The 239,372-nt window shown below is 41.6% G+C and overlaps 7 protein-coding genes across 22 annotated transcripts in view; 5 read left to right on the top strand and 2 right to left on the bottom strand.

The window, feature by feature from the left end:
- The window catches only part of LOC118564253 (Nance-Horan syndrome protein-like), a 14,122-nt gene extending 4,417 nt beyond the window's left edge, over nt 1-9,705 (top strand). Inside the window, exons 4-7 of the mRNA XM_036141684.1 lie at nt 1,473-1,604; nt 2,899-5,736; nt 7,393-7,516; nt 7,590-9,705. Of these exons, the coding sequence (XP_035997577.1) occupies nt 1,473-1,604; nt 2,899-5,736; nt 7,393-7,516; nt 7,590-8,208 (3,713 nt within the window). The 3' untranslated portion in view covers nt 8,209-9,705. The remainder of the gene's footprint in view (nt 1-1,472; nt 1,605-2,898; nt 5,737-7,392; nt 7,517-7,589) is intronic.
- Nucleotides 9,706-19,833: 10,128 nt separating this feature from the next.
- zmp:0000001174 (retinoic acid-induced protein 2) lies at nt 19,834-37,783 on the top strand. Its single transcript, XM_012861265.3, has 2 exons — nt 19,834-20,028; nt 33,691-37,783. Exon 2 carries the CDS (start codon nt 33,699-33,701, stop codon nt 35,322-35,324), a length of 1,626 nt encoding a protein of 541 aa, XP_012716719.2. The 5' UTR covers nt 19,834-20,028; nt 33,691-33,698; the 3' UTR covers nt 35,325-37,783.
- A 2,691-nt stretch (nt 37,784-40,474) lies between these two features.
- LOC105925415 (Scm polycomb group protein like 2) lies at nt 40,475-61,708 on the bottom strand. 2 transcript variants are annotated; one of them, XM_012861260.3, is made up of 15 exons: nt 61,614-61,708; nt 58,956-59,058; nt 58,394-58,468; nt 57,812-57,882; nt 52,977-53,211; nt 52,800-52,888; nt 52,475-52,718; nt 48,946-49,211; nt 48,724-48,817; nt 48,412-48,615; nt 48,166-48,327; nt 46,253-46,381; nt 43,806-44,030; nt 43,544-43,695; nt 40,475-43,461 (listed from the first exon to the last, which is right to left on the bottom strand). In XM_012861260.3, exons 2-15 carry the CDS (start codon nt 58,975-58,977, stop codon nt 43,336-43,338), a joined length of 2,094 nt encoding a protein of 697 aa, XP_012716714.3. In that variant the 5' UTR covers nt 58,978-59,058; nt 61,614-61,708; the 3' UTR covers nt 40,475-43,335. The 2 variants fall into 2 exon arrangements, with proteins under 2 accessions (XP_012716714.3, XP_012716715.3); XM_012861261.3 differs by having other exon boundaries at nt 43,544-43,698.
- A 3,927-nt stretch (nt 61,709-65,635) lies between these two features.
- LOC105925384 (cyclin-dependent kinase-like 5) lies at nt 65,636-147,292 on the top strand. Of its 5 annotated transcripts, none has more exons than XM_036141513.1 (18): nt 65,636-65,805; nt 71,461-71,682; nt 77,235-77,269; nt 122,532-122,577; nt 122,745-122,881; nt 122,969-123,089; nt 123,658-123,717; nt 127,734-127,824; nt 127,943-128,132; nt 132,827-132,907; nt 133,842-134,008; nt 135,521-136,562; nt 136,921-137,022; nt 137,435-137,540; nt 140,261-140,399; nt 140,643-140,748; nt 144,482-144,643; nt 146,677-147,292. In XM_036141513.1, exons 2-18 carry the CDS (start codon nt 71,589-71,591, stop codon nt 147,034-147,036), a joined length of 3,039 nt encoding a protein of 1,012 aa, XP_035997406.1. In that variant the 5' UTR covers nt 65,636-65,805; nt 71,461-71,588; the 3' UTR covers nt 147,037-147,292. The 5 variants fall into 5 exon arrangements, with proteins under 5 accessions (XP_035997406.1, XP_035997405.1, XP_012716647.2 ...); XM_036141512.1 differs by having other exon boundaries at nt 65,636-65,779; XM_012861193.3 differs by having other exon boundaries at nt 65,637-65,779; nt 140,276-140,399; nt 146,677-147,291.
- A 3,168-nt stretch (nt 147,293-150,460) lies between these two features.
- LOC105925385 (retinoschisin) lies at nt 150,461-157,752 on the bottom strand. The gene is made up of 6 exons (XM_012861195.3): nt 157,657-157,752; nt 157,248-157,273; nt 156,950-157,157; nt 154,916-155,057; nt 154,640-154,835; nt 150,461-150,680 (listed from the first exon to the last, which is right to left on the bottom strand). The coding sequence occupies exons 1-6, from the start codon at nt 157,709-157,711 to the stop codon at nt 150,528-150,530; spliced, it is 780 nt and encodes a 259-aa protein (XP_012716649.2). The 5' UTR covers nt 157,712-157,752; the 3' UTR covers nt 150,461-150,527.
- A 1,994-nt stretch (nt 157,753-159,746) lies between these two features.
- LOC105925347 (adaptor related protein complex 1 subunit sigma 2) lies at nt 159,747-184,580 on the top strand. Of its 7 annotated transcripts, XM_036141518.1 has the most exons (7): nt 159,747-159,828; nt 163,915-164,093; nt 166,845-166,953; nt 167,102-167,239; nt 169,371-169,401; nt 176,340-176,402; nt 177,765-179,381. In XM_036141518.1, exons 1-6 carry the CDS (start codon nt 159,826-159,828, stop codon nt 176,390-176,392), a joined length of 513 nt encoding a protein of 170 aa, XP_035997411.1. In that variant the 5' UTR covers nt 159,747-159,825; the 3' UTR covers nt 176,393-176,402; nt 177,765-179,381. The 7 variants fall into 7 exon arrangements, 6 of the variants coding, with proteins under 6 accessions (XP_035997411.1, XP_035997409.1, XP_035997410.1 ...); XR_004931714.1 differs by lacking the exons at nt 159,747-159,828; nt 169,371-169,401; XM_036141516.1 differs by lacking the exons at nt 159,747-159,828; nt 169,371-169,401; nt 176,340-176,402; nt 177,765-179,381 and adding exons at nt 180,849-180,857; nt 182,413-184,580.
- Nucleotides 184,581-187,815: 3,235 nt separating this feature from the next.
- On the top strand, nt 187,816-238,012 carry shroom2a (shroom family member 2a). 5 transcript variants are annotated; one of them, XM_036141519.1, is made up of 13 exons: nt 187,816-188,141; nt 189,688-189,889; nt 204,088-204,236; nt 223,099-223,200; nt 223,497-223,514; nt 224,037-224,159; nt 225,028-227,410; nt 228,610-228,707; nt 232,613-233,191; nt 233,716-234,261; nt 236,047-236,209; nt 236,306-236,578; nt 236,649-238,012. In XM_036141519.1, the coding sequence occupies exons 2-13, from the start codon at nt 189,692-189,694 to the stop codon at nt 236,919-236,921; spliced, it is 4,905 nt and encodes a 1,634-aa protein (XP_035997412.1). In that variant the 5' UTR covers nt 187,816-188,141; nt 189,688-189,691; the 3' UTR covers nt 236,922-238,012. The 5 variants fall into 5 exon arrangements, with proteins under 5 accessions (XP_035997412.1, XP_035997413.1, XP_035997414.1 ...); XM_036141520.1 differs by lacking the exon at nt 223,497-223,514; XM_036141521.1 differs by lacking the exons at nt 223,099-223,200; nt 223,497-223,514 and having other exon boundaries at nt 187,817-188,141.
- The last annotated feature ends 1,360 nt before the right edge of the window (nt 238,013-239,372 follow it).

A 239,372-nucleotide genomic window follows, 5' to 3' on the forward strand; every position in this document is an offset into this window, starting at 1 on the left:
TAAATTCATGATTAAAATTATTTGCAATGTTTGGTCAAAACAATGAAAAGGCATTCAAATGTCTTATCTTGGGGAAAAAGTCTAGTCCCCAAGTTTTGTTTTGTTTTTTAGTAAAAACCCAACCATGCTAATAAACTGTTGCCGGATCAATTTATACGCCAGGAAATATCCATACAAATATAATCTCTCACAGTACAAACTAAATGAAAAATATAGCACGGTAATAAACAGGTTTTAGAATAGCTGGAAATTAAATTTGGAGATTTTTCCCATTTCCAATCTTTATGCTAAATTTAAGTTAAATTAGCCATGCTAGGTTAAATTAGCCATGCTAGGCTAATTACCTAATTTTTCTATAGAAATGGTTAGCAAAAAATATATATATATAATGAAGAAAAACACTTTTGATTTTAAGTCTCCAATGAGTTCTGACATTTAACAAATTATAATTGTTACAATGTTTCAGCTCACTAAGCTAAAATTAGTGTCTTTGCTTTCTAACACTGTTAGATACCAAAGTGGGCCTAATCATCTGCACTCTCGGAAGCAAAGCAAATAACCAAATTTCTAAAATTTGATTGTGTACAGTTTTTCTGGTTTTGGCCTAAGGGTTGAGAGGAAGCTAACCTACAGAGTTACATAATGTGCCACATTTTAACTCCTTTACTCTCAATAATGTAACACTTTCGGTAAAGATTTAGGAAATGAGGAAAATCCTTATTTAAATTAAAAAAAGAAGTTTTAGTGTAGGTAGAGAGAATTGCTTTTACAGACAGTGACTATAAACGTCCGAGTCATGCTTTGTGCTCCGTGAACTCTTGTTTCCCAAGCTTTGATACTTTGTGATGGCAAAGAGGCCTGGTGCTGTGACATGAATGGCAATTAGTTTTGTTCAAGTGGTTCAAAAGATCTGCTTGATGTTATTTACTCTCGCTCTCACTGACTCAAAAGGGGATCTGTGTGGCAACATGGGCTGAGTCGGAGACAGTTGAGGGTAAAAAAAAATATGCACATTGTAAGCAGAGTCCTGCAATCGCTATGGTGCTGAAAGGCTCGACTTGTTGTCACATGATGGTCATAATGTGACGGAGGGGGCGGCAGGAAGATTAGGTGGTAAACTTAAGCAGACGTATTCAGCACAGGGTTTAAAAGCGGTGGGCTTAGATTTTTTTGTTGTTTTGAAAGTTTTTGTCTGTCATATATTATATTTCTATCAAAAAGTATTACAGCTTGTTCCTTACCCTAAGCAGCCTAAAAAAAACCTCATTCTGAGTTTAAGCACACTGTGGCTTTATGTTCCTTCAGATCTCAGATCATCTCTGCTATTTTTGTGCAGCACCATATTTAGTTCAGTCATTCTTTTTATTTATTTCCGTTTTTTGTCTTTTTATGTGACAGCATGAGTGTGAAAAAAAGGATTCTGTGCATTTCCACCAAACAAAGATGCCTCACATGTCCTGTCTCCGTTGCAGGGGTTGGCTTTGACAGAGATGCTAGTGTGCGCTGCTCACTCGTTCACTCACAGTCTTTGCTTCAGAGGAGACGGAAGCTAAGGAGACGGAGGACCGTTGCCGGCGTTCCCAGACAGGTGCAGCAGGATTTTGGTATGTATTTTATTTGTCTACCAGTCAGGGTGACACAAGTCCTGTTGTGTTTCCTTTATGGCATCTTGTAGTTCTTGTACCCCTCTGAGCTTTTTCATATTTTGTCACATTACAGCCAGACCCTTAATGTGTTTTATTTGGATTTTCTGTGATAGCCCAACCCAAAGCGCTGCGTAATTGTGAAGTGGAAGGCAAAGCATGCAGGGTTTTTGAAATGTTTTACAAATCTCTACAGAACTGTACAAATATCTCAACAAATGGAATGCATTAGGTATTCAGTCGCTTACATCCGACTTTTGCTGCAAGTTACCAGCTTTGTCCTGCTGAAAGGCAAACCTTTATCCCAGTTTAAGGTTTCTGCAGCCTCCACAAGGTTTTCTTACAGCATTGCCCGGTGTTTAGCTTCAACCATCTTCCCATTAACTCTGGCCAACTTCCCGGTCCTTGCTGAAGAAATCGGTCCCCACAGCATCATTTTGTCGCCACCATGTTTTACTGTGAGATTTGTGGGTTCTGTAAACAGGACTGGTAATGGCTTTCTTCCATTGTACTCATCCAATAAAGGCCAGATTTGTTCAGATTTTATCTCAAAGCACTTCATAAATTCAAATTCATACATTCCAATGTGGTCCTAGTTTTAATACTGTCCAATCCAGTTTATGATGGCAGTTTCGAAAAAGCGTTCTATGTATCTAAGTAATTGGCTTTGCAGCGATCCCTCCCCTGAGCACGAGTGTTGCTCCTCTAGGGTTACCATGAGCCTCTGTCTTGGCTGCTTCTCAGATTAGTGCTCTCCTTGCCTTCCCCCTCAGTTTAGGTGAATAAGTTGTAGATTTCCAGTTCTCTACAGCTTGACCTGTCTACTGTGTTCCTTGGATCCTTAGATAATGGCTACTCTGTCCCATCAGAGAGAGGGGCCTGAATGCATGCCACATTTTTCAGTTCTTGTTTTATAACAATGTAAAAACCACAGACCCTTTTCCATTCACGTCACAATTATGAACTACTTTGTCTTGGTCTATCACACAAAATCCTAGTAAAATATTTTAACGTTTGCGTCTGTAAACGAGACACTTAATTTATAAGTCACTGTACTGCTAACCGTTTCCTGTCCCTAGCATTAAAACATTTGGTATTAAGTGTCTTAAAAACACGGTGTGGCATTCTTTAATTCTTTTTTTTAAAGGTCATCCTTTAAGTCAGCAGCGCTGGAAAGATGATAGAAAACAAGTTCTCGATTTAAGAATCTGTTGCTGAAACTCTTTCACTTACTTTGTGATCCTTTCCTCTTCAGACTCGGATGACTCCCCTGGTTGCAGGGAGCGGACGGTCATTGTTCACACCGCTGCCGATACGAGCCCTTCTACGGAGGAGCTGGCCAGCCATCTGACCACCAGAGACTCAGGCTGCCAGACCGAAGACTTCCTTATCGCAGGAGCCCCGTCTCGGAGGAGGATCCGGGTCCAGAGAGGTCAGGGAGTGTCGCTCCTTCTCTCCCACTCAGCGGGCAACATCTCCTGTCTGCCTGACAGCGCTGACACCATGTTTTCTGGCTCGGTGGGAGCCCGGCTGCGGTCGCGGAGTCTGCCCAGAGACAGCAGCAGGATGATGATGAGAATGATGGACAACGAGCAGAATGACAGCGACGACGAGGAGGAGCTGGCGCCCTTTAGCTCAGAGGCTTTCCTGCCCGGACACAGTGAGAGGATTCTGAAGGACGAAGAGGAGAGCGCCGATGACCAGGCGGCGTCCGAGCGACAGCGGGGGGGCCTGAAGTACGCACAGCTGTCGGAGAGTCCGGAGCGCAGCTGGATGGAGCGCACGCGAGCTCAGCTGCCCAGGAAGGCCGACATGGGCAGCTGTGAGATCTCCTCCAGTTCGGACACCTTCAGCAGCCCTGTTCACTCCGTCTCCGCTGCGGGGGTGCTGGGAGGTCCGATGGACCATAAGGATGACCACCAATCCTCCAGCGGGAACTGGAGCGGGAGCAGCTCCACCTGCCCCTCCCAGACCTCCGAGACGATCCCCCCCGCAGCCTCGCCTCCGCTGACCGGCTCCTCGCACTGTGACTCTGAGTTGTCCCTCAACGCTGCCACTCATGCTGCAGAAGACCAGGCCGGCTTCATGCTGGACAACTACCAGGGCCTCAGAAGCCAGCGGGCGGGCTCTTTCTCCTCCGCGGCGATGGATATATTAGAGGAGGCGGGGGTGAGCACACCCGTGGAGGGGGAGTGGGATTACCCCCACCCTGAGCTGCCTCACTCTCAGGACCTAAGCCCTGAACCCGGCAGGGAGGCTGACAGCAGCCTGGGCTGCCCCAGCTTCACCAGCATGGCCACCTGCGAGAGCAGCTTCTCCGACAAACCTCCCTCCGAGAAGGCAGACACCATCTCTTACTACTCTGTGGACACTGAAGGTTACTACACCTCCATGCACTTTGACTGCGGTCTGAAAGGCAGCAAGAGCTTCACCTACAACTGTGCAGCCACCGGCTCGGACTGCGCTTTGTCTGATCTGAGCGGCCACCTGACGCTGGGGAGGCGCTGCCTCTCCTTGCGAAAGGCGAAGCTGAAGCCGTCCCCACCAAAGAGGAGCTCCTCCTTGAGGAAAATATGCAGTGAGGGAAACATCCCTGACAAGCGAGAACCAAAGATTACACACAGACAGCCGCTGTCTCTGTCGTCCAAGGAGAGGAAAATGCAGCTGGATCTGGCGGGATCACGAGGTCCCGCAGGAAACTCTCCACTAGTCCGAGAGCCCCTCGAGGTCTGGGGGATGGAAGGCACATCAGATCTAACAGACTTAGGCGTTTTAAGCTCCAAAGATGCACACTCCTTCAAGGACAATGGCATTGTGCAGTCAGACTATGCAGATCTCTGGCTTCTGAACGATTTAAAGTCCAGTGATCCTTACCGATCATTGTCAAACTCTAGCACAGCCACTGGCACGACCGTCATCGAGTGCATCAAGTCACAAGAAAGCTCAGAGTCCCAGACTTCCCGGTCCGGCTCCAGAGCCACCACCCCCTCGCTTCCATCGGTAGAAGGCGAGTTCAAGCTGACTTCCCCAGAGAAGCTGGCGGGACTGGCGAGCCCATCCAGCGGCTACTCCAGTCAGTCCGAAACCCCCACCTCCTCGTTTCCTTCCACTTTCTTCCCTGGACCGTTGTCACCAGCCAGTGGGAAGAGAAAGCCCAAAGTCCCAGAGAGGAAGTCCTCCCTTTCCTCCCTGTCTCTGCAGGCACAGTCCTGCAGGGACGTGGCGACGTCAAAGAAAGATCTAGAGCTGCCTATGACTCCTCCTTCTCACCTCGACTTAAGTGCCCTTCACAGTCCGAGCATCAAGGACTCGGCTTACAGGAACCAGTTAGCAAACCATCACCAAATCAAACAAAAAGACGTGCTGGCCGCCAAACACGTTACATCACCAAACTTGGAGCCCTTCACAGCCCCCTCTCTGTCTATAACCCCCTCGGTGCTTCAGAAGGTGCAGCTTCGATCCGTCAGCAAGCAGCCTGAAGACCAGCATGAGAACAAAGCTGCTCCGAGGCTCCAGTGTCCCGCTGTGAACCTAACCAGCAGTAGATCCTCAGATCTCAAGAGTCCCTCGCTGCACAACGCTCATAATGATCAGGTTTCATCAGACGAGTCAATGCGGGTCTCAAACGAAACACCTTCAGGCGATCTGAGCAACAAGGCCAGAGAGGTTAATTCAGGGAGCATGACAAGTTTCGGACTGCAGTCAGAAGCATGTTTGGAGCAGAAAGCTTCTAACATCTCCAAGGCGGTGACTGGTCCTGAAGCAGAGCAGCGCTCAGAGTCACCGGTAACATCCGTCTGCTCCGGTGAATCCTCCCCACATGGCCAAGCTTCAGGCCAGCAGCAGCAGACCGAGCCGCCTGAAGCAGAAATATGCTCTTGCCCTCCAGTCTTGCACAGCTCACCCAAAAGGTCCAACTGTCTCGATAAAGTGCCTGCTGCTCACAGTCCTCTGGAGACGTCCCTGGAGAGCTCCATCAGCAATGACGGCAGCAACGAAGGGGAAAATGATTCCTCAGGAGTCTCAGCCGAAAGTGCCTCACAGGACGGGAAAGAGGGATCCACAGAGGAGCTGGAGGATGGTTTTAGTAAAGGTAGGGTCGCTCCCATTTAGGGTTACATTTTATTTTGGTGTTTTATGCCTTATTTTTGCTCAGTTTGTTAGTAAAAAAAAGCCCTTCGTGCTTATTTAGAATAACAGTGGAAGTAGAACACTGCGCATGTGCAGCAGGGGATAAAACCAGGAAGCGGCTAACGGCTATTAGCATCTGAAGGCGAAGTAATGGAAACAATGAAGAAAGGTCCAAGATTTTGTGTAAAAAACAAAAAACAAAAGAAATGTATGATTCCAAGAGGGATAAGACTGTAATATTGCTGGGAATACAGTATGAACGTTGGTGTTCACTGAAGGGAAGCTAAAGCTGCCGAGGCTCAGATGTGACTCAGATTTGGCATGATTAAACCTCCTTATTGATACTGTAATAATAGTAATGCTCTTCTTAGCTTCTACAGTCTTAACTACAAACATTATAAATAGATCGAATGACTGATTGGTTCTTACCTTGGTGCTCTGTCCCTATTTCTGTTTATGAACGAGAATTTTGTTTCTCCGTGATGTTCTGATATGAGCCTCTTAGATTTGCTGTAGATCAGTTTATTTAATTAATAACGGTTGGTCTTCGATCACCCCGAGCTGCCGCTTTACCACGAGGCACTGCAGAGGGCCAGACTCAGTCCAGCATTATTTAGTAGTCGTCATCTGGCCTTCTAATAGTTCTGCGATACTGCCAGTAGATGGCGCCACATCTGCTTATATCTCCTCATGGCGTGCAGTGCTGGGTTCTATTTAGCCTCAAAAAGGACTATCAGGATGGATGCTTGGTGTTTATAACCTTATTTTATCATAATCAAACACTTTTAGGTCTTTTTTTGTATAAGCATTTAACGTGGCTATATACCTTCAAGCGTAATTTGATTTGGGGCCCCCCTTCCTGTTAAGAACATCAACACCACTAATATTCACTACTCTGGAGGAGCTGCATATAGGCACAGCTCAGGTGGCAGAATCTGTCAACAGGGCAACTATTAGTTGTGATCTTTACAAACTATGTCCTATTAGGTATGTGGGGGACACAGCAAACCAGTAGAAGAACCTGAGTTCAGGTCGGATTAAACCATTACTGCAAGTTTTAGCTTCCTTTGTGGCCGAAAAGCCAAATACTGCACATCCCCCTGAATATGCTCTGGTGTATATTCTTAGTCATCCAAGTATCTTAAATGCTTAAGAAAAGAGCAATTGCAGCTCGTTTGGCCTTGTTAGAGCTATGTTTGGATCGTCAAGCAACAACGACCCAAACACTGAGCTAAATCGAGGGTAGGGCCAGCGACTATTACTACTACTACTATTATTCCTCCACAAATAACTGTAACTTTATGAGTGAGATTGTTCTGACTGCAACTTATAAGCCTGTTACCTCCAGACACGTTCAGCCCAGTTGCCTTCTACGTAAGCACTTAGGATCAAACCGAACATGAGATTCTCACAGTGAAACATGGTGGAGGCAGCATCATGCTGAGGGGACGCTCTCTTCAGCAGAGACAGGACGGCTAGCGAGAGCTGATAGAAAGATGGCTGGAACTAAACACGGGGCAATTATTTTAGAAAACCTGTCTCAACTCAAAAGTGGTTGATTTTGATAAAGTGTAACCTAATAATCAGTCTCATTAAAGCCTTTGATGTTTTTCAACAGACTGCACGGCAAGTGACAACTCTGCGTCTTCACAGCATGACGAGTCAAAAAAGGAGGATGACGGTGTGTTTCTGTCACCCTCCAAGTCCCGCACCACTGAGGATCTGTTTGCTATGATTCACAGGTGAGCGTTTGGGAAGATCTTTGTGTTCAGGCATGGCTTAAACAAAGTGTCTAACTAATTACGTCGTCCGTAGATCCAAAAGGAAAGTGTTGGGAAGGAAGGACTCCACTGAGCTGGCGGCGCGGCCCCGCCTTGGTGCCTCGTCGGGGAACACGCCGCCGCCGCCCAGCAGCAGCGTCGGCTCCCCGGTCTCTGTGCCACCCACCTCCCCTGCTGTGACCCCGCCTCCCCCACACAGGGCGTCGGGTTCCATCTACAGGAACGCAAAGAAGTCCAGCACCTCCAACGAGGAGTTCAAACTACTGCTCCTTAAGAAAGGGAGCCGCTCGGACTCCAGTTACCGCATGTCGGCTGCTGAGATCCTGAAGAGCCCCATCACTCCTAAATCGCCTGGAGATTTTCTGGCCGAGTCACCCAGGCAGTCAGAGGAGCCCATGTCCGCCCTGCAGCAGCTCCTGTTAGATCAAGACCAGCTCTCCAGCCCCTACCCCAAAGCCAACGCCGAGAGCTTCTCCCCGAGGCCCTTCCACACATCCGCCGCTTCCCGGCAGGGGCGCTCCAGGATCCCCCCGCCGGCCAGCAGCAGCCGTTACAGCGTGCGCAGCAGGCTCTACTCATCGCCCATGCAGGCCATCTCTGAGGGGGAGACGGAGAACTCTGATGGAAGCCCTCATGATGACCGCTCCATGTAGGAAACGGAGCAAACCACGAAAAAAGTTTACAAAGAGGACTAATGGACCATGGCGAAATATAATATATAGATATATCAAATATGCAGAAGGCAGGAGAGTAGATTAAACAATTTTAATTATAAAAAAAAATCTCGATTCCTAGCCATTTTTGGATGGATTTTTAAATCATTTCCTTTTTTATAATTCTGTCCACATAATGTGTATGTTTTATACAAACAGAGTTTTTAAACAAATCCCGATTGATTCAAAAATGCTGTTATTAAAAAAAAAAGAAAAAAGACAACTTCTGAAACCAACTTATTCCTCCTGCCCAATTTAATTCTTAGCATTGCAGTTTAGGACAGAGATGCACCGATCAGAACTTAGCTCCTAATTTCCGACCTCTGGTTTTTGTAAGGCCTGCCACTAATCGTTTTGTTCGGTTGCCATTTCTATTGCAAGTACGTATTTGATCAAAGTTAGCCTGCTCAGCACAGCTAGCATTACAAAGACCCCTGTATCCCTCAAGAGATTGTGCAAAGATGGCCGACGTTTAAAACTCTGTGATGTCCTGTGGCGAACAAAGGAGAAAAGGGCAAAAGGAAAAACAGAACTACTTATTCCGAGTAGCCTTCTTGTTATCCTATGAAAGTCTTGCTCTTTCACTGCCAGAATGAACAGCAGGTTTGACCCGACAGTTCATAGAAATTACTTTTTTTCTAAATAGCTTTCTGTGATTCATCAGACTTTCTTGATACATTTTTTTTAATAGCCAGCTTTGGGACCTTCTTCTGACAGTAACAACTTCCACACCGAAGAGCGCCGTTGTCAGCCTGACCTGTAAGTGCTTAGGTTTGGTGTGTTCGCTGATCAGGAAAAAAAATTGGATTCCTGAATTTCTGACCTGTCAGTACGGGGCCAGTCGAGCTTAAAACATCCGGTCTTCTCGGTGCATCTCTAGCTTTAAAGCAATGTTTTTGTTTGGTCAGTCGAAGCCATTTCAACCAGTCATGCCAGTTGTTGTTTTTTTATGCATAATAGTCAACCTTCATTTTGTTTCCTATAGATACAGATTTTTACCTTTATGTATTCTGTGAATACCTATGCAAAAAAAAAAAAAAGAGACACAACTTGTACATCTCCTTAAGCCACTTGTACACAGTGAAGCTCTTCCTCGCCCCTCAGAACATCTCAACTAGGTTCAGAGAATTGTCCCTCCGTCTTTCCATCCATCTTGTTAGTACCAGCAGTTGGAAAACCCTTATTATACTCCTAGCAAAACCAGTAAAACACATTATGAAAGGCAGCTACTTGTTTCCGACATTTTACAGTCATCATAAGGTAGAGAGTTACCAGCGATAGACGGGGGGTTTCTAAATCCAAACACCGGGCGGACAATCTCTGGAGAAAAGAAAGGAGCAGGTGTTATCGGGGGGGGGGACATGAAAAAGTGCTCAAAAAGCTGGAGGCGTCGGAGTCGCAGCGGGGATAGGTGCATGGAGAAAGGTCATGTTTTAAGAACAGTGGTCGTTTGTGGCTGATGACGTGGCGTGTTTTTGAATAGTCGAAAGAGGCAAGTGGAAAGTGCTCAGCAGGATCAAATATGCCTTACTTTACTCGACAGGAAACAATAAGTGACAAAAAAAAACGTTTTGCGGGGGTTGGGGGTGTGGGGTGGACCCTTCTTCAGGTTTCTAATGACAGGATGTAAAATATGGGACCAGGGTGTCAGGAAGGATAAGACTCAGTTAACATTTCGGGCATTTGCTGCTGTCTTGTGCCAAATGCTCCTTGGCGCCTCCCCACCCCCATGAAATATTTAAATGATATTGTCGATGCTGTTAACAAGTAAAATATATTTATTTTTTATATCAGATGGATGCCCCTTGATCTGCTTTTTTTTTTTTTTTTTTTTTACAAACTAAAAGTGAGATTTTAACAATGAAGTGCTGGTATTTTTAAAAAAGGTTTTATTCAGATACCTACTTTCTTTACCAGAGACACATTTTAGTCGCTGTTTCACACACTGGGTTGCAGAGACGGACAGAAAAGTGACTTTTAGGTATCGCAATATGATATGATATGATATGATATGATATGATATGATATGATATGATATGATATGATATAGAGCATGCATGATTCAAAGTCCTATAAGCTATAGTAGGTTATGCTACCCAGCCAGTATGCAGAGCCGACAGAAGCGGTGTCGGTTTTGGCCTTAAAGATGCTCCATCACACACCTTTCACAGACACGTAACGGGGAACACGGTGAGATAAGCCTCCCAACTTTCATTCCAGCAGTTCTTTCCCCCCTTTTTGCACTGATGAAGAGATGCTTGTGAGGTTTCGTTTTGTCCCTTGCTGTGTGCTGTACCTGGACATATTTATAGACCCTTCCACTCAGCTGTTTAACTCTTCCTGAATATTTTTCCCGTTCTCACACAATGTAAGAGTGGAGTAGTGTAGCTGCTTCTGCCAAAGGCTCTAGGACATGTCCAGGACCTGTTTGGGGCATCGGACTGTTTTATTCCTCCCTCAGTTTACTTGACTGAATTGTTCTTGAAAACACGAAGCAGAGTCACAGCTTACGGTACTAGAGGCGTTAGAAAAATGGCCGTGAAATGAACCTACACAAACAGTACTGTATGTCTTTTGTTTCTCTCTTTTTGTTGTGTACAAAGCTGTAAATACATGAACCATTCTGAAAGATCACAAAAGTTATCTAATTGTCTCTAATGTAAAGAAAAAAATGATGATGTTTTCAGAGTTTACATTGATTTCAATACCTTTGTATATTTTTGAGTTGTGGAACACTTTTGTCTTGTATTTATTTTTTTAGTAAGCGTTGTGGGAATCCCATAGCTAATCTTATCTCCCGCTAAAGCGCAACGGGCTGCTTAGCAAAACGTGTCTGAACAGATCAATAAATGTGACTGCTTTAAAAGCGTGCGATCATTGTGACTGCTGCCGTTCAGAACGGCCGAGGGTCAGCTCACCACCATGTTACACCCGCACCATTTCATCCCTTCCTCCTTTTGTTTTACACCACATACTTACAGTTGTATTTCTTTGTGGTATTTCCTTTTTCACTTGATATTATTTTCATGGATTTTTAGGTCAATTTATTTGTGTATTATTTGTATTTATTCTGCTTTCGATCCCTGTCAACTCTTATAAAATTTGGAAGATTGAGTTGCAAATGTTCCCATCCGTGAGGTCAGCAAAGCACAGCCACACCGTTGCTTCGTTGTGGAACGTCTACGCTCCCCTGTTACGAAGCCAGGTTTTTGTGATATCAAAAATGAAACCATTGAAACTCATTTAAGACATTTTTAGCTTTAATGTGACAAATCCTGTATGTTTCAACTGACAGGTCTTTGTAGGAAAAATTGTAAAATACTATGTTCGCACCCTCAAACTAATGGTTTACTTAACTGCTTTTTGACCTTTGCTTATTTACACCCTTAGTTAAGGCCACAGTTTGCATAGGTAAAGAGTAAAAAAATATATATATGCATTGTTGTATATTACATACTGTGGGTAAAACATTTTTACATTACTAGAGCTGGATGTTTCCATAGAAGCGATAAAAAGACGAGAAAGACACGTTTCAGGAAGGTGCTAAGAGGCTGACAGTAACGCTGAAGGAGCTGCAGGAGTTTTTGGTTAGTATCGGCGGTCTCTTAGATGTGGCAACTGTCTTTTGTATTCTCCGTATATCAAGAATAAGGAGCAGTGTTGTAAGTCAAACATCCTTTTCCAAAGAAAACATCCAGGGCCTAAACAGAATTGTGTCAAACTTTGAACAGAAATGCATCATGGTTTGATGAAATTGAACATCTCATGTTGTTTGCAGGATCAGATTTCTAGACAGGATCTCAGGAGCAGCATGAGGAATATAGGGATTTAATGATAATAAAAGGAAAACTTACAATAAGACGCAGGAAACGGAGCACAGGCAGAGAAACAGGGTAGCGGAGGACATTGAAGTTGAACGAAAGGATTCAGCGGAGAACAGTGGCCATACAGTGAAGTCAAACATTGAGGAAGAGGAGGAAAATGACATTGGACGTAGTGATAAGCAAAAGACAATGAGGAGCATCTGAGGCAGAAGGTAAGTGGGAGGCTGAGGGAAGGAGACTAATTTAGCACAGAGGAGTTGAACCAACACACAAGGAAGCACGTATCCGAGGGGAAGATTAAGATGTATGAGATAAAAATTAAAATAGAAATTTTATCTAAAGGGATGAATTGATACGCCAATGCCCAAAAAAACATAAACAATGGGAAAAATATAAAAACAGAAAAACAATAAAGACCCAAAACTAACTACCCGAAGGTTTTGACAAGTTGAGGTTTGGTCACAATTCCGAAAGGTAAGCTTGGCACAAAACACCATAGAGTACCACGCAAAGAACGGCCATGCTGACATCATGCTCAGGTGTTACTGTTCTTCTAATGGGATAAAGGGTTCTGTCAAGGTGCATAAAATCATGAATCGTTCTGAATGTGTTGACTTTGAGCCCAAATCATCACATACCAGCTGGAAAGCTAAAGAGGGATTTTATCTTTCAGCATCAGTGAAAGCCCAGGCATACATTGCACTCATGTAAAGAAGGCAGGAAATAAATGTTTTGAAAGGGCTTAGCCAAAGTCCAGAAGAAGGTGTGACAGAAAATATAGCATTGTCACGTGAAGAGGACTCTGGACAAGAGATGTCTTCATATTCAGATGGATGTTTAGATGTTTTGCTAGGTAGCGTGGACAAATATTACCAACACTAGAGAACTCATTGTTGAAATGGAATCAACAGGTGCTTCAACGACGCATCAGCACAATGAACTAGGCACTCAAAGCTTTTCAACAACACCCCCCCAACAAAAAAAAGTGTTTTTGTTTTGCTTTTGCTTTTTTGTTTTTCGTTTGAATTAACGAACAAAGTATGCTGAATGTTTTTGAAATCTTTTTTGGGAGAATCAGCTGTTTCGGAGCTCCAACGCAGAAACTGATGAAGAGCCTGTGACCTGAGAAGAACACCAGGGGGCGCACTTCAGCTGAAATCACTCAGCATTGTTTTCCAGCTGTAATCTAATGCAAATTGAGTGGGTTTTAGATTGGTCTCCTTTGTCTACAGCCTGTTAACTCTTTAACATCTGAAAACAGCTGAACGCGTTCCTCTCTGTAAAATGCATCCCTCTCTTTCCGCTCATGTGTTGCTATGTTCCCTCTAGTTCCTGTCAGTACATACATTCCCTTTGTTGTTCTGGCTGGTGAGGCCCCTGGGTGACAGCCCCCTTGTTCACTGGGTTCTTTCATGTTTGCTGGGCTAAGTTTTGGGGGGGAGCTATAGGATCACGTTAACCATGAACTCAGACCTTGATTTATCTGCGGCAGGATGGACGGGCTGGAGTGGTGGAGGGTGGAGGAATCAGAGGTTATCGCTGCTCTCATGAGGAAGCATACTGATGTCGTGTGTTTTGCTCAGATGAGGGACATACTCTAACATTTGAAGGTTGTACTGTGAAGGACATCTTCATGGGGGTGACTACAGAGATATGCTGCTGCTCTTTGTGTTCATCTTCAGTGCGTGTGTGTGTGTGTGTGTGTGTGTGTGTGTGTGTGTGTGTGTGTGTGTGTGTGTGTGTGTGTGTGTGTGTGTGTGTGTGTGAGTACGCAGCATATCTCTCTGTGTAGGTGTGGTGTTGTTCTGGCCTTTCTCCAGCAGGGTGGGACAGGTGGACGCCAGCCTCAGGTGTTTCCCATTCACGGCCATAAGGAGGAGCATTTAACGCAGCTGGAGAGGAATGAAGGTGTCAGAGCATTTGGTCACCCAGAGCAGATCCTAGCTCCTCGTTCCTTTCTCAGGTACATCCCCGTTTTGCATCACTAAACTCCTTCTGAAGATCATCCACTGTCTGTTCCGAGTCCTAAGAGACTTCCTGGCACTCCAGTTGACCGCTGCTCCTCTGGGCCCCGCTCACTGCTAAATGGAAACTAAAAATGAGTACACAGTTCTTGAAATTAGTGTAATTGATTATCTGCCGATGGAATGAGTATTTTTTTTTATCCCTAAAATAAGATAATTTGAGAAAATGCACTTGAAATAAGATGATAGAGATGAATTGTTCCTATTAGGTGCAAAAATCTTATTCCCCTGGCAGATAATCTTATTTACCCACTCAAATCAAGGACGAATATACTCATTTCAAGGAAAAAATTGTATGTATGTTTAGTTCCCTTTTTGCAGTGCTGGCGTCCTTGGCTGCTATCACCGCTATTTATCCACTCTGTAAGTCAGCCTCTGCCCACCATCTTGCCATTCTGCTTGTTGTTGGTGCTCTATTCTATCCCTTTTACTTCCCCACAGTCAGAAACCAGAGCCTTCCCGGTCAGCTGGTCCCCAGATCCACTCATCAATCTTCCACCATCCAAACCCGGAAATAAATCGTGCTTGTTGCTTCTGGACTGTTCGTGGAAAGTGTAAACATCTAAGTATTGATTTCAGGTTGTATTTAGGGGGCATCGGGCTTAATACAAATTAATGCTACAGTGTTTATAATTTTATTTGCAAAACCTTTTTTAAACCCATGTATCATTTTCCTTTCACTCCACATTATGCACTGCTTTTTGTTGGTCTATTCCATAAAATCTCATTAAAATACAACATATGCAGTGAGAATGCTGTGTAAATTTTGACCCCATGACCAGTGAAGCTAGTTAGATTGTTACATGCCCTGTTTTCCCCTTATCTTTCAATATTCAAAAAGATCCAGTATTTGCATACATTTTCTATTTAGGGCCTTGCAACTACAGATACAAACCAGCATCCTTTGCTTTCTATGCAGTTTATACGTATGCCATCTTTTGGTTTAAAGAGGGTCAAAAGTTTCTTTACTGTAATTTGAAAAATAAAACTGATCACTGTAAACTTGAATGATCAATGACACTGAACTGAGTTTTCTGTTCAACTTTCAGTTGGATTAACAAGCAAAGTAGAACAATATTCAACTTTATGTGAATCTCAGAGGATAATTTATCAGGCAGGCAACTCATGCATCCGCACCCTATGCAATTATTTTCTTCTTATCCTCATTGTTTATAAATCCAAAATATGCCTGAAAAGGGTCAATACAATTCAATCTTTATTTATGTAGCGTCAGTTCACGTCATCTAAAGGCCCTTTACAAAGCCAAGTCAATCAAATCATACACAGATTGGGTAAAAGGTTTTCTATCTAAGGAAACCCAGCAGGCTGCAATCGAGTCATTGACTTGCAGCATTCACTCCTCCTGAAGGAGTGTGTACTGAAAGCGGACAGCCGCTTGCAATGTGTCATTGACTTTGCAGCAATCCCTCATACCGAGCATGCATGCAGTCATCATCAGATCTTAATTCTTTTTCTTTTTGATCATTTATGGTTTAAAAACCTACGGTATTCACGGGCCAATGCTGCTTTTATTCCCACGTACTCTGGCAGTAATTATTGTTCATTACTCAAACCCAGACATTTAAATTTGGTCTCTGAATTTCCACTTTGAGATAACACAAGGGAAGGTTGCTGGATAGGTGTAAAATCTTGACTTTTGGAGTTGTATTGGAGATTCAACAGCAATCCACTTTGACAAATGCAAACAATAGAAAAATGTGGCTTAGACTGCAGGGCACTGCATATGTACAGTGTCATAAAAAAGGTATCTTCTCCCCAGTGGATTCCTTCTGTTTTTGCTTCTCTTTTTTTTGCACTTTACATGTTTCAAATTATCAAATGGTCATATCAGACACAGAGATAACACCAGAAAATAAAACTGCAACTTTCAAATTTCAAACCAAATAAATGAAAAATACATTTCCCCCTCTTTATTAAATCGTGAATTAACGTTAGTTAACCACATTTTTGGTTTCATTTGTTCTCACACCCAGACTTAATTACAACTAGAGATCGGATAACAGCTCCGATATAGAACAACCTTTCTGTCGACATGAAGTAGGCTAAACGATCTCATAAAGCATGATGACAATGCTAGATCCAGAGAAATTCAAGAATAATTGAGAAACAAGCTCAATTGGTCTAGAAAGAAAAGTACACAGAGTCATTATTCACATTAGGAGAGAAAACACAAGAGTGGTGTAACTTCAAAGAAGAGGTCGGCCTATCAAGAGCATACCAACACCTTACATTTACCTCAGTAAGGTCAGTTTTTCTAAATGGCAAAAATATCAGCTGACATAAACGTAAAACAAATGCCCATCTCACATTTAACAAAAGACAGGATTCCCAAGACATGACAAATGTTTCGCTAGGTGTGCATCATGTTAAATCTGACTTAAAACTAACAGTGTCTCAGCAAAACAACACCATAGCTAAAGCTAAACGAGGCAGTGGTGATCTTATGGTCTGGGGCTCCTTTGCTTCTTTAGGATCTGGGCAAGCTGCTGACGATCTGCACTCTGACAGAAAACCCGGGAGGGGAATGTCTGACCATCCGTTTGTGACCTTAGGCTAAAGCACGCTTGGGAAAATGCAGCAGGATGATCTGAAGCATGTGGTTTTGGAGTGGCCAAGTCAAAGTCTGGATTTTAAATCTGACTGAGATCCTGTGGTGTGACCGGTCATTTAGATTTGAAAACCCTCCAATTAGACTGAATTAAAACAATTCTCCGCAGAAGTTTGGGCTCCAGACTTAAAGATGTGTGCACTCCCCACATCTGGGCTTAAAAACAAAATCATTTCCAGTAATTACAAAACACTTGATGGTAGCTGTTGCTGCCATTTGTGGCACAACCACTTATTAGGTTCTGGGAGTACTTACTTTTAAACATCAGGACAGATCGTTCTGGATAGCTTTCCCCCCATCAATAAATTCAATCAGCCTTTGAAAACTTTTGTCTTTGTCTGATGATGAAATTTACTTGATCTGAAATATTTCAGTTTTACATATAAGAAAAAACTAGACAAAAAAATATGTAAGGCGGTAAATACTTTTTTACCTACACATGGATCCATCCAGGATCCATCCTGAGAATGAAAAGCAGTGATCTATTTTCTTACATCCCTATAATCCTCCTTTTTTTTTAAAATTAAAAGTGACATTTAAAAGGGTAAAAATTGTGAGTGACACATTCAGTGCATAGCTGAGGCGTGTGTCTTCGTCTGAGCGATGCTGACTACATAAAAGGGATTGGGGGGGAGGCGCACAGAAGAGGTAGCCACACCAGTCACCATCATGCCACCGGGGTATACTGTGCGGCTCATTATAGCGCATTAAACAGCGTCTCTGCGGCACAATGAGGGGCACCGAGGCAGAGCCTGAGGGCGCTTAGAACCGATATGGGAACCCAGGGGGATCCTGCTCACTCGGGCCCGTCACCACCAGACTCATCTTCAGCTGCCAGACTCCATTCTCCTCCGCCGCTGTCATCCACCAGTCTGACCAATGTGGCCCGCAGAAGAATGAAGGAATCAGAAGTACATTGAGGCCTTTCTGCGCTTTGGGCAAGCATGCCGTTAGCGTGTTTCAAATGTCTGTAACTAATCCGGCATGGGTTTACGACTGCAACCTTTTTTTAATTAGCACTCGGTGGGGTTATGTAGATGAATCACATCACAGCCCGTCCCACATACTTGTTGTCATGTCATAATTGTTTCGCTGTGGCCATTTATTGTATTTTTTTTATATTTTTGGGGGGTTGGGGGGGTTAGCGAGGGAACATTTTTTCTTGGAAATTGATGTTAGAACCAAGAAAAATGGGCAAGGGAGGGCAATGGGCAGGGCAAAAAACAACTTAGTCAGGGCATCTTGAAAACTTGTGGGCTCCTGTGGGCTGTTCCTGTCCAGCGGTGGTCAGTGTCTAACAGGGTGGTGGCAGGAAGGAGCAGTGGCGTACTGGCCTAACTGTGGATGACTGGAGGAAATGTGGTGCGACAGAGGAGCTACAGTAGATCCTCTGTTAGACGGACTTGCTGATAGAAAATGCTCCCCTGCTAAATTCATCTCCGGCTGTTGTGTGCGGGGGTGCAAAGCCGCAGACCTGTCCGGGTGGAATGGGTACCCCCTAATGACTGTGGCCTCTTTTAACAGGATAAGTTGTCCTGCCGCAACGCAGCAGCAGCTTGAGAGGAGCACAATGAGTTAGAAGCACTGACCTGATCTCAGCGCGATCCAGCCTCCGTGCGTGTGGTTGACTAACAAGTACTGGCCAGCAGCCATAGAGGCCCGCCATGGCAGCTTACAGGACTCCCAGGATCATGTGCCTGGACAGGTCAGGAGTGTTGGCAGCGACAGGGCTGTCACCATGTAAATGGTGATCTGTTTATGCTCATTAATAATGGTCTGGTTTTATATTTGGTTTCATTGCGATAAACTCAGAACCACTCAGGGTTACATTGAGGCCTGAGGCCTGCACTGAAGGTTGGTTACTGGTAGTTTGTCACAACTGGGTTCGGGCTGGTAAAAATGCCTCTATTGCCTATTACCACTAGTTTTTTGGGAAGCAACAGTTTTGTATCAGCCGATGATGTGGGTGATCGGCACACCCCTGCCTTCCACTCAACTCACATCACACCCAACAGTGACGTCTCTCATTGCAGGTTTGATGGCTGCTCATTGGCTAAACTTCCCCCTTTTCTGACATGAGGTTCAGTCTGGCCGATTCTAAAGAGTTAAGGTTTGATCCCAAGGCACTCAATGAAGCCCCGTCTCTGCTTCAAGTTGAGGACGACAGGTGTCTCTGTCTTATTTACCACCGACCCTGGAACCAAGGGAAAGATGGATTAAGAGACTGAGGCTTTGACTGGGGAAGGAAGGTTTTACCCTCTCTGTCATGGTGAAGAAGAACCCTTCACTGGCCCAAACTATGTTCCAACCCTCAGCCAACGGGGTGAGAAATGGATTATGATCACTAATCACAGATACAAGCAGCTAGAATGAGCTTCCTCTGTGGGGGGTCGCTCTTTCTCACAATGTCATGGTCATCAGGGGGAGCTAGAGGTAGAGTCATTGCCTCTCTACGTCAAAAGGAGTCATTTGGTGTGCAGCTGCTTAAAGAAGCGTATTTCTTGCTAGTGCCTGTAAATAACAAAAGGAGGATTGGGATATGAAGATGGAGCTGAGGAAGCAGAAGTGGTTGATGAAACCAAAGAAGCTGAGGGTTGTCCACCTGATAAGAAGCCAGATGTAGATATCTGGACCCTCGAAGGTCACCTGCTGCAGCGCGGTGGCTGGATGTCTGCGTACCTCAGAGCTACTGACAGATATTTGTGTCAGATGAATGTTATTTTTTGTCCTAGAGCAATAGTTGTTGTTTTTATTTTATTTTTTGTTGAAATGTTAACTTCACTGATTAATGAGGGGAGGAAAGGTGGCCCATTTTTTTTTCTTTTGGTCGCCACTTATGTCTTAATGTCTGAAGGTTTGCTTATATACTGTCCACTTGAGTGGACAGGTGAAGGAAATGCGTTAAAACTACTAGTTAGAAATCTGACGCCATTGAACTGACTACAGCAGGCTAATTTTCAATTAGTTGTCATTTATTAATTGGTTGGCATTCTTTCTTTTTAAAATAACTAGTCCTTCATGCCTTTTTCTATGGAGCTCCTCCATCCCCCTCATCATTCTCCTCTTTGTAGGGGAGGATGAGGAAGAGGAGGAGGAGGAGGAGGGAGCCGCGCTGACAGCTGCGCGCGCAGCTTCAGTCTGGAGTCGCTACGACGGAGCCGCAATGAAGAGATAAATAGCGACCGTATCTATTTATTTTTGGAGCTTTCGGTCCTATTTTCTCCGTTAATCGAAGAGAAGCGGTCTCAGGCGACAGGCACTGATGTCCTCTTCTGTTTAAAGGGTGAGTTATCGGCGGCGTTCGGAGGGGAAAGCTGTCGTTTGAAGGCAGAATGACATTAAAGGGACGGTGGGGGATAAGATAAAACGGGCTGAGCTAAGGCTTTTACGGTTTAATGTCTCCGGCCGGCTGTAATATGAAGTGACATTGGCGTTTTTTTCATTCAACAACAGATAGAAAGCTAATGCCGCGCGCTCCAGCACGGCTCCGGTTCGTTTGTCCGCTTCAGACGCCGTAGACAGCGAGTCGGTGCGGTAAATAAGGCGAATATTGTTTGACGGCTGAGGCGGCGAGGAGGGAGGGTCTCCCCAATAACAGGCCGGTTATTATCCACATGCCCGTCTTTGATTTCATGTTTAAAGTCAAGCAGGGGAGCATCGGTGGGACCGACGGGCGGATAGATGTGCATGATCTGCTCATGACAAGCCGACCAGACGCGTCAGGGAGCGGGTTCACTGCTGTCCGTCTCCCTCCCGGCCCGGCAGGGCAGGGGAGGGGAGGGGAGGGGAGGGGAGGGGAGGACCGGTGCATTGGCCGCGCAGAGGGAAGCAGATCTCCTCGGATGAACCCGGCAGAGTGACACAGTCAGGCTCTGTCGCAACAGCCAGCAGCCTTGGGATTTGCTGTGTTTGTCTTCTGACAAATGGCTGTGACAGGCCTGGAGAGGAAGCGGTGCAAAGCAGGCTGCAGCGCCTTGTTTTTCTGCAGACCCGCCGATTTCTGTCTAATTTAGTGTGATTTCATGCAACCGAACCAAAACAAGAAGTGCATGATCAGTGTCGGTGGATTTACATGTTGTTGTTTCTCTCTCTTCTTTTTTAATTTTGTCAGATATAAATCTGCACGTTTGGATTCTGTCCAATTTACAGAATCCACAAAAAAAAGGGACCACAAAATGCAACACAGTCCAGTCGTAAGAAATGTGTAATCTCTCTATAAATACAGCTGTTCAGCGCTCAGATGTTTGTTAAATAACACACCGGACAGATCAGGACTAGGGTGGCGGTGAGGTTTATTTAAAGCTTAGGTCATTAAACAGTATACCAAGCTTTAAGCATCTCAAAGAGCCCTGCCCAGTGTGTGTGAAAATGGAAAGAGAATCAAGAGTTGTGGCACCACTGCAAGCCCACCAGGTGATGGGCGTCCGCCTAAACCAGGATTAATGGAGCCAGAGACCCCAGACTTAACATAACTCTGTGCACACGGCAACGATCCATTAAAAACAGGATTGTTTTTCCACACGACAAGGTTCTAATGACAATCTCTGTGCGCACAACACTAGTAGAAACGTTATAAACCGAGTCATTTCCCTGCCACGGCAGTCGTAAAGGCGGTATGTTCTTTAAAACCCAACAGGCGTACAAACATTAAAAAGGCGTCACCCTTAAAGTATTGCTCTCCACACATCTGTCCTTTAAAGTTGGTGGAGGCAGTGTCATGCTGTGGGTACGTTTTCCCGCAGCAGGGACAGGAAAGCAGGGCAGGGATGAATAGATGGGGCAAAAATATGGGGCGATTCTGGAAGAAACATGTTTACATCAACACTCTGCAGGACAGCGGCCCGAAACATACCGTAGTCAGATCTACAATGGAGGGGTTTAGATGATGATAATAATAATAATAATAATAATAATAATAATAATAATAATAATAATAATAATAATAATAATAATAATAATAATATACATTTTATTTATAGGCGCCTTTCTGGAAATTCAAAGTCACCATACATTGGTTAAAAACGACATAACACAAATAATAATAAGCGAGCATAAAGCAAAAAATTTAAATCAGGTTGAAATTACATATTACAAATGCGATCATAGGGAAAATGCTGTTGTTAACAGGTAGGTTTTGATTTTGACGTGTGGGAGAGAAGTAGGGTTTCTGAGTTCCCGGAGGTAGACTGTTCCAGAGGCGAGGTGCAGAGCGGCTGAATGTTCTGGCAGAGTGGAGGTGGGTTTACCAGAGAGTTAGAGCTGGGTGTCATCTGCGTAACAGCGGAAGCTGATATTGTACTTACTGAAGATATTGCCAAGAGGAAGAAGGTAAATGATGAAAAGGAACCCCAGGACAGAGCCCTGGGGCACACCTGAAGTGACGGGAGAAGGCTGGGATGAGAAGGTTAGGGTTAGTTAAATGAACTGAGTGCAGCCTGAGAGTTATGGATCTGAACCAGTCAAGTGGAGAGTGGGTGATGCCGGTGGAAAATAAGCTATTGAGGAGGGTGGGATGGCTAATGGTGTCAAGGAGGATGAGGATAGTGAGTAGACCAGAATCAGCTGCCAGGTCGTTGGTGATTTTTACGAGTTCAGTTTCTGTGCTGTGGAGTAGACAGAAACCAGACTGCAACTGTTCATACAGATCATTGAGCGATAAGTGGGAGATCAAAAAGCATATTCATGTGTTAGCATGGAGACAAAGTATCAACTGAGTGGGGGCTGCATACAAATGCACTCCACATTACAGGGGCCTAGTCCCATATTTCGACCATAAAAGCATATATTCATCTTCTAATAAAACAAAACACAGCAAGCGTTCGTCTTGATGGGGTTTACTTGTCCTTTTTGAGCCTGTAAAGAACTTTGCACCAGGTGCGATCACCAGACATGGACATTGTTGCACCACCTGCCAGCAGTACTGCTGAACTATCAGAAAGGAAGATGGGGACAATTGACGCGGCGTCTGTAAGAGCCAGTAAGCCACTGTAATGCCTCGTAGTAAGCTCGGCGTGATCAAAGACCAACGAGATCTCCAGAGTTGGACTTACTTCCTCCTCCGATGGCCGTTGCTGACTTGCTCTGCTCCATTGCTTCTTCTTGTTTACTCCTAGTAGTTCTGGATCATGTGGTCTTATAGGAAGTAAACACAAAGCTGCTTCATTTACTAACAAATAAAGCAAAAACAAAGTGTAAAACAGAGAAATAAAAGATAAGCCAACAGGGAGTGATAATTTAATTGTAAATGCTTTGTAGGCAACAGGAGCGAGGTACTGGTGTAGGAATGTGTAAAGTCATACATGACCACTCCCCTTTAATACTTGTTTGTAAAAATATCTTGAAAATAGTTGATCTTCTTCTCTCCCCCTCACAGCTATGCGCTACGTGTTGTCGGCGTGACACATAAAAGGCATTGAGGTTTGTGGTTGTTATGTGACAAAGTAAGAGCTTCAATGGCTATGACTATTTTTACGAGGCGCTGTAAGCAATCTAAAACCGGCTTCTGGCTGAGACTAGGCCTGGACGACATAAAGAAAAAAGAGCATATCGATAAAACAGAAATCAAATTGACCGATATCGATAATTTTCATTAAATTTAGAACATATATTTTAAGTGCAGTCCTGGCCATTTTTTGCTGTTACTTAGCAACCTATTTTTAGATTCAGAACACAAAAACACTGAATTCAAACTCAACCTTTTATTCAACCAACTTTTTACCTGCAAGTTTAAGAAAAAAAAAAAGAACATGTGCTCTGTGAACTCTGAATGGGGCGGGGCTTGGTGACGGAACGTTCCCAGGTCTGCCTTTGTGATTGGTTGGGAGGATTTAGTGACTGTGATATTAACCTATATGATGGACTAGAATGCACTGTTCCTCTATTAAACCACACGTCTATTGATTGATACATATGGTTATTGATTTATCGTTCGTCCTAGCTGAGACAGTAGAAAACCAGACCAGAATAGTCCCATATATATATATATATATATATATATATATATATATATATATATATATATATATATATATATATATATATATATATATATATATATATATATATATATATATATATATATATGTATGTGTGTGTGTGTATGTATACAGTATTGTTTATCCCTTTTGAAAGGAAAAATGGGTGCTGGTTCTTAGTCTGGGTGCATTTGTGACGTGGTTGAGAACAGCGACCAGGAGTCACACGTGGATCGTAATGATGGCTACTGTAGTTGTTTTTAAATTGAGGTGTTAAGTAGTTTTCATCCAACTGAAGTCAGCGTGGCATTTAGAGGATCAGCCGGGGGGTGCAAGCTGCTGAATAAAACATAATCTGGGCTGATGGGAAGGGAGTGCGCATCATTATGGGAGCCCGTGTGCCTTTCTAATGAGATATAATTGGCTGGTGGAGCGGAGGGGTGTTGATGGAGGTGACCTTTAGATCATCCGCCATGCTGCAGCCATCCCCGCTGCTTTTGTTTGCTCTGGCTGCATCCAAACACAAAAGCAAGGGAGATGTCTGTCACAGAGGAAGCTGCGTTTTTTTTTTGTTTTTTTTTTTCAAGGCTTCCAGACTGCAGTCTAGCCTGATGCAGCTCGGGCTGGAATTAAGGGCTGTTGTTTTCTCCCTGCTCCTGATTTACCATGGCGTACATTTCATCAATGAGGCAAGGAGGGGAGGAGGGGGGGGGGGTGCAGAAAATGTGGAAATGATTACAGTAAAGGGGACAGGGGAGGGATCTCATTTGGCTCTCTGTTTGGTCTCTTCTGGCCTGTTTACTCATTTAGCTGCCTCTGGCGTAGGAACACAGAGCGCCTGCAGATGACGTGTGAGGTTTACGAACAAAATGTGCCGCCGGTTTGCTCCGTGTCAAAGGCTGACTCCAGGTTCGTCCGCGTTTGCGTGTCTGCGCCGTTAGCTCACGTTTTAATTGAAGCTGCACCACGCATGGACTGTTTCTAACAGCGCGATCTACACACCCTGTTGACGCACAGAGAATACTGGAGCTGGGAAGAAAGCAAACAGGACAGCAAGGAACGACACAGGATTGTGCTAGATCTCTAAAAGAAAGGAATCTCATCAGTAATTCAGCTTTTATGCGAAGACCTGAATTACATCATCCTGACCACGCCCTCCTCCCCAATGTTGAACGTGTCGGTGGCAGCATCATGCTGCGGGCATGCTTTTATTCAGGAGGAACAAGCTGGAAACCAGACCGAGGCTGCCAAAAACGTCAGACTGGGAGAGGCAGACACGCCTAAACCTTTAGTCTGACCTACTATCGAATGGCTTGGATCAAAGCATACTCATACCGCTCAAAGTCCAGACCTAAATCCACATTAAAATCTATGGCGGCGCTTAAAAAAAAACATTCTTCACAGACACTCTCCATCCAAGCTGAGTTTGAGCTGTTTAGCCAAAAAGATCTCTAAACCTTTCCTCATATTACTGCTCTCTCCAAACTTATCCCACACCTCTTAGATTTTTTTTTAAATTATCATTTTCCTTCCTTTTAAAGATCCTTTGCACAACTTTGTCTTGGTCTGTCACCTAGAACGCTCTAAGGACTGAGGTTGTAGCGTGACAAAATGTGAACGGCTCCAGCGGGGTGTTTGCAGGGCGCTGTACGGGACGCCGGTGTGGCATCCCTCTTTGATCTTCCCTCTCTGTGACAACACGGACACAAAGAGGAGGCAGCGAGGTGGATAATGTGACGGGAAATAAAGCGAGGAGCGCAGCCCGTCTGTGTACTTTGGATCACTCCAGCGAGCTGGTTAAACTTCCTACTTTGAGCTTTGACATTGTTCTCACATGATTCAAGTCAACTGGAGGCGAGGCAGTGACCTGTGAACAGACCCCGAGGGAAGGGATTTAGGAGGGGGGGGGGGGGGGGCAACAGCACGTCTACTAAGTGGTGATTACTTTTAAGCATCAGGTCACCTGATCTGATCTGGAGCAACGTTTGCTAATGCAGCTCTTAATGTCTCTCATGCAACTCACTTATCTCGTCCTGACCACATAGCCAAGAGGTTTTTTTTTTTCTTTCCTCTCCTCACCTTCTGCAAACTGGACTGTAGGACAGTACGAGCGGCCCGACTAAGAAAGGTTCCTTTCATATCGCTCAGAGAGGCGTTATCGTGTCAGAGACCTCATGACCGTCTTATCAAGCAGGAAATGTGTTGTCTGAAATTTCCTGGAATGCAAGTGAGACCGCAGCATCTGATATAGTGGAGAGAGAGAGAGAGGGGGGCGAGCGGGGAAGCCCAAAGTTTCCGATTCATATTCTTAAATTAGATGCAGTTTTTTTTGTTTTGTTTTGTGCCTTCGATGAAAGGGGATCGTAAAAAGGGAGCGAGGAATGAGCTGAGGACAGAGACTCGCTCATTGATTTTCGCACAGCAAATGCGTGGTTCCTAGCCGAGGTCCCGTGACTCCCACGATGAACGAGGACATTATGAGGACAAGGCAGAGAGTGTGGGACAACAGTCTGTTAATATCCTGCCACGACAAGCCGGCTCGTCATTCATACAACAGATTTCTTTTTGTGTGTAAGTCTTGTCTTGACAGTGTTTTTAAAAGAGATGGTTAAATGTACAGTGCTATGCAAAAGTATTCATACCCCATGAGCTTTGCTTTTTACATTTATGGGTGATGGATTAAACGGCGCTCAAGGAGATAGTTTACAATTTGCTTTAATGTCTGTGTGCTGTGTTCCTTGGTCTTCGTCATGCTGCTTGTTCTCTTTAATGTTCGCTAACAAACCTCCCAGGCCCTCACAGAACAGCTGGATTTACTCTAGAGAGGCACAAACTGTTCTGCTGGTGACTGAAACGGGCTTTTCAGCAACCCTGATTGGTGATTGGCTAAAGCCACCATACCCAAGGCCTGCTAGGTTGTAGCAGTAAAAAAACGCTACTCAGTGTAGACTTTGAAGAAGACTCAAAGTTAGCTGCTTCTGGTGTCGGTGAGGTGTTGAGGAGAGGAGTCTGGCATGGAAAAGCTGTCAAAAAGGAAAACTGTATTTTCTCCAACACGTCGAGACATGTCTGCAGTTAGCCAGGCTGCGAGAAAGCAAGAGAGAGCATACTACACTGCAAAAACAGAACTAAAAATAAGTAAACACTTCTAGAAATTAGTGCATTTGTCCTTGATTTGAGCAGATAAATAAGATTATCTGCCAATAGAAGAAGTATTTTGACTTCTAAAATAAGACAATTAGGTATACTGCGCTTGAAATATGATGATGGAGATGAGTTGTTCCTATTTTAAGTGCAAAAATCTTATTCTATTTGCAAATCATCTTATTTACCTGCTCAAATCAAGGATAAATGCACTCATTTCTAGAAATTTTTACTTATTTTTAGTTCCGTTTTTGCAGTGCATAACCAGAGGTGTCAAGTAACTAAGTACGAATACTTTGTTACTTTAATTAAGTAGAACCTTTAGTTATTTATACTGTAAGGGAGTAATGATGTTTTAGCCTACTTTTTACTTTTACACCTTACATTTTTATGCGATTATCTGTACTTTTTACTCCTTACATTACCTCTATTTTATTTCAGCTTGTTTTCATTCTGGCTTGTCAAAAATAAATAAATAAATATTCAGATAAGTAGCGTTACCCGGACAGAGTGATTTTGATTGTGGTTGGAGGCAGTACTACACCAACTTGTTTGTCAAACGACCCAACAGAAGCTTAAGAGCAAAGTGTAGAAGAACTTTTTTAAGGATTATTTTTGATTAACTGCTTCGATTTATCATTCAATTTGACAACACTGTCTACTGTATACAGATATCCATACAAGGGTAATTGTTATAAGAAGGTAATGCACTAATTTTGATAACAAGTAAAATATTATTGGTAATATGTCTCTGAAGTTTGACTTTTTGCACCAATTTTCTGCTCCAGGAAAACCATGTTGATGCTCGGTGTTGCACCTAAATATACCTTCAATATATTTGCACTGTACTAAATAGTTTGCTCTCAGTGCATTGCAGGCATCTGTGCTGCAGGAGGTCTTAGGTTTTGTCTTTAGTGGCATTTTTTTTAACTTAAATTACTTTTACTTAAATACTTTTTGTAGTTTTAAGGATGGTACTTTTATACTTAAGTAAAGGTTTGAGTCGAAATGTACTGCTTATACAGAGGTATTTTTAAACCCTAGTATCTATATTTCTACTTGAGTAACAGATGTGAATACTTTTGACACCTCTGGCTATAGCAAGTGGCTGTTTACTTTGTGAACTTTCCACAAGCAGACTGCTGTCTGAGTTATGCTAACGGTGCTAATCACTACTATAAGATGCCAAACTCCGTCTTTGCAATAAAATATTTAAACAACCTTGTTTTACAATAGCAGCTCTTTCACACGTTAATAATTAATGATGTCAGGGCAGGAGGGTTAGAAAAAAAAACAACTTAGAATCCTCTTTATGTTCTTCTTCTTTGGTTAAATCGGTATTTGCAAAACTTTGGGAAATTGGACTGGGTTTGACAACGATAAATTCCAATTATTAATGTCCAAAACAAAAACAAAAAAACTGCCAGTATTGTCATGATTGTTATTTTAGCTGTTTTCTCCACTGTTGGTTTCTTCAGAGCATCAATAAATTCAAAAATATAGTTAAATGTCGTTACTGTGTGCAGTTTTTTGATCAAAAATCTAATTTCTTTAACTTGCGTCTCGATGAAACATTTCAGATTTTGTTTTAATGTATGTTTCATTATTTATTGTGTTTTTTTAAGGACAGTATTTTTATTTATGGGGCAATATTTGACATCAAGTACCACAATAGTACCACAATATATCGGGATCAAATTTAAATTCCATATCGCCCAGCCCCTAATCCTGAGGGCCGGTGTATTCAACTTTGGAGTATCAGAGTAAAGGAGGCTGCATGCAACACGTTTCAGATGCTGCGTATTTTTATCCTCACTTCACAGCTGGACGGTGCTTAGTGTTTGGTCTGTCGCATAAAATCCCAATAAAATGAGTGGAAGTTTGTCGTTTTAGCTGGACACAATGTGAACAAATTGAAGGGATGGGGCAAGTTTTCTTGGCTTCTCTTAAAGCATGCTCAGGGATGTTTTCAGACATGAATGCGGGGCAAGATGAGCGAGCGACCGGCCGCTTTCACTGTAATCCATCAGAGCCTCATTACAATGTCTCATCTATGCTACAGAACAATATAAAAGCAGCCTGAGGGGAACCACGTCTACTCCTCTCTGCTCACTGAGGCAACACGACACTACATGAAAGTGGCTCGGAGGGAGAGGAGTCACGGCTGTGTCTGGGAATTGAAACTACATGGGTGTATTTAACTGAGCTGGTCACCAAAAAGCTGCTGCCTACGTTGGTATGTTTCACAAACGTCACCCCCTCCCCCCCCTTTTTTTTTTCCAGAGCTCTACGTTATCCTGTTTGCACCCATCCGTATGAATAATTGACTCTGCTGATATTGGAGGGATCATCTCTCCGAGCACCCAGGGGACGTTTCATTATTACTATGACACGGGGATGGGATGGGAGGGGAGGGGAGGGGGTGAGGGTCAGTGCAGGCAGGACATGTGTTGTAGATCGGTGTCAGATAGATAGTGTGGAGGACAAAACACACACTGTAGGGTTAGAGTGTTAGAACGCAGCAGCCACTAAAGGTAGTGATGGAGACCGGCTCGGGTTTTCCTTTGTGACCTTTTCCTGGTTAAATGTCTTGACTCTGGTGGACAGGTTCTTACTGATAAGAGGTCACTGCATGTGGACTGGTACCGCTTCATCTAAGGCAGGTTTCTCTGTTCAAGCTTAGTAGCTATAGTTATAGCAAATAGTTTCCTAATTTTTATTTTTTATCTTCTGCTTTCTCGATCATTTAAATGATACGTTCGTCTAAGCGTTTGGTCTGCGAAACGGATTTAGTGACACCAAAATATCAAATATGGCCAAAGTGAGCCGTGATCGGATGTGTTCATTGATGAGAAACCAGAGTTTCCAATACACAGCCAAAAAAAACAAATGAAACTATCTGGATCATAAGCACAAGACTCAGCATTTTGAAGGAAGTATCCCCTGTTTAAACCCTCAGACATTTAGTTTGGTCTTCTCCTGCCTGTTGAAGTAAGAGCAACCATCTCGATGAGGTCAGAAAGCTGTCTTTGTCCTTCAGAAAGAAGAGCGTTGCAGCTCAGAGAGTGTGGTAAGGGATTTAAAGAGGTCTCAATAGAATCTGAAATCAGCCGTTGCTCTACAAGAGGGCGACATTCAAAATAGCTGACACTATGTAGTGCAGGCGTGAGCATCCAAATAGGTTATCCCTTAAAGCAGACAGCAGCATGCTAATAGGAGTCACCAAAAAGCCTAAAATGTTATTTTCATGGGAGCTTTGCGAGAAGAGAACCCTATCTATCTAAAAAGCATGAAACAAGTAACAGTTCCAGGGAGTGAACGTCACATCCACTGTCCAGCACGGAGGGGGGAGCGTCCTGGTTTGGGGCTGCTTTGCTGCAGGAGGACCTGGTCAGCTCACCATCTTAGACTCCACCATGACCGTCTGCCGTGTGTGAGAGAGGGTGTAGGATAGATTGAGACCATCTGTTAAAAATGGTGATTTTTAACAAATGTTGACTTATAATTCTTTTTGTAGAATTGGACCTTGCAAAAGTGCTAATGACCCAAAAACAAGGCTGTAAATCCACCAAGTCCTGGGCCGACACAGATCTGGATCTCATTGAGATGCTGCGGGGTGATTTAAAACTGGCTGAAACATCTCACAGCTGAAAGTGAGTGTGTGGGGGGGGGGAACTTTCCTCAGACTGATGTCAGAGACCAGTAGTTGGCTGCAAGAAGCGTCTCACTGGCATTATTTGAGCCAAAGCTATTAGAGGAACTGTACCCCCGAGATAGAATGCACATGTATATATATCTTGTTTAATGACTAAAACGTTTTTTTGGTTTTTCTTGGAGATTAATTTTTTAAAAAGCTTAGAGAACTCCTTTAGACAGCACTTAACATGTAATGGGTACCCTCCCATGTTCCACACAACCATATAACTTGGCTTTCCTGCATGGTAGAGATGATTTATTAAGACTACACCTGCACAAGTTCAATGCCACTGGACATTTGGGAGTTTTGACAGTGAGCGAACAATCTGCTGCTGATGATTCATAGAATATGATAACAATTAGGGGGGTGTCACAAGACATCCAGCTCAAGAGAGGAGCTGATTCCCAGAATTGGGGTCCTAGGGATGAGATGAGACAGTTTTTGGCGGTGTTTGTGGAGAAAACTAAGAATTCACAATCTATAAATTATGTTTTTAAAGAATGTGCAGTAAGTGAAGAAAAATCCAATTCAGGTTTAACTAGAACTGATATACAGCAGTTCTTATTCAAAGGTGGTCCTAATGCCAGAAAGGCACACAGAAAAGATCAGAAAACCTTTTGTGCTTTTAACAAGTCGAATTAAGGTTTGATACATCTTAAACTGTTTTAAAGAGTATCCGTTCGGTCTGTTATTGTCCAGTTCGTGTTTTAGATTATTGACCTAGGGGTAATCAACTCATTAAAGCCATTATATTAGCACTACGAGGAACCTCTGAAGCATGTTGTATTTTCCCAGAGCTTACAAATCATTCCCACTGCATCTGCCTCAATCTAAAGGTGGTTTCTTCAGTGTTCGTGTAACAGCCGTATTTCAGTCTTTACTTTCAAATCAGAGTTTCAAACTTACCATTAGAGATGCATCGATCCAATTTTTTCCAATCTGATGCGATACCTGGGGTGAGCTTATCGGCCCATACACGATACCGATCCAATACTACTGTTGAACGAATGAACCGTATGCCGTGTCATGTGACTGAAGGCATCAGGCTTGACATAAACATTGTTTAAAAAAAGGTCTGCATGCTCTTTAGCACAGTGCTTTAGGAGGTGCTTATTTAAGTTTGTGGTGTTGAATTTACCAACTTTATCACCACCAGTCAAACTGTCGAGTTTGGAAATTTTTCCAAATAGCAGACTTGGCTTGCTGCATGATGCTCTGTGTTTGCTCATCACTAGACTGCGATTACTGGATTGCTCTGTATGATATTAATGAAAAAAAATGAAATGACTTGATCGGAATGCTGGATCTGCGTCATTCATCCGGTATCCGATCCAGCTATAACTAGTCCATATCGGAGCCGATATCCGATCTAGGTATCGGACCGGTGACTCTCTACTTACCGTCATGGTTAATACAATGAAATGTTTTTGTAAAAGTCCATGTGTTTTGTTAACTCAATTCACAAAGTGAAACACATTATAAAGTTGTATATAGTCTTTATTTCTGTTAATTATGAGGATTTTTCCGCTCAGTTAATGGAAACGCGACATTTCAGATCCAATATTAGATCAGACCAATAACAGATGTTTAATACAGAATTGTGGGCTTAATGAAAACTGTGTTTTATACCAGCTTAACGGTTGTTATTTTCCAAAAGGGTCTTTTAATCTGACAAATGAACCTTATGGGGACACTGAATATTGCTGGAAATACAAGCAATTGCCTTTGAATCTGAGGCTCATAATGACAGTTTACGCTCCACGAGAAAATGCTGAAACTAAAGGGATGGCACTTTGAAAGACAGGTCTTAGTCTGGGGAGAAATATTGTGAAATTTTACACTCTCAAACCATGAAATCATGTTATACCCTGAGATAGTAATGTTTTTATTTAGTTTATTTTAAATAATTATTTTTCCGATTGTGCGCACTAGTCTAAAGGCGTCCTGTTTAAAGTTCAGTTGGTGCAACTAGAACTGTATGGAAAGAAATAACCAGCTTGGAGAAAAGCTCGTCCTAGCACAGTTTACCTTCTCAATAGCACCATTCCAGAGATTTTCACTATGATCGGGGGCATGGCCATGATGGGAACCTAATGTTGGCCTGCTGTATCCATTCTAAAGCCTGTTTGTGGTGCGTTTTGGCATCATTCTCCGGTTGGATCACAAAACTGTTCCCAGGTTTGACCAACTTGACCCTTAACCACCGGCCTCAGTTGAGACAAGGTTGGTTGAAAAGTTCAACAGGAACCATCAGGGGTGAAGACTGCCATCAAGTGAAAACCACTGGAACACCAGTGTCATGGTTTACAGTGAAGCGAACGCATCGGCTTCACAAATCTGTGCTCCAACAGGGTGATGATCCAAAACACACAGCAAACCACTGGGTGCTGGAACGGCTAAAGCTGGCTAGCAATAGGCTGATGTAATGTCCCTGAGCAGGTCCCTGCCAGGAAAGCAGCCCATTTAAATCATCTTTACAATTTCTGGGAAGAACCGGGGTCAAATATCCAGTCAGAAGTATGCCAAACCCTTGTTGATGTCTACAGAAACTGAGTAGTCAGGAGGCAGTTAGCTCAGAGACCTTCATCCAAACGTTATTTAGAGTAAATCTATATAACTGCGCCTTTAAATTGGATTTTTGATCTGGTGTGTAGTAGAGAAAATACACAGTAAAACAATGTTTTTATATTAACTGTTATACCATCATTCTACCCATGAGTGGGTCAAGCAAATCAATAAAGGCCAAAAATAATGAGATTGATGCAGATTAGTAGTGTATTGAAACCTCTGACTGGAATTGCGAGGATCTACAGCTTCAAAGTTTTCTTTCAATTAGTTTTCTGCATCTCTCTATCATGACATACTTTATTTTTCTCATTTATCTTCCACTTGTTGGAGCTTTTTCCCTACAGTTATGAAACTTTAAATTCACGGATCATTTTAAAGTTTAGAGCAGAATGCCCGCTGTGTGACGGCAGTGGTGGTTGAGCTGAATTCGCCACGACACGCCTGGTGGTGCGGTGTGAGTTTCAACACCCATCGAACGTTCAGAGTTTTCTGTTTCTGGAGCAGCAGGACGAACTGTGGATTATGCCTCAAGCTAACTGTATGATCTTTATCAACTTTTCAGACTGAATCATGGAAGGCAACGATGACGTCCGTCTAACCGCAGCGCAGCCGCAGAGCGACGTGTGCAGCACGGAGGAGCGAGGCGGGGAAGTCATCGGGAAAGTGGAAGACGGAGAAAACCCCCTCACGGCCGACTCGTGTGACGGCAGCGGGACCAAAGGAGGGATCTCCAACCATGTGGACGATCCTTCGGCGTCAGTGGTTGGTGCCTCCGCTGAGTCTCCTGGAGGAGTGGCCCTGAAAGTGGCTACCACCGTCCTCCACCCGGTGTGTCTGGGAGACAGTCCGCTGATGCTGCCCATCCAGCTCCAGATGGCCGGAGCGGCTGCCCCTCAGCTCGGACAAATAGGGGGAGCGCCCTACTTGATAGCCAGCCAAAGCCCGGTTTCACTCCCCCTGGTCCTGGACCAGCAGGTCCTCCAGCACATGAATCCCTCTGTCATCCCTCAGACCGCTGGCTGTGCACCGTTGCCCCTCCAGAACAGCGTCCTGTGTCAGAATCCTCTGACGTTTGGTCTACCTCCAGCTATCGACCCGAAGGGAGCAGGACAGACGCAGGAAGCCAACCTGCTGTCCCTCCTGCAGAATCCGGCGTTTGCTGCTATCCTGCAGGATCTTTTCCCTCCCCAGGCAGGGTCTTCTGCCTGTCAGTCCCCAGGTTCTGCCTTTTTTCCCCTCCCTCCTCTCACACCTCCCTACACCTCCCCTTTGGCGCCTCTAGTCCCTCCTCCTACGCTCTTAGTCCCCTACCCTGTGATCATTCCCCTACCAGTGCCTCTGCCTGTCCCTCTCCCCATCCCCATCCCCGTTGCTCAAAGTGAGGACTCGAAAGGGAGCATGCCAAAACCAGTTTGCACTGTGAGTAAAAGCACTCAGACGCCACCAAGAGATACTACCTCTCCCTCTTTGTCCTTAAGGAAGTGCATGGCTCATTCCCAGCCACAGAACGGGCCCCTGTCCTCGCTGCCTCAAGAGGAGGGGCAGGTTCTGGACCTCTCTGTCAGGGCATGTCCGATCGAACCAAAACAGGAATACCCCAGTCCTCACCAGGACAACGTGCTGGACCTGTCTGTGCCTGGCGTTAGGAAAAAGTGTGTTCAGTCAGACCGAAAAGTAGCCTTAGAGTCGAGCCAAGGTGCATCCAGCACTGCGTTGTCTCTGGGTGTCGAATGCGCTCCGAGTTTAGATTCCAAACTCCTGGGCAGCCTGACCTCGCTGGAGTTCAGCCGGCAGCACAAGTGGCTGGTTGACACCGGCGTGGCTGGACCCGGCTCCCTGGGCCAGGAGGCTTCTCTCGGCGGAGCTGGAAACCTGGAGATAGTAAGCACATCGCAGACGGCCAAGGTCATCGTCTCGGTGAAAGACGCCATTCCCGCCATCCTCTGTGGGAAAATTAAAGGCCTTTCCGGAGTCTCGACCAAGAACTTCTCCATCAAACGGGACGGCAGCCAGGCGGCCTCTCTGCAGCACCTCTACGGGATGCCGTCATCGTCTCATGGGGAGCAAGACCCCAACAACCCGCATAAAAAGGTCACTAAAAACAGAGCCATCAAGCTAAAGAAGGTCAGCTCCCAGGAGATCCACTTCCTTCCAATTAAGAAGCAGAGACTCGCAGCACTACTGCCCAGGAAGTGAGAGTGCTCACCAGAGGGGGGAGAGTGTGTGGGGGGGTTAATGGCTGCATGGCTCTCCGCCATCTCCCCAGACAGTATAACAACACTCACATGTGGGCATTCTGCACAGAGAATCAAACATTTAGCTGTCCAGTCAGAGAGCGTGGCTCTAAAAGGGGGCGGAGCTTAGTGTGAGACATGAACTGGAGAAAAGGTTTGTTTTTCTCTGAACTGCTGTGTTTTTTAGTGATGTATGAGCCTTCGTGTTGTGTATGGCAGCTTCATTCCCTCCTTGTGTGTGTCTCAGTAAATGGGAGACGCTGATTCTGTAACATGTCACATAAACTCAAACAATCCCACGTCTGACTGTTGAGTTTCAGGAAAGACGCATGGCCTCCATTCCTCCATCCGACTTTTCTTTCCACATGTACGTTTTTATACAAGTGCACTGAAAACCTCAAAATGTGTATCCTGGGGTGGGGTGGGGGGGGCTTACGTGACCAAGACTGTTCGAACATGTCGCTGGAAATTCCCACTGGCATCGAAGCTCACTGGAGCAAACCGCTCCTTCCTGATTGGTTGGAGTTCAGCACGACAGGCTAATGATGACTTGGCAAAGACTGCGTAAATGCATCAAACCAATCTTGCCAATGGCTGACAATTGGAAAAAAAAAAAAGAAATGCTTTGATTTTTGCTCAAAAGCAAAGTCTTAGGAAATAGTTTTCACATGTAAGCGGAGCGTTCCATGAGCCGATCGGCGCGCCGGGAAAACCAGCGGCTCCGCTTTTGTCGCTCGATGTCTTGCAAATGTATTTACATCCCTTCCGTTTTTACCACGTTTTGTCACTTTGCAGCCACAAACTTCAGCCTATTTCACTGGGATCGAGCAACATAACAAAATGCACAAAACTTTGTTAAATTGAAAATGAGACATATTTTTGGCATTTTTGCTGAATTAAAAATGTGGCACGCAAATGTCTTTAGTTTACTGCAGCCGCAAATCTTTTAAAGCCAAGATTGACCAGTTTTCAGCTCAATTCGTCTCCCCGTTTAACTCCAAACAGCTTCCCAGTCTCTGCCGTCTGTGGTGTCCCCTGTAAGGCCTGTGACACACTGCAAGCAGGACATTCATGGCTTCCTTTCAACAGCAGCTTTCTTTCACCTCTTCTGTTTGTCTAATAGTCCCGTCGACAGATTCTCCCACCTGAGCCGTGGGTCTCTGCAGCTCCTCCGGAGTTACCAGGGGCATCGTTGCTGCTTCTCGGATAATTGCTACCCGTACCCAGCCTGTCTCTTTGGGTTGGTAGGTTTTGCAGCAGTACCGTCCCTCTCCCCATTCTCAGATGGTGTCTTGAACAGAGACGACCAGAGCGTGGGATTATTGTTCCAGAACGTAAATATGCTTTGATGGTCTCCGCGACGTTTCCCTCGGCTTGTTTCGATTTGTAACAAACGCTTTCTAGATATGTATTCGTAAGGCAAAGAGACAAAGGCATAACAAGTATCTCGTATTCCACAGCTATGTGTTGCTCTGTGTTAGCCTCACATAAAAACCTAGATGAAACGAACGGACACACTGTGGTTGGAACCTGACAAAACGTGCAACATTTCAAGGAGATTGAGGACTTTGCAGGTTCTGTAGCCAAAGCTGATAAAATGCCTCCCAGCAAATATGTAAAAGCCTGTAACTCCTTATTGTTCGTTAACTTATTGACATTTATTTAACCTCCGCAGTCAAGAAATGATTTCCTTTACATCGGTGGGGGAGAAAAAGCTGTATGTGTTTGTTTTGTGTGTGATTAGTATGTTATTAGTATTGATGCAACTCCATCCTGCTCTCTTATCAAACATGTTGTGGAAATGTTGTTTGTTTTTTTTTTCTTCCCGTGGCGGTTTGGACCAGAGCTGTGAATGTGGGATGTGTTGTTGATCCGAGTGCACTTTGTAATAGTTAAAAAAAAAAAAAAAAAACTCCCAGGGTGTCCGTCCTGCCCACTCTGCTAAAACGTCACCGCGCCGTTTATGATCTGAAGAGCTGTGTAAATGTGCGAGCAGCGGGCCAAGAACTAACAGCGGCCACATGCCGACTGTCTGGATGAACTGAAATGGAAAATACCTCCGAGCTCCACGTTTTTCCATTTTCTTTTATTTATACCTTTGTTGTTTAGTGATCCCACAACATCTGACGCCTGCGTTCCTTTCACGAGAGAGCGAGTTGTGCTGATCACTTTGCGCGGACTGGATCTCCCTCTAATTTATTATTTGTGCACCTTTTTTAATTTATGCAGATATGTTTTATGTCCCAGACGGCCAGGCGGGAGAGCAGAAAGCATTTTGTATGCCGGCCTCTCTCAGCTCCTGACAGCAGTTTAAGATAATGAAGAATCACATGTGGAAATGTGTATTTAATTATTTGCTAAGTGTCATGTATGTGTGCTTTTTTTTTCTACATGGGAGTGAACAACATTTTTTCAAGTCCAGATCCGTGTGTTGGCTTGATTCTTTCTGCAGGATGTTTACACATTTTTCATATCAGAATAACACGCTTTTCCAGACCCAGGTTTCCTGAGTTCAATCATACATGAGGGTCATGGCTGATTTTTCTACTGCGGTCAGGCTTTAAAAAAAAAAACAGGATGTATGGATGGACAGTATAAAGAATCCGGCCCATGAGGGCACAAAGCTACCTCATGGGCCGCTTGCATGAATGTGTGTGACCCAGCCATTAGAAACAGACTTCACCATGGGGGGCCTGAGGGCCCAGCATCCTGCAGGAGGCCCTGTGCTCGCTGCCTGGCACCGTGGTGGAGCTCCACTGGCGTTTGCTGCTCAATCTTGTTAGATGAGAGCAGGATGACTTTATTCACCATGCCTTTTGCTTTCATTTTAACTTTAAAGCCAAAAGCAGACTGAGGTGCACCCACTCAATACACTTCATATTAAGCATTTCCGAAGAAGGCGTGAAAAGTCAGAAACGTTGCTTTGACAAAGAAATGTAACAAACTGGACCCGGCACCATTTCTTTTGATAAGGCAGACATTTAAGACCAGCTTATGTTTTGGATCTAATGCAGCTCTTTCTGTAAAAGTCAGACTATTGTTGCAATTTAATGAAATGTTGCGTTGTTAGTGCGGGTGAAGACATTACTAAAAAGAGTTTGTTTTTGATTTAAAAAAAGAATTACATTTTTGTGCTACAGAATCATGTTGCCACCGGTGTAGAGCTTGATCAACTGTGGCAGCAGAAGCCACCTGTGTCCAAAACCAACCATTAAGGCCGCGGTCACATGCTGCGGGAAGCACGAGGAAGGGCAGTGGAGGAACTCTGCAAAGTCAATTTCCTCAATAAATTCTCCTTATGATTTTTAGCGGGACATTTGGAAGACCCTTGTCCGGGGGGAGCTGCCATGAGTCCGACAGGGAAGCATTCTGATGCAGCCTCAGCCATGATTCAAAACATCCTCCAGGCAGAGCTTCTTGCAACGTTCCAGACTCCAAAATTAGGCGGCATGTGTGTTCCTCAGCCTGGTGGAGCTGACCGTGATGCAACAACAGCCAGGAAACTTTCAGTCCTTGTGTCAAAATAAGTGATCAATTCTCATTCCGTAGCGTCACTGATTTGTTCCCTTCATGTTTGTCCCCTCGTCTACTTTAATGACGTTTTTAGGATGAAATGGTGGACCTAATAAAACCAGCTTACTTCTGCTAATGCTACACATGACTTCATCTTTGAACAAGTATTTACATTTAGCTTAATGGTGGACGACGTACTTTGATAAACGGGGAACTTTTTTGGTCCATGTATCATTTACAGTGCAGACTTCTGGCCCCATCTCCGGTTCTCATGCTAGTATTTTCTACAGCACCGGTCAGAGGTTTGCAAACACGCCTCGTCATCAGGAATGCTTTATTCATTAGGGGCTTTCACTGGTGCATTTGAACTCCAGACGATGGGACCACTGTTTCAGGGTGGTCCCATACTGAAAACTGGAATTTGGTGCACTCATTTCAATATAAGTAGGATTTTCTCTAATCGACACAAGCTCAAATATATACATACAGCTCCACCAGTGTTCGGGTAAAAGTCACATTAGAGGTTCTACCTCACATGCTTTTTGTAGATGGGTGAACGTTTGACCTCTCTTCCTCTCAGAACTGGTAGAGCTCGGATAAATTGGTTGGTTTCCCACCACAAACCTTTTAAAGCATAGTTCATAATTTCTCAATAGGGGTGAGGTCAAGGTTGCTACATAAGCTTAATTTAGGCCTGTTTTACTCATTCCAAAACCACTTTTGATGCGTAGCTGGGATCATTGTCCTATTGGAAAACAAAATTTTTTTCAAAGGTTCTCTCATCTGAGCCAAAGGCACAGCCGGCAGATCCAGAGCATCGGTGCCCGATGTCCACAGTGTAGTTTAAAGTCACCATGGACTGACAAGAGTGCTGTCCCACAAACCAAAGCTGCTCCACAACAGCAGCTCCAGGCTTAACAGAAACCCGCTGCTGTACACACAGACAAGCCAACGCTGTGGCCTGTTTTGCAGCCACTCATATTGATGCACTGAAATAATTCTTCAAATTCACCTCAACCCAGATTCAATCTCTTCAATTAACAGCTGCAAAAGTTAAAACCTGGACATAATTCAGTATTCCAACAGGAAGATGATCCCAAACACATTAAAACTGATGGCTAACATTACCGTATTTTCCAGACTATAGGGCGCACCATGAATTTAGGTGCCAAAATAAACGTAACTTTTATTTTGATTTAACTTACTAGGTTTGTTGTTGATAGCATGTACTCCGGGCGCGGAGTGGACATCCGAATGCCCTTTGAGCGGAGCGGCTTCATTGCTAACCAAAGTCGTACTTACACATTTTAACAGATTTTTAAGCGCATTGTACCACATAAAATCGGTCAGTAAGCACAACGGTAATCATATATAAGGCATACCATCAATTTTTGAGAAAATGTAAGGATTTTTAGTGTGCCTTATAGTCCGAAAAATGCGGTAAATCATAACAAGCCCAGATCAATAACACATCCGCATTGAGATGAGTGTAAAAGTAAACTTGTGACACAAACAGTAAATGCAAGTCTTTGCTTAATTCCCCTCATTAGTAAAAAACCAAACAAAACAATCCTAAGGAGACAGTAAATGCACACGGACTTTCTTGTTTGTCGTATCTTTATGGAAAAGGAAAAAATAAAACACACAACATCAGAAATGTCCTTTATCTGCAGTGACATAATAGACAGGTGATGTTTTGCAAAACAGCTTTCAAGTACTTGCAAGTAAGATGCGAGATGGAAATCGACAGCACTCCCATCCTTTGTTGAACATAATATGGCACAAGTCTTAAGGTGGGGGAGGGCTGCATGGGTAACGGGACAAAACCTTTTTATAGGTATATTATAAACATTTTGCTACAAAAGCTTCTACTAGGTAAGACCACATGAACCTGAGAAATGCCATAGGTAAAGCAAGGCAGGATCTAGAAGTGGAAGAAAGTGAACTAAAAGCACTGTGTTAAGTCATAAAGGAAAAAAAAAAAGACTGGAAACCACTTAAATACTCACCCCTTCACCTTTTTTAGCTTCACATTTCTATCTTATGCATATGATTTCCTTAAAATATTAAACTTTCTACAAAATGTACATTCTGTTGCTGATATTCATGGTTAAACCCATAAAACTGTACAGATCTGTTTACATAGCTAACAGTGATTGTTATGGTCGACAGTAGAACACTCAGGTTTCCAGCAGACCAACAAGCTTTACATGATACAGAACTGATAAAAAAAAAAAAAGAAAGAGCTCAACTTAACATAAGAAGCCCTTAGAAATGTCTCATCTGCATTCGTAACGCATTCTGCTCATTGAAATTGATCAACCAAATCTTGTGACTCAGTTTGATGAAAACCAGACGACAGTGATGCTCCGGGAAATGACGGCGACCGGAATCCGACGGTTTTCAATTTGCTCGGCCCTGATCGGTGAGAAACTAGCTGGAGACTCAACGGTCAAGTGTGTTTTTTTTCCCACAGACAGTGAACACACCATTACATTGTCCTGAAAACAACACTCCGCCGTGCACTGCACGGTGCGACGCAACGCAAAGTCAGACGGTGAGCCGTTTCAAACTAAGTCAGAGGAAGCACAGAGATGCTGCGGCGCAGCGAGAGAGAGCAGGACTCTCAGGAAATAATTAAGGATGGCCTGCACCGTTGGTAGCACTGGTGCTTGTCCTTGGTTTAAAGCCCGGGTTCCATCTGGGTTCACCCTGTGCATGCGTGGGTATCTCCCACAGACCAAAAAGATAACCGTTAATTGGCTACTCTTAATTGCTCTAAGGTGTGACTGTGTGTGTGTGTGTGCAAGTTGTTCATCCTGTGTGTCTCTGTGTTGCCCGGCGACGGATCGGTGACCTATCCAGGGTGGACCCCGCCTCTCAGCCAGCGACCACCGAAGACAGGCACCAGCCCCCGCCACCATGCAGGGATCAGCAGGTATAGAAAATGGATGGATGGAATTTAAGGATGCTTTCACATAGGAGGAGGCGGTGCTGTGCACCTCCTCAATACATTACTACGTGTGTGTGTTGCTTAACGGGAGAGCAAAGTTCAAGTACAATCTTACGTGCTGCTTCCATAGTGAAGACAACCTTATCCTTTCCAGCCTTCAACCAGCCTGAACTGTCTAGTCTAGTGGAATAAACTGGATTTGGAAATACCTTTTTGGTCATCTCAGAATTAAGATAAGGATCTTCCCTCTCTAGAGAATACAAAGAGGCCACTTTACCCAGTCATGCTAACCAAGCTAAGCACTAATACAAGATGCTAAAAGAAGTTTAAAACGTCAGCTCTATGATCATTTTGTCTTCGTTTTGAAATAGTAAAATCCTTTTTTCCACCCCCATCCATCCATTGTCCAAAAATGGTTAAAAAAAATAAATAAAACAACTGGGCTTCTATTCTGAATTCAAAATATCTGGAGTAGAGCAGAGATCCACACTACTCCAGACATTTTGAATTGACAAACCTTCTTGGTTGGGAAGCGAAACATCTTCAGCTTCAGAATAGTCCAGTTGTTTAATTCTTTAACCTTTTTTGGATTGATTATGACCTGGACAACTGAGAATCTTCACCGACATCCATCCATTGTCTTCCGTTTATCCAAGACTGAATCGTGGAGGCCACAGGTGCAGGAGGACCTCAGAAAGAGACGCTGGAAAAGGTATCAAAGTTTTACAAAAACTAGAAATCGGACATCGGCCCCTGAATCCTGATCGGAGCATCTATACCAGCGGGAGGCAACTCTGAACCGGCTAAGACACGATAATTCACACACTTCATGATTCTGCAGGATACTCGTGAAAAACAGTCAAGCTCGGTTAAAAAAATAGACAACAACATGGATCCTGGCAATGACACCGACAGAGTCTGAGAAAACGCCTGTCCGGATCCTTCAGGCAGATTCACTTTTAGGCAGATAAGTAGGAAACTAAAATAACTATACAACGGCCCAGATAAGAACATCTGGTTCTCTTCTGGAGTACGAAGAACGTTTGACGTAAACGCCTTTTTTTTCTCTCAGTATACCAATCCGTTCTTAGTAGGTAGAAATTCAACAGTAATAAAAAAAACATTCTCCATCTTTGGGGATCCAGACATCAGGATCAAAACATCTCAGCTTCGTATAAAAAAGAAAACTTGTCCTTGTGTGCACGTGTGTGATGCAATGTAAACACTACAGGGGTCGCTCAGCTTTGGGATTCCTTAGAAGTCAGTGTTGGTTGTTAGAGTGGAACAGCTTTCTGTTCGCTGATGAGGGTATGAGCTAATGAGTCAGCTATGCACGGCACACCCCCCCCCCCCCCCTGCTCTGGAAGTCTGGAGGAAGTAGTAACATGGGATTGGTCCCCTCCAGGAGGAGTCTAGTGTAACATGTAGCCCCTGTGTGGCCCAGGAGTCTGGCTCTTTCTGGGCTTATTGCTCACGGGTCAGAGGCTCGCTGCTGGCCACACTCCTCCTACAGTTTGCCTTGTTTCAGCCTCTCTATGTGGTGGCAGAGCTTCAGAGCCGGCCCCAGTTTCAGGCCCATGTACTTCATTATCATGTCGCTCCTTAGAAGCATCAAAGCCTTTCCATCGATCTCCTGCGGAAACAGAGAGGAAGGCATTACAGGAGGGAAGACGCTTTCCCCCAAACCAGAGAGTGACTGTTTCTCTTTAACTTACATGTTTTCTGAATAGTTCTGCGTGAGGAGCTAACGCTGTGGGGTCTGCATCCCTGACGAACTGCATCACCTCTTCGATGGACCAGGAGGCGGGGTTTCTACCGGGCAGCTGCAGACTCTCTCGATTGGGTTCCGGACCGGTGGTGGAGCTGGCTGCTGCCAAAGCACACGCACCAAATAAACCAAGGGTTCCTGCAGAACAATGCCGCTCAGGCGTAAAGTGTGAAGCAGCGACCGTCGTCTCAGACAGACTTGCTGCGTACCTTCGACCCGTCTGAGCGACGGCGTGGAGCTGAGCTCTGCCGGGTTAGACGAGTGTCGGCGCACCGCCGCGCTGCCGCCGCCGTGGTGGTAGAGGCTGCTGGCCTGGGGGTGGTACTCAGAGGAACTGCGCGCCGTTTGGGGCCGAGGAGTCATGGAGTTAGACGCCGAGTCCATGTATCGCGTCTCTTTGATCAGGCCGTTCTCCTCGTGTGGCAGGGTCTCGGCTGAAAACAAAACGCAGGCAGGTTTTAAGTGCTCGCTCTGTTCGAGGCGTTTTCATTTCAATCCATTTACCATCGCTTACAAGACAGCAGGGTTCAATCCTAAAGCCATTAGCAGGCGCTAAACGGGTGCAGAGCCAAGACTGCACGGCCGAGGGCAAGGCAAGGCAAGGCAAGGCAAATTTATTTATATAGCACAATTCAGTACAGAGACAATGCAAAGTGCTTTACATGATTAAAATATAGGAATAAAAGCAAGTAGGGATAGAATGTAGAAACAAAAAAAGACATTTAAAAACAGTTTAACTTGAACATTCAAAGGCAATTTTAAACAAACGTGTTTTTAATCTCGATTTAAAGGAACTCAGGCTTTCAGCACTTTTAGAAAGCCGACCTTGTAATTGTCTTTAGATGCTTTTGGAGGTTCAGGTCTAAGTCCATCCCTACTCCCAGATTTCAGGCCTGATTAGTGGTTTTTAGCTGAAGCGACTGAAGCTGTGTGCTAACTTTTGATCTCTCCTCTATTGGTCCAAAAATTATTACTTCTGTTTTGTTTTTTTTCAACTGAAGAAAAGTGTGGCACATCCACGTGTTGATTTCTTCTAGGGCGTAACAGTCATCGCAGAGGCGAGGGGGGACACACTTTTCAGAGGTCTACCGATGGATTTATCCTCCTCTCTCACCTCTCCTTAGCGACCAAAGAACCACATGATCACTAGCAGCCACGGTGCAGCGCCAGGGGACCGGCTGTAGCTCTTTAAACAAAACCTAAAGTTTCACCAGCCAAACTCCAGAGTCGACGCAATGAGCCTCGAACATCTGCAGGATAAGCAGCCTGATGATTAAGTGCCAAATGAAATGTCTCCTCTCTGCTTCTGCTCTTTCTATTGTGGCAGTAAAGATAAGTGCAAAGCCACAGTGAGCACAAGGTCTGCACAGAAATGACACGATTGAGTTTATTCTCTGCATGAACTGACCAGCAAGGGCTGCAACGTTAGTATTCTTGTGAACTAGCTTAACATGATATATGGGCGTGTGTTAATCAGTCACCGTTTAGCTAACATCGGCACCCAATTACTCGACTTGTGCCTTCTGCTGGCTCTGGCTGCTTAGATGAACGTGATTCTGACACAGCGTTTAAAGACGACTTGGAAAACGAGTTACCGCATGTCAATGACGGTAACGGTTGTAACGGCTGAAGAAAGTGCAGGGAACAGAGGAGACATGCACTTCTAATCCTGAAACTAGATGCGAAGGCAGATCTGCTCCTGAAATTAAATGTGGAACTACGTATGCATTCAATTAAAAGACTACCAAGTCACAATGATAACAACACTCTTCTGTGTAGACGCTATTGACTAGGGGGAAAAAAATTTTAAGAGTAAAGTGTTTAGAAAGGAAGTCATAAAAATCCCAAATATACATGAAGCCCTTTATAGGAAGCTGTATTTTCTAGTATATGTTGAGGTGTGTCTGTCTTTGATTCATGCTGGCAGAGAGTGAGATTTCCAGCAGGTAACAGGAAGGCTAAACACATTCCAGAAAAAGTTGAGCTGTAAATCTTTGTCTGTCACAGAACATGATCAGATGTTGACAAGCTTTAGTGAAATCCCTGAATTAGAGAAAGGATCCACATTCTGGAGGGATGCACCCAGTAGATGCTGCTTCAGAAATGCTAGCAGCACAAAGGATGCTAATGCTAAAGCCACTTTACAATGCTAACCCAATAGCGACAAGTTAAGTTTTATAAAAATGTAAGTTCTAAAATATCTGATCAGTGCAAGAATAACTGCATCTCATAATCTGACTTGATATGATACATTTTTAAACTTGAATCAACGTTTTTTATTTACTTATTCTTTATTCCATTAAAGAAAGGTATTATTTCATCATCTTTAACAATCTGCAGTGGTGCATGACGCAGGATGCAGTTAGTCTTTCTGGTGCCTCAGCATGTCAGGACAGGCAGTTCTCTGTTTATTACCATCTTAAAAAACGAGAATATTTTATTGAGTTTCAACGGTTTGGACTGTGACGAGAAACAAAAAAAAGTGGGGCAAATTGCTTGCATCTGCCTGATGAGCAGGTTTAGCCTCTCCTCATATTTACACAGATTTGCAAAAATGGGAGCAGTTAGCATTGTGCCATGGAGTACCTCTTGTCTTTGTCAGAAGGGACGACAGCTCCAACATAGAGAGTAAACACGTTTGAAATAAGAGCAGTACCTTCAGATGGGTGAGCCTCGGCCCGTAAGTGTTTAGGAGAAAGAGGGGCGGCGTACGGAGGAGAGATCCCTGAGAGGCTGCGTTTACTGCCCCGGGCCAGAGCGGAAACATCCAGCGCCTCTTCTTTCACTGCAGGCCAAAAGACAACGGAAAACCGGATTTAAGAACACAATACAAGACAAACACGCACAACTCAGTTGATGTGATGACACCATGACTGTGGGCACGGCTCTCACTTCCTCTAATGATGTGGTCATCAGCTATGGAAAACTATAGAAAACCCACTGAAAGTGTCCAATGTGTGGGATCGCTTTAATCTGAACAGAAATCAATACTCAGCGTAGGGATGGGCGATATGGACAAAAAAATTTATCACAATCATTTCTAGGTTTTATCATGGACGATAAAAAAATGAATATTGCTAGATGACGTCATCGCCTGATTTGCATATTTGAGCATGAGATTCAGGCTGAAGGGGGGAATCGATGCTTTTACGTGTTGTCACCGAAGTCTCCAACATCACAGAGAAAAGTATATAGAAGGGTCTGAAAACTGGCTAAATCTAGCGACAGCCTTATTGGCACAGGGTTAGTATTAGCTAAGGACCTTGTGTAATAAATAAGTTACCCTCTACTTCAGCTTTTTATGTGGCGCATTCGCACGGGATAACCGAAGCCTGAGATTCTCACACAGCGAGAGCCCGTTAATGTCAGTCCCCTATGAGTCCCCGTTAATGGCCAGGGACCCAGGCTTTTCTAAACACGCCAATGCAGCCTCCATTCTTTACTAAACACAAATAAAAATGCACCCAGGAAACAAAAATAAAAACTGCCTATTCACGTATCGGATCCCGCCCATTTCTGTCCAAATCACAGAGATGCCTATTCTCATTGGATTAGTATTACCACTGGACCTCTGAGATCAGCAAAACATAGCAGGTAATCTGTAGGGGAATTTTTACAAATTACTCACGTGGCGCATTCGCACAGGATTAAAAACACAGAGAATCTATGTAATTATTAAAAATCACATGTGGTCCCTAGGTAAAACTAATCCCGTGCAAAAGTCGCTGAGTTGGGAGCAGTGTTTGTTCACACGTGTGCTGGACTGAAGGTGTGTCGCTCACAGCAGGCTGACAGCGGTGGAAATGTATCGTTTTTATCGCGAGATGACAAATTATTACCACGGGGAATTGTTTTGACGGTCTATCGCACACGATAACAACTCTTTTCCAAAGTTTGAAGACGTTTCGCTTCCCGTCCAGAAAGCTTTCTCGATTCAAAATGTCTGGATTAGTGTGGAGTTGCAGGCTTTATAGTATTGCCCACCAAATGCCTTGTAATGGCTTAGATGACATGCAAACTGAACAGAAACTGGTCCACCCCCTTAGTAATGGAGAGTTGTTTAATATGCCTGAAATTAAATGAGCTGTTTACCTTTTTGATGGGCAATGTATAATCCTTTTTTAAAGCTTGTCTGTCTTTGCGCTGAAATAAAAGCAAATGTGTAGCCTGGCACTTTAGTGCGCTCCAAAAGGTTAAAATCTCTGAAAATCCAGACTGCAACACGCAAGAAACACTTTTTTGACACTTCTATATCAGAACTTTGGTTTTTAGCTGCAGATCCAAATCTTCAATTATATACTAAAGACATGCCATGTTTAAATTTACTTTAAACAGTAAATTATTGATTTAAAAAGAGGAACCGAATTATTTATTTACTTGCATTTTCTCTTTCATGTATTTCTATTAGTCATAACATACGCTTAAGTAGTCAAATGAAAAATCTGCAGAATGCAGCATTTTTTAAAGCGGTAACTGAATGAATGGGCGGACTAATCGGCAGAGCGGTGGATTACTAGAGGACTCGGCAGCTCGGCCCTGGTTCCACCAGCAAGCGGACGCATGGTTTACCAGACTTGTTCCTGCCGTAGGCGGTGTAGTGGCTGAACGGCTGGCTGCTGAACAGGTTGTCGCACTGAAGGTGACGGCACATGCTCTCCAGGAAGCGTAAGACGAAGGAAGCACTGGAGGCAGACGGTAGTTTGATCACAAGGACGCCGCCGTCTGTTCTCACTTCCAAGACAAATGACAGTTTTATGTTAAGGCCATAAAATCTGCTAACCTCTTTACTGCGTTGCCATATATCTGGGGTTTTACCTTTGACGGCTTCGCCTCCCCCTGAGTCGGTCTGCAGGGCACCGAGGAGGACTTTTGGCTGGTAAGCGCAGTCTATACATGACTGGACCACTTGTTGGAGCACGGCGTTCACTGGCCCGGGGCCAAAGTGGTCTGGAAAGTGCTGCATCTGCTTCCTGTCCAAGTGGGGGCCACAGTTCCCATGCTTATTCACGTACACGCACACTGAGGCACAACGCAAGCACAGAGAGGCACATTGAAGACATCGGCCGGCAGAGTGGAGTCTGCAGATGGAAGCAGCTGACTGGGAGGCGAAAGCACAGCAATCTGTACCTGTTGAGACCACCGAGTTGAGGCTGGGAGGATTTTCTTGTGGAACCTGGAAGCTTGGCAGCTGTGTGGGGCTTTGCAGAATCTTGGACTTTCTCTACAACAAAAAAAAAGAAAAAGGAAAATAGTAAAACATCAGCGGGCTGATAAATGGGGGGGGGCTGTAGAGGCAACATCCAATCAGATGAGGCGTTGCGAGCCGGGGATCGCTCAGCCGAGCCTCACCTTACTTCCGGGTTTGGGTCCTCTTTTCTTGTGAACCCGGGGCACCAGCTGAGTGTCATCGGGGACGGCTCCGTTGTGGGAACCCGCCGCCGCCGCCACGGCTTTGAGCAGAGCGAGGGTCTCGCTCTTGGGCCGGCGGCCCCTCACGCCCTTCCTCACAGGCAGGGCGGGCAGAGGGTTAGGGAGTCTGTAGGGTGACTGCATGGAGCGCCGGCTGGGCTTAGAGGGCGACGACGGGAAAATCTGCAGGTTCTTTGGAAGAGTCACTGAAACAGAGAACCGAGGCTACATTCATTTTAGGTCCCTCTTTTGGTCAGAAGAAACAATCCAGTTATTAAACATTTAAACAAAAGTGAAGACTGATATACTGGGTATGTATGGAAGAGAGGAAATCAGATGTACTTTTGTCCAATTACAATTTGCTGAGACTTTATTTTGCTTTGGTGGGTTATATAAATCTCTGAGTTTTTACATGTGGACAGTTCATCGTTGAAGGAACCTCACAGATCAGCTTCTGTACTCAAACCTACAACTTCCTCAATGTTCAGACTTTTTTCTATGAATCGGAACAAATTTTGGAAACAGCTTGGACGTGTATTATTGTTTAAACCCAAAGCTTTACTTGAGCATGATGAGGAACGAGTTGTTAACAACAGCAGACGACCAACGGTTCATATTGTTCTATTAGCCCTTATTAACACTGGATTTGAGACTTTTTTTTACAGCTGAGCCCAAAGCTGTTTATTCTGGCAGAATACATTTTGAAACAATCTTTTTTTTTACTAAAACAACGTGATAATGACGTTTTGTATGAGAAATGAGTATTTTGACCCCTAAATTAAGATAATTAGACATCCTGCACTTGAAATAAGATCATAGAGATGAATTGTTCATATTTTAAGTGCAAAAATCTTATTCTATTGGCAGATCATCTTATTTACCTGCTCAAATCAAGGACAGATACACTCATTTTAAGAAAATTTAACTTATTTTTAGTTCCGTTTTTGCAGTAAGGAGGCCCTCCGAACTCAAATGCTACGTTCACACAGCAGGCAAATGTGACCCATATCCATCTTTTTCATGGCAGGATGAACGGCCCAATTCCAATAGTTTTACCCTCCCTAAAACATCCATTCATGCCACCTTCATATGTGGTACTACAGCGGATCTCCATCCAATAGTTTTCAAAGCGTCATGTTGCATTTCATCCTGGCTCCAACTACACGCCCACAGACGTCTCTGCAGCAGCAGCAGCCGGGGAAAAACTTTTCAGCAGAACATCTGAATTGAGCATCAAGACCTGCAGTGTGAACGCAGCCATAGACTGGCAGCTCAACACCCAAGATAAATCTTCCAGACATCTGTGGAAACATGCAAGAGGTTGCAGATTGAAGGGTTTGATTGCATTAATGCCAATAGAGACCTTTCCACCAATTACTGAGCATTGAGTAAATAATTCAGATAAAATATCAACATAAAAAAGGTTTAGTAAAGTTCTCTGGAACCTGAATAATTCCTGCCTTACCCTACATGCCCGTCTCCAAACATCTAGACCATTTGCAGTCTACAGAGCCATAAGTGTTTGACATAATCAGGTTATCTATAAGGGATTTGTACATTTTTGTGGTAAAATAATCTACGCGGTGCTTTCGGTATAACGTGTACTCAACAATGAACCATCAGAGTGCGTGTTTGTCTAAAATCTGGTTTTTGTACGAGGGTTGTGTGTGTGGGAGTGTCTGAAGGGGAGAGTGCTGTTCTCTCAGTCTGAGGTGGAACAGACACAGGACAGGCCTGCTGTAATGTAAACAGGTGAGATGTGAACAGCGTACGTTCTCCTCCTGCTCCATCCCACCCAGACACACACACTGACACACTGACAGCACCACTGTGCCTCGTCTCTGCACGTCGGCTCTCTGGGCTCAGGGCTCAATGACGCGCCTTGGTGAACGTTTCCTCCGCCTGTCAAGAGATCCACGCTGGAATCTGGACCTCTACAACTTAGCAAGTGTTGGTATTTAAAAACGGAGCCGGTTACTAGTTATTTATACAAAAGGAAACCCATCCAGCACTCACAGATAATGGACGAAAATACACAACATAACGACTGGTCCAATCTGTTGGTTGGACTCTGTTGAGCCAATCTGCTCCGACAAAAGGAAGCAGACCCACCATACTGTTTGTTTGGACACTCCAGACAGGATAGATGGACAAAAAAAGTAAAAAAAAAAAAAAGTAAGCTCTGCCTTTTTTTCCACCATTCACTAGAAGAGAATAGCTGAGTACTGAGAAGACAGTAGCTATGTTTACATGCACAACGTTTCACGATCGGACTAAAATGTATTCAGATTAAAAAACAAAAAATAATATGGACACACAGTCATGTATGTAATCCGATCATAATGTGTGTGTACATGCACCTGGCTTTATTCAGAATAGAACAACTCTGACATGCGCAGTTATCAAATTTTCCTGAAAAAAAAAAAAACATAGAAGAATTTCCGCCTTTGCTGAACAACAGAAAATAGTGAACAAAGCAGAATTATGCGAGTTTGTTTGTCTTCTGTGCGCCCAGCCTGGACCTGCAACAGATTCTAATCGTTACTGAATAAATAATATCATATTCTCAATACAAACTATCTGTAGGTTCTGTAGTGCTGATATTGGATCGTAATTGACGGAGCGTGTGTCGTACTGCCATTTTGCTGGCATCTGGAATAATTTGGGCCAGATTTGTTTTTAAATTCTGTATTAGCTTATTCTTGTATTAGCTTAGTAAGTAATAGGATTTTTGTGATATTTTGTGAACTTTAGTGTTTTTTATTTTGTTTGATTTTTATATTGAATTCAGTTCACTGGAATGCTTTATTTGTTCCCTATGGAGGAAATTACATTTAAGTAGAGCCCATCCAAGAAAAGACAAAACATGGGTAGACAGGTGCCTGAGGCTGCAGCCCCAAAGGCGCTGCCTTTCGCAGATAAGAAAAAGAATACATTAGGAAAAAGAAGGAAAAAATATGCGTATCTCACACTGTCTCTCAACAGGACACAGTGTGAGACTGCAAAAAACAACACCTCTGCATAAAAAAGCTACATACAGACAACATCATATATCAGGTTTTGGTAGCAGTCTGACCCAGTCTAAGAATAAGTCCAGTTCAACTTGAAGCTGAGGTTCAAGAAAGTTCCTAAAGGTTGTGAAACTGCCTTTTTTTAGGTTTGAATGAGCACCCAGTAAAAAAGTAGAAAATTAACATATCATGGGAAAGCTGTTAATCAAGGTTTAATGTGTCAAAACAAAGCTATAGGGTGTCATTTAAATGTAAATCAATATAAAAACGACTGCATTTAATTATTAAAATGTATAAAATGGCAGAAAAAAAGAGCCAAACAAACTTCTTTTTCCCCCCATACTTCTCCAGACTTAAAAAAATGGTCAGAGAAAATCCCAAATCCTTTCCAGGAGCGTTGGGGAACTTTGAGTAGCTGTGGTGCAGATATCTGCTGCCCCCTAGAGTCGAACACTCACCACTGTTGCCTGGAGGCTGGAGGCTGTGCTTGGTCAGAGAGCACCAGCCCACAGGGAAGATGTCCCTGGAGTCGTACTTGCACCAGTAATCAAAGGCGCCCCTCCAGCCGTCGAACATGATGAACACCTCGTCGCCCCTCACTTCTCCAATGGTGGCGGGGCAGATGAGGTACGGGTTCTTCTTGTCCACCGCCTCTAGCTTCATGCCTGGCTTGAAATTATTTTGAGAGGGTCTTGGAGGCTCCTAAAGATCAAACGACACCGACATGTGGGCATCCCGCTCTGATTTCACAGATTTCTAGCGTGTTTCGAAGACACTACAAACCTTTTTGAAGGCTGTTACTGGCGCCATCTCTGCTCCATTCAAGGTTCTCAACAGGAACATGGGCCAAGAGGAGGCATTCATACGAAACCCTGCAGGAGAGAAGAGCAACTTGGATGAACTTCCGGGTGAGAGGCGGCAGGAATGCGGCGGGGGGGGGCGTCGCTCTGCCAGTCTTACCCAGCGGGGGCTGCAGCATGTCTCCGTTCTTCTCACAGGTGCCTATCGGCTGGATGTCGGAGGAGTCCACCAGCCTCCAGAAGTCGTTGCTGTTGTCGCTCCCGTCCAGACGGAGGCGGAGGCGAACCCCAGTTAAACCCATCACCGTGGCGATACAAACTGAGGTGGAGTTGCGAGGGTCGTGAGCCTCAAGCTTCATGCCCACCTTGAAGTCGTTGGAGGGGGGGACTCTAGCCTGCAGATACATGGAAACATGCGCAGGTGTTTTAGGTTGAGGCTGCTTGTCCCTCAGACAGAAGGAGCAAAGCTTGTGCAGGTTAACACTATGATGGCAGTCATGACTATGGATGATGGCTCCACTTTTAAGGACCCACATCTATATTTACCTCAGGAGACTTAAGTTCCTCATTCAAGAAGCCTTCAATATGGAATAAAATGTTAAAAAAAATCCCTGGTCACAGGAAAATGAGCAGGTAAACAATTCAACTAGATCTGGGCTTTGATTCAAATTTCAAGAATAGATTCGATTCAGATTCACAAGATTTAAAATCGAATCCGATCTCAAACAAGTTTGCTGGTATTAAAAACGTTCTTTTAGCCGTTACCTGAAAAACAAGACTGTGTAGTTATGCAACATATTGATACTAGTATTATTTTAACATTCAACAGCAAATTAATAAAGTAATGGTAGTTAATGGCGGCTGTAAGGACCAAACTTTCTCCCTGAATGTTGAGAGAATTGCTGACACGAACATGCTGTGAGGCAGAATACTAAAACAGTTCCAGGGTAGAGAACAGAGGACGCCAGAGAAATCTACAGCTGCTTTTTCTATTAATTTCAAAAATACTTAAATCCCAAACGGACGCTAAATCTGGACACTAAACTGGTGCATTATTGAAAAATATGACATTAAAAATTCATCGGAAATGCCGGTTCACACTTTTAAGTTCACCATGGAAACTTTTTTTAAACCGATCAATGGTTATATAAATGGATCTTAAGGAATTAACATAATAATTTTTTCAGAATTGTAAAATCGATTTTTTTTAACTAAACCCAAAGTCCTAAGTATTATTGACAGCGCCGCTCAGACTCTTAGTAGTTTGTTGTCGAACCCACAGCAAAAGTCACAAAACCACACCAAAGTTTGATTTTAGAGGTGAGCCACAAATTGTTCTGAAATCTGAGTATTTACATTGATTTCTGGGAATACTGATTAAAAAAAGCATCTAAAACAAGTAAGAAAAGTCAGCAAGGCTTTCTTTGTTCAACAATCGTCGATAGAAGTGCCTTTTAACAACAATGCATGAACCATTTATTATCCTTTTAAAAGATAACCAACCAGTGGAGTGAATTTACATTTACATTTATCTGTAGGTTCCTGAGAGAACAGAAGACTGGCACTGAGAGGAACGGGAACGTCTCACTGCTTTAGTGGCATCTGGACCAACTGAGACCAACTTGAAAGATCCTAAAATAAATGCAAATTATTTAAAGCGCACTTTGTGGGCTTATGCACCTTTATTTAGTTTGTAAAAAAATAAAAAAAAGTAGTCCCAAAATAGAACCTTGTGTAGTTTAGCCTTTTAAGTTTATGGACCACGGGACCGTTTTACATAAATTTTTACAAGTATGAGTAATGTTGTGGAAATAGCTGGTTTTTATTTTTTAATGTGTGCGATCATTCAGCCAGTTAAAAACCTAAATGGATGGATGTTAAAATCAAAGTCTAATAATGGCAATTCAAAGATAATGAATGTGGTTGTTTACATAGAGATTATTAATTACAAACTTTATCAGATTATTCCCCCGCTAGAAAATTGGTAATGAGAAATGATCTTGATAATAAACATTTACCCATCCTCAGTGTCCCTCTCTCCATACTTATCAAGACCTGGAAAATGATCTAATAACATTTCTCACTATTTCAGACATTTCTGGGCCCTGTGGGACCTCTGCTTACACTCTCCTGGTGGAGCTGGTAGTGGACAGAGTAAAAATAGGTTTGATTTTAATGTCCTTAAATAGTTTTCTTTTTAAAAAACAACAACAATAAGCCAGTTTTGTGAGGTGCTGTGGGTCAATTCACCTCTGCCAATTCATACCAATGTCATAACTAAGCAACACCATTTAGTCCCTTCCTACTAGCAAGTCATACCTGCAAATAAACAATTTCAAACCCAATGTATTAAAGCCCTGGTGTATGCGTGATTTTTTTTTCATGAATTAAGGAGATAAATTTGTCACTGAAATGTTAAAACCTCATGTGTAATTTAATTCTGTGTGTTGTTAAGATCTATTTGAGCCAGCTGTTTAAAACCCCTAATCAAACTATAATAATTCCAAATGACCGTCTGCTTGTAAATACAATTTATCAGAGCCATATGAGCCCATTTCCTTACACTAAACTTTGGCTAGAACATAGAACATCACTTTAAATCCACTGCTGTGCAAGCAAAACGTCCCTCTGGCTGATACAACTACTGACGCACGGTTATTATAAAATGTCCCTGACATCTCTGGTGCCGTTTACAGGTGAGAAACCCCCCCAGGAGGAGCAGATTTTTATTGGCTGGTTCTTGCAGCAGGATGATTGTTGGGCTATAAATTCCTTCCCACAGTGCTTTCCGTAGCCTGGTGTCATGAGCTTTATAGTGTTGTCACAGAGTCGTAGAAGCCAGGTTCATTAAGCAGAAGTGCAACACACAAAATGCACGATTGTTCCCAGCGTATTTCTCAATTTTAATTTTTTTTGGAAAATTTGATGAAAGAATAAAGGGGTCAATGGAAAGAGCAAAGAATAAATTAAAGCTATAGTTGGTGAAATGATCCTCCCATCATGACAGTAATCAATACAATTTGTATTCAGGAAAGGGGAGGTTAAAAATGTTGATCTCAGTGGGACCTGCAGGCCTGTAAAATCTCTGATAAATCCCTGCCATTAGCACTGAAGGGTTGGTCAAAGGTTTGGTCCTGCCCTCACCACCCCCTGTCCCTCAGGTTCCAGGGTATCATCTTATCTATTGATCATTCTGATGCGCTCACATAACACCAGTGTCCGTGCTCGTTCCCTGTTCGTCTCCGCTTGCTGGCTGCACATGAGCACTTCTAGCTTAGCGGTTAGCTTTGGTGTTAGCCCTTCATTGTAGCTCTGCTGCTCTGACCGTTTGAACATGGCTGAGAGTTGCAGGAAGCGAACCACCTTCATGTTTATCAGAAGAAGAAAAAGGCCTCAGTAGAAAGAAATAAGGCCAGAGTGGATTTGGGAGATTATTTCATGCGATCCTCCTGAAGAGCAGAAGAGCAGGTAAGACGGTTTTGCACATGTGCAGCTATTCAAAAATGGACTTGGACAAACTTCCGGAAAAATTGCCGACTCTAGCTTTAAAGGGATCCATGACTAGTTGAACATGTTCGCCGAAAATGTGTTATAATTTTCCTATTTACTTTACAAAGAAATTGCTGGTTGTGATATGTAAAAACTCATAATTACTTTAAAATTTGTATATTCTTTGTTATATTTTTCACCCATGGAGGTTGCCATGTTTTCACCTGAGCAATGCATGCTGGGTAGAGTTATTAACACAGGAAGGTTAACATTACCCAGGTTGTTTTTTTTATCATATTGTGTTTGGTGTGAATTCAGACAATGCCACACGGTGTCGCTGTTGGCTGTCATTTCAAAACAAAAAAACTGTAAAAAAGTGAAGAGAGTCTTCATCGCTTCCCTCACGAAAAAAAAAACAGCGCCGTTGGAAGAAGAAACTTCAGAAGGACACATTTGTGCTCTCAGTGCTTCTCTCCTGAAGACTTTGAGTCATTTTTACAACAAAACTGAGGACAGGAAGCCGTTACCCTCCCAAGCTAAAACCAGCTGCCATGCTGGCTATTCTAATCCATAAAGCTGCTAAAGCCGCTGCTTTGTGAGCGAAAGACACAGAGAAACATCAGAGACAGGCGACACCGGAAGCCTTTTAACTAACGAAGCTACTGGAGGCGAACGTAAAATCATGGACCGGTCCATAAACAGATGTTAACAGACCGAAGACCGGACCAATCAGATCTTACCCAGGTGTTATTGGAGCGACACCGGACACAGAGCACTACTTGCTGGATCATACAGTCCTACGATCAGTACATGTTATTTATTATTATTATTATTATTACTTTGTTATCAATTTCAATACGCTCCGGTTCAAACTGAAAAGGTTAAGCTTTGCTCATTGCTGTTTTGGCAGGACAGAGCTAGCACCAGGACCTAGTATACGTCATTTACCCAGAATGCATTGCAGCGTAAACAACATGGTGACGGCCATGTAACAATATTTTATTAAAATTTGGAAAAACTTATCAGCTTACAGTATATTTTTACAATGTTGTTTTTGCATCTAAAATAGACATTTCTCAAACAAATCCATTGTTACAACTAATCGTAGATCCCTGTAAGACCTGTGATGGAAAACCTGGACATATCCAGGACTTTTAGGAACTAAAATTCATATTACATTTCATGCTCTTTATAACCTTTAAAGTCAATTGCAGACGTAAGGCTCAATATTTGTAGAGATGTGAAAACATAAAGAAACAAATGGAAATCTTTCCAACACATAAAACATCTCGTCTCACTCTGGATCACATGGGGGCGCTGCTCATTTCACCCCTTCATGTTTTGGTCAGATTAATAGTCATAATACGCTATATTTACTGAGAGTCCGCTGCCAAAATGGGATCAAAGTGTATGACAAAATCCTTTGAAAAATAAATACTAATATATTGTACTGCAGTCATGAGTATTTTCCTGACCATCTCTAATTTCAGCTTCAATAAAGCTTACCTGGCGAAAACAGCTTCCTGGTGCTGGTGTGGAGGATGTCTCTTTCAGGTATTCCTCCCAGCTGAAAGCATCTAGATGAAAAAGCCAAAGTACTGACAGTAAGAACAGCTGAAACAACATTTATAGCTAAAGAAATATTCCAGTTTATGGCCTTAAGCAGAATGGTTCGATATCACTCTCTGCTTTGACAGTGAATTTTAAAAGTATAAGCTTAGTTGCTTTCCATGTTCTTATCCCATGAAAGAAAAAAAAACAAATCTGTGCAATCTCATGCTGTACGCTGTATTTGCTAATTTAATGACCGAGTTATTCTGTTTTTGCTCATGGTTTGTATCTTCAACAAATTTTTAGAGCATGATCATAGAAAACCGCCTCACAGTAAGCTGCACATCAAACAGATGCAAGTAAACAGATCAGATCAAATTTCTATTGAAACTGCAATTTCTTACCAAATCACATCTAAAAGAACTCTTTTACAGACTAATGACAAAATAAACTCCTTAACATGAATAAAAACAGTGTGGAAATAAGACAGAGAGAGATAAAATCTCCAGATCAAAATATAAAAACAGAAACATTCACCTTTAGTTGCTGCAGGGGTTGTACCTGGCAGGGAAAGTGGCTTCCCCAGCTTCTCCTTTTTGCCATCTTTCTGATCTAAACATAAAAAAGTGGGGGGGGGAAAAGACATTTTGGGTTTATCTGAGTGTAAAAAGTGAAAATATAATGCATAAAACATAAATTTCCTTGGATGGAAATAATTAAACATTATTATTTAAGGAATAAAAAAAATTGGAATGTAAAAACTGTTTGTACGTTTACTTGATCAGCAAAATATGAGCCTTAGCATGAAGAATTTTTTCATTAAATTATTTTGTTAATAAAATATGTTTAAAAAAACTAAGATGAGTGCAACATTGTAAGAAAAACCGTATTCAAGCACTTTGGCTAGTAATGGTTTATTGGTTCACAGAAAACAACATTTAGCTCTGAACCAAAACAGTCATTTTGACACGAAACTGCACGTTTTGCAGCAACCATCAGCACCCAACACGACCAAAAGAGACCTTCAAAGCTGAAATCTGGTCCGGTAACACGGTTTGCATCAAACAAAGAAAAAAAAAAAAACAGGACTACTTCTTGCCTTTTACAGGAGTCTTCCCCATGTTGACGGATGAGCAATGAGGATGCTGATGGAAGAGAAACGGGGTGCGGGACGCTCACCCAGTTCGTCTGACGGCGAAAAGCTAAAACACACAGCAGGTTAAAATCAAGAGATGCACAACAAATCCAATCACTAGAACGGGCTGAAATCGAAGGCAACCGCACTACCAAGGTGCGAGCCTGTTGTGGTCGCCATGACTCGGATGATTGAGAATCTGCACAAATATCCAATCACGTTCGTCATCCCAGTTTCAAGGTGTGCTAATTGTAAAGTTTTGCTAAGACACAAGATTCAGACGGCAAGCAAACAGCTTAAATCGGAGCCAACCGCTCTGGTTGCCTGTGATTTAAGCTGTTGCGATGCCCCGGATAATTGAGAATTTGCGCAGGCATTCACAAGACTACTATATTTTAAGTGCCATGCATTCAAGCTTTGCAGGCCAAAGGCCAAAACGATACTTGATCAGTTGAAAGGAGTTTTTGCTGCCCTTGACGTCTACAGCTGATTTACATTTTAGTGGCCAAGATGCTGAAGCTTGCGGAGAGTAATGGGGTCATTGTAACGTCAGGAAAGGCTGGATGCAATTTCCCGCCAGATAGTTTTAAAAAGAACCCCATACATCACCTGCTACCTTTTTACCAGCCAGGAACCCTTTCAGAGCAATTTTTTTTATTAATATAATTAGGTAATAACATCGTAACTGCATGTTCATAGGGCAAAAAATAATAAACTATGAAAAAATAACGCTGTTACATAGGTTTGGACATCCTACTTTACCCAGGGACGTAGTAAGAATAACCCCTACATTTCAGCTCATATGCGGGAGTGAGTACACGCCAGTGGTACCATCTAACGTGGATCTGATCTACCCCAGCGACGCGTCCCCTGCTCTAGCAGGCCTTTTCTGACATCTCCCACATCACATCTTACAGCGCAGAGCATGGATCGCATTGTCAAACGGTAACAACAAAAAACTTTCCGAGGATTTTTGGTTTGCCATACACCACAGCGAGCACAGTTCTCGTCAAGTGGGGGGGAAAAATATGCCGCAAAAGTAACATTAGCAAGAAAGTGACATTTCTTTCCAAAATTCATCAAAAGACAAGAAGAAAAGTGTGAGGAATACCGGCAAGATCGCATTTGAGCTGCAGGAATGTATGTATGGCAAGTAGTGGCTGTTCTGGGAGCGACAATAATCTGCTCTTCATTTCTCTGGACTAAGGCTTTTTTTTTTTTAAAGGAAAAAAAAAAACAAGGATGCTGGAGCTAAATCTAAGTCTGCTAAAGGCCTGTGGGGAAATGTGTTTTTAGCCTGATGAAACCAATGTTGAATGTCATAGCCCCAAACAGCTTCCCCACACTGAAGCATGGTGGTGGCAGCATGTTGCTTTGGGTTTGAATGGTTCCAAATACCAGTCAGGTTCTGCTGGAAAGCCGGAAAAAGGAACTTAATGTGATCACATGAAATGTCTGTGAGTGGGCAAATATTGACAAGCTAAGCCGTGCCGACCCAAAACGCCTGGATGCTCTATTAAGATCAAAAAGTTCAAAAGCAGTATTTTAACAATGTACATCCCTTTTATTTTAGTTTTGAACTCCCACAAGAAGAGATTTCAATTTATAGACACAATAGCTCTGAAATCTTTAATCTCGGTTTCATTTGATTTTTTTTTTTTTTTTTTTTTTGCACCACAGAGGCGTGGCATTTAAACAGGGGTGTGGAGACTCTTTCTTTCCACTGTCGGTCAAATGAAATCAAACTGTCCCACAGAAAACCGCCATTATAAGAGGTAAAAAGAAGGTGGGCCTTGTTGCGGCTCCAGCGGTGTGGTTTTTCCAGTAATCGGCTGCCACTGATGAGACAGGAAGCCTGAAGCGGACTGTGGGGGGGGTTTCATGAGCTCCATAGCCAGGCATGTGGGGGTGTGCTGGGACAGCCCACATCACTCGGCTCAACTCTCAGGACATTCCCTCAACTTTTCACCGTTTCGGTGAAATGCAACCAAAGTGTCCGCAGGGAACAAGAAACCAGCAATAGTCCTGCTTCTAAATGCAACCTTATGAATTAAAATAAATATTTCACCTTGATCGTATGCAGAATTATGCTTTTTATTATCCCTGTTGATGGTATCTAGGTACGTAGTTATTACTAATATTAGAAGCTAAAGTTACGACATAACCGAAACATTTCTCCCTGTTGAAAACCTATTTTTTGGGGGCTTAGCGATTTATAATTAACTCTCAAACTTGTCTTCGCAGTGAGTCACCCAATAGCAGCTTTCTAATGTTTACTTTCTTCCAGCTAACGCGGGCAAACGCCGAGGCAAGCTCACTTTAAATTAATTATTGCGGCAACATTGATTTCCACATTCCACATTTTAGCTCTTAAAACCGGGTAGAAGACGGTAACATAAACCACTTTCCGCTAATAGTCTGGGCCCCGTGTTGACAACTGGAAGCGCTCGGCTGGCTAGCCACGGCTGCTGGCTAATAACTGGGCAGGCTAACCTTAGCCTTAACCTTCTTACAGCAGTTTCTTCCGCACCATGAAGCACAATTACACCTAACTGGACTCGACTAGCTCCAGGTTTCAAATTCCCTAAAATATATGCCATTCACTTGAACGAACGAACTTACAAGTGCGGTCTTTTTTCGACTGAAGATCCACTTTTTTCTATTCGTCAGCTGCCATTTTTTCGCAAATGTTGTGTATGCTTACACGCATGTAATTTATGCCGAAGATCGTGTATTAAGGAGGAGGAGTAACAAGACGAAGGACTGGACGGAGTCGTACTCAATAAAGGGTTCCTGTGCGCCAATAAGCGCGTGCGTTGTTCCGGAGGGTACCCAACCAGAGATAGGTTTACTCAAGCCAACCAATCAGCGTCTGGACTGCGTAGGGAGAACTTTTGGGATACGCTAAATGGAAACGAGTTATCCATCTTTCTTCGATGTGTTTATAGAGAATCTTTGTCGTGAATTCCTCCTGTTGTGGTTCAAAACAGAAACAAATGGAAACATGGATGTACATTTTATTTAGGCAATTCTGACAACATCTTCGTGAATGAAAAGAAAAAAACTGCTGAGTCAACGCGGCACGTGACGTGGTGGGAATTATACAACCCGCTCAAGCATAACACAGTTATCTAAATAGAAGATAAAAAAAAAAAAAAAAAACTTCCAACAACAAATTTCAATAACACAAAACAGATCAAACAAATAAACAACGCGCTTTATGGAGAACAGGCGCCAATTAATAATTTACACACGAACACAGTAGTGACGTGATGTTACCAGTGGATGTTTGGGAAAGTTTCTAAAGGTTTCGGTGCGAACTCTCAGAGCTAACAATGCGTCATCACATTAACCAAACAGCAAGTGATTCACAATTTATGTCCTGTTTCTTCTGGAACTGGCGTGTTTCCCCCTCCCACCTTTTTCCCCCCACAGAAATTAAAATCTGCTATCGCCGTTTGATAATAATAGATAGAATACCTTAAAGCGAAAAGTGTCAGAGCTGTGTCATGTGAAAAAGAAATTCATTGAGAACACGAATTGATAACAACACAGTCTTATCTCTCTTCAGACACACTATCTGTTCTTCCTTATGCAAGCTAATACATTCATTTTATACAAACTATTACAACATAATCAAAACCTATATTATATATATATATTTTTTTTTAGTTGAAATGAAGGGAAAAAACTTCACATATTTATCTTTTGCTTTATACTTCTACCACACATGGTCAAAATCAGATTTTTTGCAATACAATATTTAATAATGTATTGAATTTTATACAACTCTATTGGGTCTGTGTTTTCAGTTTTGTAAATATACAATATTCTTGTTTGCTTTTTACTGGTCTTATGACAAAAATGTTTTATATTTAAGGTTAGAACTCCATCTCCATCGAAATATTTTATTGCTATAGTTTGCCAATCAAACAAGATTTTTGTTTCTGATAACTATACTGTATTGTCAATAGCAAAAAAAGAAGCTACTTGTACATTCTTACTTCCATATAACTAATGGATGTACATCTTTCATCTTGGGATGAGGTGGAAGATGCACAACATGATGAAAGTGCTTGTTGCACTTTCATCATGTTGCTTTCCCAGCTCCATGTCTGAAGCAAACAGCTGCACAGCTCGGCTTCAAATGTAAAAAAAAAAAAAAAAAAAAAAAAACTGGCACGGATAAAAAAAAAAATCATACATATCATACAGAATCTATGTTTTAAAATATGAGAAGTAATGCAGGATGATGTAGAAATGTATTTGTTCAATCTACATCAACTTTGTGTTTGTTTGTCAAGTAAAATCTCTATAAAATACGTTTAACTTTGTGGTTGTAACATGATAAAATGTGAACAATTTCAAGAGGTATTTTTACATTTGTAATGCACTGTATACTTCTTCCTACATGGTCTGGTAAGCTAGAGAGTGCAAGTATTCTTTCTCACTTTCACAAGTGTGGAAAAAAAGTAATTGGTAATACTTTTATTCACTGGAGTGTATGGATTCAGTTTATTAGTGTTAAAGATGAAGTTTAACTGGACAGAGTTAGGATATCTCCATTATTGTAGTAAAATGCTTTTGATAAAACAGTATCACAATAATTCAATCAAGCAGCAAAGCTTTAGAATGTGACATTTGTAGAATGTTGACAAAAGCAATACATTAAATCAGTGAAGTATAAAATTTAGCATGGAAATGTTTGTAATTATTTTCATGTGTAATGTGTGCTATCAGATGAAATACTTCAAGCAGAAAATATAACGGTCTGCTATAACGTTCACTGAAGCCAACTAACACATCAACAAGGCATGATTGTAGATTATTTTGTACATAGAATCATTGATTTAAAATATATTCATAAAACGACTATTTTTCTGTCCAGTTTTTCCCATATTGCACAGTGCAGGTGTCAGGCTTCAATTTCTGTTGTTGTTATTGTTTTCTGCAAAAGCGGAGTCAGGTATTTATCTGTAAATTAAAATATTACTTATATTTTTTTCCCCTATCTCATCTCATTTTCAATCAGTGGGAAATATTCCTGAGTTACATATGAATAACATAAGGAACAGTTATAATAATAATAATGATATTATACAGTACATCAAACTTATATAGCGCCTTTTTGGACACTCAAAGATGCTTCACATAATTGGCAGTTTAACAGAAATGGTGCAATAACAACATGATTAATTTCAATAAGACCCAAATACCATTTGTATGCATATTTTTATGTGTGCATATGCCAGTTCATGTCTGGGGGCTGTTTCATATTAAATTATGTAAGAATATGTGCGTGCATAAGAACATAATTTAAAGATTTTTGCACAACTTTGCTTAAATCCCTCATACTGTGCATGCATGTGGTAACAGTGGAAAGGAACAAATGCATTTTAACTGGAAAAAAAACTTGCAGCAGAACCAAGGGTGGTTCAAAAAACGTTTCTTATTGGAAAGTAAATCTAAGTCCACACAGTAACTAATGGCAGCAACTAAGTTTCATTAGTTAAACAGAAAATCACCGGGCCAAGAAAAACAAGAAAAAACACAGCCAGTAAGTTGTAGCTCCTTCAGTGGTCCTGTCTGGTGAGTTTTATTTAGTTTTATTTAGTTTTTATTATTTGTTATTGTTTTTCATTATTACCATCTTATTCATTCATACCGGGAAGTATTGTATTCTCACTAACATAAACAACATAAACAAACGACGACAATGATTGCTCTGAGCTGTCACTGCAAGGATTACTCTCAATATCATGCATGTAGTAATTATCCACATTTTATTAGGAGTCAACATTATTATAAAGATTTTCAAGTTACAAAAAACAGGCTCTGATGAGTTCATTTTAACCAAAGGCAACCTTTTACCTATTCATCCAAATTAGAAAAAAGGCCATAGGTGAGGAAATATTCCTACAAAACCGAGGCACACAGCTTGCTGATCCTGAGGGTGGCAGCATAAGTTAGGAGAAATGCTGAGAAAGTTTTACCAGAGAATGCTCAAGTTGAGATGAGGCATAAACATAAACACGCAAGCTGCAGAGCTTCTTATTTTCCCAACTGTACGAATAAATGCAAGGCGTCCTGTCTGTACCCACAGTTATTATGTACAATCAGATCTATGACTGTTCAGCTCCGCATTCATGCAGCGTGAATATCAGTCAAAAAAGGTCATTATACAATCAAAACCCCTTCACAGAGCAGACTGTCAGTAAGGGAAAAGGTAAACAATTAACACGCCATTAGCAAACACCTGCGCTTTTTTGGTTTAGTGTTTTATTTCACCGTGAAGGAATTTTACGGGCCTCCGCACATTTATAATATATGCTTCCTGCAGCTACAAGTCCTCTGTAATGACCCCTGGGTGAATTATGTTGTCATAGTGGACGCAGGGTGTGATTTTGTGAATTATGTAATAGAGAATTTGAAACAATAATTTCCCACTTCACACGAAACACCCTCACAGACCGCAGCACAGTTCTTCTCCCCCCCTCTTTCTGTCTCTCTCTCTCGGTCTCCCCGCGAAGCCCTGGAGCTCCCCGATTGGCCGTCGCGGAGGGGGGCGTGCGTATAAACAAGCGCTTGAGCGGCTCTCATTGGTCGACGGCGGCGCCCCTCAAAGCTGTTGCCTGGGCGATGCGCATGCAGCTTGGTCAACCGCACGATCCCGTTACTGTAGCCGCTTGCTGCACTGAAAACAACGTCGTTGGTGGGTGGATATATCTGTAAGGGCCCGGCTCCATCATATTTTTTTTGAACCCCCCCTCCTCACAAACACTGACTGAGTGAGTAGTTTCCGTTCTCGAGACCTGTAAGTTCAAAATGGCAAAACGAACAAATTAAAGAAATGCCTAAGCTTGCGGTTTGTTTAGGGGCTATTTTAATTGTAACGCATGTTTTTAGTGTTACCAGACTAGACAAGTGTTTCTGTAAGCGTCTAATCAGAGAGAGAGAGCAGGTTAGAAAGCTGCTAATGAGGCACTTGGTTGTAAGTCTTTAGTGTTCTGCCACTGTCTGTCTGACTTGTTGGATTGATTGCTCTGCGCTGTTATGCATCCTGTGGGCAGCGGTGGCTAATAAGGCGCACATAACACACGCTCCCACACACGGCTTGCCCTGATGTTTAGTGCAGGCTGAGCACAGAAAGGCGTCAGGACGAGCAGGTCAGATGCTCGGATAGGTCTTTTTTTTTTTTTAAATAGCTAATGATGCATCTTAATTACATCAGGATTATTATTGTTATTTGTTTTTTGTGCACTACTTTGGTGGAGCTTCCAGGAACGTGCTGCGACGTCGTTATACAGACTCGTCGGTTTCGTCTATAATTTCTGTGATTCATTTCAACGTCGGTAAAAGTGCGAGGATTCTTATGGAGACCCAATAGTGCCAAAATTCAAACCATAAATAAAACCATGAAACACTTACAGGCTTCGCACATCCATTCCCACCACTTGATCTGTTTATAGTTATTTCCTGTTACACATACAAGTTTTGATGTATTTTATTGGGATTTGATGAGATAGACCAACTTAAAGTAACATGTAATTGTGAAATGGGAACATAATGACTTTGTTTACAAAAAGCTGCATAGTTACAAATCTGTGGCATGCATTTGTTTCCAGCCCCCTTTTACTCTTGTATCACTCTGATATGACTAAATTCATTTACTCCTCCACCAAAAACTGATTGGAAGGTAGGATTGCACGCTGCAAACCTACAAGGCATGATTATTTTTATAAGCTGGTACCATACCATTAATAGCCACTTATGTGCTCCACAACTCTGGCCCCTATGGAAGAGTGGAAAGAAAAAAATTGCTGTTCAGATAAAGACCAAATGTGTCGATGTTCGTGACAAGCCCGTAGAGGACACAGTAAAAATGTAAGGACAGGCTCTGGTAAGACCAAAACGGAAATTCTTCGCCAAAGATTATGTGTGTCAGAAAACTTTTTATTTTTTTTATTTTCCTTTTGTGTTTGATTTGATGTTTTTTTTTTTTTTTTGTTTGTTTGTTTTGTTGCTTCAGTTTTATGTATTGTTGGGCCTTTATGAGTCTTGAGTTTTTGCTTTGCTCTTATTGTATTTTAAGCCTTGCAAAAATATTGGCTGTTTTAATGTAGCCAAAGGCTTTAAATGTTCATGTGTTCGATGTCGACCTCAGAAACAAACGAATGAAATGCAATAGCATGAGTGCCCCATCAGCAAAGCCTGTTGTTGTCGGCATCATCCTGTGGAGATGCATTTCATCTGCTGGGACTATCCCCCAAAATCCCGATAGAATACCTTAAAATGTATTTTTATGGTCACGACGAGGAAAAGTTCAAAGTGTTTGTAAGGCACTGTAAATGTGTTGTTGATAAGGGTTATACACCAAAATACTGGTTCAGTATATAACTCGGTTTTATCTGTTTCTCTTCGATCAAGAGAAACAGATAGCTTAAATGCTTTTACTTTATTAGACGTTGAACGCTGAAGTTTTTTTCAAATTGATGGTAATTTTGTTGTATTTGGGAACTTTAAATTTGGATTGATTATTTTCAATTAATTAAGGATAATCAGGTATAGCCAATGCCTGGATAGATAGATTATAAAAATGAAATTTTCCCCCCCAGTACTTGTGGTATTTACATTCGACCTGAAGTTGTTTCAGGTGAGTTATTCAGTAAAATGCTGACAGACCTTTAGTTCAATCCTCCTTTCTTTCTCCATTGTCCTTTTAGCTGAATAAGGATCCTCAGGTTTCCTTAAGTAGCAGACTTCAGTGATAGCTGGGAGTCTGCACTGTTTTTAGTTTTTATTTCTGGTGTTGCATGTTAAAGTTGCACAGTGGACCACAGCTCTGTGCACTTTTTTCTACACATAAACCTTCTGCATGTGGTCTGCTTAAAACAACAAATACAATCAAAATGTGAATATATAATTAGTTAAATATGCTTTACAATCATAGAGGTCATTTATATATTTTTTACTGTCTTTACTTCTGTATTAACATACACAGTTTGGGGCCGGGGTTAAAACCGCCCTCGATATAATTGGTCTAAACTTAATGTGCCGTGCAGGTAAACAATCAGCAGCTTGAATGATTTAAGTTGGGGGAATTTAAAACAGGAACATTTAAATAATTGCATAAGTCCTTTTCTACGATTCAAATAAATTGATTTTCATACATTTAATAATGGATACATGTAAATACGCATGAAATGTTATCATGTCCACTTGCGTGTTAACGATGATGTGTAAAAAAATTATCATTTACTGATTTATTTCATCATGGTTGTTGGCACTCAAGACAGACCACATGAACAGGTTTTGCTGCGAATTCCACACATTCCCTCCATTACCACGCATGAGTCATTCTGTTGATACAGACAAAAATAAATGATCCAAGCTTTTCCTGATCATGTAAGCCTTCCAGATGAGAGCCCTGCGAGGAGATGGCTCAAACCTGCCCTGAAAAGAAATGGGCTGCGTGCCAACTGATACAACACCACATGACTGCAGGTGAACAAATATATATATATATATATATATATATATATATATTTAATTCTTTCCTAAGCCCCCTCTTTAAGACTGGCAACAGTTGCTGTCAGTTTACCCTCATCGACGATTCGTCGGCTGAGTGAGATAAGACCACACAGCAATATTTAAGCGATCAGGGAGACAGAGTTTATTTTTGGTGCTGAGGTTCTGCATGGCGATGAGCGGCCCCGGTGCCAACAGAGCTGTAGGAGACTGGGAGTGTGAGTAGGCAATGGCTAAGTCCTTGAGCTCTCCAGCAAGGGGAAGATGAAATGGGGAAAGTGGTGTCTGGAGTCCTATCTGATTCAATAAGCGTAAACGAGTGCGTGGATACCAGAGGAGGCGCTTTGATCACATTAAGGATATTTGTGTCTCTGTTAGGCTCTGCCGAACAGGTAGGAAAACCAGAGGAAGTCCGGTTTTGTTGTGTATCTGAAGCGCCAGATTTTCATCTTTTATCTGTAAACCTCTTGTCAGCTGCGTTACTCAATGTTTCGAGTTCCCTAGCGTCTGTTTTGACAGTGTTGTGTAATGTCTTCTGTGGCTCTGAAGCAGTGTTATTTAAGTTAATTTTTTTTTTCTAATAATGTAATCAGTTATGATAGGTAACGCTTAAGACTTTAGCTGTGAGGCAGAACGCTGTCGTTGCAAACTGGGAGCGAGGAAATTGAATAATTAGGGCATTTTACAGGCGAGGGAGGTCTGTTAAAAGAGGATTAGAAACTGTGGGATCCGCCGGTTTTTGGGACTGTGATTAAAGCCTTCACTGTGCTCATTTAGATCCTTTTTTTTGTGCCCATCTCTCACTGGTCTGCAGTTTGAAAACGGTGCAGAAGGGAACTGTTCGCAGAGTTATTGGCTTCATTGTTAGGCATGGACCAGGATGAGATTCTCACAGTATGATAACCAGGAGTAAAAACACCCTGCTTTGGTGGATGGGTCATTTCTCACCATGGTTTACACACGACCCCTTGGGTATCATCCGTATGTCGTAAAAGTTTTAGCAGTTTCATTACATACACTATATTATTCATTTCAGCTGTCTGAAGGGTAATTTCTCTTTCTTGCGGAGTCTAAATTGCTAAACTAAACGATTGGGTGAGATTTAAATCGATCAAATTGTCTCTGTCTCCATGGAAGGGTAAACAATGTTTCTGTACTGAACGTTTGGAAAAATTCTGATGAGGGATTAAAGCAGATAAAGGCCTGGAGGTTAGAAAAGATCCCCATCCTAAGACAGGAAGGGGTACCTCCAGGTAGGCCAGATGCTGCTGGAAGATTATCATGTTGAATAAAAGCAGCACAGCCAGGGGATAAACAAGTGGATCACACTTGTTTGTTGCTTGGATTGGGCACAGCTTATTGGTTCTGCGTGTGCTCGCCGGTCACTGCATCATTATTGTCCGTCTCCGTCTCGCTCCATTGTCGTTTTTTTTTTTCCCCTCCATTTGCTCTAACCCACCACTCACAAGTCGACGTGTTTCTGTCACATCTACCGCTGTCGTGCCAAGGCCAGAGACACAGTCATCATTCTTTCAAACCCACTTGCTTTTACACTCAGAGTAGGAGAGAGTGATCAGTAGCCGGAAGGTCGTGTCCTATTAAGCTTAACCTTGCCAGAAAAAGATGATTACTGAAAGTTAATTCTTTTCTTATGCATTCATGTGCATTTTAATTTTAGAAAAATTTTTACAGACCTCCAAACTTTATTTGGCCTTTAGATACGCTGAAGAACATTGTGTGGAGAGTTTATGGAATAGGTTTCCATGACCAAGGGGTTGCATGGTGTGGAGGAACTTGACTGGCCTGAGTCTTTACCTCAAGCAGAGCCGACTCTGGACTGCATCAACAGCAGACGCCTCAAACTCGCTCCTCAAAGAATGGTCGGATGTTCTCATAATTGAGACTCCCAAACCTTGTAGCCCACCTTTCCAGACGCGTTGAAGCGTTTGCAGCTGCAAACAGTGGGCTGACGCCATGTTAAAGCCTTCCTGGTTAAATTGGATTTCATTGAAGTTCGTGTGTATCTGTAAGCAGGGGATTCAGTAGTTTTCACAGCATTCAGGCACAAAATAAGAAAAGAAAAGCAGGTAAAAGGAAGAAGGGATAACACAGTGCTCACATGAGTGCTACGTTTACAGTGGCTAGCTAGCTAGCTGTGGTTATAAAATATAGTGTTAGCTTATTACAAGGGACAGGTGACACTTATCTGAGTTTTTGAACCAGAGCTGTCCAGGTTATTCATGACTAGAAAAAAAACTCCAAACATCCAAATTTCTCCTTTTTTTGTGGGCAGGGGTAGAACTGTAGCAGGCATTTTTACGCCAGATGATTGGTAGTGCACAGCAAAATATCAAGAATCAAGAAGCTTTATTGTCACTATGTGTAACCATAATTACATTTTGGTGAGGCAGACACCAGCTCAGAATGCATATAAGTACACATAATACACAGACATAACAAGACTTGATCATTCCTTATTTTTATTATTTTTTTTAAAGGTTGCTTGCACTGCCCCACAACAACACTCCACTGAGGGGCTTAAGTGTGCATATAGTCCTTAGCAGCTAATGGACTCATTTCAAGTCATAAAGTCTGACAGCAGACCACAGTACTGTGTAATGAATTTAGTTGCAGAATAAATGTGGTGGAGTGGCAGGACTGACTGAGTCGCTCCTCAGTACAACTGGACAAAACCTTCTCTGGGATCTCATTTCAATCATTTTAAACCATAGGAACAGTATGATGGAGAACTTTAGTATTTCTGAAAAAAACTGTTACCTTTAGCATGCGGTAAGACTACTAACCGGTTCATGAGTAGTTAGAATTTAGGCTTTTTGTGATTTTGGGATCATTGTAGTATAAACAGATTTCCCAGTTAATTTGGACAGCGACCTTTAAAGATAATTGAACTAATTTACTTCGGTGCACTGCTTTTATGCAGGTGAAGACGAGCAGCTGGAAAAAGACATGAGTGGCACATTATGGATTACAGCAGATGTCCACATCCCTGGGGCCACCAGCTGGCCGCCTCGTGCCGTCCTGTAGCCAGGGCCTCAGTGCCTGGGCTCCATGCACCTCAAACATCATACCTTTGACTTCATGAAGATCCTTGACATCGGTGATGTAATGAATAAATTTGAAGTCCTTGGGATTGTGGGTGAAGGTAAGGATGCTTTTCTTATTTGGAGTATTTTATGTTCAAAAAGAATAAGTGGTCACAACCACTTGAATGTATCGTTATGGGATTTTACGTGGCAGATCAAACAAAGTAGCACAACAGAGTGAAGCACGTGGCTGCATCATAGAATCATAAGGCCAGCTTTGCAATGCTATAGCACAATGCCAAGACATGGCCGCCCGCTTACATTAAAAAATGCAGAGCAAGGAGAGCATTAATCACAGCAGCAGCTAAGAAGCCCGTGGTATCTCTGGAGGAGCTGCAGAGATCCATAGCTAAGGTAGGAGAACACGTCAACAGAACAATTGGTAGTCATTCACTGCACAAATCTTTAATTTGTGCAAGAGCAACAAAACAATAACGATTGCTGATTGAAAGCCATAAGAAATCCCAGTTACGGTTTGGCACAGGTCGTGCAGGGGACAGCAAATATGTGGAAGAAGGAGCTCTGCTCAGAGGAGACCAAAAAGGAACTGTTTGGCCTACATGCTGAAGGTAATGCATCCCCGTGTGTGGCAGGAAACTAGCAGCAAACAGACCATACCCACAGTGAAACATGGTGGTGGTGGCATCATGCTGTGGGGAGTCTTTTGGGAATCCTTAAGAACCTGTAGTAAAACTTGACTCTTTATGTTATCCAACAAATCTAGCCCAGCTTGAGCTGAAACGTAACTCTCACATATCCAGTCGGACTGAGTTTGAGTTGTTTTTAGAAAGAAGGTTGAACTATTTCCTGCTCTAAATGTGCAAAGGTGATAGAGAGAGATATCCCAGGTTAGGTTGCAGCTGTAATTGCAGCAAAATGTGGCTCTGCAAAGTATTGGCATGTATCATTTTCCTTCTACTTCACCCTTAATGTGCCATGTTGTCCTGGTCTCCAATGTAAAAGATTCAGAAAATATATGTATGAATTTACATAGATGTTTGTTCTTATAAGCTGAAACAATGTGAAAATGTTAAATGAGCACTTTTATTACTTTGATGCTATTCTTATATGATTTAAGTAAACATCCACAAAGAAGTTTAACTTAGTGTTAAATCCTTCCCTGATTTATCACTAAGTTAAAATCCCTGAAAATTTTACTTTTTTATGAAGTATTTTTAAACTCACCTACATTAAAAATAGGCACATAATCAAAAAGATCTCAATTTGACATAAGGCACAATGTCTTGGTACTATAATCCATTAAATAAAGCTTTACTTGGTTTCTTTGCATGACATTAAATGTCATATAAAAATATTTATACAACATCCACAGTGGAAATGTAGTCAGCTTCAGTGGTCCATGGTGGTCTGAAAGTTCGGCCCCTCTGAAAAGCTGCTTCTGGTTTGTTTTTTTTGGCCTCGAGCAGCTCGGTTTAGTATAAAGTTGCAGCAGCCCTGAAGTGAGGCCGCCCACTTGTCCCAGTTTTCACGCTCCTACACTGACATTTAGAACGTGTGTATAATGTGCCACTAGAGGACACAGGGAAACTTTGAGTTAGAAATTTAAAAGCTGAGTGCCTCTTCAGTGACGAGCTGCTCTGGAAGGAACTCGGTGCTTTTAGTGCCACATTAAAATATAAAGCTGTACCAGTTTATCTGTCTCACATCAGCTTCAGCCTCTGCCCTCACACTCATGGTTCCCGTGTTATTGACGTCCCCCCCATTGATTGTGAGTTCAGTCAATTTGGCTAATGATTTAGGGCTAAGTGCTTTATGTAGGTTAGCCCCAGCAATTAAATGGACTCTTATGTAAGCATTTACCGTATCTTTATTTTTGTGTTTATTATTTTTTAAAGAAGGGGGTGGTTATCTGGAAATAAATTGGTGGTTTTAGAACTTTTAGAACATGTGATCTAAAAATATATTTTTTTCCTTGGTGGAGACTAGGCTGGGTGATATGGTTTAAAAATAAAATCTCCAATTTTGTTATACCAAACCCAATTAACAGATTTTTTTCCCCCCTCCTTTTCGTTTCACAAAAAGAAAATAAAGAAATTATTTGAAAAATTTGCTTTTCTGTCAAGCATTTTGTCGGAGGAGTTGACATGAATTTAAAGTGCAACTAAAAGCAAGCTGTGAAACATGCTTGTAAAACAAGATGGCAGTCCTGCTGTTGTAAACAATGAAAATATAACAAAACGTTTGCTACTTGAGATATTACACAATGTGCTAAGAACAGGCGTCGCCTCAGTTGTGTAACTTCCATATAACTTAAAGGAAAAGTAAAGGCGTGCTCCAAAGGCGCAGGGATAGTAAGTCCTCGACGCAGCTGACCTGGATTCGATTCAGGCCTGAGGTCCTTTACCGCATGTCTTCCTTTCTCAAACCCCCTTTCCTGTCAGCCTACTTTGAAATAAATGTAAATGAGTAAATTAAAGTGCCTTGTATTATGGTAAAAAAAAAAGTTTCCTCTTTACAATATTTTGAAAATATATTTTCCGAAACATGTATTCAGCATTGCAGGCTATTTTCATCATGGAAGCCTAATGAGTGCATTTGCAAAATATAATACTATTTATTATACAGATAGGTCAAAACATTTCCTATCTAAGGAAACCCAGTAGGTTGCATCAAGTCTTGACAAGCAGCATTCACTCATAGAGTCACAGTGGATGGTTGTCTGCATTGTCCATGGCTTTGCAGCAATCCCTCATACTGAGCAAGCATGAAGTGACAGTGGAAAGGAAAATTCCCCTTTAACGGGAAGGAGAACCAGGCTCAGCGTGAACGATCATCTGCCTCGACTGACTGGGGGTTAGAGAAGACAGAGCAGAGACACAGAAAGCACAGAAGCACACATTGATCCAGGAATCTGTTCTATATTAGATGGTAATAGCAGGTGATCTGTCTTTCCTGGATGATGTCACAGCTAACAGAACGCCAGACCAGGTGTACCTACTCTGAAGAAAAAAATGACAGAGAACAAAAAGTTAAAACCTGAAATGACAACAAGCAATGTAAACTGGAGAACAGTAGAACTCAGCAGAGTCAGAGAAATAGGCCCTGATGTCCTCCAGCAGCCTAAGCCTATAGCAGCATAACTATAGAGATAGCTTAGGGTAACATGAGCCACTCTAGTTATAAGCTTTGTCAAAAAGGAAAGGTTTAAGCCTAGTCTTAAAAGTAGACAGGGTGTCTGCCTCACAGACCAAAACTGGGAGTTGGTTCCACAGGAGAGGAGCCTGATAGCTAAAGGATCTGCCTCCCATTCTACTTTTAGAGACTCTAGGAACCACCAGCAGACCTGCAGTCTGAGAGCGAAGTGCTCTGTTAGGAACATACGGAGTAATCAGAGCTCTGATATATGATGGAGCTTGATTATTAAGGGCTTTATACGTTAGAAGAAGAATTTTAAATTCTATTCTTGATTTAACAGGAAGCCAATGAAGGGAAGCTAAAATTGGAGAAATATGAACCCTCTTGTTGATTTTCATCAGAACTCTTGCTGCAGCATTTTGGATCAGCGGAAGGCTTTGAACTGCATTTTGTGGACTTCCTGATAGTAAAGAATTACAATAGTCCAGCCTTTTTCAGCATCATTCCTGGACAGAATATTTCTAATATTGGCAATATTCCAGAGGTGAAAAAAGGAAAACAAAATGTAATTGATTTATCGCCCAGCCCTAGTGGAGACTGCTTACTGTGCCTTGCAAAAGTATTCACACCCCTTAACCATTGACATTACAAACACAAGCTTTAAAGTATTTTATAAATAGTATTGTTAAATAAAGGTTTGTCTTGCATTTGCATTCAGCCCCCTTTCCTTTGTCACCCCCAGAATAAAATCCAGTGCAACTAATTACCTTTGGAAGTCCCCTAATAAGTCATCAAATTCCACCAATGTGTAATTCATTTCCAGTGTGAATGCACATGTTCTGTGAAGGCCTCAGAGTTCTGTTAGAGAACATAAGTGAACAAACAGCATCATGAAGACCCAGGAACACAGCGGAGAGGTCAGGGAGAAGTTTAAAGCAGGGTTGGGTTGTAACACGAGATCCCGAGCCTTGAAGGAAGATCTCACAGAGCTCTGTTCAACCCTTTATTCAAATATGTGATGAGTATGGCACAGCTGCTAAACTAGCTACACAAAGCCACCCACCTAAACTGACAGGCCGAGCATTAATCACAGCAGCAGCCAAGAGCCCAGTGGTAGCTCTGGAGGAGCTGCAGAGATCCACAGCTCAGGTGGGAGAATCTGTTCATGGGACAACTGTAATAGTTGTGTTTCCCAATAAATCTGACCTTCATTGAAGATACGGTTGCACTTTGCTCCAAGCCAAAACTTTAGGTATGACTGAAAACTAAAGTATCATGGTGTGGGGAACACCCTCCGCTCTGATTGGTCAGAGATGATGTCAAGATGGATGGAGCATATTATTACAGGACAATTCTGGAAGATGCAAAACCTGGTAGACGCAGCTAAAGGCTGGGGACTAAAATGTTTGTGTATATAATATGAGGTATTTAGATAAAAAAAATTGGTACAAATCTCTTGATGTGCAGATATTGCAGAGACATACCCCAATACATATGCTTGTATAACTATCAGACTTATATTGTAAAAAATAAACATAAAAACGCTGCATCATTTACCTTTTACTTATTATGATGCACTTCTTTGTGTTGGTCTATAGTAGCATAAAATCTGAATAAAATGCATTGAAGTTTGTGGTTGTGTTGCTACAACCTAAACATAATAAAACTAATAAGATACTGTATCTAAGAGAAGCTTGGTGATTAGGAAGAAGCAATTTATAGCATTGTACGTTATCAAAGAAGCATTTTTCTCAAAGTAAAAATGTTAGTGGATAAGCCTTGATGTAAATTTGTAAATGAAATAGAAACTATTATAGTGAGTACTTTGTTATTTCATGCATTTGTTATTTAGCTTTAAGAACACAAAAAGCTTTTGCAATTAATCATAAATGAGAAAGAATAAAAACTCTGCTGTATCAATTACCACAGGTTTTATCCTTGGCACGTTGAAGCTGCTTTTCACCGTTTTATATCTGACATGTGTAAACTGTGTCAGTCTGGATGCGTTTACTGGGTATCAGAGCAGCATCCCGCTGAGACAGATAGCTTTCTGCAACCCCCGACATCCCTGAGAAAGAGCACAGAGCAGTTTGTCATCGAGCCTGCTCGGTCCAAAACTTTCTCCTGAAGCCTCAGGGGACACAAGTGTGTGACTGCCAGGGCGGTAACATCAGAACCACACCAGCTTGCCAACACTTGTGTCCTACTTACCGAACAACCTGTGCTTTTATGGGTTGAAGAGGTTCTTAATTCATGTTCAAGACGTAGGAAGCATGACAAAGAGGATTTAAAATACTGTGCTGCATTCAGACACTTCAACTCCTGCTTCAAAAGTTTGACCATTGCATTTTATGTCCTTAGAGAATTTCCACGTATACATTTGTTTAGTGTTTTTTTTTTTTTTTTTTTTTTTTATCGGCTCGAGGATGTTGTTGCCTGTTCAGTTCATCTGAATGCAGGATTAGGAGAAATATCTGTGATTGGTTGTTATTCACATGTTTTGCTTCCATTTTAGGTGCATATGGTGTTGTTCTGAAGTGCAGACACAAGGTAAGGTCAAAACTTTGATCATATTCATGTCATGCATTTTTCACATTAAAGTAGCTGGTTACACGGGGGAGGTCCCAATCAGGACTTTCTTTTTTGTACCTGTCCCTAATCTGAGTCCCTGACAAATATTCCTACAAGTACCTTGTTTATGCTGCAAAGCAACACACCACATTTGATCTGCATTGCATGGTATACATTAATATTGTGATGCTCTCTAGGAATGCAGAAGAATTTAATTTAGTCTGTCCAGGTGCTGCTTAACCTGACCCTCGCCAGATGATTCAGGTTATGCTCGGAGCCGTGTGGAGCTGAATTTGTTCCCAAATAACTGTATTTGTTCAGTTATATTTAACTGAATTTTAAATATATAATTGATAACTGAATTTGCTCCCAAATTGTAACGCATCATGCCTGTGCAGTTATCAGGGTCATGACAACAGTATCTGATTTGCATCTGACTTAGGAGGATGGGTGAAAAACAGCAGCGCTTCAACCAAGAGTTGCTCAAGTGCGAGCCGCAAAAACTGACTCCTGGATAGGTGTCAAAACGGCTTCAGAAACCCTGAGAGAAAGTCTGGTTACCTCCGATTTAAGCCAGTTTGCTGTTGAAACTGTTTGTTTATAAGACCGTCCCCCAGCATACTACAAAAATGGCTTATCAAATGGAGTGGAGGGGGGGCGGGGTGTGAAGTGCCTCCTTTAGATTTAAACGAGTTGCTCTCAGACACACCTCAGAACAGGGGTAAAAAGGAGGAATGTGGTGGTAAATTAACGAGGAATTCAGACCATAGCAGTTCTACTTTATATGGATCACAACTGTATAACTTCAAATTGACAAAGAACTGAAAATCATGATATGTCCTCTTTAATGTCATCATAGTGTGTTAGCTAAAATTGCGTAATCATTGAATAATCACTTCTTTCTAAAGATATATTTCCTATTCTAAACATTGCGCCGCATTTTTGAGTGTAGATCAATGTGAATAAACTAACATGTGGTTCCTAGTTTGTGGGGTCATTTAGCACTTTCAGCATATATGCTTTTATTTGTTTGATTCATTGTTGAAAGGGAACCATTGTGACAGCGATTTTTTCAGTCCTGATGTTATGATGCTGCTTGATCCAAAGTCCTACTTTGTTGAAGTGCAAGGCTAATGTTGGCATGTTTAGTCTATTCTGTAATATGATTATTTGAAAATGTAGTTTATAACATTGGTCTGTGCTGTTCCAGTTACTCTTGTGCAAGCAATACTACTAGACAAAGTTGTTCCTCTGATTCCTAAACTTTTATTAATTTCTTATTTTCATTAATTTAATGAATAGTATTTTGCTGCTCTCTGTGCAGTTTACCTGGGACACCTCCACTGTTGCTAACTCTTCAGTGAGATTGTTTTTGCACTGTTTAATGACGAAAAGGATGCAAAATGCTCTCTATGAGGTTCTGTTTTTAAATATAAACGCTCAGCAAGCTCCTTAAGTTGTCAGCTGAATAGCTCCCATTCAGCTGGGCTGCATGGTGGAGCAGAGTCAACGTCTCAACCAAAACTCACCGATCTGCTCAGAAGGCAAGGATGTGATGACAGAAAAGCAGAGGGCATTATGTAAAAAATGGTAACATGATAGAAAAGGAAATGATGCCAAAAGTTCAGTTGATGGTAAGGGCTTTGTGGGGAATATTAGTGTTTAATAGATTTTATTCTATTCACTGTATTTGTTTCTATTCAGTAACCTAATTGGTTCCTATTTTGTGATATTTTATACATATATCCAAGTTTAATAATGTGTAAGAAACCACAATTTTTGTTTATTGAGTCAGTATTTAATACAGGTGGCACAATAAACTACTAAAATATAATGATGTGGCAATTTTAAAACTCAGCTTATTATTTAAAAAAATAGCACTTCATGTTTTGGAAAGGCCCTCCTGACACAAGAGAAAACTAGAGTTTTTAAGAAAATGGCTGCTTAAAATTAATAATTAGTCCATCAATAAGATCAATGAACTTTAGATTAACTTATTAATCGATAACTTGCATCCCTACTTGAAACCTACAACTAGTGATTTATTTTAGACAAAGAATATTTTACATTTACATCCTGCTTTGACCATACATGGTTAATTTCCAGTCTAGATACTAAGTGAGAGAAGTAAGAATGGTACGTACTTTCACAAGTCGTTAACAACACCAGCAGAAGGCACTACATTAGTCGATAGTCACTTTTTTGAAACGGTTGAAAGTTGGTATATTTTGAAAATACAGGTTAGTTAGATCAACAAAATAATGTGCACAACTTGCAGTCCAGTTTTTCAAGTGTCACATACATGACTAAAGTGCATCCACATGGCTCTCTGGAATGCGGACGGCAAAGTTTTGGGACATCGACAGGTATCAGGAAGTCAGTTCGGTCAGGGACTCACATGCCGAACATTCTGAAAAGCCGTAGTGGTAGACCTGTTATCAGATCAGTACACGCGTGCTTACATAACATGGTGTTTACAAACCTGATGTCAATACTTTATACCGTCACTAGAGACAGATTTGTTTGCTTTTGAAATGTGGAGTCCAGGAAGCAACATTTTGTGGTTTTGTAATATCAGCAAAGTTTTTGTAAGCAGGAACTTATACTTTGAGTTTGGTATTTTGAGTGTTCTATGATCAGCCACATTAAATCATTATGTAAAAAAGTACCGAAATGCTTCTGAACGCTTGAGTGCTTGAAAACTAGTCGTAGTCATTTTGTATGAGACAGAGCTGCTTTGTTAAACTGTGATTTTAATTTCCTCCTCTTGTTTTCGTTTACGTCAAAATGGCTCCTAGTCTGTCTTTTTGCCGTTTATTTTGTTTCAGCTGAAAAGCGGGGACACATCCACTGCAGCATGAAAGAAAATAGGAAGCCCATGAAAAGTAGACAGCCCACACTGCAGCAACAGCCTTGTCATCTCAGCTCATTTAAAGGAAGATGCTGTGGCAGAAATTGACAGCAATCCAATATGAGTGAGAGGAATTGCCTCCTACTTACAGAAATCTGCAAAAAGGAGACAAAACATTTTCTCAACCTCCTTAATCAAAGTTCTTGATGGTTTTGTTCTCGTTCGGCAAACTGTGCGTCTGCCCTCATTACATTGTCGCATCAACGATATTACTCAGTGTCGCCACATTTTCAATGCCAGGGAGTTAGCTTAAATCTAAGAAATGTAACACTTGTTTTTCAGCAAGCATTGTGAAAAGATGGTGGGGAGGGAAAGACAGAAGAAGCACAGGAGTAAGCCGAAAACACAGCCTGTAATTACTGGGCTTTATTATTCAAACTGATTGATCACACGACCAGGCAGCTGCAAATGCCAATGTCTCCATTTAAAACAACAGAATGCACATCAATAGACCTCATTTTGGTTCACACACCAGATGGAGTCTGCTTTCCGTCGCGCTTGCTTTGTTGTGTTTACTTGCGCAAAAATCCATCACCAACAATGGGCGTAAAATGGTTCAAATACTCATTGTCTGTAAAGTGCTAAAAAAAGATCACATCTACTTGAAAGATAGAACATTTCCCCCTAGATTCTGGCCTTCTGGGTCATATTTTCTGGGTTTTATTGCGCTTTACGGACATTTAAAAATGAACCCATTTGTATCTGTGGCGTGTTAAAGCATGTGTGGATGCATTCCCTGGCCGCAGATCAATATGGACCACCGCCATCTGGAAAATATTTGCATTGTTTGTGTGAATGAACTTCCATGTTTTTCTAAGAGCTAACTCACAGAACCAGGCTGCATAATTATGTGTGCACACGAATGGAACAGAAATAGCATGCAGTCGAACACATACTTTCACACATGCAAAACACATGATACTGCCATTGTGGGATAACACATAACCCCACAGAGGGTTAAAGATGCTGCGTCCGTGGACTGTGAACTGCTCTGGCCAGAGAAGGGAGTTTCTGCATTAATCTGCAGCTGCTCATTCTTTTGGAATCCATACACTCTTAATTATAATGATTGGATGAAAAGAATGTGTGGATTTAGATATAAAAAGGAAGCAAATATTCAAACGTACTCTCAGCAGTTTGCTCCCAATAATCTGAATCTATTTGAAGAGATGGGAGATTATAGCGTGCGGACGCCGCATCTGCTGTACAGGATGCGTGCATGAAGAGAGGAGGCAGCTGGGATGATTATGGCGTGAAGATGGGACAGAATGAGATGGCTGATGTCAGAATGTGGAGGGTTCAGGTGTAACCCTTTTTATTGTCTGTGTGGTAGCATGCAATGATGCTCAGTGTATTGAGATGCTGAAGATGATTATATCAAAAACATAATCTCTAGCTAGGAATGCATACTGCATTATTAATATTAATGTGCAAACATACTACTATGTTGATGTATTTGTGTGCACACTGAACAAGAATGTAAAGATTGCATTTTTGTGACACATTTGTCAAGGTTTGATCTGTTGATGCGTGTTTTACACACTTCTTTAAGCGGTAAACTATAAGATCTAAAAACAGTTTATATGGTCTTCCTGTCTTTATGGAATGTTAATTATATACATTAGAAGCAGAGCTGGTGCCAAAGCGTGTGTGTGTGAGAGAGAGCAGGGGCTGTAAAAGTTTATGTGGCAATTTTAAAACAAAATCATTGTATAGTTCATATTTAACTTGTCTCTCCCTGTATGGTTTGGTGCACAAATATTACTAACTCTTAAGATTTCCAAATTGCTGCTAATGTTTCCAAATCCGGTGTGTTCCATGACCGATTAAGAGGTTGGAAGCTTTAAATGATAAAACAGAACATATGTGCTATAATATGTTTAGCCTTCCTGTTATTTTTTGAAGTCTAACTTTCTTGCTCGCTAACAGCGACATGTCTTGACCAGACTTGAAGTGTTTTAATTGACTTATTTTAAAGGAGCAACTGGTGTGAGACTGGAATCTCTGCAGAGAGTAGAAACAGCATAATGGCTGCTGAGAGTTAGGGAATGTGTGAAAACTCAAAAATGAAGCCAAACACCTTCTTAGAAGCCAGGCAGGGTTCCTGGTTCTGTTCAGTGGTTCCTATGTTCCTCTGGGAAGCCAGCAAGCAGCTTCCCAGGGTACTGCAACTAAGCACGGATGCTGTTACTGAGCATGGATGCTGTTACTGAGTGAAGACCCTTAGTAACAGCATCCATGTTCAGTAACAGCATCCATGCTTAGTAACAGTATCCATGCTCAGTAACAGCATCCATGCTCAGTAACAGTATCCATGCTTAGTAACAGTATCCATGCTCAGTAACAGCATCCATGTTCAGTAACAGCATCCATGTTCAGTAACAGCATCCATGCTTAGTAACAGTATCCATGCTCAGTAACAGCATCCATGCTCAGTAACAGTATCCATGCTTAGTAACAGTATCCATGCTCAGTAACAGCATCCATGCTTAGTAACAGCATCCGTGCTCAGTAACAGCATCCATTCTCAGTAACAGCATCCATGCTTAGTAACAGCATCCATGCTCAGTAACAGCATCCATGCTCAGTAACAGTATCCATGCTCAGTAATAGCATCCATGCTCAGTAACAGTATCCATTCTCAGTAACAGCATCCATGCTCAGTAACAGCATCCATGTTCAGTAACAGCATCCATGCTTAGTAACAGCATCCATGTTCAGTAACAGCATCCATGCTTAGTAACAGCATCCATGTTCAGTAACAGCATCCATGCTCAGTAACAGTATCCATGCTCAGTAATAGCATCCATGCTCAGTAACAGTATCCATTCTCAGTAACAGCATCCATGCTCAGTAACAGCATCCATGTTCAGTAACAGCATCCATGCTCAGTAACAGCATCCATGTTCAGTAACAGCATCCATGGCTTAGTAACAGCATCCATTCTCAGTAACAGCATCCATGCTTAGTAACAGCATCCATGTTCAGTAACAGCATCCATGCTTAGTAACAGCATCCATGCTTAGTAACAGTACCCATGCTTAGTAACAGTATCCACACTCAGTAACAGCATCCACGCTCAGTAACAGCATCCATGCTTAGTAACAGCATCCGTGCTTAGTAACAGCATCCACACTTAGTAACAGCATCCGTGCTCAGTAACAGAATCCATGCTCAGTAACAGCATCCATGCTCAGTAACAGCATCCATGCTCAGTAACAGCATCCATGCTTAGTAACAGCATCCATGCTCAGTAACAGCATCCCTGCTCAGTAACAGCATCCATGCTCAGTAACAGCATCCATGCTCAGTAACAGCATCCGTGCTTAGTAACAGCATCCGTGCTTAGTAACAGCATCCACACTCAGTAACAGCATCCATGCTTAGTAACAGCATCCGTGCTTAGTAACAGCATCCACACTCAGTAACAGCATCCATGCTCAGTAACAGCATCCATGCTCAGTAACAGCATCCATGCTTAGTAACAGTATCCACTCTCAGTAACAGCATCCACGCTCAGTGACAGCATCCATGCTCAGTAACAGCATCCATTCTCAGTAACAGCATCCATTCTCAGTAACAGCATCTATTCTCAGTAACAGCATCCATGCTCAGTAACAGCATCCATGCTTAGTAACAGAATCCACTCTCAGTGACAGCATCCATGCTCAGTAACAGCATCCATTCTCAGTAACAGCATCCGTGCACAGTAACAGCATCTATTCTCAGTAACAGCATCCATGCTCAGTAACAGCATCCATGCTCAGTAACAGCATCCATGCTTAGTAACAGCATCCATGCTCAGTAACAGTATTCACGCTCAGTAACAGCATCCATGCTCAGTAACAGTATCCATGCTCAGTAACAGCATACGTGCTCAGTAACAGCATCCGCACTTAGTAACAGCATCCATTCTCAGTAACAGCATCCATGCTCAGTAACAGCATCCATTCTCAGTAACAGCATCCATGCTCAGTAACAGCATCCATGCTCAGTAACAGCATTCACGCTCAGTAACAGCATTCACGCTCAGTAACAGCATCCCTGCTCAGTAACAGCATCCGCACTTAGTAACAGCATCCATGCTCAGTAACAGCATTCATGCTTAGTAACAGCATCCATGCTCAGTAACAGCATCCGCACTTAGTAACAGCATCCGTGCTCAGTAACAGCATTCATGCTTAGTAACAGCATCCATGCTCAGTAACAGCATCCGTGCTCAGTAACAGCATCCGCACTTAGTAACAGCATCCATTCTCAGTAACAGCATCCACGCTCAGTAACAGCATCCACGCTCAGTAACAGCATCCACGCTCAGTAACAGCATCCACGCTTAGTAACAGCATCCGCACTTAGTAACAGCATCCATTCTCAGTAACAGCATCCACGCTCAGTAACAGCATCCACGCTCAGTAACAGCATCCACGCTCAGTAACAGCATCCACGCTTAGTAACAGCATCCATGCTCAGTAACAGCATCCACACTCAGTAACAGCATCCACACTCAGTAACAGCATCCACACTCAGTAACAGCATCCACGCTAAGTAACAGCATCCACGCTCAGTAACAGCATCCACGCTCAGTAACAGCATTCGTGCTCAGTAACAGCATCCGCGCTCAGTAACAGCATCCGTGCTCAGTAACAGCATCCACACTTAGTAACAGCATCCATGTTCAGTAACAGCATCCATTCTCAGTAACAGCATCCATGCTCAGTAACAGCATCCGTGCTTAGTAACAGCATCCGTGCTCAGTAACAGCATCCGTGCTTAGTAACAGCATCCGTGCTCAGTAACAGTATCCATGCTTAGTAACAGTATCCATGCTCAGTAACAGCATCCATGCTTAGTAACAGCATCCATGCTTAGTAACAGCATCCGTGCTCAGTAACAGCATCCATTCTCAGTAACAGCATCCATGCTTAGTAACAGCATCCATGCTCAGTAACAGCATCCATGCTCAGTAACAGTATCCATGCTCAGTAATAGCATCCATGCTCAGTAACAGTATCCATTCTCAGTAACAGCATCCATGCTCAGTAACAGCATCCGTGCTCAGTAACAGCATCCATTCTCAGTAACAGCATCCATGCTTAGTAACAGCATCCATGCTCAGTAACAGCATCCATGCTCAGTAACAGTATCCATGCTCAGTAATAGCATCCATGCTCAGTAACAGTATCCATTCTCAGTAACAGCATCCATGCTCAGTAACAGCATCCATGTTCAGTAACAGCATCCATGCTTAGTAACAGCATCCATGTTCAGTAACAGCATCCATGCTTAGTAACAGCATCCATGTTCAGTAACAGCATCCATGCTCAGTAACAGTATCCATGCTCAGTAATAGCATCCATGCTCAGTAACAGTATCCATTCTCAGTAACAGCATCCATGCTCAGTAACAGCATCCATGTTCAGTAACAGCATCCATGCTCAGTAACAGCATCCATGTTCAGTAACAGCATCCATGGCTTAGTAACAGCATCCATTCTCAGTAACAGCATCCATGCTTAGTAACAGCATCCATGTTCAGTAACAGCATCCATGCTTAGTAACAGCATCCATGTTCAGTAACAGCATCCATGCTTAGTAACAGTATCCACACTCAGTAACAGCATCCACGCTCAGTAACAGCATCCATGCTTAGTAACAGCATCCGTGCTTAGTAACAGCATCCACACTTAGTAACAGCATCCGTGCTCAGTAACAGAATCCATGCTCAGTAACAGCATCCATGCTCAGTAACAGCATCCATGCTCAGTAACAGCATCCATGCTTAGTAACAGCATCCATGCTCAGTAACAGCACCCATGCTCAGTAACAGCATCCATGCTCAGTAACAGCATCCATGCTCAGTAACAGCATCCGTGCTTAGTAACAGCATCCGTGCTTAGTAACAGCATCCACACTCAGTAACAGCATCCATGCTTAGTAACAGCATCCGTGCTTAGTAACAGCATCCACACTCAGTAACAGCATCCATGCTCAGTAACAGCATCCATGCTCAGTAACAGCATCCATGCTTAGTAACAGTATCTACTCTCAGTAACAGCATCCACGCTCAGTGACAGCATCCATGCTCAGTAACAGCATCCATTCTCAGTAACAGCATCCATTCTCAGTAACAGCATCTATTCTCAGTAACAGCATCCATGCTCAGTAACAGCATCCATGCTTAGTAACAGAATCCACTCTCAGTGACAGCATCCATGCTCAGTAACAGCATCCATTCTCAGTAACAGCATCCGTGCACAGTAACAGCATCTATTCTCAGTAACAGCATCCATGCTCAGTAACAGCATCCATGCTCAGTAACAGCATCCATGCTTAGTAACAGCATCCATGCTCAGTAACAGTATTCACGCTCAGTAACAGCATCCATGCTCAGTAACAGCATCCATGCTCAGTAACAGCATACGTGCTCAGTAACAGCATCCGCACTTAGTAACAGCATCCATTCTCAGTAACAGCATCCATGCTCAGTAACAGCATCCATGCTCAGTAACAGCATTCACGCTCAGTAACAGCATTCACGCTCAGTAACAGCATCCCTGCTCAGTAACAGCATCCGCACTTAGTAACAGCATCCATGCTCAGTAACAGCATCCGTGCTCAGTAACAGCATTCATGCTTAGTAACAGCATCCATGCTCAGTAACAGCATCCGTGCTCAGTAACAGCATCCGCACTTAGTAACAGCATCCATTCTCAGTAACAGCATCCACGCTCAGTAACAGCATCCACGCTCAGTAACAGCATCCACGCTCAGTAACAGCATCCACGCTTAGTAACAGCATCCGCACTTAGTAACAGCATCCATTCTCAGTAACAGCATCCACGCTCAGTAACAGCATCCACGCTCAGTAACAGCATCCACGCTCAGTAACAGCATCCACGCTTAGTAACAGCATCCATGCTCAGTAACAGCATCCACACTCAGTAACAGCATCCACACTCAGTAACAGCATCCACACTCAGTAACAGCATCCACGCTAAGTAACAGCATCCACGCTCAGTAACAGCATCCACGCTCAGTAACAGCATTCGTGCTCAGTAACAGCATCCGCGCTCAGTAACAGCATCCGTGCTCAGTAACAGCATCCACACTTAGTAACAGCATCCATGTTCAGTAACAGCATCCATTCTCAGTAACAGCATCCATGCTCAGTAACAGCATCCGTGCTTAGTAACAGCATCCGTGCTCAGTAACAGCATCCGTGCTTAGTAACAGCATCCGTGCTCAGTAACAGTATCCATGCTTAGTAACAGTATCCATGCTCAGTAACAGCATCCATGCTTAGTAACAGCATCCATGCTTAGTAACAGCATCCGTGCTCAGTAACAGCATCCATTCTCAGTAACAGCATCCATGCTTAGTAACAGCATCCATGCTCAGTAACAGCATCCATGCTCAGTAACAGTATCCATGCTCAGTAATAGCATCCATGCTCAGTAACAGTATCCATTCTCAGTAACAGCATCCATGCTCAGTAACAGCATCCATGTTCAGTAACAGCATCCATGCTTAGTAACAGCATCCATGTTCAGTAACAGCATCCATGGCTTAGTAACAGCATCCATTCTCAGTAACAGCATCCATGCTTAGTAACAGCATCCATGTTCAGTAACAGCATCCATGCTTAGTAACAGCATCCATGTTCAGTAACAGCATCCATGCTTAGTAACAGTATCCACACTCAGTAACAGCATCCACGCTCAGTAACAGCATCCATGCTTAGTAACAGCATCCGTGCTTAGTAACAGCATCCACACTTAGTAACAGCATCCGTGCTCAGTAACAGCATCCATGCTCAGTAACAGCATCCATGCTCAGTAACAGCATCCGTGCTTAGTAACAGCATCCACACTCAGTAACAGCATCCATGCTCAGTAACAGCATCCATGCTCAGTAACAGCATCCATGCTTAGTAACAGTATCCACTCTCAGTAACAGCATCCACGCTCAGTGACAGCATCCATGCTCAGTAACAGCATCCATTCTCAGTAACAGCATCCATTCTCAGTAACAGCATCTATTCTCAGTAACAGCATCCATTCTCAGTAACAGCATCCATTCTCAGTAACAGCATCTATTCTCAGTAACAGCATCCATGCTCAGTAACAGCATCCATGCTTAGTAACAGTATCCACTCTCAGTGACAGCATCCATGCTCAGTAACAGCATCCATTCTCAGTAACAGCATCCGTGCTCAGTAACAGCATCTATTCTCAGTAACAGCATCCATGCTCAGTAACAGCATCCATGCTTAGTAACAGCATCCACACTCAGTAACAGCATCCATGCTCAGTAACAGTATTCACGCTCAGTAACAGCATCCATGCTCAGTAACAGCATCCATGCTCAGTAACAGCATCCGTGCTCAGTAACAGCATCCGCACTTAGTAACAGCATCCATTCTCAGTAAAAGCATCCATGCTCAGTAACAGCATCCATGCTCAGTAACAGCATTCACGCTCAGTAACAGCATTCACGCTCAGTAACAGCATCCCTGCTCAGTAACAGCATCCGCACTTAGTAACAGCATCCATGCTCAGTAACAGCATCCGTGCTCAGTAACAGCATTCATGCTTAGTAACAGCATCCATGCTCAGTAACAGCATCCGTGCTCAGTAACAGCATCCGCACTTAGTAACAGCATCCATTCTCAGTAACAGCATCCACGCTCAGTAACAGCATCCACGCTCAGTAACAGCATCCACGCTCAGTAACAGCATCCACGCTCAGTAACAGCATCCGTGCTCAGTAACAGCATCCGCGCTCAGTAACAGCATCCGTGCTCAGTAACAGCATCCGTGCTCAGTAACAGCATCCACACTTAGTAACAGCATCCATGTTCAGTAACAGCATCCATTCTCAGTAACAGCATCCATGCTCAGTAACAGCATCCGTGCTTAGTAACAGCATCCGTGCTCAGTAACAGCATCCGTGCTTAGTAACAGCATCCGTGCTCAGTAACAGCATCCACACTTAGTAACAGCATCCGTGCTCAGTAACAGCATCCACACTTAGTAACAGCATCCATTCTCAGTAACAGCATCCATGCTCAGTAACAGCATCCGTGCTTAGTAACAGCATCCGTGCTTAGTAACAGCATCCATGCTCAGTAACAGCATCCATGCTCAGTAACAGTATCCATGCTCAGTAACAGCATCCATGCTCAGTAACAGTATCCATTCTCAGTAACAGCATCCATGCTCAGTAACAGCATCCGTGCTTAGTAACAGCATCCGTGCTTAGTAACAGCATCCGTGCTCAGTAACAGCATCCGTGCTCAGTAACAGCATCCGTGCTCAGTAACAGCATCCGTGCTTAGTAACAGCATCCGTGCTCAGTAACAGCATCAATGCTTAGTAACACCATCCGTGCTTAGTAACAGCATCCGTGCTTAGTAACAGCATCCGTGCTCAGTAACAGCATCAATGCTTAATAACAGCATCCGTGCTCAGTAACAGCATCCATGCTTAGTAAAAGCATCCATGCTCAGTAACAGCATCCATGCTCAGTAACAGTATCAATGCTCAGTAACAGCATCCATGCTCAGTAACAGAATCCATGCTCAGTAACAGTATCCATTCTCAGTAACAGCATCCATGCTCAGTAACAGCATCCGTGCTTAGTAACAGCATCCGTGCTCAGTAACAGCATCCGTGCTCAGTAACAGCATCCACACTTAGTAACAGCATCCGTGCTCAGTAACAGCATCCGTGCTCAGTAACAGAATCCATGCTTAGTAACAGCATCCGTGCTTAGTAACAGCATCCGTGCTTAGTAACAGCATCCGTGCTTAGTAACAGCATCCACACTCAGTAACAGCATCCGTGCTTAGTAACAGCATCCGTGCTCAGTAACAACATCCGTGCTCAGTAACAGCATCCGTGCTTAGTAACAGAATCCATGCTTAGTAACAGCATCCGTGCTTAGTAACAGCATCCGTGCTCAGTAACAGCATCCGTGCTTAGTAACAGAATCCATGCTTAGTAACAGCATCCGTGCTTAGTAACAGCATCCGTGCTCAGTAACAGCATCCGTGCTCAGTAACAGCATCCGTGCTCAGGAACAGCATCCGTGCTTAGTAACAGCATCCGTGCTTAGTAACAGCATCCGTGCTCAGTAACAGCATCCGTGCTCAGTAACAGCATCCACACTTAGTAACAGCATCCGTGCTCAGTAACAGCATCCGTGCTCAGTAACAGCATCCGTGCTTAGTAACAGCATCCGTGCTTAGTAACAGCATCCGTGCTTAGTAACAGCATCCGTGCTTAGTAACAGCATCCGTGCTCAGTAACAGCATCCATGCTCAGTAACAGCATCCACACTTAGTAACAGCATCCGTGCTCAGTAACAGCACCCACACTCAGTAACAGCATCCGTGCTTAGTAACAGAATCCATGCTTAGTAACAGCATCCACACTCAGTAACAGCATCCATGCTCAGTAACATCATCCATGCTTAGTAACAGCATCCATGCTGGAGAAATTGCTGTTACCGCAACCCGATAGGGCTTAGTTATTGTGTATTCACTGAGGTTAAAGATCTGGGTTTTTTTTATTTTCTGACAATTAAACTGAGAATTTATTTTACCTGTGGATCCCCATGTGTAGTTATTTGATTATTTTGTGATTTTATATCAGTGAAGGTCAATAGTTTTGGCAGGATACCTCTAGCACATTTTTCTTGGTACATGGTCCATTTCTTGAGATTTAGTTCAACTACACATGTCTAGGCAGTTTCCTTCAAAATGTACCGCAAGTGTTCAGAATTTATCATTCGTTAACTAATGATAAGTTCCTCAGATTTTCATGCCTCGGTAAGAAACTTAACCTTTTTAACAACAGCAATATGTTGCCAATTCAAAAAAAGTCTTTAGGGGTTGTTTCTCTAAATAGCATGTTTTTCAGTGTTACCCAGACATTTACTCATCCTCTGCCATTGTGGACCTAAAGCTTTAGCCAATATAAAGGAAAGAGGATTTTATTTGCATAGATGTTATCCTGGCTTTTCCTTTGTGGCTGTACAGACTCCAACACACTTTTTTCTTGGACTGCTCTGTGTTGTTTGAGCCATGCTCTTGAATTTACTTTATCTGTACTGTGTGGACTTTTTGCTCTAAATATTTCAATAATGGTTCTCCAACCTTTGTACGCTTGCTGAATATCAGCAAGTGTTTTTTTTCCTCCTGAGGTCTTTTGAACTCTGTTGGTTTTGTGTGATGATGACTCACACCCACAAACGTATGACGTGGATGGAGGACAGGCTTTGGTAAGTTTTTATTTCTTAAATGAACAGGGTGCCCACTCATGCCTGATTGCCATTCCAGTGGTATATAAGACTTTAAGGTCATTTCAATTTCAGACTAGTTTCTAATCACAGAGCTTTGGACATTTTCCTTGTTACTCCTTTAGGCTCAACAGATGAAACATTTTCTGGTCTAAAAATCAAGATTCTTCTCACGCTCAGAGTTTATCTGTACATATAATTTTCATTGAAAGAGGTAGTATTTCCACATTACTCTTAGGATACTTGCTTTGGCCTCCAAGTACAAAGTATTTCTACCCTTTGAGAATTGTAACATTTTGTCTTGTTGTAACACAAAACATGTTGTATGTTATTAGGATTTGATGTGACAGACCATTGCTAAAAAGTGCATAATAGTGAAGGGGAAAGAAGAGGATGCATAGTTTTCAAATGTTTTTCCATATCAAAATGAGAACTGTGCACTACCATTAAACTCCCGTTTCAGTACCTTACAGAAACACCTTTACCTGAAATTGCAGTTGCTTTTGTTTTTGCACACAGTTGCTAGTTTTGCACATCAGGGGACAGATTTTTTTTCCATTCTCCTTTGCAAAATAGCTTAAGCCCAGTTGGATTAGGTGAAGAGCATCTGTATTTTCAGTTGTCAACTGGATTTAGGTCTGGGCTTTGCCTCATCATTCTAAAACATGAATATGCTTTGATCTAAATCACTCCATTGTTGCTCTTGCTGTATGTTTTAGGTTGTTGTACTGCTGGTGGCTAAACCTCCGCCTAAGTCACAAATGTTTTGACACATCATAACAGGTTTCATTCCATGATCGCCCTGTATTTAGCTCCATCTATTTCTCCATCAACTCTAACCGGCTTTCCTCTTCCTGCTGAAGAAAAGTGTCCCCGCTGCACGATGCTTCCACCACCTTGTTTCACTGTGGGATTTTGTCTTCAAGGTTATGCATTGTTAGTCTGTTTTGCATGGAGGCCAAAAATTTCCCATTTGGTATCATTTGTTCATGGCACATTCTTCCAGATATTTGCTGTGCCCCCTACTTGTCCCTTATGAAACTGTATATACACCTAGATGATGGTGTCCATTTTTAGTTAAACTAACGATTGCAAGTTTGAATAAAATTACCTTTTGCCCAACCCTATAGCACAACTAATAGTTTTTTGTGTCAATAGATTGTCTTACCTGAGCCTTGGATCTCCAGAGCTCCTCCAGATTTAATGCTGCCCTTGTCTGACCTGTCAGTTTAGAACGTGCATGCCATGCAGTAATGCCTTATTCTTTCAAATTTCAGATAGTGGTTTGATCAGAGATCGGTGAGATGTTAAAAGCTTAGAATAAAATTATTTTATAACATAACCCTGACATAAACATTTTCACTACTTTATCCCTGACCTGTTTGGTTACATGTCCTGAAAGTCATACTTTTAAAATGACAAAAATGTGAACAAAGTTGGAGTATAAAGACTTTTCAAGGCTCTACATTAAGGAGTTCTTGGCTATTTCAGCCGCCATGTCATTGCAACTGCAGAATGCCTTTAAATATGTAGTTAAATTATTCATGTGGCAGGGCTGAAGTGTTAACTTCGTACACCGAAGAGACCTAGAAATCTTACTACAACTTTTTGCTACTGAAAGTACCCAGATTAAAACTGCAACACGCCGTTAAAGTGTGTCAGCTCGGGTCGAGCACACTGGAACACAAAGAAGCTTTTGTTTTACTCTTCGGGCTTATCTTTAACTTAGGTTCTTGTCCATGTAAATTATAGATATCCAAAAGGAGGATTCAGTAATTCATTTTTGACACAATATGTTGTGAACACAGTGTTTTATGGCGACGTGATGATGGAAATGAGGTGCTACTAAATTCAGGACGTGCTCGCTAAATAAGGTTTCCAATAGAAATACAAATATGTAAGAAAAGGTTTTGTCTTGTCTGAAGCTTTATAGAACCTATTATATTGTGCTGATTGCAGAATGCAATCAATTTGCTTCTGTAGTCTAAAATGTATTATTATTGTAACTTCACACAACAACAATCACAGAACATAAATGTAGCCCAATTGTCAGGAAGCAATAGTCAGTAAAACTATTATATGATTGATTTCTATTTAAAGCTGTTTTGTATACACCAATGACAATGATGCTTGATGATTCCCGCTGATATCACTGTTTTTTGTAAATGTTTGATCTGTCAATTTTAGCCAATACTTATGTCTCGTTAAGATCTGTAATTACCCGCATTCAATTTCAACAGGTTTCTGCAGTTATTAGTTGTTAACATTAGAGCTGAGGTGAAGTGTATGAGACAGTAGCTGCTGCAAAACATGGTTGTAAAAATTTTAAAACAGAGACGAAATGATTAAGAAGTTGATATTGTAAGGCAGATCAGCCCAATATGTATTGTTATTGCAAAGACCTTTTCGGATAGCTATAAATATTAGCTGATTATTTAAAGTGCCATTCATCCAGGAACTCAAAGGTAAATATTTGGTGAGCCTTGTTTATTTCATCAAAATAAATGTAAGGGACATGAAGTATTTAAGAACCTGCAATTGAGTGGTTTCTTTGCCAATACTGAAGATTTAGCCAGATGCATTTTTTCTCAATAAACTCTTTGTGCTGTGATGGAAATAAATTCCTTTGTTTCCAGTAACTGAACAAACAACTCACTGTCTGGGGTCAACGCTTTGCAAGATTTCAAAGCAGGAAGACATTAAAGCAGTTAAAGTCAAGTCATAACCATGACATTCCCCAAGTTTATTACATGACACATGTTTTCCTAGAACCTGTTTGTACCTGTCAGGTACGAAAGACCAAAACTGCAAAACAACAAAATGGTAAAAGAGTAAATCGCTCAGCACCCACTGAAATCACACTCTATTGTAGCAGCTGGAATGAAAAATTTGCATGGCTCCAAAGTGAATAAAGCTGTCTTTGAAATACTGTTTCATAACTTAACTCAGTTTTAAGAAATATGATGCGGGAAAATGCTACTCTTGAATTTGAAACCTTCTGTGACAACTTCCTCACCAAAGAGTGTTGTTAAGCACCACCACGTTATGCTTATGTATGGGGCATTCTCTGAGCTTCTTTCTGTCACTGGCGGACATCTTGGTGGGTTTCTAGTATTTTGAACGTTTGTTTATACGACACATTCATTTAGTTTTGATGGTATACTTAGGTAAACTTTGGCAGCTCCTGATCATGGTAGATCATTTTCAGATCTTACCGATTAGTAGACCGTTGCTTCCTCTTTTTCTTTCTGTAATGTGGGAACTAAGAGAACATGTGGTGCAAGAGTTTTGTTGTGATTAAACCTTAGTGAGCCGTCCCAAAAGTGATACTCACCTTTTCGCTTGCATTAGCCTGCCCTTAGGTTCATTGACTCATGTTAGAAGGCCTGTTTACTCCGTGTACGTCACAGCCCAAGCTTCACCTCAGCAGAGGAGTCCTTTGGACACGTTTTCATTGACTGAAAGTATGTGACACTCTTTTCAGCAGTCATTCTATGCCCCTTGTTTTTTTTTGCACTTAAAGCTCCCCAACCCAAGTCTTGTAAATTTTGACCTAACAAAATGAAACCCTTTGTTGGAATACAATGGCTTCTCTCTTGCAGCTAATCTAAATCCTGGATAAGTCTTCAACACGGTCACTGGTGGTTCGGTAGCATGTGGCCGTATGTGAGCCGTTTCAATGAGGGGGTAGACAAAGCTGCCTCGAGTATTTGCGTAAGTGTTGGACATCTCTCAGGAATGTGCTCAGCCTATTGTTAACTCGTTTCCAAACCTACTTTGTATATGCACCGGTAAAACATTAACCCCACCACCGCCCTGTTCCTCTTGTGCATTCCACTTAGTAGATCTGATTGGCAGTTTTATTAGTCAACATATGAAATAGAGCTATTTATAAAAGGCCATGAGCATAGCTGAAAAGAAATCAGTGTGAAGATTTAAACTGGGACAGCCGCTGGATTCAGGAGTGTTTATGTGCGCCGCTCAAATAGGTCCATCCCTGAAAGACTGTCTGCCAGCAGTGAAAAACAATAAACCCTGGAGATCAATACACTCTAGATGGACTTATTTTCACAAGGAGGATGCATATTTCTAACTTAACAAAAATCTCCAGCGTTCATAATAACAGTACTTTCATTGAGAAATGCCTGTTATGGTTGTTTTTGAGGAATTTGTGGATCACCCGTTAACGTGCTTTATGAAAACAAGAGCCATTAAATGTTGTGCTGTCTGAAGTCAGTCCTCAAGGGTCAGTGTCCAGCATCAGATGTTTCCTTGGTTCAGCTCACCTAAATCAAATGAATGGCTTATTAGCAGGCCTCTGAAGGACCTGATAAGAGGCTGAGGACGTAATTAAATGATTTACCTCCTCAGTGTTTGGAGCAGAAACACATGTAAAACATGCAGGACACCTGCCATTCAAGACTGAAGGTTAACACCCTGGAGTAACTGCATTAATACATCTACGTATTCATTCTTTCTCGTGATAAATGTGATGAATTTAGGAGGACCCAAGAAATACCCGAAAACAAGTGAGTACAAAAATAATATCAGTCTTTATTTTTACGCTGGCGGCTCGGTCCCTGGTTCGGCTCGCACTCTGCGACTGGCCGCTCCTGAAGGCAGAGTCGCAGGTTAGTGACCAGCAGATATTAACAGGCTTGTTAGAGAGAAGTGAGGTCACTAACCTGGACGTGCTGAGGGCAGAACTCTGACTCCTTGTTACGAAGGCGTCCGAGAGGGGGTTATCCAGGGCTCTTTGTCCCGGTCCGGTCCAGGTCTTTGTCAGGGGGAAATCCGTTTAGCTCAGGCAGCGGTCTCCAAGGGGGAATCCAAATAGAGCGTCCAGGTCCAGGTCCCGGTTAATCCAGAAAGCACCGACAGAACAGGGGGCAGGCGAACTCGTCTTACTCACGGACAGACTGGGGTCGGAATCACGGTGAGGCAGTCCAAAACTCTGAGGCTGACAGGCAGGACCCAGGCAGGCAGAAAAATCCAAAAGGGGCAGACAGGTTTTCAAAAACAGAGGCAAAACAGGTCGAGAGACTGACAGGCAAACAGGAACTCAAAAAGAAGGCTGGAAGCGCTCACCGTGTGGTTAAAGACGTTCTGGCACTGGAGACTGCGAGGAGCAGAGCCTTTAAGCAGCCAGGGCGGAGACAGACACAGGTGTGCTGATTGCAATCAGCAGCTCCAGTGCCAGAACGTTACAGAGCCCCCCCCCCAAGGGCGGATTCCAGACGCCCTTAAACGTCTCTAAGAGTACAAAAGAAAACTAAATAAAAGTCTGACCGGGCGGGTGGAGGGGGCTTACAGGCAGGAGGGTCAGAAAAAAAAAAGGGAAAACAAGAGTCAATAACAGAAAACAACCCTCGGAAGGGCAAAAACCAACTAACTGAAATGCTTTTAAACCAATCTCTAGAACAGAGAGTCAGGTGGGCATCCTGGAAGACGGCCCACGCGAGAAACGGTCTCCGGAGGTCGTCCCGGCGGACCGTCCCGGCGTGACAGGCTCTCCGGCGGACGGCCCCGGCGTGACAGGCTCTCCGGCGGACGGCCCCGGCGTGACAGGCTCTCCGGCGGACGGCCCCGGCGTGACAGGCTCTCCGGCGGACGGCCCCGGCGTGACAGGCTCTCCGGCGGGCGTCCAGGAGGCCGTCTACGGAGCAGGAACCTCGGAGGCCGGCGGCGGAGCAGGAATCTAGGAGGCCGGCGGCGAGGTCTGGGGAGAGGCAAAACAGAACCCGGCGCCGGACTACTGGGTACGGAAGGCGCCAGACTACAGGGTACAGAAGGCGCCAGACTACAGGGTACGGAAGGCGCCAGACTACAGGGTACGGAAGGCGCCAGATTAGTGGCTACAGGCGGCGGCGCCTGGTTAGTGGCTACAGGCGGCGGCGCCTGGTTAGTGGCTACAGGCGGCGGCGCCTGGTTAGTGGCTACAGGCGGCGGCGCCTGGTTAGTGGCTACAGGCGGCGGCGCCTGGTTAGTGGCTACAGGCGGCGGCGCCTGGTTAGTGGCTTCAGGCGGGGGCGCCTGGTTAGTGGCTTCAGGCGGCGGCGCCTGGTTAGTGGCTTCAGGCGGCGGCGCCTGGTTAGTGGCTTCAGGCGGCGGCGCCTGGTTAGTGGCTACAGGCGGCGGTGTCTGGTTGACGGCTACAGGCGGCGATGCCTGGTTGACGGCTACAGGCGGCGACGCCTGGTTAGCGGCTACAGGCGGCGGTGCCTGGTCACTGGTTCCCGGTGCGGGAGCCTGGCTACAGGCGACCGAAAAAGGAGCCTGGCTACAGGCGACTGAAAAGGGAGCCTGGCTACAGGCGACTGAAAAGGGAGCCTGGCTACAGGCGACTGAAAAAGGAGCCTGGCTACAGGCAACTGAAAAAGGAGCCTGGCTACAGGCGACTGAAAAAGGAGCCTGGCTACAGGCGACGGACGAAGGAGCCTGGCTACAGGCGACGGACGAAGGAGCCTGGCTACAGGCGACGGACGAAGGAGCCTGGCTACAGGCGACGGACGAAGGAGCCTGGCTACAGGCGACTGACGAAGGAGCCTGGTTACAGGCGACTAACAAGGGAGCCTCACTACAGGCGACTAACAAGGGAGCCTCACTACAGGCGACTAACGAGGGAGCCTCACTACAGGCGACTAACGAGGGAGCCTCACTACAGGCGACCGAAGGGGAAGCCTGGCTACAGGCGACAGAAGGGGACGCCTGGCTATAGGCGACTGAAAAAGGAGCCGGGTTACAGGCGACTAACGAAGGAGCCTGACTACAGGCGACGGAGGAAAGAGCCTGGTTACAGTTGACCGACGAAGGAGCCTGGCTACAGGCCACTAACGAAGGAGCCTGGCTACAGGCCACTAACGAAGGAGCCTGACTACAGGCGACGGAGGAAAGTGCCTGGTTACAGGCAACCAACGAAGGAACCTGGGTACAGGTGACAGAAGAAGGAGCCTGGCTACAGGCGACTAACAAGGGAGCCTGGCTACAGGCGACTAACAAGGGAGCCTGGCTACAGGCGACTAAAGAAGGAGCCTGGCTACAGGCGACAAAAGAAGGAGCCTGGCTACAGGCGACTGAAGGGGGAGCCCGACTACAGGCGACTGACAAGGGAGCCTGGCTACAGGCGACTGACAAGGGAGCCTGGCTACAGGCGACTGAAGGGGAAGCCTGGCTACAGGCGACTGAAGGGGAAGCCTGGCTACAGGCAACTGAAGGGGAAGCCTGGCTACAGACAACTGAAGGGGGAGCCTGGCTACAGGCGACTGAAGAGGAAGCCTGACTACAGGCGACTGAAGGGGGAGCCTGGCTACCGGCAGCTAAGGTGGGAGCCTGGCAACAGGCTGCTAAGGTGGGAGCCTGGCTACAGGCTGCTAAGGTGGGAGCCTGGCTACAGGCTGCTGAGGCCACAGGATTACAGGCTACAGAGGACACAGGACTACAGGCTACAAAGGCCACAGGACTACAGGCTATAGAGGCCACAGGACTACAGGCTATAGAGGCCACAGGACTACAGACTACAGAGGCCACAGGACTACAGACTACAGAGGCCACAGGGCTACAGACTACAGAGGCCACAGGGCTACAGACTACAGAGGCCACAGGGCTACAGACTACAGAGGCCACAGGGCTACAGACTACAGATGCCACAGGGCTACAGACTACAGAGGCCACAGGGCTACAGACTACAGAGCTACAGACTACAGAGGCCACAGGGCTACAGGCTTCAGGAGGCCCCGGGCTACCGGCCTCAGGAGGCCCCGGGCTACAGGCTTCAGGAGGCCCCGGGCTACAGGCTTCAGGAGGCCCCGGGCTACAGGCTTCAGGAGGCCCCGGGCTACAGGCTTCAGGAGCCAAAGTCAGACCCTTAGCCACCAGGAGTCTCAGGATCAGCTCCTGGAGGGTCTCAGAAAGAGACATCCAATAAAGTCTCTCCCAGAGTTGGCTGTCCATGAGGGCAAAAAGGGGTCTGGGCTTAAACACAACATCGAGAGGCTCAAAGACTCCAGGGGGCCACAGTTGTTGCATCCTCTTCGGAGGCCTGGGGTGTCCGAAGAATGAAGAATCCACCTGAGACCTCGCATCACAGTTCAGCGACGGATCCCACTGTGTTGCCACATCACACGTCTGCGACGGACCCCTCTGGGTTCCCACGTCGGACGACTGCGACGGACCCCTCTGGGTCCCGACGTCGGACGTCTGCGACGGACCCCTCTGGGTTCCCACGTCGCACGTCAGCGACGGACCCCTCTGGGTTCCCACGTCGCACGTCAGTGACGGACCCCTCTGGATTCCTACGTCGCACATCAGTGACGGACCCCTCTGGGTTCCCACGTCGCAGGTCAGAAGAGGCAGGTCCTCCTGGACCACCTCTCTGGACTTCACGGGAGCCGAGGCGTCGGCCGGATCCTCAGGGACAGACTCAGGAGGCGAGGTATCGGCCGGACCCTCGGAGACAGACTCGGGAGCCAAGGCATCGGCCGGACCCTCTGGGACTGGTTTAGGTCGGCTGTAGAAAGCCTGGAGGGCTGACCTATAATGTCCCTCTACCTCTCTTAATTTCTCCTCCAGTCCCTCTGAATATTGACAGAGGAGAGCCTCTCTGAGGCGTTTAATAATGGGGGCAAACGTCCTTATTTTACTCTCCAGGGCTTTATGGTCGGCTTCTACAGCGTCACTAGAGGGAGCTGTGGGCAGGTCAGGATAGGGAAGTGGAGGACTTCGGTCCGCAGGACAGGAAGCGGCTGAAGAAGCCAGAGGGACGGTCGGCAGAGGCTGGGGCTGAACTGGCCCGGCTGACCGCTCCTCAGAACAGCTGGAGGCCTGGTCAATAAGCCGCCGTCTCCTCCTCCGGCGACGGGACGGCGGACCCAGCGGGAATGCCGATTTCTCTTGAGGAGACGGGATCGATTCCAGAAATAGGTCCGGACGGAGCTCCCGGATCACCTCCGGGTCGACCTCCAGGAAGACGTCCGGACCACTGACGGAATAAGTGGAGGCAAAGCAGGACATCACATATGCTTGATCGGACCGGTCTGAAAAGAATGAGGAAGGTTGCAATTCGAAATGTGTCTCGCACTGTGTGGGAAAAGCCCTGCAATGTTCTGGATCACCAGAAGACATTGCCGGCGGGGAGAGTCGGGGCTCTGACGAGGACGACGTCACCGGAAGTGACGGAGGGCTAGAGGAAGCGGCTTGCGGAAGTGGAGGCTGCGTGCTTCCCCGACTTCAAAGATGGCCTAGAATCTCCGAGACGCCGGCTTCTAAAACAGAAACGGATCCTTCTACCCCCGCGCGCCACTAGGTTTCGGGTACAGGGTCCATGTTTGGCCAGAACGTACTGTGATGAATTTAGGAGGACCCAAGAAATACCCGAAAACAAGTGAGTACAAAAATAATATCAGTCTTTATTTTTACGCTGGCGGCTCGGTCCCTGGTTCGGCTCGCACTCTGCGACTGGCCGCTCCTGAAGGCAGAGTCGCAGGTTAGTGACCAGCAGATATTAACAGGCTTGTTAGAGAGAAGTGAGGTCACTAACCTGGACGTGCTGAGGGCAGAACTCTGACTCCTTGTTACAAAGGCGTCCGAGAGGGGGTTATCCAGGGCTCTTTGTCCCGGTCCGGTCCAGGTCTTTGTCAGGGGGAAATCCGTTTAGCTCAGGCAGCGGTCTCCAAGGGGGAATCCAAATAGAGCGTCCAGGTCCAGGTCCCGGTTAATCCAGAAAGCACCGACAGAACAGGGGGCAGGCGAACTCGTCTTACTCACGGACAGACTGGGGTCGGAATCACGGTGAGGCAGTCCAAAACTCTGAGGCTGACAGGCAGGACCCAGGCAGGCAGAAAAATCCAAAAGGGGCAGACAGGTTTTCAAAAACAGAGGCAAAACAGGTCGAGAGACTGACAGGCAAACAGGAACTCAAAAAGAAGGCTGGAAGCGCTCACCGTGTGGTTAAAGACGTTCTGGCACTGGAGACTGCGAGGAGCAGAGCCTTTAAGCAGCCAGGGCGGAGACAGACACAGGTGTGCTGATTGCAATCAGCAGCTCCAGTGCCAGAACGTTACAATAAAGGTTTACGGCATAGCCAGCGAGCTAATGCATCCAGCATGGCTTATTTAGAAAGATAACTTTTCACAAACAGGCAATTTGTGAAAACCTGAAACTGACTGTCATGTTATAATTTAGACTAAATTGGACTGCATGTCAGTAGATGCTGATTCTGAATGACTGAACTCTATCTATCTATCTATCTATCTATCTATCTATCTATCTATCTATCTATCTATCTATCTATCTATCTATCTATCTATCTATCTATCTATCTATCTATCTGTCTGTCTGTCTGTCTGTCTGTCTGTCTGTCTGTCTGTCTATCTATCTATCTATCTATCTATCTATCTCTCTCTCTCTCTCTTTATATATATATATATATGTATATGTGTGTGTGTATTAATTACATTAAAATTAAAGTAGTGTAGACACTGTATTATTAACAAAGAGAAAATTGCCAGAGAGGAGAATTGTTGCTCGGGTGGATCCTCTCGGTCTACAGTGTGCATTTTAGCTGTCATGTTCTCATGTCTTGTGTCTTGCTGTTTGCTCCTCACTGGTGATTCTAAATTGCATGTATGAACATGCATAGTTGTAAGCGTTAGTATTATCTCTGTGACAGAGTGTCAACCTGTCCAGTGTTAGCCCTGCCTCTGGATAATATTGGTGTACATGTTAGATTGTAATTGCTGTTTTTTGAAAGTAGCATACAGTGACTAAACCTCTAATATGTCGGACATGGTTACAATTAGCTTGAATTTTGAATCTGGCTGCAATGAATACAATGAGCTACACAAAACCAAAGCCCTATTTTTATCCGCTCCTTAGCTTCTCTTCCACCACCATAGTTAGCCTTTATTTCCTTTCATATAGGGATGATGAGGAAGAACGTTAATGCAGGGAGAATGGATTGCTGAATGAGGAAAAGGTGTGCTGAATACTGATCAAGGGGAGGCACCAGAAACAGGAAACCATATCTGTGAGGACATTCAGAGTGCCTTACAAAACTATTCACCCCCTGTGTGTGTGTGTGTATATATATATATATATATATATATATATATATATATATATATATATATATATATATATATATATATATATATATATATATATATATGTGTGTGTGTGTGTGTGTGTGTCGTTGGCGACTGCTTATCCATGGAGGGTGGTTGGATGGCTGGTGTTCATTGAGCGAGAGGCGGCGTACACCCTGGACACATCAGCAGTCTATCAACACAGAAACAAAGAACCATGCACACCTTAAGGATATTTAGAGAGACCAATTAACTAAAAGTGTTATGTTGTTGGAGTTTGGGACAATAATTGAATTGTATGGCATTTACACACAAAATTATTAATTTTATTTAAAATACAGTAGAAAAGTAAACATTAATCATTCTGCCGTTCATATATTATACCATATTTCTTATATCTGTTATATTTATTTAATGTAATTTAGATTTTGATGGATTGACTTAAGCAAGATAATTAAATAAACACCCACTAAGTCACAGTTTAAAACTGCTTTTTGCACAGACTACTATAACTTTTTGATGTTCTGCCTTTTAATGGAGTATCACTATAACAAGCTAACTGTAGCTGATTAATTAAATAGGCTGTTTGCTGGAGTAGTCATCCCAAAGTCGGCTAGTTTCCACAGCAAAAACCGTTTGGATTTACCGTGACCAGAAATCTTTCCGAACTGTCAATTTGTTTTTCTTGCAAAGAGGGGACAAGTGTAGTAGCAATTTTTCTGCCTGCTGACAGGCAGTGGGCAGCAACACAGGGGGGAGGGGCAGCACTCCATGCTCCATACAGCTGGATCAAAACTGCCGCCAATCCAGCGCTTTCTCTTGCATTCCCGTTAAAAGAGCTTTAATCAGCTGGGACAGAATGACAGAAAATGTTAGCAGATTTAAAACCATAGCTTTTTAAAAACCACGTTTTACCTGGATACCAATAAGCAAGTACCAAGCCACAATTATTGACACCCGTTCCTGCAAGCCAAAATGTAAGTGAAGCTTTTTAGTAATTTATTCTTTACTTGTATGCTGATTAGACTGTCTTGAAATGTGTAATTAAACTAAAAATATAACTTTATAAAACAACTGAAACTGTAACAACCGTTGCTGGAAGAAGACTCATCCGACTTGCCACCCTGCACACTAAGGAGAGTCATAAAAGAGGTAGAAAAAAAATCTCTCAGGTTCACTGTTAGAGAACTGCAACGTATTCTGGGTCACCAAGTGTCCAGAACAGCCACTTATTATAAAGCCTCTGTGCACATCGGCAGGAGGAGTGCCAACGCTTGTAGAAAGTGCTACATAGTTACAAGATTGGATTGGAGGTTAGTACAGTTAAGCCCCACATTATTCATACAAAGTGGTTGGTTGAGCAGACTAAAGTAAGAGGAGCACTACTTCAACATATTTTTACAATGTCAAAAGTAGCCAACCAAGAAATTACTCAAGTATGAGTGAAAAAGTTTTGGGTAAGAAGCCTACTCAAGTACTGAGTAATAAATCACAACATTTCATATTTTAAAATTATGTAATTGGCCAGGCAAAAAATTAAAAAGTATGTACAAATTCTGGTATTTTAAAGACTTAGATAAAAATATACTAAATATAACATAATCACAAAATAGCAAATTCAGGCCGAAGAAACACTTTTGTAAATCCTTTTTTTCACAATAAAACTTATGAAGCTAATAATTACAGCATTTAATGTGTGTAGACTATAAATGTCATCCCAAAGATGCTCTGTAAGATCGAGGTCAAGTTTCTCTTCACCACATTTTATACATCTGCTACGGTAGAAGTGACTGGAAAACCTGAATCCATTGTTTTGGTGGTTGTGGCCCAATACTTTTGTTAATATCTACTGTATGTTAGAACGATATTTTCATGAAGTTTCTCAAGTGACTGGGTAAATGTAACTAGTTACTACCCACCTCTGTTTATACCCCTGAGAGAGTCATGTCAATTTTGCTAATACGTTTCTTCTGATTGGAAGTAATTGTAATGTTTTGTTTTGAGCTCCAAATGGACAATGTGTGGAGCCGGTAAATATTTGGGTGATGGTAAGGAAGCCTTCCAACTTTTGAAATTTTTAGACTTGGAACTCAACACCAAAGATAAATCATGCAAAAAAAAAGAAACCCTGCTGCGCATATAGTTTTGATTGCTGTAATGCCTGTAAAGATTTTTCTCTCTATTATTAAGAAGGTTCTAATTCATTTTTAAATAAAATGCATAGATACTCCTTTTACATTATTATGTTCTTTTATTTCTCATTTCCTATCAAATTGTTTTTGGTTGTAGGAAAAATAAAATAAATTTAAATCCGCCATGAATAATTTTGGAATTAATTGTATGTACAAGCATGAACAGTCTTCACCGCCCCACTCCCCTTTGCTGGGTTTAAAATAACCCCTAGAGACTGCAGCATGAAGATTCAGGCTGATGAAATGCTGCCGTGAAAATTACAAAGAAAGGACATTAGTTCGAGACGGACAGAGATACTTCTTGACAATGATGTCCCTGATTTACATGACATGCAAAAAGAAAGAGATAGATAAGCAACCAAGATAATCAATTTGTCTCACCAAGGAAGCTGGCACCTTAATTTATTACTAGATAGGGGGAAAAAGCACGACAGACAATAACACAAAGTTGTTTATAGTCTTCATTGCAAAATCATTGATGCTCTCACTGGTAAACAGGTCCTTTTATGAGTTTAGAGACACATCTAGTGTTCCACTGAGCAGCGGAGAGCGTCACATCATCACAAGTCACACTATTATTAGGAAGTGAGCAAGAACATATGTGGCACATGCCAACATGGGTCTACAGGCACTCTTGCTTCTTGTGGTGAATGCTCCTGGCAGCTCTACCATGGCGTGGGGTGGTATTTTCCTGGCACGGTTCGGGTTCACAGAACCCCTGAAGGCTGAAGACACATGCCAGCACGAAGGCATTTTAAATGAACATGTTGAGCCAGTGATAAAGCAGTGGGGACGATTTAGTCAAAGGTGTGCTTTTTTTTTTCCCTTTCTGAATGATACAGAAAAATATATCACATTACAAACTATATATCATAAAAATATAACCGTTAATGCAGTAAGCGTCATAATGGTGGGATTTTAAAGAGCTTTTGTAAGAAGGTGCATCCGCTGTTTGTATCATTTTCACTGGTGTTAAATAGCTTTCTGCCCAAGGCGTATGACTAATGTCCACGCTAGCTTGGTACTGAAAGTACTTCTGCTGTCAATCAAGTCGACGAGTGGAGCACATACACAGAATTGTTTTCCAACTTTACCACTTTAGAGATCTCCCTGCTTTTCAAAGCTTTTAAAGCAGAGGTTTGGGGATTCGTAAATTATTCTTAAATATAAGATTTTCAGACCAAAATGCATGCAACTTTATTTTGTATTTGTATTTGCACGTGCATTTAGTGCCAAAACATCAAGATCAGCTTGATGGTATCATTTTTTATCTAAGACTTAAGACCATGGCTACATCAGTCTGTAAATTTTTTTTAAATGTGTTTTTGTCTACCATTTGAATTGAAACAAATATCTCTATCCACACAATCTGATGGATTTCAAGTAAAAACACTAAATACCCATGTCACGCAAGTATGTGGCAACTTAACATCAAATCATATTGCAAAGTGTGCATTTCAACAAAAATGCTATTTGTATTATGGTTCAAAATGTGTTGCAGCATAATAGAAAACTGTTGATTACGTTGCTGAGAAAACATGCTCTGGTATGTAGCAGTGGACCCAGCTCTGCACCCCAATGGCATTGGGTTCCCAGGCAGCTGGAAGTAGCACATACAGCTACCAATTGCATTTTTAGCTAGGCTGCTGGGAGACTGAGAGAAGTTATGAATTTGTTGGTGCAGCTTAAATGCAAAATGTATTTGTCACACTGTCAAAGAAAAGCCCTGCTGTTGTATATAGTGATGAACATGGGGGTGGAAAAAAAAAACACTAGCAGCTCAAGGGTTTCATAAAAGGATTGTTCTAATAGTGGCATAGTGCCTCAAAAAAATATTAAACTGTTTTTGGAGCTTCAGTCTAATACGATAATCTTGGATTCCTCTTGATTACATTTGAGAACTGCAAACAGAGCCCAGCAACACAATTAAAGTACTGTGCAAAATTTCACGCTAGCTGGGGCACTGGCCTTTATGCAAAGCACATGCTCATCTGCATCCTCTCATTCTGTTGATAAGATGATACAAATTGCAATGAAGATGATGGTGACATTTCCACTTACAGGGAAATTCTGCAGCTTTTGAGACCATAGAATGGGCTTCATCTGGTGTGATGAGAGCCTTTGCAAAGTAAACTAAAAAGCACAACATTCAGAATTCAAGTACAAATTTAACTTTGTTGCATCCATGCAGGACAGGCCATTTATACCATTATAATCCGAAGACTTTCAAAGAGCAGAGACTTTGATAGTTTCTCTTGCAATGTTGCGTGTTGAAAAGAGCATATGCTCTTTTAAGGAGCCTTACTGTTAGTTCTGCCTGCAGCCATTGGCATTTGGGTACATTTTGTTTTATTTATTTAAAAACTCAAACTGCTCCAGGCTTTTAGAGAAAGAAAGAGTTTGACACAGGAAAGAAGAGAGGAAATGGAGGTTATAGAGGTATGCTGGCATGACAGAGCCCCCCCCCCCCCCCAGGTTTCTTCTGTTTTTGCTATTTTTGTAACTTGAATGTTTCAAATCATTAAATCTTTCCACGTAATCCTAGCAGTAGAAGATAATTTTAACCAGTTAAGTTGCAAAGCAAAGCTTTAGTTTGTCTCATTTATAAAAAAGGAAACTGGCAAACATACCTGCCAAAAAAGAGCCAGAACTCTTAATCTTAAACCTAACAGAGATCTCTTTGTCCAATAATCAGACCACACAGATGCTAAACATAAAAGCATAACATAAATCTGCCAAACTGACAAACTGAATGAAAGTTTACACAGTGTGATAACAACGTTAGACCAAGGTTCAGCGATCAGTCACTTGAATAGCAGCTTTTTAAACACTGCCAGATTTTGCTAGAGAAAGCATGTGTAGTTTAAATACTTACAGCCCAATTTGACCAAAAACACGTGTTATGTAAGGACTGGTCCAAATGAATGCTGACATAGAGTGGTGTAAAGTTTAAATTAAAAGCTTTAATACAAGTCAAGCATCGACATGTTAAACATACTGTGTAACGTCGTTTGTTTTATGTCTCCTTGATTTAGAACTCGCAACAGATCTTTTACCTCGCTGCGGAGAAATGTTGGCCTGCTCTTCTTTGCAGAATTAGTTTTAGTTCATTAGGCCTTGTCAAGGTCACAGCCTCTCTGTTGGATTTAAGCTTTTTTAAATCTTCAGAGATTGAAAGAAACTTTTGAGTGTGAAGAGATGAGTTTACATAACTGTCAATTTAAAACCTTAATTTATCACAAAGGTTTTTTAAGATGTATTTAGGTGAGAAAGTACACCTCCCAACGTCATCTGTGCAGTCAGTTCATCAGGATATAACTCTGCTCGGACTTGTTGGGAGGAAGAGAGACCCGCTGACAGGCTGGTCTCGCTGGGGAAACTGCAGTTTTAACCCCCGCTGCTTGCTGCATGTTGTCGGCAGGCTGTGATTTCCCGCAGACTGGATCTGTTCGTCATGGATAAAAAGTCACTATAAAGCGTTTACTAAGTTAGTAGAGAATATCTGTACATAACAGATATCAAATGTGAAAATCTTGGCTGGATGTTTTCGACGTTTTGAGTTAATTATAAACTGTTTCGCCTGTATGTGTGTGTGCGCGCGTAGCTGGCTCACTTTCCGTGGCAGAGAAAGAAGAGGAGACCTTCTCAGAGCACATAGCTTTTAACCTATATAAAAGTTATTTTGTTAACATCAAATCCTGTGATACTTTACTTAAACTTGTCGCTCTCAACACAGCGTTGGAAAAATTATACTCATAAAGCTCTAAAGATCAGTCTTGCCTACGCTCCACTTCTGTCACAACTGTGGTCCCCACACGCAGAAAAAAGCTGTGCTTTATTTTTATTTATTTATACCAACAGGAGTAGAATAGAGTGGAGCCTGGCGGTGTGAAAGAGCCAAAGCAGATATAACGTCATCAGGTGTGCAGTGTCCTCCTGTTTCTCCAGAGTCTGGATAAGTGGCAGCATGAGTGGCAGGATATGGATACAGCTTCTCTGCCCTTGTCAGTTTGACCGCTGTCTTCTTGCCGCCACCGCCTGGTCTGGAGTGGTACTGCAGTTTTACCTGACAACGTCTAATTCGTCATTGGGGCTGTTTTACATAAATGGCTTCTAGCAAATAGAAACATGAAAACCCAAAAGCCCCAGACTCATCCTGGGAAACCAAAGCCTGGGGCTTTAAATCCTGAGGCTTTTAATGGAAAAGTGGCTATTTTATGTGATATGTACCAGGATGGACACACTCCAAGAAGTTCTACTTTTGTGTAGTCAGTCCACAAAATAGTTTTACAGTTTCGGAGATTATCGCAACAGTTTTTAAGAAATGTGAGCTGGGAACGCTCTCATAGTTGCAAGGATTGGCTAGTCTCTTTGTTATTGTTGTATCATGAAACGTAATTAAGACCAGTGACGATTTTAGTGCTTTAGGTGTAACGTGTGCTAAAGTGACCTCATGGATGAGAGGTTCGATAGGCTGCCCGCTATTAGTAAGAGAATGATGTATGTCTTTTTTAGATCCTATTGTCTGTTTTATGTTATCTAATGGGTTTTAATTAATTTCTTGGTTCTACAGACTAGGCAGTAAATGAGGCTGTGAAACTACACCAAAAAAATTGTTTAATCACACTTTAAATCCCAATTAAACAAAGGGGATAACTATATTTTCACACAGCCATATTGGTTTAATAGCTTCCTTCCTTTAGTAAATACAATCCTCGTTTGAAAACTGCATTTTATGTTTAACTAGATTATCTGTGTTTGGTGTTAAAATTTGACCCAAAAAAGCGGAATGAAAGGGTAAATGCTTTTCAACATCAAATTATACTCCTGAAGAACAATATTTTTTTTAATCTGCAGATCTAATAATCTTTGCCCATTTCATTTACTTAATTATTTGTCAGATTTAGCCTCATTTTCAACAGTTTTTCAGTCTGGCAATAAATAAAGTGGTTAATTGAAGAGGTTTTTTTTCCTGTTTCATGTTTCCTTTCATGTTGTTGCACTTTCCTTATTAAAGCAGCACTCTCTAAGTTTTAGCCCAAGTATTAGGTTAATTTGAGATACATTGGGTTATTTTTCAGGTCAATATACAGCACTTGGAGAGTATTGGTGTTCTCTGCAGGCTGCTCTTCTGAAAAAGTTGCCTATGTAACTTGAGAGGGTCGGATCTGTCTCTGAATGGGTCAAGTGATCTAGAGCACCATGACGTACTCAGTGACAGATCCAACCCTACTTTTCAGCAGACTGAGCTCAGGCTGCCGTAACAAAAAAAAAGAAAAAAACAGATATGAAACTTTCCTGATCAGACATATTTTGGGTTCTCTGATGTCAGACTTAATCTATGGGGTGAATGTGGCCTTGTCTTTACAAGTAAATCCATGACTTCTCCATCTGCTGGTCCAAAGTGGTCTGCTATCAGATTCCAAAACTACTAAATCTAGAGGTTACTGGTATAGCGCCCCTAGTGGCTAAGAATTACACAATGCTGCTTCAAGAAAGAAGTCTTATGTCTCAAGTTTGCATTGTTTCTGTCTGCAGATTTACTCTGTGATCAAGACAAGCACACAGTAGTCGAAAATAAATGAGTAATGATATACTGACGATATCTTTTAAGCCGGTTCCATGTTAGATCCAGTGAGTCACCCTCCATCTGTGGTCAACTGTTGTTTGTCCTGCCTTGATCAAAAATGTGTTGTTTTTTTTTAGCAACACTTGGGAGTATTTTTATTACATAATGAACGTCCCTTTTGCTTCAAATAAAGAGCTGATTCAGTCGACTTAGATGTTATATCTCCCAAATAAGCCAATATCTCGATTTATTTGGTTGAACATGAAAAAAATAGAAAGACTGCCACCTCCTTTGAAGGGAACAGTTATTTTTGCACCCTGCGAACAGAAACTGGGACAGAAAAGAAAGAAGGACTTTCACATCTAGCTTTAAATGGGTCACCTTGAGTGGAACATTTGCAGACAAGGTCCTATCAGAGCCAAAACAATGGGAGGAGCACCTATGTTTGCCATCTGCATCTTGAAGTTATGCCTTTCCCCTGAGAGACATGGGCGATTTAAAGTTTTACACTTTGTTGATGCAGCCTGATGGGAGTCTGGACATAAACATTTTGACAAGGTTTATCTAGCAGTAAACAGCTGTGTTGCAAATAATGTCAAGAATTCAATTAAATGTATTCAGTCTATATAGCACCAATTAACAACACGTGCCATCTCAAGCCCCTTTACAGTCAGTTCAGTCAAATCATCCAGACAGATTGGTCAAAGAGTTTCCTATCTAAGGAAAACCAGCAGGTTGCATCGAGTCACTGACAAGCAGCATTCACTCCTCCTTGTGTTAACTTTGCGGCAATCCCACATAATGAGCACGCATGTGGTGACAGTGGAGAGGAAATCTCCCCTTTGACAGAAAGTAACGTATGATCAGCCATCTATCTGACTGACTGGGGATTTGAGAGGACAGAGCCGACAGACAAAGAACACAGCAGCATTGATCTAGAAGTACTTTCTATGTTAGAGAAATGTAAAATGGTAATGGTAACTAGCTAGCCTGGCCAGCCAGACTGAATTACACACAGCATAAATCAGTCTGTTAGGCTCCGGGAGCATGGGAGGTGGGACCTTAAGATGCGTCACTCTCAGCAGCAGAACTGCCCATAATGCAGCAGCGCTTTTCTGCTACCATAACACTCAAGATACTTACATACAGTGATTGTTGTTGCTTGGCACCTTGGAAGATTGAGGAAGTGCATATGAGTACACCATGTTTCTTCTGATTTTTTTCTTTAAGACAAAAGCAGCAAAAAGTAGTGCACTGGAGAGTTTGCTCGATGCACGACATGTTTCACAGACTACAAATTGAAAAACAATTTCAGCCTGATAGCTAAAGGATCTGCCTCCCATTCTACTACTTTTAGAGACTCTAGGAACCACCAGCAGACCTGCAGTTTGAGAGCAAAGTGCTCTGTTAGGAACATACAGGGTAATCAGAGCTCTGATGTGTAATGGCTTCATATGTGGGAAGGAGAATTTAAAATTCAATTCTGGACAGGCACCTAAAAAAAAAAAGAAAAGAAAAAAAAGATTTCAGGAAAAAATCGGAACATAGTGAACAGTGTGAACATAGCCTTATTCTCCTCCACTCCATACTCCCCTCTCCTCAGCCACCACTTGCTTCTCCCTAATTAGTTCCACCTGCTGCGGCTAATTAGGCTCAAGCCAGTTCTCTGCCCGTTTAATCCTGCCTCCCACAACCACTCCTTGCCAGATCGTTTTATCTCACTGCCTGCATGTTTGCGCCCAGTTCCTGTGCGCTCAGCCTGCCTATCCACTGTGTTCCTGTGCTTGCCCTGCCCTCGCTAGCTCATGGTCTAGTGCTTATGTGCACCGCCAGCTTCATTGTGCTCCTGTAGGGATAAGTGCCCACCCTGCCCATACTGGGAACTCTTTGGCTGCAGCTGTGGTCAGTTACCTGCTTCAGCCATCTTCACCTGGTCAAGCCACCTCTGTCATCATCACCTGGTCAGCTCGCCTCAGTCACCGTCTGGTCCGTCTGTCTCAGTCATCTTTACCTTGGTCAGCTTGTCAAGCCACCTCCGACCAGCTTTCCACCTAGAGTCTGTTCTACCAGCCTCCACCCAGTTAAGCTGTCGTCTTCTGCTCTGCCATCATTTGCCTTTTAAACCTGTCATATCCAAATATCCTCTTCTACGATAAACCTTTTAAGCTCAATTGTGTGTCTGGCTTGAATATCGGGTTCTATGATCCGCTGTTAGTTACAGGATCGTGACATGAGTGCACTAGGTAGTTCTTATTAGGAATGCACCAACCACATTTTTGTAAAGGTTTACCTGCCGTTGCTGATTTAGGCTCATTGCAATTTATCTTTACTGAGTAAATTATAGGAAAATATAGGAACAGCTTTATTTTATTCTATCTATCTTGTGATTGAGCAGTCGTTAAATATGGAAAAGGTATTTTTTGCTTGATGCCTTTTTTTCTGACACCTTTTGTTGTTATGCTGTTTAGTCAGAAGTTTAAAGTCGTTTGATCTGATGTCTGGGGATGTTTTCCTGAAAACCCCGGGTGTCCTAAAATGTACACCGTAAGGCTGAAAGCTCAGAAGGATAAAGTAACTGTGCTGTACTCCCTTCAAACTAAGTCTTGCTCTCTCTCACAGTCCCAGGGCCTAGATGGACCTCAGACAATGCTAAATATCTCTTAGAAAATATATTTTCCTTTGAAACAATTTCCTGACTTGAATTTAAACACCTCACATTCATCCACTTCCAGTCAAAACCCTGTTACTCTGTGCATGTTTGGTTACAGTTTCAGAAAAAAATAAATTTTCTTTAAAGAAGAGGAAAAATAACTTTATTTTTTTAATAATTCACACTTTGCAACCTCATTAAGATGTCCCTAATCCACCACTTTAAAAAGCTCTTTAATATATTTCTTCTCTATAAGCTGCAGGTTTTACTTTTACCTACTTTTACTTTTCTTGCCCAAGGACATTGTTTACAACTTTTTTTTGTAGGGAGGCTACAAAACTTTGTGTGTTTGAAATTCTATGACCAAATATTAAACTGGAGCACTTTGCTAACAGCTTACCCCTCATATTTCTTTAGAGGAAACTGCAGGACAGATGTTGCAAACTCAAATGCAGATGGAAAAACAAATTCAGATGTTACTTTGTATGCTTCAGCAAGCCCAGCTGCTGAATCTCCCCTACCGCCTTAGTGTATTTTGTTTTCGGTAAAAAAAAAACTGTAACATTAGCACAGCATCATTTAAAATAGCAGCAGATGGTATCTGCATTCACACACAGAAAACCATAAACCCAAACTTATTCTATGCTAGTTAACCAAAACAACATTTCTTTAAAGGTTCTTTTTAGGCCTACCAAAGTCAACTATAGGCATATATATGATGAAATACTGTCTTTGACACGATTCATTTGTTATTTAGTATTAGCTGTTTTCTGGTGCTATTTTTCCAACGACTCCGCCTCTCCCCATGTTGGGTCGCCCATTTCATGATGCATAGTATCAAAAAAGAGTAGATGCTGTCGCCAAACTAAATGCTCAAAAAAGTAGATTTTTGCATGATAAAGGCCCTTTAAATTATTATCTTTTATGAATGAAATTGTTCTGCATGGATGTTTTTTCACTCTGAGGGTTTTGGGATAGTTATATCAGCACTTTTATTTTTTAGTATTCAAAACCAAAAGACTTTCTTTTTAAACTGCGCCAGCTAAGGTGTTTTGAGTTTGGTTTAACTGAATTAATAAGTTTGGATATGAAATGTCAAATGCTCTCAGCAGCTGCTTAACAATGTAAAAGAAACTGTGATTGTTATCCATCCAGCAGTACAAACCTGTCAGTGTGATTCCATCGATCTCAGTTGCTGTTTAGCGTTTGAAAAACTTCCATGCAATAACTAACAGAGATGTTGGCAGATAACCTAAGCTCTCTGGGCCATTCAAGCCTAAAACCATCCATTTCCTTGGACCAGCTAATTTCTTCGTGCATCTCTACTTGTGACCTTGCGTTTCCAAATAGAGGGAAACATCTATTGCTAAATGTCAGTTTGAATGTGTGGGCTGTATTAAGAAAGGACAAAGAAAAACACACGAGGACCTTCTCAAATATCAGAAAACAGTTTAGCAGCTGTCTTTGTTGCTAAAATACAAACACAGTAACCAGTCCAGTTAGGGAAAGACCAAAGCATTCCACATGGCATAGCACCAATTATGGGGGTTTTCAAAGATGAAGGGCTTTAAAGCTAGGGTTGGCGAATTTTCCAGATTTCCCCAAGTCCCTTTGTGAATAACTCCGCACATGCAAGACCGGCTTACCTCGCTCTTCCGGTCTTCAGGGGGATTGCGTCTTAAAAATCTCCCAAATCCACTCTGGCCTTATCACTTTCTACTGAGTCCTTCCACTTCTTCTGATAAACATGAATGCGGTTCACTTGAAGCTAGTGTCAGCCATGTTCAAAGCATGGGCGTAGGTTTGATTTCAACTTTGGTAGGGACACTGGTCTCAAGTTTCATTGGTTTGATGTCATTGGTCCTACGCAGTATGCATGCCCCTATTTTTTTATACTTGACGTGAGCATCAGGGGACATTTCGTTTAAAGACAAAAGCAGCATTTTTTGCTACATTAATACAAATTTTATAAGCACTATATATATTGTATATAAATAAAAAGCTGCTCCTTAATTTGTAATTAAAATAAATTAGACATCACCTAAAGCATTGAAGGGCCAGCTGCCTTACCTCCAAGCTGCCCTGCATCATTATTACTGGATATCTGTGTTTCCTATAATCATATAATGTTACTATTATACAAGTGTGTTTTTAGTATTAAAGGATTAAATATAACACAACCTTTTATATCATCCTATGATATTTACTGTCTGAGTGTTAAAATAGCTCCTTATGTCTCTTTTCATTTTTGGTGGCATCATCTACAATCACAACACTAAGCATGAGCCTAAGTTTATTTAAATATAAAATTGCTTTTAACAATTATTAAAAGAAAATATAACACTATCTTATCCGTAATGTAATAATATCCAAAATAAACAGCCAGATTCAAGCATTTTTACCGGACACTAATGTTTGTACTAATTTACTTATGGACTGTGTGGAAATCTATGTAAAATCAAACCAATGTGTTCCTCTGTTTGTACTTTATCCTATTTCCAAAAGTAGAAAAAATTAAATAGCACTATTATTATGTTGAACCCTAATTATGCTTTCTAAACAAAAAATAGCAATGTTTAGGCACCATCTCGTATTGTTATACTCTATAAAACGAATAACACCTGCTATTTATATCTGAACCGCCTTAAAGGGATTTTTTGAAAGCTTACATTCTTTGCTTGTCGATTTTTCTAGCAGTCTTCAGAACTCCTGCCTGACACTGAATATTTTTGTTGATAAAATGTATTATACTTCAGAATTAAATATTTTAAGATGCTAACGTTGGTTACTTACATTTCTTAAGTTCCACAGATGAAAACTACTCTCTCCTGCTTCTTCTATCGCCTGTTATAGCGTAGATAATATATATATTTTTTAATTGGGACTAGTTTCGTAGTCTAATATTCGTTGTTGTAACCGCAGTATTCTAGTGTGAATTAAATTTAAATTTCGCGCTGCAAGCATGCACGCACATGCACGCACTAGAAAACAACCAACCAGGGAGAGAGAAGGCGGGACTTAAGGCAAAACAACCAATGAGAGTGGAGTTAAACAGCACACAGCACAGTTACGTGCGCTGCTAAGTTAAAGCGACAGGAAAGACCGACTGGACACGCAGGCTGGCAGACGGAGCTGCAGCAGCAGCCGCCGCCAAGCAGCGGAGCTGCGAGAGGAAAATAAGCGACTGCTGTAACAACGATGTATTGTAAATTATAAACATGTTATTCACATCGAATTATTGGTAGGGACATGTCCCTATGGTCCCTATACAAACCTACGCCCATGGTTCAAAGTCAACGGTGAGAGCAGTGGAGCTACAGTGAACGGCTAACAGCTAAGCTAACCCCCAACCTAACCGAATACGTAAACACTAGAAGTGCGCATACACAGCCAGCAAGCAGAAACTAACAAGGAGCGAGCATGAACACTGGTGGAATGATTGACATGTGGGGCGACCCATAAATATGGCGATACCCGCTGAACTTGAGGGACAGAGGGGAATGAAAGCAAGAACAAAACTCTGTCAAATCCCTCCCCTTCGGACCGAGGAGCATGGATTGGTTAGAGTTTTTAACAGGCCTGCAGCTTCCACAGAAAACATAATACATAATGTATTTACTACTTTCAGGATGGAAGGACCATTTTACCCAGTATTACAAAAAGTGTTTCTGAACAGGATTACCAACTATAGCTTCAAATATAAGGATAGTTTTTCTCTGTTTTTGTTCACACAACATTAAAGTCAACCTAAGAACATAAAATATCTTCAAATTATAATTTTGTTATATTTCACATAAATACGTAGAACTTGTCTGACAACACAAAGTAGGCTAACAGATCTTAAAAACTAACACACGATACCAACATCTAAAGGGAGGAGTGTCAAAAAGAACAGATAAGAAACAGAGTCAGTAGTTGCATTTCCATTTGAAATGTGGGCAAAACATTGTTGATATTCTACTAATTTTAATAAAACACGTTTTTGCAATTGCGGTGTTTCCAAGAAATGCAATTAAGATTACGGCAATACGTTTATTCACGCGAGTATCTTGGCCATGCGGGAGAAGTATTTGAAACTAATTGCATCTTTTCCACCACCTCCACTTTTGCCGAGGTTTCTCTTCTCAGCCAAGTATTTCTGTTTCAGAGTTTTCCATTTCGAAACGTAAGAGTCACTACGTCTTGTGGAAGCCCGCTTCTTTTATGGCCGCTTCAAGATCTTGGTAAATGCTCGGATTTCTTTGCTGTTTTGAATCTAGTATGTAAAATCCCTGTCACGAACTAAATGTAAAAAAAAACTACGCTGTCTCCTCGTGAATCCAAACATGTCGCGCCATCCTCCTGCTACTTCTTCCTGTAGTCTTTTTAGTAACATTTGGTTGTTGATCACGTGACTCATGTGATGCGAAAAATTGCAGTTTTGTTAAATATACCAATATCAATATTGCTGAAAAACCACCTCATCCTAGCGCAAAAACCTTTTATCAAAAAATAGTAGCATTTTAGAAATTGCAGTGTTTCTACCAAACAAATTCATTTTCATAATTACAATTTTCACAATTTGTTGGTCGATGGATACCCAATTATTGATGCTGGTGAAGATTCTCATTCATCCAGGTCATGGTCATTCCAAAAAAAGTTAAAAACAAAGCAACTGGATTTGTTTTCCGTAGTTGATAACGTTTCGCTTCCTCTCCAGGAAGCTTTCTCAATTCAAAAAGTCTGGAGTAATGTGGAGTAACAAGCTTTATACAATTGGCAAACAAAGGCCTTGTAATGGCTTAGATAACATGCAAATTCAACCGAAACAGGACCACCCCTTAGTAATGGGCGGTCGTTAAAGCCATTAAGACAGCAGATTGGACCGAAACTGGTCCACTCCTCTGTAACGAGGAGTCGTCAGATTATTGATATTTTTCAGTCTGGAAAGAGTCACAAAGCCATTTCTAATGCTTTGGGACTCAGGAGCCACAATGACAGCCATTATCCACTAACACCACACATGAGCAAACCTGTTATATGTATGTTTTGTGGGGGAGGGGGATTATCACCATGTGGTGTAACTCCAAGAGTGCCTAAAAGACTCATCCAGGAGGTTATAAAAGAACTCATTGCAAAAAATCTACTGGAGTTTCTCAAGGATTAAATTAGCAAAAACAATCCTGTAGCCAAAGTTCAGGCTCCATTTGTACAGCTTCACAGCTCTGTGCTTCAGGGTGTCATGGTTTCTAGGTGGCAGAAGTCACACTCAAGTCAGGACGGAACCAGCTAGGGATGCCTTTGGTTTCTTATTAGCACCGGCTGGACTGCAGGTGTAGTGCAGTTTTCTTCACAACTTCTCCATACAACATGAGTTGATAATTTGTGAAACCACCTTTCACCAAAATACCAGCTGCTAGATATTTTTTTTTATTCTGACACATCAATGCTTTAATCAGAACCTTTCTGCTCTTGCTGTATGTTTAGAGTTGTTGTTGTCCTGTCGGAAGGTGGACCTCTGTCCCAGTCTAAAATCTTTTGAAGCCACTAACAGGCTTTCTTTCCAGCATTACCCTCTGTTTAACTCTCTTCAACTCTGACCTGTTTCTCTGTTTGTGCTGAAGAAAAGCATCCCACAGTATGATGCTGCCACCACCATGTTTCATTCATATTTGCCAATGTTAGTTTTCCATCCCATGTAGCTTTTTGCATGTAAGAGAAAAACTAGATTTTTTGGATTTGTCTGACCAAAACATATTCTTCCACATTTCTGTTGTCTCAGTTGTGTTTGGTCTGCTTTTGTTTGTTTGTTTTGTTTCATACATCATTGGTCAGAAAATAAGGTTTATCTTTGTGAGGGCTACTACAGTAGCCCTCACAACTTTTTAAGGCAGTGTAGTGTCGATTGTCTTTTAGGCCATGAGAAAATATCTAGCAGACGATTTAGATTGACTGGAGGGGATGAATCTTTACTATTCAGGCCATGGAAGACTGACAGAGTTTTGATATTAAATAATAATCTAACCCATTTCATTTTGCTCCCTCATAAATTAGCCACACAGTCTTTCCCTACATGTGAATTCCCCAAGAACCTAAAATAAATAGTTTTACAAAAAGTGTTTGATCCCTCAATGTATGTGTGAATTATTAATAAACTTTAAAAAAAAATGTTTGCCTGGCATGTAATGCTTGTGGATTGAGATTAGCAAACCAAAATGCTGCAGGATCTGCTTTTGGACTGCAGCTCATTCTACAGTTTGCACTTGAAGCAGAAATAACCTCAACTATTATAAACGGATGATGTAATGTGCTGTGAACTGGAGCAAAGAAACTGGTTTCATGGGGTCTCTGAAGATTTGAAATCACCAGCTGTGTGGTTTGGTTGATGTTCTGTAAAAAGGCAAGTCTTTGTGCTTTATGTGAGGACTCAAACCTGAGACCTTAAGGTGGTGTGATCCTGAGCATATTTCTTCTAATGATCCAACAAGTAACTAAATATACCTGCAGACAGTGTAAGAGCATGAATCTAAAAAAATAAGTAGGTCCTTTGGACAGTTTCTTTTTGCTGAAACTTTTCACTTTCAGAAACAAGCCCAAAAAATTGCAACCTGCGACTCACAAATTTTACAAGTTACTTTAGATAAAAAAGAAGCTCAAAGTCGCTTATGGTAAGCAGTCTTGGCAACAGCACAGCAGGGTTGACTTCAGCATGCTAGGCTAGGATATCAACTCCAAACCAATGCTGGTATAAATTCTCAACCATCCAGGGCATGACAAATCCAAAAGAGGTTAAAACATTTTTTAAACTGTTAGGTAGGGTCTTTTCTGTATATCTAGATTCACATGGAGATTAGACCCCTGCTACAATAGGCCATTGTTAGTACCATTGTTAACCTGGCTCACTGAGAAATGCTCAGATGCAGGAATGTGTGAAGTGTTCTGAAATTCACTGACCATTAGGCTTAAAGCTGCACTGTATGTTTTTGAAAGCTAAAATATGACACATTCTCCTCTCTTTGGGGATGATTGTTCTCATTTGGCGTAAATAGTTTCCTTCACCCCACTCTTAAACCTAGGTGCGGGTGCACAGCTGAGTCTGGTCCTGAGGAGCTGGCTCCCCTGTGTCAGGCTGTGTGTCGGTGAAGAGGTTGTTTAGTCTAATATAGAGCTCTGAAAATTCCTTCCACTGACCTGCATACACCAGGCCACTCAGTTTGTGTTTGGGATATAGTCCTCAGGATGAATCAACCTTTGTTTGAGAGTTCGGGTAGGTCTGAAATGGAGAAAATCCTTATACGTTTCTTAGCTGTTCCTGTTCCTGCAACTTGGGGATGGGGTTGACTTCTATATAGCCCCTTTTCCACAGGCTCCACTTGGCCTGGCTCTACTCATCTCCGCCCGCTATACGAACATTACAGTCGATTACAGTGTTTTTACACTAGGCTGGCTTTTTTCGTCCCTCCTCAGAAGGTAATATGTCCGGGGTTGAGTAGGGCCGAGATGTGACGTGAACAGACTGCTGTTCACTGATTTCGCCAAGGACGAGGAGAAACAAGATTTTGGCTGAGGAAGTGTGGTGAAAGGACTGAAGGGTAACTACATTAATTTTTAGGAGCACCATGAACAGACTGGGCCAAACCAAAGTACATTACTATATACAAACCATAAACCACCCTTGAATGTAAAAAAAAAAGAAAAGAAAAGAAAAAAGACACTTCAGTTTTCTATACACAGACGGGCACACTATTTAATAACCTAAATCAAATTTGGTGAGGCTTTTTCTCATTTTATACAAACTGTCAGCCATCAGGTTTTGTCTCTAAAGAGTGCAGATAGCAGCAGGATCTAACCCAAAGAACACAGTGCAAATATCCAATATCCAACCTATAAAAATAATTTCACAGCGATCAAAAGTCCGCAGTTTTGCATTTGAAAGTCCTTATCGTCGTTCTCGCCATGGCTGAGGCAAAAACTTTCTCATAAAGCCCTAAGTTTTAACTCAAACTATGAAGCAGACTGGATGCCCTTGCTACCTTGGTAAAAGCTCAATCTGGAAATGGGCGACGTTCAGTGAAAACGTTCAGTAAAGTCCAATCCAATATTATTTAATTCAAAAATAGTCATCAGGGCTCAAATCAGAGGGTCCTTCTGGTCTTTTTTTAAACCCAACAAACTAGGTCAAGATTTTTGGTTAAAATTACTCAACTTTTGATCTGACACCATAAACCCAACATTTCAGTTAAATTTATCACCCAACAGTTTTATAATATATGAACATAAACTGTCACCTTTCCCTCTAGCATCAACACGTGTACTGTCCTCTGTTTAAATCTCAATATTGAGATGAAAGAATATGTTCCTTAAAAAGGAAGTCTATTTTTTCTCCATTACTGAGGAAGGGTTAAACAAAACACTGGTTATAATCAGCGATTTGCTGTTCCTTCTTTCTTCAATCAGTTTGGCTTGCATAAGGACAGTGATGCATGTGAACCTCTGACCCTACAGTATGTCGTCTTAAATCCCTCGTAGTCAGTAGGATGGCTCTCTGTGCTCCATGATCCGAGTTGGAGCGGTACAATGCTGCCTCTGGCTTCCTTTGGAGAGGGGTTGAAGGGGTGTGGTGTTGAACTGGAGCACAGCTCTGAGCACTAGGCAGAAATACCATGTCTAAGTAGGACATGTCGAGAAATGGGGCTGCTGGTGGTTTGGCCACAGAACTTTGTGAGCAGATAACTAGAAGTGACTTTAGATGACAGTGGCATACTGCTGATTATTACCTTATGTCTGGTATACCTGCGACAGACAGGAATTAGTCATAGAACTGGGTCATTAGCTGTTAATGTACTGATTTTGTTTCTGCGAGTCATGAAGTTGGAAAAGTGGTACCCATTTCAGACATGCAAGTGACCTTTTTATGTAAAGCAATGTCTATTTAATCTAGTTCATCTGGGCATCAGGTCTTATTGAAAAAGAAACGACCTGGAAAGATTTTAGAGAACATTTTAAAGGGGAAACGCTAAAAGTAGACAGTTCTCTGGGGTTTTCTTGTCTTCGCCGTATGAACACTCAGGAGCATAGCACCAAATAAAGGGTTTTGTGTATAATCTTGATAGCAAATCTAGACGTTTGTACATGAGTACTGTTGTGCTTTGAACATCATATAAATTCAATGCATCGTGTTTCAGCTGCCCTCTGTGCAGCTTTCCCCTTATGCTGGCTGTTGTCTAAGCACTGTGTAAAGAGCAGGTCACACGACAAAGACTAGCAAAAAAGCAACCACAGCCAATACTCCTTCTTTTTGAATGGCTCACTGATGGTGCAGGTGATAAAATCCTATCTGAACTCTGAACTCTGAGGCAATGCATAGGATTGGACTCCCCTGATTATTGTATTTTAATATAAAGCGTATTTCTGATAAAACAAATATTAGTAAAAAAATAGCTGCTAAGTATGTTGCCCTTTTTGTATTTGTGCTAACACACTTGTTGCAACTACATATGGGATATGCAAGGAAAAAGAGCTTTGATTTCTCACGGACTGTATTTTCTTTTTAATGCAGGAAACCAATGAAATTGTGGCTATTAAGAAATTCAAGGACAGTGAAGGTAAGAGACTTCTCGTTTCCTGTGTAGAGAATTTCTGAGTGAACACTTTTCATTGTTATTGTGAAATAGCCCATTTGTTTCATTTGGCTTGTATCATATATGTATCTGCCACATGGAAGATCTGCTTTACAATGGATTTGTTTCCTCTCTGTCTCACCTTGATGCAGAAAATGAGGAGGTTAAAGAAACAACGCTACGGGAGCTTAAGATGCTCCGTACCCTCAAGCAGGAGAATATCGTTGAGCTCAAAGAGGCATTCCGCAGAAGAGGGAAGCTATATCTTGTTTTTGAGTATGTGGAGAAGGTAGGCTCCAAATAGGACATGGCCTTTATGTGTATAGGTCCTTTGGATCTTTCCTGATGTGCTTTTGATGTCTTTGTTCTCTTTTAGAATATGCTTGAGCTCCTTGAGGAGTTACCCACCGGTGTCCCGACCGACAAAGTGCGCAGCTACATCTTCCAGTTAATCAAAGCTATCCACTGGTGCCATAAGCATGACATTGTTCACAGAGGTAATTGCTACATTCACCTTGTGTTTTAAACTTCTTCTGATCGTAATAGAAACCCATGATAGAAGCCCAGAGGGTGACCCTGCTAACGAGGCAGTGAAAAGGCCCTCCAGGCTGAAAGATGCTCATGAAGCACCCAGAGAATAGACCACAATCTGGAAAATTGGAGAAATAAACTGTACATTTTACAGCATTTCGTATTTTCTTCAGTGAAGTATAATTTGAAGAGGTTAGCTGATGGATTATAGCGATGTCTTATACTGTTCACAAACGAAGCTTTTGGTGAATCGCTGGCAGCGGCTCAGGAAACCAGATGGCCCGTGTGAGCCTTTGGCACAGTAGCAACAGAGCAGGCATCCAAAGGCCTGTAGTCTACCCCGCCGCAATCTGTGCATTTTTACTTGCAGAGCTTTTTCACTGCTGCTTTTTGCCTATTAAAATAAACACGCCTAGGTTCTTTTGAATGAGATGAATCTGTGGTGGTAGAAGTTGATGCCTGCCTGGAGTTCATGTGAATCCTGGTCAGCTTACCCTGGTCAGCTTACCCCCAGCCTGTGTTCTTTCTCTTCAGATATAAAGCCAGAAAATCTCCTCATCAGTTCTGATGACGTCCTCAAGCTCTGTGACTTTGGTGAGACCCTCTGTTGAACGCTCATGTTGATACAGCTGCAGGAAAGGTTGCCAAACAGAGCCGTGATGTAAAAAGGAGTATTTTCAACACAAACTATATTTGGCTCATATCAGTACTTGAGGAGTTCAGGCAAGCTTCATCTGGTTATCTAAAGCTCTGCATGCCACTCGCTCTGCTGCTTCTCACACTGCTCCGGTGCTTTCTTCTCTCATCTCAATTAACGAAACATGTTGGGAAACAAGAACCTAATCAGGCTTTGATTAAGTCTTGTGGTACTACAACAAGCAAGGGGGGGGGGGGTAAAATATGGCAAAGCTGACATGACGCAGGCAATCTGGAGTGAGAGACTGAAGGCCTGCTGTTTGCTCTGTGTCAGCCAAAGGCATTGAGAGAGCAGACATAGGGCTAACAGTCTCCGCTGTGAAGGTTCATGTTTGGGTGCGTCTTCTCATGCCGTGCCATTTTCATTGTGTGTGGTTTTGATTGTGGGAGAGACCAGCACACTGTTGCCAGTTCTTCAGTAAAGAAAATAGCTTTTCATTGTCCCGAAAGTAGCTGGATGACATCATTATCGAACCTGCATGATTGGCCGTCTGCGGGTAATTGTAATGGACGCTGTAGGAGAGACAGAACAAGCACCCTCAATATGTTTAGAGGGGTAAAGGAAGTTGTCTTCTGTTTAGTGTTGGGTTTTTATAATGTCACAATTCCTACCACCCTGTTTTACTCAGGCTTTGGACCAGCAACTGTGTCAGAGTAACTTTTGTTTCTTTTTTGTTTGGTTTTCTGGTTTTTGTTTTTATCCTTTTATTTTTTTACCATTTCTAGAAAATGGAATGGGCCAGCTCAATCCTTTTTCTGTTAAATTCAGATAACATTTATTTGACTATTTGGGAGCACTCATAGGCCTTGATTAGAGGACTGAAGTTTCATCCCTAGATGACCATGGGTGAAGTGTGGAAAAAAAGCATGATATGACTTACTTCCATCCACCCATCCATCCATCCATCCATCCATCCATTTTCTAACACATCTATCCCTGTTGAGGTCGCGAGGGGTGCTGGTGTCTATCTCCAGCTGTCAATGTGCGAGAGGCGGGGTACACCCTGGAGAGGTCGCCAGTCTATTGCAGCATGATATGACTTGATGTTTCATAAAATGTGCTTAATTTCTTCACGCTTGAATAAATAAACGTTTTCCTTTATAGTCCCTCAGAGGGGAGATTTAACCTGTCCCCTGTCTCAGCGTTTAACCCATCCATTAGAGAGCAGTGTGCTACCGACACTGAGTGGCGCAATCTGTGGTCAAGGGTCTTGCTCAGGGACACAGAGTGACAGGCTGCATCTGTAATATTCTAGTTGTAGCTCCTGTTCCTTGACCATTCATGGGGTCAACAGTAAGAACTCTATCGTGGGGAGGAATGAAGCTTCGGACTGATGTGCCGATTTCAAACTGCCTTTAACTCATATACTACATTACACGTCGTAAATGCACATGGATAATGCTAGTCAAAGGAGCTACAAAGTGTGTGCTCTTTTCTCTCCAGACATTTTTGTCAATTTCTGTGAGGTGTGCTGTGTTTACACGTCATGTCATGCAAAGGATTGTGGGATTCCTTATAGCTCATTATGCCTCACGATGTAAGGGACATCACGAGGTTCCTATGCTAAAGGAGCTATGATAGGAAGCTTACAGGTTCCTTTTCCTTCCTACCTCATTGACGGCACTGTTCGGACGGCACGTATCATGGCGAACGCTTACGCACTTCCAAGGTCTTATTCACTTAGCCGATTAAAGGTGTTTCAAAGAATTTGAAAGAATATTTACCTGAAAAGGGGATATTTCATTTTTATGATACATTTATTTTTAAAATTTAAATAAGATTCTGCTGCTTTTAATGCCCGTCGGTGTCCCAAACATTTCTTATGGCACATTCACTGAAATTACATTCACAGTATGTTGTAAACCCTGTAGTAGATTTCAGAACATTTCAGAACAGTGAAACAAATGTCTGGGATTTCTAAGTGTCTTTCAAACGTTAGATTTGGTATTGTATCTTGCAAGTTGCTTAAAGAGAAAAGCCGCCATTAAACTCTGCTGCAGTGTACGTGACACAGGATCAAAAGAGAACCTGCACACATATTAATGATGCAAGTTAATTCTAAAACAAAAACCACACACACAGGTTTCTATGCAGGTAAGCTGCTGCTTTTCTGTTGTTTGTTCAAAGTAAAAATGAGGAGAGAAAGCCTGTTAATTGGTGAGCTTTAGTATTTGTGCTTCAGTAATTATACAGAATTTTGTTCTTACATGCAGAGCAGTTAAAATCTCTTCTCCTACGGTGCCATTCACCCCTATTCATACCCTTTGAAAGTTTCAACTTTTTGTCATGTTAAACCCCCAATCTGTAATTTTCTTTATTGGATTTTATGTAAGAGACCACCTCAAAAGTAGTGCATACTTGTGAGATGGAAGGAAATTTATACAATCTCAATATAGTTCACTAATAAAATACATAGGTTTGCCATGCATTCATATTCTGGGAAAATAATTTGTAGAACCATGCTTTCCTGCAATTACAGCTATAAGTGGTTGTTGTTCTGGCTTAACCTGCTTTGCAGACCTAGAGACTGAAATGTTTGGCCATTCCTCTCCGCAACATAGTTCAGCCTCAGTTGTGTTGGATGGAGACTGTCTGTGAAGATCAGTTTTCAGGTTTTGCCACAGATTCTCAAGTGGATGTGGGACTGGACTTTAACAGGACCACTCCAGCTTAACTTACTGAAAAAAAGGCATCCCCACAGCATGAAGCTACCTCCACCATGTTATACTGTGGAGATTGTGTGTTCAGTATTAGCTTTCCTTACACATATCATTTTGTATTTTAACCAAAATATTGAATTTAGGCCTCACCTGACCAGAATGCCTTCCTCTACATCAGGGGTGTCCAAACCTTTCATCACGTGGGCCAAAATCGTAAAGTCAAAAGTACTCAAAGGCAAAAAAATATATAACCAAAACAAAAACTGAAATTACCCAAAAAATATAGTGATGTTTTTTACCTGCTCCAAAAAGCCTAAGGATGCAACATTTTAATTAAACAAATGATAACAGATGTTGGTAAAATGGGATGTGTAAATCATTGCAGATCCAAAACCTAAAAAGGGTTTTGCATATTACTCACATTAAAAGATGGTTCTCCAGCTTTCAAATTCTTATAGACTTAATTGAAAAACATTTAGTCTAATCTCAGCAATAAGATCAGGATTGGGGTCTAGTCGATTTTAATAAATTAAGTAACGACAGGTTTTGGTGCATCAAAGTGGGCATTCGAGTAAAATTCATAGAATAGATGTGGTCTGTATTTACCCTGAAGTTAAAGAGAATGTTAATAATGTGGTTATTCAAAGATGAACACTTTGTGTTGCACCTAAAATTTTCCATTGTAAGAAGATTTTAACTCGTTTGAAATAATTTTGCCCTAGTTTAAAATAAAACGATGTGCTGGTGGGCCAAATCATTCTTGAATTGCAGCTGCACAAAATCAATCCAGGGGCCGCAAACGGCCCCTGGGCCCCACTTTGGACACCCTTGCTCTACATGTTTGCCGTTTTGATTCCACTTCACAGTTATCCACCACTTTGTGTTGGTCTAACGCATAAAACCTAAATAAAATTATTTAAAGTTTATGATTATAATATTACAAATAACCCTTAACGTCTTATCTCGTAACTGTGCTTAAGCATTATGATTTGACATTTGCACACAATGTGCATCATATTTTAACAATGATAATAATAATACATTTCTGACTTTTACAGTGCTGTCCCAATTTGGCCAATCATATCTGCAATATCTGAGCACATGTTAATTTAGGCATTTCTTCATCTCTCACTTCCTCGCTTATTAGCATCGAGGGAGAACCTGATCTTGTACCCTTTGTTGAGACTTATCTGTGTGTAGAGCATATCTCAATCTCCCAATATGACATCGCTCACTGCGTCTTCACTTTGCAGGTTTTGCACGTAATCTCTCCGAGGGGACTGACGCCAATTACACCGAGTATGTGGCTACTAGATGGTACCGCTCTCCAGAGCTCCTGCTTGGGTACACCCGCCGTCTCATTAACTTTGCTCAGCAATCTAGTCGCTGCCCTGACGTCGCGTGTGATTAGCCATTGTTATGCCCTGCCTTCATTACCAACCCCTTAAATCCATGTTGGCAGGGCTCCGTACGGGAAGGCGGTGGACATGTGGTCGGTGGGCTGCATCTTAGGAGAGCTGAGCGACGGGCAGCCCCTGTTCCCAGGAGAGAGCGAGATCGACCAGCTCTTCACCATCCAGAAAGTGCTGGGGCCCCTGCCTCCGGAGCAGATGAAGCTCTTCTATAACAACCCCCGCTTCCACGGGCTGAGGGTAATACCACACGCTTTCCTCTGACCCTAAACCTGCAGAGCCTACCTGTCAGGTTGCTGCTTTTATTTTGACATTCTCAACTACACTGTCTCCCTCCATCTTCTTTTTGCTTGCTCCTCTCTTCTGTTTTCCTTCCCTGCGATCTCTCTACGCTCTCTTCCTTTTTTCTTTTTTTTTTTTCCTGGCTTAGTTTTCTGTGCCGTGACTGATTGGATCACAATGACTCATCGTGCATCATGTATCCTGTATGCACTGTGAAGGAAGACTGTGATAAGTCTTATGTGGCAGGATGGTGGTTCATCAAACCTCTGTCGTTCCTTCTCTTCCCCTCTCTGCCTGCAACTGAGGAGGCTTTTGTTTTTTTTTTTTAAATCAGTTTTCAAGCTCCTCCTCTAAAAAAGTATTGTTTTTCCTAAAATATACCTGTGAAAATAAAGCCATTTCTAACTTTAAGCACATGGATGCAGAATATTTTTGCCACGTTTGTCTTGAGTTTTATTTCAGTTTCAGCTTGTAAATGCATAAGTTGCCTCTCTGCTTCTCTCCGGTGAGACAGGCATGTGTTTGACATTGAGAGCCAGCATCTATTTGTACTTGCTGAATGAAAAATCACAGGATTTGTCTGCTTGTCCGTCGTTTAAATGTGCGCCCACACGTTCAGTCTTTAAGCCTAACTCATCAGTGGACATTTGCTCTTAAGCCCCCCCCTTCCCGCAGTCCAATTATCTTAACAACAGGATGAGATTAAGAGCGTGCAAAAAGGGAATTGTTTGTGATTTAAAGATTGTGTTCGTAAAAATGATAAAAAAAAATAAAAAAAATAAAATAAAAACAGCCATATGGGATATTTGAAGGACGCTCTGTCACGCTGACCATCTACAGCGTCCCTAACATGCAGAAACGTGTGATTTGAAAAGAACAGCTTCTGGATGTGAGACGCACTCACAGTTGTGACGTCTTCAGTGATGGTGTTTGAGGACGTTACAAAGGCAGTTCAATTTCAATTCAGTTTTATTTAAATTTTAATAAAGCAGGATTCACCTGCCTCTAAAATGTACACAGGGAAGACCTACACAGAGTGTGGCTGTCTGGGAATAATTCAAATGCTGATACAAAATCAGAGCAACCAGCAGGTAAACAACGCCCTGCTCAAGTGTTCACCTTAAACTTCATCTTTAACTTTTCCACATTTTGTCTCGTTTGAAACACAAATTTCAGGGATTTTAATTCAGCAGCCAAGAGAACTATAGTAGAGAGTTACAGTGCATGGGAAAAGGATGCATACTTCACATTTTGTCACATTACAATCAGAAATATTATTGGGATTTCAAGTTAGACCAACGCAAAGTAGTGCATGGTTGTGAAGTGGAAGGAACACAATACATGGTTTTACCAGCTGATTCATTTCAGATACATATCTGAGAGGCGATGCATGCAATTGTAATTGAATTGAATAGAATTTAGTTTTATTTATATAGCGCCAATTCATGAAACATGTAATCTCAAGGCACTTTCCAAAGTCAATTATACAGATTGGGTCTGATTATACAAATTGGTCAAGAAATGTCCTATCCAAGGGAACCCAGTTGATTGTATCAAAGTCTTGACAAGCAGCATTAACTCCTCCTGAAGAAGCGTAGAGCTACGGTGGACAGACGTCTGCATTGTCCATGGCTTTGCAGCAACCCCTCATACTGAGCAAGTATGAAGCGACAGTGGAGAGGAAAACTCCCCTTTAACGGGAAGAAAAAACCTCTAGCAGAACCAGAACCAGGCTTAGTATGAACGATCATCTGCCTCGACTGACTGGGGGTTACAGAAGACAGAGCAGAGACACAACAAGAGAGACAAAAAAGCACAGAAGCACAAATTGATCCAGTAATCTGTTCTCTATTAGATGGTAATAGCGGGTGATCTGTCTTCTCTGGATGATGTCACAGCTAACAGAACAGCAGACCAGGTGTACCTACTATGAAGAAAAAAAAGTTAAAAGCTGAAATGACGACAAGCAATGCAAAACTGGAGAACAGTAGAACTCAGTAGAGTGAGAAAAATAGGCCCTGATGTCCTCCAGCAGCCTAAGCCTATAGCAGCATAACTATAGAGTTAGCTCAGGGTAACATGAGCCACTCTGACTATAAGCTTTGTCAAAAAGGAAAGTTTTAAGCCTAGTCTTAAAAGTAGACAGGGTGTCTGCCTCACGGACCAAAACTGGGAGTTGGTTCCACAGGAGAGGAGCCTGATAGCTAAAGGATCTGCCTCCCATTCTACTTTTAGAGACTCTAGGAACCACCAGCAGACCTGCAGTCTGAGAGCAAAGTGCTCTGTTAGGAACATACGGGGTAATCAGAGCTCTGATATATGATGGAGCTTGATTATTAAGGGCTTTATATGTTAGAAGAAGAATTTTAAATTCTATTCTTGATTTAACAGGAAGCCAATAATGGGAAGCTAAAATTGGAGAAATATGATCCCTCTTGTTGATTTTCATCAGAACTCCTTTCACTCTGATACCCCTAAAGAAATGCTGGTGCAATCGATGGAGTCCAGAAGGCACCTAGGCCAACAGACCAAGCGAGAAAAGGGTTTCTCAGAAGCAACAGAGGCACATGGTGACATTGGAGGAGCTGCTGAAATGCACAGCTCAGGTGTGGAGAAGTTTTTTATCAGCAAGAACAGGGAAGCTGGTCAGAGATGATGGATGGAGCTGAATGCGGGCCAGTCCCTGAATAAAACCTGCAAGAGATTGGAGACTGAGGCAGAAGTTCACCTTCTAGCAGGTCCCTAAACTTTCAAATAGAGCTACAGTAGGATGGTCTAGGTCTAAGCATATTCGAGTATTAGAATGACCCTTTCAAAGTCCAGACCTAAATCCATCCTGAAAACAGATGTTTAGAGAACATCTACATCAAACCTGACAGACATTGAACTGTTTAGCCAAGAACAAGCAAAATATTTCGGCCCTTAGATGTGTGAATCTGGTAGAAACATACCCGAAAAGACTTGCATCTGTCATGCCAGAGAAAGCACGGGGACTAAAAACGCAACATATATCCCTTCTGTTCCACTTTATAATAATGTTTCTACCGACCTATCATGTGTAATCTCTATAATAATTATTGAGATTTGTGTTGATGTCCTGACACAATTTGAAAACCTGCAAGGGGCACGGATCCTGTCTTCAGGCATCTGCTGAGTAGCACCATAAGTGACAAAATAACTTGACAATTACTGGTAACCAAAACAGCCCATATAAACATGAAGGTCTAGTACAGATTTATTTTTTATTTTTTTATTCTTTTGCCAGATTAATCTTAAATATGTAGTGAAACAACTTTGCCTCCTAAATATTTGTTCATTAACTGAGAAACTATTTAGTTATATTTTCTATAACGATTCAGATCAGTCTCCCTGAATGGAATATATTATTTCTCGTTAATTTGAGAAGTCTTTCTAAAATTTATTTGGAATCAACAGTGAAGGAGTAAAATTACATGCTAATTATTAATTACATCTAAATTACATACTTCATACAAGGGAACGGGAGGAATATATTATGGAAACAGAAATATTCTCAGAATCACATTAACTCGTCAATTGTAAATGAAATGGTTATCTTGGATTTAGTCAATTATATAATCAATTATTTTCTTATTCATCACACTAATACATTCCAATGCTTAAAAAAATAGTAAAGAAGATAGACAAACAAACATGGAAGCTAGCTACTTTAAGGGGTGTTATGAGGGAATTGAGAATAGGTGTTCAGATCATCATGGGCTGATTAAAGATTTCACTTTAACCAAAGTTTCTATCATATTGCTCTCTCCTTCTGGAAGGTGAACCCAAAGTCCTCGAGCATTTTTAATACCTGGTTTAAATTTGGGGGGGAAGTTTGGAAAGGATGGAAGAGGATTCAAACAGAGGAAGGCTTTGGACATGTCTCCAGGTCCTCATATACCAGGAAACACTCTTGGACAGAACGGGTTCAGGAAAACCTCCAGTTGGGCGCTGTTTACTTTCACGGAACCAGCTTAGGTTCTTCTCTGATCTCCTTCAGCTCCCGGCTCTCTCTGATTGTCCAATCTTTCCAAACCGCTTCTTTACGTTGTCAGAGGACAGGGTTCCATAAATAACGCCCGCTGGACCCAGTTTACTCCTTCAAGGTCTCGCACGCATGCATTAAGATTAGCACAGAATGGTGCTGCCTTTAGTTTGCAGGGGTTTAAGCTAGCAGGAAAAGCTCATAACTTTAAAGAGCATGATTTGACACATAGTGACAAACATCTAAATTACATCTAAATAACAGCTTCATAGTCAGTGAATTTGGACGATATCAGTCTATGGAATAAAGGATTTGTTCAGCTCCAACGTCACAATGAAGGCCTTCTCCTTTGTCTTAGTCAGAGTGGGCTATCTGGGTAGGTTTGTGTTTTCAGGGTCAGTGTTTGTGTCTATTAACACAACAAATATAAAATTTTTATGCTGCATAAGCCTACACTTTCGTAAATGTCCAGAAATTAGAGAAATGTAACTTTGTTTGTAAACTGGTCCATCTTATGTCTGTCATTGGTCCGTGGTGGTGTTTTGTTTGTCAATTACCGATTAGGTTGGGTGTCTTTAAAGAAAATATTGGGACTAGTCAGTGGTTACAAATAACATTCTTAAAATCTGATTTTCTGCTAATATCTTAGTTTCCTGCTGTAAACCACCCTCAAACTCTGGAGCGAAGGTACCTGGGGATCATCGGCGGAGGCCTGCTCGATGTGCTGAAGGTAAGAATCAAAGGGCTGGCAAAGATCAATTCTGCCCATGCTGAGCTGTCAGGTTTATTTTTAGCTTCTTGTGTTCACCTCTTTGCCAGTTTCAGTCCATTCCTCCATGCAAAAAATATCACCAAGCATAAGATAAAAAAAAAAAAAAAAACACATCCAAAACGTCATTAATACGGCTTCTAATGAGCAGATCTTTTAGCTGGCGTTTACGTCGTGACTGCGCGATGCCTCCTCACCGCTCCGGCACCTCTCAGCTCATATCCCGGTTCTAGCCCCGCTGTTATTGCTGCGTCTGCACTGTAAACAGGAGCTCCATGTCAAGAATGTGGGCTGTGCTTTTTCACTTGCGCTTTTTTTCCTCCCCAGCAGATAATGACTCACGGCTAACACGATGTCACCGACTTTTACAGAGGACACACATCTCACCCTCATTAAAAAACAGCCTTTGGAGAGGCGATCAAACACTTAATTGACAAACCATCTACTTCACTGCTTCCTTGCAGCCTAAGCTGTACGGCTCGCGAAGAGTTGTGCTCTCTGGTCGGACTTTGGAAGAAGTGAGAAAAGCAGCCGCCACAGCCAGTTTTAGTTATGTAAAAACCAGGCCGAGGTCAGAAACCGTCCACGCGTTGCTGGTCTTGTTTTGAGGAAGCGATACAGGATCCAGTTTTTATTAAAGGCTGCGGAGATCGGTTGTTAAACATAATAGTTGAAATTTAAAAAAAGAAAATGTACGAATCACATAAATCACGTTTTACGTCAACGTTTGTCCTGTTCGGTGACGGTAAGACACAGTTAGACGCAGCGGCAGCAGCCTGACTTTCGCGATAATGAAGATGACTCATAAGAGCCTGACTGGATGTTGCAGCTTTGTTTGTGAGGTCTTGATGTGCAGGTTGTTTGAAGGACTCACCGGCTCCCTCTGTGCGTTCAGAACCTGCTCCTGCTCAACCCGACAGAGCGCTTCCTCACAGAGCAGTGCCTGAACCATCACGCCTTCCAGACCCTGCGGCTGGTGGAGCGGCCCGGCCCGCCCACGCCCACGCCCGTACGCTCGGCCAAGAGAAAGCCTCACCACGGAGACAACACCACCCCCAGCAGGTCAGCAGGGAGCGCTATAGTTGGTTCAGACGTGTCCTCGCCTCCCTAGTGTTCAGTTACATTAATTAATGTCATTGCAGCTAGAAGGCGTTGTGATCAGCTAACAACAGCTTTATCTGCAACAGCGTTGCAGAGGTCACGCTGCGTTTTGGCTGACTGTCGTCAAGAATTTTAGCTCTAGAAAGGGCTCTTCAACCCTGGTCCTACATGTTTTAGATGCATCTGCTCCACCACACCTGAATCAAAGGATTGCATGACCTCCTCAGCAGCCATCAAGAGCTGCGGAGGCCTGGTAATCACCCATTAATGTAAGTCCGGCGTGTGGAGGCACGGCAGCACCTAAAACATGGAGGCCTGGGGGTCCTGAGGACCAGGGTTGAAGACCCCTGGTTTAGTTTTTTACAACACATCTATGGGCCAAACTGAAATGTTTTTACCGTGTAGAAAATGTATTACTGGGTCTTGCAAAACTATTCCCACCACTTGAACTTTTTCACATTTTGTCGCATCATAATAAATAAATCAAAGCCTAAACAGTAAATTGAGTCTTCCTGTGTAATTTCCTATGAGAATCCCGGTTTTGTGACGGCGTCAGAGGTTTGTGAGATTTCTAAAACCATTTTGTCAACTCTGGCATGCATTTATAATCAGACCTGCCTTATCAATACTTTGTAGAACTACCTTTGCATTCACAGCTGCCATTCATTTGGCTTATGTCTCTGCCGGTTTCACACATCTAGAGATTGAGAATGTATCTAAAAAGATCAGTCAGATTGGATGGCAAGCCTTTTTTTGAGCAGCAATTTTCAAGTCTTGCCAAATATTATCTGTTCCGGACTTTTACTGGACCTGCTCCTACGCATGGACATGCTGGACTTCTTCTTGCTTCCTGCCACTCTTCCATAAAGGCTGGGTTCTTTGACTACACAGCTAATAGTTGTCCTGTCAACATATTCTCCCTCCTTAGCTTTGGATCTCTGCAGCTCCTCCAGAGTTATCATAGATTTTTTTTAGTACTTGGCTGCTTAATGCTCCCCCTTCCCAGTCTGTCAGTTCAGGTGGACAGTCATGTGTTTGGTAGATTTTTTATTTCTCACCGAACAGTGCTTGGTGAGATGTTCAAAGCTTGAGATGTTTTACAACCTAATCCAGCTTCCCTACACCTTTCTCCCCGGCCTGTCTGCTTTGTTCCTCGGCCTTCATGATGTTGCTTGTTTACTCATGTTCTCTAACAAATCTCTGAGGTCTTCACAGAACAGCTTGATTCACACTGAGATTAAATTATACACAGGGAGGCTCTCATGACAAATTGTGGGACTTTTGAAGGTAATTGATTGGATTGGATTTTATTTAGAGGTGTGGCACGAATGGATTCGGACTTTTCACAATATTAACTTTTTTCTTTTGGGATTGCAAAACCAAGGAAGCAAATCTTACAACCTGTGTTCAACTTGTTCCTTCAGACGGGACGTTTAGATGCTTACGTTGCCCTTTCTCTGCGTTTCCATCCAGGAGCCATGGGGGGAAGAGCTCAGGAAGCCACCGATCCAGCAGCAGAGAGTGCTCAAGCTTACCCCGACAGGAAGATGTCCTCCCGGGCAACGACGGCTTCCTCAACGGCACGATGTCTGCGGCCATCACCCTCAGCCCAACTCTGCATCCGAAGAACTACCAGCCGCAGATCTTTAACCACTCCACCGCCTACAGCATGGACCTGGCCGGTAGCAACCTGCCTCATCTGCTCAGCCCCAGTGAAGCCAAGAGCAAAGGCGAATTTGAGATGAGCTTGGGGGCCAAGGTACTGGACGGACCCGGAGCCAAGTACCTCAAATCCAACTTCCGCTCTCAGCAGAACCGCCACTCCTTTGTGGAGGGGAAGACCAACACGCTGCAGTCGGGGGAAAAACACAGTCGACACGCCTACATGGAGTCCCACGGCTCCACGCCCTCCGCCAAGTTCGGCTACCTGAACTTGTCCAAGAGTTACGGCACGCTCAGCGACGCCAAGTCGGTGGGAAACCTAAACGATGTGCATCTCTACGCGGATGAGCCAACGTCGCGCTACTTTCCTTCCAGCTGCCTCGACCTGACGGCGCCGAGCAGCCCGGCGTCCCGCAGGGTGGAGAGGCTGGGCCCTGGCACGGCGGGCCGAGGAGGGATGCGCTCAGAGAGGGAGAGCAACACTCTGGACTCCTCGTACAGGCGCTCCTCCACCCGGCACAAGGCCTCCGAGGAGGCCAAGTCACCAGATTCCCTGGGTCCAGGAGACGGCAGCATGGACAGGAGCCACGCTCACTCTCTCTCCGCTCCGCACGACCCTCTGTCTTACGGTCAGGGATACACCAGTCCTTTCTCCTCCCAGCAGCGGCCTCATCGCCACTCCATGTACGTGCGCAGGGACCACCAGAGGACGCACGGTGGAGACGAGGGCCTGCTGGTCGGCCAGGGAATCCCCACCAGAGCCAGCAGCCTCCAGCTCCTGTCTCCTCAGCTTCAGCACCGCACTCTGCCGCGCCACTCCGGGAGCTCCTCCAGGGAAGATGATATGAGCCGGGTCAGTGATCAGCCCACACCAAACCTCTCTCACACTAAGGAAAGCCTACGCCCACAGAATCTTGTCATATCAGATGCCCACACCAGATTGCGTTGGATAACTCTACCCCAGGATTTATTCCTGCGGCATCTTAAAATATCTCGGTCCTTAGAGGTGAAGCTGGATCTGGTGACCCACTTAATTGGGCAGACATAAATAGATCTAAAAACATCGCATGTTGGCTTTCTTCTTAGGATTAGCCATGCTATCTGTGCATTTCTGTACACAGATAGCATAAACGGCTTGCGCTTGTGTGTATTTGTACGTTTGTGCTGTGATGCTGAGCGCTCTTCATGCTTCATCATGTTTCCATCGACAGAGCGAGCAGGCACCCACCGAAGTCACCCACAGCAGACCCCCAATAAGGGACTCGACAAGGGACAACACTGCATCCTTTCACACACAGCGGCAAAAAAGCGAGGTCCGACATTCGGCTTGCACCCACCATTCCCCACCCACATCCAGCCTTCCAAGAGAGCGGATGTGGGTGGATGCTGCTGTCATGAACTGCTCTCTGTCTCTCGCTCTCCATCTCTCTCTCTCTCTCTCTCTCTCCATCTCTCTCTCTCTGCATCAGATGCCTCTTTCTATTCTCTGCGTGCTTTGCTTCCATCTAATGTGACTCCTTATGATTGCACAGTCAAGTTTTTTTCACTGCAGCTGTTTTTTTATTACCAGTGACTGTAAGTAAAAACTCCCCCCCCCCCCCCCCCACACACACACACACACTTTTCCACTCTTTCGGGTAACTCGAGGCACCATTTCTGATGAGAAGCATGCTCAGCGTTACGAGCATAAGGCGTTATGTGATTAGTCTCTCTGGTGTCACTCAGGTCGGCCTATATCATGACCAGCAAGCAGAAGACGGAGGCTCCTCCAAGGAGAACCGCAACATCTACAGCGAATCCATGCCGAGGAGGGTGGGCAGCTTTTACAGAGGTGTGTTTAGACAGGCTGTGGATTTCCACCGCTGCACCATGGAGGCCGAAACGGCAGTTTAGATCAGGATACTCAGGACCACTTTGGGAAATTTATGCAATTTAATACATTTTCATCTCTTGCCTGACCTCTTTTTTGTTATTAGGATTTGTGTTATAAGACAGAACAAAATTAATATACATATACAAAGTGTTTTTTTCACATTTGTTTGCGTTATAGCCACAGACGTGTGTAATTATGTATGCAGTATTGTATTATTATCAAACCTTTACTCATAAGTTCTCATTTACAAGAGGGACCTGTTAGCACATTTTTAAAAACTTGTACAGAACACCACAAGACTTCCTAAAATATACTGTGACAAAAATTCAAATTTAAGATCAAGAGCAAGAACGTTCTGACACTGATGCAAGATTTTGTTTAACAAGTGATAAAATCACTCAGAGAAACTTGATGCGACAGTTTCAGTTCCTGATGAAGATGTTTCCAGATTGAAGGTGTAGAGAAAGAGAAGGCATTTTTTACTAACTCTCTATGGACCGAGGGAACACAGAGAGTTATGACATGCTGGGCTTGTAGACTGTAACCGCTGTGTTCAGGTGATAAGTAAAATACAGAGGTAATAAACCAGGAATGGATTTATAGATGCAATGGTACCAATGAAATACTGCTCAGAGACAGTTATGAGCAGCTAAGCAAAGAAAACAAAGTGTTGCATGCAGTTATGAATCTTAGAGCTCTATGATAAGCTGAATCTAACAAATGGAGAGAATTGTGTGATGAATTCATGCATAAAATGTCACAATACTCCAAAAGAGGCAACAAAGGCGGTGCCAGCAAGACGTTTCCTGGCATTTAAAGAAAAATATGACTGGTTCCTGAAAAAGAAGCCAGTTTTAGCCTCAACGTTTTCAAAAGATTATCAATGGGAGCTTTAAAACTTCATCAATTATCATACCAACATATTTGTAAAAGGACACAGGCTCAATAGAGGAACCCTCTGAAGACACAAATTGAAGATGAAATAGAAGGCATTGTCGTTTTGCTGGAAAACAACATCACCTTGGTTTTATTTGCTTTCAGTACCGGTCTGAGCCGTTTTAGTTGTGACTGGATGATATCAAATGCCGACTAGCTTCTCAAAAGCAAGAGCAACAACTGTCAACGGTCAGAAGCCTGTGTGTGTTGACCTGCATCATTTATATGAATAGTAACGATGAAGGTCCCAACACTGACCCTTGAGGTGCACCATTAATAATGTACAAAAGGCCTGAAGAGGATCCATTGACATAAACACGCTGTTTGTTTTCAGTTTGACAGCTAATTATTAACCCAACCCAGAGCAGGTCAGGCAAGCCAATGTCACATAGTTGCTGATACAAAATACCACGATCGACAGTGTTTAAGGCAAATAATTCTGCAGTTGGTCATTCAGCAATTTGTGTAAAACCTTTGCTAAAAATGAAAGTTTTGAGGTTGCTCTACAGTTATTCTGAACTGAAGGGTTTCCACTTTTTAAAGGAGGTATAGAACAACACAGCAGTGCATAAAGCAAGCAGAAGAGGGATACATCCTTTTCAAAGCTATTTCACTGCACCCGTCTAAAAAGTGAAGGGTACTTCTCCATGACCCTTTGCTTCAATACCTCCCGTTCAAATCTAGCTTAATCACTTACCTTCAGACGTCTCCTAAATAGGCTTTGTGAGCAATAAACATCAATAATGAAAATTAAGCATTTAAAGAAACATTTTCGATTTCTCATAGTCTTTCACATAGTAAAATAGTTACTGATGGCAAAAATGAGCAGCTGGTCATTGGTATTTATTGCCATAGTTTGTTAACGTGTTGAAAATTAGCTATTACAACGAAAGTCACATAACTTGGAAGTTAGCGAAATTACATTTAAAAAAAATATGTGGGTCTAATTAATGAATACACGTTTCTCAAAGGACCTTTGTCTAAATTGTTGTGGTAAAAAATACTGTTAAAAAGCAACAGTATCCTCTGTACTAATCAGATCGCTTGCCTCAGATTTGACTGATAATGAGTCAGCTAGCCTCTTTTTTCCCCCTAAGGATTTTATTAAAAATATAAATGGCATTTCACACTGACCAGGACACTTTGGAGTTATTCCCCCCTACAAACTCCAAGTTAGGAAACAACTTTTAGATTTCCTTCCTTTTTTTTTCTTACCAGTCTACCTTTTCTTTGCTTGTACTGTTATAACGCATATGCTAGCAACACTGAACGACAATGTTTCTGATTGGTGGGACGTATCGCCGGGTGATTGATTCACAGTTTGCATCGATACAGAAATAAACATTATTGACAGATCAGGGGGAGCTTAAGAACCTTTTCTGATTTGAGATTTATTCGTTATTTAGACATAGATTTAAACAAATGCATTAAATATGGAACAAAGTAGATTTCTAAGCCATTTAGTTCAAAACTGCATCTTTTAGGTTAGAACACAGGACAAACGTTCATTCTAAAGGTGAAATAGCTCAGTGAAAATATTGATAGCTGTTATTATTTTTAACTGCAGTAGATAACTCTCTTGGCGTTTTCATCCAGCGAGATTAGCAGCATCTGGAGGCTGAAAGGGGCAAGAGGCCAAAGTGAATTTCTAGCATCGTAAAACAACTGCACCAATGTACATAAATCTTTATTACCTCCATTGAATAGTTTGTTTTATTATTATCTGTTTTTTCTGCTACCTGTTGTTTGCCAAACAGTGCCATCTCCCCGGCCAGACAACTCTTTCCACGACAGCAGGGGCCAGGGCCGGGACTCTGGCATGTCTGGGGACGGCAGCAATCTGACAAATCACTCCAAGCGTCAACCTGCGTTTGACCCCTGGTAACTGCATGTTGTGTGGCTAGAACCTATAATATTGTCTTTATTTTTTGCCTAACCTTGATAGTTTGACAGCAACGCAAATTCATTTACTATTTCCCTTGTAAGAACACTGCTGTCACGTCCAGCTGTATCCTCTCCAAATGACATGGCAGGTTTAGCACAAGTTGTCGGATCATTTTTTTTTTTTATTTCAAAACGTCTCAGCTGGGACTTTATCCTCTGTGCTCTTTGTTTTATTTTCAGGACTGGCCCAGATACTGTGGTCCTGAATGCATCTGAGCCATCCAAAGAAAAGGAGAAGCAGGGCTTTTTTAGAGCAATAAAAAAGAAAAAGAAGAAAACTCAAATGGTAAGTAACCTCCAGATCAAATAAAAAAAGCATTTTTTTTATGTGGCAATAAAAGCTTGCTTATTAGTTGTTTGTCCACATTCTGGACCTCCTCCCCTGCTTTCCAAAGGTTTGTTTGCTCCTGTAGCATTTTCCCAAAAATACAAGATATAGGTTTTCTATGCATGATGGTTACATGTGGGCTACACAGTTGGTAGCACTGTTGACTTGCAGCAAGAAGGTCCTGGGTTTAAATCCTGGCCTGGGGTCTTTCTGCGTGGGGTTTGCATGTTCTGTGCACCCGATTCTCTCTGGCTACTGCAGCCGCCTCCCACACTCCAAAAGCATGACTGTTTCCCCTAAATGGCCTTTAGGTCTGAGTATAAGCATCCAGGGTTTTAGATGTCCCTCTTCCAATCATTTCTGGAGATTAGCTGCAGTGACCCTGCACATCTAAGCGGGTATAGACAATGGATGGATGGATGTTTTGGAGTGCCCCTATAGCACGGATAAAAGTCCCTGATGGAAGGTTTCCTGCCATCAAGAAAAGTATTTTCCTAATTTTCCTACTGTTTCGTTTCACTTAGTTGAAACTAAACTTAGTTTACTTTTATCATGATGTCGGGGAACTGTTTACTCAGTAATCTATGACTTCCTGTTTCCCTTGGCTAAAGACGTGACCTGACACAAAGGCCATTTTTCCTTATCCACTCTTCAAGATAGGAAAATCAAGAGAACGTATGACGTAAATGTGTTGAACTTCAAAAGTCAGGAATCAGCTACAACAAATGTACCCATATCCAACCAGGTTTATGTTGCTGCCACGCACAGTGAGGATGTTCTGAAGGAGGTTAAAAACAGTCTCCTAAGCTTGCTGTCAGGGGGACTGCAGCAAAAAGGGTGATTTTGGGGCAACCAAGTTTCCATAAGAACCATTAGACTCAATCGTCATAAGGTATTGTAGGTGTTCTACCATCACAAACATAAACATGTGGACTTTGTTAAACACTACTGGGACTTTAACTGGAACTGATTGCTTTGGGCAGAATAAACTAAAATCAAGGTTTTCAACAATAAACACGCCATACTTTGATGTCAATCACAATGTCGTCTTTGGCCTGAAACAAAGAATGAAACATTTCGCTTCCACTATGTAGCATGGTGGGGACTCTGTGATGCTGTGCAGCTCTTTCTACCCCAAAAGCCCTGGGAAAATTTTTAGACCCAATTCATACTTCCTAGTCCGTTTAACTGTTCAATTAAGCACAAAGCCAGTGTAAAAGTAAATTTGTCATTTGAACCCACCCAGTAGGGTCCGCCAGGGGTCTGTGTGGTCATTTTAGGGAGAATAATTATAGTCGTAGTCAGAGAGTGGCACAAGACACACAGCACATAAAGAAGATGACAGGTCAGATCATGGGTAGAAAGTATAAAAACAATAACAAAGTTTTGTTTTTTAAGAAATACAGTAAGAAGAGATTGGCTTATAATGCGTTGTAGAGAATGTATTGCTCAAGGAGAACAAGGGTAAAAAAACTGTATATAATAATCTGGTGAAAAATTATTTTATTCTGTCTTTTCTTATCATCCTGTGAGTAAACGGTGTACTGCATAAAGCAGTGCATCATGGCAGTCTAAGAGAGTGTAGTAAAAGCTGTCAGCTTAGCTAAAAGTAGCAGAAATGGGACCAGTCCTTGTCTTCACTAACCTGACGAGCCAGATGAATTTCGTTCCGCCTAGCTTCACTCACATCCATCTGGGACATCTCCAATAGAGGGATTTCTTCAACCAATTTTATTGTCCAGCCAATCAGGACGCAGGGCTGGAGTTTCATAGATGTGACGTAATGGAGAAGCGACCGTAACGTGAGACAGACAGCAATGGCGGCTCTCGTCGAGGAAGCAAGCGTTAACATTGATGCTGCTATTTCTTCCGTGTTGTCCAATCTACCTAATATTGTTTCATTAAAAGAACATCAGAGAACGCCTCTGAAGGCTTTTGTTGGTGGAAACCATGTTTTCGCCCTTCTCCCGACCGGATTTGGCAAGTTTTGTTTTTTCCTCCGTCGCTCTCATCAGCGTCACGGGTTAGCTTCGGTGTGAGTGGTTGAAATAGCACGTCTATAAAGATGACAGACAAGTGGCTTATCCAATCATATGCAAGGATTTTTGATAAGGCCCAGCCTTCTGAAACGCCATTCCTATGGATCTGTTCCAGATGGGTGGAGCTAGGCGGAGCGAAATTCATCTGGCTAGGGTCAGGTTATGTCTTCACAGGGTCTTTCAGTGGCATAATGATCCAAACCATGTGGCCAAATCAACACAGAAATGGTTCATCAGAAACAAAACCAGCCCTATGGCTACAACCATATTTGGAAAACTGTTCAACGACCCCCCCACCACCACCATCACTTTCCCCCTCCATCCACACCTTCCGTCTTGCCGCAACATTGTGGTTTTATGGCTGGTTGAAGTGTTTGTGCTGCAGGTTGTTGATTGAACACAGAGGGGCTGAAATATAAAGCCACTAGTTCGCTGGGGGAGTTTGCAGCTGGGAGCCAGTACCACCACGGTACTGAAGCGAGCTCCCCGCCGACCCACGACACCGGAATATGCAGCTGGGATCCAGTTCTTCATCCCGGTGCCTCAGCGGAGAACTCGCTGCCAACATACCCGCAACAAACACAGGCTGTTTACATGATGGGGTGTTCTGATTGGAGGATATGAATACGTAGAAGGAGGACCTGTTTTCTGATCGGACCGTTTTGGATCAAAGCAACAAAGCTGATTGATCGTGAGCAGGTCCTTTGCTTTTTAGCTCTGACATTAGCACGGCCTCATCGGTGCACAACAGACCACATTATACCCCCAAAACCTCACATTTAATTTGTTGTCATGGCACCTTTAGCATCTCCCCACCGAAGAAAAAACTCAGTTTAAATGCTGCCTTTTTTAAATCTTTGTAGAATAGTTTTATAAAAAAAGGGTGATGGCACAAAAAAAAGGTTCCACTTAAGTTAATGGATCAGGCAGGCCCCTTTTGTATTTGGCTCATCCACAACAGATTCAAGAGTGCTTAGGCTTTGGTTGAGCACAGGTGACTTGCTGCTTATCCGCATTAAGCTAAAGCGTGAGATCAAGCTCTGAAAACCACTGACTTGATAACAGAGCAAAGATCAGAAAGGGACTGGGGTGGGGGAGGAGTTGCAGGAATAGTTCCTAAGCCACCATATTTTGACACATTAAACTGTCTACCACCTCTGCAGCACTAATGGCGTAGCATGGAACGAGTGTTAGAGACTCCATTCACATTTCTATTTATAATCAGCAGTTTGTTCAGATGCTGACAGTGGGTGGGTGTGAGTGGGGGGGAGATACTGCTGATGACGGAGCACAAATAAACGCAATCTGGCCTCAGGGAATCAGGCAGTTAGAACTGGTGGAAAAGAATATATAGGTTGGAAATATTAAGCTCAGCTAATTTATACTGTGTAAGTAAATGATTTATCTGATGGGGGGGAAAAAAACAAGAAAAGTGCCTGTCTTCTTTTCAGATAATCAAATACTTTAGGTGCATCTTATTATTTTTTCATTCCTACAATTAAAGACAACAAATACAAAGATAAGTTCAATAAATCTTTTCACTAATGATGCTAATTACATCTGTACAGTAAAAGTGAATATACAGTGTGAACCAGGCTGCATCTTAGTTGATTTTGATGTTTTGAATTGCACCTTTGTACTCCTAACGACAGGCTCCCAGTGAAGGGATTGACTCGGTCATCCAGAAGGCCTCCAGGTCCTCTGGTCATCAGAGCAGCCGCCACAGGAGCCGGGACAAGAGCAGAGAGCGGAACCAGGAGCGAGACCGGGACAAGGACTGGCCACGGGAGAAGCTGTCCGATTCACACTCACCAGTGAGTCTCACTCACAAAGGAAAACATTTTATACATTGAGATGCACAGCTTTAAAAAAAATCTTTTTATTAATTTTTTTAAATGTCAAAGCTACAAGTTACACCTTTATGATGAAATTAATCAAACTCCCTTTTGGTAGAGTTTGTTATTTCTAATCAAAGTCAACATGCACGTGTCTCTAGGGACGTCGCATATGGCATAAAGCAACTGATGGCAGTTCTTTTTGGTTTGTCGTCTTTATTTGCATTTTTTTTAAATCAAATTCCCCCTCATGTGTGGTCCGGTTAACTGTCTCAGGGCAGTTTAAAAATACCTGAAGTTTTCAGTCATACTGTTGCTACGGTTTAAACCCCTTTTAATAAAAGGCCAGAAGAACCTGTGGGGTGAGAGGAGTTTTTACAGAGCAGAGTTGCTTCACGATCGGCTAACTAACCGGCTAATATTAGCTCACTGGACTCTTAACATTACTAAAGAAAAGCACATTTACGTGAAACACATTAAAAACAACATTTAGAGTTTGATTACTCCATTCATAGTTTGCTTCAATATCCCACCACTGTGTAAAAAAAAAAAATATATATATATAAAAGCAATATGTAAAAGGCAAGTTTATTTATATAGCACGTTTCAGTAACGAGACAATTCAAAGGAACACATTAGAAATATTGGATGGCATACAGAGCCAAGCACCAAAAATGGTTACTTATAAATTTGTTGGCTGTTTTATTTATGTGATTTGAAATTACAATCGAGATAGAACAATCTGCCAGTGGAGAGACGGCCGATACATCGGTCAAAGCTTTGGTTTACGGTAATTTAAAACAAACCTATTGTTTTATATGACACTGCCTTTAAATCTATCCCTCCAGTTGTGACTGAGGTAGAACGTAATACTTGATGTGCCTATACCATTAGACAAAAAAACATTTCTTTTTTTTTGGTTAATCATTGTCATGAGTACATGAAACAGGCGACGGATTTTAAACAGTGACTTTCAACACTCCTCTGTGTTTTCTCAATCTCCCTGTGCCTTCCTCTGTCTGAAAATCAAAATAATAAAATGCCATTGATGACATTATTAAAACTAGTAACCAATGTGTTATTTTAGCAACAGCAATGTAATAGTTGTTGCTTTTTTAACTTAAATAAAAGTGATTGGATCATGTTATGCATCGTTGTTTTACATGTTTGTGCTAATAACGTGATGGGATGAAATCGTGGTACTCAAGGTTATCATACAGTAAAGATGTCACAGCAACCTGTGCCTACACTGGAACAGCCAGATTTCAGTCTCAAAAATCTTCAGCTATCCCATCGTGTTGCTATAAAACCTTATGGTCTGATTGATCCGCTTCATTAAGATGAATTGGAACCGCAAACATGTTCCCTGCAGAACTGCTGCATCATCCGTTCCTTCTGCTGAAAAGTCACATAGTTTAAACCCTAGCCCACCAGCTTGACTCTGTGCTGGGAAATCAGGTAACTACTTAAGGGGAGAAGAGCAGAGTGCGCCCTTCAGTGTGCAGAAGTCAGTTTGATGGATAAATTTGGCTTATCAGTTATGGTTTGCTAGGTTTGGGAGTCAAACTGCAGCTCAGCACGTAAGGTTTACCTCCCTGAGGGTCTGCGTGAACATTTTTTAAAAGCTTCTTATTGTTTATTGTTAAAAAGATCCCCATTAGCTGTCAGCAAAAGTGGAACGAGCTGGTCTTCCTGGGGTCCACAAGACAAAACAAAAATCACTTGCAGACATTATTATAGATGTCATCAGAAATCATACTATTATTCACCATATTGTTCTGTAAAACCAGCTAATCAGTAAGTTTTTTATGCGTTAGCCATCAACTGAAACTATACACAAAACAGTTTCTCATTCAACCTGCTTTTCAAAAACTTTGCATTAACTTTAAAAACTTGCTCTAGTTCCAAACTTCATTACCCAGCTCATTTTTTTTTACTTTCCATCAATATTTTTTACTGAAAAAAAAACTACACCACTGTGTAATTTCTTTATTCAATGGTGTGTCTTTCAGAGTCAGCCGCTGAAGTCGCTGCGTAAGCTCCTGCACCTCTCGTCCTCCTCCTCCAACCAGACGCCGCCCTCCGACATGCGCTACCAGCCGCTGCCTAACTCGGCCTCCGCTCAGGGCGGCTTCTCTGAGAGCCGAGGTCACTCAGGGGTCAGCACGCCCCAGCTAAAGAGCCGACAGGGAGGATACCCGCTGCCGAGCAAGCTGGAGCCGGGCTGGCACTCGTCGGCCCTGGGGCGCCCCGAAGGCAACCCTTACCCGGAGCAGATGAGCGTCAAGGGGGGCCAGAACGGGCACGGCTTCGGACGCCCGTCCCGGTCGCGCATGCCAAACCTCAACGACCTGAAAGAGACAGCTCTGTAGTCCTCATCGCCCCGCAGCCCTCAACCTCACCTCAGCGCCCTGCTTCCCTCCTGTCGCTCCTACACCTCCCCTGTAAATGGGTGCACATGCCCAACACACACAAACACCAAACCTTCTGTTGTAAACACTGCTTGCAAACAGGCCAAAAGCCTTTTTATGTCGTAATTTTATAAAGCATCCATGTTTGATAGACTTTATATTATTACTTATGTAATTCTAAATCTAATTTGTATTATAAAGTAAATATATTACAAATGCATTACATATATATATATATATATATATATATATATATATATATATATATATATATATATATATATATATATATGTATGTATATATATATGTATATATATATATATATATATATATATATATATATATATATATATATATATATATATATATATATATATATATATTTATATGTATATATATATATGCAGATAGGTAAAGTGTAGATTTTAGGTGTAAGTATTCTTGCTTTTATTAAATATAGAAATATGGTACATTTTACTGTGTAGTATAAATTTAAGATTAATCTTCTACACAAATCAAGTTGAGCCAGTTGTTACAGCAGAGACGGGTTCTGTCAGGACTGATGTCCATCTCACCCGGGACTGTAGTTCCTTTTCAGGTGTGTGGCCTTCTGGATGTGCTCTGTCATTCTCGTTGCCGATGCACAAACGTGCTGCTAAAAATCCCGGCAGGGTCTCTCTGAGACGCTTGAGACGCTTACATCTGATTGCTCACTTGTAGGATGTTGAGGTTATTGTGTCTTTATGAGCTGCGGCCATTTTGGAAATAATCTAACTATAGACTGACCTCTATACTCTAACCTACACTGCCCTCTGTGGGTCGTCGTGAAGCACTGCATTAACTGTTTTCTGCCACAGAGGCACTCGCATCATCTTATTGCTGTTTCAAGTCATGAAGAATCAGTCTTATGCAGTTCACATAGAACAAATCATGATTGATGTTATTGAAAGAAAAAAAAAAGCTATTTTCATAAAAAAAAACATTCAGATAAAAGGTTTTAAATATAAATCAGCAAATATTAGGGATGCAGTTAAGGGGAGAGGACATCTGGCATCAAGGGTAGAGGATGAAGGGCGTGGCTCCCTCTCCCTCTCCAGCAGTTACACATTTTTTTGGCGAACAAAAGAACCTTCTAAGTGGCTCGACCTAAATCCGTTTTAGAAACGTACACACACTCAAAAGTCTGTTACCCTTCGCTGCTATAGAAATGAGAAATCAATTTTTAACTGACCAAGAAAGCATTTTTACAGCAGCTAGAGGATCATAAAAGCCATTCATACTGGTGCAGTGGCTCTCAAATGAACACGTCATGTTGTGGGGGTTTTTATGTGGATCATGTCAGCATTTTATGTTTCCATGTCAACATCAATCTTTCATTCTAAAGGAGTGAGAAGTTTAACCCTTTCACGTTAACGAGCATCTACCTCCATTTGCATCTATTTTACCACCTTCCCGTAAGTTCTGCTCCAAATAGCGATCAATGTGCGTGCTACTTCCAATTTCTTTTAACCGTTGTACTAGGAATTTCTAGCAAATCTTTTTGGCTCTTTTTTCGTATTACTTTGCTATGTATCGTTTCAAAGTTATTTTAGAGTACTGGTCATTAAGTTAGCATACTTAGAATTTTTGGCACCGCTGGGACAGATGTGTAAAAAGCCTTAAAATAAATTCCCCTTTTCTCATAATGATATTTTTTTTAAATCCAGCTTTTACATTGATTTCTTTTATTCAGAGCAGAAAGAAGAATCCACATGTAGACAGAATTGTTTTTAACAGAACTCCGATTATTGCTGCTGGCACCTCTTTGTGAAGTAAATGTAGCTGAAGTTTCTCCGTCATTTATACTTCACTGTTTAAAGTTTATCAAGGTTTCTCGGCTCTTCTAATAGTAACCATTCTTTTACCCTGGAGTGACATGTAGTCCTTTTCCCCTTTTTCTTTTAACTCATTGCCTCTAGGCTGGACAAGGACCCAAGCTTAGTCTCTCACCACTCACAGTGGTGCGGGAGGTAAACATTTTTTTATCTCCAAAAGATGAATATTGGGATAAGCGCCTCCTACCACCATATAGTATGGTGGAGGATCAGTGATGCTGCGGGCCCTTTTTATCGCCTCAATTAAGACCCTGGAAACCTTGCTTGAGCGCATGTTGTGTCCACTCGTTTGCCAAATCCCATTCAGTTGCAATTTGAGTTGCAAAACATGCATACATTTTTTATTTTATTTTTTTTACTGTAGCTTATTTTATTTTATCTTTAATCAAATTGCATCTTTCTCCGCTCAGCTTCAACGCGGTGTTTTCAGGTACCCGCTGACCTGGTTGGGAGTTGCTACACCACTGCGTTTCTGACGGATCACCTGTGGTTGAACCACTTGGGAGGAGCTTTTAAGATATTTCTGAGTAAAACCGATGTGTACTGTAACATTGTTTTGTTGTTGGAAATGAAGTGCCAAGAGAGCAGCGCTGCAGTAATAAGTATTAACCCCTTTTTTTTTTTTTTTTTTTTTTAAATGTTGCACTTTGAAGAGTCTTTTAGGGCTCAGCAATATTGTCCTGACTGTAAATTCTCCCTCACTTTCTGCTCATCATGTAAACAGTGTGTGTGGGTGTGTGGGTGTGTGTGTGTGTGTGTGTGTGTGTGTGTGTGTGTGTGTGTGTGTGTGTGTGTGTGTGTGTGTGTGTGTGAGAGGACTGAGATAATTAACACGCTGAGTCAAGGACATGACTGCATCATGTTGTGCGTCTGCAAGAACTGTGCACACTGTACTTGTCACGGTTCGTCCCTCTCTTTCAAATGTACCGTTTCGCTGAAAGAGCACCGTGTATTATATTAATACTGATGTGTGACTACTTGTTTGGTAATATTTATAACAGAACAATGTTTATCAGCTGTTTAAATGAGATCAAGTGTTAAGTTTGTGCTTTTTGTTACAGAAAACGATTTAGTAGCATAGTCTGTGTTAACCTGCTTCTTTTTTCTTTTTCTTTTGTTTTTTGTTTTTTTCCCCAACAGGGAATTTTCAGGAGAGTAGAAATCCCTGATTCAACAAATGCTCTAACAACTTTAGAATATTCATGTTTACATCTGTGACAGTAAATCTCCAATAAAACAAGCTCATTTGATTCAAATAATATGTTTTTAAAGTGTTTAATTTTGCAAACCACAGTTTGGACACGCATCAGGGTTTTTAAACAGTCGATCCACTGTTAGTGGGCTTTAATTTTATTGAAAAGTGACATGCGCTCTGATTGCATTTTTTAAACAGAAATTTTCATGATTTGTCAACCTCCTCCTAAGTAAATTTCTCCTACAGCTGTTCCAAGGGCAACTGTAAGATTCTGGATGTTTCAGTGTCGGAACAATGTCCTCGTTTTTTTTGTTGTTTTTTTTTTTTGGCTAGTTGGCAGGGAGCGGGTGGATGGGGGACGAATGAGCAGGCCTGTGAATCATCAGGTGCACTTGCTCATGCACATCAGCAGCTCCATCCTGACGGCGATGCGGGTGTGCCAGCCCAGAGGCAGCAGGCGGATGTAGCGAGCTACGATGGGGGGGCGTAGCAGGTTCTGCACGGTGGAGGAGCGATCAGAGTTCCCATAGAAGACCTGCGGGAAAAGAGGAGCACAATTACACATTTTGCTAACATTGTTCCGCAATTTTTTTTCACAGCATATTACAGAGCCTTGAAAAAGTATTCATGTCCTGTAAGCTTTTGAACATTTTGTCAGATTACAACGTGCCTCGGTGTACTTTGATAGACATGCTTAAATTAGCTGAAGTGGATGGAAATGCTTGGTTCCATTTACTCTTTTGCTCCCTAAACAACATCCCCCACAATCCACTGCTTTCAGAAGTCGTTAAGAGTAAATAGAGCCCCCCTCTGTGTAAGTTCATGTGCAAATGCAGAAGTTGCTCAGAGGTTTTTCAGAGAACGTTAGTGAATAAACATCACAAAGACCAAGGAACACAGCACACAGGTAAGAGATAAAACCGTAGAGAAGTTTAAAGTGGAGTTAGGGTATAAAACAACATCCCCAAGCTTTGGACATCACACAGAGCTCTGCTGAGTCTTATCTGAAAATGGAAAGAGTATGGCACGGCTATCTAAACTGAACGGTTTGAAATGGAGGACAAAAAGAGGCAACTCTAAAGGAGTTGCAGAGGTCAAATCAGACGTTAGTCATTTTCTGTACGTACAGCAGTGCAGGCGAAATGAAAGCCCACACGTCCTCGTTTAAAGTACTTACTGAGGACTATGCCTTGACTTCCATTCATTTTCAACCCTTCCTATGGCCTAAACCTAAACCTAACCATTACAGTGATATACCCGATCCTGGCCTTAACCCGAATTTCCCCATTGCGGGACATTAAAGGAATTCTTATCTTAAACCTAATTGACGCCTTAGTCCTAAACCTAACCACAAACCCCCAGCAAAGGTGAGGACTAGAAAAAGGTCCTCACTTCACCTTAAAGTCCCCACTTTACTACTAAAATGCACAAAATTTTTCTCACTCACCTACATATACACACACATAGCCCAAGCCGTAAGACATTTTGTTGTCATTTCTTTTTTTAAGGGTTTTTACGGCACTAGTGGCTCGTTTTCTGTATAGTGGGCTGACAGGAAAGGGGGTACGAGAGAGGGTAGAGACATGCGGCAAAGGACCACAGCTCAGAGTTGAACCTGGGTCGGCCACGTCGAGGACTAAGGCCTCCATATATGGGTCATGCACACTAACCACTGCGCCACCAGAGCACGCCCAATGTTGTCTTGTTATTTCAAATAACATAACCATGGCAGCGGCCTGTGTTATAAAATGACTATAAAATAAATACAAGTCCAACACTATGCTAAGGTGCAGCGGTGTGTGTAGGAGGATCTACATTCGAACAGCCTGTGGAAGAAAGCTATTGAGCAGCCTGGTGGTCCTGGTTTTTATGCTCCGGTACGGTTTGCCTGACGGCGGCAGTTCAAAAAGTTTATAGAGAGGGTGTGAAGAATTCCTAACAATGTTTTTGGGCCTTCCTCCTGCTGCAGCTCTGGAGAGGTTATTTGATGTGGGGGAGGGAAACTCCAATGAGCCTTTCAGCACCACTGACTATCCTCTGCAGGGCTTTTTGTCTGACACACTGCAGCCTGGATACCATATAGAGATACAGAATGTGGGAGCGCTCTCGACCACTGCTCTGCAAGAGGTCCTGAGGATGTTGATGGGGAGAGACACTTGCTTTAACTTCCTCTGGAAGTGCAGTCTGTGTTGGGAGTGTTTGATAATTGCGAAGGTGTTCTTATTCCAGCTCAGGTCCTGTGAGACCTGCACACAGAGGAACTTGAGATATTCCACTCTCTCCACTGTGCGCCCACAGATGCAGAGGGGAGCGTGCCCTCTGGAAGTTAATGATCACCTTCTTCATTTTGTCCACACTGAGCAGCAGACGATTCTCACTGCACCAGCCCTCCAGGAGTTTAAATTCTTCCATGTATGCTGATTCTTCGTTCCTCTGTGGTGTCATCCCTGAACTTAATGATAATGGTTCCCCCACGGTAATGTCTTTGCTGTGTAAACAACAATGGCCTGAGGACACAGCCTTGAGGAGATCCATTACTCAGCGTGATGATGTTGGACTTGTTTTTTCCAAACCGGACAGACTGGGTCTGATCCATCTTTTTTCAGTCAAGCAGTCCGGGACCCAAAGACGTGTTCAAGCCAAGCAGAAGCTGTTTGTCCATTAGTCTCCGGTATTGAATGCTGAGCTGAAATCGAAGCACAGGATTCTGGCGTAGGTGTCTTTATTTTCCAGGAGGGACATGACTGAGTGCAGAGTGATAGACACTGCATCCTCAGTGGAGCAGGTCTCCACGAGACATGTCGGACGCGCAGCAAAGAAGTTGAAGAAGTGCTCCAGTCAGATAACCAGATCAAGGCTAAATTTGTTGCCTACATGTAAATTGCCTACTATAGCAGAAAACTAAGAGTGCAGACCACATTTGGAGACACCACCCCCAACCTAGTGGGGGCAGCTTCATGCTGCAAGTTTGTTTCTATTTAGGAAGATAGTCAGAAATTATGGGAAAGTGTAGAGATGAGGGACAACAGGGAGGTCTGGAAAAAAGGGATCTTTGTCAAGTTGGCATTTTACTTTCAATAAGTTAGCATACATTTGGTACTGCTTTGAACATTAGCACATTAGCTATGTTGCTTCTAACATCACTTTCCCCATTCTGTCCCCTACTGCCTCAGCAGCACCGGCTTTAGGCATTGCTTCCACAGGATAGATAAAATGTTGTATTCTGTTCTTTTTCTGGTCTGCTTCTATGATTGGCTTCCATGTTTGCAGGCTGCTGCTCTTTTGCCAAGATAAAATACCAAATGCTGCGCTCAGTTTTGGGAACCCTGGGAACTCATATAATTGGCTCGGGAACCAGGACGTAAACACGGGCTACACTCTGTACCAAAGTCGTTCTGGGCGGCACCTCTAATTGTGAAAGGAGAAAAATGTGACTAAGACATTGTTGATGGAGAGGAACGATTGTTTATAGAGAATGTTACTTCTATCCTGGGTGAAAAATTAGAATGATTTAGTTTAATTTTACCATAAATTTCTTACTTATTGCTCCTTTAGGTTATGGTACTTTCTTATCTACGTCCAAGTTTGGTATTTTTTGCTACATGTGGTATAGGCCTACCTGTAAAAAATTAACTTAAATATACTTAATTTCTTTATAATAGTTTACATTAATAAATACTTGTAGAAATTTACACAGCAAACTGTGTTAAAACATTCCAACCAAGTCTCTGCTGTCTTCATGATGGTCTGAAAGAAATCCTGTTGGGCTTATATCAGCATTAATTCGGGTCATATTTGCTGCTTCTCCCCTGCTGTGTGTGTTAGAAAAACTAACATCCAATCAATTTTCATTGCAGTAAAACACAGAGTCGGTAGAGGGGAAGGAAGTGCTTATGGTATGGTTTAATCGTGGTGTTATTAGGCAAAACCACAGAGAACAAATTTGGATCTAACAGAATAGATCAATGTTTTTGAAGAAGTTTATTGTTTGATCTAGTGGGATTTTAATATTTTAATATTTATTCTGCTTGTAGCTGTATATTGTTGTAAAATTTCTTGTAGCAGAGATTGGGCAGTGACATTTATTTAACGGCAACAGAAATCTGTGAATAAAAGCCAAACTCTAATTTAAACCATGGTTCTCAACAGGGTGTTTAGTGAGGAAAACTGCACCTGTATGTGATTCACATTGCCACCACTGGTCATTATTGGTCTTGCAGATTGAACACAACCTTTACATATGGCATGTGAGACTATTAATGGAGACTATTGCAATGATTAATATTACTATTAACATTTACTTAATTTAATAGCACTATTAAAATTTCTCTTACAACTTGTTGTGGTTGTAACACAATGAACCCAATCTGGTTTTTCATGACAAAACCAATACCTTTCCCAGCCACGGTACTAACAGCACCATACATAAGGTAACTCTTTTAATATACTCTTTTGTGGCGCTCACATGACCAAACCACTGCTGAGTGTACCCACCCTGTTGTTTCCTGTTTGGTCTTTGTAATAGATCCAGTTGAGGGATTCCACGGTGCGATACTGGATGCTGTATTTAGTGATCCACTCATCAGCGTCACAGCGGCCTTGGATGAGGATACCAGACACCACTCCCACCTCCTTCAAGTCGATCTGGATCCACTGTTGCTGGTCATTGAACTTGGACAGCCAGGCACACCTAACAAAAGTAGAAAAAACAGATACTGTTTCTATGACATAGACCTTAACTGAAAACAAGAGCAGGCTTGAACCACTCACCCAAATCCTTGGTTGTTAAGGCGAGCCTTGTTGGGGGTCCAGGAGGAGTACCAGCCAATGTACTGGTCCTGGTTGGAGCAGTTGATCTGGTCTGAGGTTACAGATCCTGATTCGAAGCCCAGGGCTCTATGGTATGGGCATTCTGAGAAGGAGAGCATTTTCTTTATTTTGCTTTATGGCTTTAATTCAATTCAGTTAATTTATTTAGATACACAACATATGCCGTCTCAAGGTCATTTACAAAACAATCTGATCCAGTTCATATATGCAGTAACATGTAATCGATTTAATCAATTTAAAGGCAATTATATACATAAGAGTTTGAACCTATTTACCAAACAATGCAGTTAAGCTTAGGCTATTTTACCCAATGGTAAAACGTTTTCTATCTAAGGAAATCCAGTAGATTGCATCAAGTGATTGTCTTTGCAGCAATCCCTCCTCCTGAATGAGCATGTGGTGACAGTGATTGCATGGAGTTCTTAGTTGTGCAGTGGTTCCTCATATTGACCATGCATTTGGCGACAGTGGGGGAAAAAGCTCCGGTTTAACAGGATGAAACCTGCATTAACCTACTCACTGGGGATTTAAGGAGACAGAGCAAACAAAAGGAAAAGCACAGACACTGGTCCAGGACTACTTACTATGTTAAAGGAAAAGAAGAGTTAATGGCCCCAGTGGCTTTATAAGTGTCTTTATCTGGAAGATAAATAAGTTATGAACCATTAGTAAAAATGCCCAGTTGAAAACAGAGGACATATAGCTAGTGGCAGCGACAGCTCTTTCCGTTTCTTTGTTTAGGAGAGAGGCATGGTAGAACAAGGAGAGACAGCAAAGTGTCTCATTTCTGGAAAGAAATGAGACACTTTGCTGAAACGTTAATGACCTGAATATTTAATGACAGCAAAGGCTGTAGGTGATGCATTATTGGAGAGTAGTAGGAGAATGTAAAAGTGAGAGAAAATGCTCTTTATATGTTCCAGCATCAAAAGCCTGTAACAGCATAACTACAGAGATAGTGTAAGATGGCCTGACAAATAAGGATGCCCAAACAATCACAATGCCTTGCAAAGGTGTCCATGTCCCATAACTGTTGTCATGTTATCACCACAAACCTGAATTTAATTTATTTTATCAACTAAAGTATTACATGATAATGAAGTAGATTGGACATAATACATGGTTTATAAAATTCTGTGCAACAGATAATCTAAAAAGTGTAATTTACATATGTGCTTTCAGCCACTCTGATCCCAACTGGTTTGCCTAAAAAGTCCCCAAAGTAATGAGCAATGCTCCATGCATGTATTTTAATCTCAGTTTAAATCCAAATGTTCTGTTCTGTGAGGCCTGAGAGGTTTGTTTGTTAACAAAAAGCATCACGAGGACCAACAAACACAGCAGACAGGTCAGAGTTCCTGTATCCAGATTTACTTCTTGAAGCCATCCAGCTTTGCGGTGAGCTTTGATACTTGGAGAAATAGCGTGAGAAGGCAGGAAAAGACGATTGGAGCATTATCTGACGCTCCCTTACACACTATAATGCATTGTGTACTGGGCAGGCCTTATTTTGAGCACGCTAATCTGCTCATCACATTCCTGCTCAGGTAATGGGATTATCCAAACAGCATTTGTCATGCCATGTTTGTCCAGCGCAGCTGTTCATATCCGAATCTCAAACTGTCACTGGTGATCTCCTCTCAGCTGCTACTTTCATCTGAAAATGGGTGTAAAATCTTAAGGCTGCGATAGATGGTAATTGCTCATCATTGCCGACACATCTTAGATTGTGAATGCATTTTCGGACCTTAAGAGGTGAGATCTATCTACCACACCATCAGCAAGCCTGTGTGTGCTCCTGATGCCTGAAATCAAATCCACAGGAAGCAGCTACCAGTCATCGGTCTCAATCAAGTGTTCAACAACATGTCCATGTCCTTCAAACCTACTTGGTAAATAAAGCACACCCAGTATCCTCCTGAATGAAAAAGAAAGACAGAAAGTCAGAGGAGGTGAGCCCTGCTGGGTCCTTACCTGGCATGCAGTTCAGTGGGTGAGCCTGAGGTGGTGGAAGTTCAGTCGGTGGCACAGGTGAGATCGCCGCGGGGACGCGTGTGGGCGCATTCACGGACTCGCAGTCACAGGTGCAGGCTTTGACGTTCCGTGTCCATGTCTCGATCACCTGCTGCTCCTCCTCCTGCAGCTCTTGCAGCTCTTCCTCCTGCTGAACGGCCTCCTCTTCCTGAGGAGCACACAGGGAGGAGTCAATCCAAAATCGCCGCTTGAGTCACCTTCAATTGGATTTCAGGCTTTTAGTGCAATGCAATCTCACCTCCTGTGATCTAACCGTGACCAGGGCTGCACAAATGTTTCAAAAAAAAAAAAAAAAAAAAGCAGATAAAAGAATAGAGTGCATAAAAACACAACGGAAAAACCTAAATCTGACAACAGCAGAAAATAAAAGTGACTAACCATTAGAGATTTTTTTTTTTTTTGCAGATAAACAGATGTATGTTATTATTCAGTCTATGTGTATGAATGAGTGTAATACTCTAAAGCAAAACTGTATGGCTCCGTCACAAAAAGTAATCACGCGTTTCCACGTTGAAGCCTGGTTAGTTCCTTCACACTGCGTCTTACACTATAAGTAACAATTTGTAACAATTATATAAAGAAATATCAGGACAATGTTTTATTTTGTAGTTCATTCTAATCACATCCCTGTCAACACAGTGACTTACCCTGAGAAAGGAGCAGGAGGAAGAGCACAGCAGCACAAGGAACAGGAACCTCCATCTTCTTCTTCAGCTGTGCAGGAATGACATGTGTGATACCCAACTCTGGTGGACAGGATTACTATAATCCACAGGCCTGTGATGGCCTCATAATACTCTTTAGCGGCACTTAGACACCTCCCTTGGGCAGCTCTATTATAGTGCATCTGTGCTTCTGTGGACAGCTTCACGTCAACGTTCAGGAGAGAAAGGCCCTCCTGATGAGTAGTCATCAGTGGCCGGTAGAACATGTTGTTTAGTCAAACACTCGCTCAGTTTCTAACAATTAACTAACAATTTCCAGTCTTTATGCGTCAATCACTGGCTGCCATCCAAGCACAACTGCATGGAAAATGTTACAAGATGACAGGACAGATGTCTAAAAAAAATGGTTACGTTTGGTCAAATGATAGAAAGGCATCATGGTCCTGACATACATTTCATTTCAAAGGTATTCACACCGCCTAACATTTAACATTGCATCAGGTCACAATCTAAAATTTCAATGAGATTTGTTGAGATTTTACCTGCTGGACCAAGCAATTTCATGCAGAATTGTGAAGCAGAGAGTGAAAAATATATGAATATGCAAAATGTTGTAGAACCACTGTTTGGTGCAGTTAATTCTTTTGGATTTTGTCCCTTTAGACTTTGAACATCTATAGACAAAAAAAAATTTGCCCATTTGTCTGACTGAGTTTGGGCTCAGTCAGACAAATGGGTAGACAAACTATACAGAGTTTGCAAGGTGGATTTTAGCATGGACTTTGACTGGACCATTCCAATACATCAGTATACTTTGCTTTGATCTAAGCCATTCCTTTGTACGTTCTAACATTACATGCAGTAATGTAAAGTTACATTTAAATGGAATTGAAATTAAAAGGGGTTATGAAAGCAAATATTTAGGTATAGTTCTGCACAATACATTTTGTTGGAAGCCCCACAATAAATATATTAAAGACAAAATAGCAAAATATTGTTTAGACTACAAAACTTAATAAGTGTAAAAGGCATGTATATTATATACTCCTCTTTGGTTATGCCCTATTTGTCAAATTGTTCAGAACTATGGGGAAATGTGAGTAAAACAAATATTGACATATTAGTTAGGTTACAATAAAAGAGTGATTAAGCTCATTAATGCAGTGAGACTGTCTCTTTTTCTTCTCTACTATTATTCATTATTTTTTTGTTTTTCTATTACATGCAATCCCAATAATATAGATTCAAGTTTGTGGTTATAATGTGACCAAAAATGAACAAGTTCAGTTAATACTTTTGCTATGCACTGTAGTAAAACCATCTACAATACCTCCTTGTATTACTTTAAGTGCCTCATATAGATTTAGAGGAAGCCAAGTGGGCTAACAAGCCCAGTTTCCATTGTATTTATTGCAGCTGAATGAAGGCATTAATCTATCTGACAGAAGATCATATTTATTATTGTGACGTTAGTCTGATTTTCTAAATCTGAAGTGACTAAAAGTAGCATTATTGTGCTGATTTGTTGTGAAATGTAATTTCCACAACAAATCCGGGAACCTGTCCTATTTAGGGTTTAGTTTCTCTCTTTCATAGCTATATCATTTTGTCATTGTTTTTTTTTTCTCTTTACACTGATATCTTCCACAGAATTGTGTAGTCAGCGGACAGGTTGCAGCTGAGATTCAGCCATATTTTTGATCAACAATAGACTCTGTGTGCTGACCTAAATACTTCTTGGATACAGACCTACTTGTCCTTAAGCATCCCCATCTTCATATGCTCATGCTAAGCTAATATATAATTGTCAGCGCCCTACTTTGAACGAACAATGTTTCATTATTTATTTACTTTTTCCTTTAAAAGTCTGATAAAGCCAGCTTCTGTTCGCCGTGTTGCTTGTTTTGGGGACGCTTTCCAGATCTTAATAAGCATTAACTCGTGATGTGATCGCTGTCTGAAGCAGCCAATAAGATTTAGAGGGTTGAATTAAAGCGTTGGAAAAGGCGGGGACTGTTGACGCGCATCAGCCAATGACAGCCATCCCGAGCTTGTTGGGAGCCAATCATAAGCGAGTTTCCACCTGCTCCGTGGTATATGGTGGAAGTGAGGTAGCTCTTCCCTTGAGACGGGGAAACAGTGCAGTTATTCATGGTGAGTAGTTTTAAAACGGCGTTGCTGGCTTGTTAATATTGAAATGGCTTAAAATTGCGGGTGGAAGGTCGTGATTTAGACGGTGGAGGTGATGGTAAAGGCTGTGAAGCTAAGCGGAGAATTACGGCGTTTTTGGTACTTCCGTTCCGCAGTGTTCATAACGGTATGATGATGTTTAACTAGCTGGAGACCACGAAGCAGATAGTTTGGCACCAAGAAGGACTTTGTCATAGAAACGCTGTCATGGGCATTTCAGGAAGCTGTTGTCTTAACTTTTCTGGCAAAAATTAAACCCAGGGCAAAACAGAGCGCCGTGAATCCTAATCGGTACACGCAAACAGTAGCCGTGTAGGACTAATTATAACTTTATTATAACAGGTTATTCTTTTGTAAAACAACTAGAAATCCTCAAGCTCCTTTATTTTATTTAAGTCTAATTTGTCATTGATTATTTTTTCCTGCTCCTCCTGGGGGCTGTGGTTATTTCCAGGGACATCACTAGAATTGAAAGACAGGGGCAGCCTTGCCCTGGGACTGGCTTATCTTCTGTTTTTGATACCTTTTCTCAAACTTAAACGTTTCAGATGATCAAACCCATTTTATTATAAAGATAACTCAAGTTATCTTTGTCTTAAAAAAGCAGTTTGCAGATGGTTATACCACTCGTTAAGGGAAAACGACTAGCCAAACCAACCTGTCTTTATTAAGAAATAAAACTTACTGCATTGTAGAATCACCACCTAACTGTGATCACCCACGTTGTTTTATCAGTTTTCATTCGCTGCATCCTGGCCAGATTTGCCGTCACACCTGTAGATTCAAGAGATCTCTCAAATAGAACCTGCCTGACAACAAGATGTTGACTAAACATTAATTTCAGCAACACGCTATGCCCTGATCTAAAGGAATTTAAAGAACAGATGGGGAAACAAAGTCATTGACGTCTGTCAGTCTGGAAATGGTTAGAAATTGACTTTTGGACTCCGTTGAATTTTGTCGACAAATGGAGAAGACATGGAGGAATGGTGAATGGCTCTACCTCCCCAAATTACTCCAAGAGTGCATCAGAAATCAATCAGAAGATCATAAAGGAAGCCAGAACACCATTAAACCCTGCCTGCCTCCCTTGCCTCAGTGAAAGTCTGTATTCTCTGCTTAGTACCAAGGAGTACCAAGAGGCAAACCCTGGCATCCATGATGGAGCTCCAAGGCCAAAGCAACCGCCGACTAAAGAAGGAAAACTGTACTTCAATCAAACATGGTGGTAGTGCGATGGTCTGGGGTTGCTTTGCTGCTTCAGAACCTGGACAACTTGCCATAAGTGATGGAAACCATGAATCTGTTCTGTCAGAATATTCTGAAAGGAGAATCCCCGGCCGTCAGTTCATAATGCATATTTTATTTTATTTGAAAAGCGCCTTTCATAACACTGTACAAAATGTAGGATACTGTACAGAATTAAAACCAAACAAATGGCAATACAGCAACAAAGCATCAATAATACAAAAATATAACATTTACAGAGAGTAGGCAGCTTTAAAAATGTACGTTTTGAGGTGACCTTTTAAATGGAGGAGGGAGTCAACATTGTGGATGTCAGGAGGCAATTGATTCCAGAGCTGGGTGAGGCAGAATAGGAAAAAGCTCTGCCACCCATGGTGTTGAGACGGATAGAGAGGACAGAGAGACAAATGGTAGAGGAAGACCTGAGAGAGCGAGTGGGGGTGTCAATATGGAGAACTTCGGACAAATAAGGAGGTGCAAGGTTATGGATGGCCCTGAAAGTAAGTAGGAGTAACTTAAATTGGATCCTGAATTGGATGCAAAGCTAGTGTAGCTGTTGTAGAACTGGGGTAATGTGTTGGAAAGAAGAGGAGAGGGTGACGATACGGAGAGCAGATTTCTGAACCAACGGAAGTTTATTGAGGGTTTCCTGTGGTAAACCGTAGAGGAGAGAGTTACAATAGTCAAGACGGGAGGTGACTGGGCAGTTTGGGTCCCGAAACTTAAGATCATGCGGCATAAACAAAGATCAGAACAAAGCACACGCATTTGAGTGGCCTAGTCAAAGTCTAAAACTTAAATTTGATTGAGACGCTCTGCTGTGGCCTTAAACAGGCCATTCAGGCTAAAGAACCCTCCGGTACGGCTGAAATAATAAAGCTGTGCAGAGAAGGTTTGGGCAAGAACTTCTCCACAGCGACGTAAAAGTTTCCCAAATGCTTGATTGGCAGCTGTTGGCAAGGCTGGCACAACTAGTGGCGAGGATTTCAAAACACTTGCAACCAGTTAATAGGTGGTAATTACATGTTTACACAGGGCCAGGTTGGTGTGGATAGCCTTTTAAAATATGATTTGAAAACGGCATTATTGTTTCAGGTGGGCTATTTTGTGTCTAATATTAAAACTTGTTTGATCTTAAACTAATCTGTATGTGTCCAAAAAAAGAGAAATCAAGGCATTTGTAAGGGGACAATTACCTTGACACAGCACTCTATAGACAGGTTCTCAATAAATTAGAATATTAAGTATTTCAACAATTCGACTGAAAAAAAAGTATGGTTTTCACTGCAAAAACGGATCTAAAAATAAGTAAAATGTTCTTAAAGTTAGTGTATTTGTCCTTGATTTAAGCAGGTAAAAAATATTATTTGCCAATGGAATGAGTATTTTTACCCCTAAAATAAGATAATTAGACATTCTGCACTTGAAATAAGGTGATGGAGATGAGTTGTTCCTATTTTAAGTGCAAAAATCTTATTCCATTGGCAAATAGTCTTATTTACCTGCTCAAATCAATGACAAATACACCCTATTTTAAGAAAATTTTACTTATTTTAAGTTCCGTTTTTGCAGTGTTGACACATTGCGCACAAAATTATATACTTGAGGTGTTCATATTCACTATGTTTTCATCAGTTTGGCTCACAGCTAAAAACTAAATTAGTTTCTTAGAAATTTCTGCATACTACATGAGACCAATGAAGATAATTTTTAATACAGAAGCTCTGTGTTGTGGCTGACACAATCACGAGGAAGACTGCTGACTGAACAGTTGCCTGGCGGGGAGCCATTAAGGCTAAGACAGAAATCAACTTCTTTCATGACCAGGGTTAGGGTTATTCATGCATATCCATAGAAAATTAAGCGGAAGGAAAAATGCTGTTGCAAGAGACAGCAGGAGTAACCGCAGCCTTAAAAGGATTGGGAAGTTAATCCCATTTAAGAGCCGGGAGAAGTGGACTCGACCGAGAGCCACCAGACGTACACGTACCAAGTCGAAGACTCAGCGCTGCCGTCTACCAGGAAGTTTTGGGGAACTCCGTGCTCCCTTCTGCTGACAAGCATTATGGAGGAGATGCTGATTTAATTTTCCTGCAGGACTTGGTCCCTGCCCATCCGGCCAGAAGGTACCAAGCCCTGCTTTAATGAATATGTCAGCACCGTGCGTGAGTAGCAAACAACAGGCATGACCTGGAGATTCTGTGGAGTATTGTGGAGAGGAAGACGAGCGACGCCAGACCCAACGATACACAAGAGCTGAAGGTCTGGGCTAGAGCAACCCAGGCTTTCTGAACAGCTCAGCAGAACCACAGACCGATCGGCTCCATGCCACGCGGCGCTGAGGCGGTAATTCGTGCAAGACGAGCCCCGAGCAAATGGACATACTTTTCAGTAAAACGCCATTTATGTGTATTAAAAAAAAAAAATTTTATTGGTCGTATGTAATGTTCTGGAAAAAACAGAATTTGGGGTTATGACTAGCTGCAAGTCATGATCAACAAGATTACAAGGAATAAATCAGTGAAATGTGTCCATCTGTGTGTAATGAGCGAAATCTTTGAAAGAAATTGACTTCCTGGCGATGCAATAAGTTACTGAGATGTCGCGAACGAGGAGAAAGGCCTGAATGAGCGTGATGTCAGTTTGAATGATCAACCTGCTAATTTTTTTTGGAATTGATTCAATTTGCTGATTTTTTTTTTTTTTTTTTATATAAAGGTCTTGCCTGCATACAATGTTTATTGTGGTCTCTCCTCACCGACCCACTTCTTCCTCTCCTCGTTTCGTCCGCATTCATTTCAGATGCAGTTCATGCTGCTGTTCAGTCGTCAAGGCAAGCTCCGGCTGCAGAAATGGTACGTGCCTCTGTCTGACAAGGAGAAAAAGAAGATCACCCGAGAGCTGGTGCAGACCGTCCTGGCTCGGAAACCTAAAATGTGCAGCTTCCTGGAGTGGAGAGACCTAAAGGTTGTGTACAAGAGGTGGGTGCTGATTCGGCTTGTTTGGGGACAAAATCTTTCCCGGTGAGACCTTTTTTTTTGAGAAATAAAAAAATGGATCAGTTCAAAGTGTGTTTTCAAACGGGGAATCAGGAAAGACTGTTGGCAATGAGATCAAGCCATCACGGAAAGACTAAAAGTAGGAGGAGCATCAGTTTTCCCTCCCTGTATCCTGTTGCTGTGCCAACGGAGAAGCAGGCAGACTCTGGGTGAAGCCGGGTGGCCCTGCGTGGCCAGATGAACACTGGTCTGAAGGTGCCTGAGCTGATGTTGGTTTATTTACGAGCGGTAGTTAAAAGTTTTTGTTTTTTCAAAGTTTTTTTTTTTTTTTTTTTTACATTCATAACTTACATGCAGACAGCAAAAACTACATTTATTTTTGTATAGTTGGACCTTGAACCCCATTACAAACTGTGTTTCTTCCAGAGTGAATCAGGACTGAAGCCAAATCAAACGGGGATCAGTAATGTCTGAGAGGAAAAGCTGAAGTCTGGGATGACATGCAGCTTTGGTCTGTGCTGTTTTATTTTTTTTTTTTATTATGTGAAAATTAGCTTAGAACCAAAAGGTTTTTAACGTGCAAAATCCCTCAGTGCCTTGCTCAAGTGTACGGCTCGCTCTCTGGCTTTTTCCCATTTGGTCACATTACTACCATCTACTATCGGCTCATCCAAAGTGATCTGCAAATGTTTAAACTAGTTCCCTTTTAACATTTAACTTTGTTTATTTCAAGTTGGATGCTAACCTTTCTTAGAAGGTACAGTTTTGCTAAGTAACATGAGTATTTGGGTGCCCTTGTCCTTACAAGCCCAGGTGTGCATCCAGCTTGGACCCTCTAACTCATCAGCACCTTTTTCACTGACTGAACTGCTACATCCCATGCTAACGTCAGCGTTGTGGTCTCCGCCTACAGAGTGTTGACCTGAAATGTGAACAGCTCTTTACTCATTACCAAACAGTATTTACTCTGATCTGATCCACTTGTTCTTAAAAAGCCTTCAAATGTGTGGCTCAGGCCCATTGTTGGTTTTATGTCGTGGCCCCTGGGGGCCATAACAACCTGAACATTATTTTCTTTCTAACAATTTAGTCAGCTGAGATTATTGTGAACAGAATATCATGATGGTTGTTAGTTAAATGAAACATTTCAATATTTTTAAGAGAATTAGATGAGAGAGAAGGGATTATTGGGTAAGTATTTGCTCTGGTTGCATGTTGAGGGGCTGGTTTATTTTATCACAGTTTAGCTCAAGAGCAGTTTATTGTAATCTACATAGATTTTAGATATTATGTTAGAACAAGAAAGCTTCTGTAAGTATATAGAGTTCAATTTACTGAAGTACATGCCTGAAATGATATAACTCAGCCTCACCCTCTAGAATTTTTTTTTTTTACTTTCCACAAATGTCGCAGCGTTATTTTCTGCTTTGGTCCAACTCATTGTGTTGTAGCTAAGGTTGTGTGTTTCGGGTCGTTGTCCTGCTGGAAGGTGAACCTCCTCCCCAGTCTCCAGTCTTTTGTATCCTCTAACAGGTTTTCTCCCAGGATTGCTCTGGATTTAGCACTTAGATCAATCTTTCCATCAATTCTGACCAGCTTCTATGTGTCTAATGAAGAAAATGATTCACACAACATGATGCTGCCACCACTGTCTGTCTTCCATAAAGGCCAGATGTGTATAGAAAAAGATTTTTCTTCTTTTTTTTTTTCCAGTAATTACTTTCAAAAATTTAAACTTTTATATTCATTCATGACACACAGTCTGATATATTTCAAGTGTTTATTTCTTTTAATTTTGATAACTGGCAACTAACATCAGTCTGTGTTTAATGAATGAAAATAATATATAAGTTTCACTTTTTGAATTGAATGACTGAAAAAAAAAACCGCTACTTTTTCATGATATTGTAAATAAATGACCAGCACCTATATTATATTTAGAAAAGCATCCTGCGTTTAATATGCCGTTGTTTTTAAGTGCCTTTCATTGTGATCATTTGCAAAAGAGGGTCAACAAAGTGCACAAGGATCAGATAACAGGAAACCTAAGAGACTGCTTTTCTGTTCTGTAAGGCCTCTATTGTCGTCTGAAACAACTCTGCAGACCAACTCTGCCCCCCCCTTACCCCACGCTCTGGCTCCAGGGGATCAGCTGACCAGCTCCTATATTAGCCAATCATCACATGCTTAAAGACAGCCTCTGGGATTATCAGGGATAAAGGACTGTGGCAAGGGGCTTAACTGATTCAGCATCCCCTTCTGGCTTCTGGCTTTTAATGAACACCTTGCACCTAATAAGCAGCCATCTTTAATAAAAGCTGAGAACTCCTCTCTCAGCAGCATTTAATAGCAAAGGGAGACCTTACTGTACATCACTTAAAGATCCTGTCTATGTACTGCATAAAGTCAGCTCTCCTGGCTCCCACTTTGTCTGCTGGACATGGCACTTTTTTACTAGGGTTGCAAAATATTTAGAGACGATTTAAAGTTGATAGTGTGGCTGAAAGTTGTGATGATAATCTATTCCCAGGCCTTTTTTTTTTTTTTCTTTCTTTACCATCACACACTGTCCTCGCTGCTCTTTGTGAGCTTCAGCAGCTCAGCCACTAAACATGTGAATCAGACATGCACATTAGTTGCAGTTCCAGTCGATCCAACCGGTTAAACATGGGATCTACGTGCGGTTCTACGGTTTATTGTGAAAGAGGCTTATTTGAACGCTCTGTGTTGCAGATACGCCAGCCTGTACTTCTGCTGTGCCATAGAGGACCAGGACAATGAGCTCATCACACTGGAAATCATCCACAGATACGTGGAGCTGCTGGATAAATACTTCGGCAGTGTACGTTTATGCTAAATACTTCTGGCTCAGTTTTCCGTTTATGTTTTCTTCTTTCTTTGATTAAAAGTGGCCTCCTTTCCAGCTACCACCTGTTGACCTCAGTCTCAAACCGCTACAATAAATCCTGTATATATATTCACTTTTCCAGGTTTGTGAGCTTGACATTATTTTCAACTTTGAGAAGGCCTACTTCATTCTGGATGAATTCCTGCTGGGCGGGGAGGCTCAGGAGACGTCCAAGAAGAACGTGCTGAAGGCCATCGAGCAGGCCGACCTACTGCAGGAGGTAAGACTTGGATGTGTTCTCTGTTAAAACAAAAAAATTGTTAATTTTTTGTCTCATTTTCTTTTCAATTTGTCTTCCAAGGAGTACATACACTTATCATTTTTCACATCAGTGACAAATAAAATGCAGCTCAGCATATTTTACATTAGTGTACAATTGCTGCTTCCTGATAATTTTATAACTTTGGTTAATAAATGGTTACAGTATGAGTAATAGCTCTTGATAATAATAATAGATCCTGTACCTGTTTTCTTGTTGTTACTTTTTGCTTAGATTTGAATATAAATGTTGAATGTTTGTCAATTGAATAGAAGTAACAGGTGCAGTTAAAGCCTTTACGTATAGAGATGGAAGAATTTTAAAGGTATCCAAATGGGGAAAAATGTCCAGAAAGCTAATAAAGGCGTATTTCCAAAAGTTACAGCTGACCCACTGCAAAACAGTTGAAATGTTGGTACCTGGGAGTCGGTGTACGTAGGTGGTTCTGTTACTAAAGAACTGATTTAGTGGCAGGGTTAATATTACTGAACTGCAAGGGAGACTCGATACAAACCAAATCACCTTTTTCTCTCCAAGTCATCAAAGAAAGCAGTTTCTGTTTGCATTCAACAAAATGAAATAAATGGATCTGTGTTAGGTTAATTGGCTTCTCTAAATTGTCCTTAGGTGTGAGTGTGTGCATGAATGGTCGTTTGTCATGTGGATGGATGGATCTGTGGTATTACAGTAGCATAATCTCATAGTGAATACCTTCTTATGCGTTCGGCTCTTCAGCCCAGCCACCAGGTTTTCAGTAGGAAATGAACCTTCCTCCCAGGACCATCGAAAGTCATAAGATAGAGATGAAGGTCACTTTACTGTTTGGTGAACCAGGTGATGCATATTCGTGATCACCTGGAGTATTTGTTGCTGAAAAACTCAATCTCGGTCTTATTGGCCCAAATTACACAGTCCCAGTTAACGTCCCAGTAGGGTTTTACAAACCCCGCTTCTGTTTGACTGTATATGAGGAAAACGTTTTGTTTTCCTGGTGTCATTCCCTGTCTGAATCAGTCACATTAAAGGTTTGATTAGCCACACTTTTTTTTTTTAGTGTGAGATTATGCTACTGGGATAAAATATTTTCTATTGAAACTTCACATCCATCTGTACAAGGGGTGCTAACAAGTGTGGAGAGTGTTGTGTATTCCTAAAGCAAATTGACACAAAATAAATCTGGTTTAATGAATGATATGAGGCTATAACATACATTTACGTTTAGTATGTGAGTTTTTATATTAAAGCTGAAAAATACTTAAGAGTTGTCCACAACGAGGTAAGTGCTTTGACACGTTAGGTTTTACGTCCTATTTCCCTGTTTAGTAAATCCCTTCCACATAGTACTGTTTATTTATTTATACAGCACTTTTCAGTAACAAGACGAGCCGGCCTACAGACAAGTCAGATCACTAAAGGTCAATTCACTTTCCAACATGAGATCAGAATGATTTTTGTCCTAAACCAACAGCAGTAGCAGCTGTTTGAGTTGGATTGTGAAGCACATTACTGTGGTCTTTAGTGTAGCTGTGTAGCTTCAGCCAGAATGTCCAGTTATGAAGGTGGGCTCAGGCACTGCTCTGTCAGTAGGATATGAGTTTCTGTAATAAAGATGTTATAGGAAGTCAAAAACATGGCGGCAAAGTACAGTGTCCAAACAAAAGCACTGTATAAAGAGGTCAAAGTATGTTTGGCTTTATATTTTCTGAACTTAACAATGTTTTTGCATGTGGCTAACGGAAATAATAGAACTGAATAATTCAGGCGTCCCAGCAGAAAGCTCATTTCTAACAATGAGTCCAAGCACATAGAAAAACTCCAGGTTAATAACATGGATAAGTTCTGCTCTCAGACCCTTTTCTGCTCCTCTTGATCATATTTGTCTTGTGGAAAATGTTTTTTTTTTCTTTACTGAATATTCCACCATACACCTACAGGTTATCTATGTTAAATATTTTCTCATTTCTCATGTTTCCTCTTTTTTATCATGCAGTTCATTGTGCTTTATGTCTCGTGCATTTAGGTTGCTTGGTCTTGATTGCAACTGACACGTTTCTCTCTCTGCTTGTGTATTCTTTGCTGTTGTGATTTGCAGAATATAGACTTTCAGATGCGTCTGTTTGCAGGTACAGTTTGTTAAACTCAATGTAGGCCTTCCTGTAGACTTAGATCAGTAGCTTTAGATAAACATAGCAAGCAGAATCAACACACCAGCAATGGCTATATTTCAGAACTGGATAGTGTGATTACAAATCTAGAGTATCTGCTTTAGTCCTGCTTTACACTGACCTCATACTAAAACTCAGATGTCTGATGGACCCACATTTTTTTAAAGGGCAAATATCCTCATAGTTTAAAGCAAAACAGCAAAAAAGAAAAAAGAGCCCCGTCTCTCTAACATGCAAAACATACTATAATATTTGGAAGTTGAACACAAAAGCTTATTGTTTTAAACTGAAAACAAATTATCTTTAAAAAAAAGAATCTCTAATAGAAGTCTTACTTTCCCCAAAGTTTGTCTTTGCAGCATAACTGAGCGTACTTTGTGGAAATAGCAGAGAGAGACCTCTCCTCCTCCACCAAAATCATCGTTTTGTTTGAAGATCCAGATTAGAATAACATTTTCCCACAACATTTGCTGATTATGTGTTTAAAAGAAGTGAGATTTTTAGCTGCTTCCATTCACTGCTGCTGTGTTTTACACAATCACGGGATAACTTTCTAAGTATCCTGGCGACACAGTTTTTTGGGGGAAATGCCAGATCCATTGTCCACTTGATTCAGATCACCGATGTCGGTCAGAATTGGAGTAGAAATGGTTTCTTCCTAATGCTGCCAAAATTTTTGTTACAAGCATTTATTCACCAATGTGGTGAATCCTAATCAGACTTGGCTCATAACAGAGTGCTTTTAAATTGTTGGCTATGTTTGTAGGACCTTAAGATTACCAAGCTACTATTTCACAGGTAACACTTTCCTCTCCTAAATTTTCTCTTCTTTACTAGAGAAGAAGAGCCAAGTCTTTATGAACTTATGTTTGAGCAGGAGACTTTGCTATGACTAGTTTTGTCTCTGGTCGCCATTGAGTCATGCAGTGAACGTGGAGTTCTGTGTTCTGTACCTAAAGTCCTCAGTCTTTAGCAACTTTTAGCTAGGTTTCGGGCTGTGTTGTGCTCGGGATTTCTCTTTTTCACATTTAACACATTTTTGCTCATTTCTTTGAACACAACTGAGAAGGAAAAGTTGTAAATGTGATGGTATATGCCCTTTAAATGTTCATTCTTTAGCATGATGAAGCTTTTGTTCACATCTTTAGAGGACACCAGTAGGTAAAACATCTAAAGTAGTTCTGAGATGAAGGCTTCAGAAATGACAACACCTTAACTGCAAGTGGAGATTCTCAAGCATCCAGGTTATGGTAGGATCAACCCAGTCACTAACCACAAAACAGTCTCACTTCACTGCAATAAAAGACATGCGCACTTGGCTCAAACGGTAAGAAAATCTGTTTTCGGTCAGTTACAGTTGCTATTTTCTTGTAGCAATTCTTCTTGGCAAAAAGTCTCATAGTGTTGGAAAGTCTGTTTATTTCCTTTTTAATGGTGCTACATTTGGTGGCTAAATCCATTCATGAGTTGAGTTTTGTATGTGGTTTGGGCTCGTGTAAACTTATCAAAACCTCTCAGCCTATCCCAAACATGTGAAAGATGATTAGGGGCTTTAAAAAAAGTCTATTCAATTATGAATTTAATCTTAAAATCCTGACTTTAATCTTCTGAGAATAAAGACATCGGACGCAGTAGCAGTCAAGTTGCATGATGTACCAAGAAAATATCAGATACTGCTTCCAATTTGTCGCAGGTTGTCTCTGGTCCGGGGAGCTCTTAATCGGCCTTCACTGCATCTGTCATATGGTTGATTCAAGCACATAACCTAAGATGGTCTTTCACAGCAAGAGATTTTAGCCAAAACGTCTGAGAATCACACAATGTGAATCCTGCTTAAGAGTGGAGATGTGGGATTTCTAATGGTTGCAGTACAGCTCCCTCCTTTGAGATTGCCTCTAGTGATGGCAGGCCTTGTTTTTTTCAGTGAGGGGGATGCTGCCTCCCAACATCACGCTGCCTCAAACATAAGCTGTTTGGCATTGGCAAGTTTTTCCTGAGTGTAACCCACATGATAAACCCTGCTGCTCAACCCACAAATGAATTTTCCTTATTAATGTGGCACAATTTAGGGTGAAATAAACAGGCTTCCCTGCAATATAAGATTTAGTGTCAAGAACCATTGTTACAACAAGAAATAATCAACCAAACACAAGTTTCCTTAGTTTTTCTGCTAAGTTTATTGTTGGTAAAACCCAGTTTACCAAACAGCTAATCTGTCAGGCAGCAGGCTGATGAGTTTGCTGCATTTCTTTCCTCCCCGTTTGGTCAGATAGTGCTCCAAAAGGCCCCAGCTAATGAGTTCTTAGAGGAGAAATCAGGCCACTGCTGACAAACCCATTAACATCCACTAGAGAAAAGTAGTTAGAGAGAAAACTGGGACATTCTTTTTTTTCTTTTCTTTTTTCTCGCTATGCACAGTGACAAAGTGAGCAACTCGGGCACAATATGTTACTGGTTTAAAATACGTCAAGAATACAAAAACTATTATGGAGGCCCAACATTTAAAGATCACCCTAAACATCAGCCTGGTGGACTGCTCATGAATTAAAAATGTCAAAGTATTCACCAATCTCTCAATGTAGATTTAAGCAGAAAAGCGCAGGCATCAAGATGTTACAGAGTTATGAATATATATGAACCCAAAGTGAAATGGTTAGATCATGGATTCAGTGTTGGGGAATCTAAATAATCTCCATCATAATTATCTGTGAGGCAGTTGCTGCCCAGCCAAGGACAAAATGCCAGAGGACACAATGTGAAGCTGTGCTGTCTGCGCACAGACGGTACACTGATCCTCAGAGGGTTGTGCTAAGTTCTTCATGAGCTTTTTTTTCCCCCTTTTGTGTATAAATCACAAGGCAAGGCAGGTCTATTTATATAGTACATTTCAGTACAAGGACAACACAAAATGCTTTACATGATTAAAACATAGGAAAATAAAAACAGAATAAAAGCAAGTAACAAAACAGTTGGAAAAAAAGTAGAAAATTTAAAGAAAATAAAACAGGAAATGGCAATTAAAAGTAAATATTAATGATTATAAAAACGGTTGGACTACAAACTTAAACTAATGATGTTTCAGTAAAACAGTTTAACTAGAACAGTCAAAGGCAATCCTAAACAAATGTGTTTTTAATTGTGATTTAAAGGAACTCAGGCTTTCAGCACTTTTACAGTTTTCTGGAAGTTTGTTACAGATCAGGGGAGCATAGGAACTAAATGCTGCTTCTCCATGTTTGGTTCGTGTTCTAGGTATGCAGAGCAGGCTGGAACTAGAAGACCTGAGTGGTCTGGAGGGTTGATACACTGATAACAAGGGTGTGATGTATTTAGGTGCTAAGCCATTCAGGGATTTATAGACCAAAATCAGTATTTTAAAGTCTATTATCTGAGATACAGGGAGCCAGTGTAAGGACTTCACAGAGATTGATTCTGGTATTCGAAGAAGTGCCGTGAAAACAAGACATTCGTCTTAAACTCACCCTGACAGTAACACAAAAATTGATCAGCTCAATTCTGTATTTATAGAGCCAGAGTGAAGACTGGGGAAGTTTGCCAAATGAGGAGATCTTGTAAAGGCCTATCCATGCCTCCATCCATTTAATTGGTAACTAGACTGGTGAAGTCAGTCAGTCAGCATGGGTTTTTGCAGCTCTGTGTGCCGTGAACTTCTACCTGCATGTGTTTCTGTTAGTATATCTCTGTGCTCTGAGCCAAACACACATCCTCAGCACTAAAAGGGTTGTAGCTGGCATGAACTTGGCAATGAATCTTTACTTTTTCCACGTCCACACAGGCAGTATTATCCAACACGTTTCAGCTCTAGATAAGCATTTCATGGTTTACTTTTGAACAAGAGTCTAAAGTCAGATGTATTGTAATGTTAAAAATAATTTTTGATTTTGTACTTCAATAGCATTGGAAATGGCTGTACTGCCTGTGTGGAGACCGGGTTGATTTTATGCACAGTGAATAAAATGATTTACTAATTTTTAAGCAGTGAAGCGATGTTGAAACCCTATTTAACTAATGTTTGAAATTTCTATTTTCGACCCCAATTGACCATTTTATTTTTGCTCCTCAAAATCTATAATATCAAGCTGTAAAATAAAAAGCATGGATGGTCATGTTCTTTACTCTACACATGCGGTAAAGACGTCAAAACCAATTCCTGCTCACTTTTCAAGGGTACCTGTATCTATTGCTTTCTGGACTAAGACATTTTTGAAACAGAAAGTCATACTTTCTTTTTGTTTAGCAGCAAATGCATTTTTAAATCATAAAAGTATTCAAGTCAACCATAAATGAAGAACTCTGGTGCGTTCAAGTTAGGTGGCAGGATACGGCAGAGACCTTAGTTTAATGATTCCCGGCATCAAAATCTGGTTTAGGGGACCTGGAATAGCACCTTACATACTTACCTTACTTACCTTGCAAGATGGTCTTCCTGGAACCTCTGGATGGTTTCTTGGAAGCGGTGCCATCTGGGGATGCTGTGGTGCTTCTGGGGGACTTCAATGGCCATGTAAGCAGCAATGGCATTACCTGTAGGGGTGTGATTGTGAAGAACATCCCCTCTTATCCAAACTGCCTTTTATAACTGGACTTCTGTGTGATGCACAGGATGTCCTTGACAAACGCGTCGGAGCTCAAGGAGGTTCATAAGTGTACTTGGTACCAAGCCACGTTGGGACAAATGTTGATGATCAGTTTTTACAGTCGGATCATCAGACCTGCAACGTTGCATCTTATGCGGTCTGAACAGAGAGGCAGCGCTGTCAGCGGATTGCTGCCTGGTAGTTGGATACGGCGGCAGGGTAGGCTATCGAACCTGGTAAACCCAGGTTAGTGAGGGTCAGCTGGAAATATCTGGCAAAGGAACCTATTCCAGCGATCTTTAACTCACACCTCTAGGAGAATATTTCTTCTTTTCCAAGGGAGGGTGGGGACATGGAATATGGATCAGCCATGTTCAGGACCTCCGTTGTTGATGTTGCCCTCAGGAGCTGTGGCCTGAAAGTTATCACTGCCGTTCATGGTGGTAACCAAAGGACCCACTAATGGGCACCATTAATGGAAGCCATCAGCCTAGAGGAGGCCAGAGGGACTGCTGAGCCTGGATTCTCAGCAGGAAGGTGAGCTTGCTCTCAGTATGTGTTGGGCTCCACCTTGTACCTGGTCCTGTTTCTGGCCTTCATGGACCGGATCCATATGCAGTGGTACAGACGACTGTGTCTGTCTGATTTGCGAACTTCAGGGCCTCGTCCATTGCTTTTTCCAGATGACGTTGTGTTGTTGGTTACTTTAAAGCATGACCTTCAGTGTCAACTGGGGCAATTCACAGCCGATCATATAGCTGCTGAATGAGAGTCCACTCCTCCAAGTCTGGGGCCAAAGATTTTGCCTGGAATAAGGAGGACAGCTCCTTCTGCTTTGGGGGTCACTATCTGCATCATGGTCATGAGAGATGGTCATGGCACAAAGAATGAGAACCCCGATATAAGCAGCTTCCTCAAGAATAATGTGAGGAACTCTGGGTAGAGCTGCTGCTCCTCTGCATCGCAAGGATGTAGTTTAAGAATCTGACAAAGATTCCCTGTTGGTACCTTCTTTTCAAGGTTTTCTGAGCGCATTTAACTGGGTGCAGACCCTTTAGCAAACCCAGAACTCTCTGGAGGGACAGTGTATCTTTTATAACTTGGTAATGTCTTGAGATTCTCCATGGGAAGTCTTGGTTTCACTCTTGAACCTGCTACTCCCACAACCTAATCTCTGTAATAAGCAGAAGGATGGATGGACAGATGGACCACTTTTTCTGAAGTCATCAGGAAGAAATTCAACATTTATAAATTTTTTTGGGGGGGTTCAAAATCATTCCTTATATTAATAGGATGCTTGTTGCTGTAAGTCAAATGGAGCAGTTTTTAAAGAGAAATAGGTATAAACTATCCACACATCAACATATTTTCTGTTTCTAACGGAATAGATTTTTCCCCCGCTGTGTTTTCAGTCTGAAAACCTACAACTGTATCAGCCACCTAGGTCACTGTAATCATGCATCTGAAGAAGCGAATCAGCTCCATGACTAAAACCCTCAAAATCGAACAGGAATTTAGCTCGCTCAGGCCGCACCATTTCAAATTAAGCTCTTAGGTAAACATTACATAAAATCTAAAAAAAAAAAGAGGGGGGGGGGAATCAATTATGCAATAAAGAAACAAGCTCATCTATCTCTAGATTTTTATTGTGATGCCTCCTCTTGTTATGGTTGTTTTTATAATCAAAGCAGCAGTCAGACCAGATTAAAAGAAGACCTCCTGCGGAGATGTTGCTGCAAAGCCATACAGGAAGAAAACAATTTAACCTGCAATCTGCTTGACGACTTAGTGTAGTAATCAGGGTAAACAGCTGGAGCTTTTAAAGCGCTAGTGCTACAGTGGAGTTGCACAAGACGGATAAAATCCAGCTACAGATCAGAATATAAACTGGTGGAGTCTAAGCCGGGCATGGTTAAAACGGTGCAGGGGCATTGGACCCGGTGCCTTGGGTTTCCAGGCATTAGTAAGGACACAACGCAGTAATTGGACGGAAAACATACCACAGCGGATTTAGTGGAAGCTATTTTGTTAAGACTATAATGAAATTTTTCCTTAAGACATGGCCCTAGCTTTGGTGCCAGCTAGCAGATATTGTTTAGGATTAATGAAGCCTCAGAAGATTGTGAGCTCTGCTCGTTTTAGCGCAGGAGGAGCCTGCCGTAGATTGAGCCGAGACGTCGTTGCGGGTGTGCACAGTTAATCCCTTTTTCCTTGAGCATGTTGTCTAGAAGTGTCGTAGAGTAGGTTGGTAGACCTGATCGATGAGTCTTTGTCATTATGAAAATGTTTGCCTCACAGGTGTGATGGTCCCAAATATGGCATCAGAAGCCTCTGGTCTTTTCCAGAATTAGGCCGGCTAAGGTGAATACTTTATGTCTGTGGGTACATGCTCCCTGTACCCCTAGAGCCTGTAGTCTTCTTGTGTCTTAGATGTTTATGTGAACAGTTTAAGACTCTGTCTGTAGCTCAGTCTCTGCTCATTAAAATGGATTTCCTAGTGTCATCCCTGGTCCCCGGATAGCAGTGTCTTCACTGTTGACCGTGTGCAGTTGTGTTGTGAACAGAAACCTGTCTTTGTGTTGTCGTTGTTTTTTTTTTACTTTATGTGTGTTAACATTATTGCTGCCACTGTCCATTGCCTTACTACATACTATATGAATACGTTTAGGTTGCCTTTGCACAACCTTTTTGAATTAAAACTCACTTACTGTCTGACTTAGATGGTGAAACATTGCAAACTGTAAGTTTTCATCCTGTTAACATTGTATTCACACAAATCACTCCTCTTTACAGTGTCTTGCAAAAATATTCACATATTTCTTCATGTTTTGTCACATTAGAACCACAAACTTCAAGGTAATTAACCTGGATTTCATATGCTAGGACAAAATAAAGTAAAGGGGAATGGAAAACGGCACACAGTTTCAATAAAAATCTGAAACCTGTGGCACAAATTTGCATTTAGTCCTCTTTACTCTGATATACTTAATGAAAAACCCAAGCAGCAGGGTGCTTTCAGAGGCCACCCAGGTGTACTTTAATCTTTAATCACTTTGAAGTATAAATGCGGCTGCTCTGTAAAGGCCTACAAGAGGTGCTGCAGAACATTGGAGAACAAACAGAGAATTTGTTGAAAGACTTTGAAAATATATATTTGTTCTGTCTAAGCTGACTGATCTTCAGGAATTTGCAAAGACTGAGCAACATTAGTCTCTAGATGTGCAGAGTTGGTAAATAATTAGCCCCAAGTCCTGCAGATGTAATTTGGAGTTTTGTTTCTACATAATATGGACTTGGGAGGAAGACCATATGGTTTCCTTCCGCCTCGCACTAATACACTACTTAGTGCTGGTCTACCACACAAAATCCCAGTAAAATGCATTGAACGCTGTGGTTGTAACCTGGCAAAATGTGGAAAAGTTTAAGCAACAACAAAACATTTGCAAGGTTTCTGTTTTAGTTCCTTAAAGCTAAGCCGAGATGCCTATCCTCACCCTGAAACATATCATGTATCATGGGGGACATGGTGGGAATCTCTTCATCCAAGCACATTTATTTAAGGCGAAGGAGACTGTGGAGAATAGTTTGTCGATGAATGATGATGCATCTCGCCTGCTGTTTTGTGTCCTGCATGTCCTGCTGCCGAAGTGTGTGTGAATGCGGTTGAGGCTGTTGCCACTGAGCATTGCCTTGTTGTCTAAGCTGTGTGTTTCTCTCCCTCAGCCCCGTCATGAGTACTTTAATGTGCCTGTGTACTGATTGGCTGCCACCTGCTGCTGCTGCTGCTGCTGCTGCCGCTGCTGCTGTCCACCCTGCATGCTGAGCTTCTCAGTGCCTGGCACCTTTCTTTATGCCCTCTGAGCCCCTGACATTATGTTTGGGGGGGTGGGTATCATCCGTTTCAATTCCACTCGAGGCATGACAGCCGTGTTAAAGTACTGTCCGGGATGTAAACCACCAGTGAAATTCTGTGGTGACGTGTGGACCAGATTTTTTTTATTTATATTTTTAAAGACGCGCCTCTTACCGGAGAAAGAAAACATTTTTAAATCAAACTAATATGCTGACTGAGACGTCACAGTTTTTGTTTTGATGCATTAGCGTACGTCTGTCATTGGTCCAATACATTTTCTTTAATAATGTTTTTAATATGCACCACATTTATCTTTTTTTCATCACTGTAAAGTAGCATGTTTGCATCCTGTCATCCTGATCCACTGTGTCCTTTTCCTCAAATTCCTCTTATTAGACATTTTGCTCCTTTTTTTTTTCCCTTTTTGAGATGCTAAAAAGTTCTGAATGAAAATCAAGACATCTTGAAAATGAATTTACACATGGCTAATCAGAATCAGACTTATTTGCCAGGTATGAGTACACATACGACAGATTTAACTCTGGATTGTACAGTGCTCACAATGTGCCTATTTATACAATAGCACGATAATATAGTGATAAAATGAAATGCAGGCTGCAGAGAACACATATGACCACATTATAAACAAAACAGACAGATTGAGACAATAGTGTGATAAATTTAAGCCACCCTTGGATCAGGATGACATGTTTAAAACTCAGATTTGTGGTTAAATAGGACACATGGGCTCAGTGTTATTTTATTTATGCGGACCATGCTGTCCTCCCATGCTGCTTCCTCTCACTCTGTGGGGAAAGCCTGCCCCCTGTTGCAGAGATTGCAGCACGGAGGTATGTGTTCAAGTCCAGACTTGTTTCATTTATAGAGAAATATTAGGAACACACCTCCCATTGTTTGATCGTGTTTACTCTAAAGCTACCTAAACACAGATCAGCCTCCTTTGGTTAAAGTTGTCCACAGATGTATTAATTGGAGGCTTCTTGGCTCACAGGAGATTTTTTTTTTTATCTATCAGATTTTACTTTATGTTAACTGTGTAACTCTAAAACAAGTTTTATCTGTTCAACCATTTATTCTTAGTTTGTCTTTTTATGGTTGCATTATTTTCTGTCTGTCTTGTTTTCCTTGTAATGATGACTGTAAAAAATTATGATAGATCTATAATATAGTTTCTTCATTTTGTTTGACTACTTCATTATGATATCTTTGAAATAAAATCTTGTATACATATATATTTAATATCTACTCTTAAGGTAAGTGCTTTTAGATGGATCACATGACAGCAATAGAAATGTGTTTTGCACTAATTAAATTAAGATTAAGCACCACATTCTCAATGCAGTGTTTCATTACCAAAGTGTGTCCTGCTGACAAATATAAGAAGCATGACTGGACTGTTGTGATAAAATAAAGTGATGCAATAATTGATTTAACAACATAATAAATAATATATTTCTGACCGTTAAGCAGTCGTGTTTTGCCTATTTAACCTTTTAACTTTTCTGGTATTTTTCTATTATGCCATGATGCACGTTCCTAAACATCCAGGCAAATGTTTTCAAATGTGATTTTATTTTACTTTTTCGTGTTTCAGAAACAAACTGAATTGTGTCAAGCTAAATATCCATGTCCCTTGAACCTTTTGATATTTTATCAGACTGTAAACACAAACTTCCATTTTATTTGGATTGTATGTGAAAGACCAACTTGAAGTTTGACAGGACCATTGTAACAAGAACAGGCTTTGATCTGAACCACTCCACTGTAGCTCTGTATTTTTAGGGCGATCATCCCACTGGAAATTGAACCTCCATCTCAGTCTCATGTCTGTTTGAGCCTCCAATATCTTTCTTACCAGGATTGTCCTGTATTTAGCTCCATCTATCTTCCTCACATCTCAGACTGACTTCCTCTGCGACTGTGGCTTGATGGGTTGAGTAGTTGTCTTGCAATCAGAAGGTTGTGGGTTTGATTTCAGATTTCCTCTTGTCACATGAACACAACACGCCTTACCTAATCGTTTCAGCAGCAATACACCTTAGCCAGAGCATTTTCTTACGCCGGTTGGCTGTTTTCCCTGCTTTGCTTGTTGCCAACTACAAAAAGGACTTCTTCTGGCTTTCTAGAATTGCTTTGTTCTCACCAGTCTCCCATAAATGCCAAATTTGTGAAGTGCACTACTAATAGTTTCGTCAGTAATGGTCGATTTGATTCTCCTGCACCTCCTCCAGAGTTACCAAGGGCCTCTTAGCTGCTTCCCTGGTTGATGCTCCTTTTACAGTTTGTTTAGGTAGACGGCCATGTCGCTTTTGTGCCATACCACAGCTACTCTTTCCACTTTCAGATCTATGTCTATGTTTCTTGGTCTTCATGATGCTGTTTGATCGCCAACTTTCTTTAACAAACCTTCTGAGGTCAGCAACAGAACAGCACGATTTACACTGAGATTGAATTTCACGCTCACAAAAATTAGTTATTTTCACTGGTTCATTTAGGAGTGTCAGAGTTAAGGATTTTGAATACAAATTCATTGGAAACATTTTACATTTTCAACCCTAATGCACTACTTTGTGTTGGTCTATCACGTAGAAGCCTGATAAAATACAGTGCATTACTCTTTGTAGTTGTAATGGGACAAAATGTATGAAAAGTTCAGGTGGTATGATGAGTTTTCTTATTCGGTTACAGGAGTGTAGAGTACTGATATAACATTTAAAAAAAATCTTGTCCATGTGTGACATATGTCTCCCTAGAGAACATTGTACAGCCAATCTGTTAATCTTTCCAGCTCTGAGTTGAACTTTTTGCACTCAAAATATGATGACTTTACGAATGTTTCTGTGCAGAAATGCTTGATTATGTGAAGCTGTTTTTCTGTTTCTCTGCTCTGATGAAATTCCCTCTCTTTACCTTGGTGCTGAACGCTGCTTTAGGATGCCAAAGTAAGTGTCTCTTCTTCTTTTTGCCACTAAGGTAACACGCATGATTATCTAAATGCAAATGAGCACAGTTCTGTGGCGTAACGGCATTTTCTGCTATCTAAATTTCATCTCATGAACAATCAAAGACAAAGAAAGGAAAGTATGTCAAATAAAGATGAACCCAACTCTAGGAAACTTCCTACTGGTTTGCTTTTATCGCAAAGATTTGAAATGACATGATGGCCATAGGTTTGCAAGGTTTCTATCTGTAAAGTGAGTCTCTTTGAATGTTATTCCTTCTAATTTAGCCAGAAGCATGACTAAACTAAAGTTTAGAGTGTAGACAAATCCAGCAAATGAAACTTAACAAATGGCATATCTATGGTGTTCTGAGAGATGCTACGTTCTCATCATTATCAATGACACATTCTCAAAACACGGTTCAGTAGGAACAAAACGAGTTCCAATCCCACTAATTTGTGCCCCAGCATTTGGATCTGGGCATCCGTGAGGGAGTGAAACAGTGATCCCAGCTCTTAACACAGTGGTGGGAGAATTTTAATGTCAGCGATAAAGAAGTAAGGGAGAGAAAAGTTAGAGATTATTTCACAAACCAGTTTAGTGGATGACTGCCAGTCGGCAAAAGGCCATAGTGGAGTATTTTAGAATTAGAGCAAAGCAAACTGCACCACCAAAAGCAGAGTTTTAACACAAGAAAAGAAACAAACACATTAGCGGCCAAGTACTTCACCTAGGGGGGGCAGACAAGTCAGGGAGAATGTTGTGGAGAATTTCAAGCAGGTTTAAGTTCTGCTAATATCTAAAGGCTTAAAAACTGTTTGCTACATCATTTGATTACTGAAAGACTGTGGTACCTGCCTCTAAAATGTCGGGGCAGATAAGTAGTTTTTATGTTTTTATGTATCTATGGTGATTCTGTAGGGAGAATCTGTCAACAGGACAACTAATGGTTGTGCAGCTAAACAAGTCTGGCCTTTATGGAAGATTGGCAGGACGAAGGTCATAGTGAAAATCCATCAAGGCAGGGCGAATCCTTATTGTGGTTTGCCGTACACTGTGTAACAAGTAAACAGGTAATCTGATGTGATCCGATGATGCCAAATTGGATCTCCATGAGACAAACTGGTGGTGGCAGCATCATGCTGTGGTGTGGGGAAGCTGATACGTACAACTACTGTTCATAGATGCTCTCCACCCAGTTTGATTGAGCCTAGTCCATTTTGAAAAGAAGACTTGGTAAAGCTCTCTAGATGTGCAAAGAAGGTGGAGGAATACCCAAAAAGGACTCCAGTTATTGAAGCCAAAGGTGGTTCTACTCGGGAATATAAATGCACGCCCCAGTTTGTTTCGGTTATTAATTTGAAAACAATGTATCATCTTCCCTCCACTGCCCCGTTATCCCCTTGTTTTGTGTTGGTTTATCACAGAAAACGGTTCAAAAATATGAAACAGTTGAAGGGGTCTGAGTACCCCTGCAGGGCGCCGTACGTGCTCGGCCACAGTTGAATGGGTGTGCAGCTCTTCACCCGGGTTGTGGTTCTCCTCTCCCCCACAGGATGCAGAGACGCCTCGCAGCGTGCTGGAGGAAATTGGACTCACATAAACATTTTGTCCATCGTGATCGTCGTGCTCTGGCCTCAGACCCCGTCATGTGCTGGCCGCCGTGCTTCGAGCCGACACAATCACACATCCTGATTATTGCATCATGTTTACAGGTTTTTCTATTTCCTTCTCAGTTATTTCAGTGGTCGGAGTGAAAATATGAAAGAAAAACAGCTATTTGTTCCACGTTTTCTGTCAAATAACAGAACAGACTGTCGTATTATCCAAAGGGAAGTCAAAAGTATTATTAGAACCAAAGAGCAATGCCTCATCATTGGGAAGTCATTAACGGCTTATAGTTTTAAACTAAAGATCTGTTTGACTTAAAAATGCGCTCACTGTGATTACTCATTAATGCACCACTGTTCAGACTGGAATAAAAGCTGTATTCTCTTAGTTTAAAAGCTCACGCCACCCTGATGGGTTCAGTGTTGGCTTTACAATTAGCCGATTTAAAGTTGAATGCCTTAAACCTCCCGATGAGTATATGAGAATTTATCCGTTTTGTAATGCAACTATGTAGCAGGGAAACGAGCTGGACTGGTGTTTTTGTTTGTGGAAAGGTGCGAGAATCAAGATAACTGTTGTTTTTCTTTTAATGTTTACAGCTGCGGTGTGTTTCATGTATTTTGTGTTGTATGACTAAAAATAAATCAGACAATGCAGCAACGCTCCCCCTCACTGAAATAAGTGAACTAATCGACAGTATTGTACATGCTGACTTAGGAATGGTGAGATTCACAGTAACACGGGGGCAAGACATTTAGCAGTTTTTGGTCATGACACAATGCCTGACTATTACTCACATGATTTAGCTGCAAAGAAGGCAGAGTGTAAATATCAGATTTATGTTGATGTAAACCTTAATCTCCCTGAGATTAATTGAAATGTTCTTTCCTGTCTCACAGCAAACCAAAATATCTGGATGTTGCTGAACTAAATGTGGTAGCCAGTTACTCATGCTGGGATAATGTGATTTTGTTACACAGATTAGAAAAACGTAACGTGGTTCAGTGATTTAATTCATTAGTTAATCTTGTGCGTGCAGTATACTATGACGTTTGGGACAATTTCATCCTCCCAACATTGTAGGTACAGTTTGAGGAAGCCACATTTCTGCTTTAACATGACTATAAACTGGTACACAAAGCAAGGTCCATAAAGACAAGGAGGAGGGCCTCTGGTGAGAAAAAAAAAACTTGACCGGCCTGCTCAGAGTCCTGACCTCAACCTGACAGAACACCTTTGGGATGGATCAAAACGCAGATGATGAGCCAGGCCTTCTCGTCCAACATCAGTGTCTGACCTCACAAATGCGCTTTTGGAATAATGGTTCAATATTTTCATAAACACATTCCTAAACTCTGTCCAAGGTTCTCCCTAGAAGAGCTCAAGCTCTAATAGCTGTGAACCAACATGTGAAACTATTAAGCAGTAATATGGTGTGACAAAAAAAAAAAATCCCATGTGTCTGAAGGGAGACGACCAAATACTTTTGGCGATATAGTGCATGTGACAGTAATGGATTAATATAAATTATGGGTTTCACTTCTGAACCAAATGGCTGGAAAAAAAAAAGCATTTCAGTGATATATATTCCCCATTTATCAAGAGGCACCTGTAACTATAGCAGTCACACACGTAGCTGAAATGTATATTGAAAATACTTTCTAAATAAATAGTGTTCATCGTAACGATAAACGTTAATCATCCTGAACAATGACTCAAGGATGACACACTGTGGAGCATGTAAACTACCTACTAACCACTGTGATCACAGAAATGTAAACAAATAAAGAAACCTTCAGGTGGTCATATTGTCTGTTACAAGAAGCAATAGAACCATAAACCTTCACGGTGAGTGTGGAAAGTGCTTTAAGGCTTTGAAACTGTCACTTTTAACCATTCGGTACCCAAAGGATGCCTTGGACGTAGGACTGTACAAATCTCTTGTTGTAAATTTGCATTCTTCTGTATATCCTGTATGTTTTACATGCTGATAAAGCCTAAATTCTGCTGTTTACATGTTTTCTCTAACTCCTGACGAGCGGTTTGTGTGACATAGAATCTACGGCCCTCTGCGTTGTGTTTACAGTGAAATAAAACCCGGACATTATCAGACTCGTGTTTGCTGGTCAGTGGGAAATGACCTAAAGAGGATCATGTTTCATGTTATTCATTAAAGCGGGACATGCGTCCTCTCAATCCCTTTTTGTTATACTGAGGACTCGCTTTTACATAAAAAAAGAAAATGTGATGTAAAGAGTTGATGGAAAATTCTTTGACGATATTCAGTAGATGGGAATCCGAGGTATAAAACAGATGAAATAAACTCAAGGTGGAGCTAATATGCTAGTTTGGAGAAATTTTCCTCAGCACTTTTGGTAATCATCAACAAGCCTCTGGCGTTATTCTGTCTGGATGTTTGACCCCTCTTCTCCTCACAGTTGGCATAGTTCATTGAAACTGATAGGGTTCCCTGCAATGGACCATGACGTTCAACGTAGGTCAGGGCCACTCCTAAAATGAATTGCTAGCCTGCTTTATTCAATGCAAAACCAGTTTGTCTCTACTGTTCAGGAACAACCCAGAAATCATTACGGTTCAAAGCTATTAAAAACCAGAAGTTGCTGGAAAACCAGTATCGCTGTGTCCACAGGGATGCACGTTCAACATCAACGCGGAGGAAGAGTGGGGGGTGCCAACCAACCAGTATCGCTGTGTCCAAAATGGAAGATTCTTAGCTGCCCACACGGACAAGCAAACTCTGTCCTATAAAAACCCTGAAAGAGTAGAAGAGACAAAGATGGAGTCTTTTGACCATAAAATGAGTGTGTGTCTGGAGTAGTCAAGAGGAGGCTTCTGACCTAAGAACACTGTACCAGCAGTCCAGCATGGTGGTGGCAGCGTCATGCTGAGGCCAGGGGTAAAGGTCCGTTGCAGACGGGGAGGACTTCTTCCAGATTCCTCAGCTTCACCTCGAACCGCCGGCTGGTTGGAGCTGGGACACACATGATTGATCCAGCGGGGACAATAATACCAAAACACACATCCAAACAGGGTTTGTAATGATTAAAGTGGGCTAATATTAACAGAGGTGGGTAATCCAGGTTCAGAAAGTTAAACGCCTGCACAGATACTAGTGCCAGCCGTTGGCATTTCTAGCTCCACAGCACAGACAGGGACTAATGTTTGAAATCACCTGGTTAAGTGAACAGGAGGAAGGAAAACTAGGCAGGGTTTTTATTATCTGAGGCCGGATTTACCCACCTCTGAATATTAAGCTGGTGGGAGGAGCCCCAACTTTACCCTGTGGTAAATGCGTAGGACAAGGGTCTGCAACCTTTACCATCCAAAGAGCCATTTTTGTCCTCAGTCCAGCTAAATAAAACATTTACAGCCACTAATGTTACATGACATTTAGACAAAAAGACAACCTGTAATTTTTGAGAAATATCTACTACATTCATATGAAATAAACTAGAATAAAAGATGTGAATCATTTGTCAGATTAAAAGTACCTTCTGAAAATAACCTTTAAGCAGGTATAAAATATATATTTTTCATTAAACCCACATTTCTATGTTAACAGTGTTGTTTTCATCGGTCTGGTATAATATTCTGATCTTAAATGTCGTGTTTTCATCAGCAGTAAGTGGAAAATTATCAAAATAAACAGAAATAAAGTCTTTCAAACATCTGTCTGTGTGTAACTAATCTATATAATGTATTTCACTTAGCGATGGAGTTACTGAAATGGATGAACTGTTCAATAATAATCAAATTTATTGGATTTGACTGAATACAGACTCTTGTAATTTCCTGAGAGCTACCTAGTTATTTATATTTTAAGGTGTTAAAATAAAGAAGAATAAAACTTTAGCAAACAGAGGAGAATCGTTAATCATTTGTTATGCATTCATTTGGGGAAGATGATTTCATAAAAGAAACTCAGTTTCCAAACTAATGAAATGAAAAATAGATTTAAAAACATTAATTTTACTTGTAGTGCTGTTGGAATGTAATGCAATTGTTGTATTGAGTGCAGTGCAGTATCTTTTTTTAATGAAAATATTTTTCACATCTTACTTAAATTGAGTTAAAGTCAGCACCTTTTATATTGGCTGAAGTGCAGCACATGTCAAACATTTACAGGTTGGTTAGTGGAGCTAATGTTGCATTCCATTTGCCTAGGAAAACGAAAAAATAGGAGATGGGAACGAGGCTGACCAAACCCCAGTAAAAGGTGTTGCAGGTAATACAGTCGGAGAACTCGGATTCCAAAATTTAAAAAAAGCTCAGGATTCCAATAAGCTGTTGTTTTGTCCATAGTACCTGTTATAAACGTCCTTTAAAGCTGTACTTTTTACATGCAAACACCACTTTTAGTTTGTTTGGTTCAGAGTTGCAGCCGCTACATGTAACATTGATTGTAGATTAACTTTTACAACTGTGTCTTGTAAGATTAAAAAAAAATAAAAATAGTTTTATCACAGCTTACTGTTGTTGATGTGAGGAGACGCCATGTTGGATCCAATAATGGGCCTTAAACAAATATCTCAGACTTTCTGAGGGGAAACTCCGACTATAGTGGCCATCACAGTCGATTTTTCCAATCGGAAGCCGGGATTTCCGAGTTCCAACTGCAAAAGGAATGGAACATAAACGTCCAAATTAAATGGTGTTTATGTTGCCAAGGATTTTCCCCCATTAATCCCATTCTCACTTGATTTTTAGGCCAGGAAAAATAATTATCTGAAGGAGTGGAATTCAACAATGGTCGCTACAGTTGGCCAGTGGAGATTTTTTGATTATTTAGGAAAAGACTTTCCTTGCGGATTGGATTATTATTTTTTTTTTTTGGTTTGTTTTTGAGCAGGTTAAAAACACACAATTAGTACTGAATTTTTAATGATAAAAAAATCTAATTTTTGTAGCCCTTGGGTGCTGATTTAAGCCTAAAGGTTTGAACCCCACTGGGGATGGAAATGAGCACGTAGCCTACATAAAAGAGGCTGGGGAGTCAGGGACAAGGTTAGATTTTTCCCTTTCACTGAACATCATGTGAAAAAAGTAAAAAAAAAACAAAATGCCATGTTCACCTAACAACGATATTTTATTATGTTCAAGCTCAATATATAATGTTAATTTGCTATATATATATTTACATTTTAATTCCTCTCTTGTCCACCTATATAGATTTAAAAACTCGATAAATGTTTTTAGGCCAGGGATGTGGTTGTTGTTGTTGCGGCAGATGTCCAGCAGGGGGCGTCTCGCCCAGGTCCTGTCCACAGGTCCACCTGCGGCTGTTATCTGGCGTCCACTAACGGTAGATGGCACGCGTGTGCCGCTCGTGCCCCGCCGGTTATCCCCGTTGTCCATGGATGCAGCTACTTTAGCTTAGCTCATTTAAACTCTCGCAAGTGTGTCAGCGGCTCGTTGCGGGAACTTGTGTGGGAGAGCAGAAGCAGAAGACGGGCCGGACCGTCGCCGTCCCTAAAGCGGACACATTTTTTCGACTGGAAGTACCGGTTGGCGCCTGAGCGAGACGTCTGGGAGCAGGAACATGTTGGAGAAGATGAAGTATGTGTGACGAGGTAAAGCTGGGATATCGCTGCCTGCTGCCGCCCGACCGAGCTCTCCTGTTCACCCCGGCTTCTCCGCCGCTTCAGTTCCCAGGTAAGTCCCGCCGTACCGCTCAGAGTTTAGGAATGTTTTTGTTTTTTTACCCCCCGCAAACAAAACTTTAACAAATAGGGAAGTTTACATTTTAAGTAGAGCTTGTAGTTGTTTTTTATTTTTCGCAGAAGTCTTACTTTGGAAAACAAGTAGGTCTGTTTAACTTTATTAATCGGTCCAGCCGCGCGCGGTGTCCATTGTTGGACGACAACGTGTTTAATTCTCTGTCTCGTGTAAGAGCATTAAGTCGGACTCGCTCCGTCTGGACTCTGACAGCGGCTCTTTACTCACTGCTACACATTTACATCCGCCCTAAAAACTACAACTACTGCGTTTTATACGTAAAACAAAACAAAAAAACACCCCTCCCCCCAAAAAAAAACAACAACAAGGGGAAACTACTGCCTACTGTCCATTTAATTTGTTTATTCATGTTCTTTTCAGATTAAAAAGCTGCTAAATTTACGGGGTTAAATAAAACATAATCAGCCGCGTGTAGCCAACTTATTTTTATTTTTACAGAATTAATTTACTTTAAATTTGTGAAAAGTGTTGCAAATATTTACTGATATTATAATGAACGAGTCTTTAGTTGCTGTTATAGGGCATCATTCCAGAGAGGGTTAAAAAATGAATTCTATTAGGCTCCTAAAAGTCTGATTATCATTTTCCTTCTTTAGCTGTCAGTCCTAAATAGTGACACTCTACTTTATGCGACTAAGGTATCATAATAGTTCTCAGAAATTCACAGATTGAATTCTCTTTCACTTTTTAACACCCAGTAGTTTGAAGACAAGCTTGCCCAATAACTCAAAACCGACGCTGGGTTTGTAATGTTTGTCACTGATAAGGGGTTTAAGGTTACATTATGGAGAAAAATCCCCAACAAACCTTCATCTGAGATGCAGGTAGAATGTATTTCATGTTTAGTTGTTGCTTGTGTGTAATGTTACGTGTACTGAAAGTGTCATTTCACTAAAACACAATTGGTCTGTAACCAAATTCTACTTTGTAGCATTGTGAAACATAAGGTGTCTGTGTAAGTTCGTAAAACTTCAGCTTGATTGCAGTTCGTCTTTAATAGAGACCTGCCCTCCCTGCTTTTATCCGTCGTGCGTCGGCATAGAAAATGCCGAAAACAAAATGCTGTCAGTCATCAAGAATTGGGCAACAATCAGGAGGAGAATGTGGAAGTAAACCACAAGAGGACGGAGAACGCATCGCCCATAGACCACAAAACACTCGTGATTTTTTATTTTATTTTTTTTAATCAGCACATCTGAAATGAGTGCTGCCACTTCTGTGTTTTTGGTCAAAGTCGACGTTGTTGAGTGAAACTCTTGCTGGTTCCAATCAACACAGCGCCGGAGCTGAAACAGAGCCCAGTAAACAGAAACCGGAGATTGAGTTAGAGAATAAACCTCTCAAACCTTGTTCCTTTGGTAAACAGTGTAGTGTCTGTAGGAGAACCGCTTTGAGCGATGTGCTCTGTGTCTGTTTAGTGGACGTGCCTTAATGTTCTTGTTTCTGTACTTTTTGTTAACAGGATAATGGATGCTGAGGGAGCCACTCGTCACCCGGAAGCCGAGAGATTTTGGCATGTGTCGCAGAACTCTGGAGATATGGATCGTAGGGCGAGAGACGGCGAGAGCTGGAGGACGGTGGCCGTGTTCCTATCAGGAGGCGCGCCGTGGGGCTTTACGCTCAGAGGAGGGCTGGAGCATCGGGAGCCTCTGATCATAACAAAGGTAATAAACAAAACCCCAGTGACACACCCCCAAAAGTAGTCGTTCCCTATGAACCCTTTAACTTTCCGTCGGGCAACCACCACAGACCAGTCTGTTTAATTGGGATCTTATGTGACAGACCCAACAAAGAATTGCGCACAATTACAAAGTGGGCCGTACATTTGCCTCTGGAAGTCACCCAATTAAATTAGAGTCTTTTAATCTCAGTTTAAATCCAGCCGTTCGTTGCAGCACTCGCCGGATTGTTGCTTAACGTTAGCAAACAAACGGTGCCGTGAAGATCAAAGAACCCAGCAGACGCATCAGGAAAACTTGTTGAGAAGTTTCTAGCAGGGTGAAGGGATGGCACAATAATCTAGCCTAGTATTACGGCTCAGGTCCATGTGTGCCCCAAACCATGTGGGGGGGCACGCAGTAAACATGAGGGAAAAAGATCTTCTGGTAAGATGAGAGAAAAATCCTTTTTTGTACATTCAAAGCGCTTTGTGTAGTGGAAAACTAACGAGGCTCATCGCAGTGAACACGCCGTCTCCATGAGATGATGGTGGCAGCACCACGATGTGGAGGATGGTTCCTCAACGACCACAAGGAAACTGGCCACATTCGATGGGTTGATGGAGCAAAATGCGTGACATTCCTGGAAGAAAACCTGTTGGCAGCTGCAAAACGATCAGAGAGTGCTTCTGGTATGGGTGTGTTAGAAAGGCCCAGTCAAAGTGCGACATAAATACGATTGAGAATCAGCAGCAGTACTTAAACGTCCATGTTTAAACATCCTCCATCCAGTTCAAATGCCCATTAACTATTCTGCAGAGAAAAATGAGCTAAAAGTTCATCCTCTTCCTCGAGGACCAGCGTCCTGTCACTTTTCCACGTCTCTCCGTCAACACTCCTGCATGGTATCATTAGGCCACTAGCAGGACTCTGGAAGCTGGGAGCATGAGGAGTCAACTCAGCTCTCAGTCAACAAGCTGCAGGACGTCGGTTCTGGGCGACTGGAGTCTGTCGCCCCTGCCTGAGTCTAGATCCACAAAGCCAGTAGAGAAAAGACTGATTGCTGTGATTGGTTCTACCATGCATTGACTCAGGGGAGCCGAGTACAAACGATGAATTGAAATGTGAAAGTGCAGGGAGGATGACGAGTAATTTTAATACGCGAACACAGAGCTCTCTGTCTGATGTGGGATCTCTCAAGGGAGCGGGTTGTTTTCAGCCGTTGGCGTGAATAAAGTATAATATCAGCTCATTAGTTTGTAGCTCTGTAAACTGACTGCTACCTGTCTTTTCTTTTCTTTTTTTACTTGAACTTGAAAATTTTCCCAGATGCTCAGGACTAGTTACACACTTTTTAGCTTCTCAGGAAGTGTTGTTGCTCGGTACGCGCATCTATCGCTGGGCGATATGGAGCAAAAATAATATCTTGTTATTTTTAATGTGTCATCGGCACATTTTTAAAAACAGCTGTAGATAAATATGAGAAACGGCTGAAAAATAACCTGCTGGAATGAATACATAAAAGTATATTTCCAAGGCAACATGGAGCACGTCCATATGAACAATAAAGTATCGTCTTATATCTATTTTTAAGAAATGTCTATTTTTAAAATCTTGATCTATTACCCAGCCCTACGCGTAATTTTTATGTCTTTGACTAGTGTCCATATGTGAACTCTGAGCCGATGTCTCACCAAAAATGTAATTATACTTGCATAATAAAGACTCTTAATTCTTTAGTGGGAAGTGTATTCTCACACATGCCTTCTGTAGGAGCTGTCATAGGAAGCATTGTACAGAAATACAGACGTTTTAGCCGGTCACTGCCTTCGTGTTGAATGGGACATTAAAAAATGAATAAAGGGAACTCGAATACCAGATAAAACTATCATGGTGGGATAATTGTGGTGGTCTGATGTTTGATCTCATCCATCTCTGCCTTTACTGTCTCTGCAGACTATTCTTTTTCATTCATACAGGCATTTAGACCTGCAGCTCCTAGGGCTGAACGATTTTGTAAAATAATCTAATTGCGATTTTTTTTTTTTTTTTCTTAATATTGTGATTTAATGCGATTTTTTTTTTTTTTTTTTTTTTTTTTTTTTTTTTTTTTTTTTTTTTTTTTTTGTGTTTCACAATATATACATACAACAAATCAATTTGTTTCCTCGCCATGTGGATTAGTTGCTAAAAGACCCACAGCATCTAAACTCGGTGCAGAAATTATTGCGTTCTGCCTACAATATATTTCAATCAAAATTGCAATTTTGACTTTTCTCCTTTTTCTGACTTTTCTGTTGCATTAACCACAAGCAACAAAAATGGCCTCTAAATAAAGATGTTTGTAAACAAGGACTATTTTAAATATGAACTCTTAATGTTTCTATTGATCAGAATATTATTCAAGAGAACAGCTTTTAAATTTAATTGGACATCAATCCTTGTTGAACATAAAGTGCAAAGTCCAACCAACAAGTAAGCATGTATTAAACTGACTGATCACTACTTAATGCTTTGTATGATTATACAAACTCTAAAACAAGCGATAAAATTAGATTATCTCACTGCTGCAACTGTCTTCCCTTCCGTGTGGAGGCAAACCCACTTAAAACATTTTACTAACACCTAATGGACGTGTCTAATTCGCTAATTGTTACATAGCCAAAAATTGCAGACCTCTGCGATTTGGAAATTGCGTTATTTTAAATCACGATTATATTGAAAATGCGATTAATTGTTCAGCCCTAGCAGCTCCTCTGTTGCGACAGGGCAGGATGACTCTTGGCGTTTGTGATTTGTGGAGTAAAGCCTCCCAGGGCCTAAGCGTAAAACGCAGCACAGACTGCAGCTTGTTGCTGCTGTGCGTCGTCGCCGTGGTAAACCTGTGTGTGCAGCACCACTGGGAGGGAGAATTCCTCCCAAATCTCACGTGGCTTCCCTTCTCCGCTGTCCGTGTAATGATTTACTGCTAAAGACCTTGCTGGTTGATCTGACACAGTACCAGCAGCAGTTAGTTGGGAGCTCCGGGTTCTTGGGATTTTGTTCACTTTTTTCTTTTTTGTTTCTTTGTCATATCTGTATTGCTGCAACACAGGTCCAAAGTTCACTGCAGATGAGTAACACGCTGGTATGTTTACTCATATTTCTTCAAAGTGAACAGGTGTGTCGGTGTTGCAACGGGATTAAATAACTTTTTTTTTCTTTTTTTTTTTTTTTTTTTTTTCTGAACATTCGAAGTTTTTAAACTGTGAGATGAGAGACAGGTGTTTGTGATAGTTGGTGGTAAATTACTGCCAGGTTTGACTACAGCTTAGCGGTGGCATTACGGCTGCAAATAAATGTTAATGTTTGGTCTCTGAGCAAAACATCTAAACTCAAGAACTGACAGAAGGCCAACATTCTGCATCAGGTGGGGAGTATAGTGCTTTTAAAAGTGTTTATGTGCCTTGTAGCTTTTTACATTTTGTTGCTTTATAAGTGGAAAAATCAGTATTTTGTAGGGATTTGATGGCATAGACCAACACAGATTAGTACATAAATGTGAAGGTGGAGGCAAAGAATTCTTGTTTTTTATTTTTATTTTTTTTTATACAAATGAATATGTATTGACGCCGTCGTTGTCTTAGATTTGGTGCAGCCCCTGGCAGGTTTTCCTCCAGGATTACGCTGTATTTGGCTCCATCCATCTTCCCGTTAAACTCTGAGGAGCTTAGCAGAGCCAGTCCAGAGTAGGTAGTAGTACCACCACCATGGTTTACAGATCGGATGGTGTGTCAAAGGTGATGTACAGCGCTAGTTCTCCACTGCACATTCTGCTTTGTATGTTGTGCTTTGAAATATTTACTAAATTCATAAAGATAATAAGTCATGGCTAGACAGTATGCAGGTGTTTTTAGGTTGTTTTAAACTACGGCGGGCCTTCCTTGCTGCTTCTTTGTTTTTTGTGTCTCGCTGGATCCCATCTCTCTTAGGCTACGTTCACACTGCAGGTCTTGATGCTCAATTCCGATTTTTTTTTTTTGTGAAATTGGATTGTTTTGCATAGTCGTTCACATTTCCAAATATATGCGACTTGTATGTGATCTCCTGTGTGAACTGAAAGCGTTCAACCTAAGTGTCCTGCACGTGCACTCAAGGACGCGATGACGTCGCGTAGCGATGACACGTAGCAAGCGTCCTCAGTGTTTGCGTAAGTAAACCTGGATTATAATGCTGGCGCGCATTTTGCGGTCATTAATTTATTTTCTAACCGGAGCTTTCTCTCCACTGACTGCTCTCCTCATTGTAGTCCGCTATGGGTGTCATTTTTCTTCTCGCTTCTGTATAGCAGGACGCAGAATAGTGACGTTTGTCGAGTATCGGTGACGTACAGGTCAGATAAATGCGACCTGGCCGTACAGACACAGGTCGCATTTGAAAAGATTGGATATGTATCGGATTCAGGACCACATATCCAAGTGGCCTGGGTCGCATTTGAAAAAATCCAATCTGTGTTGTTCAGACTGTCATAAAAAGATCAGATACAGGTCGCATATGGGCAAAAAAATCTGAATTGGGTCACTTCAGGCTGCAGTGTGAACGTGGCCTCAGACATCTGTTCTCTGTAGTACTCGGTTAAACTTCGGCTTGAGCAGTACCTAGCAGTACCACGGTTTTCCATGAATTATCAATGGCGGCCCAGAGCCTGTGGAATGGCAGGATAGGATGAACTAAAAGGGAAGGTTGGTGATTTACGTTCTTTGTGTCTTTGTCAGATAAGAGGTGTTTAAAATAAGTAGGATTTAAGACACTGTCATCAAATTGTTTGCTCAAAAAGGATAATTTCAGGCCAATTTTCTCTGATATACTTTATTTATGGTGATCTGGAAAGCCCAGATGATCACTCTACTTTAATAATGCTTACTTGCCCTTTAGGATTTTATTAGATTTTTAACCCATGGACACAAGCTTTCTATCATTCAGGCTGACTAAATGGATATAATTGTGTAAATAAAGTTGTTAACATCTCTGCATTTTAACATATTAACAACAGAGGCCGTCCCTGAATCCACATTTCTATCTGTTGCTTTCCCACTCCTTTGCATATTTTCCAGCCTGCTTCAGGGAAATGTAATAACAAAGGGCCAACAGTCTGATGACAGGTTCACCTTACTGGTTAAAAAATATCCTGGTTCTAATTAAAATTCTCCAGATTCCGCTCATAGCTCAGGTTATGCTCCAGGTCCTCATGGACTTATAGTTCTTAGTCCCAATAAACCTAAATAATCCTGTTTTACACGAGACATCTGGGCACGCACCTCATCCATGTGTTTCCCCCTGTGAGGAACGGCCCTTATAAGGAAAAAAAGAACCGTTCGCTCTTTTGAACCAGTACCAGACATACTGCAAAAATCACTCTGTTCTTACACGCCGTGATAAATCACCCCCAGGTAAACAGGCTTTCTCCATTATTGAATCTTTTGTGTGGCAACATTGTGGGCTAAGTTTAGGTGCCCCAGGACCGCTCAGCCCGCAGAGAACAGATGATTTAGACTGCGTAGTATGTGGCTGAGGGCTCACTTAGAGTTCAGAAAGGATAGTTTTTTTTTTTTTTTTTTTTAAGGGGTGTGTGTGTGTTTTGCTGGAGGCAAGTCTTCAGAAAAACGAATTGGACTGTACGTTTTCCTGCCTAGAGCTCTACCTGAAAAGAGCTGCTTTCAGATTTGTACAGACAAACATGTACAGACTGATTCATTTTACCGTGTAATGTCATCCTGTTCATTCATTCTAATGATCAGACACGGCGCAATGACAGCAAAAATGGGATCGGCTCAAATTAGCAGGAAGTTGAATAAACAGTTTTGCGTGTTGAACTTTCAAGGAGACTTAATCAAGCCATGAGGAAAGATATCAACAAATATTAATAAACAGACATTAGTCACCATGTTTACGGTGAAATCTGTCTTACTATTTGCTGGATGCTCAGCAGGAGGGTGGGCATTATTGCTAAAATGTCTCATATCACCGTTTCCATGAGAACATAGTCCACAAAGCAAAACATGTAACAAAGCAATCATGTCAAAGAACATTTTTTTTAAAAGATTTCAATCAGTTGGTGCAGTTTTTGCCAACTTGACATCAACTGAAGCCGTTTGCTCCCAGAGAGATTTGCCTCGCTCAGAAAATACATTTTGACTCAAAAGATAATCACTGACCACTTAAGAAAAGTGCATTCTTGTTGCCTAAAAGCTAGTGTAGCAATTTGGAGCCTCAGAAATCAGACTTATTCTTGCACAAACATGCATACCTTTCACTCTCCAACAAGACGTGTAGAAAAGACCTTCATTAGGAGTTTAGATTGAGGCAAAATGTTCTTTTATTATGATATTTCTTAGCTGGTCATAAGAAGGATCGTTTATGGTCAGAAACCATTTATTGTCTATTTCTAAAAGGGAATGATCTTGTATTGTGCTAGTTTGGAACTGAATATTCTTTTAACATGATCCATAATGGACTGTGTTTAAATATATCAGACACTTTGAGTGCATTTTAGTTTTTTTCTTTGTAGATTGCAGTACATGTTGGTAACCTTGAGCATCACCTGGCTCCATGTAGAAGGATATCTACTTTTGTTTTGGAAATGTTTCCCAAACCTAAAGCCTAAAACAATGTGTTTTGAGAATTATTACACATTTTACTGTGTACAAACAGAGTTACTGACGTCCTCTCGAGGGCTGGTTATCACCTGATGACATCACAATGGGTCTTCTGTGAGCTGCCGATTCAGATTAATCCTCACCATCTAAGGCTAAGATAACACTCCAGGGATATGCGACCCAAATCTGATCTTTTTTCCCATATGCAACTTATATACGTCTTTTTCACCTCCAGTGTGAACGACCCAGTTCCAATCTTTCTACCAGGGGAAAAAAAATCTGATATGTGCCACTTCCATATATGTACATGTGATAAATATTGGATATATTTCACAAGCGTCTGCTGTCTGAACGGTCATGTGACATTTCATCCATCTTTTATGTCACTGTCCTGGCTCTCACCACACATCCTCGCACAGCAGCAGCAGTTAGCGCTCCACAAAAGACCATCGTTAACAGCTGGGCTGCTTCTTTCTTCTTGCTGCGATGTGCACTTAATATTGACGGCTCCCATTGCTCAACTAGTTTCTTCTAATAATGCTGGCTGGTATCAGCGTTTTTTTTGTTTGTTTGTTTTGTTGTTGTTGTTTTTTTGGGGGGAGGGGTTGAACAAGGCTTTATTGAACATTACTAGAAACAAATACATCCGCCTTTACTTCCATAAACAGCACACTGCTGTGTGACATCTCCTGTTATCTGCACTCGTGGGTCCCTGACCAGACAGCAGTATGATGGCGGTCGCATCTAATAGTAGTATTAGAGTGTAGTAGTGAACGGCCACCCGAAAAGAAATCTGATTTGAGCAAAAGATTGGAATTGAGCATCAAGACCTGCAGTGTGAACACAGCAGATGAAACAGAAGCTCAGTTGGATCTGCCAACACTGATTAGTTAAAGATTCAGTTGTTTTTATTTACCAGCCTCATTTTTTTTTTATTATTATTTTATTATTATTTTTTTATCCATCTTGTCTTGAAAGCTTTGTTTTGCTTTCTCAAACATGCAGTAGAGACAGAACCAGCATATCCCACATGATTTCCTTTAGGACTGTTGCAGTACATCTCTGAGTCCAAGTGAGAAGCCCACCTAGCATTCAAAAGCCAGTGCAGTGTGTCGAGACATTTCCATGTCACAGGTGTAGAAACGGCTCCTGCTCAGGTCCAAATTCAGTTCCTAGAGAGCTGGAGGATGCTTGGAGTCCATTACTTTGTGATATTTAGAGCTCTGAATTACGCCTGAAAATGTCTTAAATTTGACATTAACAGAACTTTGCGTATTTACACTTTAATCAGGTAAAAAAAATTATGTTTACTTCCCTGAGAGTATTCTCTTTGAATTATCTTAGCTTCACATTTGTCATGTACTGTTTTACTTGATTAGTCCTTAAAATAGATTTCTATATTAATTTATTTTTATGATTTATTTCAATTGAAATATCAATATTGTGATTCTTAAAATAAACATGTGTTTATAGTTGGTCTCATTCTCTCCAGTAAAGTATACTTTAACATGGCTTTCTTATCAAGTAAAAACCTTTTAACACGCAGGTGACTGATCAGTTTTATTTCAGGAGACCAATAAGATTTTTGTAGCTAAAGGGAACTCAAGTTATCATTTTCCGTCATGGGATGGTGATGCAAGCGGAAAAGAAGAAAACTTAAACTGAAGGGTCTCTGCAGAACATAGAGCAGCAGCACATGGTGTCATATAAACTATCAGAACCTCTCTGCTTTCGCAGACAGTTAGCAAGTTCTAAATGTACACCATCTAATATCTCCATACCAATAATATGTTATCAAAAGTCCCACAGATTTATATTGTAGAAACACTTTATGTTCAGTTTTAGTGATATTGAGTTCAGGAGACTGAGACGGCGGCTCCAGAACTTTGACTTTGTTCTGCTGTAGCCAACCACAGGTTGACTTGGCCTTGTGATTTGGGTCGTCATGTTGGAACGTTCTCATAAGGAGCTTCCTGGCTGATGAGTCTGTTTTTCTCCAGTATTTTCTGATAACTTTGTTCCAGAAACATTGAGGCTTGTCTCTGTGCTGTTTGGTGTAATGTAAGCGGGATACTTTGTGGCATTTGCATAGTAATGGCTTTCTTCTGGCATTGCGACCATGCAGCCCATTTTTCTTCAAGAGTCTCCTTATTGTGCATCTTGAAACAGCCACACTTTTTTTCAGAGGTTGTATTTCAGCTGAAGTTATCCATGTTTTTCTTTGCGTCCCAAACAATCTTCCTGGCAGTTGTTGCTGAAAATATTGCTGGTCTACCTGACCATGGACTGATTTATTAAACAGAATCCCTCATTTTTCATTTCTTAATTTGAGTTTGAAAACTGCTGATTGGTTTTCTCAGTTGCTTGGATATCTTTTTATATCCCTCTCCTGTTTTACACAGTTCAAATACTATTTTCCCACAGATCTTTTGACGATGCTTTTGCTTGACTCAAAAAGCAGAAATCTCAGTACAGCACTGCATGAAAGATGCAAGGGTCTGTCAGGAGCCCAGAAACTCAGTGACCTTTTTATACACACACTGATTACAAGCAACCAGATCACAGGTGAGGATGATTAACTTAGACCAAATCAGTCATTTTTGTTGTGTTGTCAGTCATATTTTATGTAAAATGGCCAAAAAAGTCATATATAAACTTATGAGCGCAGTGTTTTTTTTTTTTTTTTTGTTCTTTTTTGATTTATATAAACGATGTAAACAGTGTTTTGCTGTATGACGTATTCTTCTGTTATCTGCAGATGTGGGTCTCTCTGGAGTCTTGAACCGTTTAGACAAAAGTCTGATGCCGGTCACATTTAATTAATAGTATGGACGGCCATGTCAAAACAGTCAAATTTCAGAAAGGAATCCAAATTAAGCATAAAGACCTGCACTGTGAACGTATCCTCTGTCTTCCGCTTCATTAACAACTGATGCCTTTTGTGCATTGAATAATTATTTAATCTTATCTGATCATCAATTTAAAATAAAATGCCAAAGTGTATTTAAACAATGTACCATTGCATGTTTAATATGCAACAGGAATAGGCTATATCCATCCAAGTTTCATTCTACCGCAAAAGCTGGCTTGTAAGATGTGTAGTTCCGCTAAAATTATGGGGTTTAAATGCTGAAACTTAACATTTTCAGCGTGCCTGACTTAAGAGAAGAGATTAATCCAGTAAGTGTGATTCATTTAACTTGTACTGACACTTTATTCTGGGTGAAGGAATACTCTGAGAGTTCAGCATAACAGGAATTGGAAAAAATGTTCCCACCCCTTACATTACACAATATTGCCAAGTCATTATAAGTTTAGTTTCTGTTTGAACAAAGGATCAAGTGATTGGGCAATGTAAAGTGAGAAAATGTAAAGCAGCATTTCTAGTGACACACCAACAGAAATCTATGAGCTCATTTTGTTTTGTTCTTCGCTTATTGCTCTAGTTTCATGGAGAACGGCACAACTGTCAGGCCCCTTATCGCTGCACCATTTGTTGCAGTTCAGCGTGAGTGGCTGGCAACAAGTTTAAGAAGCTACGTCCAATACTTAATGCACAAAAGTTTGCACTTCTAAAAACATAAACATCTTTTATAAAATAAATGTTAGAACGTTTCCTAATTTTCATTTTGCATCTACCCCCTGCGACACCACCCCCACTCAGCTTGTGGCAAAGAATAAGAAATAAATCAAACACAACTCGGGCACGTATTTTATTTTCACAAGGTTTTACTGACCTTAAGATATTATCAGCCTCCAGACTAAACTTGTTCAGTGGCTGTTTGTACCAAATGTCAACCAAGAATGTATTTTCTATTATTCTGGGGCATTTGTGAGTACGTTCATTTCCTTCATTTCGAGGTGTGTGCACCTAAAAAAAAAAAAAAAAAAAAGTTAGCAAAAAACCCAAAGTGTTTTGTGTATTCTTCCTTTTATTGGAACTGGATTATCATTCCTAAATCTTTGCTTGGAAGTAAGATTAACTTTGAAAAGTGAAATCAGATTCACCTCTTCGTTGTTAGTGTTGGCAAGTAAGCGTAACAACTCACTGAAAGAGCTTGTTTCTGCCTTACAGCTTTATACACACAAATACCTGTGAACTAATACAGACCTGAAGTTTGCATTTAACTGATGGCCTCTTCATATTCGTAGTTTAGTGACCTTTTAGCATGCTGCTCAGGACATCTGTCAGCAGAAAAGACACATTCCTCGCCCTCATTGCCACCACATCCTTCCCTTCTTGACACGCAGGGGATACAAGGCGTTTTTTTTTTAGGATACCCAGGATGGCTGCTTCTGGGCTGATTACAGCCTGGAGGAAGACGGCGTCGGCAAACAAAAGAAATGCCTAAAGCTCATGCTTATCAGGAGTCTCTGGTGAAAACTGTTTAGAAAAGCAGCAACCCTCCTCTGTTACTGAATGAACTTGAGCTTTATGGGTTGTCTTTGAAGCTGCTGCTGTTATTTATTGTCTCTTCTTCACATTGAGCATTGCTTCCTGTTATTACTCAGGTAAAAAGAACAGATTACCAGGTACCTCTGGGCTCTTGGAAAGTTGTTGATCTAAACAACACGACGCTTTTGTGTATATACAACAGTTTTCAGAAGACTGGTAGTGCTTCAACGTTAACAGGATGCTGGATGTGACATTGACTTCTTTAAATGAAACCTAAATAAATAAGGGATGTCATTTTCACACTTGTTTAGCTGAAGTACAGTGAGTCTGTTTGCACCATTGTGTTATACATGACCTCCATCTGCTATACTGTCACAAGGAAAATGTATTTTTCCATATTGAAATAGTAGAATTTAATTAGGGCTGGACGATAATACAATAACAATATATATTGATCAAAAGACGTGTGGTTCAATAGGAAAAAATGTTCAGTAAACAGTTCAATAGAAGAACAGTTATCCTTCATTTTGTATTCTAGTCTATCATGTAGGTTAATATTACGGTCATTACATCCTCCCAACCAATCACAAACACAGAACCAGCCCTGTCGCCAAGCTCCGCCCCCTTCAAAGAGTTCAGAGAGCACTGAACTTTTTTTTTTTTTTAAGACTTACAGTTTGGGTAAAATGTTGGTTTAAAAAGAGTTGTTTGAATTCAGTGTTCTTTTATTTAAAAAAAAAAAGATCATTAAGCAACAACATAAAATGGCCAGGGCTGCACTTAAAATGTGTTTTGAACTTTGTAATAATTATCAATATTATATATTCTATTTTGTTTCTTTTTCTATATTGTCCAGCCCTATATCTTAGCTACCATTATACTTTGATTGCTGTAAAAGCTGCAAAGCTATGCCACAAAGTATAGGTTTTGTACAGTGCTGCTAAAATACTGTTTTTTGTTGTTTTTCTTTTCTTACTCTGTCATTTTGTACAGCAGTTATTGTTACAAAGATCTAAATGATCCTGAAGGAAAGATTTAGGAATTAGAGACGAACCAACCAGGCTTTTCTTGCCTGATAATGATTTCTGGTTCTCATTCAAGACAGAATCCTAACCAGCAGGATTCAGATATTTTCCAGTTCCTTTCTTTCTTTATTTGTTTCTCAGGACTAAAATATAGACAAAATGTGCTGCGGGGTCTTTGGTTGTGGGCTTAGCTTTAAATCCAACAGAAAGTGGATTACATTTATACATATGGGAAAATGTGCTTAATCTTAACACGATCTTTATTAATCTCATAATGGCTCAAAAAACAGGATAATGGCTCAAAAAACAGGATGTTAGTTGATTTGTTTATATTTACCAAAATAGGTCGTTTTTACTTTTGATGCATTCAGAGTGCTGGAAAAATTATCAACACTTTCTGTATTTACCATACTGACCAATCAGAGTTGATTCATGAGGACAGCTAGCCAAACCCCATGTTTGACCCATTGACTGAGACTCCTCTATCTGGACTATTACTTTATATCCTGGTGGATCGCTTCCTGTAAAAAAAAAAAAAAAAAAAAAAAAAAAGAAAAAAAAAAGAAAATGCAGAAGACTCAGACAAGTGATGACGGTAATAAAGTCTCAACAAAGTGAAAGAAAAATCAACTCAAAGCTGTTTTGCAGTGAGTAGTTCTCTTTTTAGACAGGCTCCCAGTTAATGAGTGGATAAACCTCCTCAAAGAAGTAAGAATGGATTCATCCAGCTGGCATAGGACAGAGAACAAAGATAAACTGTGATCTGTCTTTTCTTAGACAGCGATCGCTGAGCAGGAATACATATGTAATAAAGCAGAAGTGGCCCAGTTTCTCCTAAATCTAGTAACATTTAAATGTTAGTGAGTTAGATGCATTATGATGCTTATTTTTCTCTCTCTAGCTCACTAATGTGTGTTCATTTTTAGAAAACTAAATAAATGACCCTTCTTTTGCTTTTAATAGCCGGTTTGGACCACCGGACGGAACGTACAAGGCAAAGAAAAATGATAAAACGTGTTTAGTCTTGACCAAATTTCTCTACCTGGCCTCTTACCAAAAACCCTACGCTTGTTTCAGTGGTGTCCTCTGCTAGGCTGAAATCTATCTGGCCACTTTGTTGAACAAGAATAGTTTTCCATCTTGAGTAATCCCAGGTGTTTTGTATCCGTTTTCAGCGTTGTAGCTATGCGAACGTGTCAGACCACCAAATCCACTACCATATCAGGAGCAGCTCAGGAATGTTGCCAGCCAGCATGAAAACTCTTCACCCACCTCGCTCCCCGCTCCATTATAGAAAAATGAAAAGAATCGCGGTTTGATCTCTGCTGCAATGAGGGCAGAGGCCTTATAAGATATGAGAGTTGGTACATCTACACATACTTCTCTGGTCGAGTCATCCCCCCCGCCCCCCCCCCCACCCTCCTTACAGGTTGAGGGAAAAACTGTTAATCAGCTGCAGAGATGAGCTATTTGTGCGCTAATGTGCCAGCTGCCAAGCAAGGTCTCACAGCTTTTCTTTCCACACGGAGCCGTTTTTTTTTCTCCCTCAGGTCAAACTTTCTGCGTCAGTGTGAGGACAGCGCTGACCTTCACAATCTATGTTTCTGACGCTTTGCAAATGCCAAGCTGTAGCTGCGCTTCAGTTTAGGACTTCTTGGTCCGACCTTCATGTCAGTGCGTCCTCAGAGATATTTCAGCAGCAGAAGTTAGTTGCAGTGCGCTGTGCTCTTTCCACTGTACATCCTCTGGTGTTATTTCAGGTGTCTGCCTTCAAACAAACACAGCGCTGTTTGTTTTTACATGATGCCACTGGTTTGGACTGCAGCTTTTTTTTGAAGTGCTTTTGCTGCCTTTGATGCCGGTCTTTAGAAGCTTGCCTGCCTGCTGTTCATTTTGGTAAACAGTCCGTCCATCGACAGCCGCAGCTTTGAATTTAGGCTTACGGTATTTCATGCTAGCGCTACTTTTCACACGTTAAAATCACATGACAGCCTGAGGCGTTTGTTTCGTCCGTCACCTTGCGTGCGCACGATATGCATCCCAGTATGTGTAGCTTTGTGCCGACATATTCCAAACGCTGAGGTTTTCCTACATCCGGTTCAAATGTTGTCGATTTTATATTTAAGTGTGTTTGTGTTTTTGTCACAGGTTGAGGAAGGCAGCAAGGCAGCAGCTGTGAGTCTCCAGGTGGGAGACGAGCTCATCAACATCAACGAGATTCCCCTGAGTGGCTACAGACAGGAGGCAATCTGCCTGGTGAAAGGCTCCCACAAGACCCTCAGTTTGGTAGTGAAAAGGTAGGGACTCAATCCCCAGTCTCCTCCTGCGTCTACTGCCGTCACCGCCTGTAAGCATAATGGTTCACCATGGCAACAGCTCCAGCACAGCAAGGTGATGGAGGATCCTGACCCCTCCCGGCAGCTGCATGCGCAGTGCGTCTGTAATTTAGTCTGCGCATTCTGGGATGTCGCTGCCGAGTTCTCGGTAGCTGGATGATCCTGTTTGGCCAGGTTACGCTAGCTAAAGGCTGCTCTCAACTTTACTTCCTGGTTTGTGGGAGTATTCAAAAGAAGGAAGAGCGAATGACAACGTGTCTGTTGGATCCTATGCAGGCAGTTGTTGGGACACACAAGGGGAAGTTATAGTATGTGGCACTGAGATTTTTTTTTTTTTTTTAAAGTTCAGCACACCCTTTCAGTTGGTGATGAACTCTATGATCAGGCAATACAGGTTTGTATTGTTTTCTCTGACACAAATACTTTAACTAAACACCTAGTTCCAAACCCATACAGGCTAATCAGTCTCTATTATCATTAAAGGACACTTCTTGTACTGGACTGACTGTATTGTGTAATCTTTTAGGTTTGATATCTCGTTTAAACTGATGAATCATTTGTCAACTGAGCAGCCATCTTACCACTGGCCTTGTGTGTTAAAACACTGATGTCATTGTTTCTCTTTGCCGTCTGCATTTTTTGTTGCATTGTAACATGTCATAATGCAATCTCTGAACAAATCCGTCCGTACAAGGAAGTGCAGTCACCATTTGTCTCTGTGAAAGGACAAGGCTGGGATTCTCACTTCTTGTGTTTTATTCTCTCAAAACAAGATTATTATAGGATCTGGGAACAAGAATGAGGTATCGTCTTCTACCATGTCTGTCATTTATTTTCTTGTAGAAGAAAAAAAAATCTAAAGTAAAAAAAAACAAACGGATTTAGATTATCAGGCTTGTATGTGGTATGACATGTTAGTTTTAGAGTATTTTTAAACTGTTTTTAGTAGAGACACACGGATCTGGCCTTTGCTGGCCAATATCGGTTTCCAGTTTTCTTTAATGTCTCAGCTCCCGATTCTAAAGGCTTATAACACAGATCCCTAACCTTTATCTTAGTTTTATTAAACTCAAGAAGTGCATCTAAGTACAGGCTGTTGGCTGGGGTGTCTTTTTTAGATTGACAACACCGTTGTTGTTGTTGTTTTTTAGCTTTAATACAATTTATAAATGGGGAAAGGTCATTTAACTTTTTAGTTTTTGACCTGCGCATCCGAGCAGATAAAGGACAAATCATCTAATTCTAGTCACAGAACGATCGATTGGGTCATCTAGTCATTAAGATTAGATCAGTTTGATTTGGTAATAAAAATACATTTATAAATCACTTTACATTGAAAACAAACATTAAAGATAAAATGAGACGGAAAAAGAATAAAAGCCAGGATACAACTCAATTGAAAAGCCTTGGGGCAGTAGCAGGTGAACTTTGGTCTTGGTGGCGCAGAGACTGAATATTTGTGGAACGGATCGTGACAAGGAGTGACCGCGGACAGGTTTTTCAGCATCATCGGGGGAGAAAGACGAGTGAACTTTGGCTGTGTTCTTCAGATGGGTGAAATACGTCTTTACTATGGTGGTGGACATGAAGTTTACATGATAGATGAGTCATATTTTACACCTACAGTTGTTGCAGACTGGGAGAAGGTGATAGTAGGTCCACAATATGAAATTCAGTTATTAATGAAATGTAGTTGATGGGGGATACCAATGAGAAGAACTAAAGTTTTGGTGCTGTTTAGCTTGAGGAAGTTGTGTGTGTGTGTGTGTGTGTGTATATATATATATATATATATATATATATATATATATATATATATATATATATATATATATATATATATATATATATATATATATATATATATATATTACGGTAATGAAAACACTGAACACCTGGTTAGGGCTCCTTTTGCATGAATTACGCTATCAGCGTGGCATAGAGGCAATCAGCCTGTGGGCTGCTGGGGTAATGGAAGCCCTGATTGCTTTGATAGCTACCTTAAGCACATCTGCATTGTTGGGTATGGTGCCTCATCTTCCTTTTGACAATACTCTATAGATTCCCAATGGGATACAGCTCAGGCCTGTTTGCTGGCCCAACAAGCACAGAAACACCACGGCCATTGAACCAGCAAATTTAATTCAGGTGTGTGGAGGCAGAGAAACCTAAGACATGTATTTACTGTTTTCAGATATTCTAATTCTATGAGAAACTAAATTTTGAGTTTTCATTGTTTGTAAGCTACAATTATCACAATTACAATAAATAAGACTTGAAATATGTGACTGTAATGAATCCATATCAGTATTTTAGGAATGTCACACACACATGCTTAGAGGAGACGTAATCTTTATGCATTTATTTTACTAACAGCAATAAAGTAGTTGATTGCTTTTATCAATTTAACATAACATAAATGCAGTATAATTTAACAGTTTTTTTTAAATAACTAATATTGAAACATTTATCAGTTATCCACAAAGTGTGCAGTTTAGTTGCTGCTGTGCATCTTTCTAGGTGCCGCTGTGTACGGAAACTGGGAGACATCTCATCCATTTATTAAAAGCTGCAAAGTGATCTCACTGTAGACTATTGTGGATGTTTGTCTTTATCTGCAGATACGTTTAATATTAGTCTTGAAAAGTGATAGCTAATGGCTTCAAATATTGGTTATTCACCAGCATCTTCAGGCTTTCTGTGCGGCGTTGTCGGGGAGCATAACTGCTTATGAATTTCTGTTGTCTGTTTCTCTCCATATTGCTATCTTTTACCTATATTTTTCTGTCACTCCCTGGCTCTCTGTTTCTCTTCGTATTTCAATCTTCTACAACCAGGGGGTGTATTTCTCCTCAAAACCCCAGTTCAGGTAAAAAAAAAAAAAAAAAACTGTCACCTGGTCAAATACAAAGTAAGAGAGTTATGGCTGCTTCTTACAGGAGAGTGAGCGTTAATGGGGGCGTTTGATAAAATATCTTGTTGTGCAGGTGATTGCGACGTGTTTTCCGGTGAAGTTGGTGTGTACTGACAGGAGGGTGTGTTCTTCCTGTGTGCATACCTGTAACCTGCGTCTGCGTTTCAGGTTGGAACTCTGCGGTCACTGATACAGAGAGCCTAAAATGACAGAGGCCCGTCAGTGCAGCGGCAGAAATGACAGAGTTCTGTGAAAATAATACAAAATAATAAGAAATATAATTTAAATGTGTTTCTTAAAAGGACAGTGTATAGGCATTTTTTATGTGGGAAAGGAACCTCAAAACTTCTGCTGTGATCTATTTCATTTAGAAAACAAAATTTTATATAATATATTAACTCAAAAATCTGGGGGGTGGAAAGGGAGTTGCCTCCACTATAACGACAGGGGAAACACTACATAAGAGTTTAATTTACTGAAATGAAAGACGAAAAATATTGAAGTTTTTCCACAATATAACATTTTTTTTAAAGGAGACATATGTCTTTAAATTCTTCCTTTTCACATTGAAACTATTCAGTTGTGGTCTATATAAAATGGAACAGCAATGCTTTTGTCTCAATTCCTCTTTAACCCTTGTGTCCCCTTTTTGCCGCTGTTTTGTAGTGCGTCTGATAGCAACTCGTTTTCATGTGGTCTCTTTAAATGCAAAGGAGGCACATCACAACCCACCACCCTGCAGGTCGCAGAGTGTCCACTCCACCCCATTTGGCCATTTTTGTAGTACGCTGGGGGACAGTATAATGACTTGTGGGGGTTAATACACCCAACAACCAAACATTTTCACTTATCCACTTGTAGCTTCACAATCCTTGAGTTTGGACTACCAAATTGCAGTGAAAAAAAAAAATAAAAAATTGGCTTAGCTGAAACTCTTTGACCTCGTTTAGCAGCTCTGCAGCAAAGATGGCACCATTATTGTTAATAAAAAAATATAAAAGAGAAAACAGAACCGCTTGAAAGATATGACGGAATATAAAGATTTCTACACAGCTCCTGGAGAGACTGCATTAAACATTTATGTACTCCTAGAAGCTCAAAGTAGTCAACAAAATGTATTTGAGCGCTAAAAAAGTGAATTTTGCATGATATGTCTCCTTTAAATGTGCCTGTAAAGTTGACTATCATCGGTGCAACAGTGGTATGTGATTCCAAGCTAGCCAATGATATGACTTGGGGTGTGATTAGGGCTGCAACTAACGATTATTTTAATAATCGACTAATCTGTTGATTATTTTTACGCAAAGAAAGCAGTCTTACATGCCCCCCAGAGTCCATCAAGATTCTTTGGTTTTCGTCTTTCATACTTCGTCTTTCATTCTACCTCAGAAATGCTCAATAATCATGTGTTGTGACTGGGCTGGTCAGTCCTGGAGCACCTTGGCCTTCTTCACCTTGAGGAACGTTGATGTAGAAATGGAAGTATGCAATGGAGCACCATCCTGCTGCAAACTTGTACCCCTTTTGTGGTTGGGAATGGAAGAGGTAGCTAATATTTCTTGATATTTTAGGATATTGATATTGCCTTCCACCCTGCAAATCTCTTGCACACCCCCATACTGAAAGTAACCCCAAGGGAATAGGGACTGGCCTTGGATTTTTGAGACAACAAACGGTCCTCCCAAGCAGTTGTCTTGCAGGGTCTGTTGGACATGGGCTTGTCAAAAACATTTTCTTATTCTTTGTGCTTGACACTGAGACACATTGAAGGTGTCAGCCACCTCAGCAGTAGATCTGGTCTTCAGCCTCTTGATAATCAATGCTTTGGTCTCAGGGTGAATCTTAGTCATGTTGTCAGAGGTCAAGCTGCAGTTGATGTGACGGTCTGGTTTGCTGGGGTTCTTTTTATACACACCCACTAATTGATTAATCAATTACTGATCACAGGTGAGGCTGTAATCTAGGATTGGGTGCATCATATGACAAGGCGACAAAACTTTTGTCTTGCCAAAATCAGACCTTTCTGTGTTCATTAAATGATCAATCTTTCTTCAGTGAAGCAAACTTATTTTAGGATGGTGAACATAATTTGGGAGGGTTTTGTCTTTGATATGAGCCATTCCTAAAACCAATAGATTAATTAAAGGTCAGGTTATAAGCTGTTGTTTTTTTAAAAAAAAAATAGATAAGTGACAAGACTTTTGTCAGGGACTGTATATGAACAGTGATTTAACACAACAGAAGTGAAGCTGTAAAACTGGTGTCAATGCGGTTTGGTTGAACCTCACCCTTGTGCTAGGGCAGCTAGGGAAAAATGGACATAACAATGCAACCAGAGCAGAAACACCACTTCTGAGAATGAAATAAACCACCAGCCCTTTGACTCAGACTGTTACTGCACAAGCTGCTTTTTATGTAAATACTACACTCTACATAGGTCCTCATGTATATTTTTATTCTGATGTTTTAAGTTTTTCTATTTTTTCTTTGAAGAGTCAAAAGGGTGTTGGATATTTAATATTTTTAATTAATTCTGAGGATTTTACATTTTTGAGGGTGACCTTTAGGGATGCTTATGTCTCGTTTTTACGAGATGCTTTGCAACAAAGTGTTTTTACTTTAGGTCTGGCTCTTATCATTCTGAGTGTCTCACTAAAATTTCTCTATGGTTACATAACAACAATAAAGACTCTTGATTCTTGAGAAGTTAGTTTAGAGCCCTGCTCCTCTCTCCCATACAGTACCTTCACTCAGACTTTTTCTGCAAATTAAAGCTTAATGAAGAAATTATTACCACCAGAAATAAACTGTATTCCGATTGAGAGGGCTGGTTTATGATCCATAATCCTACCAGCGTCCATCTAAACACTTGTTGCGATTAACTCATGAACTTACAGCGCCTGCATGTGGAGGATGGGGCTGCAGCGCTGTGCAGCACAGAACATGTTATGGATGATCATCATTTCCTCCCTTTCTCTCAACAGCAGCAGCAGCAGGAGTTCTCGACTATCTCAGAACCTGGTGTGGGTCCGTTCTGTGTGCTCTGAACAGTCAGAACAAATGCACCTCTGTGTTTATTGTTGTTTTTTACCGAATGAAGAAATAAAAACCTTCTGCGGTTGTTTTATGGAAATCCAACAACTCTGCTAATGTCAGAGAGTTTCTACTTTGAATAAAGCTTGGTGCAAGTAAACGCAAGTCATGATCGGATTATTTGATTTTTGAGCCCATATAAACGGTGCATTTGGAATAGTTTCTTTCATTTTAACCCGAACACATTTCAAGCAAATCAGGGAAAGTTGTGCACATAAACAAGCTCTTGTCAGTAACCAGCTAACAAGCTAACAGCTGCATTACCAGCTCCCAGACTGATGTTAAGGGGGCACCCTAAAGCATGATTTTGGCCGTGCAGCAAACCGCTCACAGCCCGCGAGCCAAGTGCTGTCGCCGTTTCCTCAGTTTGAAACAGAACAAACATCAGATATTGTCATTACTAACCCTGCTGTTGAGCTCTCTTCACCCTCCTCTTTGACTCCATGTTATTTCAGCTCTTGTGCCATGTCAAATCTCGCACGTTACTTTTGGTTTTGTGAAGCGCGACATGCTCTCTATCTTTTGAGGACTTTGTTCGAGCCGTTTTCTCTGTGTCGCCATTAGTAGAATTTGCAACAAAAAAGCAGCATTTGAAAATGCCGCCTCCGCCTCGCTGCAGTCAACTCGCTCTGCAGCCACTCGGCATTGACACGGCTCTGTAGATGAGGTCAAGGCCTCCATTACATGGCGAGTGAAGCAAAAATCGTGTGACACAACGAATCGGATGATGACATTTGTTGCCAGTGCTTTTAATTGGTGATTTTTAGTGATTTGTCGTTGCAGCCCTACTTGGGATGTTAATTTGTATGAAGAGCAGGACGCACATGAGAGGATGCAACTACATCAGTTGCTAGTAGAGCAGTTGTGAAGAGGGGTACTTTAGGGGATTAACTCTAGATGCAACAGTATTCATGTCCTTGCATCAATAAAATTTTGTCTCTTTTTTTTTTTTTTTTTTTTATAAAGTATGCTTTTATTAAGAAACACATTCCACCCAATTAATTGACTTTTAACGGTTAGTCCTCCTGCTAAGATTCACTCTTTGTTAGAAAGCAGAAGCAGATTAGCACCGCTAAGGAGACAAAGCCTAGGTAAACCTCCTGTTTTGTTTAAAAGTTGAATGTAATTAATTGGCTATATTAAACTAAATGGTGTAGTTTCTTTGCTTTGTCTTGTTGTGTTAAAGCAGATCAAATCCTGTTGAATTCCACTGTTTACCCTAAAAGAAGTGCATCATACTGCATTGCATTGTGGGAAGACCGGCTGAAATCTTTCTAACAGATTGTTTTAGGGGGTCTTGAAGTTGGTCTTACAGGGACAGTGTGTAACTACTTTGGCTTTTAATTAGCAGAATTCAAAATATTGTATAGATACATATTTATAATAGGCCTCTCACGAGAGCAAATTTTGCTGGACAATAATCTTTTCTAAAACTTATTGCGATACATTATTCATTATTGTCATTTGGAGACCTTTTTCGACTAATATGATAACGACATAACAACACAAGTATATCCTCTCAACCTATCAGCTTAGACAAACAAAGCAGGTGGGGATCACATGGTTTGAATCCAAAAAACTCCTACCCTGCAGCGGTGTTCTTTGGCTTTGACAGCCATTGAATATCTTTTCAAACTACCGTTTGTCTGGCTCTCCCTCATGATGGTCTCATTTTAAGTTTGACCATGTGCCTACCTGACACAAGCTGGGTTTCCCCCCACCGTATTATAAGCCTGGCTTGCTGCCAGGATTTACTCTCCAAACATCCCCCCTTCCCCGGCAGGCTGAGTGTCGTTTATATATTTTAATAGCCTCAATGTTTGAGAGAAACGTAAAACGGTCAGCAGACTACGCTACCCGGCTGAAGGCTGCACCCCTCCTTCGAGCTGCGTTGCTCAACTCTCCTCACACAACTACCGTGAGCCACCAGACAACTACTGCCAGGATTACCCCATTTTCTGTGGGAACCCCTGGCTAGATTTAACCCTTGATATACTCAGGAAATGAGAAGGGAGAGGGGAGCAGACGCCGGTCCAGCGTACTGAAACCTTTTTGCTATCCTGTCTCAGGGGAGATGGAAACACAAGGGCAAAAAGGCAAACATGCCTATGCAAATTATCGCGCTTATTTTTATTAATCATATGATTACAATTTACCGTGCGATTAATTGATTTATTGATTGAGACAGGCCTATTTTATAAATGTCTAATAACCTCACCTCAAAAATGAAAATGTTCTAATAACTTAGAATTAGTTGTTTGCCCTTTGGACCGAACAGGGATTGGACAGTTTTTCAGGCCTGCAACTTTCCCAGAGATCTAATTTTTTAACCTCCTTTTTCTGAATACATAATGTATTGACTACTGTCAGGCTGGAAGGACCATTTCACCCAGTATAATAGTGTTTCTGAACAGGACTACCAACAATAGCTTTAATTCAATATAACAGTGAAGTTTCTTTTGCCGTTATTTTTTAAACAGGGCAGTGTAGTTCAGCAGCCAGTTTGTCCTGCCAGCAGAGACGCCTATTTTGTTCGTCTTTTCTCTCTTTCACAGAGTATGTGTGTACGGATATTTCATTCGGCTGGTTCACAGCATCTATGGCACAGCAGTGCACGCTTTTGACTGGTGTTTATAGCCACTTATATTGGAGCCCAAATAAGCAATTGCATGTTCAGAAGCGAGCCAAAGAAAACGCAATTCAATAAATGTACAAACTACTATAGAAAAAAACAAGTGGACTTGGCGACAGTGTCAAAAGCCATTTCACACAATGACCTTAGCTATTAGCTATTAGCAGTAGCTTGGTACCAAATACATGGAAGACATGTTGACATTGTCACAATTATGACACTCCACGGCTTCTGTAGTAGTTATTACGTGCTTACGGCGAAGTCGATTTCAATTAATTTAATTCACCGGTGCACTAGATGTTGCGCCAGTGTGAAACTCTTACACACTGGGGCTGTGTAAGAGTTTTTTTTTTTTTTTTTTTAAACCTTTTAAGGAAAACATGGGACATCTGATACATCACATCAGACGAGGATTTGTGATTGTTAGCTCCATGGAGATAAAAAGTCATATTGAAGGCTATCTGATTTAGTTCCCTGCTTTACTTTTGGCAGAGCTTAAATTAATTTAGCGTATCACAGCTGCAATTCTTTTTGCTTGACAACAAAGATTTTGCAAGAAGACGAGCTGTGTGTAACACAGTAGTTGCCCCAAGGGCTAGAACATGTTCTCAATTGTACTATGTTCATATTGGGACTCTTTTCAAGTAGTTCAGAGGAAAAGAAAGAGAGAAATTAAAAAAGAGCGTTTATTATTAGCAAGTATTTAAATAGTGATTTGATTCCAAAACATTGCCACATGCAGCTCCAACTGTAAAAGGCTATGCTTCATCGAGCAGCTCTAAAGTGACATTAATCCCCCTTCATAGGAGGAATGTTATGTTTTCCCACAGCAGCTTCAGCAACGGATTGCTAATAAAGTTTTAGCTGAGGGTAGTTTGAGTAAATATTCCCCTGTCTTGACTCTTATGGTTATTCTCAGTCAAGAAATATTTTTTTTCCCTAAGTGTTGCCCAGAAATCCTCTTCCAGACAGCAGAGGAGTCTCTGTTTTCACATGATGGTTCTCTGAGACATTTTTCTTTAGAACCTGAGGGAGAACGTGGATCACAACAGGTTAAAGCTGCTAAAGAACAGCAGGCACGAGTGAGGGATCTGGTTATTTTTAACATAATATGCTCGTAATTCTAAACGGAGTGAGACATTTCCTTTCAAGGACAAGTCTTATTGTTCATATTGTGTTTTACAGTCTGTGAATCCCACAGGACTCTCTGTTTGCTGGGATTGTGAGGAATTCCTTTGTTCTGCTCATCTCAAATTGCATCTCAAGTCAGTCATTTCCCAGGGCCACAATAACAAGTCTGTGTCACATTTAGAATACAGAGAAGTGATGGTGGGTCATTACTGAACCTCAAAGCTTCATTTTTAGTCCAATTTCTCTGCGTGTTGTTTATTGATGTTTTAGAAATGTTTTATCCTCCGACTTAAACATCACTACCTGTGCCCTACCGGGAGCCCTGGTGTTTTTCTTTGCACTCTGTCTCTGCCTGTGCACGTCAAATGTTATTTGTTAAACACCTTCCCATTCATCTCAGAGATAATGTTGGATGGTTATCAGCAAGCTGCCAGAACCTGCCCCTGTGTGCAGGTGTGGTTTCTCTACATATAGCAGAAGGGCACAGCCAGGTTTTCGTTTTGTACATTATGACTAATCGGCGGTAGTTGTTGCAATGTCATTTTTGAGAAGGGAGGGGAGGGAACTTGTCCCACGTCACGTGGAGATCGGATAGGTGTGGCTTTGTGTGGGAAAGCATCTCGCTCTCCAAATACCTTGTCAAAACTGCTTTAATCTCTACTGTAAAGTGAAATATCTTTTTTTTATAGGGCCTTGCAGAAAGTATTTATACCACATGAATCGTTTCACATTTACATGTTAACTTCATGATTGCTGACGTAAAGCTATTGTTTGAGTATTTTATGTGATGGAACAATACAAAACTTTGTATAACCAAAGTGGAAGTAAAATTATGTTTTAAACATCTTTTACAAAAAGAACTCTGATGTGCTGCATACTTTTCCCCCTTTAATCTGATACCAAAAATAAATCCATTGGTTCCGTGACGAAGCTCTTAATTCAAATTACTTGCATGCCAAATCAGCTTTCCTCATTGAAATATATTGAAATGCCATTAATTTGTTCCAGAGTCTTCCAAAAACACTGCAATTTTTAGATCACATTGTTTTGAAAAAGAAAATTTACTTATGAATAATGAATACAGTATTCTATAAAAACACTATACAATAGAATGTACTGAAATAAGCTGGTTTTATTAAATCCAGTGTAGTATAATTGCAACATTTACCTTGGAGATCAGATGGCATGAAGATACTGATGGAAGTAGAGGAGAAGGGCTGAACTGATTAACTGAACATTATTTGCCAATTTTTGCTCTTTCTGCCACACTTTACTCACTTTCATATGAGGACTTTTCAATAAAAACTTGTCAGAGAAAATCTATTTCATCCCTTCTGTCAGAATGTCTCTATAAGTCAGGTTTCACTTATTTGCCACATTTTCTGAGGGTTTCTTTTGAATAAAGTTGGAAAGTTTCTGCCACATTCCCAACATTTACTGTATCTCTCTTGTAGAGATAACGCCTCCTCCGCATCACCTAGTTCTTGCAAAACTTCTATGTGGTGCTTTGTCTGTAGCTCCTTTAATCCAGCTTTCACTGCACTCACCATTGGTAGGATGTCTGTAGTTGGCTCATAAACTGAATTTTAGCTCTCTGGTCAAGGAAAATAAATCACCTGACAGCTCACATCTCATAAAAGTTGTTAGTTGGGACACTTGTAAGTCAAGGTCCCACTATATAGAGATGTGCTATATTGATAGTCAATATGAATATGTAGTATAATCATATATGCAGATGTGCTAGAACAACAACAACCCATGTAATACGGTTGTCACGATAGTAAAATTTCAAACTCAATACAGATACTAAGAAACTCAATGCTGTTTTTGATACCATTGCAACATTTTTTGAAAGCACGGCGTTCTTTTTGGTTAAGAGCAGAAAAATGATAAATTACAATGACAATATTTTAACTTCGTTAATTAGGGGGGAAAATAATAATTGGGGAACAAATCAGCTGTGGTTTAGAAAAATATATAATTTAAAAGTATCCCTTCCCTGTTTGGCAAAACAGATAAGATAATGTTAATATCCTTTATGGAAAAATGTACTGTTGATTCAGTCATGCAATTATTTTATTATAATTGATTATCTTAGTTTGCCACTGTGTGCTTCACTTTACCTGGCAATTTGCTGTTATTACAAATAAATGTTACTGCTGAGGGACTAATAAAGAAACGTGTATATTAATATGGAGTTTCTAAGCAAACATAGATCTGGCAAGGTTTTTTAGCAATGTACAAAGGATCCGGTCCATACAAATCTATTCAACCTTAGCCCTGTACATATTAACAATAAATATGCAATATGCCCTCCTGCTTCCTATTGCTTAACTATTTGGTAGCAAATTGACCCTTCAACTGGTTACCTGAAGGCTTTGAACTGCATTTTGTGGACTTCCTAACAGTAAAAAATTATAATAGTCCAGCCTTGAAGTAACTTCGTCAGTGTCTGCAACAAGACAAGTTGCTGATGGACCTTCTTAACCAGATTGTTTATTGTTCAGAAAAGTCTCTCAGAGATATGGAGACCAATTCAAACAGCCATGCTGGTGATGTAGATGAGTTGGTAGAGGAACAGGCTAAAGAAACAGCCTTGCGGTACATCCATGTTGAGTGTGATGGTGGTGAACGGTTGTTACCTAACGTACTAAGTTCTGTTGGGCTGAAAGTCCATGGTCCATTTACAGAGTGAGGAGCTTATTCCAAGATTTCTAGGTTTAGTGTTTAACTTGGAGGAAATGGGCCGGTCAAAGTCCAGACCTGGATCCAGTGGAGAATTTGTGTTAAGTGTTAAAATCAAAACACTTCTCTTTTTTGTCTGACTATTTTTTATCATGAGAGATAGAAGAATGACAGAGTCCTTTGGCTGAGTCCTTATTCAGGGGTCGCCATAGTAAGTCATTACAACTTGCACAGGGTTTGCAAACCTGGCAGAGTTGTTACACCAGATGCCCTTTCTGATGCAACCGGCTATCAAACCTAGGTCCATTGCACCAGAGGGAGTACCTTGAGCTATCTGGAATGCATTATTTTCCTCTTGATTTCACAATTGGTTTATAGCCCTTGACTGTCCGTCTTAGTTAAAGTCTGTAGAACTCGTATCAGTGACTATGCCCACCATGACTTCTAAACTTTAAACTCACAGTGAAATTTACGTGTTTTTACTTCTGTAGAACATATGATATAGTGACAATACCTTTTCTTTAAAATGGTTGCTTTAATCAGCCTATATTTTGTGGCCGTTTCACAATGACTAATGCCTTTTTCTCCAGATCTCTCTCACATTAGACATTAACTGTAGACACAACTCAGTGCAGCATGACAGATTAAACTTCCCAGTGTTGTGGCATTGTGTTTCCCCCTTCTGGAGTCCTCATAGAAGTACCAGAGTGACGTCTTGAGTTTTCATTTTTCTGCTGCTGCAAAGTTCCTTTTTTAATGTTCTTGTAACAACAAAATAAAAATTTTCTTGTTGTATCATACACAACCAGTTGCTGTTTTAGATTAGGGAAGGTTTCAGAGCAAAATCCAGTTATGGCTGGAAAGGCTTCCAGGGGTATGTTACAGTGTAAGCACTCAGTAGGGGTTCTGGCCAGTGGCTTACATTTAGCAAGCCTTATTTTTCTAGTTAAGCCTACGTAGTATGTTTGGAATGCAGGTAACTAAATTCACTTAAGTGGATTTCTTAAAATAGTTTGAGTCTCAACAGAGTAAATCACAGTTTGGAGATTTAGTTGTTTTGTTTTTCTAGTTTCTGGTCTTATTTTACCACTCCTTCAGGCCAGTTAGGGAGATGTAAACATCTGTTAATATTGGCAGCATTCAGTGAGGCAACGTATCGTTCCATTCGCTATATGAAACAACATTGAGGTAGAAATGATTGATTTTTTTTTTCTTGGGTTTTCACAAAATTCAAGAGATGTATTAAAGTTTTACAAATTAAGTTATGTGGCAGATTTCCACTCTCTAGTTTTTATAAGCAGATAAGTAGATTCTGATTCCTCTTCAAAAAATGTTTTTTTTTATAGGAAGACGCACATATATTTTCCTTCACTGTTGTCTTGAGCAGACATTTATTATTTATGTTGGTAGCAGAGGCAACTCTGAGAGAGGATAGTTGCTGTTTTGACCAATTGTAGCATCTTACATTAGCTGTTTGCCCTGTTAGCATTACCGTAACAGCAGTCTCCACATCTTTCTTTCTCTCTCAAGTTTTTTTTCTGTCTATTTAAAAGCACCTCCATGATAATGAACTTAGTTAACCTCTACACACCTATCTGCTGTGAGATTGGATTTCTAGTTTCTGACTAGTTGGTCAGTGGTCCTAATAAAGCCCAAAATGGTCCAATTACCACCAGGAAATGCTAGTTCCTGGTTAACATTTTGTGAGATGTGCGTATAAGGTGTAATGGTTCTCTATGCTATTTTAGAAATGGCATTGATCTGACTAGTTATAGAGTGTAATTATAGGCCATGATCAAAATGTTGACAAAAGTAGTCTTTGATTTATTATGCCATCTTTGTCCATGTGTTTGACTAGCTCCTGATGTCTAACATTAGAAATGTTCTGTCATCAGGTTACGCCTATAAAAAGTCTTAATGGGGGGAAAAAGCCTCCAGGAGCCAGAATCAGAGCCAAGTCTTGGCTGACATTACATAAATATTTCACACCTTTTTCTATTCTGACAGTTATGTGAGCGTTGCTCACACTAATTAAATATATTCCATCTTACTTTGTGCAAGGTTTGCTTCTAAGCTCGTAATAACTTGTTGGTGAATTCATGCCTGTGCTTAGACACATAAATGATCCCAAATCAAGACAGCATTTCAGACGTATGTTGTGAAATCCTAATTGTGATACAGTTTAAAGCCATGCTCTGAGTCTGAAGGTTTCCAGGTGTATCTGGGCTTTGGGTCAGCACAGATGGCTCGTGACTTGGCAGCTGGTATGCCACTCAGCCCAGGAATGTGCCGGTCATTGCATTGTGCTCATGGTTCACCTCTCTCACCCGAAACATGACTGCTTTGATTGTAGGGTTAGCTGAAGAAAGGCCTTTGTGAGGCTCCTTAGGGAGCAAATGGGATCCAGTGGCTCACCTGCAAACTGCAGGTTGTGCAATTTCAGCTTCAGCATTTTTTTCTGCTCTTCAATACTGTACATGATGCTGCACTTTTCTCTGTCACCGCCATGCTTTTAAACCTGGCTGATAATTACCAGCCGTCTGTCATTTTTCTGTCAGCTCAAACTGCTGGGTAGGCTTAGGAGGGAAAGTATGTAGAGCTTTAGGGTCTGACTCTCCATAACATCTCGGGAGATATTTTAAGATAGATTTGACGGTGTAAGAAATAATACTTGCAATGATTTTAGATGTATTACCTTTACATCACAGTATCAAAACATTACTTGATTACAAGTTCATTTGGGAAATAAGCTAAAAACACTATGCTATCGAGGTACTTCAAGAAAAATCCTAACCCTCAGGGCTAATAGGTTTTAATGAACTTTAGTGTCTTTCGGTCAGCTTCCAGTTGCAGGATTTCTGTTCTAATCGCCTGGTTTTCAGCTGACAAAACAGATGAACAGTTATTGCTGCTGCTGCTATTAAAATCATTTAACACGAATTAAGGAGGTATAGAAAATGGATGGGATATTGATTACTCCAGCTATAAAGTTATGTATAAATGTTTTATCGTTAACTATTTGTTAAAGACGTTAAGATGAAGCTAGATTCTGAATGTAGCGATAGAAGAGCAGTACGGCTAAAAAAAACATTCTAAGTGACACAAGTATAATGAACTGCTATTAGCAGGTTAATTAGCCTGCAATCATCCACTTTTGGCTTATCAACTTGATTTTTAAATGGTATTATCTTGATAAGCATGAAAGCTGATGGGTTTTTATTTTTTTTATAGCCTGTCTTGTGTTTTTTATGACAGGAAATATTCATACATTTCTTTATTCAAGGGAGTGAAAAGTGTTGTAGCCTGCTGACCACCAGCAGTATACAGCAACAGGTGGGAGAGGGGTGGCGCAGCGTTACTCCATGCTCCACACAGCCAGAGGAAGCCTGCAGTGGCTTTGTAAGGCATCTCATTCAGAGCATTTAAAACAGTGGCAACGATATGACATGTTGTCGATTCTTAAACCATAACAGTTTAAACCTGTATACTTTCAGACTAGTTGACGCCTCACGATTAGTTTGTAATTTGAAACTATGTTTTTCTTATATTAAAAAGTGTAATATAATAGCATCTAAAGTTACCAGTCCATATTTATTGGTATTGACCATGCAGTGGTAATAACCCCTGATGATCAGTAGCTCCGCTTTCAGGAAACCGAGCTCTCTCACACACTATAGATAAAGCTGTTGCCATAGTAATTGTTGAAATGCTTGTGTGCCTCACAACAGGGGTGATGGCAAGACAAGAGTCCGGCATTTCATCCCGTCATTAGCATATTAGCCCCTTAGAGCCAATGAGATGTTGCAAGGAAGGGGGGATACTCAAAGGGGACTGGCTATGACAATGGCCCTCCTCCCCTTTGGTACACTTTTCTACCCCCTCTCAGGGGAAAAGCCCCCAGTAATCCTGAAGAAAACCTCCTCTAAGTTGTAACTGCTTCTGCCAGGAAAACTGGGTTTGGGTTTTAGTTTTAGCGCTGGCCATTTCATGTTGAAATGCATGTTTACGATGTCAGATGATGTGCGTTTTGTAGGTAATGTTGAACTCAGTGGCTCTCAGGGTCTGTCTTTGAAGTATTGGGACTGTTATGCCTGACCAGCACATGGAGGCAGCTGGTCACACTTTACAAAGTTAATTTCTCTCTATTAGTTGACTTTTAGGGTTTGTTTTTGTTAATTCTGTGTTCCTTCATCCACATGTTTGGTGAGTCTGACTTCAATTTCTTTTCTTTCTTTTTTCTTTTTTCTTTTTTTACATTTCAACATTAAGTAGTTGAAATTGGTTTTAGATTTTTTTTTATACCTCCATTAATAATTGTGGAGGATGGGTTCTTCTTTAGTTGTTTTGACCCTAATATTTTGTTATTGTGGTTTAAAAAAAAAAAAACCTTTTGTTTTGACTCTCAGTATGAGGTCATCAGTCATTTAGGTTAAGCCACGATCAGTAAGAATTAGTATTTTGCACTGAAAAGCAAATTAATCTTTTAAAGTATTGTTGTTAAAACAAGTGATGATCAAGGTTATTATTTGACATTATTTTGGTTTTGTGGGAACTGAATCTTTTTGAACGTTGACCGGTCATTCATGCGACGTTAAGTGCGAAGTCAGACTTCAGACGGGTCCCTCGGAGAGCAATCTCTTCCCCTGCCCCCACTGCAGCCATCTGATTCACTTTCGTGACATATCTGTGCTTGTCCAGCTGTAGCCCTGACGATAGGCCTAATAAAACCAGCTTGATTTGCATACCAATGGCATGCGCCATGTGTGGTTAGCTGCTAGTGCCCCAGAAACAGGCCTGCAGAGGAACAAGGAAGACTCGGGCTCCATGTTGTCTTGTCTTTGTTTTCTAAATAGGCCTTAACTCTAATCCTCAATTCATTTTGTGGAATTGCCCCACTTTATAGAGGCTTTACCAAATCTGTCTGTCTGAAAAAAAGATCATAGTGTCTAAATTTATTGATCTTATCCAAAAGCAGGAGTCATGTTTTGAAGTGAAAGAAGCTGTTAGCTTGAACATTTCCTTATTCGTTCATTCAAGCGGCAGGACCTGTTAACGTCAAGCCTTTTATTGTGCAAATCTTGTCTCCAGCGAAAGTCGAGGCGAGAAAATCTCTATAGTTATACCATTGCATTATTAATGTTTGATATAGATTCAAAAGAATAGGCGAATATACTACAAAAACCTCATTTATAGAAATCGGAGCCTGGTAACCAATATTCTGCCAAGAAAAAAAGAAGAATTCAAATACTTTTAATAATTATTGTTTTAGTTAATGATCGATCACCTGTCAACTACACACTACTGTCACGTCCTCTATGGTTGCCAAACGGTTTTCAGGTTTGGACTGGAGTGGGGGCAGAAAAGATGTCTGGAATGCAGACAACAGCTTGAATAAAGCGGTGAAGTGGCTGATCTGATTTTGAACGAGACTCTCTTCTCTGTTAAGCCCCTCTGGCTCATGCTGGGCCTGTGTTCCCCGTGGACCATATGGCAGAGTCTGATTATAGCTCACCTCAGCTTCACCCTCTTCTGATGATAAGAGATGCTTGCTGATGTTTTGCTGTTGCTTTTAAATGATGCTGTCCATCTTACCTGGACTTTCTCATATGCTCCAGGTATAATCAGAGCATGGTGTTCAGACAATGGGTATTTTTTACCAGAAGGGGGAGCTATAACCAAGAAAATGAGGGCTGTATTATTCTGAATCATTATTATATTGTCTTTGAAAGTGGAATATTTTCTAATTAAGTTGGAGATTTGTTTAACCTCTGTTTTGTCCAGTTTAAAACATTTTGGCTTTCCATACTGTTTTCTCAAAAATGAAAATCTGAAATAAAAAAAAATCTATAACATTTTAAGTAACCAGGGTGCTTCCCATTCGTTGTTTATATATATATATATATATATATATATATATATATATATATATATATGTATATATATATATATATATATATATATATATATATATATATATATATATATATATGTATATATATATATATATATATATATATATATATATATATATATATATATATATATATAATTACAACCATAACCCTTTTTCTGTTTTTTAAAAAACTGTTGTTTGTTGTTTTTTTGTATTTTACATTTACTTTTCAAAGCCTTTCCCATTTTTTTTATTTTTATTTTATTTTTAAAGATGTTGTGTTGGAGGGTGCAGATACTAAAGGTGCTGACATAAGAGGTGGCCACAAATTTGATTTTGGAGTCTGGAAAAGTATAGAGTTTAAAAATGTAACTTGTGTGGCCAACCTGTTCACAAGCTTTTGAATATGTGAGAATGTAAATTGTTTGTCCTGTCCTGCTGGTGAGCTCTGTGTCTTCCTGCCCTTGCTGCCCAGGAATTTGAAAATGGTGGATATTGTAGCTCAGAAAATGCCCTCAGAGAATGACGTGCATGTGGCGAGAAGCTTTCTTACGAAGATTTTGCGAAGTTCCATGAGGTATGATTCTGTAAAGAAGTAGTGCACATTGCCTGTCCATCGTTGCCTGCCTTGTAAACATTACCATAGAAATCATTGGCTTAGTAATTTCAGTCATTCCTATAATAGCAGCTCTCTGCCTGCTGGCTTTTACACATTGTCCTGTGATTCATATCATTAGATAAAGTCCATTCCATTTGTGCAGCATGCTTTGTCTTTCATCCGGTTGGACATAGAATACTTTTTTGTCAGTATTTCTGTAGAAATGTGTCTTTATTTTGTTTTTTTTGTGTTTGCTCTGTGACATGCTACCTCAGAAAGAACGGCTTTGAAGGGTATGTGTCTTATGGCTTACTGTTGTTTGCACAAAGGTGTTGTAAGCTAAAACATCTTAAAATCCATTGATATTTTTCCCCACCGACTGATTGCATGAACCAAAAGTATTATACATCACTGGTTCAAAGAGTAATTTGTTTTGTTTGCAGTTTTTAAAAAGTTGAGGCCATATGAGTGCTACACCCCATTTACTAAACCTCAGCTCCAGTGTCTCTTAATGGAAAATCCATTTTCCAAGCTCACACTGCTCACATGCATTTAGAATTGTGTCCCAGGGTCTGATGCGAAAACTCGACGCAACTTTTAATACATACTTGTATATTCAAATAGGAACGCTTCCTAAAAAGAAAAAGAAAAACAAATCGGAACTTCACAATAAAAGACAACTAGTTCATAATTTTCAAACCTGTTATGCTATTAGGTTTGTTGATAAATGCATCCTACCCTTTTATACATGGAAGTACAGAGTTTTCCATTAGGGTTTGGTTTGTGATCCAGTCTGTTTTTTGCCCTCTCTACAGACGGAACGAACCCATAAGCAGGCCTCACTCCTGGCACTCCACCAAGTTCAATGAAAGCCAGTCAGAGGCAGGCAGAAGACAGTCTCCACCCACCGCGGTGTGGCACCCCAGATATGATGCAAGGTACCGGAGGTTTGAAATTTTTTGCTGCTGAGTCTGGACATTGGATGTTTTTCAGTTTCTGTATCCAATGAGAGAGTTTAGTTTTCAGAACTTTAACCTGATTTATAACTATTGCCTCAAACATGTATTTTATGTTTTGAGCTGTAATGTTGGGGCATTGGATGTCCAAGGGTCTTGTTGAGTTGTTTCAACTAGGCATGGACCAGATTCTAACAGTGTTGAAATAAGAGTTTCACTGGATTTACAATATAAACTGAAAATAATACCATCCAACTGTTTATTTATAACAGAAAATCATCAATTATTCCCAAGGTTGCTAAAATATTCTAACAAACTGATTATTAAGGGTATAATAATGTGATCTAGAACATTTATGTAATATTATTTTTGATACATAGATCTATGTAATAATCAAATAAGCACCCTGCTTATTACAAGCTTTATCAAGTCATACATTTTTTCCATCAGCTCAGCTTAACAGACATGCCCTAATAAGGTAGTGGTACCCCTTTAGTTTGCGATCTTTCTGCCAGCAGTGTGCAGCAACAGCACAGGGAGTGGCAGAACGGCATTAATTGATGCTGCAGACAGACTGAAAACTGGTTACTCCAGCGTGTTCTCTGGAATTCCATTAACAGGACTTTAAACCTGTAAAACAGTGTGAAGAAAAGCATTTATGGGGTTGAGTCTGCAGCTTTGTCAAACCTTGGCTCACCTTGATACCGCAATAAAAAAAAACTGGAAACAGGTGGCAAAAGATTGAATTCTATGAGTCAGTCATATTTTGATAGTTACGCACACAGGGGAAAAGAGTTGTTAAAACTATAGGAAAACCCTCTGTACTCATATTTTCTTTATTTTCTTGCAGCTCCAGCTCATCTGCTACAGACCTCACCTCTGGCTGGGAGCAGACTAACCTGCGCAGAGTGTCCGACCAGTTCAGCTCTCATGGAAGCATGGATAGCCTAGAACAGGTCCCACACTCATACGCAGGTGGTCAGATGTCACCTGCTAAGTCAAACAACAGTATGGAGCACCTTGGAGGAGGGAAACGAGACTCTGCGTATAGCTCCTTCTCTACAAGCTCAAGCACTCCAGACTACTCACTCTCAAGAAGCAATGCTGCCTCGACAGAGAACGTAGCCTATAAAGGAGGTCAGTGGGACGCAGGCGCGAAACACAGCAACGGAAGAAACAGCCAGAGCTTTGCTGCTGATGGGGGCAGACCGGATGAAAGACTGACATATTTTCAGATGCCAGGAGTTGACTCAGGCCACAGCGGTCCTCATCCGGGGGATTCACCTGGGTCCCGTCACTCCTCTTCAAGCAGAACCAGCTTTGGGCCTGTGTGGAATGTCCCTGAGAGAAAGAGGACGGTTTCAGCCTCTCCTCCCCCTCCTCTTCCTCCTGCACGCAGCGATAGCTTTGCTGCAACTAAGGCACATGAGAGAGGGGTTAAGGCTCACCCCGACGGACCTGATTCCCACCTGGGCTACAAGGTTTCTGCAGAAAATCGCCACAGCCACAACATTTCTCCAAAGAGTGACGGTGAGAATGATTATGATAAAGGCAGTCACCCCACATCCAGTTCAAACAAGCAGTATTCCTTCTACAGCAGCGATGTCGGGCAGCAACACGTTCCCCATGCTAGCCAGCTCTTCCATCCAAGACAACATGCTGACAAAAGCACTTTCCATCCTCAGGCCTGGTCTGTATCTGCACCAAAGCCACAGAACGCAGGTGGGTACCACTGCAGTTCGCAAGAACCTCCTACTAACGGTTCTACTCAGCACTCGAGCCAGAACCACAGACGAAGCTTATCCGCCTCTCTGTCTTCTACAACTACCAACCAAAACGCAGAGACCACCGGACCGAGCCGATATTACTGTGTCACTGCTTCCAACCAGCCCAACGCCTCATCTTGGTCAGATTTACCAAATGACCGGAGGAGTGGTGCTGGTGTAGATCCGTCACTGACTGGACCCGAGCAGACAGTCCCCAAAGTCAAGTATCAGCACCACCCATCTCACAACAAAGACAGCAATGCTTACAGCAAGCCCCAAGTGACTACTGTTCCAGAAAGCTCAGAGCTTAAACACTTCGTTGATGATAAGGAAAGCCAGAGAGGACACAGCGCACATATGGCAGATCATTTGCATCTTGGTAATCTTCCCAGGAAACAGCCTGAGCAGAGGAGGTCCCTACCAGCTCAGCTCAACTCTCACCAAGACATCAGACTTAGCAGCCAGGCGAGCAACCAGTTCAGCCCTCAGACAACCCCAATGCTTCACTCCCTATCTATAGATGTTGAAGGCCAACAGGAAAAATCCAGTGGTCCAACCTCTGAGGAGTCCCTCGAAAGCAAGCAGGTAAAGCGCAGTGAGCGGTTCGCCACCACACTGAGAAATGAAATCCAGATGAGAAGAGCACGGCTGCAGAAAAGTAGGAGCGCAGCTGCTCTCCCTGGGGTTGAGGGTCAAGCAGAAGATCAGGATTCGTGCATATCCACTAAGATTTCTACCCCAACCTCTGCAGATGGGTCCTTCTCTAACGCCTACAAACACGATTTAAAGGAAGCACAAGCGAGGGTGCTCAAGGCTACCTCTTTCAGGAGAAGAGATCTGGAACGTGTCGTGCTGGAGTACTCGGTAGGTGAGACCCAGAACAACCACCAGCCCTCAATGCAGGCTCGCAAAGATGTCGACCCTCTGGCAACGGTCACCGAGTCAGGAACAAATCATTCCTCTGGTCACGTAACCCGCATTGGTTCCCGGAAGCGCTTCCCTCCTGAAAAGAAGGTCCGGTCTTATTCAGAACCAAATAAACTTTATGAAATTGGGGTTAATGAAGGTCTGGCTCCTACTGAGAACGCAACCTCTTCTCTAGACCACCAAAAAAACTTAAATGAAACTATGAAACCAGGTTTCCCTGATTCCATGCCGCCTAAAAGCCAGTTGAAGTACCAAGGCAAAGATCAGGCCTCTAGAATTACAACAGAGGATACAAAGAAGGAAATCAAGAGCATGAAGGTTTCTTACCCTATGCCATCTTCCCAACATAAGCAAAGACTTGATACATTCGCAGAGTATGAAGCAAGTTGGAAAATACAGAGCAAACACCCAGATGAAAAAGCCTCTGGACGGTATCGTTCAGCCGATAACATCCTAGATCCAGGACCAGAGGACAGAACCCAGAGGAAGGGTTTCCATGAGAGGTCCAGATCCTCGCCCACAGCAGACATGTATGGACAGGTAAGGCACAAAGTTGGCTTCAGGTCTCTCTCAGTATGTTAATGAAGCTTCTGCTTTGACCTGCTTGTGACTATTTCAGAGGACTATGGTTTCCCTTTATGAACAGTAATATAAAAAGCACAACTTGAGCCATCATTCGTTATTTATTCTAAGAACACAGACGTCACACTGTTGTGTGAGAGTACAGACTGCAATAAAGATTTGACTAAAATTTTAGAAAAACAACCAAAATTATCAGTTGTCATTTGTAAACTGGCTTTAGTATCTTATATTAGAGATTTGTAGTAGATGTTGATGTAGACCCTTAAATGAACCCTGAGATTTCCAACATTTCTCCCAACATTTCCAAATTCAATTCTCTTTATATAGTTATATAGCATCAATTCACAGCAAATATTGCCACATGGCACTTTATAAAAAGCATAAAAGGTCAAATTCATACATCCAATTTGAAAATAATGCAGTCACGTTCCAATTGTTTCATAAATTGGATAAAAAAAATGTCTGTCTATGGACACTCAGCAGATTGCATCGAGTCATTGGCTTGCAGCCTTCCCTCCTCCTGGATGAGCATGCAGCAACCGTGGACAGTCTGTTGCATTGTGTCGCTGACTTTTCAGCAATCCCTCAAACTGAGCATGCATGTTGTGACAGTGGGGAGGAAAAGTCTCCTTTACCAAGAAGAAACCTTCAGCAGAACCAGGCTCAATGTGAGCTGCCAAAAATAGCAGTAGATGTCCTTTAGTGCCTTTAGGACAGAAACACAGCAAAACAAATAGGCTCAGAGCCACCTTTCAATTGTGAAAGTACAAATCCAGCCTGTTCAATGAAAGACAGAGGGTTGAAGATTAAAAGTATAACACAGAGCCACTTCGCTGAATGCTATTTAGCCTTTCTATTATCTGCTGAGAGTCTTGCTCTCTCTCAAACCCTTATTGTGGATTTGTTCTGATTAGTCACTGAAGAGAAAGCAACAAAGGAAAGAGGCCAAGTTAAATATTAAGCTCTATTTGTTTGTAAAGACACACCCTCTTCCTTCTAGATTTCCTTGTAGGCATCAACTTGTTGAGTTAGTTTTGTTCAGCAGCGAGAACCCCCCCCACCCCCCTGAAGCTTTAACATGAGTTGGTTTCAAGACCTTCATTTGGGTCTCTGGGGTGTTTGAATGTTTTTGCATAAGTCCGTCTGTGTTTGTTCAGCCTCATTTACAGAAGATTCCAGTTCCTGAAACTAAGCGTAACACAGACTATTCCCAGACGAAGAGTAAACCTGCTGAGACGCTCGTCGCAGAGACAAGGTGAGAGAATCTTGACTGGATTCACTTTACATCTGCCAAAATATGCATTTTAGTACATTTGTTTGCACACATGGAAGGTCTCTTCATAGTTTTTTTTATAGTCCGACTGGCAAAAATAAACACTCAAAGTAATTCAACCAGTGTTTATTTTTGCCAATCTACTCGGTGTCTGATGTTTATCATAGTGTCAGTAAATATAGGGTGATCTATATCTCGCTCTGTCTTATTGTTGCTGCTCTTTTCCCTTATCAATGAAAGAGGGCAGTAAGGCTGTATACAGGAACACTAGAGCCTTCATTATGTGCAAAGGCGTAACAGCGGCAGAGCCTCTGTGCAGCTGGGACAACACAAGCCCTCTCTATAGCTGAGCTTTGTGCCGTTTACTAGAGGCTCAGTGGTGTAGGCGAGGCATCTAAATGTCTGTGACGGTGAGGAAGTGTTTCTTTAGCACTCTGTGGGAATTTGAGCGAGGTCTCAAGTTCACAGAAGCACCCTGATGGCAATGCTTTTTGACCAGTGAGGTCTGTAATTGTGTTGTCTGTGCTAGTGATTTAGTTCTTTAGACTGCCGCGTTGTATGGGGCCCTGTTCGGTTCACACCAATCTATCTCAATGAATGTAACTCGCTTGCTATAAATTTGTGTGCATGAGTAAAGGGAAGTTGTCACTAGGACCATCTGACTTTTCTTGGCCCTGTGCCATCATCAGGTAACAATACAACTAAATAGAACATCAAATAAATTACAGAGTAGATTGATGTGGAATTTGTTTAGGGCGTAGACAGAGCTTTGAAATGAGTTGTAGTATTTTAATCTGAATTAAATCCTTTTTTCTAATGTACATGAAGAGTATTGGTGGAGCTAGCATATCTAAAACAGCAGGTTTTGTGTTTTGTTTTGTTTTTTCTCAAGAAGATGTACATCTTTACGTTATTCTTAGATTTCCAAAAGGGTGGCAACATTGCCAACAAATCTCAAAAGATTAAAACAGAGCAACTATGTTGTACTTCATTCAGCCTGTCTGTTGTTAGCTGAAAGCTCTGCTCTCTTTCACCCCAAATCAACCACACCTATGTCTCTATATATGGCATACAGTTTCTACTCAGGACTTTATAAAAGTTTAAAGCATTACCTCTCAGAGTCCATTAAGCTGATATTCGAACCTTTACTTATAAGCTTCTGTTTAAATAGTATGCCTGAAAGAAGCTGTCTGGTTTTATTTTTAAGGTATTTTGATATAATAAGCTAAAACTGCCTATCTAGTAGCAGGTAGTCTTTTTTGGTAAATGTTAAGGATGGACAATTATTTAGATTTATCTTGACAGTGATAAACTCTATGATGTAAAGTTTATCACTACCAAGATAAATCTACATGATGATAGTTACAAAAACTAAAAGTAGTGTGAGGATGCTTACTTGGACTATATTGCTGCTGTTGGTGTCATAGGAACAACAATTAATATCAGTATCCTTAAAAATATGATTAAATGTCCCAAAACAGCTTTTTGTTCTTTATTTTGCTTCTTTTAAGAGCAGTATTTGTAATTTTGGGGCATTGACTGCAGTTGTGTGCAGTCAGTGTAATACACTTTGCCACTTTTATGGTTTCCACAACAAATACAGCAAAATATTGCGATAAACTTTCCAGTCCAGATTGCCCATCCCTTGTAAACACGCAACTAAGGCTGAAAAACACAAACGTTATACTTAGTATCTTAATAATTTAGTTTTAAAACTGTAAAATGTTAGATCTGGGGCCATTGATGTAAGTTTCCTGGTGTTTTTATGCTCTTTCGCACATTTTAATTTTTTTATTACTTGGTATTTTTCCATGATTTTGTCATAGGAGGCTGAAGCCATGGCCAATACTCTTCAAAGAAGTGTTTAAGCACTTTGACATTGTTGTAACTAAATATCCACGGTTTAAAACTCCCAAACACATTACCTACCTGGTGTCTAGAGTAGTGTCTTGGCGTAATTCAAGCAACTTCGTGGTTACGTTGGTTTTGGTAGATATAAAAGATATAAAAACGCAATGCTTGAAGGAGGAGTGTGGCAGGAAGTTTAATGTAAGGTTAATATTTAAAAAGTAGCTATCTTAGTTAAAACGCTACAGTTTAAAACAAGAAGCTCATAACTTTGGTTTGTGTAAATTGCCTTTTAAGTGGTTTAACACCTTTTCTGTTAAAAATACCTTTAGTGATTACACAGACTAAGTACTCAGCTTAGCATCATGACGTGTGACTCATGACTTGACACCAGTTTTTCAAGAATCATCTGAAACTAAAGGAGCGTAAGGTAACTGATATTGAGCAACTTCATTGTTGGAGCCACACCATACGACTCTGGCGTTTACGTTACAACAACAGAGCAGACAGAGGATGTTATTGTTATGGTAAGGTCTGGTAGATGAGCTCATGTAGGTTTGCTCCACCCAGATGGTGATATTGATACAGGTGGAAAGGGATACCAGCAGGTGGCTTCAGTCATAGAGAGCTGACAGACAGACAGGCAGGACGCTCCCTTCATACGCTGTTGGATGGAAATTAAAGTGTCACATAAGGTGAGAGAGTTGTTATCCTGATATATGTGAGGATATTTGGATTATTTAAATCAGCTTTGATGCTTGATTTGCTGCCATTCAGATTAGAAACAAACCAAAATTGGCCTTTTTTTAGTCTCTGATATTCTAAAATGCAATGTGACTGTGACAATTGTGTTCAAAATATGTGACGGTGAGTAGATGTTTTATTGGAGACATTTTAATGAGTTTTGTTTGATTTTATAGGTCAGTTTAACCTAAATATCAGTTAAAGGGCACTCGCCGTGGCAGCAATAACCCCCATCAGGGTTTTGGAATGCCTTTAGCACTCAGTGTTTCACATCCCCAAAGAGATGAAACACTGAGTGTCCGCTCTCCTTTGCTGAATTGTTTTCAATTCAATCATTCTGGAGGATTTTCAAGCATAAACATCCTGTTGAAAACCAGTCCACAGCATTTCAACCTAATTAACATTTATACTTTGACTAGGCCAAACTCAAAAGAAACATACAATGTGATTTTAAACCTATCACAGTCATAGTTAACATTAAATGTGAACCATAGGAGAATGAAAACTGATTTGATCATAGCAAATGATTTGGGGGGCTAAACAGTGAAACTTTCACATATTCAGTCGAGCTAAAGCTGACTGAGACGCTCACCCCTACCAACAAACCTGTGTTTGGTGACTTGTTAGAGCTTGTAGGAGTTTAATCAGGAGCTTTAGGTTATGGCGTCAGTCTGCTGCCAAGTCACCATATTTGATTTTGTGACTTTAGAATCGATTGAGCCTTTAATCAAAGCTGTGTGATTTGTGTGTTAATGGCTCCGAACAGAGTTTGAATCAGAAGATTCATGGAAATGTAATCCGTGTGTATAAGACCGTGATATTGGTCTGTTTGGTGTTATTTTTCTTTTAATGCACACAAAGCAGGCTGGATGGATCAGTTAATGACTGCTTTCAACTGGGCTGGGTGGTTAAATTATGATGAATGATTTAAGTCTGTTTACAATCCAGCTTTAATGACTCCCCTTCCAGTGACATTAACCTACAGGGTATTAACTTTTTGTCTAAAGAGTTAAAATGATGAGTGTAATTGAGGCAGGAAAAAGTGATCCATCCGCTCTGGAGGAATATTTATCCTTCTATGCTGACGTTGTGGGAACTGAAATATTCCTCTCTGAGCTGCCAGCTGAGCTGTAGCTGAGCAGAGGGAGACGTGTCTCTTGACATGGTGGCATAATCACAGTGGCTGATGCAGGGGTGAACGAGACCTACTCCACACTGTATGATTTGAATAAGGTGCAGATGATAGTGTGTGCTGCAAGCCCGTGTAATTAAAAGCTTTCTTTTGTTTTCCTCAGGTTCTCCGACACCAGTTCAGGTGACTGCAAAGAGGGAGAGAAGGCAGCAGGGATTGAAAACGACTTAGCACCACCCCCTCCACTCATGACAGGGGCCAATCCTGACTGCAGACAGAGATCCACTGCTGCTGCCACCAAGAACCACAAGTCTGTGCCCATTTCTCCCAGTCCCACGGAGCCAGAGGAGCACAGCCACATAGAGCCCCCGTCTTTGCCAGGGAAGAAGCCCTCCCCAGCTAAGCATCAAGAAATCAACTCCCAAAAGTCCTTCACCGGCTCCCAGAGTGACGTCCTCACCCAGTGCTCTACAAACTTTGAACCTTACCCCACTTTTTATCCCCCCGCTTCTGCAAATACAGATTCTGAGCAGGGCAAAGGACTTATGGACAAAGAACAAGGGGCAGTACACCATCCATCAACATCCAATCCTCAGCTCGCCTCCTCACCCCCGGCTTCCTCCCACAGACCCTCGGGGCTTTTCAGCATGGAGGGACAGCGCTCTCCCTCTCCACAGTTTTCTCCACAGAAACTCAGCGACAAGCCTCCTCCCGTCTCGCTAAGCGAGGACGAGTCTAGCAGGTAACGTTTGGGCTTCATCGGGACAAGGTTTGTTTGAAAAGCCACAGTTTTAGGTGAGCCCGTGTCTGTGCTGCATAGACATGGCATCTGATGCATGTGCATGGAGCATAATGAGAGTCACTGTTTCTGCAGCAGCAACATGTGAGTGCCATCAGGCTGTGATAACTTAGGGGGATTCTCTGCATTTTTATCAAGGCTGCCAGTAGTTTGGGCTAATTCTTCTAAACAGGGAAATATTCTTAGCAAAACATTGTCCAGCTTATCCTTTTATTTAAAATCCAGCCGAATCGGGATCATCTGTTGTGAATTTTCGGCTCTGCAGACAGACTGCAGCTAGTTGAAACCAAAACGGTGGGAGGAGCCTCCCTGTCCTGGATATTTCAGCACATTGGGCATGGAAAAAATTCCAGCTGCCAACACGCAGCCAAACTTTGAAATCAAATCATGGCTTCAGTGGCTTCAAGACTTCTTCCAGAGTGAAGTATCTTTTAAATATCTTAGTGTTTGATTTTGTTCTTTTTCAGGGTGGAGCATTTGATAGAAAAGCAGAACACCGCAGCGAGGAAAGTTCCCATCAGGATTGTACACTCAGAGGGAAGTGAAGAGAAGGAGAACTCTCCCTTTCTGCAGCAGAGTGACCTCCCTCCCGGTGAAGCCGAGGGCCAGAGTGTGGCCCGCTTCAGCGCTCTGCCCGCTCTGGGACAGGACTCTGTTTTCTGTGCCTTCACCCGGCAGAAGGAGCCCGAAGACACCGAGATGCAGAGAGTTGCCCAGGGAGAGCCATACATGATTACTGTGGGAGATCATTTGAGCTCCAACAGCGAGGAGCCCAGCAGCCAGGGAGAAACCACAGGACTGAGTGAGCAGGAGGATCAGAAGAGAGAGGAGCTGGCCAGGGACATCATGGGGAAGGATAAGTCGCTTGCTGATATTCTGGATCAGAGTAAGATGAGGACCACGATGGACTTGATGGAGGGGATCTTCCCTCAGGAGCAGCAGCTCTTAGACGGAGCCCACCAGCGCAGGAAGGCGCCGACCAAGCAGACTAACTCCCGGTCCGTCGAAGAGAGGTGAGCATCACACAAGTTTCACTGGAAAATCGGTGTGCGTTTATTCCTCATTAATGAAAATAGCTCAAACCTAAGAGCTGTCATCTTCGGTCCATCAACCCATCAACAAAAGGGCATTTGGTGCGTTATTTTTTGTTGAATAAAGTCTGGTACAGGTTAGGGACATGCTTTGATGCAGCAATGGAGATAATCTTTTAAGTGCTTTCAACACTGCCACCTCCATGCCTGCAGAACCTCCTCCCTTATCAGGAGTCAGACCTGAAAAAGCAAATGGGCTAGGAAAAGCACGATTGGTGCAACTCTGATAAACAAAGTCTGTAAATCAATGAGTGTAATACCTCTACAGCTACTCATCAGAGAAACCTGTATAAATGTGGAGTTGCAACACTTAATTTCCTCTTTGGGGTTCATAAAGTATTTTTTAACTGAATGGATCCAGAAAACGCTCAGTGCACAAGACTCCAAACAAAACGATGAGTGTACGGTTGGGCAGAGCAGCTTTTGCTTTATAATCACGACCTAAGCCAGGGTCACAGCTCTCCAAAGATCAGCCTGTTCTGCTGCTCTCTTTCTTTCATGTTTCTGTCTTTTTAACTAGACCCAAAAGATTGTTGTTGGTTCTCCAAATAGCTTCCACGTGTTCCTCATCTTATGATGCCTGCACTCATTATTTATCTCTAATGTCTCATATTAGAGCCGTTATCTTGTTTATTACCCGGAGCTTAAAGTTTTAAAAATGCGTGGGTGGTGGTATTGCTAAACTGTGAGTAAGGTTGAGTAAACGACATCAGCAAGGGTGGACGTCTATAGGTTTACAAAGATGTTTTTGGAAAAACTGTTGCTCATCCTTTGTAAAAGTGATTCCTACAAAAACAAATGCAGTCAGATTTTTTTTGGGTAAAGATGCGTGAAAAGCTTTGTTAAAATTCATTTTTGCTTTGTTGTAAATCATTTCACACTACTTTGTGATGGAGCTGCAGCCACCACTCCTGCAGAGCTGAGAATACGACGATCTCTCCTCGATTGACTCTGATCTGATGTTTAGCAGGTCAAAAAACATTTTCTGTAAGTTTAGAAAAAATTAATAAAGCTTTAGCATTGATCTATGACTGAGGGTACATTTAACATCTTTGTTATTTCAAAACTACTTCTTCAGGATGTCAACACAATGGGCAGGCCCAGCCATAACAAAATGATGTATAATTAGTCAATCTGTACTTTGACGTTATAGCACTGTAAAAACAGTGCTGTAACGTTAATGATAATGTTTCCCACTATGTCATTCTGAGATTTCCAAATTCTCTTCCAGAGAGAAAGATCTTTGATTGTTCCTCTTTGCACAGTTTCTTGAGATCATGCAGAGTCCCGGCTCTGTCCCAATTTCAGTTTTTCGGCCAAACCTAACGAATTTTTGTTTAATACCTCCAGTTATTTCAAAGAGCTGATGAGGCTGTGAACTTTATTAATGTTCCTTTGCTGTTGGAAGAGAAACACAAGTCCTCCACAGTACTTAACAATGGGTCTGGTGGCTTTGTTTCTTTAGAAAAAGGGTTTTTTACGCATTTATACCAGGACCGGCAAAAATCTGGTTGGCACTATTCATAGTTAATTTTTGAAAACTCTCCTTATGGTTTGAGAGCAGCTTTGTTTTTGTTTTTTTCTCTGAATCTGTTGTGGTTTGGTCGCTAAGGTTCTCCTATAATTAGAGGAAATTAAATGTCTAGATTTTTGCTTTTCTTTTCTTTTTGCGATTTGATCAGTTCTAACGGGTAATTTGCATTTCAGGGAAAAAGAGGACAACATGGCAGCAGCCATGGTGACCAGTTCAACATATTACAGCACCTCAGCTCCCAAAGCTGAGCTCCTGATCAAAATGAAGGACATGCAGGAAGAGGATGAGGAGGAAGACTCAGAGGATGAGCTGGACATTGGTTTGAACAACAAGAAGGTACAAAAGCTTGTTTCTGATCTCCGTCTCATAGAAGAATGTAGAAGAAATGTGTTTTCCTTTTATTCTGGTTTTGGCTTCTGTTTCCCCACACAGCAAGAGCTGATCGACAGCCTCAGTAAAAAGCTGCAGGTGCTGCGCGAAGCTAAAGAGAGCCTTCTGGAGGACATCCTAGACAACAACATGCTAGGAGACGAGGTGGAAGCCCAGGTCCAGCAGGTGTGCCGGCCAAACGAGCTGGAAAAGTTCAGGATGTTTGTCGGAGACCTGGACAAGGTGGTTAGCCTGCTGCTGTCGCTCTCGGGCCGCCTGGCCCGGGTGGAGAACGCCCTCAACAATCTGGAGGGGGATGCTACACCGGAGGAAAGGGTGAGCGTTGGATCATTACATTCTTTGATGTGTTTTCTATGAAACTCTAATTATTGACTTTCTTCTACAGCGTACTTTGATTGAGAAGCGGAAGCTTTTGATCCGACAACACGAGGACGCGAAGGAGCTGAAGGAAAACCTGGACCGTAGGGAGCGGATAGTTTTCGACATCCTGGCCAGCTACCTGCCAAAAGACAGCCTTGCAGACTACGAGCACTTTGTGAAGATGAAGTCTGCGCTCATCATCGAGCAGCGTAAGCTCGAGGACAAAATCAAACTTGGTGAGGAGCAGCTTAAGTGTCTGATAGACAGCCTGCCCATAGAGCAAAGACTGGCCTTGTAAAAAAAACAAAACAAGGTCTTAAAGTGCAAAAACCCAGCAGCCATGAAAGCTTGGTCATGCAGCTTCAGGTTTCACTTTAGCCGTGTCCCCAGCAGAGGGCGACAGAGACCAGAGCCTGCAGATGAAAGGCCCGTCTGGAACAAAGGAATAGTGTTCTTTTCTTTTTCTGTTCGCTTCACCACTTCACGTTTTTGTTGTATTGTTTTGGACCGGATGGGATCGACGGCACCGTTTGGACTGAATCCGTCTCTGAGCGACTCTAAGTTTAAAGACACGGCTCCTCGCGGGACTCACCAACCACTATATCTAACGTTCTGAACACCATTTTTACTGCGTTTGTTTTCCTAGTAATTTATTGTAGCCTTTTGAATCTGCAAAGAAGGATGGGGCAGTACTATGTCATCCGTTGATCTGAGCAGCCATGCTACCTGATGTGTTACAGTATTTATCGTGTTCTGAGTTTATTTGACGGCGTGATCGATAAAAATCCAAATATTTCAGGTAACTTTATTGCGATGTCCTCTAACATATAAACTAGTAGCCTTTTCAGTAGAGTTTTTGTGGCCTTGCCTTTCCCCCCGGAGAAATGTTTCTTCACACGGCTTCACCGAACAGAACTCTGACTCAGACTTGAAATAAACTTCCTGTTTGCAGTGATTATAGAAACAAAATCACTATCGTCACCTTCACTCGGTGCTTTTTCTTTTTATTCACATTAGCAACCTGTTTATTGATTACCACTTATATAGTGACTGTTTTATATCATGTGTGTTATGACTTCACTGTGTTTTGTTACGCACAGTGCAGAAGCCGAATGCATAAATAAAGTTGTTGTTACTTGAATAGTACTATAAAATTAGTTTTGGCGGAGCTTCTAGCAGCCAAATATGGAAAAGATCACAGAAAGCAAACTTTAAAATCGTTAGGCCTTGTGGGTTGAATCAAGCTGCGGAGCCTGATGGGAAGGTGTTTGTTTTGCAGGTACCAGGTTTGCTACACTTTTACACGCTTCATACACTGCTGCATCCTGACACTAAACACTTCATCAGCTGTGGTCCCTCATTTAAAATAAAGGCTCTGCTGAAATCACACACTTGTGAAAGATTTCTTCTCTGCGGTCCGTTCACTCCCCTGAGTCAACCATTAACTCCACCACACCCCTCGCTGCGCTGATAAGCTTGAAGGTGAAGACTTTGATAGGACAAAGAATGCTATTTAAAGTCAGATGTTGCTCACAACTGAAGCAAAATGTAGTGTTGCTCAGGACGAGGCTCTACTGAATACGATATCTATGGAAGCGATCAGCACGCACTGGAAGCAGGTTTGCTCTACAGAATCGTTAAGGTGAGTACGATGAGGAAATTACCTGAGGTGTCTGATTTTGCTATATAACCTTCAAAGATTCAAACGGACAGTCATTAACGTGGTTTAAACAGACTTTACCTAAATGTGGATTACTTTAAAACTACTCGGTTTGTTTATATTCCAGATTACATGTTTTAAATATAACCTCTAAAAAAAATAGAACCTTTGTGAATACATACAAAGAATTATGACATGCGTCATCGACGCCTCGCTGTAACTCAGTTTAGTGTTGACATGAAAGGATTTCAAGTTGAGTTGTAAGATCAGCTGATCATAGAAATGATGTTTGTCATCATGTTGTCTCATAACAAGATGTGTATAAATAGAAACACGCCATAAACAAAGCTGTACTTTGACCTTATTACATGATATATTTGGATGACACATTAAATAGTGCAATTTTACCAGTAACCAGAACACAGCTGCAATTAGTCATATTTTTAGATATTCATATTCATTGCTCCTCGTGACACCAACTGGAAAAATTATCAAAGGAATAATCCCCACTCTACTTTTAGGGTTTGTAAACATATTGTACAGTTTATCACTGTCAAGATAATTAAAAAGGATGCTAAACAAAACAAAAAATCAGGACAAGCGTTAACAGTACAGGAATTGGTCACCACTAGGGGGCACTGGTGTTTTCATCTGGACCTGGAAGGGGTGTGGGGTGTGAAGTGCCTTCTGCATTTAGAGAGACCAAAACGAGTTGCTCTCATTCAAAGCTCAGAACGGGTAAAAGAGAGCAATGAGGAATTCAGAGTAAAGCATTGAAGTTCCACTTTATATGGACCACATCTGAATGATTTCAATGTGAACAGGAAGGTATTAGAAAGTATGTTGTATGTAAGATACAGGTTGAAGATAAAACAATATGAGCTTAGCCTTTAAAGAGGTGCTGAGACAACGTACACTACTGCTTGTGCATTCTAATATCACTTTAAACAAATATGCCAAAAGTAAATGTTCCTAATCAGGTTATTTTTACAGTTCCTTGCAAAAGTATCCACCCCAGTAACCTCCCCTCAATTTTTTCACATGTGGCAACCATAAACTTGTATAAACAATGTATTTTATCGGGATTTG

The sequence above is a fragment of the Fundulus heteroclitus genome, chromosome 9 (assembly GCF_011125445.2).
Source record: "Fundulus heteroclitus isolate FHET01 chromosome 9, MU-UCD_Fhet_4.1, whole genome shotgun sequence".
NCBI classification, from domain to species: Eukaryota; Metazoa; Chordata; class Actinopteri; order Cyprinodontiformes; family Fundulidae; genus Fundulus; species Fundulus heteroclitus.

Coding starts and splice junctions, on each gene's coding strand:
- zmp:0000001174 (XM_012861265.3), top strand. CDS start 33,699: ATGGAAGGCAACGATGACGTCCGTCTAACCGCAGCGCAGCCGCAGAGC.
- LOC105925415 (XM_012861261.3), bottom strand. CDS start 58,977: ATGGGGAAGACTCCTGTAAAAG. Junction 43,699..43,805: donor GTCGCTCAGACGGGTCGAAG/GTACGCAGCAAG, acceptor GTGCTTTGGCAG/CAGCCAGCTCCACCACCGGT. Junction 43,462..43,543: donor CAGAACTATTCAGAAAACAT/GTAAGTTAAAGA, acceptor CTGTTTCCGCAG/GAGATCGATGGAAAGGCTTT.
- LOC105925384 (XM_036141513.1), top strand. CDS start 71,589: ATGCACCTCAAACATCATACCTTTGACTTCATGAAGATCCTTGACATC. Junction 132,908..133,841: donor GCCTGCTCGATGTGCTGAAG/GTAAGAATCAAA, acceptor CTGTGCGTTCAG/AACCTGCTCCTGCTCAACCC. Junction 137,023..137,434: donor CACAGCGGCAAAAAAGCGAG/GTCCGACATTCG, acceptor GGTGTCACTCAG/GTCGGCCTATATCATGACCA.
- LOC105925385 (XM_012861195.3), bottom strand. CDS start 157,711: ATGGAGGTTCCTGTTCCTTGTGCTGCTGTGCTCTTCCTCCTGCTCCTT. Junction 157,274..157,656: donor CCTCCTGCTCCTTTCTCAGG/GTAAGTCACTGT, acceptor ACATTTGTGCAG/CCCTGGTCACGGTTAGATCA. Junction 154,836..154,915: donor CTTAACAACCAAGGATTTGG/GTGAGTGGTTCA, acceptor TACTTTTGTTAG/GTGTGCCTGGCTGTCCAAGT.
- LOC105925347 (XM_036141518.1), top strand. Junction 166,954..167,101: donor TGGATAAATACTTCGGCAGT/GTACGTTTATGC, acceptor TCACTTTTCCAG/GTTTGTGAGCTTGACATTAT. Junction 167,240..169,370: donor AGGCCGACCTACTGCAGGAG/GTAAGACTTGGA, acceptor TGTGATTTGCAG/AATATAGACTTTCAGATGCG.
- shroom2a (XM_036141519.1), top strand. CDS start 189,692: ATGGATGCTGAGGGAGCCACTCGTCACCCGGAAGCCGAGAGATTTTGG. Junction 224,160..225,027: donor CACCCCAGATATGATGCAAG/GTACCGGAGGTT, acceptor ATTTTCTTGCAG/CTCCAGCTCATCTGCTACAG. Junction 233,192..233,715: donor AGCGAGGACGAGTCTAGCAG/GTAACGTTTGGG, acceptor GTTCTTTTTCAG/GGTGGAGCATTTGATAGAAA.